The sequence below is a fragment of the Lissotriton helveticus genome, chromosome 1_2 (genome assembly GCF_964261635.1).
Source record: "Lissotriton helveticus chromosome 1_2, aLisHel1.1, whole genome shotgun sequence".
In the NCBI taxonomy this organism is placed as follows: Eukaryota; Metazoa; Chordata; class Amphibia; order Caudata; family Salamandridae; genus Lissotriton; species Lissotriton helveticus.
Genome location: NC_136058.1, coordinates 409,756,963 through 410,045,320, shown reverse-complemented (window position 1 = coordinate 410,045,320; position 288,358 = coordinate 409,756,963). Strand labels below are relative to the sequence as shown.

The 288,358-nt window shown below is 45.7% G+C and overlaps 2 long non-coding RNA genes across 2 annotated transcripts; one reads left to right on the top strand and one right to left on the bottom strand.

The window, feature by feature from the left end:
* Nucleotides 1-68,011: 68,011 nt before the first annotated feature.
* On the bottom strand, nucleotides 68,012-95,656 carry LOC144807982 (uncharacterized). The gene is made up of 5 exons (XR_013606549.1): nucleotides 95,615-95,656; nucleotides 84,172-84,222; nucleotides 82,906-83,024; nucleotides 69,518-69,668; nucleotides 68,012-69,422 (listed from the first exon to the last, which is right to left on the bottom strand). It is a non-coding gene; the product is annotated as an uncharacterized LOC144807982 (long non-coding RNA).
* A 760-nt stretch (nucleotides 95,657-96,416) lies between these two features.
* On the top strand, nucleotides 96,417-247,241 carry LOC144807981 (uncharacterized). Its single transcript, XR_013606548.1, has 4 exons — nucleotides 96,417-96,503; nucleotides 96,950-97,019; nucleotides 225,714-225,830; nucleotides 246,522-247,241. It is a non-coding gene; the product is annotated as an uncharacterized LOC144807981 (long non-coding RNA).
* Nucleotides 247,242-288,358: the final 41,117 nt, after the last annotated feature.

Here is a 288,358-nt window from a genome sequence, read left to right as displayed (position 1 = left end):
AACGGGTAAATTCCTTCACCCCTCTGCGCTGCTTGATTACAGTCCTTGGATTTCCCACTCCCTCTGCGCTGCTCAATGCTGCTCCTAGGATTCCCTGCTTCCTCTGCGCAGCTCGATGCATTTCTTGGATTCGCTTATGGTTAATGGAAAATGTAGTAAATGCTGTTTTTCATTAAGATGTTCTTTGAATGCTGCTGGATTAATAAAGTGATTAAAAATATGAATATTTGTTGCCTCTTTGTCCTTAATAGAATCGAAACTTTGCTTTTCTTTAGCTAGCAAATGTATAACTTACTGAGGTATCCTCAGTAGAAAGTACTTTCAGTTTTCCACTTCAATTCCATCAAGGTGAATTTCAGCTGTGCCACACTTTTGGAATAATTTCAGAAAGTTAGTACTCTAGTTGCTCATTAGAACACTGTGGTACAGCTGCTGATCACCAGGGAGTTAACTGGCAATCTGCTGCTGGCGTTGAAAGTGCATGTTTCAGTCTGCATGCCAAAACGTTTTAATGAAATAGAAGAAGATATTTGAGAACTCATTTAAAAGGTTTTCTAATTTTGCTTTCTACGGCACTAACCATAATGTCTATTACAAAATGGACTGCCTCTTTTTGTTCCTTTTTAAATGAAATATTTTTAGGTTTATCAGTTTGATTCAATCAAGATGGCTTCAGGTGTGCCATAGTTTTGTCATAAGGAACTGTTATCATCTTTTCATTTCAATTGGCTCCATGTCCAAGAGTCCTGTAACGGCTGCCACGGCATGTTGTCCATGTTGTGGCCAGCATGTAAAGGGGGGGTTCCTTTCGGGTGTGCCCACTCTGCCCCCTTACATATTTTTTAGGTTGAGCATCAGCGCATGCGCTGTCTGCAAGACCTGCTGTAATCATTACAAGGAGTGTGATCCCACCTGGCTGCTTGCCATTGGTTACTCCTCCATCATTCTTCTTTTTTGGCTTCTGATTGGGTAGCACTCCTGTAACATCACTTGCGGTTTTCTCTCAGGAGCACCGGCCAACTACAGTTTTGTTACGCTGTAGTTGTATATATGCTCCTTTGGGGACTACTGCTTTTATATCCACACCCGTATTACTTTTCTCCACACGGCGCACGCTACATGTTTCGCAGGGCGCCCGTTTCTACTTATTTAGTTTATTGTTACGGTCCAGAAGTTGCCTCCGTGCAAGGCATTCATTCCCGTTCCTAATCTCATCAAATGGTAACTTGATGTTTCAGCAATAAATTACAGTGTCATATAAGCCATACAAGGCCATTTTCCAGTAAACAGTTTGTTTGGGTGCTACCTGGCAACCTGAAATTTGATTTTAGCGATAATAAAGCATTTTTGAAAATGTGTATATTTGTTTTGTACTATTCTTAGTCACCGCCTCTTCAGAGGTCATAGAGGGTGTTGGTGCCAGTGTAGGATGGGAGAGGTGAGCAGGAGCCTGCTGCCTGTACTGAAGCATTCACGGCACAGGGCTGTACGACGCAGACCGAGACAAAGGGAGCGCAAAGCCAGCATTCTGTTCCCTCTCTGCCCCCTTCCTTGCATATGTGCAGAACACCAAAATCCAACGGCCCTTGCACTTCAGGTACAGAGACACACACACAATGTACAGTGCAAACACTAGTAATCTGTACACGTGCTTTCTTGCACACAGTTGCCTATTTAGTGCCATACACAACCACGCAGTCACTCATGCAGAGGCCTCTCCCATACAAATCATCATGTGTGTCCTTTTACACTCCATCACCATAGCAGCTAAAATTGTGGCCACAAAACAACACAAGAGAAACAGCGGAGGTGGTTTCACATGATAGAGCGGCATGCCTGGGTGCTGGGGGGAAGGGGATGGGGGAGGTGTTTGTTCACTTATTAGTTGTTTAGATAGATATGTGTGTAGATGAGAATAGACAACCGAGAAGCTGATCTCCGATATAAAGACATTGAATGTAAAGTTGTGGGAGTTGTTCGGAATTTGGGGCATGGTTGCCCTTGTGGTGACAGCTATAAGGGGCGAGAAGCGGAGAGCAGGACTGAATAGATGCAACTGAGCTTTGTGGTTCTGAAAATTCTGAACCTGTGTTTTAAATATCATGATTCTGTTATGAATTTGGTATCAGCGAACCGCAAATGACGAATGCGGTATGCATGAGTGTTTTCATCATGTTACACCAATGGATTCACTGTGTATTTGAAGGTTCTGTTTTAACCCTTGGCTTCCATCTTGTGAATAGCAGCCATTTTGTTCATTGCCCTTACAGTAGGCTCTCACCATGGTAGAACAAGTATTCAAGGACATAACCTTAGCATGGGTTTGTGCTGACCTCTGCGTGACCTGGGCAAGCTGACTCCACTGCCTCAAGCCAAACCTGTTCTGGCAGTTCCCATCCCAGTGGCCGAATGAGATTAGCATCCAGGTGCACATGTCGTAAACCTTTTCATCACATACAAACTATGTCTAATCTTACACACACCTGTCTCTGTTTCTTTCTTTATGACCTGTTTTACAAGGAGGAGGTGCCCGTTTTTATTAGGGGTCCGTCGATATCTGATGAAAGTTCTGGGCCTTGCCGGGTAATCTGTCATGAACTGGACAAACTGAAATGTGGACTGTCATCATGACTGTGCTTTTTCTTTGTAGTAAAAATATTTGTAGGATACACTGTAAAATAAGGAATGTTTGCCTAGGGCATAAAAAATGGTATAAAAGGACTGTGCGGAGTCCATAAAGGCAGACTACCTCATTCAGTCGCTTTAGGTGTGGCTGGGCGACGTAGCCTCACAATTAATTTATAATAAAGATGTCTTTTTCATATTTCAGATTCTCTGTTGATTTCTTTGCTGTATTTGAATGGACTACTTGTTGGTAAGACCCTTGGGTAGAAGTGATAAAGAATTTTGATTTCTTCAGTTGGCGTCCCAACCCGGGGCCTCATCAGGATGTGACTACCTGGAGGAGTACTCTTGTCAGAGGACAGAAGTCTACTGGGGAAGGCAAGACAGAAATCTACTAAAAGAGGTACTCTGTGCACAGAGGTTCTGGGGGATTCTCTGTCTTTGCGGCTCAGTATATTTTGATTTGTCTGACTTAAACTCTCCAAAAGATGTCACTCCTGACTGAGGAACCTTCTTGGCGTAATTTTTTTAAAAAGAGACTGTTAGTGCAGTTAGAACTTCGCAGTTAGAATTTGGACAACTATTTGTTTGGTATAAGCTTTGATAGATTTGTATAGGTTTGAAGTATAAGTGGGTCGCTCCCAGTCCTTTGTTTTTGCTTGGTTTGTATTTGAGGATTACAATTTTCAATAACCAAGGGTATTGTATATTTACAATTGTATCGATAGAGATAGCCCCTTGAAGTTTGAAGCTAGATTAGTGAGCTATAAGATGCCTGATCTTAGCAAATTTGGAGATTTGTGTTGGCCAACTTTGTATACGTTTGATTAGCCGGTTTTTCCCTAGAGGGAATATCTAAATAGGTTAGATTTAGAAACATATTTCTTCCTTGGTGACTTTGTATCCCCAGGGAATTAAAATATGACATAATACATAAAAAGGATCCTTTGCTCTGTGCAATTTTATGAATGGAGATGCAGAACGATTTTTGGTGTTCTGCCAGCTACAGCTAGTGAATTAAGTGTAGTTCTGCAGTTTTTTTGATCACTATTGAGAAGTGTTTCTTGTGAATTTGACTTACAGCTACTTGGTTTACTTACAGTCTGGACTGTTCTGTTTTCGTCCTGAGTGTTGATTTGTGGGTTTAAATGTATGTTTAAATGTGTGTTTAAATGTTTATGTGGTTTTTCTCATTAGTATAACTTCGGTATGTGGATAGCGTCCGCGCAATTTATGAAAGCGCTGTATTGTGTGTCCTGAATGTCTCAACATTTTTGTCTATGTCTGAAATGAGCTCAGTGTGTGTGTGGGTCACATCTAATAGATATAAATAAGGCCCCAAACAAAAACGAAATTACCTATTTTTGCAAAAATATATAAATTTACAGCATTTTTCTTAAATGCACTGTATTAGATGTTCACAGGTAAACCTTTTCAGCTGCAGTATATTTGATAGGAATTCAGCCAGCACTTTTTCAGCTAAACACGGGTGGAATTTTGAATAACCGTCCTTTTTAATTAAAGTGGCGCAGAAATGTGACGCAGAAATGTGACGCGTCTTAAGTTAGGCATATGCGCTCAGGTTTGTGAGTTAATGCATCTGAATGATAAGGAAGGGATGCAACAGACCCTTATATGTAGAACGATCGCAAAAAGGAATAATTGTTTTTTTTTTAAATAATAAAATTATTAATTATGAAAAATAATTATTAAAAATTAGTGCTACAAAAATCGTTTTTTAATATTTATAAAGCTTAACACCCATACTATGACCTCCTAGCATTAAAATTTGATTTAAGTTATGTTGCATCACTAAAACGACAAAAATTTGTGTGTATAATTTCGCCTTGCCATAGGCGCTAGCAAGCTCATTTTTATAAAGTATACGTTATTATTTTCAAATGCCTGATTCATGGGTTATGTAATAGACTTTCTAGTAATGCATATTATGCAAGAAAATTGTGGGATATTCATTTTTTAATGCCCAAAACATGAAAGTCGATTTTGAGTAAAAGCACTGTTTAAAATGCATTTTGCTTTCATTCAGAGTACCTTTTAAAGTGTCTCAAGCTTGAGCAAAAGCTTACATTTAGGTTTTAATATATATACTTGCAGGTTGTGCCTTCTTATGATTCAGTGGGTTAATGTGCCAGTGCACGGGCTTGTTTTAATATCAGGGTTGAAGGTTCTAGCTTCAGCTAGGCCTACGGACAGTTTGTTTATTTAAGTCTGATGAAGTGTGTACCATAGGATTGCAACAAGCATTTCCTCTAAAAAACTGGTCTGTGTGTCTTTAGGTTTTGAGAAACATTGACAGTTAATGTAGTTTAATGATCTAGGAATAGAGATAATTTTGGCACCTAAAAAAAGAGGAATTATTTTTCAAAGTAGAATGAATTATTGCAGATTGGATAGAGCCTACTGGCTTTGTCAGCTTCAATGTGGGAAAGGCCGGAGCCCGGGAGAATTTGCAGAGGCTGGTTCGAGCCGCGCAGCTGAAGATGTTATCTCTTAGTTTCCTGTAAACAATGGAGAAGGCCGTCATGTTGACATTTGTGACCCTTTAATTAGGACTTTGCCTCTGAGGAATGCAGAATGACCTCTCTGAGCGGGCCTCTAGAGGTGAGGTTTCTGGTTTCTTCGTGAGAACATCAATCAAAATAAAAGAACTTAATTTCAAAGGAAAAAAAATAGGGGTTTCTTTGAAGGTCCCAAAACATGTGTTAAATAATATGCTGAACTGGTACATTTGTGTCTCCATGCTAAGGAAAATAATGTTTGCTAGCTGCTTTTATTTTACAGAAAATGAAGTGTTGCATTACATTTTAGATAGAAAATAAAATGCAGCCCCTTTTCCGAAATTTTGAAAGCTGAAGGCTACAGGCCTACGTCAAAATGATTTGCTCCAATTGATATGGAGTGTTGGTGTAACCATTTCTTTTGGAACGGTAAAAATTAAATGGCTTGATATTGCGAGGTGAACTGACAAGATGATAACAGTTAAGTAATGGGAACTTATTTTTGTGTTTTCTTAACTGTGTATCATGTTTTGTCTTCTGATTAAAAGTTATAATTAATATTCGTTTATTAGCAAAAATGTCTTTCTTGTGTGTTGTGTATTTTTCTTGTTGCTTCTGCTTGCAGATTATTCATGGATTGTTCTAAGATAAACAAGACACGTGAGTTTGGTTAATTGAAAGGAAATGTGTTTTTTGCGTAATTTCTTTGGAGAAAAATGTTCATGTTTTCGTTTGTGTATTTGGCCCTATCATGAGAAATTTTAATTGGTCCTGTATGTTAGGAGAGAGACAGTAAAGTTATGCTTGACAGTAGACTGCAACTATGTTGTGTTCTACTGTCAAAAGGATGGTACAGGCCCAAATATTGGGTTTTCTGATGGCTTGACATGTGCAATTTTTGTATATTATTTACAAGTTCTCCTGTGTTGTGAAGGGATCCGTGTGACGACACGTATTGTTACACAATAATTGGATGAACTTGGTATAATGATAAATTTCACAGATATGGTTTTCATACTGTGAGGAAGACAGGCAGCATTTTTACCAGTGCATGCCTAAAATTTGGCTGTATTGATAATGAAGAGAACTAAAAAGATATACAGGTTCAAAGTGTATCACCTGATGCAAGTCACTTACTGCACTTCCCCTTAAAGGAATAGGCAGCCCTAAATTGTTATGTATCCTTGATTGGGCTTAAGGATGGAATTATAGATTTGTGACTCAAGGTGACCTAATTTCTATATTGCATTATTTAATCATGTTCTTTTTCCCAAATAGCATATGGCTTTGTCCCTTGAAAGGAAACCAGGTTTCATTTTTCTCTCCTGAAGAGAGAACAGGAACATTAGTTAGGATTACCGTATATGGTATAGTTGCCAGAGGTAGAGTTAGAATTTATGTAACTCTGTTTTTTGTGGGTTTTTTTTGTGTATCCCCCGTACTCTTGGTGCTGTGTCACATGCCTGAGGCACCCAAGCAAACTCTTGTTCTTCCTATAGATTTTTCTTTTTGCTTCTCCCCTGACCAATGTCGCACCATGCTTAGTCCCTTCTCCATATTCCTTTCACCAGTCAGCCCATTTATATGGGTGTATTGTTTTTGTGCACATTTCTAGACTGCAATGATGTATCAGGGACCCCCCATGCTATGTATAATTTCCTTTTGTATGACCAGACTGGTTTGCATGAATTTTTCCTTAGGCCTACTTCAATATTTTTTTCAGACTGACTGTCAGGGTAGTGATAGGCTGGTTAACTGACCCAATATTATAGTAAGACAAGTTTTCCCTCTCAATAGGAGATGCCTTAAGTTTATCCTTTTGAAAATGACGAATTTTCAATGTCTATTTTAAATTTTTCAGTTCTCTTTTGTTCCTGCTGCTTTCATTTTTGGTGGGATCAGATGTGTTTTAATCATGCAAATACCAGGACTTTCTAGTGTTTGTCCTTTGTCTGCACATTTGATCATTAGCCTTTGTATTGCATAGTGCACCTGATGCACATTTCATGTTCTTTCTCTATTTGAGATGTTCTAAGATAAGGAATTTAGGAACATCTAGGTTTAATAATTGAGGGAAATATGTATTTACCCCATTAGACAATGCCACTGTGTGAGGACATCCATTTAGATTCATATGGCGTATTGCCACTCCCTTGCAGATTGCAGGCCACCTGTTTGCAGTCCCCTTGTTAAAACACATGAACTATTTTTGTGCTTGATTTGAGGGAAACTAACAATTGTGTTACATTTCCTATATCACCAGGTTCTGCGGGATCTTCCAGAGTTAAAAGGAAGAATGATACCCTGCAGACCTGTGATCGAGAGAGATCAAGCCTAATCCCCATCAGTGAACATAACAGATGACTTACAGACTTCTAGGCTCTACAATTCCTGCAACGAGAAAGCAGCGTGACAGCGATCATCGGCGTGACAGCAATCATCAGCGTGACAGCGATCATCAGCGTGCCCCCAATGGAACCTCCCAAGCAAGCCATTTGTTTCATCAGAAGGCGTTGTAAAAAGAAAAAAGAGGAGCTGGTTTCAAAGATGCAAAGGATCCCTGTTGTTGATGGCAGGGCTGTCATCCAGTTTGTTCAGTTTGTTCAACTGTCATGTGCTTGAACCTCTGACAGCGCGCGGTCCCCTGATCCCCTTGGTCTGAGTTTTTGGCCCCCCACACACCTCTTTTCCTTTGCTCCAGCGGAAAGGCAGTGCACCTGAGGATAAAAAGGCACTACATTCCGGTGCCCAGGAGAGAGCAGCTTGAGCGTCCTCTGACACTAAATAATGAGTGTTGGAGTCTGAAAGTGCTGCTGATCTTGCTAGGTTGTTTCCCAGTAGTGCTTGGATCTGCACGAGATGCTTTGTGCCCTTGATCAATGAAGAGCACATCATTTATAGTGTCTGCCACGAAGAAGAGACACTGGTGCATTGTTTTGAGACATTGAGACTTTCGAGTGAGCTGTGGGTGTTTTGCCAGGAGGGCACTCCAACTAAACAGTATTGTTTTCTTGTGAAAAAGCCTGAATTGAAGAGGCCCAACGCGAAGAGGACACTGGAAGCGGATTTGATGGACAATAGAAGCCTGCCAGGAGAGGCTTTGACGGACTCTGGGTGTTTTCTGTGAGCTTGTATAGAATTGGAGTTTGGAAACTAATTTTTGCTGCTTTGCTGGCATTGTTTTAAAGTACTATTCTGTTTAGTAAAAGCAGAATAAAGTCCACTCTCTGTGGAAGAGTATCCCTTTACATCTGAGAGCATTGATCAGGAACACCATTGTTTCACTTGAACATATAATAAATTACTGAAATGCATAGGAAGCTATATAAAATGTTATTAGATAATTCTAGGATTTGCTTTCTGCTTAGGATTGTGGAAAATTATGATTTTGTTTGTAATAGTGGTCACTACCTTCTCCTGTTGCCTATATGTTCTCAACAACGTGTTTTCTAGTGGGTTTTTAAGAAATGACATTGTCTTTTATGGGTGGGATTGTTTTTGTTGCTACCCAATTGACATCTGTACCCACCTCCCAACCTATGTCTCTTCCTACTATTACTCCTTTGCATTCACACTGAGACCAAAAAGAGGCAATTTCTTCAAGTATTTTGCATTTGACTTTTGTTTTTCTTTTTCTCTTGCTTTTTCTGAAATTGTATTATGGTTTTCTGTTAAATTTTTGATTGGTTACCATTTGCCAGTTGCAGGGTCACGTAGGAGTACCAACGGTTCAGTTTGTGAACTGCTAATAATCACAGCTGAAGTACTCTATCAAGATTGCGTGAGCGACATTAGAAAATGGAGATTGTATTGAGGAATGACGATAAAACGCAAGAGATGAAAAACCGATATTATAGAATGTTGTTCTCTAAGTGTGGTATAGCTTTATCTATTTTAATACTGTTATGTATTCTATTAGCCACTATATTCTGGTTTGTTTCTCCTACACAATTGACGTCTGCACCAACTTCTCAACCTACTCTTTCTTTTCCTACTGTTTCCCCACACTCCTTTTCACCCTCTACCTGAACACGAGTCTGCCAGAAGGTTAGAATTTGTAAATAACTCATTCGTTCAACTCCTACACCAGCACCAGTCTGTAATGAACACAACGAATTGTTGGGTATGTGGACTTATGCCACACACGACAGATAAGGGTAAACAGTATTTTGTCCTGCCATTTAGCTACAATGGCTCTTTTTGGGCGTTTCAGAATATGTTTATATTCGCCATCGAACCGTATTCCCCACATTCCATGAAGAGTAACTAAAGCAACAAAGCATTGGTAGTAGGAATTGCAAATATGAGCAGAACAATTGACTCGTACAGAATGATTCCTAGAGATAAGTTGCAAGCTTACGTTAGATGGAATATAACAAAATATGGAGTTGCTTTGAGTGAGAACCAGCGAGTAAAAAGCCAATCAAGTTGCTGCATTTTTCATCCCAGACAACGCTCCGACAGTATACCAGGCCATCTCCAAACTGCATAAGATCTCTGAATCCATTTATGTGGATGAAGGAGACTGGTCCTTGAATGGGTGGTTCTGGGAACTGGTCTCTGCCTGGGGATGGAAGATTCTGATAGTCATTGGGATAATCTTAGCCATTCTTTTCCTGTTCTGTCTGTGTGTACAGTGTGCTCCTGCAATATGTGGCCTCTGGGCTACATCATGTGTAAGGAAGCCTGTATCAAGAGATGAACTAAGTAATAGAATGATGCTACAGCCACATCTCAATGACTTTATGAATATAGACCTGGACTCAGATTAGCATGAGTATAGGTTATTGCCTATGTAAGGGCAAAAGGATGGTCTGTGGTTCTGAAAATTCTGAACCTGTGTTTTAAATATCATGATTCTGTTATGAATTTGGTATCAGCGAACCGCAAATGACGAATGCGGTATGCATGAGTGTTTTCATCATGTTACACCAATGGATTCACTGTGTATTTGAAGGTTCTGTTTTAACCCTTGGCTTCCATCTTGTGAATAGCAGCCATTTTGTTCATTGCCCTTACAGTAGGCTCTCACCATGGTAGAACAAGTATTCAAGGACATAACCTTAGCATGGGTTTGTGCTGACTTCTGCGTGACCTGGGCAAGCTGACTCCACTGCCTCAAGCCAAACCTGTTCGGGCAGTTCCCATCCCAGTGGCCGAATGAGATTAGCATCCAGGTGCACATGTCGTAAACCTTTTCATCACATACAAACTATGTCTAATCTTACACACACCTGTCTCTGTTTCTTTCTTTATGACCTGTTTTACAAGGAGGAGGTGCCCGTTTTTATTAGGGGTCCGTCGATATCTGATGAAAGTTCTGGGCCTTGCCGGGTAATCTGTCATGAACTGGACAAACTGAAATGTGGACTGTCATCATGACTGTGCTTTTTCTTTGTAGTAAAAATATTTGTAGGATACACTGTAAAATAAGGAATGTTTGCCTAGGGCATAAAAAATGGTATAAAAGGACTGTGCGGAGTCCATAAAGGCAGACTACCTCATTCAGTCGCTTTAGGTGTGGCTGGGCGACGTAGCCTCACAATTAATTTATAATAAAGATGTCTTTTTAATATTTCAGATTCTCTGTTGATTTCTTTGCTGTATTTGAATGGACTACTTGTTGGTAAGACCCTTGGGTAGAAGTGATGAAGAATTTTGATTTCTTCAGCTTGTTGAGACCCGCTGCTTAAGTTAAGATGAGAAAATATGTTTACAAAAAAAAAAAAAGAGAAACAGCGGAGGTGGTTGCGACTGCAATCGCATCCTGAATAACAACTGGCTTCTTATCACCACCGTAGTGGCCGTGGTGCTTCGTATGTGCTCCTCCATCCCTCATCTCTCCACACAAATCCCATCAACACCCATGGTAACTAACCGTCCCTACTTTTCATGGACTCTCCATAAGAAAGACTTTATACGAAGCCACGTCCCTAATTTCCAGTATTTTGGGTGACAGCCAATGAAGCGGTGTGTTTCACCCTCTAATGGTCGCCCCAGACTTTTTGTGGAGAGCTACTATGATTGGCTTGAAAGCCATCAGCCAATCCTAGTGCTCGCTGCTCCACTGCAGGACTTATATGGGCCAATGAAAACAGCGTTGGTTACCCAGCCTTGGGTTGCTTTAGCTCCTGCAAATCACGCTTTCAGTGTTATTCTAAATTGTCTACAGTGTCCTGCACTTTTGAAACTGCAACTCCGTTTGCAACCGGTCACCAAGTCAGCCATGGGCTTGATTACCCCCTTCAATCAACTTCTCCAAGGTAAGTGGAATAATTATGCTTTTCATGGTCTGACGTTTTACATTTGCGTTTAGTTTCAGTAGAATGAAATTTATCTACGGTCACAGTGTTTCCACTCTTTCTCTCCGTCTCCACATGTGTACTCGTTCCTTCGCTCTTTCCATCTTTCTCTTTCCCTATATCTCTCTGCTGGTTCCCATTCCCAGTGCACTAGGTCTCACATTTACGAGAGTTTGTGTTATTGGCATTGTACATGATAATCCCTTTTATTTGAGTTTTGTTTCTTAAAACATAAATAAAAGGCATTGTCATTTACAATGCTTATAGCTTAAACTCTTGCAGATGCGAAGCCTATTGCATTGAAAAAGCTTCTTTAATTAATTTAATATGTCCCTGAGTCTGGTAAAGGCTGCCAAAACATATTGTTCAGGTTGAAACCAACCAATCAGGATTGACTACTGCCTCCTAATTTGGTCAATCAGAGCACATCTGGACACCAACTGCCTAAATACACAATTATTTTTGACACTTCATTTCTCAAAAGCTACTGGTTGGATTTACACCAAATAACAAAAAGCTAAATCTGCGGGCCAAGATCTAGCTTCATCCCCAAGTTAGTGTAATGCTGTTCAGCAGTTTTTGCTACAGCACTGTTTAAAGAAGTCTATGGAAAATACAAGGTGGGGACCCTTGTTTTTCTCGGCCCCCGCCTGATGAATCACCTCAAAACTTTCCAGGAAGGAGCTGAAATGAGAGGTATACTTGTTTTTTATAATGCCCCCGGGTGGGCCAGATCTTGGGGGATAATAAGCTTCAGAATTAAGAGAGAGGGGGCGTACTAGGCCCCACTTCCCCAGACCAGTTATGGCCCTGGAGACCACCACTTCCCAGCCATCCAAACTTAAGGGGAGGGGGCACGTGGCCCCTCTCCCTGGCTGATTTCAGCCCCGGGGACCACAACACCCCCGGGGCCCAGCTATCCAAACCAGAGGGGAGGGGGCAGATGCCCCCATCCTGGGCCAATTTCGGACCTGGGAACCCCATTAGCTGGGGCCCAGCCGTAATTGTAATGAGGGGAGCCATGCAGCCTACCTCCCTCCGATTTCGGACCTAAAGGGGGGCATCCACAGACACGAAGCAAAAATCATGAGGAAGGGGGACACGCAGCCCCCTCCCTAAGGTCAATTTCAGCCCCAGGGACCCCATCCTGGGGTTAGGCTGTAAAAGCAAAAGGGAATGGGGCAACATGCAACCCTCCCAGAACTATAAATAAGCCTGGGGACCCCGTACTCCATTGCCGGCTTGGCTATGCAGTGGGGGGCCCACACCCAGAGCATAGCAGTTTCCTTGCCCGCACTGGTCCGGACACGGAAACCTGTGTTTGCTCTCGCTTCGTGGGAGCAATTTTTATGCTCCTGCAAAGCGAGAACAAACACTACGTCTATGCTCAGGAGGCAGGAGCGTTAAAAAATACACCTGGCTGCTGGGAGCAGACTGTACAAGTGCTTCCCTGCCCGCTGTGAAGTGAGCAGAGAAACAGATGAAAAAATTGCTCTCACATGCAGGGAGCAGCATTTTTAGCTTCGCCCTGTGAGCGGGAGCAATGCTGGTTCATGCCGGAGGCGTGGTGCATCTGGGGCAGTGCCCTAAGGTAACTACAACTCGTACCCTGGCCATGCACTGCTAATTACCCCACATATTACATCACTTATGATAACTTCTATGTCATCATTGATGATATAATTCGCAGTAAAATTCTTTATAAGAAAACTGCATGGTGGGCGCGCAAGTTATAGTTACCCGAGGGAACGTGTTTTAGTTTCTTGAGATAACTCTAACCATTACTGCTGAATTTCTATGGTTTTGTGTATAAATTGTTAACCGAACTATACCGTCCCTGTAACCTTTGTTTTTTTAGCTAATTTCTCAGGTTTTTAAATTCTATTTCCTAACTAGAACGTCCCTGTAAACTTTGTTTTTTTTTAGTGGATAAATATATAAATATATGAAAAAACCATAGGTTTCAGGCCTTATATAGTTAGGAATTAGCATTTAAAAAACCTTTAAAATTCACTCAAAAAACTGTAAGTTTTAGTGGTGTTATAGTTAGCTGGACATTTCACTCATAAAAAACCATTGAAATGGCTCCTATATAGTTAGTTGTACTAACTATATTTCCCGCACCAGCAATCCACTGCTGATGATGTCACATATTACATCATTCATGACATCACTGATGACATCTCAAATGACATCACTGATGACATAATCCAGTGAATGTGGTTTGCTTCGTTATTTAAATATGCATTATATATATAGCAATTTGCATTGAAGAATGAGTGGATATATAAAAATAAATATTTGGATGGTGGATTTATTATCAGTGTAATTGACTGTTTACTTGACCAATTTATAGTGTCTCACTAAATATAGTGGATAGTGACTAAGCTGTTTGAATATCTGTATCACTTTGTCAGTTGTTGTGTAAACTGGTTCTCCAGTTGGATACTAGCTATGTGAAAGTTTATATTCGTTATTGACTAGTTAACTGATTATTTGTATGGGAGAGTGAATGTGTGTGTGGTTCGGTGGGGGTGTGTGTGACTGCCCAAAGATGTGTGAATAGTTGATTCACTAGATATATGAAGTTAAAACTACATGTTCTAACAGTTGTTTGGGTGAGTGAATATCTTTATGGGTGTGGTGATGAGCAAATATATTTCTCAATGGTACATGTCCAATAAACTAGAAAAATAAAAGGCAGTGTATGTGTCAGTTGTATATCAATAAGTATACATAAGACTCAATGATTGTGTGAGTGACTGTATGGATAACTTTATACTTGTAATAATGATTTTATAATTCACTAAGTATGACTTACTATCTAAATGAATAGATGAAGTTGTGTTTGTAAAAGTGTGTAGCTAAGTAAATATGTAAGTATGATCCATTGTTTGCATAAGTGAGTAGGATGACTTCATATGTGAATAGGATGTGTGCTGGTGTGTAATGTCGATTTAGGTGTATAAGTATTTTTAATAGTGTTCTATTGTTCATTGACAGCATGTATGAGTGAATCTACAGGTAAGTGATTAGATGTGTGTATACAGCTATGAATCACTGAGTGGGTTTTTACATACTTGTATTGCTGTAACAATGGATTCAAATATGATACTTTGTATTTTACAAAGAGTGATGAACGATTTTACTAGTGTATGTAAAGGTGTATGCGATTGTCACGTGGATGATGTCATCAGTGATGTCATCAGTGATGTCATTTGAGATGTCATCAGTGATGTCACTGACCATGTCATGAATGATGTAATATGTGACATCATCAGCAGTGGATTGCGGGTGCGCGAAATATAGTTAGTACAACTAACTATATAGGAGCAATTTCAATGGTTTTGTATGAGTGAAATGTCCAGCTAACTATAACACCCCCAAAAACTTATAGTTTTTTGAGTGAATTTTAAAGGTTTTTTAAATGCTAATTCTTAACTATATAAGGCCTGAAACCTATGGTTTTTTCAGTGAATTTCAAAGGTTTTTTAAATGCTAATTCCTAACTATATAAGGCCTGAAACCTATGGTTTTTTCAGTGAATTTGCAAGGTTTTTTAAATGCTAATTCCTAACTATATAAGGCCTGAAACCTATGTTTTTTTCAGTGAATTTCAAAGTTTTTTTTAATGCTAATTCCTAACTATATAAAACCTGAAAGCCCACCAGGAATCTCCAGTATGCGCCAGGGGACTGCATTGCAGAGAGGTGTAATGAAGCCACGCCCCTTTTTACACCTCTCTGCAACGCAGCCCCCGTACATGTTTGAAGAGGGGGAACTAATTCCCCTTGCATACTGGGGGCCCCTGGGGGCCAACTAGCCCACCTGGAACCCCCAGTATGCGCCAGGGGGCTGCATTGCAGAGGTGTATTGAGGCTATGCCCCTTGTTACACCTCTCTGCAACGCAGCCCCCTGCCGCGTTTGCAGAGGGGGAACTAATTTCCCTTGCATACTGGGGGTACCTGGGGGCCAACTAGCCCACCAGGAGCCTCCAGTATGCGCCAGGGGGCTGCATTTCAGAGAGTTGTAATGAGGCCACACCCTTTTTTACACCTCTGTGCAACGCAGCCCCCGTGCATGTTTGAAGAGGGGGACTAATTCCCCTTGCATTCTAGGGGTCCCTGGGGGCCAACTAGCCCACCTGGAACCTCCAGTATGCGCCAGGGGGCTGCATTGCACAGATGTGTAATGAGGCTATGCCCCTTTTTACACCTCTCTGGAACGCAGGTCACTGGTGCGTTTGCAGAGGGGGGACTAATTCCCCTTGCATACTGGGGGTCCCTGGGTCATATCTGCCCAAACGCCGATATTCCGAACGATTGAAAATGACTTTTCTTTAGAAACATTTGGATTTGGATTATCATGTCCTATTCTTTGGAAGTTTTAAAAGACTGACTTTGAGGATGCTATAAATTACTCAAGTCTGCCCGAATTGTGTGGGTAAAATTGATACCTAGTCACTTTGAATAAGAATGTACTTATGTCTCGTCTAACATTTGGAAGAAATATCTAGTTATATGACAACAGGATACCGACATAACTTGAAGGAAATAAGAATGCCCTGAAGAAGTTCTGTTGTACAGAACGAAACGTGTCAGCTGGCTGTGGTACATAAACTTAAGGAAAATAAAAGCATTTGAATATACACCAAGATTCAGCGCTTCAATAAGGACTCTAAGTGATATGATTTGATTGGACTTATTGTGCAAGTGGTGCTGTGCCAAACTTTGGAATATTCTCCACTATTCTCTACTACTTACTCTCTACTACTCCACTACTCTCTAATACTCATTCTCTACTACTCATTCTCTACTACTCTACTACTCTCTACTACTCTCTCTCTACTACTCACTCCCTACTACTCACTATCTACTACTCTCTCTCTACTACTCTACTCTCTAATACTCACTCTCTACTACTCATCTCTACTACTCTACTACTCTCTACCACTCTCTCTCTACTACTCACTCCCTACTACTCACTATCTACTACTCTCTACTACTCACTCTCTACTACTCTCTACTCTCTACTACTCACTCTCTACTACTCTCTCTCTACTACTCACTCTTTACTACCCACTCTTTACTACTCACTCTCTACTACTCTCTACTACTCACCCTCTACTTCTCACTCTCTACTACTCACTCTCTACTACTCTCTCTCTACTACTCTCTACTACTCACTCTCTACTACTCACTCTACTACTCACTCTCTACTACTCTCTACTACTCACTCTCTACTACTCTCTCTCTATTACTCTCTACTACTCACTATACTACTCACTCTCTACTACTCTCTACTATTCTCTCTCTCTGCTACTCACTCTCTACTACTCTCTACTACTCACTCTCTACTACTCACTCTCTACTACTCTCTACTACTCACTCTTTACTACTCTCTACTACTCACTCTCTACTGCTCTCCACTACTCACTCTACTACTTACTCTCTACTACTCTCTACCACTCACTCTCTACTATTCTCACTCTACTACTCTCTACTACTCACTCTCTACTCTCTATTACTCACTCTCTACTCTCTACCTCTCTACCTCTCTCTACTTCTCTCTCTACTAGTCTCTACCTCTCTATCTCTACCTCTCTACCTCTACCTCTCTACCTCTACCTCTCTACCTCTACACATCTACCTCTCTACCTCTCTCTACACGCACACATATACACATATATATATGCATATATATATATATGTATGTGTATATATTACCTACTGGCGGTCGCCAGTAGGTATATATAGTTAGGATTTTTTCTCTATGGGTTTTTTGAAAATTCTATGTCTAATAACTTTGGCGTTTGTGGACGGAATTGGCTGAAATTTTCAGGAAAATGGCACATTTTGTTTCTGAGCAGCCCTTGAAAATTTGGGGGGGGTTCGTCCAGTGGGGGCCGAGAAAAAAGGGGGGTCCCAAAACGCGTTTTTCCCATGTTAATTTCCATAGGGCGGTTGGCCTCACTTTTAGCCCGAACGGCTGAATGGATTTGCACGAAACTTGGCAAAATTGTAGGGACTGGTAGCCCGATGTGCCTTTTGTAGGTCTCAATATATGTGCTTCAGTGGATTTTGAGAAATTAATGTTCAAAAAAAGATATATATCTGTAGCAGCAGACTGGGCAGCGCTCCGCTACGCGTACTTTTCGCGCAACGGAGCTTTGTGAAGCGAAGCTGATTGGTTCTCCGGCGTCTGTCAACATTCCAAACAGTCCGTAGCGGCCGCCATCTTGTCTCTCGGTAGGATCGAGAGACAAGAGGAGGCCAAAGCGAAGGGGCAAATGACCATAAGGGGGCATAGTACATTGTCGCTCACCCCCTAGGTTTGATGTGGAGGTTTTAAAAGGGCCCCGCGGGGCAAAAAAAAATAAACATAATAATAATCGAACAGCTGAATGGATTTGCACGAAACTTGGCAAAATTGTAGGGACTGGTAGCCCGATGTGCCTTTGCTAGATCTCAATATATGTGCTTCAGTGGATTTTGAGAAATTAATGTTCAAAAAAAGGTATATATCTGTAACAGCGGACTGGGCAGCGCTCCGCTACGCGTACTTTTCGCGCAACGGAGCTTTGTGAAGCGAAGCTGATTGGTTCTCCGGCGTCTGTCAACATTCCAAACAGTCCGTAGCGGCCGCCATCTTGTCTCTCGGTAGGATCGAGAGACAAGAGGAGGCCAAAGCGAAGGGGCAAATGACCATAAGGGGGCATAGTACATTGTCGCTCACCCCCTAGGTTTGATGTGGAGGTTTTAAAAGGGCCCCGCGGGGCAAAAAAAAATAAAAATAATAATAATCGAACAGCTGAATGGATTTGCACGAAACTTGGCAAAATTGTAGGGACTGGTAGCCCGATGTGCCTTTGCTAGATCTCAATATATGTGCTCCAGTGGATTTTGAGAAATTAACGTTCAAAAAAAGGTATATATCTGTAACAGCGCACCGCTTCGCGTACTTTTCGCGTTACGGAGCTTTGCGAAGCGAAGCTGATTGGCTCTCCGGTGTCTGTAAACATTCCAAACAGTCCGTAGCGGCCGCCATCTTGTCTCTCGGTAGGATCGAACAGCTGAATGGATTTGCACGAAACTTGGCAAAATTGTAGGGACTGGTAGCCCGATGTGCCTTTGCTAGGTCTCAATATATGTGCTTCAGTGCATTTTGAGAAATTAACGTTCAGAAACAAGATATATATCTGTAACAGCGCTCCGCTTCGCGGAGATAAAATTATATGTGTATTACCTAGCTGTTGCTAACACCAGTTAGCGACGGCTAGTAGAAGATAGCGACCATCTTGGGCCCCACTTTGCATGTGAGTGATATTTATCACTAATGACATGCAAAGTGGGCATGCCAAGATGTTAGCGACTGGAAACAGTCGCTAACATCGCTATCTCCTATTATCAACTTTTGGAAATATTCGAGATAAGGGCGAATATCTCCAAAAGCTACCACCTGCCCTGAGCAGTTCTTAGCCATGTTATCCAATGGGAGGTGGATAACATGGCTAAGAGCATTAGCTCGGTAATGCATGAATATCGCTGAGTTTTCAGCGATATTAATGCATTGCGGTCGTTTTTTATCGTATTTCCGATAAACCTTGATAATAGCAAGGTTTATCTGCGATAATTTCTGACGGTAAAAAAATCGTTGCTAAGCATCGTTAGGGATAAATATCGCTTAACTTTGGTAATATGCCCCAACGTCTGTTAACGTTCGATTCGAAGGAAATCAGGAAGTGTTGAAAAACATTGTCTGCGCCATCTTGTCTTTTTTCAAATGCCACACTTTTGTCGTGCACGGCAGCCATTTTAGATGCCTTGACCAGACCCACTCTGTGCACGCTGTCGATCCTTAGCATGGCTCCCCACCCTCGCAAGCATCTCCCCCAGGCAGTGGTCACCCCCGCTCTCTGTCTTATGCATGGGTAATAAACCTCCCCCATCTGCGCTGCTGTTCCCTGAGAATCACACCCTGTGCCCGCCCGACACCTCCCTTTTGCCCTATTCACTACCGCACCCTCTGACACTCCTTTTCCTCTGTGTCCGATTGTCCAGGCCGGTCCTAGGCTATCAGCTAGCCCTGCAGATGTAGTTTATGGCCACAGCTGTAAAGAATCACCCCTCTTCAAAGGAGTTATAGTAGATCAAGGCCCACACTCGATGAGATCCGTCACAGCAGAAGCGTTGCTATTATCTGAAAACCATCCTGTATTGTGATTGGGGAGGGGACCGAGCCTGAAGCGGAAGATTCCAGGGATGACTGTTTGTACATCAAAGTTTTTACAATTATGTGTCACATAAAAAATATATAGCACTCCGACAAAGTAGTAAGATTATAAAACTTTAATAATTTATAAATATATACAAGAAAACAAAAATAGTAATAACATATAAACGTGCGAATAGTCCCAACGCAGCACAACGTCCAGATTTCCGGCGTGGGGCGTCGCGGGGGGTGGGTCATCAGTAGCAAACTGTTGTGCGAATAGTTCCAAGGCAGCAGAACGCGCCGAAATCTAGATGACACGAAAGTGATGTCTAGTAAGTTGCCACCCAGCAAATAACGGCATGGGGCGTCGCGGGGGGTGGGTCATCAGTAGCAAACTGTTGCGCGAATAGTTCCAAGGCAGCAGAACGATGGCACCAAGGTGATGTCCAGTAAGTTGCCGCACTGGTTTTGGTATCCTACAATGCTGCTCCGAATAACGGCATGGAGCGCCCCGGGGGAGGCGGCGTGAACGGGCCTCTCCAGGTGGAGTGTCATCTGTTGTAGTAGGGCGCCCCTTTACCGTTTCAGTTGCCATTCCGTCCGTTTTTGGTCCACTGTGTCAAAAGCCGCAATTCAGCTGAGTTGCGCCCACTCTTGCGGTGCAGCGATAGGCGGCTGTCACAGGACTCTCAAAATGGCGGCAGGCTGTTTCCTTTTTGGGCCTGGTCCACTGAAATGGCCCTGGGACACCTTGGAAATCGGACGCTTGTCTGCTAGGTCTTGGACCCCATTCTCGAAAGCGTCCCCTCCGCCTTGAGAATTCATCAAAAGTTTTGGGGGCTCCGACTCCTGCAGGCTTCTGGTGGGGAGCGGCTGCCATGATTGCTCGCGGAATGACCACGACGGAGCCACGAGATGGTGGTGCTTTCATGCTGACGCCAGCTTCAGTCTGAAACATCCAGAAACAAGGTGGGGCTTTCATCGTTTGGGAAAAAAAAAAAGTTTTCATCCTATGAAAAGTGTTGTTTTTAGGTCACATGATCATGCCTTCCATCATTAGGAAACCAAAAGTAAAATGAACCAATGAAAAGTTTTATAAACAAGTCACATGACCTGTTATGCGGCATAGGGTATAAAATGCGGAGAAAATACGTTGGCACGTGAGGCGGCGTCAGTAGCGGACCGATGTGCGAATAGGCCGAAGGCAACACAACGCGCCAAGATCCGGATGGCACCGAGGTGGTGTCCAGCAAGTTGCAGCACTGGTGTGGCCATCCTACAATGCTGAAAGTCGGCGTGGGGCGCCCCGTTGGCCTGTGAGTTTGCGTCAGTAGCGGACCGATGTGCGAATAGGCCGAAGGCAGCACAACGCGCCAAGATCCGGATGGCACCGAGGTGGTGTCTAGTAAGTTGCCGCACTGGTGTGGCCATCCTACAATGCTGAAAGTCGGCGTGGGGCGCCCCGTTGGCCTGTGAGATGGCGTCAGTAGCGGACCGATGTGTGAATGGGGCCGAAGGCAGCGCAACAATATTTTCTACTATATTTCCGGAGTAGAAGACACCACAAGGCGCTGAGATGCCAAGATCCGGATGGCACCGAGGTGGTGTCTAGCAAGTTGTGGCACTGGTGTGGCCATCGTACAATGGTAAAAGTCGGCGTGGGGCGCCCTGTTGGCCTGTGAGATGGTGTCAGTAGCGGACTGATGTGTGAATGGGGCCAAAGGCAGCGCAACAATATTTTCTACTATATTTTCGGAGTAGAAGACACCACAAGGCGCTGAGATGCCAAGATCCGGATAGCACCGAGGTGATGTGTAAGTTGCGGACCGATGTGCGAATGGGGCCAAAGGCAGCTCAACAAAATTTTCTGAAGAGAATACACCACAAGGCGCTGAGATGCCAAGATCCGGATGGCACCGAGGTGATGTCTAAGTTGCGGACCGATGTGCGAATGGGGCCAAAGGTAGCGTAACAAGATTTTCTGTATGGAAGATACCACTAGGCGTTGAGATGCCAAGATTCGGATGGCACCGAGGTGATGTCTAGCAAGTTGTGCCACTGGTGTGGCCATCGTACAATGGTAAAAGTCGGCGTGGGGCGCCCTATTGGCCTGTGAGATGGTGTCAGTAGCGGACTGATGTGCGAATGGGGCCAAAGGCAGCGCAACAATATTTTCTGACTGACACCACAAGGCGCTGAGATGCCAAGATCCGGATGGCATCGAGGTGATGTCTAAGTTGCGGACTGATGTGCGAATGGGGCCAAAGGCAGCGTAACAATATTTTCTGTATGGAAGATACCACTAGGCGTTGAGATGCCAAGATTCGGATGGCACCGAGGTGATGTCTAGCAAGTTGGTGTGGTCATCCTACAATGCTGAAACTCGGCGTGGGTCACCCCATTAGCCTGTGAGATGGCGTCAGTAGCGGACCGATGTGCGAATAGGCCGAAGGCAGCACAACGCGCCAAGATCCGGATGTCACCGTGGTGGTTTCATAGTTGAGAGGCACTTCATCTGCAGTGGGGCGCCGAGATCCGGATGGCACCGAGGTGATGTCTAGCAAGTTGCTGTACTTGTGTGGTCATCCTACAATGCTGAAACTCGGCGTGGGTCGCCCCATTAGCCTGTGAGATAGCTGTTCTTTGGATTTGGGCCTGGTCCACTAAAATGGCCCTGGGACACCTAAGAACTCGAACGCTCGATTTTTTTTTCCTTTCCTGTACATGCAAAAAAAGGTAAATGCCCGGTATGTTACACGCTTCATCTGCCACGATGAACTCTCCAGAGGAACCGAAAAAATATATAGTTGTGGTAACTATACCATGCATCGTCATATGGAGAGGTGGCACCAATTAATTATAGTGCTGCATAAAAGAGAGATTTGGAGGAGAACCCCTGACCTGCTAGTACATTCATTAAAGAAGTGGCACTGAGAGCTTCAGAGGCAAGGGAAACGGTCCCAAATATTTAGAAGAACTTTGGAAAGATTAAAATGACATGTTTAGATTGTGGTAAATTAATTTCATGTGGGCAGATGAGTGTTACTCTAATAAATACAGCATATGAACATCATCATAGTCGATGGTTGGTAGAGACATTTTGACTATATCCTGGACCTGCCCGTCCTCGCCCAAAATGGCGCCGGAATAAATGGGACTCGTAACTCCTTGTTGTGTACTGGTTGCACAACCTTGATATCACGAGATACGTATGCAGTTTTGAAGCACATGGCGGGCGGGGACGAGAATTGATTGAATATTTCGACATCCCTATTGATATTAAGTTCTGATGTGTTATTGATTACTGTACTGTTGAAAATTCGAATTAACGTCACCCATGGTACTTGCCCGCAAATGTATATCTAGATAATTTTATTGTAACTGGCCCTGTCGTATTTTAATTATAAAATGTACGTCCACCGATTCCGTAGCTGTTAGACACCTTAGTTTTTGCAACCTAATGGCCCGCCCGTTACGTTCCTCTACAGTGTAAATGTCTATTCATCATATACGATTACAGTTTGCTCCGTGGCAGGCCCACGTGGTTATAGGCTCGTATTTGTATAATGAAATTTTCACAATAAAGGTTTTTAAAAGAAAACATGGTAGTAGTGTATACATTGGTAAAGTTTTTAATAATAGTCACTGTTTTAGAATCAGTAAAAGGCAAGTGAAATAAAGCAGACCAATTACATGAAGGGTAAAAGGTATAATACGAAGGAACGCAGTAAAGATAAATGGTCAAGGGCTGTTGTGTTTTCTATTCCTGCAACATAAAGTGATCGATAAGAATCTCATATTCAGGCGTATCGGCGACTAAGACAGCAGGTCGACCCTCTTTTGCTCAACGGCTCCGTCATGGGACGAAGAAACGCTCTTTTTCTCGAAAAAAGAATATATTTTACTTGCAGGACAGTTGTAAAATTTCCGGGAAAGTACATTAGCCTGGAACATTATAACATATATTTAACAGAAAATAATGTTCGGAAGTAATTAAAAGCGTAATTTTTAGGTGATATGACCAAGGCTTTCATCATTAGAATAAGAAAAGTAAAATGAACCAATGAAAAGTTTTATTAACAAGTCACATGACTTGTTATGCTTACGTTACGCGCTGCGCGCCCCGGATGACTTCCGGATGCGCTAACGCGGCGCGTCATATGACGCATTACGCGACAACGCAGGTCCAGAATATAGTCAAAATGTCTCCACCAACCAGCGGTCGAAACACAACCCCTTTCAGCAGGCTAAATAGTTCTGTTAAATGACAACAGAAGGGACAGGCAACAAGAACCATCAGTCAAAGAGGGGAGGGCTAGTTCTTCTCTACCGGGTTACATTGGGGCGCTACCGGAACTGATCGAATTGGTAGTCTACAGTGTTTCTGGATGTTTCAGACCGAAGCTGGGGTTAGCATGAGAGCAGCACCATTTCGTAGCTCCGTTGTGGCCATTCCGCAACCAATCATGGCAGCCGCTCTTTATCGTTATTTTGGGCGGGGTGGGTGGCGGAGCCGAGCTGTTTTGCAGCCATCATTGTGTGGAGTTCAGTTCATCTCACTAGTTTTGTATTTGTCATGAGGGGTTGTTCCTAATGTTTCTATTTTAGCGAGGTCAAAAAGAGATCCCATTAGTGGCCTACTGATTTTGCTCGATTCCTTTTCTTTTTTTTTACACGATTTTTCGTTATCTGCAAAGACTAAACAGAGTATTGCGACTCTGTGTTTGTTTGTAAATAGAGAATGAACCAAAGAGAACTAATTCTAAAACAGTAAATACTTGGATAACAATCAATCAAATGGAGAGAGAAGCAGGCACGACGGATTACAACGGGGGCAAAGGCCTGCGTTAACTACCTTTCACTATCTGCAAAGAGAGAGTACTCCTAATAGAAATGAGGGGGGGGGCACCATTCAAAGCAGATCAGTGTGCATAAACACGAAAATGTTTTCACTTACCACGTACTTGACATTCGACAGCTTATGATATTTGCTATTAAAAAACCATTGAAATTCACTGAAAAAACCATAGGTTATAGACCATATATAGTTAGGAATTAGCATTTACAAAACCTTGAAAATTCACTGAAAAAACCATAGGTTATAGACCATATATAGTTAGGAATTAGCATTTAAAAAACCTTATTTTACTCACACAAAACCATTGAAATTCCATATATAGTTAGTTGCACTAACTATATATTGCGCACCCGCAATCCACTGCTGATCATGTCACATATTACATCATTCATGACATGGTCAGTGACATCACTGATGACATCACTGATGACATCTCAAATGACATCACTGATGACATCACTGATGACATCTCATTTGACATCAATGACCACATCACTGATGATATCATTCATGTGACAATACAATGCATCTCCTCACATTTTAATATAACCTCTGTTTCACCCAGTGTTAAATACAGAGTATAATTTTTGAAACCATTGACACACCAATACTAGTTACTACATACGTACTCACTGATTCCTACGTCTACACACACATTCACTCATTCACCCATACAATCATTCATACATACAATCACTCATCTTTACAACACTATCATATGCACTCATACACCTATACAGACACTCACACTCTGCCACTCATCCATGGAGTTACTCACACACCTAGTCAGTCCTGTAAAGAATCAATCACACTTCCATTTTCTTGTCTATACAGTTAAACATAGAGCACCTTACATTTTCAAACATATAGTAACACATACTTACTTTCTTATACAATCATTGATACAAGTACACATTGATCTGCACAGAGTCACACACCTCCCAGCCAGCCACACACACACTCAGTCTCCCATACAAATACTTGGACAATCAATCAATAACCCATATAGTTAATCATATAGCTACTGATCAACACATGCAGTAGTTTACAGAACAACAGACATAATGATGCACAAATTAAGACAGTTTAGTCACTAACCCATGCACTCAGTGAGACACATTTAATCACTCACTCATACATTCAGTCATGCACCTACTAAATCCTTCGTCCAGACAGTTATACATCTACTCATTCTTCAATATCTAAAACATATTTAAACTTTACAGAAACACACAGTCACTGGATGATGTCATCAGTGATGTCATCAGTGATGTCATTTGAGATGTCATCAGTGATGTCATCAGTGATGTCACTGACCATGTCATGAATGATGTAATATGTGACATGATCAGCAGTGGATTGCGGGTGCGCAATATATAGTTAGTGCAACTAACTATATATGGAATTTCAATGGTTTTGTGTGAGTAAAATAAGGTTTTTTAAATGCTAATTCCTAACTATATATGGTCTATAACCTATGGTTTTTTCAGTGAATATATATATATATATATACACATACATATATAAACATATATAATCTGCATATCTATATAAATACGAATATAAATGCATGCATACATATGCATGTTATTTACATGAAAGTTTTAAAAACACTAATAAAAGCAAAGCTAAAAAGCCACCTCATTACAAACAGAATGGCTTTAACTTAAACGAGGGCGAGATCTATTGCATTTTCAATGCTTGTTTACTTTGGTTCCATCAAGAAGGCATTCAGATGTGTCACACATTTGCCATAAATTCTGAATGTTAGCACTCTAGTTGATCATTAGATCACTGTAGTAAAGCTACCGCTCACCAGGGAAGTCTGCTGCTGGTATTCAAAGTGCATGTTTCAGTCTGTATGTCAGAATTGTTTTAATGAAATAGAAGAGGATTTGAGAAGTTACTCAAAATGTGCCCTAATTTCTCTTTCTGCAGCACTAATCATACTTTCTATGGCAAAATATACCCCCTCATTGTATTCCTTTTTAAATTAAATGTTTTAAGAGTTACCACTTTATTCCAATCAAGATGGCTTCAGGTGTGCCATAGCGTTGTAATAAGTAGGACTGTTAGCACTCTAATTGTTCTTTAGAATACGCTGGGACATTCTGTCATTGGGCTTTACTTGGGCTACATCTGGTGATATTTGGGCTACATTTGAGCTCTTTTGTCTCTGGTGGCCATCTTGGGAGACTGCATGTCAGAATTTTTTAATGAAATTGAAGAGGATTTGAGAAGTTACTCAAAATGTGCCCTAATTTCTCTTTCTGCAGCACTAATCATACTTTCTATGGCAAAATATACCCCCTCATTTTGTTCCTTTTTAAATTAAATGTTTTAAGAGTTACCACTTTATTCCAATCAAGATGGCTTCAGGTGTGCCATACCTTTGTAATAAGTTGGACTGTTAGCGCTCTAGTTGTTCTTTAGAACACTCTGGGAGGCTGCAGTAGAACACAAAGGAATCAACTGACAGTCTCTGCCCTCGTTGGATGTACATGTTTTACTGAGAATGTCAGACTTCATTCTCACATGACTGAGAAAGATAATGTGAATTTACAGAAAATATGCTTTCAGTTTAGCTTATAGATCCCCTTCTAAACCACTGTGGGAAAAGCATGAGATAATAGTTTTCTTTCAAACATGATTCATGATATCCCAGCAGAAGGCTTTTTCACATGGTAAAATCACCTTAGAACACACCACAATTCCTAAAATGAGTATGGTACCATCAACAAATGATTTATAATGTAACTAAAGTCCTAAAACCTTCTATTAACTGCAATGCTTTTTAATGAGGTGCTATCATGTATATTGGTCCCAAGATGGCTGCCAACACTTCTTGGATGAAGAATTTGAAATTTGAAAACAATTTTTTTTTTGGGCCTGGGGGGGTCCTTGTGGGACCCCCTGAGCAGGCCTATGTATAAATAATAATAAATAATACCCTATTTTTGACTAGACTTATAACATAACAGATAGCTCAATAAATAAGAGTCAAGATTCGAGGTAGTAGGAGTTTCTGCAGGTTTATTACAGCATAAGGACAGGATCAGGACAACCTGCATAGGATGACCCAGCAGGGGAAAAGAGGCCCAGCAGCTGCTGGGGCTAGGTCTGGGATGAGCGCGCCAACTTTTAATAACAAAACATTGACTTATATACATAGCGCAAACACATAGCATTACATTGCAGTAGGCGTAACAGTGGGTGGAGTAGAAGGCGTAACGTGTAGCAGTCGCGAGAGATAACAGAAATAAAAGGTGTAACTGGGAGTATACATAGACATGTGATGCAAACGTAACAGAATATGTCATGAATGGGCGGACACATAGGAGGGAGCTACCTAAGGAGCCGGGACCTCTAACCTAATGGTGCGCGAAAACTGGCAATGACGTGTTACTAGGAGAAGCTGGGGGCTACGAACTCTGTTCTAGGAGCAGAGACTAGAGTCTGGAGGGTCGGAGCGACATGTACCTAAACCCTATCTGGTATCTGATGTTTAGGGAACATGTTGATATAAACTAGAAGTCATGAGGGGAAAAGCTAACTTGATTCTAAGACTGGACCATGCATTATTCTACATGTAGTGCGTGATGAATATTAAATGACTATTAAATACAGTATTTCTCTAACGTGGAGACGAGAAGGCTAGACAATGACGGAAACTATTGATGCAGTTCAGTAGCTTAGGAATGCAGAGGAGGAGGACTGAACTGATAGCAGGAACTATAACATACTTTCGGCAGACTCAGAGGCAGAGCCGGGCTGCACCGGGCACTGCGAGGCAGGAAGTAAGTGAAGGGTCGAGGGTACAGGTGGGGGCTGTATCGCTCCTCAGCGAGGCTTTCAGGAGACAGGAGCTGAATCTGTGGTCCGGGCCCTTTTGAGGCCTGGAAACGGGGACTTTATAATGGAATAACGTGCACACTGAGAAACGTGGCAACATTACTTTACATAGGCCTGATATTCGTAGTATTCACGAGGACTGGAAGCTAACATACTAGAGGTGGACACAACTATAATTGCGTCTTTAATCAGAAATGGGGAATGACATATGCATATTGATCATGCACACATAACATAGGATGGATGAGGCGTAGGGACACAGAACATGGCAAAATTTACTTTTCCACATTCCCTCCTTGTCACTACGTTTCCATCAGGAAACATCAATATTCATGATACCGTCTATCATTTCATACAGTACCATTTGCTCGTCTCGAATTGTCTTGGAACGGGATTTAGAACGGGACTTGGGACTAGGAATACAAGAGGTAGCACACATGCTGCAAATCGCAGGGCCACATTGTATACAGAGGCAGCAGCTAAATATGATCGCTACTGTAATACCTAGAAAGGACAGGACTTTCCATCCCCATGCGGAAATTATATTCCAGAACCAACCTGACCATGTCCAGGTGCCTGGATCTTGGTGTAACAGATGGGCAATTTTATGGAGTCTGGTTATAGCTGAATAAACAGACGGCGCGTTATTTGGAATGAAAATACAACAACTGGATCCGAGAACTCTACAGGCCCCGCCCCTATCGGCCAGTATGACGTCAAGGACGAGACGATTCTGTAAAACGACAATTCTCATAAAGGATTGCTCTTCAGTTAAGTTACCTAGAGCGGAGGCAGTCTCATCTACTACTGCTTCAAGGGTTCTTGTTAACCTACGAATTAGCTTACTATTTACAACTGTACCTAAATAAGGGAAAACACCTTTATCTATATCAATGAATTGCTCTGCGGCGGTTTCAGTATAATCGACAATCGGGAGATTTCTCTTGTGTCTAGTGTGTACTAAGAAAGAATTCCTATGATAGTCAGGTGGGGCTAGAAAAACAGGTGGCAGTAGGAAAGCAATGTAACAGGTTCCCTCCCAATCGAGGGGCAGACGGACATATGCAGTTTGACCACAAACAAAATAAGAATGACGTGAAGCTTTGAAAATAGATTTCCTACCGTCACTATACTTGATAACAGTAGTACATTCACTATGACCTATATGTACAGAACCATAACTACGGACACATAATTCGCCTTTAACTGGTAGTACTGAAATAGCAGGTGAGTCTGGAGTAGTATCAGACTGAACATTCAGGACCATGAAATTCGACGAATAATTTCCTAAATTATATACTTCGTTTTCTAAATCTAAACCTGTTCTGTGGGGGAGACCTTGCTTGTCAGGAAAACATGTACTGTTAAGAAAAGACATATCTGTTGAGGATGACGTTAACGTGGACCATGCTCCACACGAACCATTGTGTGAGAATGGATAAGGAAACAGTGGCAGAACTCCCTTCGATGTCTGGAAAGGGGGGAGTCGACCACACACCCAACAATTAGTGGCATTGTTGGTCTGGTGTGAATAATGTAACATACGGATAAATGTGTTATTGCGCATAGCGAGGCGGTATGAATATTCGTGAGGAGGCAGATCACTAAACGTGTGCTCTACTGTAGCATTAGCAGACATATTTACATGAGAAACTGGAAAACACAGATAGAAAGCATAGCTGATGCAGGAAATCAAAATGCTGAGAAATAATATGAAACTCAGAAAAACGATACATTTGATTGAGCTTTGACTGACTCTCTCACTATGGGGGTCTATTTTATACATGTCAGAAACAGTCTAACCGTTTCACCTAGGGGAGGACTTATACAATCAAACTGGCTGACTTATTAGACCTGAGCTTTTGCTTATACTCCTGTTGCGGAGTTTTCTCTAACAGGGGAGGGGTTGTAATAATGTCTTGTGCGGGACAGTCCTTTAAAACAATGTTCTGGCAATCCTTCGAATCCTGGACGTCCTTGGAAATGTTTTTGAAGACTGGTTTCGATCCTTTGAAAAGTTTTACATGAGAAAGGTGGACCCACCCCTTCCTGCCTTCCAACTTGACGGCCGTTCGGGTGGTCAAGAGGACCTGACGTGGCTCCTTCCAACGTGGTTCCAGCGGACTTGACCTGTCGAAATTTCTGATCATCACAAGGGAGCCTGGAACGATTTCATGCGGTGCCACCTCGGTATTGTCTGGAAATGCGGCGGCAACCTGTGAACGACATGAGTTGAGGGCAGACATCAAGGAAGCTAGGTAATCTGTCAGCATATTACATGAAACATCGGTAATACTTCGGGGTCTAGGAGTACCCCACATGTTAGGGGGGCGGCCGAAAACGACCTCATACGGGGACAGACCTGATCTGGAATGTGCGACCATGCGCATATAAAACAGAGCGACTGGCAGAGCTACTAACCAGTCCACACCCTTGTCTTTACAGACTTTTGCAATACGGATTTTCAGAGTCTGATTATGTCTTTCGACTAGTCCAGCTGCTTCTGGATGGCGTACACAATGGAACTTCCACTGGTACCCTAACAAAAGGGAAACATGTTTCATGAGTTCAGATGAGAATGGCTGGCCGTTATCAGAATATACGACTCTAGGGAGTCCATATCTAGGGAAGAATTCACGAACCAACTGCTTGGCAGTGGTCGCGGCTGTGTAATCTGGAACTGGATATGCTTCTGTCCATCTGGACAAGGCGCATACAACTACAAGGACATACTTGAAACCTCGACATCGCTCCATTTGAATATAATCCATCTGGAGGACCTCAAAAGGGTGGTCAGGGGGCTGGAAACCACCTTGTTCCACCGGGACACTTTTACCTGGATTAAACTGACAACATATCATACAGGTACGGACTTTCTGCTTGGCTGCAGCTCGTAAATGCTTGTTGAACCAAATGTTCTGGATACTGTCTAACATAGCTTTTTCTCCTAAATGTGCTGGACTATGTGCGGTATTGATAATGACTTGAACCATAGAATCGGGGAGAAACCATGTGGCTCTACCCTTCGTTAACCATCCTTGATCTGTCTGGACCCCTCCTTGTTCGGACCATTTCTTGATTTCATCGGGAGTAGCATGTAACTGGATATCTATGACATCTTGTGTAGGGTCCTTAACTGTCATGCATGTAATCGGATCTGGAGTATGTGTCTGATTAACTGGAATGACTGGAGTCTGTGCTGTAAGCTTGGCTGTGCGATCTGCTAAATCATTACCTTGGGAAATAATGTCTGTAACTTTCGTATGTGCTTTGCACTTCATGATAGCAATAGATGTCGGTAAATGTATGGCATCTAACAGGGCTTGAATAAGGAGACCATGCTGAATCTTGGTTCCATGAGAAGTCATAAAACCTCTCTCCTGCCAGAGCACTCCGAAGTCGTGTACAACTCCGAATGCGTAACGTGAATCTGTGTAAACATTAACTTTCAGGTTCTTGGCATGTATACAGGCTTGTGTCAGAGCAACTAGCTCTGCTGCTTGAGCGGACAGAGTATCAATACGGTGTGTTTCAATAACTTCGGTGTCAGTAGTCACTGCATACGCGGCGACTAGTTCTCCTGTACTAGTTCTCATACATGAACCATCCACATAAAGTGTCAGGTCGGGATCTGGTAACGGAATATCTGTCAGGTCTTGTCTTGGCTTTGTCATGATGTTAACTACTTCCACACAATCATGTGTGTCTGGATTTGAACTAACTGATGGTAACAGTGTAGCAGGATTCAGGACGTTGCAGCGTCTAATTTCTATGTGTGGCTGGAACAGTGTCAATTCATAACCAGTTAAACGTGCAATTGTCAAGTGCTGAGTTTGTGTTCGGTTTAAAAGAACTTCTACTGAATGTGGGACCTGTACTGTCAGGGAATGTCCTAAAACTATGGAATCACTTTGTCTGATAGCTAGTGCTGTGGCTGCAACTGACTTGAGGCACGCAGGCAACGCCTGGGCGACTGGATCTAATGTGCTCGAGAAATAAGCACAGGGCTTGTATTGTCCTGCTTGATCTTGTGTGAGAACAGATAATGCTGTACCTTCGCGTTCAGTAACAAAAAGTGTAAAAGGCTTACTGTAGTTCGGTGTAGCTAGAACTGGAGCTTGACATAGGGCTTTCTTTAACTCATTGAAACTAAGTGTATGTTCAGATGTCCAAGGGAGGACAGTCGATACGGCTGCCTCCTGTGTCGTTAACTGTATCAGTGGCTTGGCTAGAAATGCATACTGGGGAATCCATTGTCTACAATAAGAAGTAAGGCCGATAAAGGCACGTACCTCCTTCTGGGTTCTGGGCTGGGGAAGACTCGCTATTAACTGGATACGGTCTGGTGTCAACTGCCTACCCCTCTTGGACAGCAAGTGTCCTAAGTATACCACTTGCTGGACACAGAATTGAAGCTTCGAAGGTGACACCTTGTGCCCCATCTCGGCAAGGAAATACAAGACTGTAAGTGATGCTCGCTCGCAGTCACGTTCAGAACGGGCTGTGATCAGTAGATCATCGACATACTGGAGCAGGGCAGTGTCAGTTGGCATGTGAATATTGTCTAGTTGTCTCTTGAGTGCTTGACTGTAAATACTAGGGCTTTCTGTGAAACCTTGAGGAGCGCGTGTAAACATATAGCTCCTTCCATTTAAACAAAATCCGAAAAGAAACTGGCTGTCTGGATGAATTGGAACACTAAAAAATGCATTCTTGAGGTCTATGACAGTGAAAAACATGGCTTCGGAATCAATGGCTGTTAACAGGGAAGAAATGTCTGGGACAACTGGGTACTGAGGAATAATACATTTATTAAGCTCTCGTAAATCAATCACTAATCGATATACTGGGGGTGCATTTGGATCAGTGCGTTTCATGACTGGAATGATCGGAGAATTACACACATTGGAGTCAGTTTCTACAACTACTCCCTGAGCCATGAGCTCGTCAATAATTTTGGATAAGGCTGCTACAGCCTCAGGTGGCAATCTGTACTGTCTGATTCGGGGTAACACTACACCTGGCTTGAGAGTCACACGATGGGGTGTGATTTGCATGTAACCTACATCAGTTGGACCTTGCGCCCATAAATGCTGCGGAACATTAGACAGTCTTGAATCAAAATCTCGTAATACATAGTGACCCTTAAAGTCACGTAGGAACAGACGTATTCCCTCTGGGGAACAGCAAATAACTGCACCTAATTCTTTCAATGTCTTAATGCCTAATAGATTTTCTGGACATGACTTAGTAAGTAACAGATCAGTAGTACGGGACAATGGACCTACTTCTAGAGTAACTGGCTTTGAAATCTCATTAACTATTGGTTTTCCTGAAAATCCAAGGGAAACATTTCTTGAGCCTGAGAGCGGAGCCCCTGGAACTTCGGCATGACTAATTGTGGTCCTACTTGCCCCTGTATCGATCAAAAACTTTCTGTCTTTCCCTAATACTTGACTATGAACATAGGGACCTTCTTGATCTACAGGTATCTCGATGAGAGGCAAGCCTACCTCCCTCTCTAGGCTGTTTCATGAATATGACTGGTACTCTGGATACTCGGACTGTGCATACTGGTACATCTGCGATGTAACGTGTTGTGTTGCAGCAATAGGCTGCGGTACTGTAACTGTCTGTGGTGCATTCTGTGACTGAGGAGTCTGTGAAACTTGTTCTTGTCTTGGCGGACGTGGTCTTTCTTTAGTCTTACCAGTAGCTATATTATGTTTCAGAACTGCACACTCGTTTATAAAATGACCTGGCTGTTTGCAGTAATTGCAGTTCCCTTTAACGGGAGCCGCCGGATGACTGGCTTGATTCGGACCCCTCTTCTGACTGTCTTGAGGAACAGATTGTGCAACTAGCACTTTCATTTTCGTGTCTTTCATACGTTTTCTTTCGTGTTCTTGCTCTTCTATGATTCTATTCTGGTGATACTGGAGCATCTGGAGCATCTGGGACGGAGTATTTGCTTGCCAGGTGCTTTCGACCTTCAAAACTCGATTTTTAATTTGTGGACTTGAATTCTCGACTAATTTAGTAACGAAAAGATGAGGGTATGACTCACTACTTGTCTTGAGACCACTGTTAATACTGAAACATTTTTCAAATCTAGAATAAAAATCACTAATATCCTCATCTTGTTTCTGTTTACAGGCTGAGATTGCATCCCAGTCTTCTTTTCTCGTTGTCAATAATCTGGGTAAAACTTGAATCAATAATTCTGGTAATTCTTTACATTTATCTCCGAGACCGGTACCTGGTACTCGTGCCTTGTCTTCAGCTTCTAGAGCTGTCCAATCGATCTTTTTCTCTCCCACCTCCCATTCTTTTTCCTTTAACTTTTCATACACCCCTGCGGGTAGCAGAACTTTTAACATTTTAATGATATCTGGGTAGGTGTATTCTCCCATACGGAGCATGTCTTTTAATTCTCTATGGAACCCCGCTGGATCTTTGTCATGACAGGGAATTAATTTCTTCATTTCAAGAAGTTCCATCTTCGAAATCGGAGTGTATACAAACACTCGTTGCATTACGCCACCCGCCCCTTGGACTGGGTGGACTTCTCGTAACGGATTCTGTCTGTCTATGTAGAATGGCTTACTTTCTGGGGGTGAGACATGAACAAAATGCGGGTTCAGGAACGTTCTATACTTGTGGCGCTGTTCTAGAATGACACTAATTAAATCGGTACCTAGACCTCTCCATCTGTACTGGAGTAACTCGTTCAGGATATCATGTAACGGGCCTGGATCAGAATGTTGACCCTCATACAGGGTAATGAGGTGCTGGATCATATACATACCCACCAGTCGTTGCTCGGCTGGGGGCAGTTTCAGAAACATTTGTGCCACTATTTCGTCTGGAAAAGTGGTAGAATCAGTAATCCATCGGACTGCTGATCGGGCTAGTTCTTGTTCATGCATGGTACTTAATTCGCTATAACCGACTCGTGATTTCAGAATGTGATCGGTAGCTTGAAATACTTGTTCTAGGGAACCTCGTTCTGGTGCTTGATGATGAAAAATAGACTTGGGTTCTAGACGTAAATGGCGATCTGGAAATCTGGATTTTCCTACATACGCTATCCTGGCGGGATTCTCGTTCTCTTCCTCTTCAGGATCAGAGATACTTTCTTTCTCGCTTACTTGTGCTGCTTTGCGCTGTTCGTGTAACCTTATTATTTCTTTACGAATTTTCTTGTACATACTTTCCATGGCACTAATGGTCTTGTGCTTACCCTCGGCTATATTATCACTCCACCTTGTTAGGATTCTCATTTCGGCGGGATCTTTAGACGGGTAATCTTGTTCTCTTATTAGACAATTGATCAGGAACTTTAATATCATGAGCTGAATCTCGGCTTTCCTTTGAGACATAATCTCGCCAATACTTTCTGGATCATCCCCTGTACGGATGAAACGATATATTCTGTCTAGATCTTCTTTCATATTCGGCAAGGTGACTAGATACTCGGTCACCCTTCTTACGCGTACGGAATATAAAACCATAGTATACTCGCCTGGGACTGCGTCATAGACACATTCGGCAAGGGCTTGTCTGATTTCTGTAACAGACTTATTACTTTTAGGAGTACGCTGTGATGCTTGAGCATGTAATTCGAGTGCTGATAAACGCTTGTGTGGCGGCGGGGTTTGAGGAGGACCTCCTCCTGCGGCCCCTAGACTAGAATCGTCGACCGACATTCTTCGTGCTTGCAGGGTAGGCAGTTGTAACGTGGGCTGGACTTGTATGGCGGGCTGACCCGGGGGTACCGTGACAGGTACTCCGGTGTCTGGAGAAACGGGAAGTGCCTGATTTACAGGGACAGGTGGAGCGCGGACTGGATTTGCATATTCTGGGACTGTGTCGTCCAAATAGGACGAAATAAAAATATCAGCTGCGGTCGGTTTGTGACGTAGCTTGGTCGGAACTAATGGTGGCGGGAAATTACTGGGTGCCTCTGGGGTCGCTTTTGGCAAGCCTTCGGTAAGGAGAGGATACATACCCTTAATGAGGGCATGCCTCTGTCTGTCTGACTGTTCGGCTTTGACTTGTTCACCTATCTCGATTAATTCTCTTTCTTGGGCTCGTTCTTGGGATTCTCTACTTAACTCTGACTTTCTGACTTCCTTTTCCGTTCTTCTATGCGCTTCCTTACGCCATAACTCGATGGCATCTTTCTGTGACTGTCTGGCTTTCTTTTTCCATAATGCTTCTTCTACTCGCATGATACATTCGGCATCCCATGTACCCGATACGGGCCATCTATACTTTTCTTCTAACTGTTTGGTATACTCTACCCATAAATCTAGATACAATATGGCGCTTATGCCATGTTTCTGATACATAAAGTGACCTGGACTGTCCCTAGGCGGAACAGGAACTGCTGCTTCCAGCAGACCCTTTCTAGTTTTTAACTGACGTAACTTGGAAAAGAGCGGCATTCTAAACTTGAATCGGAACACAATACAATACACGAAAAACAATAACAATTGGGAAAACAATTCAGGCATACCACGACATTGAAAATACATTAAACAACATTATAAATAACAGTTCGAACAGAATACTACCTGAAAAAACTGAAAACAGAAACAGAACAGAATTCTCGAGAACGGAACAGACTAGAGTTACTGGATGCACTGCTATAACAGTACGGAACATACCGGTCCCATAAAGGAACGCATCAAGACCCGTATCCACCTAGGTGAACACTTCGTTTGTGGGCTTGGGTACCACCAACCCACGGACCAGGAGTCAATTTAGACTGACCCTGTCTAGACACTACCCCAGCAATGGTACTCACCGGGCAGCACGGAACGGAAGGCCTCGGACGGGACTGGACTACGACGACGAACTTCGGACTTCGGACTTCAATTACGGGTGGGCCTCCGGATACCTCGGACCTTGGACTCTCGGCTTGGGCTCTGGTCGGGACTCGCCGCGTTCCTCCACCGTCTCGTTCGGATGCTGGACCGCCTCCTCCGTCTTCTCCGTGGGCCTGAGGGATACTTGAGCAGAAATATCTGCCACTGCGCAGAAGAGTTCCGTCACGACTGCAGAGGGTCAGGGGGTCGGCGTGGCTTCACCGACGCGTGGGGAAAGGGCAAGTCCCTATTCGGGCGCCATGTCATCAGTGATGTCATCAGTGATGTCACTGACCATGTCATGAATGATGTAATATGTGACATCATCAGCAGTGGATTGCGGGTGCGCGATATATAGTTAGTGCAACTAACTATATATGGAATTTCATTGGTTTTATGTCAATAAAATGTCCAGCTAACTATATATGGTCTCTAACCTATGGTTTTTGCAGTGAATTTTCAAGGTTTTGTAAATGCTAATTCCTAACTATATATGGTCTATAACCTATGGTTTTTTCAGTGAATTTTCAAGGTTTTGTAAATGCTAATTCCTAACTATATATGGTCTATAACCTATGTTTTTTTCAGTGAATTTCAATGGTTTTTTAATAGCAAATATCATAAGCTGTCGAATGTCAAGTACGTGGTAAGTAAAAACATTTTCGTGTTTATGCACACTGATCTGCTTTGAATGCTGCCCCCCACCCCTCATTTCTATTAGGAGTACTCTCTCTTTGCAGATAGTGAAGGGTAGTTAACGCAGCCCTTTGCCCCCTTTGTAATCCGTCGTGCCTGCTTCTCTCTCCATTTGATTGATTGTTCTCTTTGGTTCATTCTCTATTTACAAACAAGCACAGAGTCGCAATACTCTGTTTAGCCTTTGCAGATAGCGAAAAATCGTGTAAAAAAACAAAAGGAATCGAACAAAATCAGTAGGCCACTAATGGGATCTCTTTTTGACCTCGCTAAAATAGAAACATTAGGAACAACCTGTTGAAAATAGCAATGCGTATGTACATAATCGGCGTTCATTTGTGTTCACAGTACCCCTTGTTGATTGTTTCAATCGAGCATTGAATTGTTCGAAGTTGGTTCTCTTAAGGATCTTCTCTGCCTGCAAACGAGGAAGAATAGGAATATTCTCTCTCCCTTTGCAGATAGTGAACGGTAGGTAACGCAAGCCTTTAACACGTCGTACCTATTTCATTCCTCATTGATTGATTGATTGTCCGAACATTGACTGTTTGGGAATTAGTTCTTTTTGGAGGTATTCCCTGTTTGCAAATAAACGTAGGAAAATCTTTGCAAGTAGTGAAAGGGTACGTAATGCGGACCTTTCTCCCCCGTTGTAATCTGTCATGCCTATCTACTCCCCACTGATTGATGCACCTGTTTCACCCGGACCATTTACTAGAGATACGTCATCTGGCCCGACCAGAGAGCACCCCTAGTGAAAAGGACATATGCAATAATAACGAAGTGATCACTGTATCCTGTTAACAGAAACTTTAGCATGAAACAACCTGGAAAGAAAAGAATAGGAAAACGAAAATCAGTAGGCCACTGATGAACATGAACTTTTATTAAACAACGAACAAAGAAACGATAATGATAAAACCTATTAATGTCCTAGAAACAAGAAAACGTTAAAATATGCCAGTGGTGAGAGACCAGAAAAACAGTAAGAGAAACCAAATCACCCCTCGCTGTCCCACCGCCTGCCACGCCAAAAAAATCGATAGACTAGGGAAAATGCAAGTCAGTAGAACATCCGCCCCCACTCTGGAAACTTCCAAGGTGGGGCAGGGTTGCGGCTACGCCCAGCCGGGAGCAGCCCATATAAGGCAGGTCCTGCTGCCACGCCTCGGCCAGGAGATCCTAACGTAGGGTGTAGCCGGAGGAGAGGCCGAGGCCAGCGGGACCCGGCCAGGGGATTGCCTTTACAACGCTGAACAGTTGCAGGGGGGGAGAATGTCTCCTCGACCCTCCCCTCTCTCTCCCAGTCCGGCCGCGGTGGCCCTTGAGAGTTGCAGGTACTCCCGCCACATGCTCTTCCGGTCCGGCCACCAACGGTCGGGGGGCCGAGGACGACGGGATCCGGCTGCAGCCGATAAACCAAGAAACCCGTTCATGGGGCCAGAGCCAGGGGCGTCCGGCCGACATCTACCGGAAGCCCGGCCCGAAGACGGACGGGACACTTCTTCTTTCATGAATAATGGCTGCGACAACACTGGGGGGGGATGTCTTGCACATGCCTCCGACCCCCCCCCTCGTCCTCATCGCCTGGTCCGGCCATAACAAATCTCAAGCGAGACGCCGTGGGGTGCACTGGGAGGGAGAGACGGTGTGAACAGGCCTCTCCCGCCTCCCCAGGTGGAGGCTTCCCACCTGCACCCTCAGCGCTCCAGGCGCCCGGAAAAGGGTTCTTCCACTGTGGCCATGCTGCAACGTCTCGCCCGGCAGGGTGGAGCCCGTCCGCTCATTTGACCCCGCGATCGCCAGTAGCTACCGAACTCTCAAAATGGCGGTCGACCTGGCAAGAGCGGGCCCAGCATAAAGAAATGGCCCGGTCACTGGTTGACTCCACCACCGTAGTCCTCCACGACCTTGAAGATTCTAGAGGAGCCGCGGGAGTCTCCGACCCCCGATGGGCAATGACTGCCATGATCGCCCGTGGAGTGACGAAACTGTATCCGCGGGACGTCGGCGCTCCCATGCTGGCGCCAGCCTCACTTTGAATTACTAGAATCCTGCAGACCTCAGTTCCGGTGAAAGCACAGTGTGACCCGGTAGGAAAAATTGTTGCACCCCCTCCCCTTTTTCACTGATAGTTCAAACCACCGATCCTTTCCTTTGCCCTTTTAACGGAACTTTGGACTGCCTCCCCCTCTTTTACATTTTCTAGAGAAAACAAAACATTAACCACTACATTAGCATAGCAGTTGACACCAGAACTGTTTTCAAATTTAAAACCAACAACATCTTCAACAAAATCCTTTTTGTTTCTGCTGTGACCCTGCTACAGCACAGGCATTGTCCCCAGCAGTAATTCTGCGATGCCGGTAAGAATAGCTGTGGTGCCTACTGGACTCACTCACCCCCGCGGCGCCCCACGCCGTTATTTGCTGGGCGGCAACTTACTAGACATCACTTTCGTGCCATCTAGATTTCAGCGCGTTCTGCTGCCTTGGAACTATTCGCACAACAGACCGCTACTGACAAGAATATTTCATTATTGGTGCTGTCAATTTCAATAAATCTATTGGATAATTCAAAAGAAATTGCCACGGTCTCTTTGTTGTTTAAATGTTTTTACTGTTTTTGTTTTGTTGTATATATTTATATGTTATTAAAGTTTTATATTCCTACTACTTTGTTGGAGTGCTACATATTTTTAATGTGACACATAATTGTAAAAACTTTGATGTACCAAGAGTCATTCCTGGAATCTTCCGCTTCAGGCTCGGTCCCCTCCCCAATCACAATACAGGATGGTTTTCAGATAGTAGGAACACGTGTGGTGTGACGGATCTCATCGGGTGTGGGCCTTGATCTACTATAACTCCTTTGAAGAGGGGTGATTCTTTACAGCTGGGGCCATAAACTACATCTGCAGGGCTAGCTGATAGCCTGGACAATCGGACACAGAGGAAGAGGAGTGTCAGAGGGTGCGGTAGTGAATAGGGCGAAAGGGAGGTGTCGGGCGGGCACAGAGTGTGATTCTCAGGGAAGAGCAGCGCAGATGGGGGGAGGTTTATTGCCCATGCATAAGACAGAGAGCGGGAGTGACCAGTGCCTGGGGAAGATGCTTGCGAGGGTGAGGAGCCATGCTACGAATCGACACCGTGCAGAGAGTGGGTCTGGTCAAGACATCTAAAATGGCTGCCGTGCACCACAAAAGTGTGGCATTTCAAAAAAGGCAAGATGGCGCAAACAATGTTTTTCAACACTTCCTCATTTCCTTCGAATCGAACGTTAACAGACGTTGGGGCATATTACCAAAGTTAAGCGATATTTATCGCTAACGATGCTTACCAACGAATTTTTTACCGCTAAGCATCGTCATAAATTATCGAAGATAAACCTTGCTATTATCAAGGTTTATCGCAAATGCGATAATAAACGGCCGCAATGCATGAATATCGCTAAAAATTCAGCGATATTCATGCATTACCGAGCTAATGCTCTTAGCCATGTTATCCACCTCCCATTGGATAACATGGCTAAGAACTGCTCAGGGCAGGTGTTACTTTTTGGAGATATTCGCGCTTAGCACGAATATCTCCAAAAGGAGATAGATATCTTGCATGTTGTAATGCAAGTTATTGTGGTATATGGAACTCATACCATAATCTCTCAGGAAAGCAGAAACTGATCCTTTTGGGACCGCCTAAAAAGGCCTAGGGGGTGAGGAGTACTCTACTTTGCCCCCTTTTCACGTTCCGAACTATTTTATTTTACTCTCTTCTGTAATTACACAAAATAGCAGCGATAAGATGCATCGGAGACACACAGTGAGAGAAAGGAGGCCGGAGATGAAGAAGAGATGTCAAATACACATTGGAGATAATATAGTGGCAGAAGGGAAGTAAATATGACTAAACTTACCATGTAACATAAAAATGTTGCACTCTATACTATAAGTCTCATTTTATACTACAATCACTTCGCTACAACCTCATAAATTAAAAATAAAAATGAATAATGTCTCAAACAATTTTTGATTTCTAAATATAAATTTATTCTTCAGAATTTTCTAAATTTGAAAGAACTAGTAACATGTCCTCATCAGCAATGTCCTCATGAAAAGTCTGCAATGATGATTCTTGTAACTCTATGGTCTCCAAACATTCGATAAATTCGCCATCAAGAGATTGATCAAAAAAATCATTCAAGTCATCTCCTCCTTGTGACAATATTTCATTATTGGTGCTGTCAATTTCAATCAATGTAGTGGAATCATTCAAGTCATCTCCTCGTGACAATATTTCATTATTGGTGCTCTCAATTTCAATCAATGTAGTGAAATCATTCAAGTCATCTCCTCCTTGTGACAATATTTCATTATTGGTGCTGTCCATTTCAATCAATCTAATGGAATCATACAAGTCATCTCCTCCTTGTGACAATATTTCATTATTGGTGCTCTCAATTTCAATCAATGTAGTGGAATCATTCAAGTCATCTCCTTGTGCCAATATTTCATTATTGGTGCTGTCCATTTCAATCAATCTAATGGAATCATACAAGTCATCTCCTCCTTGTGACAATATTTCATTATTGGTGCTCTCAATTTCAATCAATGTAGTGGACAATTCAAAAGAAATTGCCACGGTCTCTTCATTGTGAGCCATTTTATTTTGAAATTGCTTGCTGTAAATTGCAGAAAAAAATAATCAATTTCATTTATCGTTTTTAGTAATACATAATATAAAACTAACTTTATCAAGCATTTAGTATAACAGAAGGACTGCAAATAAATAACAGAAAACATTTTTCAAATTATCTTCAAGTGTACAACATAGTTCCCCTTACAAATTAACAACTCACCTTTTTAAAAGTAGGAGAAGTGTTAGTACTGTGTAAATCAAACACCAGAAATTCACCACCAAAAATTCCTCACAAATGTACCTCAGACAGTAGTATCACAAAATGGCTGTGGTTTCCTCTTATTTGAAATATATACATAACCAATTAACTTTCATCACACACAAATACAAAACCAAACTAACATTTTAATTGGTTCTAAATTTCAACACTTTCAAATGTGTTTTCCCCATGCAATTTTCCATAGGACATTTACATACGTCTACAGCCTGAATGGCTGAACGGAATTACACCAAACTTGGCAAAATGGTACATCAAACCTAAGAGGTCAGGAAGGATCTACTATGCCCCCTTATGGTCATTTCTCCCTTCGCTTTGGCCTCCTCTTGTCTCTCAATCCTACCGAGAGACAAGATGGCGGCCGCTACGGACTGTTTGGAATGTTGACAGACGCCGGAGAACCAATCAGCTTCGCAAAGCTCCGTAACGCGAAAAGTACGCGAAGCGGAGCGCTGTTACAGATATATATCTTTTTTTGAACGTTAATTTCTCAAAATCCACTGGAGCACATATATTGAGACCTAGCAAAGGCACATCGGGCTACCAGCCCCTAATATTTTGCCAAGTTTCGTGCAAATCCATTCAGCCGTTCGATTATTATTATTATTTTTTTTTTGCCCCGCGGGGCCCTTTTAAAACCTCCACATCAAACGTAGGGGGTCAGCGAGGATCTACTATTCCCCCTTATGGTCATTTGCCCCTTCGCTTTGGCCTCCTCTTGTCTCTCGATCCTACCGAGAGACAAGATGGCGGCCGCTACGGACTGTTTGGAATGTTGACAGACGCCGGAGAACCAATCAGCTTCGCTTCACAAAACTCCGTTGCGCGAAAAGTACGCGTCCTGGAGCGCTGCCCGGTCCGCTGTTACAGATATATATCTTTTTTTAAACGTTAATTTCTCAAAATCCACTGTAGCACATATATTGAGACCTACAAAAGGCACATCGGGCTACCAGTCCCTACAATTTTGCCAAGTTTCGTGCAAATCCATTCAGCCGTTCGGGCTAAAAGTGAGGCCAACCGCCCTATGGAAAACTCAATGTTAAAAACACGTTTTGGGACCCCCCTTTTTTCTCAGCCCCCCCCTCGACGAACCCCCCCCAAATTTTCAAGGGCTGCTCAGAAACAAAATGTGCCATTTTCCTGAAAATTTCAGCCAATTCCGTCCACAAACGCCAAAGTTATTAGACATAGAATTTTCTAAAATCCCATAGAGAAAAAATCCTAACTATATATACCTACTGGCGACCGCCAGTAGGTAATATATATATATATATATATATGCAATACAACAAAGAAATCGCGGCACACTTCTTGATGATTCACGCTGTTATTTTATTCACAAACGTGAGGTAACAACTCCTACGCGTTTCGAACCGTAGTTCCTGATCACGGTAGTGTAAGTGATTAGTCCCTCTACTATTTCCACATTTATACCACTACATGCCCTGAATACTATCTGGGGCATGCTGGGACTTGTAGTTTTCAAGATTCAACAGTTTTTGTATTTTTATTTATGCATTACACAGATTTGGTTAACACATTAGCGAGGATTCTTTTCGGTTACAACACTAACAAAAGCGTCCCCTAGTTTAACAGAGGCTTTTGCGCTTTTATAACGCACCTAACTCTCAAGAGCGTGTAAAATCAGGACTCGTTATACATGAATCTTGATTTATGTGTGTAACTTAGGACATTGTGTCAATTCTCAATTTAGGGCTGAGTGCCCTACGTCCCTGCTAAGAGTTAAAACCTCTCTGCTGTGTATTTGTAAACATGTTAGCTGTCCTATGTCCATTGTGCTGACTCAGGTAAGTTTTTGGGAAACAATCTATCTCTTTTCCTATCATTAGGGATTCATATTCTCCAATGTAACATTTATAAATGTTTGCAAAATTGTCAAATTATAAGTGTACATGAAGTTCTTCATCGGCGTTTAGGCCAGCCGGCTGCTTGGTTCTGAATCTAATAATTAGCTTAGACTCCAAACGTCTTAATTTTTGAATGCGGTTCGGATCTTTGCGCAAGATATGCCAATATTTCATCAATACTTTTTGAATTCGGTAGCTTTCTTTGCTGAAGGTTATTACCATTCTTGGCTGTTCATCTTTTGTCTTAGATGTTTGTGACTATTTTTCTATAGTTACATCCGTTAAGAGAGTTTTCTTGATGAGTGTGTCTTCTCTTGTTTTCAGTCTTGCTTTTGTTTCGCATACTTTGAGGTCAGTTGTTTTATATCCTCTCTGTTTGAAGCGTTCTTGTCAATAGGCGATCATCCTCTGATCTCACATAAAAGGGCACCCAATCTGGGAGATCAATTAACCCAACGTCATTTTGAAATTAAGAAATCAGAATCTTGGCTGGACGTAAGGAAACGAGGATTCAGCAAATGCCAAGTCTGCAAGGCCTGCAAGATTGGACGCAATATCAAAAACTTGAAGGATCCTGAAGGAAAGAACTTCATAATCAGAACAAGCATAACCTGCGAATCGACGTTTGTAGTCTATATGCTGCAATGCTTTTGTGGAAAATCTTATATTGGAAGCACCACTTGTTCCCTCAAAACGAGAATACTTCAACACATTCGTGCAATTCAGAATGGTGACAATTCATATGCCATTGCCAAACATATGGCAAACCATGAAACAAAAACGTGGCTTGATATAAAGTACTTTGGACTTGCAAGTATTCAACAACATGACAGAGGGGGTAACCGCATTCAAAAATTAAGACGTTTGGAGTCTAAGCTAATTATTAGATTCAGAACCAAGCAGCCGGCTGGCCTAAACGCCGATGAAGAACTTCATGTACACTTATAATTTGACAATTTTGCAAACATTTATAAATGTTACATTGGAGAATATGAATCCCTAATGATAGGAAAAGAGATAGATTGTTTCCCAAAAACTTACCTGAGTCAGCACAATGGACATAGGACAGCTAACGTGTTTACAAATACACAGCAGAGAGGTTTTAACTCTTAGCGGGGACGTAGGGCACTCAGCCCTAAATTGAGAATTGACACAATGTCTTAAGTTACACACATAAATCAAGATTCATGTATAACGAGTCCTGATTTTACACGCACTTGAGAGTTAGGTGCGTTATAAAAGCGCAAAAGCCTCTGTTAAACTAGGGGACGCTTTTGTTAGTGTTGTAACCGAAAAGAATCCTCGCTAATGTGTTAACCAAATCTGTGTAATGCATAAATAAAAATGCAAAAACTGTTGAATCTTGAAAACTACAAGTCCCAGCATGCCCCAGATAGTATTCAGGGCATGTAGTGGTATAAATGTGGAAATAGTAGAGGGACTAATCACTTACACTACCGTGATCAGGAACTACGGTTCGAAACGCGTAGGAGTTGTTACCTCACGTTTGTGAATAAAATAACAGCGTGAATCATCAAGAAGTGTGCCGCGATTTCTTTGTTGTATTGCAACTACTTGAGACACTGTCCTGGTCTCATTGCGGGCACCAACTGGATTGAGCTCCCGCTGCGACAGGACAATTTGTTTGTTAATATATATATATATATATATATATATATATATATATATATATATACACATACCTATATACCTGAATACTCGTTCCACCACTCCCGCCATACCCTCGTGCCCGGGACTCCACATGAAAAGAAACGAGAGCCAACCCAAACATGCAGGTGAGAATTTTTATTTTAGCTTTTCAGCAGCCTGCCCGCATAACGTTTCAGCCTACAAAGAGGCCTTGGTCACATAACGGCCAATGAGAAGCAAACAACATTTAAAGTGCAAAGTGCAAGAGAGCCAACACGTGATTGGTTGTCACTAAAACCAGCAGCATGGGCACTGACAAAATACTTACAGGTTCACAGATGTATTAAAAAACCCAATATTTATAAGTAAAAATTGCACAATAAAACCAGTCATTATTAAAAAAGGCTTATAAGCATTTTTAAAAGACTAAACAATTGGAAATATTAATGAATAAATTCATTTTTTTAAAACATTTCCTATATGTGCAAATGTAATGCAGATGTGCAAAATAGAGCAAATACAAGAATAGAACCCAAGTGGGTTAATTTGTTCTACCAGTGCCCCAAATCCAAGGTATTTTGGGCGACTGCGCCTGTCTGGTACTTTAGTGCAAACAAAGTGATTTAGTGCAGAAATGTGCAAATTTAATAAAAACGTGAAAAAAGAAACTCTTTTGAAATAAGACATGTAAACAGGTATAATAAAAACAATGTGATCTGCGGGAGAAATGAGGGAGCACCATTGCCCATCCCAATGTCAGGTGGTTATCAAACAATGGGGAATTTCCAGTTACATTCAGCTCACAATGGTGCTTCTCTGCTAGGGATTTAAACTAGAGACAAGTATAAAAATCTTCACTAGAGTTCAGGCCTAGAGCTGTCTTGCAGTCTAATTCCACAATGTACCTAGTTTCTAGTGCGCGTAAGATGGCCTCACGGTTTCCTTCCCTTCTAAGGGGGGAAACAGCATCTATAACAAAGTACTTTAACAGCTGACTTTTATTTTCATGATGTTCTTTGAAATGACGTGCAACCGGATAAGCGGCATCACTAGTGTTGATTGCCCTGATGTGCTGGAGTACCCGTTTGTGGACCTGCAATTTGGTACTACCAACATATTGCAGGCCAGACTGACACTCCAGCACATAAACCGCAAATTCAGTTATGCACGTCAGCTGTCTGTGGATGAATCGTGGAGTGTCAGAAAAAAGATTGTTGTAATCAGTTCTGCTAACCCCATGTTTACAGGCTTTACAAATAGAGCATTTCCTGAAGCGCTTACTGGCCTGCAACCATGTTGTGTTGGCAACAACCTCAGACTAGACTTGACCAGAGCATCGCTCTTTGAGTGTGCTTTCCTGAACGAGATTTCCGGCTTGATTGTCATCAGGTCCCCAATGACAGAGTCATTGCACACTAAGCTCCAGTTTTTATTGATGATCTTATGGAGAGCTTGATGCTGTCTATTATATGTCAATGTGAGTCTAGCTGGCTGGATGGTTGTGTTTGGGTCTGCTGCCGGAGTTTCATATAGCAGGGCCTCTTTCGTAGGGATGAGGTTGGCCTTCCTGATAGTAGTGTCTACTACTGTAGCAGTATATGCTCTAGCTAAAAACCATGCTTTGCTGGCCTCCTGAGCTTGCTGGCATTCAAAATCAGTGCTGCAAATGCTTCTGACATGCAGCATCTCCCCATAAGGGATACTGCATATCAGATGAGCTGGGTGATGGCTCTTGGCATGCAGCACTGTGTTGCCTGCCGTAGGTTTCCTGTAAAGTACTGTCTCTAGTTTGTTATTTTTAGCAACAATTTCTACATCTAAAAACAGACATGTTCCTGGCTAATGTTGGATGTAAAAACAAGGTTCAGTGCATTGATGTTGATCAAGTCAATAAAATCCAAAGCCTTCTGTTTTGCACCTCGCCATATTAAAAATATGTCATCAATATATCGGTACCAATGCACCACATGTTCAACAAAAATATTGTGATAGGTGCCATGGAGGACCTGCTCCTCCCAGTAGCCCATATGCAAACAGGCATAACTGGGAGAAAAGCAGGCCCCCATAGCTACACCCCTGATCTGTTGAAAATACTGGTTGCTGAACATGAAAAAGTTATTGAGCAAACAGTAGGAGATCATGGCTAGCAACATCCTGTTATGCCTAGACATTTGGATAGGTCTACTTCCAAAATAATGTTGAATAGCCCTCAGACTGTCAAGGTGGTGGATGCTACTATATAAGGATGACACATCCATCGTTATTAGCCAACAATCTGAGTCCCATACTACACAATCTAGTTTCCTCAAAAAGTCACCAGAATCCAGTACATAGGATGGCAAAGCATTGACAAACTCCTGGAGGAAAGAATCAATATACATGGTGGTGTTTTCCAAGAGTCAACTGCGTGCAGAGATGATGGGTCTGCCTGGGGGTTTCTCAGAGTTCTCGTGGACTTTGGGAATAAGGTAGAACACGGGAATTACTGGATGTTCATTTTTGAGGAATTTAATTTTGGCTTAGTAAACCCGAGCTTCTCCAAGCCAACAGTTGAGCGTAGAAATCCGCTTGAGCTTCTCCAACAGTAATAACATCACACCGTGTATAACAGTGAGAGTCATTCAACTGAAGGTAAGCCTCCTCCATGTATAGAGAGCGTGGCCATAAAACATTACCCCTTTGTCTGATAGGCGGATTATGATGTTATTATCCGCCTGTAGTTTTTTTACCAATTTTGCATAGCAGTTGTTTTGTGCAGAATATTTGCGCTTTTCTCTCAGTGTTGTTGCATAAAGGTTTTTAATTCCTGTGATGGCCAGTTCATGAAAAATATCGAGGTTATTATGCAACATTAATGGAGTGAAGGTAGATTTGGGTTTAAATTTGGTGTTACCTGGAGTGCTTAAAACCAAATGTTCTTCTGACAAGCCAGAGCTGGGGATTTCATTGCGCAGTGCTTCCACATCCTGAATCAGTTCTAAATCATTAACATTAAAGCCAGGTAACAAGTCGGTGGTTGATGTCATATTTGCTTTGGGCTGGAATTTATTACATATGAAATATTTCTGTAGCTTCAATTTACGGGTATATTTAAAAAGAGTGCAGTGCAGTGCTGCCATTAAGAGTATATGGTGCTGGGAGTTTGTCATTACGAACTCCACAGCACCATAATGGCTACACTGAAGACTGGGAAGTTTGGTATCAAACTTCTCAGCACATTAAACCCACACAGTTGAGCACACCCTGCTCCTAAATTGAGGGCATTTCCATAGTCTAGCCTGGAAAGAATGGTGGCGATGATAACCGTTTTCCTGAGATGGTAAGGAATAAACGGCAGGATCTTTCTCAGCCCCTTAAGCATGAAAAAACAGGCAGAAACCACCTGATTCACCTGGGGCTTCCATGACAGATCTTTATCAAAGATAAACCCCAGGATTCTTGCTTTAGTCACTGGCACCGGACAGATTCCTGCCGATATGGGCCACCAATTTTGATTCTAGATAGACTCTTTCTGTCCAAACTCTAGGACTTCCGTCTTTTCAGTGTTTAATTTTAAGAAATTTGAGTTCATCCATTGCATGACTTGGGACATACAGCCAGCGAAGTCAGCAGTCATGGATTCCACAGAATGGGGCACGGAGACGATCAGCTGAGTGTCATCAGCGTATGACACCAGCTTAAAGCCCAGATTCTTTATTAGCTTGGCCAGGGGGGATACATAGATGTTAAACAGGGTGGGAGATAACGCTGAACCCTGGGGGACACCACCTGGGAGGAAAAATGTGTCTGACTGAAGTCCGTTCCAGAAGATGGTTTGTTCCCTATCAGACAAGAAGGAAGAGAGGAGATCTAACGCTAGGCCCTTGACACCGATATCCTGCAGCCGTTGGATGAGTACCTCGTGATTTACGGTGTCAAAGGCCGCCATGAGATCCAGCAGAACCAAAGTGACCCTGTCTCCCTCATCCATCCCCTTCCGTATTTCTTCAGCTGCCATCAGTAGAGCGGTTTCTGTGGAATAATTCGCACGGAAGCCATGCTGGGTGCTGTCGAGAATATGCCATGTCTCCAGATAGAAAGATAACTCTCTGTTCATGGCTGTCTCCACTAGCTTAGCAGGCAGCGGCAGGCAGGAGATTGGACGATAGCTTTTCTCATCAGAGGGGTCTAACATTGGCTTCTTAAGCAGTGGCCGTATACAAGCCTTTTTCCAGGCTAGTGGAAAGATTCCAGAGTTCAAAGCCTGATTCAATACCGGCAGTAGTAAACCGCTTATCTCTGCCGGTGCCAAGTGGAGTACAAAAGGTGGACAAGGGTCCAAAGTAGAGCCTGACTTAGTAGCCAGCAGTATATCAGTCAGCGCGTTCACATCCAGAGGGGAGAACATTGACAGGACACTTTGTACTTTACAGGTACCATTGTGCCTGCTCAGCTCATCCTGTGAATTTTCCGCTGCTCTAGCCGGATCATTATAGACGGATTGGACCTTGTTCTGGAAATAGGACGCCATCTTGTCCGTAAATAATTGATCTGGTGTAAAGCTCACACCGCGGGGGCAGCTCAGTAGAGAGTTGACGGTGGAGAATAGTTCTCTGCTAGAGTAGGCGGCATCTTGAATCTTCCTAGAATAATAAGAGGTTTTGGCCTGAATGATTAGCTTCTTGTAGTCCTCTAGTGCCGCACAGTACATTTTCTTCTGGGCAGGATCATAGTTTACTCTCCATACCCGCTCTTGCTGTCTGCATTTAATTTTAGTGGTTTTTAAATCGGGTGAATACCACGGGGCAGACACCCATTTTTGCCTCACTCTAAAAACCTTCTCCGGTGCTACCAGGTTGGCGGTATTTAGAAGGCTGGCTTGGAGAGCCATAGCCGCCTGGTTTGCATCTGGGCAGGTCACTACTCTATCCTCAAGAGCACCCAATAGGTCCAACCTGGTGACTAATTTCCAGGCCCGATATTTCCTAGGGGGGACCTAAGTTCCCTTCTATGAGGGGAAGTGATGAGCGAAATGGTAAAAAACACGACAAAGTGATCAGACCATGGCACTGGTGTTACCTTGTTTATTGCGGCATAGGGCATGTTGGTGCAAATGCCGTCCAGAGTGTGGCCAGCCTGGTGGGTGGGTTCGTTGACTATTAGTTTGAGATCATGACAAGAGAGAATGTCAAGGAGATTGACCGTCTCTGCATTGTTTGTGTCCTCCAAATGAAAGTTAAAATCTCCCAGAATGGTGTGATAGTCGTGATCAAGAGAATTTTCAAGGTAGGTGTGGATTGCCGCTAAAAAGGAGGCTCTCGGGCCAGGGGGCCTATAAATTAGTAGGCCAGAGAATGAGGAGGTATTAGCTAACTTAAGAGTAAAGCTCATTGCCTCTGCACCCTCAAGGATATGGGGAGAAGCCTGCAGCGTGTGGGCAGATCTATAGATTATGGCTAGGCCACCTCCTCTGCCATCGGCTCGGTTGATGTTTGCAACTGTGTAGCCTGAGGGCACGGCGATATTCCAATCTGGGGCGCTCCTGTCATTAGCCCAAGTCTCTGTGAGAAATAATACATCCGGGTCTTCTGTCTGTATTAGACACTCAAGTTGGTATTTGTGTTTGACCATCGATCTTATATTGAGTAGCAGGCAGCTGATTGCCCTGTTATTCTCCCTCACGGACTTAGTGTAGCCCTTTGGATTGTTCGGAAAGGGAGAATCCCCGCAGTTTCGCAGCATGGTGTTTGGCCTCTGCCAAGGTTCTCCATTCCGAGCAATATCGCTACCAGACCCTGTCAGCTTACCTGACAGTTACACATCCCTGTGTTAATTTTTATGAGGCAGTCTTTGGTTTAAGTTGTTGTAGAGGGGGGACCAGGGGATAAGGCGCAAGGCGCAATCCGGGCGCTGACGGGCACAGACGGGCTTGCCTTTGGCGCGCCACCGGCGCGCCCGCTGTGCCCGCCCACTGCGCGGTCGGTGCATCACTGCTTATGTACAGGCTGGGGGAGGAGCTGCAAGGCGAGCCCAGGAACTGGAACGCTACTCTTCAGGCGGGTCGGTGAAAGAAGCCGAGCCCCGCGTTAGCGATTCCAGTCCGGTTCGAGCCTGGTATATGAATGAGTGGGGAGCCTTAAAATGCAGCAGTCTGCTAAAACGGTAGGCGCAACGAAAGAAAAACAAATTATGCTTTAAAAACAGAGGGCAGTTAAGTCAGCAGCAGCCCCGGTTACCTTACGTAATTACTTACCTGTTTCTAAGAAATGTCCCAGTTCTGAATCTAGGTATCCAGCACTGAGTTAGAAAAGTAACGTAAAAAGTAACTTACCTGCAATTTACTGAAAAAGCCTATTCATTTCAATGTACTGTATTTGCTAGGTGTTAGATACTACTGCTCCCCTGTAAATCAAACAAAGTACAATTTCTACTGCATACTTGAACTGTGTTCATACAAGTAAATTATTACTGCAAAGTATTTTTATGCTTACCTGTGCCAGGCTTGCTTGGTTCTAGAAATAAAACAACAGTATATTTTTTTATACAAAAACAATTGGCCTCGAGTTCAGTTCTTGAGTGTGTGAATTCATTTTCTGACTGAGTGTGTACATCAAATGCTTAACACTGTCCTCTGATACTGCCTTACTGCTCGACCAAGCTACCACTTTAGAGAGTAAGGTTCTATCTAACTTTAACCTCTGCCTACCTCTGGAGACCCTTGGACTCTATACACACTACACCTCACTTTGGTGCAGTATACAGAGCCAGTTTCTTACACTACCTCACTATGGGCCAGATGTAGGTAATCTCGATTAACCTACTCTTAAATACCGAATCATACCGATTCGGTATTCAAGAATTGGTAAATGGGATGTAGGTAATTTGTATTTTAAAGTAAGTGTCGGTAATTACCGAATCGGTATTTACCGATTCGGTAATTGCCATTCATTCCTGAATGCCAATTACCGAATCGGTAAATACTCATTCGGTAAAAGGGGGAAACATTGAAGGGTGGCAGGGTGTCACTTTGACACCCTGTTGCACCCCTCAATTGTGTATGTGTGCACCTGTTGCAGACATATATGCCCTACGGGTATGTATGCCTGCAACATGGCACTGTTGGAAAAGCAAAAAATATGCTTTTTCAAAGGTTTTCATTATTTACCACCAACTTGTAGTTGGTGGTAAATAACGAATCTCAAATAGGGGAAAGCACTCATTTGAGTGCTCCCTACATTGCTAATTCGGTAATTTACCAATTCGGTATTTTAAGGAATCGGTAATTTACCGATTCCTTAAAATATCGAATCTGTAAATTACCGAATTAGCAATTTGGGCCACCTACAGCTCAGTAGCCTAATTCCGGTCGGTAACGACCGAAATTCGGTAATTTCGGCCGATACCAACCAAATTAGGCTACCTACTTTTGGCTCTATATGTCTCTCCCAATTTAAATGTGATGTTGTTGTCCAGTGGAAAGAGAAAGCTACTTCTGGATAAACGTTTACAACGCGGGAGTTACACACCCGATGAGGGCAATATAACTCTGCTGGGGTCTGTACATCAGGATAGCATCTTGAAGGGTCAGAGTTATCACAAAAAAACTTTTAACAGGGGATTTTAACACTCATATGTGTGGGGACATCAGGAAAGGAGGAGTGGAAGCTATGGGCTGTGCACGACAAGCAGGCTTACACATGGAAAATACTCCCCAGGGTATTGAGCTTAACTCCATCTTGCTTGAAATTGATTTAACATCTGTAATGAATAAGATGCCTCCGGGGAGAGGGTGTGAGACCTTTATTGATTTCACCTTTGTATCTATTCCCTTTTACTCTCTGGTTACCGATTTTTCTGTGCAGGCGAGTGAATGTAGTGACCACAACCCCATTTGTGTCTTAACAGGCTAGACCCGAACACACGGACACACCAAGGTGGGCGGGGGGGCTGGTGTCCCCCTTAAAGAGGTGGAAGCGGGAAGGAGCGTAAAGTGAGGGTGTATTGTCCCAGAGCTACTCCACGAGTCCCTTTTAACTCGGTGTCGCAGCGAGTTAGCCACCTGCCTCGACAATGAGGCAAGTGCTCTGGACATCATGGGTGCATTTGGATCCATGTCTACTGTCATAGGGAAGTTTCTACGGGGCCCGTTAGCAACCAGGTCCATGATGGATTGACTCGCGTGCTCCCACGCTTCCATGAACCTGAGACATGCCTTGGGTGTTAAACCCCGAGACCGGGTGGCGGTCAAAGGCCTACGAAGAGGATATAAGACTGCTCTAGCAACTCGCGAGTCTGTCCTGAAGGAGGAGGCCTGGATCGATTTAGTGGAGGCCGGTACACTGCGTAATAGCTCAAAGTTCTGGGGCATTATTAATAGCCCATTTCTATCTGGAAATAATGCTAACTTACTGGATGCCCAAATCACAGAGGACGATTGGGTACATCATTTCGAGGGTATCTACCAGTCGGATACCCCTCCAATTGAGGGGCAGGAAAGGGTGGAAGGCAAGTCGGAACTTATTTTCACCACGCAAGAGGTGAGTGCCGGTAGTCTGGGTCTATCTATAAACAAGGCCCCTGTGCCAGATGGGATCCCACCAGATCTCTACATCGCCCACTTAAAAACCTGGGTGCCTGTCCTCACAGCTGTCATCAATACTGCAGTCCAGATTGGCCGCACAGATTCTTGGGCTTTATCGATTATAGTACCAGCATTTAAAAAGGGATAACGGGACAGTACCTACTGTTATAGGCCCATTTCTCTGCTGGACTCTGTGGTGAAGGTTGTCGGCCACATGGTACTTGACACACTTGCATCATGGGTTGATGAAAATAACTTTTTATCCGATATCCAAAACAGCATTCGCCCAGGTCGTTCCACTGTGGAACAGTGTTTAAACCTGCACATGGTTCTGAACAAATACACTGTGGCTCGTTCCAGCCCCATATACCTAGCCTTCATGGACCTGTCCTCAGCATTCAACTGTGTCAATAGGTCCAAGCTGTGGCAGTTGATGTCCTCCATTGGCATTGACAGTAACATCATTTTATTCACTATGTACAAAGTAGGATGATTATGTCCTGGATAGCTGTGGCGCTTCACGTTATTCAGGTGGTAGTTCTGCAGTAATATATTTGTATTGGGTGCCTAGAGTAGGGTTAATCATCCAAATTACCCCAGATATGATCATGGATCATTAGCAATTTCTACAAATCTCTATCACACCAATATAAAATATTGATATACAGTTTGCATGTACAGTTATATCGTAATAATAACAAAATAGATGGTTCCAAAGGACTTTAATGTGTGGTATCTTGGAATACTTCACGCCAACACTTGTTTCGTCGTACTGGGAATACCCATGACTTCTTCAGGGCTTGCAAATATCGAAGATTGTCAATAAGCCTTCTGACTGGTTATAATTCCGTCCCAGCCTTATGGTGGCTGGGTATAAGATGTAGTGTATTCGTCAGTACTGAATATCAAACGGAAGCCTCCTTATCTGTGTATGTCGCTGCTTGTTGACAATAGGTTAAGAGCAGGAAGCATCAGTAAATGCCATCCCAGATCGACAATTATGTCCGAATGAACGATGCTTATGATTTTCGCACCGTAAGAGGTCCACTCGCCATATCCGCCTTTTATTTCATTTTATTCACCGTAATTAAACTGCGGTTGTCCGCTATTCAAAGGACCTGAAAGTGACCAGTCAGCTTGACATCAAGAGAGGGGTGCATCAGGGGTGCATTTTAGCACCCTTTCTTTTTAACCTATCTATTAATTGCTTAGAGAAAGCCCTTTTGGCCACAAATGCGGATTGTCCCCAGGTAGGCAAGCATAGCCTGCCAGTCCTATACGCGGACAACGCAATCCTCTTGGCAAGGACAGCTAGGGGCCTACAACTTCTTCTGAATTCTTTTGCCCTTTTTATGGAGGACTTGGATCTGTTGTTTCATCATGCCAAGTCGTTCATTATGCAGGTGGGACCTCGTAAAGCTAAGCAGTTCACTATTAAACTCTGACTTTCATCAATACCGAAGACCAATGTTTTCTCCTATTTGGGAGTTTGACGATTCCTTGAGTTGGTGCCCTTTGCTTACTTGGAAGAAAGGGGATCTAGTGAAAGCTTTTGCAGCTGTTTTTAACTTTACCAGCAGAGGGGAAGGGAAGCCAATGGAGCTCTTTTGAAGACATATGAAGACAAATATATCTCAAAGGTTAGTTATGGGAGTGAGATTTTGGGCCACATTGGGGTAGGAGCAGTGCAAAGTACTGGGAACTCTTTCCTCCAAATGGCGCTTTCTGTCCCACAAAGCACTTTGTTTTATGTGGTGCACAAAGAGTTGAGAATGCCTTTCCTCTAAAATGTACTGGCTTTCCGTCCCCTGGTTTTGTGGCTTAATATTTGGGCTAAGCAAGCAAATACACTTCGCAAAGAAATCCTACGGGAATGCCTTTCACTTGACTGTGTCTCACGCATCCGATAGCTCCAGTATATAAGAGTTGGCCTCTCCAGGGTAGGTAGGAACTATTCGCTAACCCTGAGCGCAGATGTAAGAGTGACTTTTCTCTGGTCAAAGAGTGTTTTTTAGGAATAAGCCACTGTGATAGAGAGGGAAATGAGCTGTGTAAGCCTAGTGTGCGTATGTACATCGTGTTAAAAACCGTACCAACCAGCGAACCTTATCTTCTAGGGCTTAAAAGCATCCATAATCATTTTCAATGACCCGGTTTTGGCTCAACCTCTTCCATTACCACATGGCACACCCTCGCGTCTTCCACAGAGGCCAGTGCCTCATGTCCTGTAGCTGCAACAGTGAGTCTTGTCAGGACATGATGCACTTTATAATGTTTTGTAGTTTTTATGCTGTCCCTAGAAAGTTATTTATTATTCCCATTCTCAAAAAAACAGGTTTTAGGAGGGTGAGACCAGCTCTTATCTTTTTACAACTGCTCTCTAATGACACTGTTTTGCATACGCTTAACTTTTTATGGTTCGCTGTTAGACTCAGGTCAAGCAGCGATTAACTTCTGTACTGTACTTCATGAATTTTTATCTTGTGTTTTGATTAACTTGTACATATTATATTTGTCAATCTGTAACTTGGAAAATGTTTTATCATTTTATGTATGACTTTTATGGTTTTCTTTCATAAAACCGAATAAAGTTTGTTGATAATAATCACTAGGGGATTCATTTACAGGGTAGCATAGTATCCCTCACAATAACTCCAGGAGTCACAGTCCACACAATGTACATGCTTTGTTCCCCCTACTCCAACCTTACATATACCCCCAATCACCTGCCCAAAACTCTGCCTGCTGATGCCAATGTGGTACTCCGTCAACCCGCAGACAATATTTTTGGCCCCTTTGAAAGTGCCCATACAATAAAAATGCTGCAGTTGTAAACACATATCAACTACCATTTGTTGTGTTTGAAACATTTTATTGAATAATAAAACCTAATAAACATAAGCTGATTATTAAAGCAAAACAGAACATCAGTTGCCATACACATAAGAGACGAAAGGTGTACATAAAAATCAACAAACTGTAACTTAGCAAAGTTAGGAACAGCACAATTCTTAATTTCGGGCGGTCTTTAAAGTTCAACAATAGAAACATTCATAAAGAACAGGAAAGGAAAGAAAGAAGGTGGGATACAGTGGTTTCATTAATGTAATGCTTGCTACATATAGAAAAACAAATACTAATTATTTTCCTTAAGCAATAAAGTCCTCACATTAAAATACTAAGAGAGATATATTGAACAATGAACATTTCATGTGTAATTAGAATTCAATTTGAATATTTTAACCTTCTCAGCATTACTTGATTACAACCTGAATGCTTTCTTGAAAGGACCCACCTCATGGGGTTCAAAATTACATCTTTTCTAACAATAGGATTAAAATGATAAACTTGAATTTCAATTCGATTTTTTGATTTAAGCCTTTTTAGAGATCAACAATTTTAAATATATACAAAATCCATACACTTTTGTAAAATTGTCACCTAAACTTGAATTCAATCCACCTTTTGATTAAACACTTCCCATTCCAGCAAGCATCACAGGACCACTTGTTGTTATCTTCCCAATTAGTGATCATGTTTCAGATGGCAACAACAATAAATATGTTTAGAACTTTACCTCCGAAAGCAAAAACATGCCATTTCTGAATCATGGTGCACAATAAAATGTAGGAACAGAAGGGCATCTTTAGGTATAGCATTCATTAAGGTTTGACCAGGCTTGAAACTAGAATTCCTAAACTTTTGGACATTTAAATGTCATATTTTAAAAGAATTCACACAGACACAGCATGAGCTCCGTGAAAAATTGAAGATGAGTGAATTGTACTTAGACAACATGTGCTGATTAGTAATCTATTGATGTAAATAAAATACAGTGGTCAGGCAAAGCTTGTGGAACTAATCTATTCAGATTTTAACTCCATAGTTTGTTCAATAAATTGACTTTGAAGGTCCATCTCTCAGATCAGTTCTATTCCAGTTTTAGTTGCAATAACACTAAAAGAGATCAATAATAATTAGGTTTTAAAAGCCATGGGTGGAATAGATCCTTGGTCTAAATCTAGATTATTGTCTGCAATAGAAACCTGTACAAACAGATCAAATATAAAAGCATTGAAAATGTTTATTATAGTGGTTTAGAGTAAACACAGATAACACACATTGTTCCTGGAACTCAGAAAATGTATCGAAAGATTATGATTACAACCTATTTTATGTCCAGAGACTGGTTTAGATGCTTTCCTGTTTAAGTGACAACATTTGCAAATATATTTAAGAAAACATTAAAGCTGGATGTCAGAAATTCTGTCTTTAAGCATTGTGTAAGAGTTATGTGTGATTGTTTTTATTTGATCTGAAGCAACACTAACACTAAATAGGTACGTGCACCGGTTATCATTCAACTAACATTATTAGCAAACTTAATTTGGAGGGAATTGAGAACAATTGACTCATGTACCAAGGGTTTTATTGTTAAAAAATCCACTGGTTCAGTATTTCACAGAGTTTGCAAATGCTAAACCGCTTTTTGAAATGTACTAAGCCATTTAACAATTCAGAATTTGGAAGGGGAATGTTAATAGTGTCCCTTCTGAATACGTAATACATCCTTAAGGTATGTATTAAGCTTTGAAACCATACGTGGGCTGAAAAACAGTAACAGGAGGTAGTAACCCAAGGGGACATTTGTGAATCTGAAAGTAAAATGGGGTGCATTAAAAATGCCTTTATTTAAAAGCAATCACAGACACAGTAGTGTGCTGACTCCACAAGCACCCAGTTTTACCAAATGGATTATTAATACATGAACCTCAGTATTTCCTATATATTGTTGAAATGTAGTCTCTAATGTTTTTGTCATGTGGTGTAAATATTTGTTTCTATTATTTTATTTTCCATTTCCATATTGTCATGAAATGTACCTATTCTTTTTGTCAAACATACTGAAATATCTTTGTCACAATTTTTGGGGCATTCTAAAAAGTGTTTTCACTCTCTAACTTAAAGCTTCCTAAGAAAAATACTGACGCGCAGTCCTGGTTTCTCCTAGATCATTTAGCTTTCTCACTAAACCAAGCACAATATTGCTTTGAGAGAGGTGGTTATTGTAGTTAAACGCACTGGAGTTAGTTTAGAAAAGACAAATATAGAATTTCCTTTATCTTTAGAAATAATACTTGCAAAAGTATATGTGCAATAATTTCAGATAATTTACTGATAAAGATATCAGATAAAGATCCCCTAATTTCTTATACCTTGTGGTATTAAAAATCTGCATGAATTAACAGACTTCTCTTCTAGATAAATCCAGGTATGAGAAGGTATTAAATGCAATTATCAACTTTCCGTTATTTTAACACATTTTCTCAGTGCACAGAGTATTTTTCCTACATTGATCACAACATTTCAAGCAATGGTCTGTGCTTAAACGTACAATGAAGGGGTAAAAATGTATTTCCACCACAATCAAGAAACCCTTGGGTCTATGAGGATTACTGTTGCAAATGAAAACCTAGCTAAGATGAAATATCCCTTTAAAGGGAAGATTTCCCTCACCCACCATAGTTGGCATGCTTCCTCATTCAGAACCTCCTCCCACCATTATACCTAGTTAAAGTACAGGGTACAGCCCCCTCACTGAGAGGGAGGAGTTCAGGTATGTTTTGTTATAGAGAATGGTATACGAAATACCACAAAAACGAGCTCAGGGTAGTGGGGGCAGCAGAGTGAAAGTTAATAAGAGGTCAACATGTTTCAGCCTATTAACCCTCCAAAGAGGTGTTTGCGGCTTTCTTCGGGACCTAATCCAAAGTGCTGCTGCTCATTGTACTCAATCAATAACAAGCATTGGCATAGCCAATAGGTCTCGCCTTTGGGACCTTATAAGTGTTTAGCCATGCAGATCCAGTAACAATGTGAAATAATTTCTCTTAAAAAGAAGACTATAAAATAACTAAGCTAGACGTGACTTTATAACTGGTTAATCAAATGTTTCTGGAGGTTTAGTATATATAAAGAACTCTTTTTTTCTATGGCGTGTCATATAAAATTGATACTCTAAATTTTGGTAAGAGTACACAATGTCAAAAAATTCAATACTGCTTTTATATCAATTTACTTTTGAAAGCTTGAAGTGAAAGAGAATTCTAAATGTCATTTACTTATGAGTAGGCGCTAATGACTATTTCCAGATGACAATGTAGTTAACATTTTTTTGTATAAGATGTGTTAAAAGTATGGGTAGGGAAAATGGCTATTTTGGCCAAAGGCTCCCCTTTCTATATGCATGCCAGTTTTAATTTGTAAACAGAATCACAATTCTTTATCTGGTAAACTGTAATGTTAGATGAATCTATTTTACTCTTCTGATAAGCAAGGGATGACGATGAACCGTTTTTTCCTCCCTGGTTTTAAATGGATTCAGGTTGGAACAGACGAGGTGTTGGTTGACTTTGCCTCAGAAAATGGTTGTTTCCCGCATGCTGCTTTCATGCAACTTAAATCCCTTCAGAGGAAGAGGCGGCTGCATGCCTGCATAAATGGCCAGATCAGTACTTGGCTGTTTCGGATCTACAGTGGGGCTAGAATAGAAGCTGTTAAGGGCTTCCCATTGGAGCAGCAAGTACAGTGGCACCAGCTCCCAGATGCCTTAAAGACCCACTGAACTCTGATATCTGCTGTTTGTCACAGTTCAAAGAGAGGCTTGAGGGGCCCACAGAACAATGATTATTGCTGTTTTCTACAGTCCAAACAGAGGGCAGGGGTCACATTTCCTTTCTTGCCTTGGGGCCCAAGGCACACTGGCTAGGCCACTGGTTAAGGATGCAGTGGGGAAGAAGTGGCGAGACAGGTGGATTATCTAAACAGCTCGACGATGACTTCATGCCTTTGTATTAAAGTATTCATTACAATTAAAGACTTAAGCAGGAATAAATATCATAATATAGGAAGGCCTATGTACAAATGCAGCTCGATTAGCGGCTGCCTTTAACTTCTGACTTATCACCTCTTCTAATTTACAGTTTTATATTAGATGCAGACTTAAATCGTGACCTATGGATATGTTTATCTATCTTTAGGTTCCAAATGACCCATCTTTTCCATATGCAAGTATCAGACAGGTCGGAAACGCCTAATGGCTTTAAACTTGATAAAGCCACATTAATCACTGGTCTTGAAATACAAATGGCAGCATTAGGCACGCAGAGGTGTATTCTACGTAATCTCATTATGTTCAGGGTACGGGAGAGAATTTAGGGCATAAAGCACTTTGACAAAAACATTTCTGCCACCATAGAAATTCAATCTTCCTTGTCCTACCCTAGTATACAAGTAGTACCACATTCTTTGTATACCTGAATTAAATAGGCACACAAAATAGTACCGTATTTAAAGGCCCAGTTCAGAATTACATGGAAGGTGCACTGTCCCAGACTACAAAACGGTGCAGTCTTCAGGGGTTGCTGTCATCCCACACAGGGGCGAGCACACCAGATTATGCTGGAAAAAACATGTGGTGCCCCAACGTAGGCGCAGTTGTAAACCACCAGTCTGCTTACATAGTAAAGCGTCTGGCAGCTATTAAGTGAGGTGGCACGTTTCCCCTGCAGGTGGTTGGGGTCTGTCACCATCCTGTCAGGTGGGGGGTATACAATCAATGCGCCTCTTGACTGCTTGTTTGCCTTTTTGCCCGTGTCAATAATACAGTGCAGTCCTTGGAGGAGGAGTCAATTTGTATTCATGAAAGACACTTGTGTTTCTCGGATGTGTAATCTCCAGATGATGCCTGAACTGTTCCCCAATGGGCTATTTGTACATCGTATTGAATTGTATGTTCTTATGAGGACTGTTAATAATAATAAAAAAGATTTAGTGAGTGTTTATTGCCCTCTATGTCACTTTACTTCTAAGCACCTAATACAGCTTGTACAGTGATTACTGTCATCTGCTCACTTACATTATGCTTATTATGCTTAATATAAATAGTGCACAATTTAGGCGTTTATGTCTGCCTACAACGTGGACATGATACAAATAACAGTACCTACAAGGTAGATGGTACAATTCAAAAAGAGTCTAAGATACTCCAGCACAGATGACTTTGGATCAACATTACGGGGCATCAGTCTTGATGGCAAGCCAACTTAAAACTTATCAGTATTGTATACATTATTATCAGAGACTATACTTGCCTCTTGGATACAACTTTACAACGGAATTTTATCAATTTGTGTACAGTTGTGTGTATACAATAAAACAACCTCCCCACCATAATTGATCTGTCTATTCATCTTTTTGGGATCTGGAGTAGCATGCTACTCGCCGAAAAGCACTTCAACACTTCATCAGGGGTAGCAAGCGCTATATAAATGCAAAACCTTCCCTCTTCTATCCCCCCACAATCTTTTTTAACCCAACAGACCAACATGACCAGCTCTCATATACATTTTATATTTCCCTGTACTAATTCACCACTAATCATTTTTGGATCCTAGAGTAGTGTGCTACTCGCCGAAAAAGCGCTTCAAAGTTCGTATGGGGTAGTAAATGTTATGTAAATCTAAATACATTAAAATTACTGTTTACATCGGGCTGTACTAACACGAGGATAGAAGTAGAGTAGGGATTAGAGTTTATCTGCCCAGAACAAAGCATACTACAGAAAGTGTGTGAACAGTCTATATGTTGTGCGCCTGGCAAAGAAAAACACAGCAGAGGTGGGAAGAAGGTAGGTAATCTGATGGTCAGACCTATGTGGAAAGAAGCAATCACTTTGGGCAGAGAAGAGGGCTTACACGGAGGACTACTTTGTTCGGATGGACAGCAAGAAAGGGCGGTCTGGAAGATAAGCCTGAAGCTCACTCATCCTGCAAGCAGAGGTGATGGCAAGCAAAAAAGCAGTCTTCTAAGGAGGCAAAGAGGACAATTATATAGGCGCTCAAAGGGGGCACACATAAGATAAGTGAGGTCAACTCCCACTAGGGCATTACGAAAGGAGAAGGAGGAAAGTGATGAGTAATGCACTTCAGAAATCTGTTAACAATAGGATCGAAGGCCATGCTCAAGAGCTCGGGGTACCAGACTTGGGACTGATCACGTTTGATCTTCTTCAGCAATCTTGGCAGAAGTGGTACAGGAGGCCGCAACTCCACTCGCAACGAAAAGGGTCGCCGAGCGAGAGCTGCTTTGGAAACTCTAACACGCAGAACTGCTGACATTGAGCGTTCTCTTCGGTGGCGAATAGATCTAACCAAGGCTCTCCCCACTACTGAAAGAGACCTAGCAGGACCTTCGAGTGAAGATGCCATTTGTGATCCATCATGCACTGGCGGCTGAGTTTGTCCATCCTTGCATTCAGTGAACCTGTTAAGTGTTGAACCACCCGAGATATGCCCTGATGTTCCAGCCATGTCCAAAGGCGAAGAGCCTCTTGACATACAGTCCACGACCCCACCCTGCCCTGTTTGTTGCAGTACCACATGGCAGTGGTGTTGTCCGTGAACACCTGCACCACTTTTCCTTTGACAGAAAGAAGAAATGTCTTCAGTGCAAGACGAATCGCCCGGAGCTCCAGAGGGTTGAGGTGGTGCCTGGACTCCGCCAGAGACCAGAGGTCTTTGATCTGCACCATTCCCATATGGATGCCCCAACCCAGGAGTAACGCATCCGTCACTACTGTGAACTCAGGTTGGGGAAGGTAGAGGGATCTGCTGTTGACCCAATCCTGGTTCGTGAACAACCACTGCAACTGACTTGCAGTCACCTCCGAAATCTGAACGTCATCGGAAAGATTCCCCTGGTGCTGCGCCCACTGAAACTTCAGATCCCACTGCAGAGCACGTATATGCATTCTGGCATGATGCACCAGCAGGATGCAGGAGGCCCAGCAGCCTCAGGGTCATTCTCACCGAACACCGGGATGGAGGCTGAAACATCGGTATCATATGTAAATGTAAATGTACAGGAATTTATATAGCGCAAATCACCGAGCGGTTTCTAAGCGCTTGCTTAGGGAACCCGTCCTGGTATTCCCCTGTGAGATAACCCTGGCAGGGTATCCGCAAGGTGAAAGCCAGGCATCCCGCCGCGAGGGGCCGTTGTGGAGATTAAGCAAGCTATTGCCCAGAGTCGCAGAGTGTGAACCTTTGAATCGAGTAGGCACCGGAGCGAGAATTGTCGAGTCCATGGACATTTTAGGACTCAAGACCCCGCCAAGCCGGGAATTGAACCCTGGTCCCCGGCTGACCTCTGCTTCCAGGTCTGCCTCCTCTAACCAGTGAGCCACACTTCTCCACCATAGCCCCAATATACTGGACTTGCTGCTAGGGAGGATAGACCCAAAACTGTGCTGTGTCCAGAACCGCTCCGATGAAAAGGAGCTTATCGGATGGAATCAGGTGTGACTTCAGCACGTTAACTGAGAACCCCAGCAAATGCAGGAAGTCCGTCGTAGTCTGGATGTGGAAGCCTTCAACAGCCAGTCGTCGAGAAAGGGGAAGACTGGAACCTCTGACCTGCGCAGATGAGCTGCGACCACCGCCATCACTTTCGTGAACACCCGGGGGAGGGGCTGGTAAGGTCAAAGGGGAGCGTGGTAAACTGAAAATGCGTGTGGCCCACCGTGAACCGTAGGTATTGCCGGTGGGCAGGCAAGACGGGGATGTGAAAGTAAGTGTCCTGCAAGTCCAACGCTACCATCAAATCTCCAGGGTCGAAGGCAGATAAGTCCTGAGCCAAGGTTAACAACTTGAACTTCTCCTTTCGGAGAAAGCGGTTGATGTCCCTGAGGACTAAGCTAGGATGCAGGCCTTTGTCCTTCTTGGGTACCAAGAAGTAGTGGGAGTAGCAACACCGACCTACTTCTGGCACAGGGACGCGTTTGACAAAGAGATCCATAACTTCCTGGAAGAGAAGGGCCAAATGATCCTCCGACATGGGATGAAATCACCACACACTGCATGACCCTTACGCACTCCGCTGCTTGCGGAACTCCGCGTAGACCGCCAGAGTTTTTTTGTCACTTTGCAGAGTTCCTCACTGAGGAACTCCGCATAAGCTTAATCTTATCATGAAAAAATAGATATAAGGCATATGTTAAGAAACAAGGGTGAGCAGAAACCTATGGGCAATTAGTTGATTTTTGCAAGCACTAACACTTCTCTGTGTCAAGTAAAGACCTTGAGAGTTTTGTAACTTTCAGATACTCAAATTGTGGATTCTGTTGCAATGAAAAAAATTTCCAGGCCTGAAATTTCTTTGGAGGTTGCATGCAGGCAGCCTAAGATATCCTGCAAGAGTTTTTTGATGAATTATATTGCAACTACAATATGTGCTCTCTCATGTAAAGTCAGGTTGTTAGAAGCTTTTCTGCAACTCAAGATACGCCTTACTTTTCACCTGGTGTGGATGCATTTCTCATGTTTAGTGATATCTCCTTTCTGAGTATAACGTTTCTGGCTTTCCCCTCCTGTATATGGCTTTAGTCCAGTGTGAATTCTCTCATGTGAAATGACATTGTATTCAAGACTAAACCTTATCTGACATTCAGAATACACATAAGTCTTTTTTCCCCCGTGTGATTTCGCTCATGTCAAGTGAGAAGTAATTTGTAGCCAAAACATTGCTTGCATTTCGAGCACTCATAAGGTTTTTCCCCAGAGTGAGATCGCTCATAAAGCATAACACTGTCTTTCAGATTCAACCTTTTATGGCATAAGGATTTTCTCTAGTGTGGAGCTTCGCATGGTGAAATAGCGTTTTTTCTGCAGCTTTTCTGGCATACAGAGCACTCTTAAGGTTTTTCATCAGTATGGAGTCGCTTATGGTTAGTGAGGCTGTGCCTATCAAATAGAAATTTCTGGCATTCACAGAAATTGGTAATGTTTTTCCCCCGTGTGCGTCTGCTCATGTAGAGTGAGATTGAGTTTAAAATGTATGCTTTTCTGGCATTCGGAGAACTGATTATTTTGATGGTGTGTTTTCTTATGGCGCTAGTAACCATCTCTACCTCTGAATCTTTCCTGACATTTAGAGCACTGATACATTTTTTTCTCTTGTGTGGATTTTCACATGACCAGTGAGATGAGATTTTTGGCTGAAACATTTTTGGCATTCAGAGCACTGATAAGGCTTTTCTCCAGTGTGGATTCTTATATGCATAGTGAGACTGCTTTTTACACTGAAACATTTCTGGCATTCAGAGCACTGAAAAGGTTTTTCCCCAGTGTGGATTCTTGTATGTTGAGTGAGTCTTATTTTGTCACTGAAACATTTCTGGCATTCAGAGCACTGATAAGGTTTTTCCCCAGTGTGGATTCTTATATGCTTAGTGAGACTGCATTTGTTTATGAAACATTTCTGACATTCAGAGCACAAATACGGTTTTTCCCCTGTGTGGATTCTTATATGCACCGTGAGAGAGCGTTTTTCACTGAAACATTTCTGGCATTCAGAGCACTGATAACGGTTTTCCCCAGTGTGGATTCGTATGTGCCGTGTGAGACTACTTTTTGTACTGAAACATTGCTGGCATTCAGAGCACTGATAAGGTTTTTCCACAGAGTGGGTAAATGCATGTTGATATAGAGTCGCTTTGAAACTAAACCTTTTCTGGCATTCAGTGCATTGATAAGGTTTTTCCCCAGTGTGGAATCTCAAATGTGCAGTTAGAATAGATTTACGGTTGAAATGTTTTGGGCATTCAGAGCACTGATAAGGTTTTCCCCCAGTGTGGAATCTCAAATGTGCAGTTAGAAGTGATTTAAGTTTGAAATGTTTTGGGCATTCAGAACACTGATAAGGGTTTTCCCCAGTGTGGATTCTTGTATGTTCAGTGAGTGTGCTTTTGTAACTGAAACATTTCTGGCATTCAGAGCACTTAAAAGGTTTATACCCAGTGTGGGTTCTTATATGCCGAGTGAGACTGCTTTGGACACTGAAACATTTCTGGCATTCAGAGCACTGAAAAGATTTTTCCCCAATGTGGGTTCTTATATGCAGAGTGAGACTCCTTTGGTCACTGAAAGATTTCTGGCATTCAGAGCACTGATAAGGTTTTTCCACAGAGTGGGTTAATGCATGTCGAAATAGGCTTGGTTTGTTACAAAAACTTTCCTGGCATTCAGAGCACTGATAAGGGTTTTCCTCAGAGTGGATTCACATATGTTCAGTGAGTTTAGATTTACGGCAGAAACTTTTTTGGCATTCATCGCACTGGTAAGGTTTTTCCGCAGAGTGGGTTAAAGCATGTTCATATAGAGTCGCTTTGACACTAAACCTTTTCTGGCATTCAGAGCACTGATAAGGTTTTTCCCCAGTGTGGATTCTCATATGCTCAGTGAGATAAGATTTACGCCTGAAACTTTTTTGGCATACTTTGCACGGAGAGTGGTTTTCCCCAGTGTGGATTCTCATATGCTCAGTGAGATAAGATTTACGCTTGAAACTTTTTTGGCATACTTTGCACTGAGAGTGGATTCCCCCAGTGTGCATCATGTCACATTCTGTGAGATAAGATTTATGGCTGTGTCTATTTTGGCACATGTAACTTTTCCCCCCAAATTAGGTTATTTTGCTTTGATTGAGGCGGTTTTGAACACTGAATTTGTTCTCACAGCCAGTGTTTTTATAAGGTGTATTCCTAGAGTTAATATCTCTACATTTAGTTTTCTCTTGCTTATATGCCACGGTAAGAGGGAACCCGATTTTAGAGTCAGGCTTGTTTAGATAATGTTCAGCATTTATCTCTAAAAGAAATTGTGTGTATTCTTCTTAACACTTCAATTGAGCAAACTATGTCTGGAAGCAGCCCTGTAACACCTGTCGAAATGTTTCTAGCAGATAATAGTCTTTAGGTTATGGCCTCTCCGGCAACAACTTATTTTGTGACTGAAGACTTTCTCAAATTTATTTGTATAGGTTCTTAATAATGCAGTGATAAGGTGTTAGTCTGATATTTAATAATTAAGCTGATAAGTACCTTTTTGCACTGACGTAATGGCAGTAACTGAGGGCGTTAGAACGTGCACAGTACTATTGTGGATCACGAGTCTCAGAACATCAGTTCCTTTTACCCTTTCTATGTTTGGTGTAAGGTTAAGGTTTGTAGTTCTGAAGACGAAGATTTATTTACATTAGCTATAGCGCAACTGTGCTCATTTAATCCATTTTTATCTTTAACAGTTTTACATATCACTCATTCACAGCAGATAATGTTGAGGCGATTTACATAGAATTACAGAACAGTACACAATAAAAAGGAAACAATCTTAGATGGTTATGAACACAATAAAGTGGTGAATTTTTAAGGTTTTCGCAAGAGTGAGCAGAGTGGGTCGTGGTTTTCTACCCAGAGGCAGATAGTCTCAAACTTGCGTAACTGGTTAAAAACGGTGTTGAACAAAGGTGATTTTCCAATATTTCGGTTGTTAACGTGTCAGCTTCGGAGTCTTCTTTCAGCGTCTTTTCTTTGATGGTCTTCAGAAGAAACCTTTTGTTATAACTTTCTTTTATGCAGTGTGTGCTTCCTCTCTGGAATTACATGATGTTTTAGATGAATGTTATTCTGTGCACAGATATGGCTTTGTTCTGGGTTAATGAAATACTAAATTAGAGATATCACTTACAGTATAGTACTTTACTCAGCTCCCACTTCCTGAAATTGTTTAAACGTAGTAGGCAGGATGACCTTCAGTTTTTCAAAATAATCCTTCTTATGGCACTGACTTCAGTTGCCTGGTGCTAAATCTTGCTTTCTTCGTCCGTAATTTCAATCACCTATAGTATTAAAATTAAATAGTTAATACATGAAAATTTCCAAAAATATAATTTACAAGCCATATCAATGCAGAGTTGCAGAATTTTGAAAATGTTGAGCTGTTTTTCAGACAGAGCAGAGTGTAGAATGGTAGCCTGAGAGTACTTGGATGTAGGAGTGAGGATTTATAGAATTTTCAACATTTTATTAAGCTCACAAAGGATACATGTACCCTATGGAGTTGCAACATAGAATCCCAAAGGCAAATATGAAAGTCATATGGACTGGCACCAAACAAATATTAAAAACATATACACTATTAATTAATTTGTAATGCATATTTCTGGGAAGGGAATGACTCCTCCACGGACAACAGGCATTTTCCCCTGCCCTGAGTTACCACCTACTTGTATCTGGTATCCTGACTTTTGAGTTTGGCCTCTGCCGCACGCAAATCTATTGTGTATTGCGAGGACTATGCCTAGACATATCCCTCAACTATAGTCCAGAGTATGAATCAAGGGCAATGAAATTGAGGCGTACTTTCATGTGTTCATTGTATTCCATCTGATTATCCTTTGTTAGGTTTTTCGGCACCTGGATGTACCGGGCGCAGAAAAACAGGACACCATTTTTTTCCAGACAGGAAAATTAGACTGAATTTTTCTGCCACCCCAGTACTGTGCAACTTGTAACAAGGGACTATGAGAGATCTTGTACCGGTCCTGTGACCTGGAGGGTCACACCAAGTGTGCCCTTATTTAAGCTAGAGGACTGTCATGGGTTTACCAGATAGAGCGGTGGTGGCAATGCACCCTGTTGTAAGGATCAATAGCCTGATGAGATCTTTGCATCATGGTCAGTGGAGTGGCTTCCTACTGACACACCCATGTAATGTTCCATTTCTATACCTGTGCCCAGATTTTGCGATAACATCAAGAGCGTGTTTAGGGTGTTGGTGTGCGTAGCATAAATGCTATGTGAGAGTGCGACAGAGTAAACCGCATCTCCTGCCTGCCAGTTGTGTATACAAGTGGGACCATCTATCCCTCTTTTATACCCTAGTTCAAAGTCCTCTGTTACCCAGGAATAAAGTGCTCTACAAAGTACTCAGGTGCCTGCTGTGACACCAGGGATGGTGTCAGCCTGACAGTTTATCTAAGTTGAAGGGACATCACCTGCAGGCTGAATTACTTAATGGAGAAGCTGTGTACCTGTCCTGAAGAGCCTAGAAGTCAGTCTGCCTAGAAGCCTGGCTGTCTGGTAAGAAAGGGAAGGGAGGACAAGGCTGTCCTGGAAGAGGCAAGGTTCAACACATCCTCGTTATCTGTAGGGCAGGCCGGAAAGCCATCCAGCAGGACCAGCTAGTCTGAGGGACTCCCCCCCCCAGCCCCGCCAAGACTCTCCCAACAGTTCAAGCCAAAAAATAAAACTCTACGACAAAGTGATTGTTGAGGCCCAGTTGGACGATTGTGTGCTGCCAACAGGCCCATTCAAGGTTGCATTTGCCAAATTCCTAACACAACAGGGTCTAAATCTACTGGCTTCCTGGAGAGCATGTGTTGGGCCTTTAGCTGCTGAATTTCTGACTACTCTGTGTCAGAGGCCCATGAGGGACTACAACTACGCCAGTGTCAAACACCCGGTCTGAGCTTACGCCTGTGGTCCAGCCGGCCACAGTGTGGGCTCAATTGCTGACAGTCAGGCCTCCAGAGGGCTTGCACTTACCGACAGGCCAGGTGTGACTGCTACCTTGGGACTGCTGATCTTCAGGCAAAGGCAAAGAAAAGACAGAGTGGGTGCCCTACTGTATGCAGCCTTACATCCAGGACAAAAGCTCTCCACAAAAGCCTGCTGGTGGGTCACTGCTCTCTCGAGTGTTCGGGTGTGCCATTCAAGTGCCGGGAAACAGGAAAGAGACCCAGACAAGACTGACTCATCCTGTGGAAGGATAAGGCACTTACGACAGAGCATATACGCATTGGGGTGACTGGAGTGACAGAACTGCACCTATACTATATTCATGATACTCCTAAATTCCCCTAGAGGGGAAGAGGGTATCAGAACCGGACACACCTGTCTACAGCACATGGTAGTCTGGCATGCCTGCACCATCCTTTCACCCAGACTGTCCATAAAGTTGATTTTAGAGATGCTACGCACATAGCAGGGGGAATCTCAGTCCATTCGCTGGTGGAGGTGCAACTCGATGGTCCGGTTATGGACTTCATCCTACCCTCAAGGGTTGATCCGTGATATTTAAAAGACAAGACGTTCAAAGCTCGTATGAGAGATAGAGCAGAATTCTATTTTAAGGAGAACGGGCGGCCTGTTGAATCAGCCTGCATGCTATAGGGTGAATTTAAGGCAGTGATTCGAGGCCAGACACAAGCCTTGATTGGGAGAATGTCGAAGGAACGTAAATTGAAGTGCGAGGCTCAGGACAAGGAATGTGCTTTCCTGGAGGTTCGCTTGGCAAGTGGGGAATCAGTTTCTCTCCCATTACACCATCAACTGAAGCAGCACACATTAAGAGCACTAATGGAAAATAGCTGGCACTCATGCGCTGACTACCCAGCATTGTCTCTATGATGTCGGTGATAAAGCCAATGAGTTGCTTGCATGGTTATAGAGACAAGACAAAGGACGGAACTGGATCCTTGAGGACACTGACAACAAGGGGACGGAAACCTGACCCTGTCAATGCTAACGAATGAGTACCGAGACGCACTAGACCAAGACCTGACAGTAGACTAAATCAATAAGACAATAGGAACCTTGAAAGCAGGGCAAGCGATGGGGCCTGATGAGCTCCCGTTAGAATTATATAAAAGCATGATGGATCAAATCAGGGAAAACCTCCAGAGTAGTTTTCAGACTGCCTGTAAATAAGGGTGTCTCCCAGAGCACCAAAGAACGTCTGAGGTGGCGGTCATCCCAACAAGCAGTAAAAATGCAATAGGTCTCGAATGTATTTGAGTTAGAGCTAATGGCATTGTAAATGGCAATGTTTTTTAGCCATGTGTTATGGAGTGTATGCATGTAACCTGGTGACCCGATTTGAGGAGCTGATTGCACAGACCCGATATCACTGTTTTTGCTTGTTTCTAGAGAATCAAACTGTAGAGCACACTGACCACATTGGGAAGGGTTCTAATCTAGGCAGGGGGGGGAAGGGTAAGGGAAAGTTGCGAATAGGGGAGGGGGGATGGGTGGGGTGTCATGGGAGTTTAATTGCGTTCAAGAAAGTTTTTGCGACAAGCGATGGGCAACGTCACAGTGTCCATACAAGTGGAGGTTGGGACCTCCCGATCCTCATGACTGACAAAAAACGAGTTCCATGGGTTGGACACTGTGAGACGTCGTACATCGTTATTATACAGTTTGGGGCCATGGCAGGAAGTTGAGTTAGGGTACTGTTGATTTGGTTTCCAAGGACATAAAGAAAGTGTTTTCTAAAATGATTGGATATGTTTCACGCAGGTATGGATTAATATCGTGCTACTGATATGTTGCTATGTAGCGCTGCCGGCCTCCGGGTTGTGGATTCACAGCTGTGTATTCTATGTGATGTGAAATAAAGGTTTTCGAAACTTAAAAAAAAAAAAATGGTGGCATGCTGCACTCACTCACACTCTGCCGCACTCACTCCCACTCTGCCGCACTCACTCACACACTGCCCTCAACACGCTGCCCTCAACACGCTGCCCTCAACACTCTGCCCTCAACACGCTGCCCTCAACACGCTGCTCTCAACACGCTGTCCTCAACACGCTGCCCTCAACACGCTCCCCTCTGCAAGCCCTCAACACTCTGCCCTCTGCACGCCCTCAACACTCTGCACTCACACACACTCTTCACGCCCTCAACATGCCGCCCTCAACACGCTGCCCTCAACACGCTGCCCTCAACAAGCTGCCCTCAACACGCTGCCCTCAACACGCTACCCTCAACACTCTGCACTCACACACACTCTGCACACCCTTAACACGCTGCCCTCAACACGCTGCCGTCAACACGCTGCCGTCAACATGCTGCCCTCAATACTCTGCCCTCTGCATGCCCTCAACACCCTGCCCTCTGCACGCCCTCAACACTCTGCCCTCTGCACGCCCTCAACACGCTGCCCTCTGCGCGCCCTCAACATGCTGCCCTCTGCATGCCCTCAACACGCTGCCCTCTGCACGGCCTCAACACTCTGCCCTCACACACACTCTGCACGCCCTCAACACGCTGCCCTCAACACGCTGCACTCACACACACTCTGCACACCCTCAACATGCAGCCCTCAACATGATGCCCTCAATACGCTGCCCTCAACACTCTGCCCTCAACACTCTGCCCTCAACACTCTGCCCTCTGCACGCCCTCAACACTCTGCCCTCTGCACGCCCTCAACACTCTGCCCTCTGCATGCCCTCAACACGCTGCCCTCTGCACGCCCTCAACATGCTGCCCTCTGCATGCCCTCAACACGCTGCCCTCTGCACGCCCTCAACACGCTGCCCTCTGCACGCCCTCAACACTCTGCCCTCAACACTCTGCCCTCAACACTCTGCCCTCAACACTCTGCCCTCACACACACTCTGAGCGCCCTCAACACGCTGCCCTCAACATGCTGCCCTCAACACGCTGCCCTCAACACTCTGCCCTCAAGACTCTGCCCTCAAGACTCTGCCCTCAAGACTCTGCCCTCAACACTCTCTGCCCTCAACACTCTCTGCCCTCAACACTTTCTGACCCTGCCCCAGCCCAGCGCCCCTCTGTGTCTGCAAGAACCATGCCCTAGAAGCTGACTGACCCTGCCCCAGCCCAGCGCCCCTCTGTGTCGCAAGAACCATGCCCTGGGAGCAGACTGACCCTGCCTAAGCCCAGCGTAGACACAGAGAAGAGGCTGACAGGGAGAGCTCCGTGCTCTAAATACATATTTGGAATTTTTGCAGTTTGCAAACTCCAGCTGGAAAGCAAGCGCCGGCTCCAAGTGCTCTTGTTATTCAGTTCATAGACAGCTAAGCGGCCCAATTTGCTGACATAAATCATGGGCATGAAATGTATCCAGTCTCTCAATTAAAAGTTTTAAATATAATTTAAATATAATATACGAGTCTATCTCTCAGCACCCCTGCCTACTTGATCTCATAACAGATATTAGTATGCCCGATACGAGAGCAACTCGCAACAAAAAACAGAAGCCGCAAAAAAAAAAGAAAGAAACATAATCGTAAACCGCCGGCGAGTGGTGCACGCGCGCGCGCCACTGCCACCATATGTCTTGAATTATCTCCGCCGTGAAGGCTGAGATAATTGAAGATATATGGCCTTCTGATGCGCGTAACAGACACCAATAGGCCATAGGCGGAGCTACTCGACCGCCTATGGCCTATTGCGTGTTGTGTTTCTAAAGCACACGCACACAAAGGCCAATAGCAATGCACGTAGCATAAAAAACCACAAAAAACCACGAGCAGCCTGGAATTCGTTAGGTACGTTTTCGGAAGCCCTGAGAAAAGGACTCTTAGGCCAGTGGGACGGTAGGACCGAGCCCTAAAAAGGACGAACCAGCAACTGAGTGTGGGTCTTATAGGCCTATCTCCCCGCTTAATATTGAGACTAAGGTCCTTGCGAACGCCCTGGCGATCTGCCTGCGGACAGTAATTGCAACAGTGGTTCATCCTGATCAATCGGCTTTATGCCACACCAGGGAACGCGCTTAAATCTCCGACACCTTAATGGAGTACCATATGCAATAGGGGATTCCTTTGCTGAAACAATGGCGCTGCTGTTAAGCTCTTGTATGTGGCCCCTCTAGCGCGCATGCGTGTCAATAATACAGTCTACCGAGTCTTTGCCGTCTGACAGGGATGTTCCTTGTCTCCTATGATCTTCACACATGTTTGGGTTCACCAGGACCTCTCATATGGGGTATTCCAGTTGATCAGGAGTGGGATGTGAGAATCTCCGTCTACTCAGGACGTTTTGTTATATGACACGTAGCCAGCCTTCTCGAGTGAACGAATCCTACACATTTTTCACATACTTGGAGATTATTCAGGATATAATATTAACTGGAAGAAGTCCTTAATATTCCTGCTGGTGGCAGGGACCCTGCGGCTGCACTCTAGGTGCACAGTTAGGGTGGCACTACATAGCTTTAAATATTTGGTTGTGTTCATTACAAGAGAGCACAGGCAGGCACATACTCCCGTAATTAGATCTTCGCTGGGATGCCCCACACTTGCGGGCGCTCCCGCTCTCCTTACTGGGCTGGGTGGCCCTATTTAAAGTGATGACCCTCCAGGGTCTCCTGTACATTGTGCAAAAAATGTCCTTTAAGATCCCACCAGACATTTTTTTTCAAAAGATAGTCTGAGAACTTCGGCTCCTGTTGTGTGATGGTGGCACGTCACGCTGAGTAAGTTGTAGAGGGGAGTTTATTAAGGTGGACTGGCGGTCCGGAGCATTCACAAGTATTACTGGGTCACGCAGCTGGTGGCAGTCAACAACTGGGTTTTTGCGGACTGTGAGGATCCTGCTTACCGGGTAGATAGATTGGCCATGGACAAGAGAGGTTACCCCACCCTGGTGCTGTATCGAAGAAAGTATGAGTGCACCCTGCCTACTCATACCCAAACATTGGTAAAGGTGTGGAGAGAGGCTACCAGGTATTTAGGCTGGGAAGATAAGCTGACTGAAATGACTCCACTGTATGATGGTGATCTCTTAAGTGCAGTGGGAGGATTGCAGGGCTTCACAAAATGGGGATTGATTAGCTTAGAGCGGCCGGGCGATGTGTGGGGGGACAGGCGCTTGTGTCCTTCACGATCCTACAACAAAAGTATAAATTAGGTGACTAAAAACAGTTCTGGCATTTGCAGGTGGTCACGCTCTGCAAAGTCACATCCGGGAAGGGGGGCAGTTGCCTGATGTATCCCTACTGGAGGACCAGCTACTAATTGATCTCCTGACTGAAAAAGCAATCTCAACCATCTATAGGAAGTTGATCTACAGTTCTCTGGATCCCTTGGGGACGCGGAGGGATGTGTGGGAGAGGGATCTAGGCACACTTGGCGATGGCGATTGGGTTGAGGCCATTCAGGGTGCCAGGGAGGTGGCAATTAGAACTTGTTTTGCTCTAATTTAACTACAGATCCTACATAGGACCTACTACTCCAGAGCTTTGTTGCGCCGAATAGGGTGGGCGGCCACCTCTCTGTGTAAGGGAATGTGAGGGGGGGGCTTTTTTTAATGTGGTGTGGAGTTGTCCGGTAATTCAATGCTACTGGGTAGAGATCATGAGAATAATGTCCCAGGTCATGGGACTAACGATCCCCGTGGGAGCAAATGGCGCCTCCTGAATATCACGAGTGAGGTGACATGGCATCGTTTTTGCAGAATATGACTGGCCCTGGCTTCGGCGGTTGGCAAGCGTAATATTGCAGCTGTTGGGGAGCCAGCTCTCCCCCCCCAGGGTGGAGGATTGGGAAGCAGATCTTGATTGGTGTCAAAGGGTGGACACAGGGTGCATCTCAGCAGGGGCTGCCCTTTTAAATGGGAAAGATATGGGAGAGATGGTAGAGCTACCGGGCCATGTGACGCGCCATGAAGTAGTGAAAGTTGAATATGTACCATCCTTGCGACCTAGTTTTATGTAGTGGGATTTGGCCAGGGAGTATCAGGACAAGCCAAGCTATGTTACTCACTTCTTATTTGCAGACTTTGCCTTTTTGGTCTAATCACTCTCGCTAATGTGCACCGTATTTTCGTTGTCAACACCATCGATTGAGCACTAGTTCACTAAAGAGAGTTTTTTAAAATACCTGTGTCTTGGCAAGATAAGCAGTGTGCTGGACACTTATTAAATCAAGCCTGTTGATCTATTGTTGAGCTCGGAGTTCAAGCTGGTCGACATTACTAAGCTGAGAATATTGTGACTGCTCGCCCTCGCTAACTTGAGAGTCAAGTACAAAAAAGGGTTTACTTGGTCAGTTTGCGCAGCCTTACTAGGACAGGTCACATGACATCAAAGGAAAGTGACCTCAAACCAGTAGCCGCTGCCTATCCCGTGGCCCCAGAACTGGACTGAACATAGAGGTGGTGATGAAGCAAGATTTCGCATATTACGCGACTTGCTGTAATTCAAGAACCTCGAATAACATATAATCATGTAATTCAACCTGTTCGTCTTACTAATTTCCCTTTAATTTACATTTTGGGTGTCCTAGTGACGCTTGCCTATGTATCTACTAATTCAATAACCGTTGTGACTAAAAATGGCCGCTGCTTGGCGGGTTTCTTTCTGCGCATGCGTTAGTCACACTCACGTGACGTGACGTACTTGCAGTTTTGGTGGGAATCTTTGCGCCTGCGCACTTGCTTTTAAAATGGCCGTCTGTGTACTCACATGGTGAAGCTTGCGCTGATGTTTTCGTGTTATTGTCTGTTGCACTAAACCGTAATGCCATAGTATATTTTTCAAGTAAGGGGTATAGAGTAGCTATTCATGGTATACAGAGAATTCATTTATTTCTATGTTTTAATTTGTTTTCGCTTTCCTTTCATGTACCGCGATATTGGGGGTCTGAGGGATATGCGAGCCATCTTGAAAGTCTCTACTGCGCATGTCACCCTGGCAGAGAAAAGGCAACCTTGAGCAGTGGAACTCAGCCAGCTGGCAGCCACAGTCAAGATGCTCCTGAGAACGTGACCTGCGACCCAGCAGGATGGAGCTGAACTGTACCGCAATTGTTACATTTGTAATTTTTCCATTGTATTCTCTAGAATATCTCATGAGAACCCCAAAATCACTAGGCGGTCCTAGAGTATGCAAATTTAGGCTTGTAGAATTCGAATATGATTGGTGTGTTGACCTATCCTACTTGGGGACCAATCGAAATTGGGGATTCTGACACTTGCAACATTTGGGGGGTGGTACACTGACCCAAAAACAGTATAACTAGCCTAGGTTTAGCTATAGAAATTGTCCGACTTGTCTGAATAGCTGACCTGTCACTGACCCAACGCACTCAATAGGTGACTGATACAGAGGGTTGCGGAGCACTCTGTCTGAAATATACCATAGACTCAAGAGGTTTTACTAAACCTTAAGTGCTGGCGGAGCACTTTGCTGGGGAATTCGCTAACCCAATCGGGGTTCTGACTGATAGCTGCAGAGAGGGTGGAGCGCAGGCGTTGCTTCCGAACTGCGGGTGCTGGTCGTTCCTTGGTGGTCCTGTCCTGATCCTAATCTGGTTTTCCTGTCCTGTCCTGGGGTGTCCATTCTGCACCTGCTGTCCCATTGATAACTGTCCTTCCTTGGGGTATTTCCTGTCCTTGACTGATCCGTGGCCAGGGTTGGTCTTCACACCATTCTAGGTAAATATATAGTGCTGAAACTCTATACTGCACCTTCTATTTTTCTGTCTTTGCTTCAATAAAGACATACTTTTGCATACGTTAATTTTCCATGCTTTTCGCAATCTACTATATGAAAAGACATACATTTATTTTTCATAGCATGTTCCTATGTTTCCCCACCTTTAGAGCATATTCTCTCCATACTGTTTATAAATTATAGATATGGTTTCTAATTTTCTCCTGTAAGCTGATTGAAGTAAATTTGTTAGAACTATAGCGTGTTCCTATTTTACCCTCCCTATAGATGTATAGGATTTCCAATTTCTCACCAAATCTTTTAAGTATTTCTCGGTAGTGAAATTCTAGTACGTGCATAAAATTGCCCATTTATAGTTATACTTTCTTAAAGTTCCATTTCCTGAAATTTGTCTAGTATTTCTCATGTCCTCATCTTTCTATAGATTCATAAATGGTTGCCCTGATTTACTTTCTCTATGGCTATGTGCTGTTCGTTATCTTGATTATTGATTGCCTATTGGTTGTAAACTGTATGCTTTCCGAATCTGAATTCTAGATAAACCTTTAAACCTTCCAGTAGTCTGTGGTCATTTAATACAGAAAAATATAAAAGTTGGTATTTGGTTGCCTGCTTTTATTTCCAGCTAGCTCCCTGATCCATTGTGGTCATAGGTACCCGTAACGGTGGATTGGTAAGTCGGGTACAGCAAGAATAAATAGGAAGGAATCAGGGTTACTGATAGTAGAGTGTAAGGTCACCCGATTAGTGTATATGATAAATTGAAACAATATATGGGCCTGGTACGTGTATGGTGAAATTATTTGGCCGGGTGACCCGGGCTCTCTATCAGCTGGACTGAAACTGCCTTGCTTTGTCAAGCTGAAGCGTTTGGTCCTTGTATGTTTTCTAGACCGCAATCCAGTATGACATAATTTAACATAACCAGTAACTTGTTCAGCTGAACTTGCAGAGATAAACCAATGCGACATATATAGCAGGTTTTTAAAAAAAGGCTGCGTTAAGGTAAGGAACACAGCAGCGTCTTGTCATTTACTTATTCACATACAAGAAATCACATATCGGCAGCATTCTAATTAAATCTCTCTTTTCTCCACTCCTCTATTTGTCAATTATCAAGACTTTGGGTTTGATTAAAAGTCCAAAGGGTCACCCTACTTGTTAGAGATCTCTGCTGTCCCTGTGGCGCTCTATGTCCCTTCAGCAGCCATGGTGGATCCTCTGAAGGCACCGCAGGGGTGGTGAGCGGCTGCCATGTTTCAGGCGCCCATTCACCAACTTGTGTGTTTTTCAAAAACAAGCTTCCAAAGCTGCAGTTTGATTTTGAAAACCAATAACTAATCACCCTCACACCCTTGGAACTTTCTCCCTGAATAACTTTATCCCAGGAAGTGGGGTTCATTTAAAAAAAGATTCTCATCACGACTGCCAGGTATTCCCTTGTGGTCCAGAATAAGAGAAAAATACATCAGACTGCGTGATCTAAAAAGGAAGGGCCGTCCGATGTATTTACACCGACGGCACCCAAGAAAGGCTGGACACATGACAATCCACCTGACGTGCACTAGATCAGGCAGACCATTAGTTTGTTGGACATCGCTAACCATAAGGATGTGGGGTGAGTGTTATTAGGGCCGAAGCCTTGCTGATTATATGTAGAATAACAGGTCTGGGAGGTCACTACTGACTAGAGCAGGTTAGCAGCTGCAAAGGCCATGGGCATTGATCCTATTGAGGATAATATGTGACGGGCCACTGGTGAATGGAGCTGGCTAGCAACAATGCTAGCCTCTGGTATTCATTACAGGCAGGGTAACAATGCATGTCAATATTGACTGGAACTGGTTGGCAGTAGAGTTGACCTCTAGTTTTGAATATTAGCAGGATTTAAGGTACAGGGGTCACCACTGACTGGAGTTACTTAGCAGGATAATAGGTCTCAGGGGGCCAATACTGACTGAAGCTGGTTAGTATGATCACTAGTCCCAATGTGCTACTAATGACTCACGTTGGCTAGAATGATAACGGGTCCAAGGGGCCAGTACTAACAGGAGCTGGCTAGTAGGCTTACATACAGGTCCAAGGGGCCACTACTGACTGGAGCCGGCTAAAAGAATAACAGGCCCATAGATGGTGGGGTGCGAGTGGCACCAGTGACCGGAGTTGGCTAGAAGCATTGACAATCTTTGGTATTGATTAAATGCAGGATTCCAGGTCACAGGAGGCACTGCTGAATACGGATGGCTAGCAGCAGTGGTGACCTCTAGGAAGAAGGAATTGAGAAAGCATAACTGGATATACTGGTTTCTTTAATACCGATAATTGGTTACACATGAATGCCACAACCTGCATTGATATATTACATTACCAAATTACAATATTCTTATATTAATTTGATGTGTCTGTTCGCCTTAATATGCCTGCAAAGTTACATGATTCTATTAGGGCCCAGAACCATTTTCTTTAGTGATGTCCATCTGCACACTTTCCTGCATCTTGTAGTAAATTGAACATTGACAAACAGAAGTGTTATTTCCAGAAACAGTGAATTCTGCAGCTTTTCTGTGTATCTTTGATCTGCACCTCACGGACTCCTCACATTCCTCTCGAGAGAAGATCCTGCCTCCTACTCATTAGTGTTGTTACAGTAACTGCTTCTATCACGTGTTCATGTTTCATTGACTTGTATTAGGAGAAAAGTGTATAAAAATACATTGTGTAGCATTAGCATTATATACTCCAACTTGCTTTAGGGTGGATGCACTCGTCCATTGCAAAGACAATTGTCACTTGTTAGTTTGCTTGGCCTTTTGCTATTTTTGAATTAAATGTATGATAGATGTGTTGGCCTCCCGGTGTGAGATGACAAGGAAAATGGCAGTCCAGTATACACTTTCTTCTTATAAATCAACTAACAGTATACTGTTCTGGAGATTCAGTCCCACAGACATTATCTCTACCTGAACGCAGACACCCTAGGAAGCATGTGCTTTTCAAACCAGTTGCCCTCTGATGCGGCGTCCTCGCTATTGGATAAGTCAATATGCCCTGAATTTTAGGAGGGTTACCGTATCTAGTGTACCCTGTTAGGCAGTGCTCACCTGTGGTAGTAAGATGGTAATAGGCACCTTATAACCTATGCACGGTGCAGGGCTTTGAGTTACAGAGATCCTCACGCTGTGGAGAAGATTAGGTCACATTTACCCATTTTCCCATATTTGGTCCTGATGAAATGCCAACAGATTGCTCCATGACTACACAAGGCATGAAAAACGTTGACCTGAAGTATAGACCCCAGCTTACCAGCAGGTCCACAGGTGATCGACACTTTCACACAGTGATAGGGGCCATTAGTTCCTCAATTTCTCTGCCACTGTTTTTAATCTCAACATGGACCAGGAAGATAACATTAACTATATTGTGGCAACTGGTTGATGGTTGATCTTATATTCAGACTTCACCAATCTCACATCTTATGACACAACATCCTCTGTCCTACTATGCTCACCCGGCGTACTTATTAAAAGATCTCCGACAAAGTGGCCTCTTGTGGTGCCCGCCAGGCATTGTAGCGCCGGCCTGGTGAGGAGTATAGCCCAATGATGAAGCATGTCACCTTCAGGTGAGTGAACGCAACTTGTCTTAAAAGCACATGCTTCCTAGGGTGTCTGCGTTCAGTTACAGATAATGTCTCTGGGACTGAACCTGCGGAACAGTATACTGTGATTTGACTGTTTTATTTTAACAAATGTACATAGCAGATATTGGCGCTTGCTTGTTTCACAAAAATGATCAGATATCTGCCTCGGAGCGCACTTCCTACAGACGAGTACAGGGTTATCATGTTGCTGCTACAAGCTCCTTACCTGTGTGAGTTATCGGGAACGATGCAGGAGGCAGACCCAAACCATCCACATGTGGAGATCAATGACAAATACTGAAGAATTAACAGAGCTTCCAAGCTGGTGACCATTACTTAATTGACCTTCAAAATAAAAGACACGTTTTTAGTATTCTGGTGACTCATGACCATAAAAAACAAATGTTATAAATTCAATATTGTGTCAAATACTTATAAAATTAAACTGGATATGCTGAATCGGATGTTGCGCCAGGTCATGTGTGCCACCCTCCACCACTATTGCTTATGGGACTTGTCGTTTTGTTTTTCTCATTAAAAGGATGGGCTCTAAAGTCCCAGTGTTCTAAGCGATGTTGGTCAAAATCAGAGGCCTGACGGAGGATGAAGCATGACACTGCTCTGCTTAGCAGTGAGATGACGGACAGTTCCCCAGCCCTTCCATTCTTTGACAGACAGAGGCTCGTCTGCCGTTCATATTTTTTTGCAACGACAAAGAAACTTTTATTGCAGCTTCTGTCAACTGAAGAGATAAAACGCCTAGGCATGTTTCATTAACTACATGAACAATCAAGAACATGAGTTTCTGGAAAACTATCAAGCAACCAATCGGAATCAGCCGCCCTTCACACCCAGGAAATCCTACTCTATGGCAGGGTGCTGCCTGCCACTATATATTGCAGGTTACTTCCAACATAATCTGATTTATACATACATAGTCCAGGGTACTGCCAGCTATCGGGTCTGCACACAGCAGTCTGGAGCCACTCAGGAAGGAGGTAAGCTCTTCATTTCATCTTAAGCCCTTAGGTTACATTCACAGCCTGATGGGTCCGGAGAACTTTATCCGCGCTTTAACTGCGCCGAGCAGATAGACGTAGCACATCATAGTCTGTGTTGTGTGCTGGGTGATGCCTGGCATCTTATTATCGTTGGCGGATGGATGAATCTCTGATAAGAGCTACTACAAGGAGAGCAGAGAAACAGGACCACAGATCGCCACAGAGCGACAACTGCCCAGAAGCTGAAGAAAGAACTCTGGAACAGCAAACCCTCTCCACCCTGGAGATTCTCCTGGGTAAGCAAATGATGGTAATGAAATGCAAACTGCAGCATTAAGGTCACACACTACAACATCCTTCCCTTTAAAACGAAGATAATAGCCTACAATAAAAAAACTAACCAAAAAGCAACACAATTAGAAAATGCATTTCCAAATGCTGTAAAAGAGAAAAAGTTAATACAAATTAATAATATTAAACTTTGTTGGTACCTTAGTAATGTGCTTACTTCTTGGCTTCGCTCCATCTGCAGCAATAACGGTCTGAAAGGAGAAATTACTGCTGTGAGTCTCAGAGTCTTCAGCATTACTGGTCTCAGTCACGAAGACTGCGGTGTCGGAAGATAACTTTCTCTTATTTGGCTTTATAGTTCCACCAGTCACGCCATCGCTTTTAGCAGACACGCTACTGTCAGCAGCATCATAACTTCAGGCAGATCAGCAAAGCGGATATCACAACTCACATTGGGTGAACAGACTCGTCTCTGCAACATACATCAACTCTGTTCTCAAATTTGCTTGGGGCTGTCAAAATGCTGCCATATATTCGCCACACTTTCCTGACTACCTTGTTTTAAAAAGTTATGACATTCAAGCGTAATTCTTGGTTCGTCTGCAAACTGAAGTTTTTTAGAGATTCTATTGCCACACAATACTCGTCCCATATTTCAATCTGTCCACATGGTGCTTCAACCCTGGTAGGTTATCAACTGCCTGTTTTGCAGATAATGTTAGATAGTTTCTGTAAGAAACTGAATTATTATTTGCGGTAGATGTGGAACAATCACAACCGTTGTCAGAGTGAACTTTCAAAGCCATTCAATTAACCTAGGATCAACCCCCTGGTACCTAATCACCGAACAGGCAGGCTTAACTTAAGGTAATATGAAAAATATGTATGCAGAAACCAAAAAAGTAAAAGTCAAAATGCAAAACAAAAAAAAACAAAAAAAGAAATAGAAAAATAAAGTGTATTGAACAACATGACACTAAAATGACAAAATCCAATAAGGGGAATGAGATATAAACTGTAACTCTGTAAGAATCACAAGGTGCCAATGGGTGAGAGGCCTGGGCATGGATTAGTCTCTCTGGAGCTGACTGCCAAGTCAGAGGAAACCGGAGGCCACGGCCTGCAAGCACATAATGCAGGAATTAGCCGCAGTGGTACTAGAAGACATCTAGTGCTCCCGGCTCCGATAGGGCTGCTGTCCTACAGGGGGATTCACAGCAGGTTTGGGCGCAAATTGCTTAGAGTATTGAGAACAAGCAGCAGATGCCCAGCAGGGCAATAGCAGACGGTCGAAGACAGCATGGCCCGGACGAGACTGAAAGGGAGTGACACCTAGGGCCCTCACCATCAAGCAACAGCGTAGTGGAGCTCAGCGGGAGGACAACCCGGTGACTGCCACCCACTGGGGCTGGGACCCCCACGACAAGGCATGCCGGTCTGGTGATGTGGTAAGAGATATAGCAGCCATGTCCTCAGCGAGAAGCAAGAAGGATCAGAATCTAAAAAAGATGCTGACCAAGCTCCCGATGACAGCAGCGGAGAAGGGATGCTCTCCCCAACGACACAAATCAACCAAGATGTGGACACCTCTGAAGCCCCAGTTACCCACGCCTTTTTAGAGTCTCTATTCGGTGCATTACAAGGCGACTTGCAGACGCTGAAAAGGGAAATAGCGGGGAGATGAAGGAGATAACCGATGGAGGCCACACGTTCCCAAACGGCATCAACGTCCCGCCTTTTGATAAGGCGGGACGTCGATACCGTTGGGGATCGTATGGCCTCCATCGAGGATCAGGAGCAAGCCCAGGAAAAGGAGGTGGAGCATCTACAGCAAGAGATAGTCTGGCTCAAGGCTCAACAGATCGATCTCCAGACACACAGAGAAGACCTGGAGAATCGGTCTCGGCAAAACAACATCCGTGTTAAGGGAGTTCCACCTAAAGAAGAAGGGCCAGACATCACACAATACCTGCAGGGTCTCTTCAGGAGCATACTGGGCGCCCCACCGGATATTTTGGCTTACATTTCAGACTTTCAACTAAATTAGTGTATGCTACGTGCTGCCAGGGACAAGCAACCACTAAGATATCAGGACCACTCCATAGCTTTGCACCATGACCTGGCTCTTATACCCCTTCAAAAGTGTAGAGAGTTCCGAGTGGCAACTCTGCGTCTTCGAAATCAAGGAATACCGTATTCTTTGGGTCACCCTTTCTGGCTGATTTTCATATGGCAGGGCAAACTCCTCCAGCTCAGATCCATGCAGGACACTTGCCAGGTGCTGGGCATCGAGAATCCAATCCAGGAGGAGACAGAGGGCCCACAGACCAAAACTCCTCGAGAAAGATGGCATAAGGTAGCACAGAGCGAGCAACGAGACCGAACCCCAAGACCATGGCACGAGAAATTCTGGCAGTGCTGGAGACATTGGCGAAAGAGACATTCCCCTATGATGACACCGTGAACGACTGAGGGACAGATAAGTGACATTTGCAAGGCTGGGTGGGCGGCGAACAAATCTGCTGGGAGCGTAGAGACACGGGGAGTGTAGAGACATGGGGAACAGGAAACACACGTTCCCAACTATTCCGACTTCCAAGGACGCGCACGCACGAAAGGCGGGCCCTGGACAATTTGAGGTTAATGGGTTTCTAAGTTGGAGTTAGGGAGGGGAGGGTGGAGAACTGGTATGCAGGTTAAAGACGTTGAAGAGAGGATCAAAGGGCAATGAAGGCCGGGCAGATGTTGGGGGCTCAGGGGGAAAAGGGATCACAGGGACCCAAATACAGGCCAAAGCTGGTGCACTCACTATGACACGCTTTTCCCAGCCCACACTGAAAATTCTCACTCTCAACGCGAGAGGTCTCAACAATCCCAATAAAAGGAGGTCCATCCTTTCCTACCGGGATAACATGGAGGCAGATGTGTGCCTCCTCCAGGAGACACAGCTCCTCTCCATAGATTGGCATAGAATGAGGTCACGACTCTTTCCCCAGCAGTTCTTTTCATCTACCCTGGATAAGAAGGCGGGTGGCTATTTTAGTAGCCAAGCGTTTTAAGGGGACAGTGGGGGAAAAGGTGGCCGAAATCAAAGAGGTTGATGGGAGCAGGGCCATCGATAGCGTAGGTGTTGGTATGAGTATTTTAGATGCCGAAATTGTGTCGCAAACTGGCAGATACTGCTCCTGCAATCACCCTTCACCCGATATACGATCAATCCAGGGGCTGCGTCAATTGCCTATGGATAGAATCGGGTCCTCCCCCCAACCCCCTATACCAATAACCATTTCAAATACCAACCCCACCAGGGATGGTGCTAATAGGTTAAACAGGCCCAGGGGCTCGAATCAGAACAGGTTGCCTAGTACCTCGTGCATTAATGTTCCTGCCGCCCCAAGTATGAATGGATAATCAGGATGTCCTGAGTCTGCCGCCCGCTGCTTGCCCTATGTATTGGTACTGGCAGGGGTACCCACTTTAAAGAGGGATCAGCATGAGTCATGGAGCCAGCTACGCATGAAATGTGCGGACTGGCTATCAAGGCATAGAAGCTTCCATGTATCCGAATAAAAGGATATTATTATGGCACGCAGAGTTGGGTGAGTCAGTGCATCTACAAAAAAATATCGAAGGGGACAGTATTCTAATTAACTTTCGCAGACCTTCTTTGGTGAGACACCTACTAAGGGGTTGCAAATTCATAACACCTAATAGCACTAACATATGCGCACTACCCCTTGGTTATTTCCTCAAACCAAGTCATGCTCCTTTCACCAACAATTTCTCTTGAATTACTACCTCTAATAGGTTCCAGACCTTGTCTGGATTAGAGACACAGGACTGAGGGACAGATAAGTGACATTTGCAAGGCTGGGTGGGCGGCGAACAAATCTGCTGGGAGCGTAGAGACACGGGGAGTGTAGAGACATGGGGAACAGGAAACACACGTTCCCAACTATTCCGACTTCCAAGGACGCGCACGCACGAAAGGCGGGCCCTGGACAATTTGAGGTTAATGGGTTTCTAAGTTGGAGTTAGGGAGGGGAGGGTGGAGAACTGGTATGCAGGTTAAAGACGTTGAAGAGAGGATCAAAGGGCAATGAAGGCCGGGCAGATGTTGGGGGCTCAGGGGGAAAAGGGATCACAGGGACCCAAATACAGGCCAAAGCTGGTGCACTCACTATGACACGCTTTTCCCAGCCCACACTGAAAATTCTCACTCTCAACGCGAGAGGTCTCAACAATCCCAATAAAAGGAGGTCCATCCTTTCCTACCGGGATAACATGGAGGCAGATGTGTGCCTCCTCCAGGAGACACAGCTCCTCTCCATAGATTGGCATAGAATGAGGTCACGACTCTTTCCCCAGCAGTTCTTTTCAACTACCCTGGATAAGAAGGCGGGTGGCTATTTTAGTAGCCAAGCGTTTTAAGGGGACAGTGGGGGAAAAGGTGGCCGAAATCAAAGAGGTTGATGGGAGCAGGGCCATCGATAGCGTAGGTGTTGGTATGAGTATTTTAGATGCCGAAATTGTGTCGCAAACTGGCAGATACTGCTCCTGCAATCACCCTTCACCCGATATACGATCAGTCCAGGGGCTGCGTCAATTGCCTATGGATAGAATCGGGTCCTCCCCCCAACCCCCTATACCAATAACCATTTCAAATACCAACCCCACCAGGGATGGTGCTAATAGGTTAAACAGGCCCAGGGGCTCGAATCAGAACAGGTTGCCTAGTACCTCGTGCATTAATGTTCCTGCCGCCCCAAGTATGAATGGATAATCAGGATGTCCTGAGTCTGCCGCCCGCTGCTTGCCCTATGTGTTGGTACTGGCAGGGGTACCCACTTTAAAGAGGGATCAGCATGAGTCATGGAGCCAACTACGCATGAAATGTGCGGACTGGCTATCAAGGCATAGAAGCTTCCATGTATCCGAATTAAAGGATATTATTATGGCACGCAGAGTTGGGTGAGTCAGTGCATCTACAAAAAAATATCGAAGGGGACAGTATTCTAATTAACTTTCGCAGACCTTCTTTGGTGAGACACCTACTAAGGGGTTGCAAATTCATAACACCTAATAGCACTAACATATGCGCACTACCCCTTGGTTATTTCCTCAAACCAAGTCATGCTCCTTTCACCAACAATTTCTCTTGAATTACTACCTCTAATAGGTTCCAGACCTTGTCTGGATTAGAGACACAGGACTGACTATGAACTTTTGGGGAAAATACTGATCCTGCTATTAGGTTACCTCATGCCCTGCCAGTAACTGAGTGTACTATTCCCACAACCCACTTATCCCCCCTATGCAAACGAAGGCCTCAGCAAGTTCAGACATCCGTATTTTAAGCTGGACTGTTGCAAGGTTGTACTCTAAACTTCACCAGCCAGATTGGGTACAACTTATTAAAGACCAAGATATCCTGTTGTGTTAGGAAACATGGGCCACACAAGAATCGCATATTGAGGGGTTTGAATGCCATAATATCCTAGCAACAACCCCCAAGCAGGGGGGGGGACTTTATCAATCTGGGTCAATATTAAGACAGGGAGATGCATAAAAACTGTACGTACAGATAACAATAATTTTCTAGGCATATTATTTAATAGGGTAATTTCCTTTTGGATAATTTATTTTTATAACAATTATTTTCATTCTGTTCCAAATATGCATTTTATAAATGTGATTAATTTTAATGCATCTATTGAAAAATCCAAAGACTCTTTTAAGTCAGTAGGAATCTGTCTGGGGGGGCGATTTTAATGCTAAGCTAACTTACTCATGGTCAAGCGAATATTCACATAGCAGCAGACAAACATGCATTAGGGGTAGAGAGCTAATGAACCATTTGAACACCCTCAACTTAATTAATGTTATGGAAATTGATGCAACTACAAAAGATAATGCTCCCCCTGAACCGACATTCAGAGGGAGGGGCTGCTCATCTACAATTGATAATGGTTTTTATCCCCCCCCTCTTTAGAAGCAAGCTTGCTTAAAGCCGGAATTATGGCCACAATCTTTGGGGACCATAACCCGATATAAATAATGTTACGGATGTCTCCAGTTCCAACGCCTCAGACAGAATGTGGTGCTGGAGATCTATCACCATCCACAGATAACCACAGGCTGGTATGGCAAGGCATTAATAATGCAGACCGATTCAGTTCTATGGTTAGGGGAAACATGAATCTTAGTAACATCTGTTTAGAGGCCCTGTTCCACACCCAGTGGCTATCAGCGCCTTTACCGAATTCAGTGCAGCCATTAAATCCTTGCTGTCTAACCCCATTTGTACAGTACTGCGCGAACCTAGATGGTTCAATCAGGAGTGCTCAATTGTCAACAGGAAGCTCCGCAAGGCCCTATCTCAAAGCCCTAGGTGTAATGATTTGGTCAAGTCCTTAAGGTTGACATATAGGCAAGGCTATTAATAATAGGAAGGAACAATTATTAGGTGAGCACTGGGATGCGCTCATTAATGCTGCCAGCTTAAATAATGGGAATATATTTTGGACTACCATTAAAGAGTTAAGATCAATGGGACAACCGTTAACTCCCATCAGCTGCAACATAATGAGCGCTACCTGGGAAAGTCACTTTTCCACTATTTACCAAGAGCCTGCTTTTGAATCCGACCCTTTTATGAAAAGGGTGCCACCTGGTGTCTCATTATCAATAAACGAGGTTGAGGAAGCTAAGTGCGGGCAATACAACTCCAGGCCCTGATGGGTTGCCAATCGATCTTATTAAATATAAACCAGATTTGTTGGCCCCACTGTTGTTAAATATTTTTAATATTCTAACCAATGCCCCACTGCCTAAGACATGGTGTACTAGCACGATCGTTCCTATTTTTTTTAACCACTTGGCTGCTAAGGGGTGTGCATGTAGGTCCATTGACTTTCCATTGAAATCAATGGGCCCTACATGACGAGTTACCCTTGTCATTAGCACTGAAGGGGTTAAAAAGGGCGATTGCACACAACCTTGTTGCTGTAGACCGAGCTCCCTCATAGATAACACCCTTAAAATTTTAGCAGAGTTTTATATACAAACATTTTAACCTGGACAGAGGACAATCAGATTTTAGAACAATGCCAACTAGGCTTCAGGGGTAAAGTTGGCACAAACGAGCAAAGTCCTAATCTTAATTTGATCATAGGGAAGTACACTATTGCACAGCACTCGCCACTTTACTTAGCTTTTATGGACCTGTCCTCAGCTTTTGATTTTGTCAATAGGTCCCGTCTATGGTCCATCCTTTTAGAATATGGACTGGATGAGGCCCTTGTTCATTTTTTGGCCTATCTCCATAGGGACCTGAAAGCGTGGGTCAGGATTGTTGGTGGGGGAGAGGTTTCCACTTACATCAGTGTAGACAGAGTGGTCACACAGGGGTGTGTTCTGGCCCCTTTTCTATTTATCATATATATAAACAATTTAGATAAATCACTGATCACACTAACTAATGATATTCCCAGAATTCAAGGCAAACCTCTCCCAGTGCTTTTATACACAGATGATGTGGTTTTAATTGGTCGCACACCAAATGCACTACGCACTTTAGTTCGAGGTTTCACAGATTTTATGTCCGGCTTAGATTTTTGCACAAATTTTAAGAAATCTTTTATAATGCCTTGTGGGCCAAGGAAATGTCCTTTAAATTTTATCTCTGTGGGTGACCAAAAATTAACTTGCACTGCTACTTTACCTTATCTGGGAATGGTCTTCGCTGCGAACAGCACCTGGTGTGAACACTTGGCATATTGTAAAAGTAAGTTCTTGAGGGATTTTAAATCAATCCTCAGTCTCCTCCGCCCTAAAAGATCGAGAACAATTTCAGCCTTTTTAAAGATTTTTAAGATCCAGAGTGTACCAATAGCTACCTATGAGGCAGAGGTATGGAGTGTTGCCAAATGGTCTTGCGTCTAATCAGAGGAAAATAGATTTTGTAGAAAACTCTTGGCGCTCCAATCTCCACCCCTCTGTACATATGTCAAGACGAACTGAAATTAGGATACATTGAAGACATCATAAGGGCCCGCCCCACACTATTTTGGCTATCCATAATGAAGAATCCCGAGGCTTCTCTCACAAGGGACATAATAGATGATAGTCTTCGCTGTGAGAAAGGGATGGATATTCCATGGCTTCCTGGGATAGTCAAGAGTCTGGAAAGCGTTAACATTGGTAGACTGTTTGCCAATTCGAACACAGATGGAACAATGGACAAAAAAGTTTTAAAGACAGCATTGTATGCACTTCATAGCGCGGAAAGACTAGAAAGGGAATTGAATAAACAAACTGTTGCAAAATGTATATCCATTGCGTACCCTGAGCATTGTCTTCCAAGTTATATTGCACCACCCATGTCCTAATGGGAGAGAGGCCTCCTATTCCGTTAAGAGCTGGGACAGTAAGATATTTGCTTTGTTTTCCCTATAGCTATAAAGCAAAACGTGACTCCCTGCCATGTCCATGTGATGGTCACAGCGGTCAAACACTTTTACACTTTTTATTCTTTAGTAGATACTATATGAAATATGCACTATGGTTGCTAATTCTGTATTTTAAAAAATTGTCACCTATTAATTTAACAGACGCTCTTGACTGCAAATTTAAATTGGACAATGTTGAATTGATCTTGAGCATTGGCACCTTTTTGAGAGTAGCTACAGGTGCACGGAAATCTATGTGCGATCTATGAAGTCATTTATATTGTACTATTCACAATATGCACTTTACCTAGGTTTACTGTATTTTGCTACATTATGGATTGGATATTGCCATCTATTTCATTCAAAACATCTTTATTCGATTTGTGGAATCATAAAAGAAAAACAATGCAATATTTATAGATACATCATTTCCGTCCAATGCCATAATCCTTGAGAAAGTAAATTGCATATTTTTGGGTATCATTAAATTTGTGCAAATACGCAATTCCAAGATAAGGTGCAGTTAGTAGAATCAGTGCAAATAACATGGCCATTAGGTTCTCGGTGCAATAGACAATTACAATAGTAAAGTACAGATCATATGTATCATAGTTGTATTCCCAAAGGTACTTGTGCCCCTTATATGTTTATCACAGTAACAATTAAAAAAAGAAATAATAAGAACTACTACAAACAAAATACATTATAAAATATTAAATACTATATACAATAAAACGTTTCGGCGATTCAGTCCTGCAATACTCAATTAATGTTCTTTTATCCTCTATTGCAGAATCCTAGATAAAATGTCAAACCCTTCTTCATTCTTATATAGTTGATAGCCAATAAAAATCTAGAAACTCCAAATAACGTAAGCTGGGCGTTATCTGTTTTTAAAATGCGTAACATATCATTATATTTTCCGACACCCATGTTCCTGCCCAACGGCACAATCCATTTTTGTCTAGCTCTCAGGTAAGTGGGGCAGAAGAACAAAACATGTGCTATATTTTCCTGCATACCCAGCTGGCACATTTTACACTCACTATCTTTCCCCCCATTTCGGCAATTTTCCCATTTGGTTGTAAAGGACTTAACACGGAGGGTCCCATACCTGAATTTCAAGTACAATATTTTCGCCAATTGGGGTTCGATTTGGTCTAAAAATGCCTCAAAGCGGGGTGTTGGTTTAACCATCAGAATATTGTTTGTGAGTGAGCCAACTCCACAATTTTGTAAAACTTTGTGCACAGTGAAGTTCCAATAGACCCTTCTGAGTTCCCTTTTTGATTCTGCGGTCAACCTTTCTGGGTGGTGCCAGAACTCACTAAGCCCCAAGGTCAAAAGCCATCTACGTATATTAGCCAGCCATGGGAAAGTAACATGGGTATCTAGTGCGATAAGTTCACTTAGTGCCTGCCTGTAGATATGGAGTTCATCAGTGGCCCATAACCTAAACCAATATGACAAAGTCATCCACACAGCCCTATGCTCGATGCGTTTTAACCCCAGATCGTACATGTAGGGGATCACCGGTGTATTTTGGGGGAGGGGGACCATCGCTCTTAAAACCCTGTTTTCTCCCAGGGTTAAGGTGGAGATTTGCTCTCCGCTCCACAGCTCCGAGCCACAGAGAGAAGCGGTTTGGGCCCTAGATTCATATACCTCCAATGCTGGGGTGATGGACTTGGTACTAGTTGCATGGAGCTTTTTCAAGATGGGCACTGAATTTTGCATTAAAATGGTCCCAGATTTTCTGACATGCGGGCACCATGAGAGCTTAGAATCTAGGGTCACCCCTAAGTAAACAAAAGTGTGAACCCTCTCTATCGCTACGCCATTCAGCATCATCTTTTTCTTAAAACTTTTGTGCGGCCTGATGGACATGTATTTTGTTTTTGATGGGTTTATTTCCAATCCTTTTTGTTTACAGTACACCACCAACTTCTTCAGAAGATTTTGCAGTCCCATTGGGGTCTGTGAGAGGAGGATGGTATAATCCGCAAATGTCAGAGCACATACATGAGAGCCACCTAACTTTGGGGAATCGTGGTTTGTGTCCAATAGGAAATCCACCATATCATTAACATAGAGGAGAAACAGGGTAGGCGCCAGGACACAGCCCTGGCGGACCCTCTCCTCACCGGTATCTCCTCTGTCAACTCCCCGCCCATACCCCAGCGCACTTTTGCAAAATTATCTTCATGTAATTTTATGAGTTGCACCAGTAAGTTTTTTGGAACCCCTTGATTTAGCAGATTTATCCACAGCAGATCTCTTGGAATTGAATCGAAAGCGGCCTTTAGGTCAATAAAGGCCATATACAAGTTGCCGGATCTTAGTTTAGTGTACTTCCAGGCAATGGTTAGCAGCCTAAACACCTGTTCTATGGTGCTGATTCTTTTTCTGAACCCTGCCTGTCATGGGGATAATATGTTGTTGTCAACTAGCCAGTTGTTTAGCCTGTCCAGTATCTGCTTTGAATAGACCTTTTGGGTAATGTCTATCAAGCTGATAGGTCTATAATTAGCGGGATCGTCCCTACTGCCCTTTTTGTATATAGGGACGATCTCCGTGCCCTTCCATGATATAGGGATAGGCTGCCCCCTGCTAATTGCATTGCACAGCAAGTTGATATACAGTGCCCATACCTCTGGGTCATGCCTAAAGAGGTCTCCCAGGATGGTATCTGGGCTGGTGCTTTGGGCGGCTTAATGGCGGCTATAGCCTACTTAGTATCTAAGATACTAAAATACAGTGGTTCAAACTCCTTGGACATTGTCAGCTCTTTATTTATGCATACGTTCTCGCTTGAAGAGGAACCCGAACATGCATATAAATGTGCAAAGTGTCTGAACCATGTTTTAGGATCTAGATGGTAGTCCTGGGCTGGCTTGCTCGACTTATTGCCGTTTGCAACAATTGATCTCCTGCCCTTGCTGCGGCTAGCAAGTCTTCCCAACCAGAGTCCTCCCAATGTCTACGTTCTTGTACAGCCTGTGCTTGCTGTGCTTGAGATTGTGTGCCTTTTGCCTGCGTTGTTTTGATTCTATGGCTGCTGTTTTTATTTGTTCCATTCTGTAACAGTTCTCTCATGTAACCTCACTGGTTCTATTGGTTCTATTGTACGGTGCTCTGACACCTTCGGGTAAGACCCCCGCTTTATAAGAATGCATTAAATAAATGACCTCACCTGGGGTTTCATGTGGGTGCTGTGCTCTCTGTTGTGGGTCGGGTTAAAAGAGGGCCTGTGGATGAACAACTGCGCATGTGCTGGGGACAGACACTGCTATCAACAGAGCGGGCTAAAGTGCATTGGATTGGGTGCGCATGCGCAGAGGACAGACACTGCCTCCCGCTGCGGAGCGAGGGTTAAAGAGGGCCTTGGATAAACAACTGCGCATGTGCTGGGGACAGACACTGCTACCCACAGCGCGGGCTAAAGAGGCATTGGATTAGGTGCGCATGCGCGGGGGACAGACACTGCCTCCCGCTGCGGAACGAAGGTTAGAGGGCCTTGGATGAACAACTGCGCATGCGCGGAGGCCAGACACCGATGTTACTATAATCCAACTCCAGAAGTCGGTGCAAGAAAGATTTCATTTAGTTCACAGCACGGAGCGCAGTAAAGGGCTCCAGCTCAGAGCCAGCACAGGTGGGACTCAAAGAAGTACAAGAATTCCAGTGTCCGCGCGGGGACACGATGAATGAGATATAACAGCTGCCTCCCGCCGCAGAGCACGAGGGGCCTCGCGCCACAGCACAGGGTGAGAGGTATTTAAATGCAGAGCTCCTCGGTCCGCTCCTCTGGGGGAAATATCTTTCCTCTGCGCATGCGCAGTGAGGCTGAATGTTCTCTGTGCAGGGCAGTTCACAGTCCGTACCCCGTGCAAAGTCCTAACTCGGCGATAGAGAGTAGTGTCTTCGCTCCGCACATGCGCAGCTGTGACGCGCGGTCCTGCGCGTGCGCAGCCGTGAGACGCATTGTTTTATTTAGTTGAGCTCGCGCGTCACTCGGAGGGGGAATAACACACCGGGCCCCACTCCTCACAGGCAGCCGTGCCCCCGGGGCTCCAGCAGAGGTGAGGGAGGCCTCTGACCCCAGGGTGACTCTCGAGCCCGGGGGCATCTTCAGGACACTGAGAGGCAGCATTCAGGGCAGGGGCTGCAGGGCTCTCCAGACTCTGAACTGCGTCATACACGTGTGACTTAAGAAAAGAAAGTGCATTCAAAATAATAGTTCCACCATCTTTATAAAACAATGTACATATGCAAGCATAGAACAACTGTATGTAGCGTTTTTCTACTTTGCTTTCCTGTGTCTGTGTGTCTGTTGGTCTCTGTGTGTGTCTGTGTGTCTGTGTGTCTGTCTCACATTCCCTGGAGGGAGAGTATGTAGCTCCTCGTGTAAAAGAGTCGGTCAAGAAGGAGCTCACTGCATTGAATAATTTCTTGGTGTGCACTTGTTATTAGTATTACAGGAAATCACAATGATTGATTGTCTCTGTTATATTCTTCTTTCCCACAGGGTCTTCCACTTCAGTCCCTTAGGTGAGCCTCGGCCGCCGTCGTCCCTCGGACAGAAGGAAAAGACCCAGGTAAGTGTTTTTGCTTTATGGTTTAGTCAAGGGAGGATGTGAGGTTGGAGCAACCAAAAGAAAAAGAGTAGCCGATGATTTCTGCTCTTGTCTTTCTTTTCCATCTCACTTATTTCCTTTTCCCTGGGTCCCTTTCACCTCTCAGCCTCCCCTCTCGTCCCTCTCTGACTCAGCCCCTTTCCAAAAGCCCCGTAGACGCCCACGCTCCTGTAAGAGCCACGTTATTCCTGGGCCATGGCGTGGTGACTCCACGTCCTTCAGTGAGGTCTGGTCTCCTTCTGTTTCGACTTTCCCTCCTCCGCCAGGTTCAGGTGTTCCGCTCGCCAACAAGCTGTGACCTCCGCAAGGCTCCAGTTCTCTCTCTCGGAAGGCTGTTCGGTGTTCTCCGTTTTTCCGGTCTTCCCTGCTGGTTTCTCCGCCTTAGGTTATGGCTCACTTGAGCTCGTGGAATGCCTTTCTGGCAGCTTGGGGAGGATTTACCAAGTCTTAGTTCCTTTTCTCTTTCTTCAGTAGGTCGGTTAGTGTGCTGCTATTTCAGAATAATTGGGTTTAAACCGGCGGTAGTAGCCTTGTAAGCCCAAAAAGGATCTAATGCCTTTTTTGGTGGTAGGGAAGGGGGTGTCTAAGACTGCTCTCAATTTCTCTTGTTGCAGAGCGATAGCCCCATCTCCCAATAAATAGCCCAAATATTTGACTTTGCTGAAGGTTATCCTGGTCTTTTTGGAGTTCACGTGGAGCCCTGCAGTCCTAAGTGCTTGGAATATCTTCCCATAATGGACGAGATGTAGTTCCCAGTTAGGGCTAAATTTGATATCGTCTATGAAGGCTAAGGAGTACTCTGGATGTTGGGAGCAAACTTTGTTCATAAGGCTTTGGAACATCGCTGGTGCTCTGTGTAACCCAAAAGGCAGTGCAGTAAACTCGTATAGCCCATTAGAGGTGCTAAAGGCGTTTTTTCTTGGTCTTCCTGTTGAAGTGGTACCTGCTAATAGTCTTTTGTAAGATCGAATGTGGTTATATATTGGGCTAAGCCTAATATCTCGATTCATCGACACTTGGTAATGGGTATGAGTGAAATTTCGAGATGGCATTGACTGCTCGGACGTTTATACAAAAACGGATGGAACCATCAGGTTTCAGAACTATGACAATGGGGGAGACCAGTTACTGCTGGAAGGTTTTATGACTCCTAGTTGTAACATGCGCTCTATTTCGGCAGGAACTGCGTCCCGCCTAATGCCTGGTATTCTGTAGGGGCGTTGTTTTATTACTTTATTTGGTGGGGTAACAATGGCGTGCTCGAGTATTGTTGATTTTCCCAGGAGGTCGGAAAAGATGGAGGAGAAGGACTCTAAGAGGGTCTGAAGAGACACTTTTTGTTCCTCTGTTAGATGTTCGTTTATGGGCAATTTATTCAATGTTGAAGGAATGGGTTTTGAGTCAGACAAAACGTAATGGGTGTCTTTGGGGAGGGGTCCCAACCATTTCTTTAGTAGATTTATGTGGTATATCTGGGTTTTGGTTGAGGAAAGGCTTAACCGGTAAGTAGTGAGGCCTATCCTTTCAGCACCTTCATATGGTCCCTTCCATTCTGCCTGTTTTTGGCGTATAGAGGAAGGTAGGAATAGGAGCACCCAGTCATGGACCTGTAACTGTTGTCACCTCTTTCCTTTATTGTAAGACATCTGCTAGCTTCTTTGAGCTTTTTCTATGTTTTTGTGAGCAAAATCTCGCAATTTCTGTATGCGGTTTCTTAGGCTTTGGGTGTATTCTAGATGGTGTTGTGTCTCTTCTTATTTCTCTTGTTACCACGCTTCTCTTGTCATTTCTAGCAAGGTTTGTGGCTGTCTCCCGTAAAGAAGTTCAAAGGGAGAACAAGCTTCTCTGAACCTGGCTTCAAATAACAAAGAGGGCGAGTGGCAACAACATGTCCCATTCTTTCCCTTCGGTGGTTAGCATTTTCTTCATGGTTAGCTTGAAGGTGGCGTTATATCGCTTGCACAGACCATCTGGCTGAGGGTAATAAGCCGATGTTTTTATTTGAGTAATTTTCAAGGTTTTACAGACTTGTTTCATTAAACGAGAAATAAAGGGGGTACCCTGGTCTGTCAAAATCTCTCTTGGAAATCCTACCCTCGAAAACATTTCTAGTAACTTTTCACTGATGTTTTTTTCACGTGCTTGGTGTTTGTAGGGGAAATGCTTCTGGGTATCAAGTTGCGTAATCGACAATAACCAGTATATAGATATATCATCTTTTTGATTTTGGAGAGGACCCACTAAATCCATACTTATCCTCTTATAAGTAAAGCACTGGGTGTACAAGCGAGTCCGAACATTAGGGTGAATACTATTTTATCATGTCCGTGCACCATCCATTCATTACACCCACCAACTATTAAAACGACGAATCCATGCCAGGACTGTCCAGCATGCATGGAAATTAAGAGTGCCCTGACAATGTTCGCGGTCTAAGAAAAACGCAAGTTAAATTGTCAAAGCAGACTTGATACTCTCGTCATAAGGAAAGTTAAGTTGCCAAAAAACATTAAATGAGGAAGGATTGCGTTTTAATGGGACATGGCTCCATTGCGTATTATGTTGCACTGGGTAAACCAGTCAGTAGTAGGAATCTCACTGGACACCGGCATGGTGAACAATGCCCTTCCAGGCTGCTCATTCCCCTGCGTGCTCGTCGTTCAGCACAGAGTCCACGTGGCCTTCACCTCTATCACACACACTCACAGCTCTTTCTGCTCCGGGCATTCTGAATGTAACCAAAAGTTGATTTCACTCACCGCCATGATGAGCTCGAAGGGATGGTTGTACACCCGCACCGGGGACTAGTACTTTAAAAGAACTAGTCCCCGTGGTGGGCCACCATGAACTCTAAGGCCGTGGCAGACATAGTTAGGTAAATAGCAGTCCCACGGGTCACCGCCCTCTTTCTTTTGTTAACAAATCAAAGCTGCCCTTCTGTTCTAGGCCTCTCCCCAGCCTTTACACCTGCAGCGGCGGGCAGTGCTGTGTGTTTAACCACACGGCAGGGCACACCTTGAGTGACCCACACCTTTCTGTTCCCTTCAAATATTTATTTTCACTTATCCATGCAGCTTTCCCACACGGTGTTTGTGCCTCGCCGTCTTTGGAATTCAGCGGCCGGTGGACCCGAGCTTTTAATTATTAATTAAGTGGGCGCTAGGTGCCTCTCTGGGAATATTCTGCTCGCCCTGCTCATTAGCTGAATCCTGATCCTAGCAGCAGGGGCGAGGGAAGCCCAGGGGGGTGGCAGGCAGGAAAGCACCGTCTACTGCCCTTCTACAGATATCAGTTGTCACATAATGCAGCTGTGACAGGTGAGGGCGGCATTCTATGCAGCTGGCCCAGTGCCTGGACTCTACCTGGGGGCCATGAAGGCGCGTAGGGGGCCTGGCCTGGACGATGCACGGGGAAGGTACAGACAAATGCAGTGTAAATGCCTACAACCTGTCCACATTTCTGCATATCTTAAGACGTGTAAATGTCACACCCTGTACAACATTGTTTTTCATGGATACAGCGTTATCGCTTCAGATTCTTTATGCCTGCCTCCATGCTTGAGCCCCAGAGTGAATTACCATCTTTAGTAGCTACCGCGTGGAGGGTTTCCTCAAGGCCATTGTTGTTTAGTCACATTAAAGGACTTAATTATGATGTAAGGCCTTCTAGATTTACTGCCAGACGCGGCCGGCATGACGGGCGGGTGGGAGGGGCGGTGGAAATGGGGTCGTGGCGGAGGGGGGAGGGGTTCATTTAATAAAAACTAAATATTACATAAAACTTATTGTCCCACTTCTGGATGGGTCCCGGCTCCCGCCGTCCTGCGTTTTCTTTGCCTGCAGCTCTCGTCATCAGCAAAGGCAGCGTCCCTTTCCTCCAGGCTCCACGAATCACAAGTGGTGAGGCGCATTGGAGCGTGCTCCACCCGGGCCATTTTCTCCATTGTAGGCAACTGCAGCAGCCTAATAGAGAAAAAAGAGAGACTGGGCGGTCCTGCTCCAAGGCAGGGGGGATTGACTTGCCCACTGTTGTACATACTGACTGTTTGGTCGGCCCTGGAGCCGACCAGTCAGTATGCACAACAGTGGGCAAGCCACATCCCCCTGCCCTGGAGCAGGACCGCCCACCCCCAACGAGGCACTTCTGCTTTCTCGCCGTGCGAGAAGTAAGAAACATAAAATGGTAGTTAATACCATTATGTTTCTGCCTTCTCGCACAGCGAGAAAGTAGGGGGGTGACACCCCCACGCCCCAGTGAGGGAGCTGCCACTGTCTACATGGCACACGTTCTTTATAGCAGTCACATTACCCATCTGGGGTTAAAAGTATATGGAGGTGGTCCAGAAAGTTGAAAATACATTTTTGCATACCCTCTTATCGGTCCCCCAATTAACTTCATTTTTTGTTATCGATCAAGACTTGGGGGTTAGGTATGTGTCAGATTTGATGAGGTTGGCCCCGGTGGTCTGTTGGCTCAAGACCTGGCTTAATCTAGACTTAACATTGTCCATCAGATTATTAGGGACTGCGTCACTCTGGAGAAAGCTAGTAGTATCCCATGGCTTTATTACATTATTCAGAAAATATGTAGGGGTTTACCCAAATGACCCTCCTCTACCTGGGCAAAGTACTACAAAAAGGTAAAGAAAAAACGTCTGGCAAGGAGGAAAAGATATGTGTATATCTACTTAAACATAGGGAACTTTATATTGCCCTATTAACAGTACAAAGTCCTGTTGTTAGTTCATATTTCTTATTTTAAAAAAAAAACCATACCAGACACATTTTGTACGAACTTTTACTTATCGTTTTTAGTTATTGTTGTAATAATTTTTTTGTCATCAATATTTCGATATTATCTTTTTCATTTTGATATCATCTTTTTGGACATACAAACATATATGCAAACTACAAATAAGTAGACATCCCAAAACACAATTCATAAAATTCCTTCTACCCCTTTGATAGAAAAAACAGTGTTCGTCTATTAAATAAAGGAAATACACTTTGAGGTTGTCTTATATGCACACGAGGTAATTACCCCTCTAGAGACCTTAATTCAGAAATGTGAATTCACTCGTCAGAAAGATATATCAATTATAATCAGACTCCTCTTGTCAAAGACTGCTGACACGGACACGTTTCGGCCTTTATATTATTCTTGGCCTCCTGATGACAAGGGTAAGGAAACTTGTAGAGCCAAGTCCAGGTGCCCTGAATTTAGAACCCAGTTCAGGACGAACAAGCAAATGTCCAGGAAATCTCACTTCATTACTTTCTTTTAATTCACATGCCACTAATAGAATGCCAATTAATTTCTTAGTAACCTCTCCGAGGCATATACAATGTTCCCCGCTCTCTGTGCTTTAACAAACACATATGGTCACCGTTCTCTGTCCATTCTGCTAGGGGTTAGGTATGTGTCAGATTTGATGAGGTTGGCCCCAGTGGTCTTTCGGTTCAAGACCTGGCTTAATCTAGACTTAACATTGAACCATCAGATTATTAGGGACTGCATCACTCTGGAGAAAGCTAGTAGTATCCCGTGGCTTTATTACATTAAGCACAGCCTATTAAAATTGGGGCGCCCAGATATTTTTTATTCACCGGATACGATAAAAAAAGCGGACCTGACTTGGATTAAAACCCAATTCTTGAATTTCCTGTCGGTGGAGTGTCGGTGGAGCGTGAGGAGCGGGAGTTACTGAAACCATCAGTAAAGGCTTATTTTTTGTCAAAAACCTCCCCTCGGACTGAACCTTACCTGAGAATTGTTACTAAACCCTTCCACCGTTTGCTTTTAACTAGGTTCTGTTTTAACCTAATTCACTTCTTTTTAGGTAATTCCCAAGGATGGAGTAGGCATGAAAATTTGAGTCTGTGTACCTGTGACAATTTCTCACCACAGGATACTATGTATTTTATAATGTTTTGCAACCATTATAAAGTGATTCGCAGGAAGTTCTTAGTTCCTATTTTAAGAGAAAAAATGATTTGTACAGGTTAAACCTGCTTTAATTTAACTCCAAATGTTGATTGATCCATGGGAGATTTTTAATATTGCAAGCTTCTTAGTAGCAGCCGTTCGTCTCAGACAAAAAAGGTACCCTATGATAAACGCTACATAAGCATCAACTATATACATACAATCATTGTTTTCCTTTTTTGCTGCCTTTCTTGAAAATACCCCTAATGTGGTAGTCCTTTTGTCTTTCTATGTGCTATTGGCTATTGGGGTTTTTCTATGCCTATGAAATTGATTTTGTAACATTGATACATTTTTTTTGCCCACATGTTGTGATTTGGATTTTAAATGTTTTTATTGTGTACTGGGTTATTAGAATTTTACTTGTATGGTATTAATTAACTGAATAAAGTGGTTTGACTGACTGACAGTCACATTACCCTTCTCTGCTACTTCATGATGAGGGAAAACTGCCACTAGACAAAACGCTGATCTCGCTCCAGCAGAAATATTATTCACAGGAGGCATCTTTACATTTTTAATGTTGCCTGAGTACTCTTGGACACACAAGGAATTTGGCAGCAGGTGGTTTTAAACCCATGTTATTTCTGAACACACAGCACCTGAGCCTCCACTCCCCCGATCAGTGCAAGGCGTTGCAGTGCACCAGACGTTGCACAAGTACCTAAAGGATCTCTATGACAAAACCAGTAACTCATTGCTATAATCTTCATAAAATACAGTCATGTTTGTGATAAAAGCCTGGTACGCATCCTTTGGAGCAGGATAATTAATGCTCAGTGCTACTAGCCATGCTGGTCAGTCAAAACTGCCACTAGACAACAAAACTCCAACCTCTCCGCAGGAACATTAGTATTTGACTCACATGTGTGTCTCAGAGTCTAGCCGCCATCACCTAAGTCACTGAAGGAGGGATTGGATGCAATTCCTGCAGTCCCGCAGGTGGACGACTACAACTCCCAACCCCCCTGCTGCTGGACTCACACATTTAAGCACAACGTGTTCCCGCGGCTGTTGTAGCCGCCATTGCCTGAGTCATTGGAGGATTGGAGAGGATGCAATTCCTGCTGTCCGCAGGTGGTGGACTACAATTCCCAGCCCCCCTGCTGCTGGACTCACACATTTAAGCACAACGTGTTCCCGTGGCTGTTGTAGCCGCCATCGCGTGAGTCACTGGAGGAGGGAGAGGATGCAATTCCCGCAATCCCGCATGGGAGGTCTATAACTCCCGACACCCGTGCTGCCGGGGTCGCGCATTTAAGCGTTAGGTGTTCCCACGGCGCGGAACGCGCCCGGGTGAAGCCCAGGTCAAGGGCAGGCCCGTCCACGCCCGTCGGAGCTAAGAATAGGCTGGGTGGAGGGACTGTAGACACGCTTGATGCCTTCTTAACTAGGGCAACGAGTGTACTCGTGCACAAAATCGAATTAACTGAGCTGTGTTTATCACTGGAGCCTCTTGTCTACCAGATGCAGTCCTCCTTAGGGGACACAAGTGTCGATAATATTACCACTCCGCCATTGCAAGTACTTCCATCTGAGAACCCGGTACCAAGCCTCTTGGAAATTCTTCCCATTATACTTGCCCTCAACGATACACCTATTAGGGAGCTCGACCTTTGTACCCACCCTGATCTTAATAATGAACCGCCAGTTAAGAGGTGAAGGGGTGGTGGTATTCAGAAGTCAAAGTCTGCCAGAATCGTTCGAGCAACAAAATCAAGGGGGGTGTTAGATTTGGGGGTCTCAAGTTGGCACAGGTAGGTACTTGTGACAAATAGGGACCTTCTCCTCTAGTCAGGTTAAGGGGGATTACACACCTAAAATAACCCCTGCTCTCCCTCTACGTTGCGTGGCGCGAGCAGCAAGGCTTTCCTTCAGAGGCGTTGTAAGTTAAGCAGTTGTGACCACATACAGTAACTCAGTGACCACACTACAAATTGACACCACACAGGTTTTATTTAAAAAATAAGTATACTTTATATAGAGTTACCACAAGACCATAAACGACAAAAATACGCACTATGATTACTTTAAGATAGTAGATTTAAGCTTAGTTCAGTTCAGTTCTTAGATGCGACACTTTGCGTCAATGTACCTTAAGTTGCGTTGCGCTTACACGACAAGCAATGTCGCAGCGATGTGAAATGCGGCGAAGTTCAGGGGCAAAGAAATAAAGAGGTGAAGATCTTCCAGAAGCGGCACGCTTCTCGAGGATGCAAGAAGCTCTTGGTTCGATGCGTGAACTGCAGCGGCGACACCCTTATGATGCAACAGCTCCAGCGACTGCGCTCTTCTCCCATGATGCGTGAAGATTCCGCTCGATGTGACAACTACAGTGGCGACATCCAAGATGCAACGGCAGCAGCTCCGACGGCGGCGCGCTTCTCGGGGATGCGAGGTGCTCTTGATCAATGCGGTGCAGTGCGACAGTTCCACCGGCGACACCCTCCTTTCTCCGGAGTTGCGGCAGCAGCAGCAGCGACGGTGATCCGCTTCGTTGCGGCACGCTTCTCTCCGATGCGGTGCAGTGCGACAGTTCCAGCGGCGAACACTCCTTTCTCCGGAGTTGCGACGGCAGGTGCAGCATCAGCGACACGCTTCTTCTCGTTGAGTCGCGCTTCCAGCCCCTTGATGATGATGATAGGAGGCTTGTATAGCGCAACTTAGCCCGTAGGCGTCAAGGCGCTGAGGATGGAAAAATCTGTGTGGAGGGGGAGGAGGCGTGCCGACTAGAAATGCTTTAGCACTTCTGGGAACGGAAAGGAGATTTTTATTCGCTGAGCGCAGGGCCCTGCCGGGGATATGACGGGACGCGAGAACTAATATCTTCTGCCCCAAGTCCATGCAGGGCACGGTGAGTAAGGCACAAGGCCTTAAATTCAATCCTTGCTTGCATGGGGAGCCAGTGCAAATTTTTTCCTGATGGAGGAGCCTGATGAACGCCTCGGAGCATCAACAACGAACCTTGCGGCCGCGTTTTGTATAATCTGGAGACGCTGGACAAGTTGCTTATTAATTCTTAGATAGAGTACATTACAATAATCTAGTCTTGAGGTTATGAGGGCCACCGTGACCTGTTTACGGGCTTCGATCGACAGATAGTGAGCGATTTTCTTTAGGATTCGCAGAACCCCACAGCAGGTTGAGGCAGTCCTGCTAACATGTTTATCAAAGGAAATCTAAGAGTCAAAGATTACACCCAGATTCCGGGCAGACTGAGATGGCGTGGGGCAGGCACCTAGGGCAGAAGGCCACCAGTCAGTAGACCAGATCTCCTGCTTGCCTCCGAAAATGAGCACCTCCGTTTTCTCCCCGTTTAACTTGAGGTAATTTCTCACCATCCAATTCGCAACTGCTTCCATGCAGGCTCTAAAATTAAGGGCAGTGATGTCAGTGGTTTGCGAAATGGAGACCATGATCTGGGTGTCGTCAGCGTAAGATACGACTTCCAGACCAAAGGATCTGACCAACCTGGCCAATGGTGTTACAAAAATATTAAAGAGCGTGGGACTCAGGGACGAGCCCTGAGGGACCCCACACTGCACAGGCTTGATGGGGGAAAAGATAGTTGCCCAGCTTGACCCTCTGTTTGCGTTGAGCCAGAAAAGATGTTAAAAGGCTAAGCACGGGTCCCTCCACTCCTATCTCCCCAAGATGCATGGCCAAGATGGAAGGGGACAGGGTGTCAAAGGCAGCTGTGAGGTCGAGCAGGACCAGCAGAGTAGTCTGGCCACTGTCGACCTTAGAACGTATGTTGTTGGTGACAACTGTGAGGGCGGACTCGGTGCTGTGTGCCTTCCGAAAACCGTGTTTAAGTGGGCTTCTAACATTTTCGCAGGAGCAGGGAGCAAGGCAATAGGGCAAAAATTCTTGAGGGTCCCTGGGTCTAGCGTGGGTTTCTTAAGAAGGGGTTTGACAATGGCTAATTTCCATAGCTCCGGGTAGACACCCTCGTGGATTGCCCGATTGATGACCTCCAGGAAGGGAGGGAGTAGGACGTCTCTGCACTCTGTAAAAACTTTAAGAGGGCAGGGGTCAAGAGGCGATCCCGACTTAAGGGCATCCAGGTGCAAATTAAGTTGTTCTAAGGTTAACAAGGGAAAGTTGGTAAAGTAGCATCCCTGAGGTCTAACGGAAATCATATCTACAGAGGGTGCCACCATGTCGGAGGGGGGCCCTAGATCATGGTTGAGGGCTTCTAGACCTGAATGAATATCCATAATTTTCGCATGGAAAAAAGTGGAAATTTGGTCGCAGAGATCTTGTGAGGCAACAATGGGGTCGGGAGATTGAAGGGCACACAGGGAATCCACGATTTTGAATAGTTCCCGAGGGGAGCTAAGTGAGGTGGTGATTTTGGTAATGTGGGATTTCTTTGCCGCCAACACCGCAGTTTTATACTCCTTGAGAAGTCTTTTGTGATTATCTTTTTCAAGGAGGTCGAGGTGGAGCCTCCAAAGCCTCTCCTGCTTCCTACAGCCCTGCCTGAGTAATCTAAGGGTGTCTGAATACCAGGGTGCTGTGGGGCGTTTCCTTGCGGAATAGTGCTGCTTAAGCGGGGCCAGAGTATCGATGGCCTTAGAGATGGCATTGTGAAGGTCCAGAGCCGCAGTGTCGGTGCCTTTGGGTGAAGAGGTCATGGAGCAGGACAGTAGTGGGGCTGGAGTTTCATTATTTATCCCCCGAAGGTTTCTCTTTAATTCCCATCTGCTAGGATCTCCCAATGATGGAATGAGGGGTAAAAAGAGGGTGCCACCATGTCGGAGGGGGGCCCTAGATCATGGTTGAGGGCTTCTAGACCTGAATGGATATCCATAATTTTCACATGGAAAAAAGTGGAAATTTGGTCGCAGAGATCTTGTGAGGCAACAATGGGGTCGGGAGATTGAAGGGCACACAGGGAATCCACGATTTTGAATAGTTCCCGAGGGGAGCTAAGTGAGGTGGTGATTTTGGTAATGTGGGATTTCTTTGCCGCCAACACCGCAGTTTTATACTCCTTGAGAAGTCTTTTGTGATTATCTTTTTCAAGGAGGTCGAGGTGGAGCCTCCAAAGCCTCTCCTGCTTCCTACAGCCCTGCCTGAGTAATCTAAGGGTGTCTGAATACCAGGGTGCTGTGGGGCGTTTCCTTGCGGAATAGTGCTGCTTAAGCGGGGCCAGAGTATCGATGGCCTTAGAGATGGCATTGTGAAGGTCCAGAGCCGCAGTGTCGGTGCCTTTGGGTGAAGAGGTCATGGAGCAGGACAGTAGTGGGGCTGGAGTTTCATTATTTATCCCCCGAAGGTTTCTCTTTAATTCCCATCTGCTAGGATCTCCCAATGATGGAATGAGGGGTAAAAAAAACAAAAGGGACGGCCATGTGGTCTGACCAGGACAGAGGGAGGGGGATCCCTATCCTTAATCTGGGGTCATTGGAGAAAACACCGTCCAACGTTTGTCCAGCAGAATGAGTAGGCCCCATAACTCTTTGTGTTAACCCACAAGAGGCCATGGAGTCCAACAGGTGGATAGAATCTGTGGAAGTGTCATTCTCCAAATGAAAATTGAAATCCCCCAGGATAGTTAGATTTGGCCTATCTATATAGGGTTCCAGCATTTTTAGAAGGTCAAGGCTAAAGCTGGCCCTGGGGCCCGGAGGCCTGTAAATCAAGATTCCCGCAAAGGAGACCGTGGGGGCGGGGTAGAGGGCAAAATACATAGCCTGAAAGGAGGCTGAAGGCAAATGTTCGATGCAGCATTTTATAGAAGTTCTATGTAGGATTCCCAATCCACCTCCCCTCCGACCCACCCTATCCATTCTGGCAGGGAATATCCTTCTGGGATAGCATTCAGGAGTTCCGGCCCAGAGGACTCAGAGGCCCAGGTCTCAGTGACAAATGTCCAGGCGGGGCTTCTATCAAAGATAAAGTCTCTGAAGGCAAAGTTATTTTTAACCAAGGACCGGGCATTGATAAGGAACCCAGCATCCTTAGTCTGCGGGGGAAGCTCGTGATTACCTAACCCCAATCGTTTGTGGCGGGGGATGAGGGGGGGAGCAGGTACCTCTCCCAAGGCACTGACACCTGGGAGAATCTAGAAGCATTTTGGGGGGAAGCATGTGGTGGCAGGTTTTTCCAGGAGGTTTAAGTGAAAGTAACATCCATAAGGTGTAAAGGGGGCTAACCTGCCCATAGGTGTCTATGGGTCCAGCCGTTCCGGCCCCCGGTGCATCCTTGGCGCTGACGGGCAGGACTCTGGCACGACTCCGGCACAGGTCCGGCACATCCGCTGCGCGGAGACATGTCCATCCCCTTTTATGCGTCAACTAGAACGCGTCAGAGCGCTTCCACCCTCCCAATATGGCCGCTATGTAGCTTCGCCTGCCCGGGACCGGACGACTCAGCGCCTGCACTTGGCTGAGAGTGGCCCAGGTAGCGAGGGAATGGGGGGGATGGTAACAAGGTTTAAAAAGCTTATTAAATCAAGCAAGAATTACGATTTAAAATACACAAAGAAGAGCGACACAACAACCTCCCGGCTTCCGCCTCAGGAGGGAAATTATCACACGCAGTTCCTCAGAAGGCCCAAAACAGCAGCAGGCACTTCCCAAAGAACTCTGGGGAGCCGGGGGATGAAGTCTGTTGTCCCTGAGACTTCAGCAGGAGGCAAGCTCTTTTCCAAGCCCTTGGAGATCCTTCACAAGTTGAAAGCAAAGTACAAAGTTCCTTTCTCTCCCTTTGGCAGTAAGGCAACCACTGCAGGCCATTCCCCCAAGCAGCACTTCAGCTTGGGAATAGTCTCTCCTCAGTTTCTTCATGTTCCTCTCCTCAGTAAAGGTTTCTTCTTGTAGTCCAAAGTGATCTAATTTCATGGGAGCAGGGTCCCAATATTTATACCCAGAAATCCTTTGTTCTCTGAGGGGAGAGGGGCCTTTGCCCAGTCCAAACCAGTTCTGAAGCACTCTGTTTACCAGACTTCTCGTTTCCTTTCACAGTGCAGGGCAAGCACATCAGACGCCTCACAGGAGGTGGAGCCAGCATTGTGGAAGGCAAGTACAGTCCTGGAGTACTCTGTTCTTCTTTAAGTGTGCAGGGCAGAGACATCAGCCGCTCCCCAGGGGGTGGAGCCAGCATTGTGGAAGGCAGGTACAGCCCTATTCAGAGTTCAGGTGCACTCCTCCCTCCCATCAAGATGCAGATCTCTCTATTCACCACTGGATTGCTCAGCCTGTCTCCTGGAATTCCCCAGCCCTGTCACTCACAGAAACCAGACGTAGGAATACACAAACTAGCAGAGGCAGGTTTGAATGGTTAGACAAGCAAATACCTAGTTTATAAAAGTGGTATTTGCAAACACAGAATATTAAAATAAACTTTACTAAACGATGTATTTTATTATTCTGAGTTCAGGCATACTAAACTCGAACTTCTACCATGTTCTCTGAGCCTGTTAGGATTATAAAATGTAACAATTCTAACAGCCCATTCTGGCCTATAGAGAACAGGTAGCCTTGCAATAGTGAAAAACGAAAATGGCTGTAATTAACTATTTGGACATGCCACACACACCAGGGCTTGTCCGACCTTATACTTACAATGCACCCTGACCTTGGGCCTTCCATAGGGGTGACTAATATGAAGCAAAGGGAAGGTTTAGGGACTGGCAAGTGGGTACACTTGCCCAGTCAGCATGGCAGTACCACACTGCACGCAGGCTCTGCAATGGCAGACCTTAGACACATTTTACTAGGCTGCTTCTGTGGGAGGCACAACCAGTGCTGCAGGCCCACCAGCAGCATTTGGATTGCATGCCCTGGCACACTCAGTGCACTAGACTAGGGCCTGACAAGTAAACCAAATAGCCAAACATGGAACCACTGATTAGTACATCAATTTACAATAGGGAGCACTTGCACGATGGCACTAGATAGCAGTGGCACAGTCCCCAATGCATCTAACACCAGCAAAAATACATGAGGCAACAGCAAAAATGGAAGGGAGACCCACGCCAATGACGCCAGGGCTCACAGGGGGCCACTAACATGGTAAACACGGGAATTAGTACACCTCAACCTTTGACCACTTTGTCCACAACTCCTTTGCCATGGTTAACTGATGACGCCTTGTGGAAAAGCTTAGAAAAAATTATGGCTACCTTACTGGGCCCTATTCTACAAAATCTACAGATTGAAGAGAGGTTATCTCGTATAGAGGGTCAGGGTGAAATAACTGAGTGGGCCTGTGCGACCAGCCGTGGAACTCAACCAACTCTTCCCACACACTAATTTGAACGTGGCCCCACCTTCCAATCTTTGTACTGTACCTGGACCTTCTACACGGTCAAGTATGTTGCTTCTGCATTTTAATGTACACTCTAAGACGATAGCGGAAGAAACAACCTCACCATTATCCGTGACAAGTATTTTGAATTGTTTGGTGGTTCCGTGACGGGGGGGAGGGCTGATCCTCAGTTGTTAGCAAGATCAGATAGCCCTAAGGTGGAACTAAATCATTATCGATTTTGGAAAAGGGGGGTGGTGATGGACAGAGTTTCTGAATGATGCAGAATACTCTTACCAAGTCAAGAGATCATGGTTTTAATCCATCACCTGTTTTTTAGCTCACTGCACCATCCCAGCTCAGAACCTGGCTATATGCAAATTAGTCTGTTCCTGTCCCAGTGCATGATGGGAACTGGGCAAACCAAACTACAAAGCCAATTCTTATACTGGGAAGGAAACAAGCTTCCGGGGACCGGTTTCTGGCATCACAGCCTTCGTCGGCCCGGCTTGCTTGAATCCTGATGGTGCAATGAGCAAGGGACTCACGTCTGAGTATACCCTCCCACACATAGTGTGGATAAAATCGATTTTGGAAAAGGGGGTGGTGATGGACAGAGTTTCTGAATGATGCAGAATACTCTTACCAAGTCAAGAGATCATGGTTTTAATCCATCACCTGTTTTTTAGCTCACTGCACCATCCCAGCTCAGAACCTGGCTATATGCAAATTAGTCTGTTCCTGTCCCAGTGCATGATGGGAACTGGGCAAACCAAACTACAAAGCCAATTCTTATACTGGGAAGAAAACAAGCTTCCGGGGAACGGTTTCTGGCATCACAGCCTTCGTTGGCCCGGCTTGCTTGAATCCTGATGGTGCAATGAGCAAGGGACTCACGTCTGAGTATACCCTCCCACACATAGTGTGGATAAAATCGATTTTGGAAAAGGGGGTGGTGATGGACAGAGTTTCTGAATGATGCAGAATACTCTTACCAAGTCAAGAGATCATGGTTTTAATCCATCACCTGTTTTTTAGCTCACTGCACCATCCCAGCTCAGGACCTGGCTATATGCAAATTAGTCTGTTCCTGTCCCAGTGCATGATGGGAACTGGGCAAACTATACTACAAAGCCAATTCTTATACTGGGAAGGGAACAAGCTTCCGGGGACCGGTTTCTGGCATCACAGCCTTCGTCGGCCCGGCTTGCTTGAATCCTGATGGTGCAATGAGCAAGGGACTCACGTCTGAGTATACCCTCCCACACATAGTGTGGATAAAATCGATTTTGGAAAAGGGGGTGGTGATGGGCAGAGTTTCTGAATGATGCAGAATACTCTTACCAAGTCAAGAGATCATGGTTTTAATCCATCACCTGTTTTTTAGCTCACTGCACCATCCCAGCTCAGAACCTGGCTATATGCAAATTAGTCTGTTCCTGTCCCAGTGCATGATGGGAACTGGGCAAACCAAACTACCAAGCCAAACTCCATCACCACCCCCTTTTCCAAACGGGACTAAATCATTACCCACAGCAGGTCCTCCAATTTCCACCAGCGGCCTCTCCACTGGTTTTGGTTTTGGCAAACATACCAATCTTGAGAGAGATCACTATGCAGTGTCTATAAGTCAGTTAGAAGGAAAAGAGAGTGGAATATGAGGGAGGAGGCCTGGTAAGGCCTCAATCAGGCGGCTAGGACATGCAATAGCAGAGATTTTTAGAAAGTAATAAACACTCCCTATTTCAAAAATACTAAGGATCCGACACTGGACTCATATGTAGGTGAAGAAGCATGGGTGGCACACTGTGAATTCATATTCACCTTAAACACTGCTCCTGTGATGCCCTCTAGTGACACAGATCCTAAATTGCAGGGTTCTTTTTCACTCTCAGAAGTCAGGAGAGGGTCGGTGGCCTGTGTTGCTGGGAAAGCCCCAGGACCTGATGGGGTGCCAATAGATCTTTTTCAGGAAAAGCAAGATTTGTGGGCTTCGCTGCTAACAAATGTTTTTAACAGCATAGTTATAGATGGGCCTCTACCTTCCTGGAAGCATAGTGTAATTATTCTGATATACAAAAAAGGGGACTGGGGAAGCCCAAAGAACTATAGGCCCATCTCCTTATTGGACACAACTATGGGTTGGCTCCTTTTATTCAGGCTGGAAAAGTGGACCCAAGAAACATCTTAGTGCAGGTGCAGTATTACTTCTAGAGGGTAAAAGCCACTACAGACCAATGTCTAAACCTGTCACTATGTATAGACAAATATACCAGAGCGAAAGACGGGAAAATCTACATGGCCTTTATAGACTTGTCAGCTGCATTTGACTGCGTGAGCCATCAGAAACTTTGGTATTTATTGGAGGAGATGGGGATTGATCCACTTATAATTAACTTTATCCGCCAACTATATGTAAATGCCACTGCATGTGTCCTGTATGGCAAAAATGGGGAATGAACAAGCCCCTTTAAGATCGCTAGGGGAGTTAAGCTGGGATGTGTCCTCGCGCGTTTCTTTTTTTCCAGCTATACGAACGGGGTTGAGGCAGCTCTCTCGGGCTCATCCCCGGACGTGCCCGTGTTTGACACCAACCCCCTACCAATGTTAGCTTACGCCGAGGATGTAGTGTTAATTGCAAGAATGGGGGAAGCTCTCCAATGGCTCATAACAACATATGCATCATTCATGGCTTCGCTGGAACTTAAAGTAAATGATACAAAATCTTCTGTCATTATAGCAGGATCTGGCAAAGCTGAAAAATCCCCACACTTCCATATGGATTGCCAGAAAAAGAAGTGGTAGAGTCCTTCCCATATCTGGGAGTCTTATTTGATAAAAATCAAACTTGGGAGAACCTGGTATCGGCAAGAGCACTAGGAATAGAAAGAAGTCTGAAAGCTATTAAGGCCTTCTCCAAAAGTTAGACGCTAGCTCCTTGGACCCTATTAAACACATTTCTCAGGCCAAGATGAAGGCAGTAGCCACATAAGGGGCAGGAGTCTGGGGTATGGCGCCTACCGACTGTCTCCAAAGACATGAAGATCATTTTTAAGTCCCTAGTGTACCTACCATCCACTTATTCAAATGATATCCTACATATAGAATTGGGGTTACCCTATATGTTACACACCATTAGACTAGCGCCAATTTAATACAAAACATATTTAAAGATTGTTTAAAATTGGACCATTACAATAAGATCAGATGGTGAGTTATGTGGAATCAGAATTAATGGCAATTTGGTTGGGAGAATTATTTAAGGATTAAACGGCATACAGGAAGATTTCAAAACAGAAATTAATTGAGATTTTTATGCGGAGGGCTCATTATCTTCGCAGGGAAAGGAATTACAGAAAAAAGACGGTCCTTGCATATCATCTGATTTCCCCCAGGACAGAGGGCGGATATTCCTATCTAGCACAAACCACTATGTGCGGGATAGGAACTATTGATATTTTGTCTGACTCTCCTCCCCTTGAGGTTAGGTTATACGGAAAGAAGATTCAAACACTCAGATTAATGCTGTGTCCCTGCGTCAACCATTCCCCCCAATCTGACCTGCACCTAGTCTTGTTTTGTGGGTTTTATAAGACAGGAAGAGAAGACTTTATCCTTTCGATTTTAAGGCGCCACAATTTTAAACAATGCCAGGTGGCACGTTACTTCTTTAAATCTCTGCCTGATCCCTTTGTCTGTTTTTCAGTAGCCACCTGTTTGTGGGCCTGTATGAAAAGGAGAAAGGCGCGAGGTTGGTTTTAACTAACAATTATATGCAGAAATGAGTAATTTGATGTAAACTAACTGGATTCGGTCTATGAGGCACATGATGCACTTTATGGGATAAAATGTCCTGTAAAATTATTTGATGTTCTTTTTAAATAATTCTACTTACTCTAGGATTTTAACTTGTTATGAACGGGGGCTGGTTGTTGATCACTGATCTAACCCCTTCGATGCTTGTGACGGAACCATTCCGAGATCAGTCACGGTTGGGCTGTGCTGATGACAGAATGGTTCCGTCACGACCACACCCATTTACATAGGGGCCCAGCACGGCAGGATAATCTCCCTAGCAGCCAAGGTGTTAAATTGTGCTTTTCTGATCTGTATTTAAGATTGATTTTATTGATTGATTTTTTACATGTGTGTCTCAGAGTCTCACTCCTCTGTGCTCCCTCTCCCTGCTGCTTGGAGCTGCTGCAGCAGTGTCCCTATCATGGCAGTGAGGAGCTCATGGTAATCCAAGGCCCCGGAGCAGTGTCTGTCTTCAGCGCATGCGCAGCTGTTAATACAAGGCCCTCTTTAACCCGCGCTCCGCGGCGGGAGGAAGTGTCTGTCCCCAGCGCTTGCGCAGCTGTTAACCCATCAAGACCTCTTTAACCCGCGCTCTTAGTTCAGTCCTGGTGTTTTCTGTTTTTCTGAATGGAAGACAGTGTAAACGGTCCCAGTTGCGTCCCCTCTTGGTTGGACTCTGTAGGCCACGCTTCCCTGCGGGGCCGCTCAATGACACACTCTTACAGTTTTATGTGCTTCGCTATTCTCAGCGCATGCGCGGCCATAACGAGCAGACATCCTGCGCATTGAAGGACTGGACTTTTTCTAAGGTCCAGCGGTGCCAGGGAACAACACCTGAAACCTTCGTGGGATACCTGTTCAGCGCACAAATGACAGAGACACGGGACACTTCCTTCGGCGTCAAAGATCAGCGTTTATTACTGCAGGGAGGCAAAAGTCACAAGAAGTACAACAGGGTGTAGGTTCTGAGAGTCTGCTTCAAATTGCAAATGTGGATCGCTCCTTTTATACACATTTTCGTCATTGCACAACACACGAACAAAAGGTTACAACTCAGTTCCCACAGTAAACTTCAAAAGGACTTCTTTCATGTTTTCAGAACCCCGGAACATAATTTCAGTAACATTGCCGGTTCCCAACTGTAAAAGCACATCTTCTCACCATCAGGCACATTCCACTCTAGTTGTAAACGAACGAAAGAAAGAGACAGGAACAGCTGCAAGGAAGACAGACAACAGTAAAGAAAAGAGTGTGAGGGTAATATCGGAAGCATGATCACAGGATCAAAGGATTCGATCCTAACACATGCGCGGCTGAAACAATAGACCGGCACGGCAAGATTACCCTCAAGCGGAGCCATCTGCCTTTGCAGTGTCATCCCCTCGTTATAAAAGACGCACAAAAGGAATATGCATCTTCCGCAAGGCTTGGGAACTAAGGGTCATAGCGCGGACAGTTGCCTGCTCGCTGACTACGTGAGGGCAAGAAACAAAATGGGTGCCGTATCTAAAATGGAACCCGAGGGTTCAGAAGAAGAAACGCGTAAATAAGGTGAACCCTTCCAAGTAGTGTAGCGAAAACGCGTACACTTACTAAACTCGTTATTTACGGTTCATAGATACCAAACTTGCCCATATTCGACCATGCCCAGAACATCATAACGATTCTCACGGAACCTCAGACGCTCCTTTTGCCCTCATGTAGGCAAGCACTAGTCGAAATCAGAATCGATTTCAATATTCATCAGATCATTCAGGTGCTGCTGGAACATCATCCTATCCATCAATGCCTCTTTGGTAACAGATGGCCTTCTTATACACGTAGTAGCACAAAGGCCACATAAGGCAGGACCACACTGCACGCAAAGACAACACGTGAACAGAAACGTCACAACAATCCCTATGATCATCAGAATCTTCCAACCCCATGTCGACATTAGGCCCCAAAACCATCCTAGAAGCGTCCAATCTCCCTCGTCCACGTGTATGGACTCTGAGATTTTATGCAACTTTGAGATGGCTTGGTAAACGGTTGGAGCGTTATCAGGTATGAAAATGCAGCAGCTCGAATGGATGACCTTACACACACCACCTCTATCTGCTAGTACAACGTCTAGAACCATACGGTTCTGTAGCGTCATAAGCCTATCCGCTTGAAGCTCTGCTGTCAGGTTACCAAGGGCGCTTGCAGTGATATTAGCAGTCGATTCAACCACACGAGTCAGCTGTCTCAAGTTCCTACTATTAACCATAGGACCCCAAAACGGTAGGAAACCCTTAAAGAAGTCTCCTGCCTCTTGACCAGCAGTATCCTCTCTACTAATAATGCCTCTCACAACTCTAGTCTTGTGATAATCTGAGGCAACAGTAAAAGTCGGTGGTAAAAGATTCGCAATATAACAGGTGCCTGAGAAATCACGAGGCAACCATGTATATGCACGATCATAACACACAAAATAAGTACCCTTGGCAGTCAAGAAGACAGGGGAAGAGAGCATCGGTAAGACATACGTCTCAGTACAAGCACTCTTCCCAAACTGAGCTCTCGGATTTTGACCAAGACCTTGCAGACAGAAGTGACCAAGGTGAGGTACGATCCAAATCGGAGACGGGCTCTTAAGCTGTTATACTATACTCTGATATACTATACTCAGTCTCACTCAGATCCTTATATGCTCGCACCTCCTCCTCTGGGATAAGCGATGCATCAAAAATGTCTCTATCCAGATCAGCAATAGCTATCGCCAAAGACTTGTGGTACGGGCCAGGACCAAGGTTTGCTGAGCGTGGCTCTCGATGGGGGTAGGAATCTAGTGCACTACGGAACATAGTTTGGAATGCTCGAGCTGACCCCTGGGGACTATAAGGAAGAACTAAATACGGAATACCCTTATCCATGGTATGTGGCATTAACCCACACACCCAACAATTAGTGGTATTCACCACCAACTGATGCTGATGCAAGAGTTGAACAAAGGAATTGTTCATAAATTCCGCACGTCTGACTTGTTCATGTTGAGGCAGAAGATGAAAGGAATGTGGAGAAATAGTGGAGGCAGGATTCAAATCATGTGAAGGAGGAGTAGGCGAAATGGAAGGCAATAATAATTGAATCCCAAAATACGTTCCACCCACCAGCAACATAGAAACAGTTAGGAACAACATAAAAATCTGCAACAAAAAACATTTTGTGCGAAACACCTTATGCAATTTAGATCTTTGCGCCGACATTTTCTCTCTTTTCGACAGCATAGTAAATTCCATCCTCTAAAAAAACGTCTGTGACGTTCTTGACGCACTTCGTTCTGAGTAGCGATTATCAATTCCCAGGAGTTCCCAGAAATCGACAAAAGAAATCGACCTAGTGTCAAAAACCTGCTAAACAGAAAGAAGTACCCGCACGGCCCTACGGTCAACCCAGATGGTAGGTTTTAAATGAATTGAACATTCAACTTAATATAAGTCTCTTAGCTGCACGAAAAGAAAAGGGTACACACAATATAAAATGTCCACAATATTCAAGGCAAATGTAAGGGGGTAATGTAAAATCAAAAATAATAAAAGTATTTTATTAGTCTTTATTGCGTGGTCGAAGAAAATATCGACATCTTCCGGGTCGAGTCTGCTCTTCAAACAACGGTTCAGATGGCAAGGCAGTGTTCGATTGTTCAGACAATAATTCAGGACTTGAACTCTCCAATGGTGATGACGTAGACAAAGTTTTGGTTGATTCAACAGGGATGTCTGATTGAACTAAGCCGTTCTCTACAAGCTGAGCATCACTGAATGGTATATAGGACAAAGGTGTTTCTATTTCAGTCGAGGCGACTCCTTTCTTTATCCACGTATCTGCTGGCAAAGGAAACGGAACTTTCTTGGTGTGGGTGGCATGCACCCAATGCTTTCTGCCTTCCAGTCGAACCGCCGTCCTTGTTGCCAGTAACACCTGATGGGGACCCACGAACCTTGGCTCAAGATTTCGTTTTCGTCCAAAATTTCGGGTAAGCACCCAGTCACCTGGTTGGAGCCGATGGACAGGTCCCTCAGTTTGTGCCGGTAAAGCTTCAAAGACCTGTTGATGAATCAAACTCAATTTAGCAGTCAGATCATAAAGATAGTCAATAAACATTGGATATTCAATTCTGTTAAACTCCTTAGGCCTCGGAACTCCCCAAATATTCGCAGGACGGCCGAACACAATCTCATATGGGCTAAGCCCTACTCGAGAGTGCACGGTTGCCCTGGTCGATAAGAGAGCTAAAGGCAAAGCATCCGGCCACGATAAACCAGTCGTTGCCTGGATTTTGGCAAGTTTCAGTTTCAGGGTGCCATTATATCCTTCCACCAAACCTGCCGACTGAGGATGATTAGCGCTATGAAATTTTTGGACTAAGCCTAAGCCACGACACACACTCTTCATCACACTTCCCACAAACTCACTTCCGTTATCTGACCATACAATCCGTGGCATTCCATACCTAGGGAAATATTCCTTGAGCAGGATTTTTGCTGTTGACAGGGCAGTATTATCCTTAAGAGGGTAGGCCTCAATCCATCTGGAGAACGCACAAACCACAAATAGAACATATTTCAGATTATTGCATCTCTCCAAATGGATGAAATCTAATTGGATAATTTCGAAGGGACATGTAGGAGGAGCAAAATGACCAGGTGGAGTGGGGGTGCCCTTACCAGGATTATACATCAAACATACCATGCAATTCTTTACCACTCTCTCTGCACACTTAGTAATCCCATCATTCTTCCATACAGGAGACAACAACTTACATATACCTTTCGCGCTAATGTGTGATGTGCCGTGAGCCATAGTAACAACAGCAAGCACATATGCGTCCGGCAACATCCATCTCTGTTTCTCTGACAAATCAACCCAACATCCATTCTCGTCTAACTTTCCCGTGCTTTCTTTCCACTGAGTCTTTTCCGTCTTGGTAGCCTCGTTCTGTATCTCCTTCACACTCTCAACTGTGTCCTCACACATACCAGTCTCCGTCGGCCATCTTACTGAACTTGTAACATACATTCGGTTTGTCAAATCTCTGGCTGTCTCCTTAGCAATCTCATCCGCAAACGCATTACCGCGGCCAACATCATCTGTCACTTTCCGATGCGCACTACATTTGATTATTGCCACCTGTTTAGGCAATGTAAGTGCTTCTAAAAGATCGTTCACAAGCTGTCCATGCTGGATCTTCGTGCCATGCGACGTAAAGAACCCTCTTTCTCTCCACAATCGACCAAAACTATGCGCTACACCAAATGCATACTGACTATCGGTAAACACATTCACTCGCTTTCCTCTGGACAACACACACACTCTTGTCAAGGCGATCAGTTCAGCCGCTTGGGCCGAATTCTGATTCAATCTCGCAGATTCCACAACCGTACTCAACGTCACTATAGCATACGCGGTTGTCACATCACCATTCGGCAATTTAAAACATGAACCATCAACATACAAAGTACCATCGGGATCTACCAATGGAGTATTTTTCAGGTCAATACGACCTTTCGTCTCTTCTTCAGTTCTTAAGTAGCAATCATGTGATGCTACATCACCTGATTCCATGCTGACCGGCAACAATGTTGCTGGGTTCAACACATTACAACGTTTTATTCGTATATGACTTGCCAACAGTGTCAACTCATAACCCGACAATCTTGCACTTGTCAGGTGTTGAGTTTTTGTTCGATTCAAGAGAGTGTCAACTGCATGCGGAACCATCACCGTGAGCATATTATCCATGACCAGACCTGCGGACTGTCGAATAGACACCGCAGCTGCCGCTGTTGCTCTTAAACAACTCGGCAATGCTCTAGCTACTGGGTCTAAGGTCGAAGAAAAGTATGCACATGGACGCTGTTTGTCACCAAATTGTTGCGTCAAGACACTCAACGCACAACCATCCCTCTCGTGAACGTATAGTGTAAACGGCTTACTGTAGTCAGGGGTACCTAACACAGGAGCCGAACACAACGCATCACGTAATTCAGAAAAACTTTTCTGACACTCTTCAGTCCATGGTAAAGGAGTCGGAACATCCTTACACGTGAGGGCTAACAATGGTTTCGCTAACAATGAAAAATTTGGAACCCCTTGTCTGCAGTATGACGTAATACCTAGAAAGGCACGTACATCTCTCTGAGTTTTTGGCACAGTCATTCGAGCAATTGCTGCAATTCGTTCTGGGGTCAACCTTCTCCCCTCTTTTGACAATAAGTGACCCAAATAAGTTACTTCTTGACAACAATATTGCAGCTTAGAAGGTGACACCTTGTGATGTAGGTCACATAGATGTTGCAACAATGATACTGTAGCAGATCTGCAAATAGCTTCGGTATCTGCAGCCACCAATAGGTCGTCAACATATTGGATCAAAGCCGCACCCGTCGGTAACACAAGTGCATCAAGTTGACTTTTAAGGGCTTGGCTGTAGATCGATGGACTCTCACAGTAGCCCTGTGGTGCGCGTTTAAACCTAAAACTTCGACCTCCTAATGAAAATCCGAATAGATCTCTGCTTTCCTCAGCGATCGGAATACTAAAGAACGCATTCTTCAGATCGATCACCGTAAACCAGGAGGCAGAAGCTGGAATCAGGGTTAACAAAGCTGTGATGTCAGGCACCACAGGAAACTGTGGGATCACTATTTTATTTACCTCTCCTAAATCAATTACAAAACGATACACAGGAGGTTTAGTTGGATCGGTTCGTTTCAAAATGGGTAACACAGGACTATTACACACATTTCCCCGAGTTTCTTCGATGACATCTTTTTCGATCAGGTCATAAATGATCGCTAATAGCGCTCGCTCACCATCAAGAGAGATACGATACTGAGGTATACGTGGTAATCGAACATTCGTTTTCAACTGGACCACATAGGGTAGAATGTTTAACAAGGCCACATCATTGGGACCTGTTGCCCATAAAGACGCAGGAAGAGAACTCAATTCCGGTGGGAACTTATCCATTGATAGGTACATAGGAGAGATAACCCTCTGACCTAACGTAAGCTCCACTCCTTCAGGAGAGCAATACAAAGTCGCATATAACCGTTTTAACAAATCCAGACCCAAAAGATTCTCACCACAACCAGTGGATAGAATCAATGGAGCCTCCAGCTCACGAGGACCAATCGCAAGGGACAAAGGGCTAGAGACAGGATTGCTAACAGGGGCGCCAGAGAATCCAATGGAAACATTCGTTAAGCCAGACAAAGGTGCGCCAGGGAGTTTGGAATGCATGATGGAACTTTTTCCTGCACCAGTGTCCAACAGAAAAGGCTCAACTACGCCAGATGTAGCAACCGCGACGTAAGGCCCTCTCTGATCAACCGGAACTGACACTACTCCCTCTCTTTGTCGATGGCTGTCCTAGTAACGGTCGTCTGCAACAATCTCATGCTCAACATAATAATCGTCCACATGGTACTGTGCAGATTTATCGGACCCCGCATTTCGCTGGTCGAAACAATTATTCGCGTCCGATGAAACAGTAGAGCGCTCATGATTTTGAACGAAACCTCGACCTCTACCTCGAGAGGCCTGTTGAGGACCACCACGACCTCCCCGAGCCGAAACATTATTATAACGATCACGTAAAGCGGGACAATCAAATTTTATATGGCCCTCTCTCCTACAATATGCACACTGATTATACCCAAGCGTAGATCTAAAGTCAGAGGAGTCAGAGCGCGACTGCATCCTAGTGGACTGGGCTCGTGGTCGATACTGCTGTTGTAAATCATTTTGATTTGAACGTGGAGGATACGCCTGCTGCAACAAAACCTTTGTTTTGAGCTCCTTCGTTTTCTTGTCTGAACGATCACTTTCTTCCTTTTCCCTATTCTCATAATATTGAGCCGTCGCTAATATCTGTGCAGTGGTTGAAACAGCCCATGCACTTTCCGAATTTTTCAATTTGTTGCATAGCTCTGGCAACAAATTTAACACAAACTTATCAACAAACAACCGTTGGCCTCCTTCGGTGCTCATGTCCTGACCACTATGATCGACAAATGCCTCCTCGAATCTAGTAAAGAAATCGGAGACACTCTCGTCTTTCTTTTGCTTGCAAGCCGATAATTTATCCCAATTCACCCTCTTCGCTGGCATGAGTGTTTTCATAAGTGTAATGATTTTCTGGGGTAGATCCAAAATTAACTGCTCAGGCTTAGCCCCACCAACTTGTAGTCCATCAGCCGCTATTAGTGCAGGCCAATCACCGCCTAACTCATTCACATGATTCGTTTGGCGAATTTTCGCCCAAATCGGTTGCGGTACGACATTACCAAACAGCATGTCGATGTCAGCGAGGTTCATAATAGTAGCATCTACCAATTGGGACAACTCCTTATAATAACCCGCCGGATTCTTACGCGGATCAGGCAAATATTGTTTCACCTGCAAGACTTCTGACCGCTTCCATGGGAGGTGTATCCAAACACGTTGGAAATGTGGCAAAACTGGGGGATTGGCAGCAGGAGCACCTGGCATCCATACTGGCGGAACCTCTCTCATAGGATATTGACCAGAGCTCGTTTTCGTATTATCGGTGTCATCATCAAATGACACACGAGAAGGCACTGTGCATCTAAAGGCTAACAATCGCTCTAATGCTCGTCGTATATTTCCACCCACAATCATACCGTTCGAAAACTGACTCTGGAGTTCCGTCATCTCAGGCGGTACATTATCCAAGTCATCATTATACCATTCTTCTCTCAAAAAGTTACACATTTCTTCAAACACGAATCTCTGAGTGGGCTCATTAAACTGAGAGAATGTATCAAAAACCATGCGCGGAGGGTAGTTAGCAGGGTGTCTTATCCATCTGTCCCCCCTTCTGCCCGGCCACTCCCCCCCTCGAACCCACAAGAGAGGTAAGGGGAGATAAGGCCTCGAGGCAGCAGTGGAGGTGGTGGAAGAGCATTAACGTATGAGACCTGCAAGGGTGCGGCGTCTGTGGGGGCGGGGCCTGTGGCAATGGGTCGGGGTCTGTGAGTTGGGGGCAGTGCCTGTGGGAGTGGTCAGTGGATGTGTGGGAGGGGTCAAAACAATACACCTACACAGCCTGGAGGCATTGACTGTTTTGTGTTCCTCACTGGAGACTAGTTTGTCCTTTCGCTTCAACTGTGGAATGTGTTTTTTGGAACCCTAATCGCTCCAACTTTAGTTTGTATTGTGTAATTTTTGGCGGATTTATACTCTGTAAATATGTTACCATAATATCTAATCCTATATACTTCGCTCTATTGTGAAGCGCTCTGACACAGCTGGGTAAAGTATGCGCTATAAAAAAATGCCTAAATAAATCCAATGCCCTGCGACCAGGCTGTTGGAGGCTCGTCGTGGCCTTGGGGCTCCCAGTCACACGTCCTCAGGTCTGTAGACTAAAGACTATTGCAGCTTGCAACTCAGAACTGGCAATTCCTCAAGCTCCGGCGGGCTGCTTTTGGAGACTTCAGGCATGATTCTGAATGCCGCCATAGTCGCCGAATCTCAAGTTGCACATTCTTATCTTTCTCCTGGGCCACTGCAACCACAAACTATCCCCGCTTGCTGCCCGCATCTATAAAATATGTTTTTGACACAAGTGTATCCACATTGGCATCTTTTAATTTGGCTGATCCGGGGTTTGCAGCAAATATGTTTTTTTAATCCTTTGCGTGCGTGCGTCGGCCAACGGCCGTCGCAAACACCATCAATCAATCAATCAATCACCAGAATTTGTATAGCGCGCTACTTACCCGCAGGGTCTCGAAGCGCTGAGGGGGGGGGGTTGCTACTGTTATTGTTATGAACTGGGACTTATATAGCGCCAAATCACCGTCAGGTCGGTAGGCGCTACTGCTCGAACAGCCAGGTCTTGAGTTATTTCCTGAAGGAGAGATGGTCCAGGGTCAGCCGTAGGTGAGTGGGGAGGGAGCTCCATGTCTTGGCTGACAGGTAGGAGAAGGATCTTCCTCCGACGGTGGATTTGCGGCTTTGTGGGACGGAGGCGAGGGCGAGGCTGGCGGATCGGAGCTGGCGGGTGGGTGTGTAGAATGTGAGGCGGCTGTTGAAGTACTTTGGGCCCGTGTCGTGGAGAGCCTTGTGTGCGTGGGTGAGGAGTCTGAACATGATCCTCTTGTTGACGGGGAGCCAGTGCAGGTCTTTCAGGTGGGCAGAGATGTGGCTGTGGCAAGGGATGTCCAGGATGAGTCGTGCTGAGGCGTTCTGAATGCGCTGTAGTCTTTTCTGGAGTTTGGCTGTGGTTCCAGCGTAGAGGGTGTAACCGTAGTCCAGACGGCTGGTGACGAGGGCCTGGTTGACCGTCTTCCTGGTTTCGGTGGGGATCCATCGGATGATCTTTCGGAGCATGCGCAGGGTGTTGAAGCAGGATGACGAGACGGCGTTGACTTGCTTGGTCATCGTGAGGGAGGAGTCCAGGATGAAGCCCAGGTTGCGTGCGTGGTCTGTTGGCTTGGGTGCCGTGCCCAGGGCAGGGGGCCACCAGGAGTCGTCCCAGGCGGAGGGAGATGTTCCGAGGATGAGGACTTCCGTCTTGTCTGAGTTCAGTTTCAGACGGCTGATCTTCATCCTTTCTGCGACGTCTTTCATTCCTTCCTTGAGGTTGTGTTGGCGTGCATTGGCTGCGAGAGGGCTCATGTAGACGTTGAAGAGGGTGGGGCTGAGTGAGGATCCTTGCGGAACGCCGCAGATGACTTCGGTGGCCGCAGATCGGAACTGGGGGAGGTGGACTCTCTGGGTTCTTCCGTCGAGGAACAAGATGATCCACTCCAGGGCCGCTCCTTGGATTCCGGTGTTGCTGAGGCGCCGTATCAGGGTGCGGTGGCATACGGTGTCGGAGGCTGCTGAGAGATCCAGGAGGATGAGGGTAGCAGTTTCCCCGTTGTCGAGCAGGAACCTGATGTCGTCGGTGGCTGCGATGAGGGCGGTCTCGGTGCTGTGGTTTGCTCGGAAACTGGACTGTGAGGGGTCGAGGGATCCGTTGGTCTCGAGGAAGGCGGAGAGTTGTCTGTTGACGGTCTTCTCGATGACTTTGGCTGGAAAGGGGAGGAGCGAGATGGGGCGGAAGTTCTTCAGGTCCGTGGGGTCCGCGGTGTGTTTCCAAGACCTGGAACTCACTCCCCACCCACCACCGCCTTACACAGAACCACATCTCCTTCAGAAAAGAACTCAAAACCTGGCTATTCGATAAATAATGAAACCCACCCCCAAGCGCCTTGAGACCCTCTGGGTGAGTAGTGCGCTATACAAATTCTCGAACTTGAACTTGAACTTCAGGAGGGCGCTCAGCTCGGCATGTTTCCAACTCTCCGGGAAGGTGGCAGATGCGAAGGAGCTGTTGATGATGTTCCGGAGTTGGGGTGCTGTGAGAAGTTGGCCTGATGTGCAGTGTTCACTATTCTAGTGATCACTATATATCAGTCCAAACAACCCTTATTGATGATTGGTTGTAAGTCAACCTTATAGACCAGCTATCCTAGTAGCATGGATACGAGCAGTCTAAGGCTAAGACTCTAGAGGGCGTGTTAAGCCAGCTGTTTTACCATCACATTACCCCTTGAACACCCAGTGAAAGGACACCACACAAGTGTTATGAAAATAAACAGTGTATTTATTAGAATCACAACAACCCTGTACTCTTTATGAGGACAGGGTGCTAGGCACACAACAAAACTCTTACGAAAATACTTAAGTTAGCACGTTATACACAAATGCCCGAGGGGCACGAAAAACCATATACTTAAAAAGTGGAATGCGAATTACTAGCAGGTAAGTAACAGTTCTAACAGGCTTTGGAATCGCTAGGACTGGACTAGGGAATCGTTAGATTACTACTAGGAGACCCAGGGGACTCGGGTGCAGAGTGTGCACTCTCACGCGGGATGCGGGACAAAGTCTATGGAGGCTAGTAAAGGCAAAGTTAGTGTTCACGGGCGAACCCGACCTGGTAGGAAGAAAACGACAGTGGATCCTGACCCTAGGATAGTGAGGCTATGCTGGGACACCGAAGTGCCGAAGTTACCTAGCCCAGGGGCTGCAGCTGCATAGGTCTGAAAGGACGTCGGGGATCTCGTTGCCGGACCAGGAGCCTGGAAGGAAGAAGTTGCTGGCAGGCGACCAGTGAAGAAAAGTTCGATGGATCCAAGCCTGGATCAAGGAAGAAGGAAACCTGAAAGCAGAGGGGACCAAGTTCTTGAATCACTAGCCAGTGATTAAGTGGGCACCAGGATGGCACCGGACGAAGTCACCGCAGTCAGGTGAGTGGGCACGGCTGGGCTCTGCAGTCTCTCGGACCAGGAGGCGTTGTCGGCGACCAGGATGGAGGTGCGAGCTGTCCCACGAAGGTTCTTGCTGTCGACGTCGCTGGACCCAGGATTGGGCAACAAGTCTTGGCAAATGCAAGGCCCACGCGGTGGACCTAAAATGGCGTCTTGAGTGGACCAGGAGGGTCCAGGTTACTTCTCCGATGGAGGGAAGCAAGGGCCAGTCTGGAGCAACCAGACCAGCAACAGAAATGTCGTCGGGCGTCGTCAGGAAGGCCACAAGCCAGCGGGCTAGTAGCCAAACAACGCGGTGAGCAGTAAAAAGCAGAAGGGCCCCACGCAGATCGTGGAGATGCTGGGGGGCTGCTCTTCGGTGCTGGAGCTGCTCAGGGTGGGGGCTTCTCGGACCCCAAAGCACTCACCAGGAATTCACTCGGCGGGCTTGCTGGAAAGAAGTCGTGCAGTCTTGCAGATGGCCGGTCCCTTGAGGTCTCGTCGCACCCACGGTTCTCAGCTGGGCTGTAGAGGTGGGTAGAGGTCAGAGGTGCCAGGGAAGCCGGTTCTCGTCGAGCTGGGCAGTCGGATTCCGGAGGAAGGACTTGCAGCAGACCGCAGTGTTCTTAGATGGTGCCTGCGGATGCAGGGTGACTACTCCTTAGTCACAAGGGAGAAATCTTAGGAAGAAGTCTTGAGTTCCTTTCGCAGAAAGTAGTTTCAGGATTCAAAGATGATCTAATTTGGAAGGGGGCCAGTCTCTACCTTTATCCTGTAAAAGGGGGCTGGCACGCGACTAGGTCCTGCCCTATGGGTGGGACCAGGAGGGGGGTGGTTACACCCACTTCCTTGGCGGGCTTTTCCCCAGGCCAGGGGCTGGAGTGCCCCTGGAACTGGTTTCAGCCGGCCTATGCACAGTGAGCACCGGGGTGCCACTTGCAGTCACCTTCCTCTAAAGCCCTGCCTACCTACAATACACAAAACCCTGTCTGGGACGGTGCTGGCACCGCCCCTGGCAGGAAACCCTTTGTCCTTATCTCCTGCTCTGGGAGGACTCCCAGCAGCAGGAGGGCAGACTTGTGTCTCGGTGGCAGCATCCATTTTGTGGATGCTAAGGCTCTGTCTGACTTTTAACCGGGTTATAGGTTACATGCATGTCGTGTCCCTCTAGAAGGGTGGAATGCTAACCCCGTCGCCAGAATTGGCGAGGGGTTAGTATTCCAATTCGTATGACACCTTACTCGACATGTTTTGATAAAGCGATACCAGAGTTGGCACATAACCGCGAGGATTATAATGCACTTAAGAGTATATGGTATGCGATATCATGGAAACGGCTAAGGGATGGATCCCGAAAGCCGCAGACAGGCTCAGCTCATGCCAGAGCACCATCTCACACGATTCCAAGCACTCTGCCTTCAGGATTGTTAAGGCCTGCCATAGGAGTGACTGATAGGAGATCTGTGTGTCCATTTTAGGGTTAGATATAGGTATACTATATCTAAAGCAAAGGGTGAGTACACCACCTTGCCCCAACTGTCGTGCAGCCAGTTGTGTCAGTTTTAGTTAGTCAATCCAGGGGTGGCACAATACATGCTTCAGCCCCTGGGAGACTTCTGGGTGCACCTCAGCCCTGGGTACAGGGACTTGGAGAGGGCCCAGTGCCAATTCAGTACCTAAGTACAATTTGGATAGAGAGAACAGCTAGGCTGTGGGTCTGATTAGCAGGCCCACAGCCAGGGAAAGTCGTAAACCAGTGCAGCAAAAAGCAAAAATCTGGGTGATCATAGGATTGCAGACCCTACTCTCCTACATGACCCCCCCCCAAACTTTGGGACAATAAACTAACCTTGACCAGGTGAGTCTTCTTGCTCTAAGTGGAAATACCTGGAGAGCCCATCAGCATTGCTGTGATCAGTCCCAGGTCTATGCTCCACTGTAAAATCCATCCCCTGTAGGGAAATGGACCACCTAAGCAGTTTGGGGTTTTCACCCTTCATCTGATTTAGCCACAAGAGGGGCTTATGGTCTGTCTGAATGGTGAAGTGAGTGCCAAACAAGTAGGCCCTCAGCTTCTTCAGGGCCCAGACCACAGCAAAGGCCTCCCTCTCAATAGCTGACCAATTTTTCTCTCTGGGTGTCAACCTTCTACTAATGAAAGCAATAGGCTGATCATTACCATCAAAATTCAGTTGAGACAGAACAGCTCCCACACCCAACTCAGAAGCATCTGTTTGGACAATGAATGGCTTGGAGTAATCTGGACTCTTGAGGATAGGTGCTGTGCACATGGCCTGCTTTAGGTCATTGAATGCTTTCTGACAGCTTGCTGTCCACTGAACTTTCTTTGGCATCTTCTTGCTTGTCAGGTCATTAAGGGGGGTCACTATGGACCCATAATTTCTGACAAACTTCCTATAGTACCCAGTCAGGCCCAAGAAAGCTCGAACCTGAGTCTGGGTGATTGGAGGAGTCCAGTCCTTGATGGCCTGTATCTTACTCTCCAGTGGCTGAACCTGGCCTCCACCTACAAGGTGGCCCAGGTATACAACCTGTGACTGCCCTATCTGGCACTTTGTGGCCTTGATAGTGAGGCCTGCCTTTTGCAGGGCCTCTAACACTTTCCTCAGGTGGACCAGGTGATCCTCCCAGGTGGAGCTAAAGACAGCAATATCGTCAAGATAAGCTGCACAGAAGTCATCCAGCCCAGTGAGGACTTGATTCACCAACCTTTGGAAGGTGGCAGGTGCATTTTTCAGTCCAAAGGGCATTACCACAAATTGATAATGCCCTCCAGGGGTAGAAAATGCTGTCTTGGGTTTGGCTTCCTCAGCTAACCTGATTTGCCAATACCCAGCTGTCAAATCAAATGTGCTTAAGAAGTTGGCAGAAGCCAATCTATCTATAAGCTCATCTGCTCTTGGTATTGGGTGGGCATCAGTCTTAGTGACTGCATTGAGGCCTCTGTAGTCTACGCAAAACCTCATCTCTCTCTTACCACCCTGGGTGTGAGGCTTTGGCACTAGAACTACTGGGCTAGCCCAAGGGCTATCTGAGGGCTCAATGACTCCCAGTTCCAACATTTTCTGCACTTCAGTTTTGATGCAGTCTCTAACATGATCAGGCTGTCTGTAGATTTTACTCTTGACAGGCAGGCTGTCTCCAGTGTCCACATCATGGGTACACCAATCAGTTTGGCTGGGTGTCAGAGAGAACATATGTCGAAAGGATTGCAGAACTTGCCTGCAATCCTGTTGCTGATGTTCAGTGAGGCTGCCACAAAAGACAACACCATCAACTGACCCATCATCAGGATTCTGAGTGAGCAGGTCTGGGAGAGGGTCACTCTCTTCCTCCTGCCCTTCATCTGTGGCCATGAGCAAGCTCATGTCCTTCCTGTCAACATATGCCTTGAGCCTGTTAACATGGAGCACTCTGAGAGGGCTCCTGGGAGTTCCAAGGTCCACCAAGTAGGTAACCTCTCCCTTTTGCTCAATGATGGTGTGGGGCCCAGACCATTTGTCTTTCAGAGCTGCTGGGGCCACTGGCTCCAGCACCCACACCTTCTGTCCTGGCTGGTACACAGTCAGTACAGCCTTTTGGTCATGCCAAGCTTTTTGAAGTTCCTGGCTGGCCTCAAGGTTTTTGGATGCCTTTTCCATATACTCAGCCATCCTGGAGCGGAGGCCAAGTACATAGTCCACTATGTTGGTTGCAGGCTTTTTGAGAGGTCTCTCCCATCCTTCCTTCACCAAACACAGGGGTCCTCTTACAGGATGCCCATACAGAAGCTCAAAAGGGCTGTAGCCAACCCCCTTCTGTGGGACCTCTCTGTAAGCAAACAAGAGGCAGGGGATCAGGACATCCCATCTTCTCCTAAGAGTTTCAGGTAGTCCATGAATCATCCCTTTCAGGGTCCTGTTGAATCTCTCAACAAGCCCATTGCATTGTGGATGATAGGGTGTGGTGAACTTGTAGTTCACACCACACTCTTTCCACATGGCAGTCAGATATCCTGACATGAAGTTTGTACCTCTGTCAGAAACGACCTCCTTAGGGAAACCCACTCTGGAGAACACTCCAACTAGGGCTCTTGCCACTACAGGGGCTGTAGTGGTCCTAAGGGGAATAGCCTCAGGATACCTGGTGGCATGGTCCACCACCACCAGTATAAACTTGTGTCCTGATGCTGTCTGGGGTTCCATTGGACCAACAATGTCAATCCCCACTCTTTCAAAGGGAACCCCCACCACAGGTAGTGGTATGAGTGGGGCCTTTGTTGTGCCACCTGACTTACCACTGGCTTGGCAAGTGACACATGAGCGACAAAACTCCTTGGTATTCTCATTCATATGGGGCCAGTGAAAGTGTGAGACAAGCCTGTCCCAAGTCTTTGTCTGACCTAAATGACCTGCAAGGGGAATCTCATGGGCCAAGGTGAGAAGGAAACCTCTCAGAGACAAGGGGATGACCAGCCTCCTGGTTGCACCAGGCTTGGGGTCTCTTGACTCAGAGTACAGGAGTCCATCTTCCCAGTATACCCTGTGGGCACCTGTGGCATTCCCTGCAGCCTCAGCAGCAGCCTGCTGTCTGAGGGGTTCAAGGGAAGGGCAGCTCAACTGTTCCTTCCCCAGGTCTGCTCTGGAGGGTCCCCCTGAGCCCAGAAACTCAACTTGATCAAGTTCAAGCTCTTTAGGCTCAGTTTCCCTCAGCTCTTCTAGATCAGCCTCCTCAGAGACTTGATCCTCAACCTGGGGCAAGGGGGAAGGCAAAGCCTTACCCTTACTGCTCTTCTTCTTGGGAGGTGTCTGGTCCATAGTTTCAGGATCCAGCACCTGTTCAGTGGGGCATCTTCTGGCCTGTGACCTAGTCACAGCAAGCACATGTGCTGGCAAGCCTAACATCTCCATGTGAGTCCTCTGCTCCACTTCTGACCATTGTGATGACTCCAAATCATTGCCCAACAAACAATCAACTGGGAGGTCTGAACTGACTACAACTTTCTTTTGTCCCTTCACTCCACCCCAGGAGAAAGCTACAATTGCCACACTATGACTAGTAGTGACATTGCTGGCATTGGTCACCAGGAAATCAGTACCTGGCATGATCTGTCCAGGGTCCACAAAGTTAGGTGTCACCATGGTGACACTGGCACAAGTGTCCCTATAGGCCTGAGCCATTTTGCCATTAATCAAAGGTGTCTGCCTGTATTTGCCCAAGGTATTGGGACTTATTTCAGGGGACATATCCATATCCCCTGTACAGACAAGGACAGCCTGAGTGAGTGTGCCAACTAAGTTGTCAGACCCCTCAGTACCCAAGGTTAACCCAACTAATGCCTTGGGAGTGACACTACCACTACTGACTGTACTAGGGGGTGCAGTTGCTTTAGGAGCTGTAGTGGCAGGAGTTTGTCCTCCTCGTTTGGTGCACTCACTAAACCAGTGAGATTTACTTTTGCAGTACTGGCACCACCTTTTTGACTGGCCTTCTTGAGTCTTCTTCTTCTGGGAAGCCTGACCCCCACCCTCTTTGGTTTGTTGGGGACCTGGTGAAGACTTCTGGTCATTTTGCTCATTCTTAACATTACCCTTCTGGTCTGCTTTCTTCTGACCACCCTGGTTCTGGTTCTGGTTCTGCTTGATCCTTGTCCTGACCCATTTGTCTGCCTTCTTTCCCAATTCTTGGGGAGAGGTCAGATCTGAATCAACAAGGTGCTGGTGCAGCAACTGGTTCTGACAATTGTTCAAAATTTGTTCTCTCATCATTAGATTATACAATCCTGTGTAATCTGTAACCTTGCTACCCAGCAACCAGCCCTCCAAAGCCTTAGTGGCACAATCCACAAAATCAGACCAGTCCTGAGACTGAGTTTTCTGGGTGTCTCTGAACAGCAACCTGTACTGCTCAGTGGTTAAACCAAACCCATCAACCAGTGTATTCTTCAGGACCTGGTAATTGTTAGCATCCTCCACTCTTGTAGTGAGGAGCTTATCTCTACCTTTACCATCAAAGGAGAGCCACAGTATAGCTGCCCACTGACTCTGGGGAATGCCCTGCACAGTGCAGGCCCTCTCCAGAGCAGCCATCCATTTCTGGATGTCATCCCCTTGCTTAAAGGGGGGCACTATTTTAGTCAGGTGTTTAGTATCTAAACCCTTCTCTTTATCTCTTGGGAGATTGCTGCCACCAGTGGGAGCTAGCCCACTCATCTGCTGCTCTCTTGCCAGGGCAAGCTTCTCTTTGGCCAGGGCAATTTCTTCCCTTTCAATCCTCAGTTCAGCTTGTCTCATCCTAGCTTCATGCTCCTTTCTCTGAGGGGAAGTAAATCTCCTCTGTGGAGGATTCCTTCTCCCCTGAGAAGAGGCATTAGAGTGCAGAGATCTATTGGAGTCCCTAGAAAGAGATCTATCTCTCCTAACTCCAAGGTTAGGCCCACTTCGGGTTAGTACTGGGGGGCCCCCAGATCCTAGCCCAAGTAAGTCTAAGTTGGTCCTAGTTAGCCTTCTGACTACCTCAAGACCCTTGTCTACCTCATCCCCAGAGAGTACCTCCTGATCCTCCTCCTCAACTGCTGAATCAGTGTTGTGGAGATCTGGATCCCCAGAGGTTCCCTCTAAGGCTGGCATGTTCTCATGTAACTGAGAAAGCTTTCTGGCATCATATGTCTCTAAGAGACCTATCAGAAAGGAAGTGGTGGGGTTAGACCCCTGCTTCAGTTTTCTGGAGACACAGATCTGTCTCATCTCATGAAAACTGAGAGCTGCATATCTTGAAGTGACCTGTGGAGGGTCAACACTGACCAGGGGAGTCTCAGTAGAGTCCCCCTGAGTCGACATGCTTTTCTAGTGAGGTGTAAGTGGTGCACTTACCTACACTATATGTTTGCCTACTGATCCCTTGCTAGAGTTGTAGTTTAGGGTGTGCTAGGCCCTAGGAGCTACAACAGCTGGTTCAGTAGAACTCAGAGTATTCTAAGCTAAGTTATATGTACCTTTAGTACTTATGTGATCTTTCACAAGATATTCTTAGGGCATGTGTGGTAAAACAACAGCAAGCTCAAATCCCAACCGCTGCTCACCAATGTGAGAAGTTGGCCTGATGTGCAGTGTTCACTATTCTAGTGATCACTATATATCAGTCCAAACAACCCTTATTGATGATTGGTTGTAAGTCAACCTTATAGACCAGCTATCCTAGTAGCATGGATACGAGCAGTCTAAGGCTAAGACTCTAGAGGGCGTGTTAAGCCAGCTGTTTTACCATCACATTACCCCTTGAACACCCAGTGAAAGGACACCACACAAGTGTTATGAAAATAAACAGTGTATTTATTAGAATCACAACAACCCTGTACTCTTTATGAGGACAGGGTGCTAGGCACACAACAAAACTCTTACGAAAATACTTAAGTTAGCACGTTATACACAAATGCCCGAGGGGCACGAAAAACCATATACTTAAAAAGTGGAATGCGAATTACTAGCAGGTAAGTAACAGTTCTAATAGGCTTTGGAATCGCTAGGACTGGACTAGGGAATCGTTAGATTACTACTAGGAGACCCAGGGGACTCGGGTGCAGAGTGTGCACTCTCACGCGGGATGCGGGACAAAGTCTATGGAGGCTAGTAAAGGCAAAGTTAGTGTTCACGGGCGAACCCGACCTGGTAGGAAGAAAACGACAGTGGATCCTGACCCTAGGATAGTGAGGCTATGCTGGGACACCGAAGTGCCGAAGTTACCTAGCCCAGGGGCTGCAGCTGCATAGGTCTGAAAAGACGTCGGGGATCTCGTTGCCGGACCAGGAGCCTGGAAGGAAGAAGTTGCTGGCAGGCGACCAGTGAAGAAAAGTTCGATGGATCCAAGCCTGGATCAAGGAAGAAGGAAACCTGAAAGCAGAGGGGACCAAGTTCTTGAATCACTAGCCAGTGATTAAGTGGGCACCAGGATGGCACCGGACGAAGTCACCGCAGTCAGGTGAGTGGGCACGGCTGGGCTCTGCAGTCTCTCGGACCAGGAGGCGTTGTCGGCGACCAGGATGGAGGTGCGAGCTGTCCCACGAAGGTTCTTGCTGTCGACGTCGCTGGACCCAGGATTGGGCAACAAGTCTTGGCAAATGCAAGGCCCACGCGGTGGACCTAAAATGGCGTCTTGAGTGGACCAGGAGGGTCCAGGTTACTTCTCCGATGGAGGGAAGCAAGGGCCAGTCTGGAGCAACCAGACCAGCAACAGAAATGTCGTCGGGCGTCGTCAGGAAGGCCACAAGCCAGCGGGCTAGTAGCCAAACAACGCGGTGAGCAGTAAAAAGCAGAAGGGCCCCACGCAGATCGTGGAGATGCTGGGGGGCTGCTCTTCGGTGCTGGAGCTGCTCAGGGTGGGGGCTTCTCGGACCCCAAAGCACTCACCAGGAATTCACTCGGCGGGCTTGCTGGAAAGAAGTCGTGCAGTCTTGCAGATGGCCGGTCCCTTGAGGTCTCGTCGCACCCACGGTTCTCAGCTGGGCTGTAGAGGTGGGTAGAGGTCAGAGGTGCCAGGGAAGCCGGTTCTCGTCGAGCTGGGCAGTCGGATTCCGGAGGAAGGACTTGCAGCAGACCGCAGTGTTCTTAGATGGTGCCTGCGGATGCAGGGTGACTACTCCTTAGTCACAAGGGAGAAATCTTAGGAAGAAGTCTTGAGTTCCTTTCGCAGAAAGTAGTTTCAGGATTCAAAGATGATCTAATTTGGAAGGGGGCCAGTCTCTACCTTTATCCTGTAAAAGGGGGCTGGCACGCGACTAGGTCCTGCCCTATGGGTGGGACCAGGAGGGGGGTGGTTACACCCACTTCCTTGGCGGGCTTTTCCCCAGGCCAGGGGCTGGAGTGCCCCTGGAACTGGTTTCAGCCGGCCTATGCACAGTGAGCACCGGGGTGCCACTTGCAGTCACCTTCCTCTAAAGCCCTGCCTACCTACAATACACAAAACCCTGTCTGGGACGGTGCTGGCACCGCCCCTGGCAGGAAACCCTTTGTCCTTATCTCCTGCTCTGGGAGGACTCCCAGCAGCAGGAGGGCAGACTTGTGTCTCGGTGGCAGCATCCATTTTGTGGATGCTAAGGCTCTGTCTGACTTTTAACCGGGTTATAGGTTACATGCATGTCGTGTCCCTCTAGAAGGGTGGAATGCTAACCCCGTCGCCAGAATTGGCGAGGGGTTAGTATTCCAATTCGTATGACACCTTACTCGACATGTTTTGATAAAGCGATACCAGAGTTGGCACATAACCGCGAGGATTATAATGCACTTAAGAGTATATGGTATGCGATATCATGGAAACGGCTAAGGGATGGATCCCGAAAGCCGCAGACAGGCTCAGCTCATGCCAGAGCACCATCTCACACGATTCCAAGCACTCTGCCTTCAGGATTGTTAAGGCCTACCATAGGAGTGACTGATAGGAGATCTGTGTGTCCATTTTAGGGTTAGATATAGGTATACTATATCTAAAGCAAAGGGTGAGTACACCACCTTGCCCCAGCTGTCGTGCAGCCAGTTGTGTCAGTTTTAGTTAGTCAATCCAGGGGTGGCACAATACATGCTTCAGCCCCTGGGAGACTTCTGGGTGCACCTCAGCCCTGGGTACAGGGACTTGGAGAGGGCCCAGTGCCAATTCAGTACCTAAGTACAATTTGGATAGAGAGAACAGCTAGGCTGTGGGTCTGATTAGCAGGCCCACAGCCAGGGAAAGTCGTAAACCAGTGCAGCAAAAAGCAAAAATCTGGGTGATCATAGGATTGCAGACCCTACTCTCCTACAGGTGCGATGATGGAGTCGGCTTTGTTGAAGATGTGATGTGGGCAGGGGTCGGTAGGGGAGCCGGAGTGGATGGTGTTCATCAGGCGGGTGGTGTCTTCGGTGCTGACAGGGGTCCAGGTGCAAAGGGTGGTGGTGGGGGGTGCTGGTTCGGTGGTTGGGTGCGTGGTCAGCGCGCCGAAGCTGTTGTGTATGTCGGCGATCTTGCGGTGGAAGAACGAGGCGAGTGAGTCGCAGAGGTCTTGCAAGGGTGTGATGTCGTTGTTGTAGGCGCTGGGGTTGGAGAGCTCTTTAACGATGCTGAAGAGTTCCTTTCTGTTGTGGGTGTTGTTGTCCAGTCGTTCTTTGAATGTTGTCTTCTTGGTGGTGCGGATCAGCTGGTGGTGTTTGCGGGTGGCGTTAATGAGGGCGGTCATGTGTTCTGCTGTCTGGTCGTGGCGTCAGGCTTTCTCGAGGGTGCGGCAGGTTTTCTTGGAGTTTTTGAGGTCGTTGGTAAACCACAAGGCTTTCCTGCTGCCGGGTCTGCTGGGAGGATTCTTCAGTGGTGCGAGTTCGTCGGCGCAGTTGGTGAGCCACTGAGTGAGGTTGCGGGCTGCTTCGTTGAGGTCCGTCGTGTTGGTGGGAGGGTTCTGGCTGGGGGCGGTGATGAGCTGGTCGGCGGTGATCTTGCTCCAGCTTCTGCGGGGAACCTGTTGCGGGTGGTGGTGGGTCGTGGTTCTCCTGAAGTTGAAGTGGACGCAGCTGTGGTCTGTCCAGTGTAGTCCGGTTAAGTGGCTGAAGGAGATGTGCTTGCTGGAGGAGAAGATGGGCTCGAGCGTGTGGCCGGCGTAGTGGGTGGGGGTTGCTTGAGTCCGAGGTTGGCGAGGTTGTCCAGCAGGGCGGCAGTGTTGCAGTCCTTGTTATTCTCCAGGTGGAAGTTGAGGTCCACTAGGAGGATGTAGTCTGTGGAGGTGAGGGCGTGCGGACTGACGAAGTCTGCAATGGCTTCGCTGAATTGTGTGCGTGGTCCCGGGGGTCTGTAGATGAGAGTGCCTCTGAGGGTGGTCTTGGGGTCAGTGTAAATCTGGAAGTGAAGGTGCTCGTCGGAGTTGGTCGTGATGCGGATGGTGTTTCTGTGGACGATGGCGATGCCTCCTCCGGTTTGGATGATGCAGTCCCTCCGGGTGATCTTGTAGCCCTCCGGAATGGCTGTGGCGATGTCGGGGGCTGAGGAGGCGTTCATCCATGTTTCTGTGAGGAAGGCGACGTCTGGTGATGTTGTGTCGAGGAGGTTCCAGAGTTCGACGGCGTGTCTGTGGACGGAGCGGGTGTTGAGCAGGATGCACTTGAGGTGGTTGTTGCTGGAGCTCGGCTTGGCGGGTGCAGTGCAGTTTCGGAGGCAGGTAAATTTGCAGGCTTGGCAGGTGAAGGGTCTGTGGGTGCGTTTCGGGGTGGCTCGGTAGCAGGCGGGGTTCCGGCTGGTGTTGAGTGCGTGGAGGGTGGCGGCGTCGTAAGTTCGTCGGGTGCGTTGACATCGTTGAGGGCCAGGGGTCCTGGAGCTGGGCGCGGTCCATGCGTGGACGGGCGCAGACGGGCTCGCCTTTGGCGCGCCTTCGGCGCACAATTGGCGCGCCCGCTGCGTACGTCTGGTGGGCGGTCGCTTTGTGGTCTCCATAAGTAAGGAGCTGGGAGGGAGGAGCAGCTGGGTGGCGGGAGCGGGGCAGCGAATGGGCTGGAGGAGGCGGGGCCGCAGGGAGGCAGCGGTGGGAAAATCAGGCGGTGGGCGGCTCAACGGCGGCTGGGTCGTCCAAGGCGGCAGCGGCACGGGATCAGCTGGGCGAGGAGGCAGGCTGGGAGACAGCACCGCGTGGGGGCGACCTAGCCTAGAGGCAGGGTTCAACGGTCGCTCCCTATGCATGCACGCAGCCCCCCTGTGGAGTGGTGTGGCTCACTCGTTAGAGGCGGCAGACCCGGGAGCAGATGTCGGCCCGGGACCAGGGTTCAATTCCTGACGCGGGAGGGTCGTGGACCTGGGTCAGCGGACTCGACAATTCTCGCCTTGGTGCCTACTCTAACCTGGGGTCCCACTCGGCAACTCTGGGCATTAGCTTGCCTAATCTCCACAACGGCCCCATCAACGCCGGGGATGCCTGGCTCCACCTTGGGGATTCCCAGTAGGGACCATCCCACAGGGAAAGCCAGGACGGGTTCCCCAGCGGTATACAGCGCCGGGACGCCCCTTTGCTGGGGCAGCTGTGCGCTTTACAAGAATACGACATTTAACAGTTAACATTTAAGTAAGGAGCCGGGAGGGAGGAGCAGCTGGGTGGCGGGAGCGGGGCGTCGAATGGGCTGGAGGGGGGCGGGGCCGCAGGGAGGCAGCGGCGGGAAAATCAGGCGGTGGGCAGCTCAGCGGCAGCTGGGTCGTCCAAGCCGGCAGCGGCGGTGGGATCAGCTGGGCGAGGAGGCAGGCTGGGAGACAGCAGCGCATGGGGGCAACCTAGCCTAGAGGCAGGGTCAACAGGCGCTCCCTATGCCTGCACGCAGGCCCCTTAAGTAAGAAGCCGGGAGGGAGGAGCACTGAGTACCTCAGTAGTGCTGCGCACGTCCGTTGGCCGACACGGCTCCGCCCGTGCATTCGAACGCCCACACCGCAGAGGAATTGCCGCCGCAGTAAACGGGTTAAAGCCATGCTCTTGTATTTACAATCAACAGAAGCTTGTGCAGTGAGGGCTGGTGCTGTTCCTGACCTCCCATTCATTTTGTGGAAGTGCCTGGACCAGTCTTCAGTGCATTCCTTGCTCCCAAATGGTGCTTCTCAGGCCCTAGACTCTTGCTTTGGTTCAGTGGGCTCCTAAATCAAGCTTTTGAACTCTTCATGAGTGCAAATAAGCCCATTCGCACCCGAATACCACTGCTCGCACGGAACTTCAGCACGAGCCCCTGCCGCCTATCTCCTTGCACGGAAAGCATCAATCGATCTGGAAGACCAACAACGTAAACCTCCAGCCCGACCTTCTGCGACACCTGGCCTGCTCTTTGTGCCATGTCCACCACCGCCATCAACTCTCTCCTTACTCCCTGCGACCCTCTCCAATGCGAACGGGGCTCTTGGCTCAAAACTTGAGAAGGTAAACCTTCATCTGAACTAATCTGGGGCTCTATCTAATTCACGCTCCATCGTGATCAGCGTTAACTTTTGACTTTAACCTGGTCCAGCATGACCAGATTGCCTCGGTTGGCGCTTTGTTTTTAGGTGCTATATAGAAGTTTATATTTTAAAATTCATATCTCCGGTTATACTGATATGATTTTTGTCTTTTGGGTTTCGATTTGTTGATGAAACTGAGCTCTATTTTTCTAACCAGGTGTTTATTTTGTGTGCTGTTTACGCTGTTTTACTGTTTGAAGTGTTGCACAAATATTTACACATTGCCTCTAAATTAAGCCTGAATGCTCCGTACCAAGCTACCAGGGGGTTGACCACAGTTTAATTTGCGGTTTGCGTGTGCCTTATCCTGACTAGGATTGTCAAATTCTGAAAAGGAGCATACAGTTATAACTAAATTCTTTCATCAATTATACTCAAGCATGTAATTAAACCTAATTTCCTTATCGAGCTAGACAAAATATTATAAGATCCACCAAATCATAAAATACAGCGCAGTCTTGAGATTTCTTTTTTCAATGTATTCTTTATTTGTACTCAAATGCATCAGCCCAGCCAACGCGTTTCGTCCAACATGGACTTCATCAGGGTTGGAATAGTCTTTTATAGAAGCTCAAAAAGGTGCTATTTCTGTAATCAGATGTAGAATAGATATATAGGCAATCACCGTATCAATCATGATTGATTTAATTCCTTCGATCCATATTGAAAAGTTTTATTGAAAACCACCAAGTCGCTTATTCTTATTAAGAGATGCAATATCCATAAGCTGGTAATCACCATCGCATCCAGTCAGATAAAATCATGATAGGATTATTGCCTTTGATAAGTCCTAGCATGTAGTCTCGTTGGGTATGCAAAGCCATCTATCCGATCTGATAGACAGACGGTCTTTTATGCAACGGTGATTGGCTATATATCTATCCTACATCTGATTACAGAAATTGCACCTTGGTGAGCTTCCTTGCACCTGCTTCACTAATGATTGCTGCTCCTGTGTGGGCGTATGGTAGGCTTCAGTGAGCTCTTACCCCTTATTTTTTTTAAACTTTATTTTGCATTTAGGTATGAGTAAAGAAGTACACTAGGACAAGTAAAAATCCTTTGGCAAGTACAGGTAGACATAATACACACTGTCAAGGGCTCAATCAATGCCGCAGAGTGATCACATGTTACATAAAGCAAGTCCCTCGGCTGCTAACATATTTTCTGTTACAATCGTTCTTGACTCTGATTCACATAAACGGTGTTTACAATCATGGCATGGGAATACATCCTCTGTACCGACATCAAAAAAGGAGTTTAGCATCCGGTGTAGTTGATTATTGACATGTATCTCGGGACAGTCTAACCCAACCCTGTTGGGACTATGCCCTGTTCTTTCTGGGTAGGGGAGGTCTTGTCGCTGCGCCTCTAGGTATGTTGTGAAAGTTCCCCAGATATCTCTGGGCGTGGAGGTGGGTGGGGACCGTTATTGCGCATAGGTCGCTGTGTGTGGAACAGGACGCCATGCTCTTCAGCCATCCCTTCACCGAGGGTGCTGTTCTGCCACCACAATGAATGGATACCTCCCTTTCGGCCAGTAGAAAGCTGATGGCAACAAACCTGCGAATTGCCGGTGGGAAATGCTTTAAAAATCCCAACAGGGCAATCTCGGGCAAGGGGGTCATCGGTACCTTAACCAGGCCACTCACTATCTTATGTATTCCTACCCAGTATGAGTGTTTGCGTGGACAGGTCCAGGCGAGGTGGGCGAAGTCTGCATTTGGAGCGTTGCATCTTGCACAATGGTGCGGTCTGGCAGGGTCTATCTTGTAGAGTCTGGAGGGGGTAATGTATATCCTACGAAGAAACGTAAAGTGTATTAGTTTGTGTCGGCCATTTAGGAAGACATTTTCGTAACTGTGCAGCAGGCAGCCCACTGTTCGTCTGTGATCGGATTACCCAAGTCGGTCTCACAGGCAGTGCATACTCTGTCTACGATTGCACCGCATGCCTTATAGAGCTGGGATATTAGATGTACCCCTCTTTCGCTGCTTATCACTGTCGTGAGTGGGTGTAAGGAAGGAGGTTCCATAGGGTAGTCCGGTAAAATAGCTCGCAGGGCAGAACAGATTCGTAGAAGGGCGTATCTGTCCATGAATGTGGCACCAGGGAACAAGGAGTCGTAACGGGGATCAAAAATATGTCCATCTGGAAATAGATCGCCTATCTTAGCAATGTCAAATTTAGCGCATGTCTTCTGTATGAGCTTTTTGCTAGTTATAGGTATTCATTTAGGGGTCGGGAGTGGCAGATCAGAAGAATAAAGCAATGGTGTGTGTGTTATGCAACGCAATTTCTCCCATGCCCAACTAGTGGTCGATGCGCGTTAGATATCTTTGGGGAAACCCTTCGGTAATATCACCGCTAAAATGCCCGGGAGGACTAAGTCAGACTCTGGTCGGAGGTATGGAATTCTGGCATCAGGGTGGTACCATGTCTGTGCAAAACTGCACTGTGAAGCTAAATAGTACAGTTGTAAATCAGGGACCCCAAACCCACCTCTATCGCAGGGGAGTGTCAAAACCCGCCAGTTTACCCTGGCGTTTACGCCACCCCATACTAATCTTATTAAGTGTGATCGAAGGGTCGAAAAGAATTTATTCGTGAGAGGGATCGGGATGTTTTGAAATAGCTATAAAAATTTAGGAAGCACGACCATCTTAATGAGGGAAACTCATCCAGCCATGGATAGTGGGAGCTTTAGCCATTTCTCTGTTTGAGTCTCTAATTTGGAAATAGCTGTCCGTAATTGCGGCAGATGATCTGCTCTGTTTCTAAGTGTATATGTATGGCCAGGTAGTTAACCGAGTCAGTATTCCATTCCAGGGGGTATTCCAAGTCCCACTTGTCTGTGCTGGCAGTGAGTGGAAAAATTACAGATTTGTTCCAATTGATTCCCAGTCCGGAATGTCTGCCAAAGCGCAGAATTTGCCAAATAAGGGGATCCAAATTAGTCTGGGGGTTGCGTACATATAAAATTGTGTCATCTGCATACAATGATACTAACAATGGGCCGGTGGTGAAGTGTAAACACCTATGAAGGTGTTTCTCTTGGAAGTGCCGTATTAGTGGGTCCGTGGCTAAAATGAACAACTGAGGCGACAACGGGTAGCCCTGTCTCGTGCCACGTGAAAGTGAGAAGGGAGCCGTCAATGTACCATTTAGTTGGAGTCGGGCAAGCAGTTGACTGTATAGCAGACAGCAATGAAACCAAACGGCATCCCCATGCGCACCATGTTGGATATAATAAAAGGCCATTCAAGTGAGTCAAATGCCTTTTCTGTATCAAATAGGATTGCCGCAGCAGGGATTTCCGGGTTAATTCTATGCAGAGTGTTAAATAATGTGCGTAGATTGAAGGCTGTCGAGCGATGGGGTATGAAACCAGACTGGGCCGGGGAAATTATAGATTCTGTTGAGAGAGACAGGCGACATGCCAGAGCCTTTGCCATTATTTTGTAGTTTAGGTTTAAGAGTGATAACGGTCGATAGAAACCACATAGCAGGGGGTCCTTGCCAGGTTTGGGGAGAAGAATGATGACTGCCGCACACAGGGTGGGAGGTATTATCTGCCTCTCCAGGGCTTCTGCATATACTTTAAGGAGATGGGGAATCATCAAATCTTCATAGGCCTTATAAAAATCCGCTGTGAAACCGTCGAGGCCCGGGACCGAGGAACTCTTCAGGGCAGAGATGCCTCATCAATGCTCTCCTCAGAGATAGGCTCACTGAGAAAGTCCTGCATAAACTTCTCGAGATAAACTAAAGCGACCTCAGACAAATTGCTCTTCTGCTGCACCCTGTCTTGACCCAATCTAGTGGTGTATAATGTTTCAAAATAGGACATAAATTCCCCCTGGATATCCAGTGGGTCAGTGATCTGTTGCCCCAACGAAGCTCTCATTGGGGATGTATGCCTTACAATAGAGAGGTCAAATCATCTGTGCTAGGACTCGTCCCGGCCGCTCACCTTCGCTGTATTTCCTGGCATTGTAGTATTTCCCCATAAAAGGACCTCCCTCTCAGCGGTATCTTTGAATTCTGTGAGCAGGGACAAACGTTGCTTGTCTATTTCGGGACCTGTCGCCTGGCGTTGTTCAGAGTCTAACGGCCCTAGGTCCTTTTCCAGGCGGGCTAACGTACTGCACAAATCCCTCACTACACCGGCATTTTTGGATATACACACGCCCCTCATGTATGCTATAAAACTCTCCCATAACATTGCCACAGTGTCTACTGAACCAGTGTTAATGACGAAGTAGTCCTCTATCGCTTCTCGTAATTCCTGTCTAAAAACGTCATCATCTAATGCGTGGCTGGGGAATCACCACTGTCGTTCAAAACCCTCGGGTCGCGGGACCTTCCATGTTAATAATACAGGGGAGTGATCCGAATATGTGCGAGGAAGCGTCCGGATCACATGACACCAGCTGATAAGTTCTGGGGAAGCCAGCCAATAGTCGAGCCTCGTCCATGTGTTATGACTGCCAGTGTAGTGTGTATAGTCAGTGCTATGCGGGTTTTGCGTACGACCTATGTCAATTAAGGAGAAGCCCTCTTTCGCTTCTCGTATGGGCGTCCAGCATCAGTCGTCCTGGCAGCAGCGCCACACTCCAGTGTATTTCCACCTGGCCTCCTGTACCATGATTGTAAAGTCTGGGTATAGGGACAGCTTGGAGCCCTGCCATACCATTTCGCCCCGTTCTCGTGCCAGGCGCTGGGCCGTGTCTCGATCCCTAAAGTTCATGACACGGGCAATGATGGGTCTGGGCGGGAATCTAGATTGAGCCTCGGACCTAGTGATCTATGAGCGCGTCCTATCACAAAGCCCATAGTGAAGACTTCTCTACAAAACAAGTCTTTCAGGATTGTTTCTACCAAGGTGTCCATGCGACCAGCGGCTGTCGATTCCGGAACACCCAAAATGTGCACGTTATTTTGGCGACTGCGCGCCTCTAAGTCCTCTTTCTTGATCGCGACGTCTTTGAGGTTACGTTCCATTTGGCCGAGCCTTTTCAAGGGTTGATCCGTTCCATCTCCTAGATCTGATGTATGCGATTCCACCACGTCGAGTTTTCTGTCGTGAACTTGGATCTTCTATCCCATATTCGCCATGTGCTTATCTAGGGCATCAAAGTGCACATCTAGGGCTCTGAACCCCGCTCTCATCTCTTGTAGCAGGGAACCTAATTGGTTGGTATCACCCTCTGGTGTTGTGTCTTTCTGGCCACCTTTCGCCATGTTGTCAGGGGCTTCTTGGGCTACTTCGGTGACCTTTTCGAAGGGAGAAGGCGCTGTTTGGGGTCTTTGCGGCCCATACCTCAGTTTCACCCGCCAAGTATTAATTAAGCCCAATGCGAGAGTCTTCTGGTTATGGCCGCAGAGCAGGTGCAAGTAGCTGGCGAAGAGAGATTAGGCAAGCAGAACTGATCAGCAAGGAATGGGCATCCAACCCATGTTTGTATTTTCCTGACAACAGGGGAGGTTTTGGGTATTACACTATTGTCTCCCACAATGGAGCTTGTGGTGCAGCAGTGGTCAGGGCACAGCACTTCCACAGAGCAAGTTGTTTGAAGACAAGGCAATGTGCAGTCGGCAGTTAATGTTTCAAGTTTGCTGCAGCATGAATTGGTGGCTGGGGCGGAGACACTGCTGAGGTTTGGATTCCGTTTTTCACTCCGGGAGCAGCGCAGCCACGCCAGGAAGGGTTACAACAATGGAGTCCTACGGGGAAAAGGGGGAGAACAGCGCAGGCCGTGGCCGTGCAAGTGCATATGCTGGGAGGAGATCCCCAAGGGCGCTTTGGAAATGCTGTACCAGGTGTCAACGGGGGAACGATCACAGGCACCGTCCCTGTGTGCCCCTGCGATCAACGCAGACATAAGAGTGCCGCGCTCGGGCCACCAGAGGTCAAACGGAGCTCCCGCCAGTACCGAGCGCCGCTTTGCCCAGAATGTAGCCGCTCAATGCTCCGGCTCGTGGCCCGGTGACTCACAGCACCCTAGCTGCTGGCTCAGTCCCTCCGCCGCCGCACCCGGAGTCTCCTAATATCGTCGATGCCGCCATCTTGAAAGTCATCCTTCCGCCTGGAGTCACCGATTTCTGCCGTTCCGGTGGTTTTCTCGCAGCACGCAGGGAGACTTTTAATCAGGATCCCTTCCGCTGCATTTAGGCGTCTTTTCCCTGTTCGGTAGCCACGCTGGATAGCGAGAAATCACGTTGTTGCAACGACTGCTGGCAGAGCTTCAAAGCAGAGCAACCATCTTGGTCTCCGGCTTGGCCTGCTGCACTAACAATAGATGTGCCTATGTTCTCTGTCCTAGGAGCATTTTGCACTTTGATCCCTAACCTTCGGTGCACTGGGAGTTGGTTGCACTGGGCTGTTTACTTTTATGTGTTCTGATGTGACTCCATCTGCCCTCATATGAACCATATATCAGATAAGACCCTTTCAACACTGCGACCCAGAAGGGCCTCTCTGAAACCTGATATGCAGAGAATAGATATAAAAAAACAAAGCAAGAGAGAAAATGGGGATATAAAAAAGAGTGAATGTTGTAGAAAAACAGAACGAGAAACAGCAAAGGAGAAACAAAGGTTATGAAGTGCGTGTGTGATTAGGGTGACCAGGTGCCCCGGATTTACCAGGACAACCCCAGTTTTTCAAATTTCAAGAAATGTGTCTTGTGTCCCTGTTTTCATAGGGGGCTAACTGAAAGAGGCACATTTGTATGTATTCCATTGGAGGACTGGCTAGTTTCTGTTATCAGAAAGCAATTTAATTAGCAGGTATGAAACAGTGTTTAAAATGGCCTTTTATTTATTTACTTGGCATTTCGATGTTGATAAGCACTGTCTTCCCATAGCCCTCAGTTAACGTAAAATAGTCGTTCTTCTTTTAGATTTTTTAAAATATACAGTTTTTTGTTGTTTTCAAAATCTGGTAGTCTTATGTGTGACAAAAATAGCAAAAGAGATAGAAAGATAGAATAAGAGAATGTGAAAACGAAGTGAGAAATAGCATGAGAGAATGAAATAAGGTAAGAACCAGAGCAAAAGAGAAACAAATTAACATGAAAGTGACTGCAAAATGAAGGGAATTATAGAATAGAGTGAAAAAGTCAAAGGTTAGCATTTAGAATTTGTGAGATGATGGATATCAGCCAGAGATTGTAAGATATGATGTCCCCCTTATGCTGAGTGCTTAAAGGTGCACACTCTGCAAGTAGGGTGGAGAGTGAGAAAGATGAGGATGGAGAGCAAGAGGAAACCCAATGGTAGCAGAACAGAGTGAAAAAGAGGAAAGAAAGAGGGAGATGCAGACAATGGATCAGAAGAAGAGCAAATAAGGCAAACATAAAGAGTGCGATAAAAGTGTGTATTTGGGGGTCTTTGGCAGACCACCAAAAGTGTCACCCTATAGTCACCCGATAGTCCACTGGGGTCCGGAATACAAACTGAGACCAACGCTGGAGCCAGAGAGAAAGGATATTTATTACAATCTCATGAGATGGAGAGGTACCTCAACAACAGACACCCATAGCTGTCTGGGGAGGCAGTCTGTTAGAATGGTCTTACTTCACGTTATATACTCTTTATCCTGCCCCAGGCATGTAAGGATGTTGTATTACTAATTTTTTATTACATTCCTAAACAAATAGAAAATCTGGAGAATCAGCATGTGAGTACCCTTTGGGGGTTTTAGCAGGATATGGGTAAAACATTGTAATTACATAGTACACAGAGGTCAATCTGATTTAGATGGTACTGCAGGGCATAGCATGATTACATGTCAAACAAAGGTTAATCTGATAAGCACAGGTAACGGTGAGGACCCCGCAGGGTGTAGGCGAAAGGCATGTTTATTACAATTGAGTCCATAAATATTTTTTAGTTTGGACTACTGCAGGGTAAAAGGTGAGAAGTATTATTACACAGCAAACAGAGATAAGTCTGATTAGGCCTGTTGAAGGACGCCTGCAGGGCGTAGTGTGCAGGGTGAGGACGATCAACATCTGAGAAACTCCATGTCCGACTGGTTGAGCATGGGCTGGTCAGTTAGTGGCAGGCCAAAGTATGAACAGAGTGTCCGTGTAGGAATGCAAAAGGTCATGAAGGGTAAAGCACAACATGGTGGAAGTAAGCGCAAAATGGTGCAGTGAATGGCAAGACCCCCTTTTTGACAAAGGAGACAAAGATGAGAATAAGAAAAGAACAGAGGGAGAAAAAGAGCAGCAGAGCTAGAAGAGAACAAGACCAAGAGAGCGAAAATATAAGACAGTGAGACATAAAAAGTAAAAGCAAGATTAAAATGAGTGAGTAAAAAAACAAGACTGAAATGGAAAAAAAGGCTGTTGAAAAAGAGGAAGAGAGTTAAAATAAAATAGTGAGATTGTAGTGGAGAAAGAATGTGAGAAGCTATAAAGAGAAAGTAAGAGATAAAGTAAGACCATGAAGGTCCACTTGAGTGAGGGAGTAAGAGGCTGAAAAGGATAGAAGAGGGACCACGTGTGTGAGAGACATGTAAGGAGAGAAAGTAAATTGGACTGAGAAGGCAGTAGAGAAGGAATTTGTGATGTTAACCCCTTGTGCGCTGACCGAATATTCACTCTGTGCGGGCGAAATAGAGAGTGGGCGGTGTTCGGACAGCGCCCGGCAATCGTTAGCACACGTCCACCGAGACACGTGATGGCCGGGGACGTCTGCAGCACGCAAGGGGTTAAAGGGTTTTTTCTCATTAACTGACCATACTTTTCATAAATACTATAACCAGGAGCAGGTAGCAGTGTCTTTTGCATGGAGATTTATTTATTTTATTTAGAGAGTTTTATATAGGGCGAACGTGACCCTTGGGTATCAGAGCGCCTCACATTTACATGAGGTAGGTTCGATATACATCTTATATGGCATGACAATTCAATGATATGATGTTGGTTAGGTATAAAGCTATGTAGTAAACGTTTCACAAGGTATGAGGTAGGTTCGGAAATTACATATATCTGTATAATTCCTGTAAATGTCTATCCTAACGGTTTCAATGGAAGTTGTTGGACTTGTCTACTGTAGTGTACCAGGTGTATTGTGACTCCAGTACCAATAGTTCCGAATTGTCTTTTTCCGTGCATTCTACATCCATAAATCTGGATTAGTATAGTATCGACACAGGTTATCCTCAGTATAGCAGGTGACTTTCTCTTCACTTCCATTTGTTGTTCTGTTTTGGAAACATCTATCTCCCGGTTGTGGAGATGACCTGTCTTGCCTATTTGAGGAACTTACTCATTAGGAAGATCTTAGCTTCCCTCTTGAATGTTGCCGTGTTTGGAATTTTCCTAATATTTGAAGGGAGTGAGTTCCACATTCTGGAGGCGGCTCCGGAGAAAGCTCTGTTATACGTTTTCTTCTTCCGGAAGATGGGTGGTCTCAATAGCAGCTCCTTGGCACTCCTGGCTGGTCTGCAACCTCCAGATAGCTCAATGTTCTGGGCCAGGTATCTTGGTGTTTTGTAGTGGAGCTGTTTGTGGGTGATGCATGCCATCTTAAGTTGGATTCTGGCTTCGTATGGTTAGCCAGCTCAACGATTTTATGTGTGGAGAGATATGATCGAATTTCCTCGCTCCGGTCATGAGTCTTGTACCTGCATTGAGGCATGCTTTTAGTGGTGCTGTGGAGATTTTTGGTAGACCTGCTAAGGTTGTGCATTCATATTCAATCCTTGAGATAACTAATGATTGTACTGCCAATTCGAGATCCGCCATAGAAATGAATGGTTTCACTCTCCTAATGTAGTTCAGGTGAAAACATGTACTTTTTGCCATTGATTTGATGTGGGCTTTCATGTCTAGGTTCCTATCTAGCATGATTCCTAGTGATTTCGCTGAATCCACTAGAGTAGGGGTGCAGTTTAGTGCTGTGATCAGTTTGGTCCATTCCTTCACTTCTGTGTGGTTCTTTGGTGGTGAAATTAATAGGAATTCAGTTTTTTTGTGCATTTAGTTTCAGATGATTGGTAGTTAACCAGCAAAGTGACACTTTTAGGGCCTTATTCATTACCTTGATTTCTTCCAGGGATGTGATCTTGATGTAAAACTGCATGTCGTTTGTGTACATGTGATAGAATATGTTTGGTCGTGGAGAATTTCTGTAAGGGGTTCGACATACAGGTTGAAAAGTGATGGAGATAGTGTAGATTCTTGTGGGACTCCAATTAAATTAGGACATGATGGGGATAGCGTCTGGTTGACCAGAAATCTTAGCGTTCTATTCTGAAGGAAGGATTCAAACCATTTCAGCACATTTTCTGACAGTCCCATCCTGTCATGAAGCCTGGCTAGTAATTTTCCATGGTTTACCGTGTCGAATGCAGACAACAGGTCGAGAAGGACTATGAGACATGTCCGATTGCAATCTAGGGCCTGTAACGCATCATCGACAATATGTAGGATCGCTGTTTCCATGCTGTGGCTGTTCTGAATCTCGACCGGCAGTCTTCCAGTAGCATGAAATTAGCAATGTGTTGGCTCTGTTGATTTTGCACACATTTCTCAATTAATCTGGCAAGTAATGAAATATTGGTAACTGGGCGAAATTTATTAGGATCTGCTGGGTCCGCTGTAGTTTTTTTGATGATGGGGATGACTTGACCTGTTTTTAGGCATTCCGGAGGGATCCCTTGAGATAGTGAGGTATTTATTATTTTTGTCCATATTGGGATGACGATATGGCTGATTTTTTGTAGACATTAAGAGGGGAGTGGGGTCATTATAGTGGTTATTAGGTTTGATATCCGTGAGCGTTTTGGCAATGGTAATCTGGTCGTATAGCTTGAAGTTATCCCACTGTGCTTTGTTCTTTGCTCTATCATGGTCGATTGTCGAGGTGGTATTGTTCAGTGTTAGTGTTTGGTTGGGCATGTTGTCATCTGCAGTCCTGAGATCTCTTTCAAGCGTGTTGGCCTTATCAGTGAAGAAAGTTGAGAATTCTTCACAACTCAGATGAGTGTTAGTAGTTTCTTGGGCTGATTTGGCCAACCTGTTGAATTGCTGCTTTAATAACTCGAATAGTTTCCGTGGTCTTTTTTTTGCGTTATCCAGTTCTGATCTAATAAATCCTTTTTTGGAATTGAGGATGTTTTTGTTGTATTAGTTTCTGATTTTTCTGAGCGATTTAAGCTTGGGGGATGATGTGTGCTGTCTCCAATTTCTTTCAGCTTGTCTTAGTTTCCGTTTATCTTCGTTTTTGATGTCCCATTAAACCATGGATTTTTATCCTTTTCTGTGACTCTTTTCAGTTTTAGTGGCATGGTAGAGTTGACTATATTTGTTACTGGCGTAGTGTAGTGATCCGTTAGATCATTCATATTCTGCAAATTGTTAGGCGGATTCAGTTCCTTCTCAAAACTTTCTACTAGTAGTTCAATATTCGAGTCTTTAGTGTCCCGGGTCCACTTTTTAAAAAAAAAAATGTTTTACATTTTTTATTGAACAAGAGCAGAGTAATTAAATAGCCATCATTAAAATACAAAATCGACATTGAGGTCATACATTACATCAACACATTGTTAGATTTGATTGCGGGAAGGACCAGTCCTGGCCATTGCCATATCAGCTGTAGGGGAGCTACAGAGCTCGCCTCTATAAACATTCCAACGACCCCATTTCTTATCCCATTTCTTTGGGCAACCCCTGACCTTATATACAGTTTTCTCCGACAACATACATGTATCCATCGCAGCAACCCATCTCACCAAAAGCGGTCGTTGTGGTGAGCCCCAGTGCATTGCTATCTCACATTTTAATAAGAGAAAACCTAAAGCCACCCATTGTTGCTCTGGGCGAGTGAAATCCGTGGGGTCCCACACATTCAGGAGTCCAGTTTTCGGAGATAGAGGGACAGACTTCCCCAGGGCATCGGTCATCTTCTGGGTCGCACGCACCCATAGGTCTTGTATCACTGGGCAGTCCCAAATACCATGGTAGAAAGTACCTATAAGCCCACAGTTACTTTTTTTTTTTTTTCTTAACACTCATATTGCGAAAGAAAGGTGGATAGGAAGGTATTCGGGGGATTTGACGGTCTTTCCATATTATATGCCTTCACTGCCCCAAATTTCTGTTGGAATCCCAAGGGGAGTTTCCCAGCTGTTGCTTAGAACCAGTCAATGTTCTCCTCTTTACCTTTATCCAACACAATAATTCCAAACGTTCTGGGATGAGCTAGCCCTAGAGCTACTCGGCAGAATTCCGATCTTGCCAGGAAATTATTGTCTCCGCTTTAATCATTGGTAAACAAAAAGAGAGAAAAAAAAAACAAAAAAAAGGAAGATAAAGCACAAACCAGATTATCACTTAGGAGTAAAGAAATTTTCCCAAATCTCCCAATACAGCATTCTTTTTATACTATTCCCTTTCCTATTTAGCCTACAAACTTTAATAACAGAGTTTAACCAATCTTCATGTGACGGAGGTACCGGTTTCATTCAATTTATACAGATTTCTCTTCGTGCCAATATTATCAGAACAAACATTAAATTTTCCTGAAGTTTACTTAACCTGATGATATCTGTTCTTATCCCAAAAATAATTAAAAGCGTACTTACAGTTATTGGAGTTCCCATTAGCGCCATTAGTGTCTTACCAATCTCTAGCCAATAATGCGCAAGTGCCTGGCAATGGTGAAACATATGAATGTCATCTGCCTTTTCTTCGCCACATTTACTACAAATTTTTATTGATGCGCCTTTAAAACTTGATAGCCTTTTTGGGGTCCAGTACGCTCTATGTATTGAGAACAGATGATTATCCAGTATTAGGGTATCTTTCATAGATTCACATGCCTGAATCATTCCCCGTCGTCGAGGCGGGAGTCCCACGGTAAATAAAATATATAATAGCAGTGCCTAAAATTTCTTGTAGTAGGCTGGAAAAGCCTAAAGGCCTAACTAGGCCTCAAAACTTAGCAGCCTATCTACATCATTATGTAAAAAGACCTGAAATATTAGCCTCAGCCAATCAGCTGTCCTCACCCTCTAGAACCTTCCCAGCTCAGGCAGTTCTCCTCAGATTTTCACCGCACTTCGTGTGTAAGGGAGTCTCCCTGAGTGCCTACTCAGTTTTTTGGATTTTCAAGCTTAAAATGTCTGAAAGGAAAGCTCTTTTCAAACCTTGTGGAACCTGCTTCAAGAAGAGAGTCCATGTGGATGACAAGCACTCGGATTGTATTTATTGCCTACACCCTTCTCATGTGGTGAAGGAATGTAGAATTTGCCGTACCTTCCCTCAGAAAACCATCAGGGATAGGGAGGCAAGGGTTCTTTTGTGGCTAAAGTCTTCATCCACTGATGAGGAGGACAAAGCCTCAACTTCTAGCAAGAGAGCTAGATCCACGGACAATGCTTCTCCTGAGAGAAAGAAAATGTTGAAATCCTCTCAGAAAGCTTCAGAACCCTCTAAGAGTGCATCGGCTTCTTCACATGTGAGTACTACCCAGACCAAGACTTTATCTCTGGTGTCTGTACCTACTACTACTTGGACTTCTGCCTCCTCTTCTACTTCTGTGGTTACCACTTCAGCTATCACGTCACCTTTGATGTCTGTTCCACCTTTGATATCAAAAACCAAGTCACAGTCTTTGAAATCCTTCTCTACGAAGGCTCCATCGACTAAATCGTCTGCTCCGTCGACGACCGCACGGCCGTCGTCGACGAAGGCATTGTCTCCAAAAGATTCGTCGTCAAAGACATCATCGACGACCTCGTCGGCGAAGATTTCGTCGACGAAGACACCAACATCGAACACGTCGACGAAGGCGTCGTCGACGAGAGCACCATCGACGACCCCGACGACGAAGGGATCGTCGACGAAGACACCATCGACGGTCCCGTCGACGAGGGACTCGTCGACGAAGACACCATCGACGGTCCCGTCGACGAGGGACTCGTCGACGAAGACTCCATCGACGGTCCCGTCGACGAGGGACTCGTCGACGAAGACACCATCGACGGTCCCGTCGACGAGGGACCCGTCGACGAAGATACCATCGACGGTCCCGTCGACGAGGGACTCGTCGACGAAGACGCCGGCGACGGTCTCGACGACGAGGGACCCGCCGAGGACGGCCTCGTCGATGATGGCGTTATCGACGATCTCAACATCGAAGGACTCGTCAATGACAATACCTTTGACGACCTCGTCGACGGCAAAATCTTTAGCATTGGCAGCGCCGTCGACGGAGAATCCGTTTACTGGGACTTCTTCTCATCGGCTGCACGGTTCCCCGCCAGCAAAGATACAATTCACTCATTTTCAAATGAAAACTTACAAAAGGCAGGATTATTCACATATTTCTCCGCTCTTGCCATCGCACATTTTGGAGACATACATGCAAGGAGAGTCAGATGAAGGAGAAGAGGATGATGACCCCTTTGGGATTGCCTGTCACCCTTCTCAATTGCATATTAAACTTCAAGAGGATGGTGAAGAGGAGGTTCAGGAGCAATATACGCATGACGTCTACTCCACTCCATATCAGTCACCTCATTCTAGACTTCCTCGGTCTGAGGACACAACACATTTGCCAACTTCCTTAATACAGGACTTGCAAGCTATGTTGGCAGATTATCGCCAGAGATTTCCACCCAATGAGGGTGCGCCCGCTGGGTCATCTGCTCCGGCTCCTGTGCCACGACCTCCGTCGCCAAGAGCTCCTTTGTCTCCACAACCACGTACTTCGCCAATTCCTCAGGTTGTGGACAGTTCGTCCTCTGATGGTGACGAAAGTAGAGAGGAGGGAGAATTACCGGATAACACTCCAGTGGACCCTTGGGAGGATTATGTCATCCCTACACCTTCTCCGCCTCCTCCACGTCCTTCAGACTCTCCGCCTGAAGATATTGGGGGTTTTCACAATATTATGCAAAGAGCTGCTAATAGATTTCAATTGGTTGTCACAGTTGAGCAGTCGGACTGCTTTTTACATGACTTTAAGGAAGGGTATCGGAGAGTGATCAGAGCCATACCTATTATTGACTATATATGGAAGGAAGGCCTCAATATAATGAAAACACCAGCTTCCATTCCAGCAGTTTTACAGAGGATAGATAAAAAGTATCGAGCACCATCCGATACTCCTGCTTGTTTAATCGGCCATCCTCGACCGGATTCGGTCATTTCTCAGGCTGCGCAGCAAAAGTCCAAGAATCCTTCTGCACCCATCTCAACGCCACCTGACAAGGAGGGAAGGAGGCTTGACGCCATTGGGAAGAAATTTTCAGCAAACGCAGCAGCATCCATTAAAGCGGCTAACTCCTTAGCTATCCTGGCTCGATATGACAGGCAAATGTGGTCTGAGCTCTCGGAATATCTTGAGCTGATCCCGGAGGATCAACAGATGGATGTACGCAGAATTGTGCAGGAAGGTGAAAGGGCGGCCTCAGAAATTATTGATTGCACCCTAGACATTTCTAATACCAACTTTAGACAATTGGCTGGAGCAATTGTCCTTAGACGTCAAGGTTGGCTCAAGGCTACCACTTTTAGACCTGAGGTCCAAACCAAAATCTTGGACATGTCTTTCGATGGTGAGTCCTTGTTTGGAAAGCACATTGATGACGCTTTATTGGCTATTAAAACCGATACCGATACAGCGAAATCTCTGGGAACCCTGCAATACAAGAGGGGGTCCTTTAGAGGTGCAAGAGGTCGTGGTTACTCCTCCAGAGGGAATTATTCAAACCAACAAAATCGACAGTATCAATCTTCCTACAACAAACCCTACTACCAATCTTCTAACCGGCAGCCTGCTTCTGGTTCTTTCTCTCGGCAAGGAGGGAAACGGCGCTCAGGCAGTCAAGGGAGAGATTCTAACAAGCGCCAATGAGCTTTGCCGGATGTCGGCCACTCCTCTTTCCCTTCCCGTGGGCGCCAAGATTTCCGCCTTTTACCATCAATGGCGGAAGATAACTTCAGATCAGTGGGTCCTGGATTTGGTCAGCAAGGGACACACTTTGGAGTTTTTACAAAAGCCTCCCACAACGCCGCCCAGGGGTCCCCCTCCCCCTCGCCTGCGCTTACTCTTCAAAGAAGCCTTAAAGATGCTACGCAAGAACGCAATAGAACTAGTCCATCCTTCTCAGAAAGGGCTGGGCTTTTATTCACGTTTCTTCCTTGTGGAGAAAAATTCAGAAGAGTGGCGTCCAATATTGGATCTGCGCAAACTCAACAAATATCTAAAGAAACAGAGTTTCCGCATGGTAACGTTGAAGGACATTCTGAATTGTCTCAACGAAGGAGACTTTCTGGCTTCTCTGGATATGCAAGACGCATATTTTCACATCCCTATTCACCCCAACCACCGCAAATTCCTAAGGTTTCAAGTGGCCGGCGTCCATTTCCAATTCAAAGTCCTCCCATTCGGCCTCAAATCGGCCCCCAGAATCAGTTCGGATATATGCTTCCCTTCTGGGGATGTGTTCATCTGCGATCAATCTCATTCCTATGGCAAGACTCAGAATGAGACCGTTGCAGGAAGAGTTACTTCGTCAGTGGAAGCAGGTCGAAGGATCATTCGACGACCGCATCAAAGTCACTGTCAAAATGAAACAGGCTCTTCTCTGGTGGTCGAAGACGCACAACTTGTCGCCGGGCCTCAACTTCCTCCAAGAGATTCCGGACTACACTCTGACTACGGATGCGTCCATGGAAGGTTGGGGAGGTCACCTTCAGGACCTTCAAATCCAGGGAAGATGGTCTCATCAGTACCAACAGATGCACATCAACATATTGGAACTCAGGGCCATTTTTCTTTCCCTGCAAGCTTTTCTACCGAGGATCGTGAATTCGTCCGTCCTGGTGCGCACGGACAATACCACCAGCATGTTCTACATAAACAAACAGGGAGGAACGAAATCTCTTACCCTGTCACTGCAAGCTCAGGAAATGTGGGAATGGGCCTTACAGCACAACATATCCCTCAAAGCAGAGCATGTTCAAGGGGTTCGAAACTCTCTAGCAGACAGTCTCAGCAGAACTTTTGTGGACTGTCACGAATGGGAACTCGAACAACATCAAGTAGACACAGTTTTTCGCCTTTGGGGGAGACCAACGCTGGATTTGTTTGCCACGCAGCAAAACAGCAAGTGCCTGTTTTATGCCAGCAGGTTCCCAGGACGGGGGTCAAGAGGAAACGCCCTCCTCATGAGATGGACCGGAATGTTTGCGTACGCTTATCCTCCGATTCCGCTCATTCCGAAAGTCCTGCAAAAGATGAAGAGGGAACACTGCACTCTCATTCTCATTGCTCCACGTTGGCCAAGACAATATTGGTTTCAAGAGCTTCTCCTGCTGTCTCAACAGCCTCCGTTTCGGCTCAAACCGACAATGTCGATGCTGACAAGAGAGGGCGGTCAGATCCAACATCCAGATCCTCAATCGCTGCACTTGCACGCTTGGCTCCTGATTTCCTAGAGTTCAAAGACCTAAACATTCCCTCGGAATGCAGGAAAATATTGTCGCAAGCACGTGCGCAAAGTACCATCAAAACATACCGTTTCAAGTGGAAGAGGTTTTGTTCATGGTGTGGAGATAATGACGTTCATCCGCTGCAGGCTCCTCCTGAAGCCATCCTTCCATACCTGCTTTCTCTGGCTAAATCAGGTCTAGCCTTTTCTTCTATTAAAGTACATCTGGCAGCAATCTCCAGATTCAGGAAGAACTCCAACAAACCATCCTTATGTTCTTCCTCCTTGATCAAACAATTCCTTAAAGGACTCTTCAGAGTTTTTCCTCCGGTTCGTCCTCCTCCTCCGGAATGGGATCTTAATGTAGTCCTTTCCCAACTTCTTAAAAGGCCCTTTGAACCAATCCATAAAGCGGAACTGAAGTTTCTGACTTGGAAAGTTGCAATCCTGTTGGCTCTTACTTCTGCTCGCAGAGTTAGTGAAATACAGGCGTTCACTATTACTCCCCCTTTTCTGCAGTTCTCTAAGGACTTTGTTACACTTAGGACCAACCCTAAATTCATTCCTAAAGTGCCAACTCAATTCCACATTAATCAACCGGTCAAACTCAGAACCTTTTTCCCGGATCCGAAAACTCCTGCAGAGAGGGTTTTACATTCTCTAGATGTCAAAAGATGTCTGAAATTCTATCTGCAAAAGACAAAAGACATACGTAAATCTACACAACTGTTTGTTGCCTATGGAAGACCCACCTTCGGTCAAGCTGTCACAAAAGCAACTATTGCCAGGTGGTTGTCCTCCACAATTACCTTCTGTCACGACAAGGCCAATAGACCTTTATCAAGGAAGGTCAAAGCTCATTCCACAAGAACAGTGTCGACATCTACGGCCCTTTTCGCTGGAGTGACTCTAGAGAACATTTGCCGAGCTGCTACTTGGAAAAATGTGCACACTTTTACCGAACATTACTGTCTGCAGTCGGCAGTTCAAGATGACACAGCTGTTGGTGATGCAGTGCTGCAGCATCTTCTTCACTAAGGTTGGAAAGATTATATATTTTAAACTTTACATATTTATAATGCTGTCCTATCTGTTATATTTGAAGGTTTTGATGCATATGTTATGTTAACATGTTTTGTACTCTATTACCTTCCTGGTTGTGTGGGGATTGATTTATATTTTCTTTGTCTCCCACCTTCCTCTATCGACAGACCTGATGTTACTGCTTGCTATTCTGATTCAGGCATGTGAATCTATGAAAGATACCCTAATACTGGATAAGAAAACGAGTTACTTACCTGTAACTACGGTTATCCAGTATTGGTATCTTTCATAGATTCACATGCACCCACCCTCCTCCCCGGTAGGGCAGTTCTGGCTATGGATACTACTTCTCACTTGTGCTGGGAAAATCTGAGGAGAACTGCCTGAGCTGGGAAGGTTCTAGAGGGTGAGGACAGCTGATTGGCTGAGGCTAATATTTCAGGTCTTTTTACATAATGATGTAGATAGGCTGCTAAGTTTTGAGGCCTAGTTAGGCCTTTAGGCTTTTCCAGCCTACTACAAGAAATTTTAGGCACTGCTATTATATATTTTATTTACCGTGGGACTCCCGCCTCGACGACGGGGAATGATTCAGGCATGTGAATCTATGAAAGATACCAATACTGGATAACCGTAGTTACAGGTAAGTAACTCGTTTTCTTTCTTTTTAGGGCTACAGATTTTACACACGGCCAACATATTTCCGATGATTTTTTCCAAATCGTATTTAAATCAATATCTTCGTTAGTGAACTCTTTTCTCCAAATTTTTTCAGATATTAATTGATCTTCTTCTTAAGCTTCAATTAACGCCCAATACCATTTTGATATCTCTTTTTTTATTGTGGATTCCTTTACCATTTCTTCTTCAAAATTGCCCATATCTGTTATTCCTTTTGGTATGGTGTTAGCCCAGCTCTTCAATTGATAATATTTGAACTTCGATACTTTCCCTTCCGTTATTGTATGTAGATGTTCCCATGATATTAAATCATTTTCACATAAAAGTTGTCCCCACTTTTCAAAGCCTAATTGTCTAAGTACACTAGATAATGCATCCTTTAGGCATTCCGGGGTTCCAGGTGAATCCCAAATTGGGGCCATATTACTATAATATGGGATCTTCAAGATGTGCCTAATCTGGGCCCAAAGTTTGACCGCATTATTTAGTAGCTTCAATTTTACTTTCTTGAAAAATTTGGGATGGCCAAACTTGAAAAGGAAATAGTCTTCTCCACTTGTAAGATGCTGCAGAAAGTTTGGGTATTCACCATGCTTCCTTAGCAACGTTCTAAAGTTTTTGAACTGAAAAGCTCTACAATACTCAAAAATATCAGGACTTGCAATGTCCCCTTGTTCTTTCCTTCTCCTAAGTTTATTCCATGCAATTCTTGTGCTTTTCTCCGACCAAATAAAGCTGGATATCTCTCCTTGTATTTTCTTAAGTGCTGCTTTATTAAACTCCAACGGAATCATATTAAAAAGATATGTGTATTTGGGGATGATTGTCATTTTGTCTGCGTTTGATTTGCCCAAAAAGTTTAATGGTAGACCAGACCATATTTTAAAGAGTCTTCTCATTTCTTTTACTACTATATTTAAATTTAGTTGTGGAATTTTCTCCAAGTCTTTAGTTAGGGTGATCCCTAAATATTTTATTTTTTCCTTTGAGAAAGCTGGTTTTGTGGTACTATTCCAGCTCATAGCCTCTGTCTTGCTGATATTTATCAAGTATCCTGAAACCTTGCCAAAGTTGTTCATTGTTTCATTAATTGCTAATTCTGAGTTGTTATAGTTATCCGTGAACACCATAAGGTCATCTGCATATAATGCCACTTTCTTTGTCCATTTTTGATATTTAAAAGGTGTTATTTGAATATGATTTCTGATCGAGCAAGCCAAAGGTTCAATATATAAATTAAAGAGCAATGGAGACAAGGGGCAACCTTGCCTCGTGCCCCTTTGAATAATGATATTACTTGTCAAATTCCCATTCACTATTATTTTTGCTCTAGGATTTGTATAAATTTCCTTCACCATATGACCAAAGTTACTCCCCAAATTATTTTTCTCTATGATGTTATTTAAGAAAGTCCAATTCACGCGGTCAAAGGCTTTCGCCGCGTCATAAGTGATAACCGTGAGGGGTAGCTGTTCTGATATAGCTACATCAATTGTCGCCAGTAATTCCTGCGTTATTTCTTGAATTTGTCTGCCCTTTATGAACCCCTTCTGGTCCTGATCGATCAATTTCGGCATTAACTTTGATAATCTTTTTGCTATTATATTCATAAACAGTTTATAGTCGCAATTAAGTAATGATATTGGTCTGTAGGACTCACAAGACTTTGGATTTTTCCCTGGTTTTAATATAAGGCTTATTGTGGCGTCGTTCCATAAATCGGGGATCTTTTCATGTTCCACATAGATCTTGTTCATAACCTTTGTCAAATGATTAATTAATGACTCTTTTAAGGCTATGTAAAATTCATTGGGTAGGGCATCAGGTCCTGCCGCTTTCCCCCTCTTTAAACTACCTATGGCAGCTCTAATTTTTTATTGAACAAGAGCAGAGTAATTAAATAGCCATCATTAAAATACAAAATCGACATTGAGGTCATAAATTATATCAACACATTGTTAGATTTGATTGCGGGAAGGACCAGTCCTGGCCATTGCCATATCAGCTGTAGGGGAGCTACAGAGCTCGCCTCTATAAACATTCCAACGACCCCATTTCTTATCCCATTTCTTTGGGCAACCCCTGACCTTATATACAGTTTTCTCCGACAACATACATGTATCCATCGCAGCAACCCATCTCACCAAAAGCGGTTGTTGTGGTGAGCCCCAGTGCATTGCTATCTCACATTTTAATAAGAGAAAACCTAAAGCCACCCATTGTTGCTCTGGGCGAGTGAAATCCATGGAATCCCACACATTCAGGAGTCCAGTTTTCGGAGATAGAGGGACAGACTTCCCCAGGGCATCGGTCATCTTCTGGGTCGCACGCACCCATAGGTCTTGTATCACTGGGCAGTTCCAAATACCATTGTAGAAAGTTCCTATAAGCCCACAGTTACGGAGACAGAGCTCAGACATGCGCCTACCAATTTTTACTAAGAGGGGAGCAGACATGTATGTTCTATGCAGTATTTTCAATTGTATTAATCTGAACCTGTGATTGATCGCCGATTCACGTAGGGACATCAGTGCCATCTGCCATTCGTCATCATCCAAGGGCCCAATGTTACCTTGCCACCTGTCCCTCAGAACCTGAAAGGAGTTAGGCATATTGTTGGTTAGCTTACGGTAAGTGAGGGATAGCGCTTTGGTCCGGAGGGGTTCTTCAAGGGGTGAGGATTGTGGGAGAGAGGAGAGATCAGGGACACTAGTGAGTATGGCATGCCTGATTTGGAGATAGCGGAAGGCCTCAGATTGGGCTAGAGCATACTTCTTCTGAAGCTCAGTGAACGTCAAGAGTTTACCCTTATGAATCATGTCACCAAGTGTAGAAATGCCGATCATATCCCACTTATCGAAACCCTGATATTGACAGAGGGAGCCTAATGTGTGGGAGGCCCAGAGTGGCTAAGGTAACGGTGACAGACCAACCCAGGCGTTTATGTGCACGGCGCCAAATTGTTAGTGTTTGCGACATCGGGCCTATATAGAGAGTGCGGGAGGGTTTACCACATAAGGCACCGAGGTAACCCTCTCGACCCGTCTCATACCGTTCGAGGTGGAATGCAGGGTTGGTTGGCGGGCCATGGAGCCATGAGTTGGTGGCAATTAGTTGGGATGCTCAGTAGTAGAGTCTCATATTCGGCAAGGCAATGCCACCGGCGTACCACCCCCGCGTGAGTGAGGGAAGAGCTATGCGGGGAGCGCCTCCGTCCCAAAGGAGAAGGCGAAGATCTCCTAGTGCATTAAAATAAGAATCAGCAATGGGAAATGGGCAATTCTGTAGGACGTATAGGAAGTGGGGAAGTGCAAGCATCTTAAAAAGGGCTGCCCTGCCTGGGAGGGACAGAGATAGTGACCTCCAATGGGATATGTCAATGCGGAGTCTTTGTAGTGGGCCCTTCAGGTTACGATCATAAAAGACTTTGGGGTCAGGGGTGACAAATATACCAAGGTACATGAAGCCATCTTGGGCCACAGCAATCGAAAATCCCCTTGGGAGGGGGGGGGGGCATGTAGTCCGTACAAGACTGATTTGGACCAATTTATGGAAAAACCCGAGTACTTGCCAAAATAGGTGATGGTGTGCACAAGACTATTGATAGAGGTTTCGGGGGAGGAGACGTAGACGAGAATGTCATCCGCATATAAGGAGATTTTATCAAGTGTGTCATCATTCCACCGGAGACCTCTGATAGAGGCATCAGCTCTAATCCAATGGGCCAATGGTTCAAGGGTAAGTGCAAACAACAGTGGGGAGAGGGGACAACCCTGCCGCGTTCCCCTGTGTAGGGGAAATTGTCTGGATGTGTGACCATTTACGTAAACTTGTCCCCAGAGATCAGTGTAGAGCAGTCGGACCCACTGGATAAAGTTCGGGCCGAAACCATAGCGGATTAGGACCTCAAAGAGATATGGCCTTTCTATGGAGTTGAAGGCGAGTGTGGCGTCGAGGGAAAGTATAGCCGCGTCTTCCTGGATAAATGGGATTCTACTCATGACGTTGTGGACTCTACGGAGAATGAGCGCCATGTTGCGGCCTGGGAGGAATCCCGACTGGTCATCATGGATTAGGGAGGGGAGGACTGTAATCAGTCTGGTGGCAAGAAGCTTCGCTAATATCTTCACCTCGGAATTAATGAGGGAGATCGGCCTATATGATCCGCAATCCGTAGCCAGTTTGTTAGGTTTATGGATTACCACAATTGACGCCAACCTTTGATCGAGCGGCAAGCTACCGGCGTCTCGGCTCTCTTCAAACATTGCCTTCAGGTAAGGGATTGCCTCCCGCTCCATTCCCTTCAGGAATTCGATAGGGATACCGTTGGGGCCTATAGCCTTACCCGACTTTATGGCAAATAGCGCATTCCCAATCTCCTCCACTGTGAGGCCCGCTTCTAATTCCTGCACGTCAACCTCAGAGAGTGTGGGCAAGTGCATTTCATTTAGAAGTAGTTTGGACTCTTCGGCGGTGTAGTGTGCTCTGGCCGTGTATAACTTCTCTAGATGGTCAGCAAAGGCCTCCGCTATGTCTTTGGGGTCTGTGACAGGAGAGTTATCAGGGCCGGTCAATATCGGGATCCATCTGGACCCTTGTTCGTGTTTTTCCAACCACGCCAACATTTTGCCAGCTCTATCACCCAACTCATACGCTCAGTGGTGAGTTTTTAGGAGTTTGGCTTGAGATTTTTCCAGTGCCAGTGCTTTATATTCAAGTTGCTTTACTCGGGGCGGGTTGCTGTCTCTTCTGAGGGGTCAGTATTATGAATCGATTCTAGATGGACTAGGTCTGTTTCGGCTTGGATTTGGTGATCATTTTACTTACGTAAATAGCCAGTCTTGAGAGCTAACACCTTTCCTTTAATCACATCTTTATAGGCTTCCCATATAGTTACAGCCGAGTGTACAGATCCGACGTTCTCAGCAAAATAGTATTCTGTATGTTCGAGTAGGCAGTCTTTTATGTCAGGGATTTTTAAAAGCCACAGAGTTATGATTATGGGACCTCGGGATATCTGGCGGTGATATGTAAAGTCTACAATAAGCGGGGAGTGATCTGAGATCCCTCTGGGAAGTCCTTTAGGTTGGCGAAAAAATTCTATGTCAGTCACAGGGGAGAATAAATAATCTATGCGTGAACTACTATTGTGTGCATAAGAATAGTGTGTGAAGTAGGAAGTGGTCGGGTGAAAGGTACGCCATATATCTTCGAGCCCCATTGCTTGCGTAAAGTCAAGGAGATCAGAGCCTAATCTATGTGACGAGCGTTGGGGGTGTCGATCTATTGCGTCATTCATGGTCATATTGAAGTCACCTCCAAGAAGCAGAGGTCCCCGTGGAAGATTTAGTATGAGTCGTTCCAAAGTCTGCAGTGCGTCCCCTCCCATGGTTGGTGGAATATAAACCGAGATAATGTTTAACTGTTTTCCCTCCCAAATGGCCTCCGCCACGGCAATACGGCCAAGTGGATCAGCCCACGTCTTTGTGCATGTGAGTACAACACTTTTCCGGACTAGGATACCGGTTCCTCTGGAACCGGAAGTAAATCCTGCGTGTACGAGTAGTTTGTAACCCCCTCGGTGCAGTGCTTGACATGTGTTGCCCATCAAGTGCGTTTCTTGGAGGAGAACTAGGTCAGGAGCATGGCGCTTAAGGTATTGCATCATTATTCCTCTTTTCACTTTACTACCTAGGCCATTGACATTCCATGTCATAATGGAGAGTGTCTTAGTCAGGGGGGTGTCATGGCGGCTCAAATAGAGGAACATATTTACAGAATACAGGCTGATGGGCCTCCTGATGGCCTCCAGAGCCAGTGTCGAAAGTGAACCGGCCGGGGACGGTAACCAAGGGAACCCAGTCATGCCTCAGTGTCGAATATAGAGTGCCTCGTGGGGGCTCTGAATGACGTTAAGTATACCTCATGATCAAATAGACTCTACAGTATGCAAACAAAAACAAACCTGAAACCAAGAACAAAGTCAGAACAAAATCCCCAACTATCCACCCTCCTCCCCTCCCAACCCCCCTCCCTGTTCCTCTGCCTGCGGACATCAAACTATCCCCTCCCTAACTCGGCAGTGTGCCTGTCGCCCTACCAAACATTAGTGGGGTGTGTGGAGAGCCTTGTAAGCCCTCGCCCAAGGTCTATGAGAGTACATGCATTATATTATATAAATCTGAACGTTTTAAGGCAGTCTTGTACATATTACATTAAACTAGAATAGAACCTGATGGCGGTTTTCCCGGCGCCCGAACCAGAGGATGGGAGACAGCAAGAGCAGTTTTTCAACATCATCAGGGTGAGTCCGAGGCATCCGAAGAGCGTCACTGGTCATCCTGAGTTCCATCGTTAAACAAGTCTTGACTTCCGGGCATCTGGTCCTGGCCGGAGAGGTCAGTTGAGGCTCGACGACGATTTGAGGACGTACTCCTTTGACGCCAGCCTTCGATCCAGTCCCAGACCTCCTCAACAGATATGAAGAACCATGTCTTTCCCTCTGATTCAACTCGCAGTTTAGTGGGAAAGAGCATGGCGTATTTAATATTCTTGGCTCTCAAAGCCTTCTTGACATCAAGGAAACTTCTCCTCCGCGCTTGTACTTTCATCGTGAAGTCAGGGAATATTGTAATCTGGGCATTTTCTAGCTTCAGGGGTGGACCCGCTTGTGCCGCCTGGAGGATGATATCCCTGAAGTTGAAGACTCGGGCAATTATAGGGCGAGGAGGAGCCCCCGGTTTCGGCCTACCCCCAGGGACTCTGTGCGCCCGCTCAATTGAAAAATAGTTAGATAGGTTTTTGGGTTGGAGATGCTTTAGGATAAAATCATCGACAAAGAGATCAGTGGCTGGCTCCTCCATCCGTTCCGGAACCCCTAGGATACGGAGGTTATTACGGCGTGCGTGACCTTCATAAGCATCTAGGAGCTCACCCATCACCTTTTGTTGTGTTTGGAGTTGAGCCTCCTGCTGTTGGAGGGAAGAGGTGTCATCAATGAGCGCTGTGGTCTTGATTTCTATATCTTTTACTTTAAAGTCCATTTTGCGCAGGTCTGCACGCAACAAGGTGACCTCGATGTTCACCGAATCTATACGGGTCTCTTTACATTCTTTGTAAATACCTCATGCAAAAACGTTATCCTGTAAATATGTAATACTGACTTACACATTACCACAGTGTACATTATACTGATAATTTCTGATTTGAATATGCAACCTCTTTGATGACACTGTTATTCCAAATGGCAGCTTCAATGAATCAAGTGCTTGCATGTCTAAAATGCATGGTCTAAAACCGAATATACACTTTTGCCTATTTATCTAATTGATTTAGTGAAGAGGAAAGGCAAGTAGATTTCTGTAAAATTTTGTCCCTTAGACAAGTAGATTTTTTAAACAATTCCACACACCCGGGCACTCTACTGCCACTATCCACTCTACGACACTGCGATCCTTTGTTCCACCGACACCGAACATGGTTCAAAGCAAATGAAAATACAGTGCTATGATGCGGCAGCATTGACCACGTCATAGCGCTTACTTCGTTTTTTTTTAGCCATGTTGCACAGCATCCCTTTCTATTGTGCAACTTCTTTAAAAACATTTAACAAATCTAAATAGGTCAGAGGAAGCTCTTTGGTTTTGTTATGGTTTTTAAAGATGTTGCACAGCAGAGCAGGATGCTGTGCCATATGCCTTACAGCAGTGCTTGGTGGTATGGGGGAGGGGGTGGGAAGCAACCCTCTCCTTTGGGGAGAGGAGGTGGCATTGGAAATTCTCTTTACCTACACTCCTTTTTTGCCCACCCTGTAAAAAGTCTCACTCATGCACTTGTTCAGACATAACATATTCAGAGAGCCTATTATCGGAGTCCTGACATAAGAGTACTGTCACAGCTTGTCACCTTACTGCATAAATCCAAACGGGACACGTGAATTCATAAATGAGACGAGTAGATTTCTAAAGCATCACATTTCAAGGACAAATAGATATTTTATAACATTCCACACCCTTGACTGAATTGAGGGAACCTTGCTCCTGCAATGGAAAGGATATGGATGTGTCTCACCACCAACAGGGTAAGTTAATCCTCAGGTGGGAAGCCCTAAACAAGAGGACAGACAAGCTTTGGGGTCTCTAATAGACAAATCACGATCTACAGGAAATCCACCAGCTTGTGCAGTCATGCACAGAGACTCCTGAAAGGGCACACACCATCCTTCCTACAGTCTTAAGAAGACAAGTGGAGCATGCAGACACTCATGCATGCACACAAACTTGGACATGTGTACTTAAGAAACGTGTATAGATGGACGGGGCAGCAGACTTTGTTCATGTACTGTGGTAAAAAGCAGTGCAGTGTGCTTTCATTTTTTAGGTCTCGTGGCGTTGAACAGCGCGTAAGCGCTGTCTCGCCAGAGATCTATTGCTGCTGGGTCTGCTTCCCAGGAGACAGCACCTGGCCGCGGGCATCTCCAAAAAGGCGATCGGCGCAGGCCACGCGCACGCGAATGCACTCTCCGTGGCCATCTCCTGTCTCCTGGGAAGCGCAAACATACACAGACACACCTCCCCTGCACGCATGCGCACACACACACACGAGAACACATACACGCACGCACACAGAGACACTCCCCCCCACCCCCCGCCATCGCACACAGAGACACACACAGGACACTCCCCCCCCACCCACCCCCGTCGCACACAGAGACACACACAGGAGCGCACATACACGCACACATACAAAGACACCCCCGCCGTCACACACATACACACATACACGCGCGCACACACACACACACACACGAGTGCCCCCCCCCCACTAAGGCCCACTTACCGCCAATCCGGTGTCCTGTCGCCTCCATGGGGCTCTCCCTCGGGCATGGGAGCCCTGCTCCTCGGACCAGGAACTCCGTAGGTGCGGGCTTCGCGCACAAGACTGAAGTCCCGCCCCCATGCTAGGTTTTGTTTTCGAGTGCGCGCGCACATATTGCAGTCATTGGCCATTTTAAGAAGGGCTCGCTCTCCTGTTCAGCAGCTCTGTCGCTCTGCTTTCTTATCACGGGGTCTCCTTTCAGTCTTGCAAGTAAGTGCCTGAAAACACAGGCATGCTCGTAATGTAATTCATTTGTGTTTCGGGCATTTCTCGTTTTAACGGCATGCCTAATTGATTCCCATTTTCATCTTACAGCAAAGAACTCAATTATGAGGGTTTTGGCCATTATCCAGCACTTGATGCCCTGCCTTGTATGCCTCTAGAGGGCTTAAGATGCAGTTTCTGTGGTATGGCGCTGTGTACCTTCATTCTGCCTGGTAATGGTATTTTCTGTCTGGACTCGTGCTACTCTGTGACCACATTTAATGGCGCAGTATTTAATAATAAAGAGCAGTCGATCGAACTCAGACATTGTATCCGCTTCTGCTAGCGGTCTAGTTGTAAAGGCGAGATCGTGGCCTCTTGCATTTAGGGCAGCTCAGCTCCTTGTCTGCATTTTCATTTATTTTCTGTTCGTGGGCGGCCAGCTGGATTTTGCTTGCAGGATTTGAAAAAAGTGAAAGCACCGTACACTCTTTCCTTTATTCATTGTGGGACCCTCTTGTCTAGTCTGACATATTAGGTTCAGCACCAGTCTCACAATGTGTTTGTAAAGGGGCTTGTACCATAGAGATTTTGTTTCCACTTTTCTGGTTCAAGACAATCAATCAATCAAGACATTTATAGAGCGCACTACTCACCCGTAGGGTCTCAAGGCGCTAGGAGGGGGGGGGGTGCCGTTACTGCTCGAACAGCCAGGTCTTGAGCTTCTTCCTGAAGGAGAGGTGGTCTTGGGTCAGGCGCAGGTCGGTCGGGAGGGAGTTCCAGGTCTTGGCGGCCAGGTAGGAGAAGGATCTTCCTCCTGTTGTCGCTCTTCGGATGCGGGGGACGGCGGCGAGGGCGTGGCTGGTTGATCTGAGGTGGCGCTTGGGAGCGTAGAAGTTGATACGGTTGTTGAGGTAGCTCGGGCCTTGGTCGTGTAGGGCTTTGTGTGCGTGGGTGAGGAGACGGAAGGTGATTCTTTTGTTGACGGGGAGCCAGTGCAGGTTTCTCAGATGTCCGGAGATGTGGCTGTTTCGTGGGATGTCGAGGATGAGTCTGGCTGAGGCGTTCTGGATCCGCTGGAGTCTCTTCTGGAGCTTGGCGGTGGTTCCGGCGTAGAGGGCGTTGCCGTAGTCCAGTCGGCTAGTGACGAGGGCCTGGGTGACAGTCTTCCTGGTCTCGGTGGGGATCCACCAGAAGATCTTCCGTAGCATGCGTAGGATGTTGAAGCATGATGAGGAGACGGCGTTGACTTGTCTGGTCATGGAGAGGGAGGAGTCCAGGATGAAGCCCAGGTTGCGTGCGTGGTCCGTCGGTTTGGGTGCGGTGCCCAGGGCGGGGGGCCACCAGGAGTCGTCCCAGGCGGAGGGCGAGGAGCCCAGGATGAGGACCTCCGTCTTGTCTGAGTTCAGTTTCAGGCGGCTGGTCGTCATCCACTCGGCTACATCTCTCATCCCTTCGTGCAGGTTGGCTCTGGCGGCGGCGGGGTCGTTGGTCAGGGAGAGGATCAGCTGGGTGTCGTCGGCGTAGGAGATTATGTTGAGGTTGTGTTGGCGTGCGATGGCCGCGAGGGGGCTCATGTAGACGTTGAAGAGGGTGGGACTCAGCGAGGATCCTTGAGGGACGCCGCAGATGACTTCGGTGGCCTCTGACTTGTACGGTGGTAGGCGGACTCTCTGTGTTCTTCCGTCGAGGAAGGAGGTGATCCATTCCAGTGCCTTCTCCTGGATTCCGATGTTGCCGAGGCGCTGCACTAGGGTGCGGTGGCAGACAGTGTCGAAAGCCGCGGAGAGGTCTAGGAGGATGAGGGCCGCTGTTTCTCCGTTGTCCATCAGGGTTCGGATGTCATCGGTGGCAGCGATGAGGGCGGTCTCAGTGCTGTGGTTGGCTCGGAAGCCAGACTGTGAGGGGTCGAGGGATCCATTCGTCTCGAGGAAGGTGGCCAGCTGTTTGTTGACGGTCTTTTCGATGACTTTGGCCGGGAACGTGAGGAGCGAGATGGGACGGTAATTCTTGAGTTCGGTGGGGTCCGCTGTAGGTTTCTTGAGAAGAGCGCTGAGTTCTGCGTGCTTCCAGCTCTCCGGGAAGGTGGCGGTGTCGAAGGAGGTGTTGATAATGTCCCGCAGGTGGGGTGCGATGACAGCGTCGGCCTTGTTGAAGATGTGGTGAGGGCAGGGGTCAGTCGGAGATCCGGAGTGGACGGAGTTCATTGTGCGGATGGTGTCTTCGGTGCTGATCGGAGTCCAGGCGCGGAGGGTGGTGGTGGGTGGCGTTGCTGCGGTTGTGGCGTGCGTTGGTTGGATGCTGAAGCTGTTGTGTATGTCCGCGATCTTGTTGTGGAAGTAGGACGCGAGGGAGTTGCAGAGGTCTTGCGACGGGGTGATGTCGTTGTTTCCGGCGTTGGGGTTGGAGAGCTCTTTCACGATGTTGAAGAGTTCCTTGCAGTTGTGTGTGTTGTTGTCCAGCCGGTCCTTGTATGTATTTTTCTTGGTGGCGCGGATCAGTTGGTGGTGTTTCCGGGTGGCGAGCTTGAGGGTGGTCATGTTGTCCGTTGTTGGTTCCCTTCTCCATACTTTCTCGAGGGCTCGGCAGTTCTTCTTGGAGCTCTTGAGTTCGTCGGTGAACCATGGGGTTTTTCTGCTGCCGGGTCTGCTGGGCGGGGTCCTCAGAGGGGCGAAATCGTCCGCGCAGTTGCTGATCCACTTCGTGAGGTTGTCGGCGGCCTGGCTGGGGTTCGCTGAGCCGGCAGGAGGGTGCTGGCTCAGGGAGGCGGTGAGCTGGTCGGCTGTGATCTTGTTCCAGCTTCTTCGGGCAACCTGTTGCTGGTGGTGGTGGATTGTCGTTCTTTTGAAGGTGAAGTGGACGCAGCTGTGGTCCGTCCAGTGGAGTCCTTTTGCGTGGCTGAAGGCGATGTCTTTGCTGGATGAGAAGACGGCGTCGAGTGTGTGTCCGGCGAGGTGGGTGGGGGTGGACACCAGCTGCTTGAGTCCGAGGTTGGCGAGGTTGTCGAGCAGGGTGATGGTGGTGCGGTCGCTGTTGTTCTCCAGGTGGAAGTTGAGGTCCCCCAGGAGGATGTAGTCGGCGGAGGGGAGGGCATGCGGGCTGATGAAGTCGGCGATGTCCTCGCTGAATCGTGTGCGTGGTCCCGGGGGTCGGTAGATCAGGGTGCCTCTGAGGGTGGTCTTCGGGTCGGTGTGGATCTGGAAGTGCAGGTGTTCGGCGGTGGTTAGGGTGTCGTCGGGGTTGGTCGTGATGCGGATGGTGTCTCTGTGGATGATGGCGATGCCTCCTCCCATCTGGTTGGCGGTGCGGTCCCTCCGGGTGATCTTGTAGCCCTCTGGGATGGCGAATGCGATGTCGGGCGCTGAAGAGGCGTTCATCCAGGTCTCCGTGAGGAAGGCGATGTCAGGGGCTGTGGTGTCGAGGAGGTTCCAGAGTTCGATGGCGTGTCTGTGGACGGAGCGGGTGTTGAGCAGGATGCACTTGAGGTGGTTGCTGCTGGTGTTCGGCTTGGCTGGTGCAGGGTAGGTCCGGATGCAGGTGAACTTGCAGGCGTGGCAGCTGAAGGGTCCGTAGGTGTGCTTCGGGGTGGCTTGGTGACATCCCGGGATGGCGCCGGTGTTGAGTGCGATGAGTTCGGCTGCGTTGTAGGTCCGTCGGGTCGTCTTGCATCGGCGGGGGCCAGGGGTCCTGGCACTGGGCGCGGTCCAGGCACGGACGGGCGCAGACGGGCTTACCTTTGGCGCGCCTTCGGCGCAAAATCGGCGCACCCGCTGCGCGTGACCGCTGCGCGTTCGAACGGTCGCCATATATGGCGAAGTGCGCGGGGGGGCGGAGCAGCTGGGAGGCGGGAGCGGGGAGGGTACAGAAGGAAGAAAGGGGCGGGGTTTAGCGGCGGTGGCGGGAAGCGGGGAGCGGGGAGGGATGACGAAGGGGGCTAGAATACAGGAAATACAGAAGAAATAAGCAAACTACAGAACCAGGCAATACAGAGACTTGAACACACTTCTAAACCCACCAATACAACAGGGGCAGGTCGGGCGGGGAGGGGGGGACGAGGGGGTTAACGCTGCTGGGAAAACAGAAGGCAAAACACGGCAAGTACAGGGAGACAGGCAACAAGTACAATATACAGAAATACAGTGAGGAAAACAGCAATAAAGACGGGGGCTGGTCGCGGACCACGCCGCTAGAAGGCAGGGGGCGTGGTCACGCGGCGGAGCTCGGCAGCGAGGCAGAAGGCAGGGAAACACGCATGCAGCAGCTGATGGCCGTGCGGCGCGGGGGTGTCCTAGAGCTAGACACTGAGACTAATGGACCCCTGTTTCCACATTGTCTTCTTAGGACCGTATTTGGTAACATTTAAGTGGTGATTGTAATTGTTAATTTTGTGTGTTCTACTATGGCCTTTTTTGGCATGACATTTAAAAGGGCAGCACCCTGTAGCATCCTTACGCAGTTGTGCCCATAGCCGCCTCCTTAAGCCACTTTCTCCTGTGTATCTACATTCCGATACCGTAAATCGAAGTGCCTGGGGATTGGAGACAAATACATGTTTGTATTTAGTATTTGTACTTTATTTGTATCTTTTCTGACCTAGCAGTTAAAGCATATCCTGTTTCATTGATTGGTACGTAAACTGTGCTTGGTAGTCTCCATTGGCTCTCCAAATGTTCTTCCCGGAGATTATGGGGTCCCTGCTGATCCCTGTTGCAATACAAGGCAATAAAGCATCGTGTAGATCTGCTGACAGGGTAGATTTGGACTCCTGTGTATCTGAGCGGTGTAGCTCCAGGTTTAGTATGGGTCATGTCTTTGTAATAAATTGAAGCATAGTCTTTTAGATCCTTTAAATGTACATAGGTTGTCACTATGGATTGCATGCTTTTCAACCTAAAATGTTCCTTAAGGCTCTATAGGTCGAGCCTGAGCAGCGCATGCATTGCTCTGCGAGGCATGCTGGATTGAGTTGGGGGTTTGAAGCTCCTCCCACTTTCCACCCATATTTTTAATTGGCTTGTCCTCCTTTTTAAATGCTGGCTTCTGAATCATTATTCGCCTTGTTAGTCCATCCTTAGTACCGCCTTGTCTTCATTTGAAATCTCCCATCAGGACTAGAACTTTTACTTCTGTTGGTGCACAGTGATGTTTTATTTTGTCTGTAAGCACTATTTAATTTAGTGGGTTTAGCCCTACTGCAGGCATGACGTGTTCTTTCTTCACCGCAGTCCTCTGCTTCCCGCCTTCGCCACTTCTCTGCAAACGCCGGTCGAACTCCTTCTCTCGCATTCGATTCCTCTCTGGTGACGATGCACACTGTTGGTTGTACTTCCTCTGCTTTATCCAATGAAGCTGCACTGATGTCAGGTGGGGGCGGGTCCTCTCCATACTTGAACACCCAGTTAAAGGCACCTTCCATATTTTCATCCTCCCGTGCTTGCCATATAGGTGTGTTGTCACCGCTCCACTTTTTCTGTGGGGAATGGACCGAAGGTAACAATGGGGGTATAGCAGTCCACCATTCCCTATTAGGGGAGTCTTGGATGGCCAGCGGGTCTTCCCGGTCACAGCAAGACAGAATCATCAAATCCGTGGCATATAGATCAGGAAGGGTAGCATGCTGCTGCGGGTGAAATGGAAAATGGGAGGGCGGTGCAGGGGGGGCATATTCTGACCTCACTGGGCATCCGGTGATTGAGTGCTAGCACGAGGCACTGCGCAGACCGGCCTGTTTGTGAACAGAATGTTCACAAAGTTAATGCTTGCATTGAAAGTAGCAAGACTACTTTTCCTCTGTTGTCAAAATATAGTTCTAGGTCCAGCCTTTGGTTACCATAGTTGAAATGTTGCCCAGGACTGCATCATCAGAGCTGTGTGAATAATAACAGCTGTGAGCCCATGCGTGAGGTGCATCATCAGAGCTGTGTGAATAATAACTGCGTCAGCCCCGTTCGTGAGGTGCATCATCAGAGCTGTGTGAATAATAACTGCTGTGAGCATACTCTTGCACACACCCTCACTGCTCACCAATTGAAAGTTTGCTAAAAATGTTATGCAACGCATTGTCATACACAATGCCAATGCTGCGAGACCTATTGCTTTGTAAATGCTTGTTCTTTAAGCTGTAAATACCCTTCGTAGTTTACTCAAAAGCAGTACAGTTTGCACTTTTCTCACTGTAGTTAGAAGCAGTGCAGTTCCCACAGATCTCTGCAGTAAAAAGCAGTGCAGTGTAAACAGATGTCTTGCAGTGCAGCACCCAGCAGTGCGGTGTGCACAGATTTCCTGCAGTGCAGCACCCAACAGTGCAGTGTGCACAGATTTCTTGCAGTGCAGTGTGCACAGATTTAATGCAGTGCAGCACCCAGCAGTGTGGTGTGCACAGATTTCCTGCAGTGCAGCACCCAACAGTGCAGTGTGCACAGATTTCTTGCAGTGCAGTGCAGTGTGCACAGATTTAATGCAGTGTAGCACCCAACAGTGCAGTGTGCACAGATTTCTTGCAGTGCAGTGTGCACAGATTTAATGCAGTGCAGCACCCAGCAGTGCAGTGTGCACAGATTTCCTGCAGTGCAGCACCCAGCAATGCAGTGTGCACAGATTTCCTGCAGTGCAGCACCCAGCAATGCAGTGTGCACAGTTTTCAGTAAAAACCATTGCAATTTACACAGATTTCTCAAGATTCATCATCCTCGTCTGCATTAAAAAACACTGCTCTGATTACCGGTGCCTGAAGAATCCCTTTTAAATCTCTCTGTATTTGGACACTGGGCCGTTTATAACATATCTAAATCAATCAATCAATCAGGGGTTTTTGAGAGTGCACTACTCACCCATGAGGGTCTCAAGGCGCAGGGGAGGGTTGCGAGCAAGTCAGTTGGTCATTGGCACCAAGGGCAGTGCCCTAACAGTGGAGCTGCGCAGGGGAGAGCAGTGACTCCGCTACTAACTGTACTCCCTCATAGTCTATACATACTTTACAATTAGACATAAATCTTTATTCATTATTAGTACTTTGAACTCACAGGATAAAAACTGTGGTAGCAATGTTATCTCGTGGAATATTGCGGGGCTGGCTGCAAAAATGGCAGACATAAATTGGGTCAACTACATTAAGCAATTTAAGGTTATCTGCCTACAAGAGACATGGTTGGTCGATTGTAATCATTTTTTAGAAGGGTACAAGGCCTACTATGTTCCGGCCACACCATCATTAAGAGGCAGACCTAAGGGTGGACTGGTGATTTTTGTTTCTATTCTTGTTACTTGTAAAATCAGCAGAATTGATGCAAATGATCCTGGTATGATGGGTCTGGTACTACATGGGGAACATTGCCGAGTATGTTTAGTGAACTTTTATAATGCTGTCAATGTCACCCCAGTATTTAACTCCGTATCTGTCCTGCATGCTTTTCTCACTTCCTCTCTAAAGGATTTTAATCATAACCTTATGATCATGGGGGATTTCAATGTCCACTTGTGTGGAGACCCTCTACACAAATGCATTAATGATCTAATATGTGAGCGTATGGAGGGACTCCATTTGGATCACACAATGGCAGGGGAACTATGCAATGCTCTCCTAGATAACCTGGACCTCTCCCTGGCCGTGACACTCAGGGATCCATTTAAATGTTTTGATACTCCCACCTTCAAGGGGCATGGGAGGGGCACCTTTATTGATCATATGTTACTGTCAACGATACTGCTGCCTTTTCTGGATTCGTTTGATATTGTCCCAGGTGAATTCAGTGACCATAACCCTCTAACAATTCATCTGAAGGGACCTTGGCTTACCAATGAAAGACAGATATGTAACTTGGGGAGGCTGGATACCACAGACAGGAGGCGACGTCTCAAATGGTCAATGGTGACTCCAGATTTATTGTATAAAAACATTGTAGATACATGTACTGAGGATATCGTGATCTGCACTCAGGTGGGGGCAGACCCACGACGGGTTCTCACTGCTTATCAAAATCTGTCAGAGAAGGTGTCAGAACTGATGTTGGTTCCATCAAAGAGGAGTGTGGAAAAACGGGGGCCAAGATGGTTCAATCGTGATTGTTCTAAAGCTGCTCGAAACCTCAGGCTAGCACTGGCAGCTTCTCCGAGAGTGCAGGATAATGTCAAATTGTGTCGTAGAGAATATAAGTCCATTCTTAAGTCTCATAAGGAGTCATTAAGAGTAGAAGCGTGGAACGAGTTACTTGACCCCTCTACCTTAAAATCAAGTACCAGATTTTGGACAATAATAAAAAAAACATTCCTGTCAGAAGATCCGGGTAATGGCCTGGACTGTTGCATTACCAAGGAAGAGTGGGAACTGCACTTTAAACAATTGTACTCTTCTGGGTTACCCGTAACAACTGAGAAATTGATTGATGCTAGGGGAGGTGCTATTAGGTTTACTAATGGAGAAGTTAGGGAGGCCATTGAAGGGCTCACCGCTAGAAAAGCCCCAGGGCCTGATGGGATCCTTCCAGACCTGTATAAGTCTGATCCACACTTCTGGGCGCCCATCCTGGCTGCAGTATTTAATGCAGCTGACAAAGTGGGTTGTCCTATCTCCTGGGGACTATCAACGATCGTTCCCGTATTTAAAAAAGGAGACAAGGGCAGTCCACACTGCTATCGGCCAATTTCCTTAATTGACTCCATGGTCAAAATTATGGGGAGAATTCTACTACAGAGAATTTCATGCTGGGCGACTGAAAATAACATCATGTTGATCTCTCAGTATGGTTTCTGTGGGGGGCGCTCCACCATAACACAGTGCCTTAACCTCTTCCTTGTATTGAGCAAATATACCATTATACAGAAGGGAACTGTCCATCTTGCCTTCATGGACCTTTCCTCAGCCTTCGACTGTGTTAACAGGGGGTGGCTCTGGAGGTCCATGAGGGAGAAAGGTGTGGACACAGGGATAGTTGATTTCCTGGTGGACATGCACAGTAATACCAGTGCTAATGTCAGATACTCTGTAAATGGGGACACCACTGGTAACTTTGACATTAAGAAAGGAGTGCGTCAGGGTTGTATCCTTGCCCCCTTCCTTTTTAATCTGTATATTAACGATTTAGATGATCACCTACAGAAAGTACAGGCAGACTGTCCCAGAGTTGGCAGGCGGGGTATTCCAGTTCTTTTATACGCAGACGATGCGGTTTTAATTTCAAGAATGGAGAAAGGACTCCAGGTGCTTTTAAATGCTTTTAACACTTTTATGTCTGACCGCAATCTATTGGTCAACAACTCCAAATCATACATCATGCATGTTGGCCATAAACCTAAAAAGAATTTTATTTTTAAATTGGATGATGTCCCAATACCAGTCACAGAAACATTCTCATATCTTGGTGTCCTGTTTGATACCAAGCTTAGCTGGGGTCCCCACCTGGCTAAAAAGAAAGGTGAACTGGCAAGGGCTAATGCTTCTGTTTTTAACTTTGCGACAAAATTGGTTAAGAAGCCAATTAATGCAATGATTAAGCTTTACAATGCCAAATCTGTTGCCACAGCTGCATATGGTAGTGAACTTTTGGGATATGTGGCTGGAGAACAGCTGCAGGTTGCTGAAAACAATTTCCTAAAACGTTTACTTTGTGTCCCCACCAGTACACCCAACATGGCAGTACATGAAGAACTGGGAATCCAGTATCTAAGTGATATTTTTTCCTTAAGGCCTCTAACTTGCTGGGTGAAACTGTGGATAAACCAGGACATACCTCTAACCCACTTGATTGTACGAGATCTCATATCTCAGGACAAACACATGCGTGTCCCTTGGTTAAAATATCTGAAAACTTGCTTTTCCAGGCTAGGTCGCCTGAACTTGTTTGAAAATCCCAGCGGAATTGTAAAGGGGGATATAACAGCAATCAAACAGGCCTTTTATAAGGACAAGTTGGCTCAAAGGGAAAGCGAAGAACTTATGAAACCAAGAATTAGGAAATATGTGATGTTAAAAACGTGAAAACATGGAGCCATATTTAATGAGTAGTTTTAACTCTCATGAGAAATACTTGTTGACTAGGTTTAGATTTGACATCTTCCATCATCTTTTAATTCGACCGAAGTCAGACATTTTTAATAAGGTTACAGCACCCTGTGGCTGCGACGGGAAGTCACCTCAGGATATGCTGCATTTTATGTTTTTATGTAAGTTTTATGAATATCCCCGCAGACGTTATCTTGTTGAACTTTTAAAGAAACTTAATTTTAACCAAATCAAACCTGCCTTTTTCTATTTACAGCTTTTGTATAGTGATAGTGTCTTACAGGTTATAGAATTTCTAAAATTAACCATCAAATTAAGGAATTGCTTAGACCAATGATGATGTACCTACCACCTGCACTTAATTACGTATCTGGAACAACTAATTGTCAATGGGCCATGTGTAATATGATTCTTGTATGTGACTATGAATTATTGCATTTTTTTTTTAACTGTATTGTATATATGTGTACTTTTATGGTGTGAAATATAACCGAATAAAGTCTCTATTGAATTGAATTGAATTGAATTGAATATTCATTATTAGTATATGGAATCACACAACAGTAAAAGTTATTTTCCTCATTATCTTTTTATTTTCTTATTTTATCACTTCATTATTCTATTTCTTTTCATTTCTTCACATTACTTTATGTTTTTGTCTTTTTTTCCATTTTCTCAAAGCAAAAAAGTTTTTTTAGCTAGTACAAAAAATAAATATCATTAAACAAATCTATACAAAAACCACAATCAATACTATTGTTATCCCTGGACTGTGTGCAATAAATACATATACCCCCAACTCAATCATACACATTCACACTCTCACAAACTTCATACACCATACATATGTACATGGTAGATGCCAACAGATGATTAGCGGAACCTATGCATAACCCAGTCTATAAAAGATTAGAGCACAAGGAAATATTAACATTTTTTTGTGACATTTGTAATAAAGCTTGAAAGATTTAGAGAACATATTTGAACCAGTTGTTGTTGAATGGTTGCACAGATTGATGCTGTTGTTGGCGCTGAGTGATGTTGTAGTGGCGACGAGTGATGCTGTGGCGTTCAGTGATGCTGTGGTAGAGCATAGTGATGTTGTGGTGCCCCTGAGTGATGCTGTGGTGGTGCCGAGTGAGGGCGATAGATAGATAGAGTGAGGGCGATAGATAGATAGATAGATAGAGGAAGGGTGATAGATAGATAGAGTGAGGGCGATAGTGAGGGCGATAGATAGGTAGAGTGAGGGCGATATATAGATGAGAAATAGCAATGAAGAGAGTGGTGAGAACGAGAAAGTAGACAAGGGTTAAAGGGGGAATAGAGAAAGCAGAAGAGAAGAAAGATGAGAGAAAGAGAGACACGCATGTAGCGCAGGAGCAAGACTATGTGAAAGAGAGAAAGAGTGACCGAAAGAGAGGGAGTGCGAGAGAACGAGCGGGAAACAGGGTGAATAAGAGAGATGAACAGCTAGAGAGGGAGAGAGAGAGGGGCGGAGACTGTGTGAGAGAGGCAGGTAGATGTCACCGGCAGCAGAGCTGTCGCTGTCCCCTTGGGTCTGTAAGTCTGTAAGTACCCACACAGGTCAGTGTGAGGGGCGCAGCCTTTCAAGCTCTATGTTACACAGGCTAACTAAAAAAAAAACTCAACTGTTTAAGCAAAACAAATCGGACATTAAAATGAAGCGTAGAAAAGAGAAACGAATGCTAATCCGAAATGCAGTTTTAGCAGGACCCCCTTGAAGCACTGATTGTGGTGCTGGTATTTCAACCTCCTATGTACAAATTGTCACGGTCACGATCTGCACTTTGATTTACACAAAAAAACAACAGCCAAAGAGAACGCTGCGCACCTCTGACCGCAGTTTCCCATTCATACTCCTCGGAATGAGCGCCTGTGGACGTGACTTGCCCATTGCTGGTTAGCAACATATTTTTCAGACTTGTAGACAATCCATATGAGAAACTTTGGCAAATGTGCACAAATTGTTCAACATGGAAAAATCCCATCCACTACACCCAATGACACAGGGGAGGTGTTCACTCCCAACAATGCATATCACTTTCGTGAACGAGTAGTGTGCTTTGCATGATGTGAAACTGTGCACCCAATAGATTAGACTACTAGCAAGATTTCAGGTTTGTGGGTGTTTTTGCACGTCCTTTGGGTACTCCTAGCCATAACTTTAAACACAGTCCATAGTACGAGTGGACTCTGCAGTCCAATTTAATCTACAAAAGTAACTGTCTGCAAATCTTGAATCCGTGGATCGAGTAATTTGTGTACATAGGAAAGCGGTGATGCAGAAGGGCGAAAAAGTAAAGAGGATTTAAAGACATGGCAGGCTATTAAGATGACCCGTTTAGTCCAGTCAGTATCTCGGCACTCCAGTGCAAGAGGCCGCCTACCACTGGGGTGTGCAGCAGCTAGGCGCTAGACATGAAGACTGTCGAGGCACCTAATATCACAGCCAATGAACAACTGAGGAGAAACGTCTTATCCGCTTTTGAACCACGATGCAGTCTTTAGCGCCCGGCATAGCCTGTAAACAAAGAACAAGTTAGCAGTTTGAGTGAATGTGGCGTAACATACAGAACACTGCTGCTCCTACGGCTCGGGCTGCACTGGTTGTTATGCCTGGGCATTGGGCAGTGATAACTGGGCGGGGTTTGGCATTGGCGCATATATATATATATTCACTGAAAAAACCATAGGTTATAGACCATATATAGTTAGGAATTAGCATTTAAAAAACCTTATTTTACTCACACAAAACCATTGAAATTCCATATATAGTTAGTTGCACTAACTATATATCGCGCACCTGCAATCCACTGCTGATCATGTCACATATTACATCATTCATGACATGGTCAGTGACATCACTGATGACATCACTGATGACATCTCAAATGACATCACTGATGACATCACTGATGACAACATCCAGTGACTGTATGTTTCTGTAAAGTTAAAATATGTCTTACATATTGAAGAATGAGTGGATGTATAAGTGTCTGGATGAAGGATTTAGTAGGTGCGTGACTGACTGTATGAGTGAGTGATTAAATGTGTCTCACTGAATGCATGGGTTAGTGACTAAACTGCCTTAATTTGTGCATCATTACGTCTGTTGTTCTGTAAACTGCTGCATGTGTTGATCATTAGCTATACGAGAGGTTATATGTGTTATTAATTGGTTGCCCAAGTATTTCTATGGGAGATTGAGTTTGTGTGGGGGTGGCTGGAAGGTGTGTGACTCTATGCATAGATGTGTGAGCAGTTGATTCACTAGGTGTATGAGTTCAAGAGTGCATGTGGAAACAGCTACATGGGCAGTTGACTGTGTGCATGAGTGTATTGATGAGTGAATGGATATCTCAATGCTACATGTCATAGTAAGTACATATGTAAAACACAGTACATGTGAGAGTTGGCATATATAAATAACTGTGCATGAGAGCCACCGAATGAGTGAGTGGTTGTATCGATCATTGTGAACTTGTATCAGGGATTGTATAAGAGAGTAAATATGTGTTAGTATATGTTTCAATAAGTAAGGTGTGTTTAACTGTATAGTTGAAGAAATGGAGATGAGATTGTTTCTTTGCATGACTGACTGGGTGTGTGAGTAACTCCATGGATGAGTGGCAGTGTGTGAGTGTCTGTATACACTGAGTGTATCTAAGGTTATATTAGAGTCTGAAGAGGTTTATCGTATTAGCACAAGAATGATGTCAAATGAGATGTCATCAGTGATGTCATCAGTGATGTCATTTGAGATGTCATCAGTGATGTCATCAGTGATGTCACTGACCATGTCATGAATGATGTAATATGTGACATGATCAGCAGTGGATTGCAGGTGCGCGATATATAGTTAGTGCAACTAACTATATATGGAATTTCAATGGTTTTGTGTGAGTAAAATAAGGTTTTTTAAATGCTAATTCCTAACTATATATGGTCTATAACCTATGGTTTTTTCAGTGAATTTTCAAGGTTTTGTAAATGCTAATTCCTAACTATATATGGTCTATAACCTATGGTTTTTTCAGTGAATTTCAATGGTTTTTTAATAGCAAATATCATAAGCTGTCGAATGTCAAGTACGTGGTAAGTGAAAACATTTTCGTGTTTATGCACACTGATCTGCTTTGAATGGTGCCCCCCCCCCTCATTTCTATTAGGAGTACTCTCTCTTTGCAGATAGTGAAAGGTAGTTAACGCAGGTCTTTGCCCCCATTGTAATCCGTCGTGCCTGCTTCTCTCTCCATTTGATTGATTGTTATCCAAGTATTTACTGTTTTAGAATTAGTTCTCTTTGGTTCATTCTCTATTTACAAACAAACACAGAGTCGCAATACTCTGTTTAGTCTTTGCAGATAACGAAAAATCGTGTAAAAAAAAAAGAAAAGGAATCGAGCAAAATCAGTAGGCCACTAATGGGATCTCTTTTTGACCTCGCTAAAATAGAAACATTAGGAACAACCCCTCATGACAAATACAAAACTAGTGAGATGAACTGAACTCCACACAATGATGGCTGCAAAACAGCTCGGCTCCGCCACCCACCCCGCCCAAAATAACGATAAAGAACGGCTGCCATGATTGGTTGCGGAATGACCACGACGGAGCTACGAAATGGTGCTGCTCTCATGCTAACCCCAGCTTCAGTCTGAAACATCCAGAAACACTGTAGACTACCAATTCGATCAGTTCCGGTAGCGCCCCAATGTAACCCGGTAGAGAAGAACTAGCTCTCCCCTCTTTGACTGATGGTTCTTGTTGCCTGTCCCTTCTGTTGTCATTTAACAGAACTATTTAGCCTGCTGAAAGGGGTTGTGTTCCGACCGCTGGTTGGTGGAGACATTTTGACTATATTCTGTACCTGCGTTGTCGCCTAATGCGTCATATGACGCGCCGCGTTAGCGCATCCGGAAGTCATCCGGGGCGCGCAGCGCGTAACGTAAGCATAACAAGTCATGTGACTTGTTAATAAAACTATTCATTGGTTCATTTTACTTTTCTTATTGTAATGATGAAAGGCTTGGTCATATGACCTAAAAATTACGCTTTTCATTACTTCCGAACATTATTTTTTCTTAAATATATGTTATAATGATCCAGGCTAATGTACTTTCCCGGAAATTTTACAACTGTCCTGCAAGTAAAATATATTCTTTTTTCGAGAAAAAGAGCGTTTCTTCGTCCCATGACGGAGCCGTTGAGCAAAAGAGGGTCGACCTGCTGTCTTAGTCGCCGATACGCCTGAATATGAGATTCTTATCGATCACTTTATGTTGCAGGAATAGAAAACACAACAGCCCTTGACCATTTATCTTTACTGCGTTCCTTCGTATTATACCTTTTACCCTTCATGTAATTGGTCTGCTTTATTTCACTTGCCTTTTAATGATTCTAAAACAGTCACTATTATTAAAAACTTTACCAATGTATATACTACTACCATGTTTTCTTTTAAAAACCTTTATTGTGAAAATTTCATTATACAAATACGAGCCTATAACCACGTGGGCCTGCCACAGAGCAAACTGTAATCGTATATGATGAATAGACATTTACACTGTAGAGGAACGTAACGGGCGGGCCATTAGGTTGCAAGAACTAAGGTGTCTAACAGTTACGGAATCGGTGGACGTACATTTTATAATTAAAATACGACAGGGCCAGTTACAATAAAATTATCTAGATATACATTTGCGGGCAAGTACCATGGGTGACGTTAATTCGAACTTTCAACAGTACAGTAATCAATAACACATCAGAACTTAATATCAATAGGGATGTCGAAATATTCAATCAATTCTCGTCCCCGCCCGCCATGTGCTTCAAAACTGCATACGTATCTCGTGATTTCAAGGTTCTGCAACCAGTACACAACAAGGAGTTACGAGTCCCATTTATTCCGGCGCCATTTTGGGCGAGGACGGGCAGGTCCAGGATATAGTCAAAATGTCTCTACCAACCATCGACTATGATGATGTTCATATGCTGTATTTATTAGAGTAACACTCATCTGTCCACATGAAATTAATTTGCCACAATCTAAACATGTCATTTTAATCTTTCCAAAGTTCTTCTAAATATTTGGGACCGTTTCCCTTGCCTCTGAAGCTCTCAGTGCCACTTCTTTGATGAATGTACTAGCAGGTCAGGGGTTCTCCTCCAAATCTCTCTTTTATGCAGCACTATAATTAATTGGTGCCACCTCTCCATATGACGATGCATGGTATAGTTACCACAACTATATTTTTTTTCGGTTCCTCTGGAGAGTTCATCGTGGCAGATGAAGCGTGTAACGTACCGGGCATTTACCTTTTTTTGCATGTACAGGAAAGGAAAAAAAAATCGAGCGTCCGAGTTCTAAGGTGTCCCAGGGCCATTTTGGTGGACCAGGCCCAAATCCAAAGAACAGCCATCTCACAGGCTAATGGGGCGACCCACGCCGAGTTTCAGCATTGTAGGATGACCACACAAGTACAGCAACTTGCTAGACATCACCTCGGTGCCATCCGGATCTCGGCGCCCCACTGCAGATGAAGTGCCTCTCAACTATGAAACCACCACGGTGACATCCGGATCTTGGCGCGTTGTGCTGCCTTCGGCCTATTCGCACATCGGTCCGCTACTGACGCCATCTCACAGGCTAATGGGGCGACCCACGCCGAGTTTCAGCATTGTAGGATGACCACACCAGTACAGCAACTTGCTAGACATCACCTCGGTGCCATCCGGATCTCGGCGCCCCACTGCAGATGAAGTGCCTCTCAACTATGAAACCACCACGGTGACATCCGGATCTTGGCGCGTTGTGCTGCCTTCGGCCTATTCGCACATCGGTCCGCTACTGACGCCATCTCACAGGCTAATGGGGTGACCCACGCCGAGTTTCAGCATTGTAGGATGACCACACCAGTACAGCAACTTGCTAGACATCACCTCGGTGCCATCCGGATCTCGGCGCCCCACTGCAGATGAAGTGCCTCTCAACTATGAAACCACCACGGTGACATCCGGATCTTGGCGCGTTGTGCTGCCTTCGGCCTATTCGCACATCGGTCCGCTACTGACGCCATCTCACAGGCTAATGGGGCGAACCACGCCGAGTTTCAGCATTGTAGGATGACCACACCAACTTGCTAGACATCACCTCAGTGCCATCCGAATCTTGGCATCTCAACGCCTAGTGGTATCTTCCATACAAAAAATATTGTTACGCTGCCTTTGGCCCCATTCGCACATCAGTCCGCAACTTAGACATCACCTCGGTGCCATCCGGATCTTGGCATCTCAGCGCCTTGTGGTGTCAGTCAGAAAATATTGTTGCGCTGCCTTTGGCCCCATTCGCACATCGGTCCGCTACTGACGCCATCTCACAGGCCAACGGGGCGCCCCACGCCGACTTTCAACATTGTAGGATGGCCACAGAAGTGCGACAACTTACTAGACACCACCTCGGTGCCATCCGGATCTTGGCGCGTTGTGCTGCCTTCGGCCTATTCGCACATCGGTCCGCTACTGACGCAAACTCACAGGCCAACGGGGCGCCCCACGCCGACTTTCAGCATTGTAGGATGGCCACACCAGTGCTGCAACTTGCTGGACACCACCTCGGTGCCATCCGGATCTTGGCGCGTTGTATTGCCTTCGGCCTATTCGCACATCGGTCCGCTACTGACGCCGCCTCACGTGCCAACGTATTTTCTCCGCATTTTATACCCTATGCCGCATAACAGGTCATGTGACTTGTTTATAAAACTTTTCATTGGTTCATTTTACTTTTGGTTTCCGAATGATGGAAGGCTTGATCATATGACCTAAAAACAACACTTTTCATTGGATGAAAACTTTTTTTTCCCCCAAACGATGAAAGCCCCACCTTGTTTCTGGATGTTTCAGACTAAACTGGCGTCAGCATGAGAGCACCACCATCTCGTAGCTCCGTCGTGGTCATTCCGCGAGCAATCATGGCAGCCGCTCCCCACCAGAAGCCTGCAGGAGTCGGGGCCCCCAAAACTTTTGATGAATTCTCAAGGCGGAGGGGACGCTTTCGAGAATGGGGTCCAAGACCTAGCAGACAAGCGTCCGATTTCCAAGGTGTCCCAGGGCCATTTCAGTGCACCAGGCCCAAAAAGGAAAGAGCCTGCCGCCATTTTGAGAGTCCTGTGGCAGCCGCCTATCGCTGCACCGCAAGAGTGGGCGCAACTCAGCTGAATGGCGGATTTTGACACAGTGGACCAAAAGCGGACGGAATGGCAACTGAAACGGTAAAGGGGCGCCCCACTAAAACAGATGAGACTCCACCTGGAGAGGCCCGTTCACGCCGCCTCCCCCGGGGCGCTCCACGCCGTTATTCGGAGCAGCATTGTAGGATACCAAAACCAGTGCGGCAACTTACTGGACATCACCTTGGTGCCATCGTTCTGCTGCCTTGGAACTATTCGCACAACAGTTTGCTACTGATGACCCACCCCCGCGACGCCCCACGCCGTTATTTGCTGGGTGGCAACTTACTAGACATCACTTTCGTGTCATCTAGATTTCGGCGCGTTCTGCTGCCTTGGAACTATTCGCACAACAGTTTGCTACTGATGACCCACCCCCCGCGACGCCCCACGCCGGAAATCTGGACGTTGTGCTGCGTTGGGACTATTCGCACAGCCGACCGCTACTTCGTTGTTTTTCCCTAAAAATGTTTATATGTTATTACTATTTTTGTTTTCTTGTATATATTTATAAATTATTAAAGTTTTATAATCTTACTACTTTGTCGGAGTGCTATATATTTTTAATGTGACACATAATTGTAAAAACTTTGATGTACAAAGAGTCATCCCTGGAATCTTCCGCTTCACGCTCGGTCCCCTCCCCAATCACAATACAGGATGGTTTTCAGATAATAGCAACGCTTCTGCTGTGACGGATCTCATCGAGTGTGGGCCTTGATCTACTATAACTCCTTTGAAGAGGGGTGATTCTTTACAGCTGTGGCCATAAACTACATCTGCAGGGCTAGCTGATAGCCTAGGACCGGCCTGGACAATCGGACACAGAGGAAAAGGAGTGTCAGAGGGTGCGGTAGTGAATAGGGCGAAAGGGAGGTGTCGGGCGGGCACAGGGTGTGATTCTCAGGGAAGAGCAGCGCAGATGGGGGGAGGTTTATTACCCATGCATAAGACAGAGAGCGGGGGTGACCACTGCCTGGGTGAGATGCTTGCGAGGGTGGGGAGCCATGCTAAGGATCGACAGCGTGCACAGAGTGGGTCTGGTCAAGGCATCTAAAATGGCTGCCGTGCACGACAAAAGTGTGGCATTTGAAAAAAGACAAGATGGCGCACACAATGTTTTTCAACAATTCCTGATTTCCTTCGAATCGAACGTTAACAGACGTTGGGGCATATTACCAAAGTTAAGCGATATTTATCCCTAACGATGCATTGCAAAGATTTTTTTACCGTCAGAAATTATCGCAGATAAACCTTGCTATTATCAAGGTTTATCGCAAATACGATAAAAAACGAGCGCAATGCATTAATATCGCTGAAAACTCCGCGATATTCATGCATTACCGAGCTAATGCTCTTAGCCATGTTATCCACCTCCCATTGGATAACATGGCTAAGAACTGCTCAGGGCAGCTGTTACTTTTTGGAGATATTCGCGCTTATCTCGAATATTTCCAAAAGTTGATAATAGGAGATAGCGATGTTAGCGACTGTTTCCAGTCGCTAACATCTTGGCATGCCCACTTTGCATGTCATTAGTGATAAATATCACTCACATGCAAAGTGGGACCCAAGATGGTCGCTATCTCCTACTAGCCGTCGCTAACTGGTGTTAGCAACAGCTAGGTAATACAGATATAATTTTATCTCCGCGAAGCGGAGCGCTGTTACAGATATATATCTTGTTTTTGAACGTTAATTTCTCAAAATGCACTGAAGCACATATATTGAGACATAGCAAAGGCACATCGGGCTACCAGTCCCTAATATTTTACCAAGTTTCGTGCAAATCCATTCAGCCGTTCGATTATTATTATTATTTTTTTTTTTTGCCCCGCGGGGCCCTTTTAAAACCTCCACATCAAACCTAGGGGGTCAGCGAGGATCTACTATGCCCCCTTATGGTCATTTGCCCCTTCGCTTTGGCCTCCTCTTGTCTCTCGATCCTACCGAGAGACAAGATGGCGGCCGCTACGTACTGTTTGGAATGTTTACAGACACCGGAGAGCCAATCAGCTTCGCTTCGCAAAGCTCCGTAACGCGAAAAGTACGCGAAGCGGTGCGCTGTTACAGATATATATCTTTTTTTGAACGTTAATTTCTCAAAATCCACTGAAGCACATATATTGAGACCTAGCAAAGGCACATCGGGCTACCAGTCCCTACAATTTTGCCAAGTTTCGTGCAAATCCATTCAGCCGTTCGATTATTATTATTATTATTTTTTTTTGCCCCGCGGGGCCCTTTTAAAACCTCCACATCAAACCTAGGGGGTCAGCGAGGATCTACTATGCCCCCTTATAGTTATTTCCCCCTTTGTTTTGACCTCCTCTTGTCTCTCGATCCTACCGAGAGACAAGATGGCGGCCGCTACGGACTGTTTGGAATGTTGACAGACGCCGGAGAACCAATCAGCTTCGCTTCACAAAGCTCCGTTGCGCGAAAAGTCCGCGAACCAGAGCGCTGCCCGGTCCGCTGTTACAGATATATATCTTTTTTTAAACGTTAATTTCTCAAAATCCACTGGAGCACATATATTGAGACCTACAAAAGGCACATCGGGCTACCAGTCCCTACAATTTTGCCAAGTTTCGTGCAAATCCATTCAGCCGTTCGGGCTAAAAGTGAGGCCAACCGCCCTATGGAAAACTCAATGTTAAAAACACGTTTTGGGACCCCCCTTTTTTCTCGGCCCCCACTGGACGAACCCCCCCCAAATTTTCAAGGGCTGCTCAGAAACAAAATGTGCCATTTTCCTGAAAATTTCAGCCAATTCCGTCCACAAACGCCAAAGTTATTAGACATAGAATTTTCAAAAAACCCATAGAGAAAAAATCCTAACTATATATACCTACTGGCGACCGCCAGTAGGTAATATATATATTTTTTTTTTACGTAAAAGACGTGTGTTTGAAAAAAAAATAATACCGTCAGCGGATCGCGGCAATGAAAGTAACCAGTGGGTTTCTCAAATAAAAAAAACCCACATATGCCGAATCCATTTGAAAAACAATGCTGTAAGCGGAACGCAGCAATCAAAGTAACTAGTGTGATTCTTAAAGTAAACATAACAAGCCTGTCCCCTCTTGCAGATAATTCTAATATTTTCTGAGTACTGCTTTTGTCACATCCAATCACAGGTGCAGATTGCATTGATATCCTGTGTCATGCTAACCTGTGCCACATCCAATCACAGGTGCAGATTGCATTGATATCCTGTGTCATGCTAACCTGTGTCACATCCAATCACAGGTGCAGATTGTTCTCTCTTCTGAAATGTTCTGCTGATGATCCTGTCATTTCATCACTTTCGTGCCTTGATGTCGCGTTGTTTTAATCTCCTCTGAACAACAAGACAAAGAGCAAACAGTTACCTCTGCTGGGATCCATAGATTCCCTCTTTATGTTGTTTGCACCTGGGCAGCCTCCATCTGCCCGCTTTTTATTCTTAACCTGGTGTTTCCCATGCTACATAAACAAACCTGCCCCGCTATCTTAAATCTAATAAAGAAGCCTTCCAAACATTGAAGCCGAACCGAGGAGCTTTGCACCTAAATCAACCTCAGCGCGTGCTGTGGCGCGAGGCGCCTCGTGAGCCGGTGCAGGAGGCAGTGTCTGTCCTCAGCGCATGTGCAGTTGTTCATCCAAAGCCCTTCCTAGCTCGTGCGCCGGTGCAGGAGGCAGTGTCTGTCCTCAGCGCATGCGCAGTTGTTCATCCAAAGCCCTTCCTAGCTTGTGCGCAGGTGCAGGAGGCTCTATCTGTCCTCAGCGCATGCGCTGTTGGTCATCCAAAGCCCTTCCTAGCTCGTGCGCCGCTGCAAGAGGCAGTGTCTGTCCTCAGCGCATGCGCAGTTGTTCACCCACAGACACGAGGAATCCTTCGGAATCAATCTCGGGCATAGGTTGATGTTGCTCGGCCTCACTGCGCCTGCGCAGAGGAAAGACACGCCCCGGGAGCCGAGCAGCTTCTCCAGACCACCGACGCGGCTCTTCTCCTGGGCGCGGTTTGTTGTCTCCAGAGCCCCCTCCGCCGGGCTCCACTGCCCCCCCTCAGGGCCGCTCCCCCCTCGCCGCCTCTCACGACGCGAACGCACGAGGGGAGTTAAGGTAAGACACAGCCTCGAGGCCGCGAATAGCATTCAAGAATGGGAACTGCAAGGGGGCGGGGCCTGCGGGGGCGGTGTCTGGTTCAGTGGGGGTGGGGTTAGTGAATGTGTGGGCGGAGGTTAGTGAATTTGGTGGGGGTGGGGGTCTGTGAATGGGGGGGGGTCAAATAAATAACCCCACCCAGCCTGGGGGCATTGAGTGATTCTTTCCAGAGTGTGCATAAATGGTGCTCCTGCTGGGGGCGGGGCCTGTGGGTGGGGGTGGGGGCGGGGCCTGTGCGCATGAATGTTCCTCCTCCGCTGGGGGCGGGTCCGGCTGCGTTCTCGCTGGCGACATTCTTACCACCTACCACCGGTTAGGTTGGGAACTGCAAGGGGCGGGGTCTGTGGGTGTGGGTTCTGTGGGGTGGGGTCTGTGGGGGTGAGGGCGGCCGTATGGTTCTGCGTGCACGCCGCCTGTGCGGCCAGAGTTTGTAACTCGCCTCCTCCGCACCGCCAACTCTTTCCGCATCTTCCGAAAGGACCTTAAAACTCTTCCAAAGTCACGGCGACCAATAACTCTGACTGTTTTGCGTTCCTCACTGGAGAACTAGTGTGTCCTTATGCTTCAACTGTGGAATGTGTACTTCTGGAATCCTAATCGCTCCAACTTTAGTTTGCAGTGTGTAATGTTTAGCGGATTTATACTCAGTAAACATGTTACCATAATATCTAATCCTATATACTTCGCTCTGTTGTAAAGCGCTCTGACACCGCTGGGTAAAGTATGCGCTATAAAAAAATGCCTAAATAAATCCAATGCGCTGCAATCAGGCTGTTGGAGACTCGTCGTAGCCTTGGGGCTCCCAGTCACACGTCCTCAGGTCTGTAGACTAAAGACGGTTGCAGCCTGCAACTCAGAACTGTTCAATTCCTCAAGCTCCGGCGGGCTGCTTTTGGAGGCTTCAGGCATGATTCTGACTACCGCCCTAGTTTTACCCACTTGCTGCCCGCATCTATAAATGATTTTTTTAGACACAAGTGTGTCCACATGAGCATCTTTTAATTTGGCTGATCTGGGACGTGACCTGGGGCTTGCTGCAAATATTTTTAGTTCTTGCCTACGCAGCTCGCAAGCGCTACTAAGGAGGGACCTCATGGAATCGGCTCAGGACTTTTGTTTAAACTCATGCATGTTTTGCACTGTTCTCTATTGGCATTTGTGCACATTTGGCTCTTCCCTTGCGGGAGCACCATCTGTTTTCAATTATCTTGCTTGTGCTGCAAGGTAGGTAGCACTGCCCATGGCCTGTAAACTAAAGGCCACTAGTGGGCTGCAGCACTGCTTGTGCCACCCACTTAAGTAGCCCTTTAAACATATCTCATGTCTGGCACTGTACGAGACATCACTGGCAGGGTCGGAGGGAGTAGTGCAACTAACAAGGACCCCCTGTAATTCAATAACTCATCAACACAAACATGATAACAGGAACTCATTGTGGAAGTAATATAACTACATTAAAACATATAAGAAATGTATTTTATTCATAAAAAAAAAATCACATGGAAAAGATAAAGCAAAGTTGTGGTGCATCATGATTTAGGTACAATTCAATTGTTATGTGATATGACAGAGCCAAAATGTGGTCTAAAATCAAAAAAGCACATTAATACATATACATAAACATCATTTGTAACAGTCTTACAAAGACAAATAGTATGAGGTGGCTAGAAGATGAATGTTCTCAACGCGCGTTTCAGCACTGTGAGTGCCTACATCAGGAGGGCCACAACTCTTTCTGTATTTGTTAGTGTATCAACTTCAAATAGTGGACTGCAGATATAACAGTAACACTGGACCTGATTTTACTAGCTCAAAAGTATCACTTATAAGGACAATGAGCGTAGAAGGTGTTGCACGGGTTAGATGACTATACGCGCGCTGATCATACAGTTACACAGTTTTAACGAGGTAAAGTCGCACAGGGACGGTCGCTCCACTCTGGTCTTAAGCTTCTAGTTAACGTATCCTTGGAGATGAGACTTTGAGCGGTACTGCAAATATTGCACAAATCTGGGAATTTGTTAAAAAACGCTTGAGGCCAACTCTGCAAGATGGTGGGCCTCGTGCACTTCCAGAGGAGATTAGGAGATGCAGAGAACCGCCATGTTTGAACATAGGACGGAGGGCCTGAATAGGCTCTGTAGGGTCTCAGCACAAAGAACTGCACACCCCCTATAGTTAGTCCGGAACAAGGGTAGGGAAGGTAGGGCATCTGTACACTTCAATGGTATGCCTCTAGAAATTTCTGCCCACTTCAAAGGCACATGAAAGAACGACATTGGACACCAGCACCTCAGTACACTTCTGGACCTGGGGACACTGCCAGGAAGAAGGACTACTGTGCCCCTACAAGGAGCGCCACTTTGCTGAACTGGTGCTCTATAAGGAACTGCTCCCTACTGTACTGGGATGCTGCACACTTGTCTGGGGAAGAATATCTAGGCCTTCAACTATATCTTGAACCCGGGACCCCAGAGTGAGTCAGAGGGCTAGCCTTTTGGCCTCCTGATATGAGCCCGAGGGCCAAAACAAGCTCCCAAGCAGCTCCTGGACCAGTCTTCAGTGCATTCCTTGCTCCCAAATGGTGCTTCTCAGGCCCTAGACCCATGATGTGGTTCAGTGGGCTCCTAAATCAAGCTTTTGAACTCTTCAAAACTGCAAATAAGCCTGTTCCCACTGCTCGCACGGAACTTCAGCGTGAGCCCCTGCCGCTTATCTCCTTGCATGGAAAGCATCAATCGATGTGGAAGACCACCAACACAAAGCTCCAGCCCGACCGTCTGCGACACCCGGCATGCTCTTCGTGCCATGTCCACCACCGCCATCGACACTCTCCTTACTCCCAGCGACCCTCTCCAATGCGAACGGGGCTCTTGGCTCAAAACTTGAGAAGGTAAACCTTCAGCGGGACTAATCTGGGGCTCTATCTAATTCACCTTCCATCGTGATCAGCGTGAACTTTTGACTTTGACCTGGTCCATCATTACCAGATTGCCTTTGTTGGCGCTTTATATTTTTAGGTACTATATAGAAGTTTATTCTTTAAAAATTCATATCTCTGGTTCTACTTATTGGATTTTTGTCTTTTGGGTTTCGATTTGTTAATTAAACTAAGCTCTATTTTTCTATCCTGGTGTTGATTTTGTGTGCTGTTTACGCTGTTTTACTGTTTGAAGTGTTGCACAAATATTCACACAGTGCCTCTAAATTAAGCCCGACTGCTCTGTGCCAAGCTACCAGGGGGTTGACCACAGTTTAATTTGGGGTATGCTTGTGCCTTATCCTGACTAGGATTGTCTAATTCTGAAAAGGAGCATCCAGTTATAACTAGATTTTTTCATCAATTATACTCAAGCATGTAATTAAACCTCATTTCCTTTGCAAACTATACAAAATTATTATAAGATCCACCAAATCAGAAAATACAGCGCAGGGTCTTGAGATTTCTTTTTTTCAATGTATTCTTTATTTGTACTCAAATGCATCAGCCCAGCCAACGCGTTTCGTCCAACATGGACTTCATCAGGGTTGGAATAGTCTTTTATAGCAGCTCACCAAGGTGCTATTTCTGTAATCAGATGTGGTATAGATATATATGATATGTTATGCCGAGAATAGATCTAAGAAAACAAAGGAAGAGATAAAATGAAATATGAAAAATAGTGAATGTTGTAGAAAAACAGAATGAGAAACAGCAAAGGAGAAACAAAGGTTATGAAGTGCGTGTGTGATTAGGGTGACAAGGTGACCCGGATTTACCAGGACAACCCCAGTTTTTCAAATTTCGAGAAATTTGGCTGTTGTCCCTGTTTTCATAGCAGGCTAACTGAAATAGGCACATTTTTATGTATTCCAAGGGAGGCCTGGCTAGTTTCTATTATCACAAAGCAATTTAATTAGCATGTTTGAAACTGTGTTTAAAATTGCATTTTATTTATTTCCTTGGTGTTTCGATGTTGATAAGCACTGTCATCCCATACCCTTCAGTTGGTGTAAAATAGTCGTCCTTTTAGTTTTTGCGATTACAGCTTTTTTGTTCTTTTCAAAATCTGGTAGTCTTATGTGTGACCAAATAGCAAAAGAGATAGAAAGATAGAATAAGAGAATGTGAAAACTAAGTGAGAAATAGCATGACAGAATAAAATAGGGTTCAGAGGCAGCACTTTCCATTTATGGAGGTCCTCCTTGGCCTTCTTAACCAACGGGGCCACGTTGAGGGACCAGCCCAGCTCAGGAAAAAGGGTAATCCAAATCCCCAAGTATTTAAAGGATTGCCTCCGGAGTGGTATGGTGGACTGCCAATCAAAGCACTCCCTAGAAAGATGCAGGGGAACCAGCACTGATTTCCCGGAGTTTAGCCTCAGCCCTGAGGCCTGCTCGAAAGAGTGCAAGATCTGGAGGCAGTATGGCCCGGAGGAGGCTGGGTCAGCCTGTGGAAAAGTAAATTTTGCCATGTTATATGTGCCTACGTGTTCCCCATGTTATGTTATATGTGCATGATTAATATGCATATGTATTCCCCATGATCGATTAAAGACGCAATTACAGTTGTGTCCATCTCTAGTATGCCAGTTCCTAGTTTTCGTGAATACAACGAATATCAGGCCTATGTACAGTTACGTTGCCACGTTTCACAGTGTGCACGTTATTTCATTGTAAAGTCCCCGTTTCTAGGCCTCAGAAGGGCCCGGACTCAGATTCAGCTCCTGTCTTCTGAACCCTCTCCGAGGAGCGATACAGCCCCCACCTGTATCCCTGACCCTTCACTTACTTCCTGCCTCACAGTGCCCGGCTCGGCCTGGCTCTGCCTGCCAGTCTGCCAAGAGTATGTTATGATTCTTGTTATCAGTCCAGCCCTCCTTCTCTGCATTTCTAAGCTACTGAATCGCATCAATAGTTTCAGTCATCGTCTAGCCTTTACGTCTCCATGTAAGAGAAATACTGTATTAAATGGTCATTTAATATTCCTCAACACGCACTACATGTAGAATAATGCATGCACCAGTCTTAGAGTCTGTTAGCCTTTACCCTGATAACTTTTGGATTCTATCAACATGTTCTCTAAACATCAGATACTAGATAGTGTTTAGGTACATGTCGCTCTGACTCTCCAGACTTTCGTCTCTGCTTCTAGCGCAGAAGTCATAGCCCCCAGCTTCTCCCTAGTAACACGTCATTGCCAGCTTGCGCGCACCACTAGGTTAGAGGTCCCGGCTCCTTAGGTAGCCCCCTCCATGTTTCCGCCCCATTTATGACATATTCTGTTACGTTTACATCACATGTCTATGTATACGCCCTGTTCACGCCTCTTGTTACACCTACTTTCTGCCTTATCTTTCGCGACTGCTACAGGCCCTGCCCACTGCTACGCCTATTGTATTGAACATCATGTATTTTGTTTAAGTATATATATGCTTGTGCACTGTTATTAAAAGCTAGCTGTTGTCCCGATCCTGCCCCCGGCTAGCTAGCCATCCCAGATCTTGCCCGTGCAGGTTGTCCTGTTCCTGTCCTTTATGCTGTATTAAACCTGCAAACTCCAGCTACCTCGAATCTTGACTCTTATTTATTGAGCTATCTGTTATTGTATATCTAGTCAAAAATAGAGGTATTATTTATTTATTTACCACATAATGGCGCCCGAATAGGGACTTGCCCTTTCCCCACGCGCCGGTGAAGCCACGCAAGCCCCCTGATCCTCTGCAGCCGTGACGGAACCATACCGTGCACGTGCAGATATTTCTGCTTCAAGTATCCCTCAGGCCCACGGAGGAGACGGAGGTTGCGGTCCAGCATCCAGACGAGGCGGTGGAGGAACGCGGCGAGTCCCGACCAGAGCCCAAGCCGAGAGTCCAAGGTCCGAGGTACCCGGAGGCCCACCCGTAACAGAAGTCCGAAGTTCGTCCGTCCGGCGTCGTAGCAGTCCAGTCCAGTCCGAGGCCTTCCGTTCTTGCTGCCCGGTGAGTACCGTTGCTGGGGTAGTATCTAGACAGGGTCAATTGCATTGTCTCTGGTCCGTGGGTTTGGGTACACAGATCCAACACGAAGTGTCCACTTAGGTGGATGCGGGTCCTGACGTGTCTCTTTATGAGACCGGTAAGTTTCGTACTGTTTTAGCAGTGCATCTAGTTTCTGTTCTAGTCTGTTCTGTTCTCGAGAAATTCGTGTATTCTGTTTTTGGTATTCCAGGTAGTATTTTGTCCGAACTGTTATCTTAAATGTCATTCATGTATTTCAATGTCGTGGTATGAATGTGTTGTTCTTCAGTAATTATCGTGTTCATTGTGTATTGTATTGTGTCTAGACTCCAGCCCAGTCATGCCCTTGTTTTCAAAATTACGTCAGTTAAGAACTAGAAAAGGTCTGTTAGAAGAAGCAGTTCCTGTCCCGCCTAGGGACAGTCCAGGTCATTTCATGTATCACAAGCATGGCATAAGTGCCATATTATATCTAGATTTATGGGTGGAGTACACCAAACAGTTAGAGGAAAAGTATAGATAGCCCGTATCGGGTACATGGGATGCCGAGTGCATCATGCGAGTAGAAGAAGTATTATGGAAAAAGAAAGCCAGACAGTCACAGAAAGATGCCATCGAGTTATGGCGCAAAGAATCTCATAAAAGAACCGAAAAAGAAATCAGAAAGTCAGAATTAAGTAGAGAATCCTCAGAAAGAGCCCAAGAAAGGGAATTAATCGAAATAGGTGAACGAGTTAAAACCGAACAGTCAGACAGACAGAGAAATGCCCTCATTAAGGGTATGTATCCTCTTCTTGCCGAGGGCTTGCCAAAAGCAACCCCGGAAGCATCCAGTAATTTTCCGCCACCCTTAGTTCCGACCAAGCTACGCCACAAACCGACCGCAGCTGATATTTTTCTCTCGTCCTATTTGGACGACACAGTCCCAGAATATGCAAATCCTGTTCCGCCAGCTCCTGTAAATAATGTAATTCATGGTCCTCCAGCCACCGGGGCACCTGTTACAGCACCTGTTACGGTACCCCCGGTCCAGCCCGTAGTACAAATTCCCGCCACATCAGTCACTTTGCCAGCACGAAGAGTATCAGTCGACGATTCCAGTTCAGGGGCCGCGGGAGGAGGTCCTCCTGGTACCCCGCCGCCAAATAGACGTCTAGGGGCAGTCGAGTTACATGAACGTGCATTACAGCGTACGCCCAAATATCAGTCCATTGCAGAAATCAGGCGAGCTCTTACTGAATGCTGTTATGATCCAGTCCCAGGCGAGGATAGTATGGTTGTATATTCCGTACGTATAAGGCAGGTGTCCGAGTATTTGGTCACCCTACCGAATATGAAGGAAGATCTAGACAGAATGTATCGTTTCATTCGTACAGGACAAGATCCAGAAAGTATCGCTGAAGTCATGTCTCTCAGGAAAGCTGAGATCCAGTTCATGCTATTGAAGTTTCTGATCAATAGTTTAATTAGGGAACAAGATTATCCGTCTAAAGATTTGACCGAAATGAAAATTCTAACAAGGTGGAGTGATAATATAGCCGAGGGTAAGCACAAGACACTCAATAGTATAGAGAGTATGTACAAGAAGATACGTAAAGAAATAATAAGGTTACACGAACAACGCAAAGAAGCTCTAGGAAGCGAGAAAGAAAATGACTCTTCTACTGAAGAGGTAGACGACGAGAATCCCGCCAGAATAGCGTATGTAGGTAAATCTAGATTTCCAGATCGACATTTACGCCTAGAACACAAGAAAGTCTTTCATCTTCCAGCACTAGAACAAGGCTCTCTAGAACAAGTATTTCAAGCTACCGATCAAATTCTGAAATCACGAATCGGTTATAGTGAATTAAGTACTATGCATGAACAAGAACTAGTCCGATCAGCAGTCCGATGGATTACTGATTCTACCACTTTTCCAGACGAAATAGTGGCACAAATGTTTCTGAAACTGCCCCCAGCCGAGCAACGACTGGTGGGTATGTATATGATCCAGCACCTCATTACACTGTATGAGGGTCAACATTCTGATCCAGGTCCGTTACATGATGTTCTGAACGAGTTACTCCAGTATAGATGGAAAGGTTTAGGTACCGATTTAATTAGTGTCATTCTAGAACAGCGCCACAAATATAGAACGTTTCTGAACCCGCATTTTGTTCATGTCTCACCTCCAGAAAGTAAACCGTTTTATATAGATAGACAGCATCCGTTACGAGAAGTACACCCAGTTAGGACAGAGGGTGGTGAAATGCAACGAGTATTTGTTTACACCCCAGTTACCAAGATGGAACTCTTAGAAATGAAGAAGTTAATTCCCTGTCACGACAAAGATCCAGCAGGGTTCCACCGAGAATTAAAAGACATGCTCCGTATGGGAGAATACACGTATCCAGATATTATTAAAATGCTAAAAGTCCTGTTGCCCGCAGGGGTATACGAAAAACTCAAGGAAAAGGATTGGGAGGTGGGAGAGAAAAAGATCGATTGGACAGCTCTAGAAGCTGAAGATAAGATACGAGTACCAGGTACCGGTCTTGGAGACAAATGTAAAGAATTACCTGAACTATTAATACAAGTGTTGCCTAGATTATTAGCAACTAAAAAGGAAGACTGGGATGCAATCTCAGCCTGTAAACAGAAACAAGACGAAGACACTAGTGATTTTTATTCTAGATTTGAGAAATGTTTTATAATAAACAGTGGTTTGAAGACGAGTAGCGAGTCATACCCTCATCTTTTTGTTACTAAATTAGTCGAGAATTCAAGTCCACAAGTTAAGAATCGAGTTTTGAAAGTCGAAAGTACATGGCAAGCTAGTACTCCGTCCCAGATGTTACAGATGCTCCAGTATCACCAGAATAGAATCAGAGAAGAGCAAGAACACGAGAGAAGACGTATGAAAGACACGAAAATGAAAGTACTAGTTGCACAATCTGTTCCACAAGACAGTCAGAAGAGGGGTCCGAATCAAGCCAGTCATCCTGCAGCTCCCGTTAAAGGGACATGCAATTATTGTAAACAGCCAGGTCATTTTATAAACGAGTGTGCAGTTCTGAAACACAATATAGCCACTGGTAAAACTAAAGAAAGACCACGTCCGCCTAGACAAGAACAAGTTTCACAGACTTCTCAGCCACCACAGAATGCACAACAGACAGTTCCAGCACCGCAGCCTATTGCTGCAACACAGCATGTTACACAGCAAATGTACCAGTATGCCCAGACAGAGTATCCAGAGTATCAAGCGTATTCATGAAACAGCCTAGAGAGGGAGGTAGGCTTTCCTCTCATCGAGATTCCTGTAGATCAAGAAGGTCCCTATGTTCATAGTCAAGTATTAGGGAAAGACAGAAAGTTTCTGATTGATACAGGGGCAAGTAGGACGACTATCAGTCATGACGAGGTTCCAGGGGCTCCGCTCTCAGGCTCTAGAAATGTTTCCCTTGGATTTTCAGGAAAGCCTATTGTAAACGAGATATCAAAGCCAGTTACTCTAGAAGTTGGTCCATTGTCCCGAACTACTGATCTATTGCTTACGAAGTCATGTCCAGAAAATTTGTTAGGTATTAAGACACTGAAAGAATTAGGTGCAGTTATATGCTGCTCCCCAGAAGGAATACGTTTGTTTTTACGTGACTTTAAGGGTCACTATGTATTACGAGATTTTGATCCGAGATTGTCTAATGTTCCGCAGCATCTATGGGCGCAAGGTCCAACTGATATTGGTTTCATGCAAATCACACCCTATCGTGTGACTCTCAAGCAAGGTGTAGTCTTGCCACGAATCAGACAGTACAGATTGCCACCTGAGGCTGTAGCAGCCTTATCCAAAATTATTGACGAGCTCATGGCTCAAGGAGTAATTGTAGAAACTGACTCCAATGTATGTAATTCTCCTATCATTCCAGTCATGAAACGTACTGATCCAAATGCACCCCCAGTATATCGATTAGTGATTGATCTTCGAGAACTCAATAAATGTATTATTCCCCTGTACCCAGTAGTCCCAGATATCTCATCTCTATTGACAGCTATTGATTCTGAAGCTATATTTTTTACAGTAATAGACCTCAAGAATGCATTTTTCAGTGTTCCAATTCATCCAGATAGCCAGTACCTTTTCGGTTTTTGTTTAAATGGAAGGAGCTATAAATTCACACGAGCTCCTCAAGGTTTCACAGAAAGTCCTAGCATTTACAGTCAAGCACTTAAAAGACAACTAGACAATATTCACATGCCAGCTGACACTGCCCTGCTCCAGTATGTCGATGATCTACTGATCACAGCCCGTTCTGAACGTGCTTGCGAGCGAGCATCACTTACAGTCCTGTATTTCTTAGCCGAGATGGGGCACAAGGTGTCCCCTTCAAAGCTTCAATTCTGTGTCCAGCAAGTGATCTACTTAGGCCACTTACTGTCCAAGTGGGGTAGGCAGTTGACACCCGATCGCATCCAGTTAATAGCGAGTCTTCCTCAGCCCAGGACACAGAAGGAGGTACGTGCTTTTATCGGCCTTACTTCTTACTGCAGACAATGGATTCCTCAGTATGCATTTCTAGCCAAGCCACTGATACAGTTAACGACACAGGAGGCAGCCATATCGACTGTTCTCCCTTGGACATCTGAACATACACTTAGTTTCAATGAGTTAAAGAAAGCTTTATGTCAAGCACCTGTTCTAGCTACACCGAACTACTGTAAGCCTTTTACACTTTTTGTCACAGAACGTGATGGTACAGCATTATCTGTTCTTACACAAGATCAAGCAGGACAGTACAAGCCCTGTGCTTATTTTTCGAGTACACTAGATCCTGTAGCCCAGGCTCTGCCTGCGTGCCTCAAGTCAGTTGCAGCCACAGCACTAGCTATCAGACAAAGTGATTCCATAGTATTAGGACACTCCCTGACAGTACAAGTTCCACACTCCGTGGAAGTTCTTCTAAACCGAACACAGACACAGCACTTGACAATTGCACGTTTGACAGGTTATGAACTGACACTGTTCCAGCCACACATAGAAATCAGACGCTGCAACGTTCTAAATCCTGCTACACTGTTACCGTCAGTCACTTCAAATCCGGCCACACATGACTGTGTGGAAGTAGTTAACACTATGACTAAGCCAAGACAAGACCTGACAGATATTCCATTACCAGATCCCGACCTGACACTTTATGTGGATGGTTCATGTATGAGAACAAGTACAGGAGAACTAGTAGCTGCGTATGCAGTGACTACTGATACTGAAGTTATTGAAACACACCGTATTGACACCCTGTCTGCTCAAGCAGCAGAGCTAGTTGCCCTGACACAAGCCTGCATACACGCCAAGAACCTGAAAGTTAACATTTACACAGATTCATGTTACGCATTCGGAGTTGTACACGACTTCGGAGTGCTCTGGCAAGAGAGAGGTTTTATGACTTCTCATGGAACCAAGATTCAGCATGGTTTCCTTATTCAAGCTCTGTTAGATGCAATACATTTACCGACATCCATCGCTATCATGAAATGCAAAGCACATACGAAAGTTACTGACATTATTTCTCAAGGTAATGATCTAGCAGATCGAACAGCCAAGCTCACAGCTCAGACTCCAGACATACCAGTTAACAAGACACCGACATCCACTCTAGAACAGACTACTTGTATGACAGTTAAGGACCCTACTCAAGATGTCATAGATATCCAGTTACATGCTACTCCCGAAGAAATCAAGAAATGGTCCGAACAAGGAGGGGTCCAGACAGATCAGGGATGGGTGACGAAGGGAAAAGCCACATGGTTTCTCCCCGACTCTATGGTTCAAGTCATTATCAATACCGCACATAGTCCAGCACACTTAGGAGAAAAAGCCATGTTAGACAGTATCCAGAACCTTTGGTTCAACAAGCATTTACGAGCTGCAGCCAAGCAGAAAGTCCGTACTTGTATGATATGTTGCCAGTTCAATCCAGGTAAAAGTGTCCCGGTGGAACAAGGTGGATTCCAGCCCCCTGACCACCCTTTTGAAGTCCTCCAGATGGATTATATCCAGATGGAGCGATGTCGAGGTTTCAAGTATGTCCTTGTAGTTGCATGCGCTTTGTCCAGGTGGACAGAAGCATATCCAGTCCCAGATTACACAGCCGCGACCACTGCCAAGCAGTTGGTTCGTGAATATTTCCCCCGCTATGGACTCCCTAGGGTCGTGTATTCTGATAACGGCCAGCCATTCTCATCTGAACTAATGAAGCACGTTTCCCTTTTGTTAGGGTACCAGTGGAAGTTCCATTGTGTACGCCATCCAGAAGCAGCCGGTCTCGTAGAGAGACATAATCAAACCTTGAAAATACGCATTGCCAAAATCTGTCAAGACAAAGGTGTAGACTGGTTAGTTGCCCTGCCAGTTGCTTTGTTTTATATGTGCATGGTCGCACATTCCAGATCAGGTCTGTCTCCTTATGAGGTCGTATTCGGCCGCCCCCGAACGTGTGGGGTACACCTAGACCCCGAAGTATTACCGATGTTTCCAGTAATATGCTGACAGATTACCTAGCTTCCTTGATGTCTGCCCTACACTCTTGTCGTTCACAGGTTGCCGCTGCATTTCCCGACAATACTGAAGTCAAGCCACACGAGATCCTTCCCGGCACCCTGGTTTTAATCCGGAATTTTGATCGTTCAAGTCCGCTGGAACCTCGCTGGAAGGAGCCGAAGTTAGTCCTTTTGACCAACCGCACGGCCGTGAAGTTGGAAGGAAGAAAAGGCTGGGTGCATCTGTCTCATGTCAAGAAATTTCATGGACTAAGACCTAAAACTTTAAATAACACTTCTACAGACACTATTATCAAGGACTGTCCCGCTAATGACTTTGATTCAGATCCTCCCCTGTTAGAGAAAACTCCGCAGCAGGAGTATAAACAGAAGCTTCGGTCTAGTAAAATAAGTCAGCCAGTTTAATTGTCTAAGTCCCCCTCGGGTGAAACGGTTAGACAGGTATCTGACATGTATGAGATAGACCCCCATAGTGAGAGAGTTAGTCAAAACTCAATCCGATGTATCGTTTTTCTAAGTTTTATATTGTTTCTAAGTTTGATGGTTACCTGCACAAGTTATGCATTTTATTTATGTTTTCCAATTTCTCATGTAAATAAGTTTTCTAATGCTACAGTAGAGCACACGTTTAGTGATCTGCCTCCTCATGAACTATCTTATCGTCTTGCTATGCGCAACAATTCATTTATCCGTATGTTACATTATTCACACCAGACCAGCAATGCCACTAATTGTTGGGTGTGTGGTCGACTCCCCCCTTTCCAGACACCGAAGGGAGTTCTGCCACTCTTTCCTTATCCGTTTTCACATAATGGTTCATGTGGAGCCTGGTCCATGTTAACGTCATCCACAACAGATATGTCCTTTCTGAACAGTACATGTTTCCCAGACAAGCAAGGTCTTCCCCACAGAACAGGGTTAGATCTAGAAAATGAAGTTTATGATTTGGGTAATTATTCTTCGAATTTTATGGTCCTGAATGTTCAGTCTGATCCTACTCCAGACTTACCTGCTATTTCAGTACTACCAGTCAAAGGCGAATTATGTGTCAGAAATAATGGTTCCGTACATGTAGGACATAGTGATTGTACTACTATTGTCAAGTATAGTGACAGTGGGAAATCTATTTTCAAAGCTTCACGTCATTCTTATTTTGTTTGTGGTCAGACCGCATATGTTCGTCTGCCCCTCGATTGGGAGGGAACCTGTTACATTGCCTTCCTACTGCCACCAGTTTTCCTAGCCCCATCCGATTATCATAGAAACACACATCTAGTACACATTAGACATAGAAGGGAGATCGAGTCCCCGATTGTCGATCAAACTGAAACTGCTCTAGAACAGTATACAGATTTCAATAAAGGATTCTTTTTCTTTATAGGACCTATCCAGAATAGTAAGCTAATCCGTAGGTTAACCAGAACCCTTGAAACAGTAGTGAATGAGACTGCCTCTGCTCTAGGTAACTTAACCGAAGAGCAATCTGCTATGAGATTTGTCGTGCTCCAGAATCGTCTCGTTCTTGACGTCATACTGGCCGATAGAGGAGGAGCATGTAGAGTCATCGGATCTAGTTGCTGCATTTTCATTCCTAATAACGCGCCGTCTGTTTATTCAGCTATAACCAGACTTCATAAAATTGCCCATCAGTTACACCAGAATCCAGGCACCTGGACATGGTCCGGTTGGTTTTGGAGTATAATTTCTGCCTGGGGATGGAAAATATTGTCATTTCTAGGTATTGCAGTAGCGATCATATTCAGTTGCTGCCTCTGTATACAATGTGGCCCTGCGATTTGCGGCATTTGTGCTACCTCTTGTATTCCTAGTCCCAAGTCCCGTCCTAGATCCCGTTCCAAGACAATTCGAGACGAGCAAATGATACTGTATGAAATGATAGATGGTATCATGAATATTGATGTTTCCTGATGGAAACGTAGGGCACAAGGAGGGAATGTGGAAAAGTAAATTTTGCCATGTTATATGTGCCTACGTGTTCCCCATGTTATGTTATATGTGCATGATTAATATGCATATGTATTCCCCATGATCGATTAAAGACGCAATTACAGTTGTGTCCATCTCTAGTATGCCAGTTCCTAGTTTTCGTGAATACAACGAATATCAGGCCTATGTACAGTTACGTTGCCACGTTTCACAGTGTGCACGGTATTTCATTGTAAAGTCCCCATTTCTAGGCCTCAGAAGGGCCCGGACTCAGATTCAGCTCCTGTCTTCTGAACCCTCTCCGAGGAGCGATACAGCCCCCACCTGTATCCCTGACCCTTCACTTACTTCCTGCCTCACAGTGCCCGGCTCGGCCTGGCTCTGCCTGCCAGTCTGCCAAGAGTATGTTATGATTCTAGTTATCAGTCCAGCCCTCCTTCTCTGCATTCCTAAGCTACTGAATCGCATCAATAGTTTCAGTCATCGTCTAGCCTTTACGTCTCCATGTAAGAGAAATACTGTATTAAATGGTCATTTAATATTCCTCAACACGCACTACATGTAGAATAATGCATGCACCAGTCTTAGAGTCTGTTAGCCTTTACCCTGATAACTTTTGGATTCTATCAACATGTTCTCTAAACATCAGATACTAGATAGTGTTTAGGTACATGTCGCTCTGACTCTCCAGACTTTCGTCTCTGCTTCTAGCGCAGAAGTCATAGCCCCCAGCTTCTCCCTAGTAACACGTCATTGCCAGCTTGCGCGTACCACTAGGTTAGAGGTCCCGGCTCCTTAGGTAGCCCCCTCCATGTTTCCGCCCCATTTATGACATATTCTGTTACGTTTACATCACATGTCTATGTATACGCCCTGTTCACGCCTCTTGTTACACCTACTTTCTGCCTTATCTTTCGCGACTGCTACAGGCCCTGCCCACTGCTACGCCTATTGTATTGAACATCATGTATTTTGTTTAAGTATATATATGCTTGTGCACTGTTATTAAAAGCTAGCTGTTGTCCCGATCCTGCCCCCGGCTAGCTAGCCATCCCAGATCTTGCCCGTGCAAGTTGTCCTGTTCCTGTCCTTTATGCTGTATTAAACCTGCAAACTCCAGCTACCTCGAATCTTGACTCTTATTTATTGAGCTATCTGTTATTGTATATCTAGTCAAAAATAGAGGTATTATTTATTTATTTACCACAAGCCAGGAAGACAAGGACGCTGTCCGCGTATAAAGCGATCTTGTCCATTTCAGTATTGGGCCATTCACATCCTCGGAGACTATCTTCAGCCTGCACCACGGAAGCCTAGGGCTCCATCGCCAGGACGAATATCAAAGGAGAAAGGGGACACCCCTGCCTAGTATCCCTGGCAATGGGGAAGGCCTCTGACAGTACCCCGTTGACCAGCACTCGTGCTCTCGGGTGAGCGTACAGGACACAAACCATAGAACTGAAGTGGGGCCCGAACCCCATCTCAGCCAGCATGCCCTGTAGGTATATCCAGTCCACCGAAACAAATGCTTTTTCGAAATCTACCACATTGGTCCGGGTGTACCAGTAAGGTTAAGTAGGGTTTCAATCGTTGAGCCACAATGGAGGCAGACAGCTTAATTTCGGTGTTGAGGAGGTAGATGGGACGATACTCTACGCATATGCTGGAGGGAGGCTGGGATTTCAGGAGAACCTAGATGGTGACGATGTCTGTTTCCGGCAGAAAGGAACATCTCTTCACAGAAATAAGCTGGCCAGGTGGGGCGCTAGTGTGTCTCGGTATGCCGCGTAGTACTCCCGAGGAAGGCCATCTGGGCCTGGGGTCCGCTCCGGGGAGACCAGGCAGATCACCTCTTCAATTTCTGTCAGAGAGATGGGGCGCTCTAGGTCTTTCTGAGCGGCCATTTCCAGCCTAGGAAGATGCACCCTACCCCGATCAAGGAGAGCTGAGATAGACAGCTCGGGGGTGTGTGCTGTGTACTAGTAGGCAGCGAAGGTATTTGCCATTGCCACGGGAGCATGTTGCACTGCTCCAGCCTCATCAACCACCTCTGGGATAATACGACTCGCCCTGGGATATGTGGCCAGCCTGTGCAAGATCGTGCCATTCTTGTCCCCCCCAACCATAAACTCTTGCCACCGAGGACCTCAAGAGGAGCTTGGCTGCGTCCAGGGATAGATGTCTTATGTCATCCCGAATGTGGCAAGTTGTCGGGCCTGGGCGGCATCCTCTGATGTGGATAATGGCTGCTCCAGGCGGAGCGCCTGCGCTTCCTTGGAAGAGATCTCGCGCAACTCTGATTGCCTCTGGATCTTAAGCTGTCCTTTAGCGACATCTCGTGTGGTCGCCTTCCCCTCCTCGCATAGGGTGCCCGGGAGGCTACAGAGCCCTCATTAGTAGCAAAGTATTGTTTAAGTTCTTTCCCCACAACCTTTTTAAATTCTTTATCTTGGAGAAACCAAGCATTCATCCTCCATGTTTGGTGGGCCGAAGGAGGGGGAGCCCCTGTGCTAAGGAGTTTTGGAGAGTGGTCGGAAATGCCTCTGGGCAAAATACGTACGTCTAGAATCATAGTAGTCAGGCACGGGGATAAAGATCGCATCTATGCGTGCTTGGGTGTGGTGAGCCGCGGTGGTATGTGTGAATTGGGTGCTGCGGTGGTGCCATGTGCGCCTTGCATCGCAGAGCCTCAGGGATTTAGACCAGTTCTTCAGCAGTTTTGCACTCGCTGTTCGGGCAGCAGATGGAGGACCTGTTGTGTCGAGGGCCGGGGCCAAAACTGCATTAAAGTCACCCGCAATAACCATGTTGCCACCAGGCGTATTATTCAACCGGGTAGCAGTGTGTGCAAGTGTGGATGCGAGCATTGAGGGGGGGCATATACAGACATGAGAGTGAGGGGGGAACTAGCCAGCGATCTGCAAACTGTCACAGATGAACCTTGAGGATCACGGATCACTTGGGGGAGGATGAAGGGCAGGGTGCGCCTCAGGATGATGCCCCCCCCTTGTGAGCCCCTGGAGAAACCGGAGTGCCATACTCTATCATAACCATAGAGAGCTAAGAAGGGGCAGCAGTTACCTAAGAGGTGCGTTTCCTGGAGCATGAGGATATCTATGTGGAGACGCTGCGCGTACCTTAGGACCACCGTACGTTTGTGCCGGTACAACAGGCCATTGACATTCCACGACAGCACGTGGAGAGATGCCCTAGGCGAAGTGTTACTGGTCATGGTAGATGTTACCTGGTCCAGGCCAAGTCCCTCCCCCGCTCCCGCCCGGTCCAGGGCGCGCTCCTCAGCCCACAGAGGGCGCTCCTCCGTTGCCCAGGTCCAAGCCTCCGTCGGGCTGTTGAAAAACAATGTCTTGTTTGCGAACACCACTCACAGACGAGCCGGGAAGAGAGCCGATACTGAATGTTAAGTGCCCTCAATTTTTGCTTAACCTCTCCAAAAGAGCGACGCTGGCCCTGGACCTAACAGGTGTAATTTGGGAAGATCATGATAGCGCAATTTTCATGAAGGAGTTGTTGTTGCTTGCGGGCTTCAGACAAGATGGTGTCTCGATCCTTAAAATTAAGAACCCGCATTATGATCGGGTGGGGCGGTGCACCCGGCATTGGTTTGGGGGCCAGGGACCGGTGAGCCCGCTCAATTGCTGACCAAGGGGATAGATAACCCCCGGGGACCCATGACCTCAGCCACTTCTCTAGGAAGTCCACCTCACGACCCTGCTCCACTCCCTCCGGGAAGCCCACCAGGCGGAGGTTGTTGCGTCGGGACCTGTTTCCAGCGTCCTCCACCCGACGGTGCAACTCCTGAGTGTGGGCCAGCGAGCACTGAAACACCTTGCGGAGCCGCGGTGTCGCAAACACCTTGGCTCCACCTCAGGAGAGCCAACCAGCCCAGGACGACAGCGCCAGTCCTCCACCTTCTCATCCCGCTGTATAGGGCAGCAGACTCGGTGCCTGTTGGTCACGCAGGGGAAGCGGCGGTTCGATCAGGATGGGGGGAGCCCGCCACACAAGGAGCTCCCACCACAGGAAAGCGGGGCCGGTCACGGACAGTGGATTGGCAAAGGTTTGGTACTCTGCGCGGCTGCTGCCGCCATCTTAAGGATTTGCACTCGGCGGGTCCGAGATGCCAGATGGGCCCCCCGCTCCAAAATCAGCACCCAACGACCCTGAGGGAGTGGAGTGAGCTTACTGCCCTCTGGATTTATGATGTCACCAATTCCTTTGAATGGTTTCACCAGTTTTTATTGTCCAGAAAAGATATGGGGGCATTCATCTTTTAAAGTTCACAGACCACAGCCCTTTGGTTTGGACCCTTAATGGTGTCAGTAAGGCCCCTGTAAGATTGCTAAGGCTGTTTTTAAAATTACAACTTTGGCATCAAATTAGTACACAGAGACAGAAACTACAGGGCTGGTTGCTTATCTAGAAAGCCATTTTTGGGTAGTTTAGGTGATGGGGATTTGGATGTTCATGAATGTTTGTGGTAGCGGTGTTAGACGCTGCCCATGATGCTGCTTGTGCTGACCCAGGAGTGGTGCAAGTTAACAAGGACATCACAGATGGTCTCCCCTGGGACTGGTGCTTAAGTGCTGAGGTATTTGGTTGTGCTCAAGTGGCGGCAGAGCTAACTATGGCTATGGGTATGGTTATGGGACCCGATTATTTTGTTCTATTTGGTAAACCGAGACCGTACTTGTTAAATATTCACCCAATTTGAGTGGTGATATCCGAATTGCTGGTCTGCCTGAAGTTGTGATGATGCTAACAGTAGCGTGTCTATTAAAAGCGATGGCGTGACTGGTGGAACTATACAGCCAAATAAGAGAAAGTTATCTTCCGACAAAAGTCTTCTTGACTGTGACCAGTAACACTGAAGACTCTTGAGACTCACTGCAGTAATTTCTCCTCTCAGAGCGTTATTGCTGCAGATGGAGTGAAGCCCACAAGTAAGCTCATTACTAAGGTACCAACACAGTTTAATATTTTTCATTTGTTTTAACTGTTTCTCTTTTGCAGCATTTGGAAATGCATTTTCTAGTTTTGTTGCTTTTTGTTTAGTTTTTTAGGTCTCGTCTGACCCAGCGTATGTGCTGGTCTGGCGAGACTTTTAGTGAGGGCTCAAAAAATGCTACCATGACCAGCCTAGAGCTACAGTGCATGTGCGCGGGCGCGTCCTTAGGAACAGAGGCGCCATATGGCAAACCTCGTTATGCTCATTAAGCGCCTGCGATAACTCTCACTTTCGCCCGCAATCACTTTCACGGCACCCCTTTGATGTTCTCGTTCAAAGAACATCAAACATCAAAGAACATGTTTTTGTGTTAATCCTTTGCTGCACCCGTTTGATTTACAACGTGCTTTCTCTTTTCACAAACTCGATTTTGTGTTCCTTTATTTTGAGATGCTTTTAAGTATTACTGTCACAAACACAACCACACACACACAACTACACACACAACTACACATACAACACACACACAACCACACACACAGACACACACAACCACACACACACAACCACACACACACACAACCAACCACACAACCAACCACACACATAACCACACACACACAACCACACACACAACCACACACAACCACACACACCACACCCAACCACACACACAACCACAACCGTACACACACACAACCAACCCCAACCACACACACTCACACACACAACCACAAGCACACACACAATCACACACACAACCACACACACACAACCACACACACAAACACTCAACCACATATACAACCACACACACACAATCACACACAACCACACACACAACCACACACACAACCACATACACACAACCACACACACACAACCACAACCACACAACCACACACAACCACAACCACACACACACAAAGTACACATCATTAAATACGCTAAAATCCATCATAAAACGCATGCACTTATAAAACCCTCCATTGCCCCAATTAGGGTAAAATTATTTGACTAAAACTCATTGAAAAGGGGGGCGTTGCCTAACTGGCGAGCATGGCAGTCTCAGCTTGCTAAAGCTCCGACCAGCCAACTAATATCCTGAAGCAATATCCTGCCCTCGGACGTCCCCTACGCTGTGCCCTGTACCGGAGACCCTCCCAGCGACTGGTGTGTCCTCTGACGCTGGCCGGGGGCCTGGGGGAGGGGCGGCTGCGGCGAACGGGATCCCACGGCCTGAAGCGGCCTAGTAGTGACAGGAGGAGAGAGAGCCGGGGCCTGGATTTGCTGGCTGGGAGCGGAAGCACAGAGGCCGGCGCGGCAGTGGTGGAGCTGCCGGGGTGATGCCGGCCACCTCGCATAGACGTCCCGTGGCTGCCCCGGCTCCCCCAAGAGTCCCGCAGCTAGGGAACTCCTGCTGTGAGCGGCGGTCCCTGGACCAGAGAGGGGTCCTTCCAGGGTACTACCCAGTGGAGCGACAGTGATGGGCGGGGGCTCCAGAGCGGGACCGGCCATATTGGGAACATTAGTTGAGCTGTGGTATGGGGGTGAGTTGGCTGTGGGGTGCAGCGGTGGTCGGGGGCTGCTAGCGGGGGCTGTCTCGCGCCCCCCCCCCGCTTCCCCCCTCTACATCCTCGGAGGGCCTGCCCGAGGGCCATCGGGGGGTTCGGCGGCCGAGCCGGGCCGCGGTGACGGCAGTGGCGCAGTGAAGGTGGGGCAGGGCCCTCCGTAACCTGGACGCCCAGTCTCTCGCCCTGGGCTGCAGGTGGAAGATTAAGTACCCAAGCGAGCGGTGCCACAAGTGCACTGGGGCCCCATCGCGGAGCAGCACGGCGTAGCCCCCAGGAAGTGGAAAGGTGGTCAGGCACCGGCCTTCCCCATATTGACAGTGGTATACTTGAGCCTCGCTGGCCTTGGGGCCATCGGCTGAGCCCGGGGTCTGCGGCGCACGTCGGTGGTCGGGCCGGGCCACGGAGTGGAAGATCAGGGCCTTTGGAGGTGAAGACAGTGGAGTATGGGAGGGCTTGACGCAATAATCTCCGCTTCATGGGATTTCCGGAGGGTTGCGAGGGAGATAGTGTGGAGAGCTTTCTGACACGGTGGCTGGAGAGCTGGCTCCCCCCAGATACCCTCTCCCGATGCTTTGTGGTGGAGGGCGCTCACAGGGCCCTCATGCAGAAGCCCCCTCAAGGTGCCGTCCCCGGACGATCATCGCCAAATTCTTGAACTATATGTACCGCGATACTATCCTGAAGAGGAGTCTCTTACATGCGACAACGCCAAGATCCTCATCTTTCCAGACTACACGCGCCTGGTGCAGCAGCAGAGGCAATCCTTCTTAGCGGCCAAGGCTCGCCTTTGACAATTGAAGATCCAGTATGCGCTGCTGTATCCAGCCCACCTGAGAGTGATATATAGGTCCTGCACTTTGTTCTTTGACTCGCCGGAGGAGGTCTTTACGTGGACGGATGAAACTGTACGGGTGCGGGTTCACACAGCGCCTGGCCGAGACTCGGATTCATTGTCAAATGAAGCGGCACGGAAGGGACAACGGGGTCAGTGGCGGGGCAGCAGGAGATCGAGGTCCAGGCGGAGATCGCTGTCTGATTCAGCCCCCCGAGACAGGCTTCAGCGGACTGATTAATCGGCTCTGTGGGGACTGATATCCTGGTGGTTATATATCTTGACGTCCGAATGGGCACATGTGTAGGGCTTGGTTCCCGGTCACGTAGTGGTGGGCGGGAAGGGGTGAGGCCCAGAGGGGTATGGGTGGTCAGTTGGGGATCCATTGGAAGGGTTGGTACCAGTCCCCTGTTGGGGATTAGGCTCCTATCTGACAGCGACAGATGCTTCCATGTTTGGGAGGTAGGGGAGGGGTAGGGAGGGTTTCTTCAGTTTTTTTGATTGCGCATTCACACCCATTATCTGGAACCTTGGCTTTAGCTTGGAGAACACGTATGTTTTCTGTAAGAATATCTGTTTATTTTACATGCCTGATACGGAGGTTGAATGGCGGATGACCCCTGGGTCCATACATGTGGTCAGTTGGAACGTCAGGGGGGCCTTAGACAAGGTGAAGCGGGGAGCTCTTTCAGTATGCTTAGAGGGCTGGGGCCGAAGTGCTCCTGCTGCAGGAAACACACCTCATGGGTACCAAAGCCTTATACCTCCAACGTTATGGATATGTTCAGAAGTTTCACTCGGGGTTCACGAGAGGCTCCCGTGGAGTGGCTGTGTTGATCCATCGCAGGGTCCAGTATGAGCACGAGAGAATTTGGTCTGACACGCAGGGACGGTATGTTTTCGTACAGGTCACGATTGGGGGAGAGGTTGTGATCCTAGGTAGTGTATATGCACCGCCACCATTACAGTGGTCCCTAGTGGAACGGCTACTAACACTGTGGGGGGGATATGCCAGATGTGCTTTCTTTGGTAGGGGGCGATTGGAATGATGTCATGGACCGGCATTGGGATAAATGGAGGAGTGAAGGGAAGGCGGGAGTGGGAGGAACCCCCACCAAGTTGCATTCCCTGGCTGCCAGGTTATACTGGACAGACGTCTGGAGACACATTCAGGGTCCTTGCAGGGAATACACATACTTTTCCTCGACACATGATTCGTTCTTGAGACTCAATTACATATTTCTCCCTAGGATGATGGTACACAGAGCACTGTCAGCAAACATTATGCCTAAAGCCCTGTCTGATCATTCACCCGTTGCACTCAAGGTTCGGATTGGCCCTGGAAGGCACCCTCTTAGATGGCGCATGTCGGGGTGGCAGCTGCAAAAAGAGGAATATAGGGAACACCTGGCCAAGGAGATAGATAATTACCTGGTTGCGAATGTAGGGTCAGTTGAGTCACCGGCTGTGCTCTGGGAGGCAATGAAACCCACGTTGTGGGGGTTGGATATTTCCTGGTGTGTGGACGCGCGGAGGGAAAGGCAGAGGGACCTGGTGCGTAGGGAGGCGGATATTAAGGGAACTGGAGCGAAGGGGCAGGGAGGTGGATGGGGGACCGGCCAGGAGACAGTTGGTGTTAGCTCAACAGCAGTACGCGGCACTCTTGCTAGATGAGGCTCGTCAGGCGTGGCTGGCAAAGCGCAGTAGGGTCTGTCGATGGGGGGATAAAATCGAGCAAAATGCTTCACCGTCTGTGCCAAGGTTCATTTCATGCCCAGCCCTTACCACGGGTCGTGGACCTGGCGAGGGAGCCGATATTAGAACCCTCTGCTATTGCCGCAAGCTTTGCGGCGTACTTTGAGGACCTAAACTCTCCCAAAGAGTGCCTTGGGGAAGCGTTTATTGTGAAATTTATTGACGATCTTCCGCCTAAGACGGTTTCGGATGAGGTGCGAGAGCACTTGGATCGGCCTTTGTCGGATGATGAACTCGGTGTGGCCCTGGGAGTATTAAATCCGGGAAAGGCCCCGGGTCCGAATGGGTTTCCCTCCGAATATTTTAAAAGTTTTTTTTCGCAGTTGGCCCTACACTTTCGGCCGGTGGTGGAGGAGGCGCGGGAGGATGGATTGCTTCCCCTGGACTGGAGGCATGCGGAGATAGTGGTATTCCACAAACCAGGTAGACCTACGGAGCAGCATGCATCATATCGCCCCATCTCCCTCCTCAATATCGAGGCAAAGGTGTTGGCCAAGGCTTTGGCTAACCGACTTAAGCCGCACATCACGACTATAGTCCATCCGGACCAGACAGGGTTCATGCCTCAGAGAGCGACCCGCCACAATATTATGCGTGCGCACGTAGCTATGTCTGCCCATGGGCGGCTCGGGGAGTTGGCGGCGCTACTGCTGGCAGACATTACAGGGCCTTCGATTCTCTGAGTTTGGTGTACCTGTTCGCATTGCTGCGGAGGCTCAATCTGGGACCGTGGTTTTTGGCTTATCTGCAGCTGTTATATACTACCTTAACGGCTTCGGTGCGGGTGGGGGGGCGATTCTCGTTCTTTCCTATCCGGAGGCATACCCGCCAGGGCTGCCCCCCTTCCCCCTTCCTTTTTGCGCACGCTATGGAGCCATTGGCGGCCTGGGTGTGAATAGATGCTCAGCTTAAAAGGTTTCGATGGGCACCAGGACTTACAGATAAGATAGCATTATACACGGACGACGTGCTGTTCTTTCTTACAGACTTGGATAGATTGGGGCCGCGATTATTGCGCATTCCCCAGATTTTCGGTGAGACCTCGGGGCTATATATGAATCCACATAAATCCACACTCTGAGTCCTGGGGGGTGGTTCTGGGGTGGGGAAATGGGCATCGGCCCTAGAATTGGCGACAGGGGGGATGAAGTACTTGGGGTCTTTTTTTGTCCGATGTCCCGGCGGTAGCCAGGGAGCGTAATTTGGCCCCGGTCTGGGATCGTACTAAAGAGGATCTCAAGGTTTGGTCTCGCATGCCCCTGGGCGGATTTTTATGTGGTGGAGGCGCGGTTAGGGTGGCCCTGTGCACATGCTTCCTATCTATGCACACAAGGGGACTAGCTACATCGGATGTCCTCTCCTACTACCAAGCTGCACACTTGCTGGTTCCTAACGAATGGTGGTACGGAGATAGGAAAGACCCGGCTTATGCGGTTGAGCGGCAGCTCATGGTCAGTCACTCTTTACATACGTTATTGTACTCCGCACCACGTCTTAAGACTCTGCCCCCGGCTACACAGGTTGTGTTTCATATTTGGAGGCAGGCCCAGCGCAGGATGGGGTGGTGGAATGTTCTGACTAGAGAGACTGCTCTTTGGGGTAATGGACGCTTACCCCAGCTTGCTGCCCTGCAAGGCTTTAGGGGATGGTATTCCTTTGGCATCTCAGTTCTGGGGGATGTGATGTCCGATGTAACGCTTAAATCATTTCAAGATCTGCGAGATGAGTACGCCATGCCACGTTCCCAGTTTTTTAGATACCTCCAGTTTCAGCAGGCGCTGGCGCCTTGTTTGGAGGGCCTGTAATCTCTCCCCGACTTCAGCCCCATCGAGGCTAAGGTCTTTATGGGGGAGCTGCCAGACCACAAGATTTCCCGCAAATATCAGACACTGATCATTCACTGTTCCGCAACTTTACAGCGGCTAAAGACGGCTTGGGAGGAGGATGTAGGGAACCTAGAGGAGGAGGATTAGGCTGAGGCACTAGCGAGTCCGTGGGGGGTGGCAATAGACACGCGATTGCGCCTGATTCAATTTAAATACTTACATCGGGTGTACTTCACCAGGGTGCGATTGTGGGGAGCAGGAATGATTGTATCCCGAGTGTCTTCGATGTGGCTCAGAAGAGGGCACCTTTTTGCACACAGTCTGGAGCTGTCTTTCGTTACACAGGTTCTGGGTCGGGGTGTTTTTCTGCTATCAGAAGTGCTGGGTTGGGAGCTTCTGCGCACGCCGTGTTTGGCGCTGTTACATGTCCTGGTGGGGGTAGGGAATAATAGATATAAGCGACACCTATTGTTGCTTGGTCTAACCTTGGCAAAGAGGGATATAGCGAGGGCGTGGAAGGCACCCCAGGCCCCGTCGCTGACCGCATGGAGAAATGGGTTAGTTTTCTGCATGGGCCTTGAACAGCCGATCTTTACTGCCAGGGGGTGTCCCCGTAAACATTATAAGATTTGGAAACGATGGGCAGATTACCGGGGACTAGACTTGGATCTGCCGTTGCAGCGAGATGGCCCTCCGACAGGTTAATGAGTGTGAAGAAGATGGGACCTGGCAGGGGGGAGGAGGGGGGGTTTGTATGTACTTCCAGTGTACTGCTATGTATTTCCGAGGGGGTGTGGGTGCGCCCGGGGTGAGGTGGGACGGGGTGTTTTTGTTAGTTTCTTCAATATAAAAAGTCACTGTCATCTGCTACTGTGCATTGGATGTGTGCAGCTGTCTCCTGGGCTTCGGAGCTCTTCAATATGTGTGTAATATCATATTTCTTAAATATCGGTTTTAAAAACATAATGTGTACATCAAGAAACTTCAGCTAATCTAATAAAATATGTAACAAGTCGCATGAGGTACCCACAGTGCAAATGCATCTTCCCGTCTTATCAATCATTGAGCTTTTTACCACATTATTTCCATAACAGGGGTTCACCCCGATTCTTAACCTGAAAACCTCTCTTTGTAATTGACAATCGGGTAACCTATCAATGTAGGGAAAACATTGTTCATTTTTCCATGTGTCAATCATAAAGAGCACTGAGATCTTATTAGCAAGGTAATTTTGGTCCTGTGCCATAGATATTTCCTTCCCCAACATTTTAAGTACTTTTTTTATCAATACTTATCATATAGGTCAGTGTTTCCCAAACTGTGGTCTGCGGACCCCCAGGGGTCCTTGACACATTCCCAGGGGGTCCGCAGGCAGCAGTTTTAAAAGCACTTCAAAGTACCTTGTATAATTAGCAGTTTTCGAGCAACAATAAAAGTGTCAAGATAACACCAGTGATTAATGTACCTGCTGGAGAGAGGAGAGTTTTGTCCAGTGGCAGCTTCAACTTATCTAATGTAGCACAGCGGGTTAATATGCCTACTGCAAAGAACATGTACCATGCATTTAATTTCTTTTAAATTTCATGTGCATAGGTCAGTCGGTTACTTACTGCTTTTGTCAGTAACTTATTTTTCTTCCCAGATTGTCGTATCCTGGTGCATAATAAGGTCTTCATTTACTATTCTTTAAAAGCTAATTAACTTCAATATGTAATGATACAGTGTTGTAGACTGCACCATTGTTTCCCAAAAACTTTTGGGGGAGAGCATTCCAAAGCCCCCTCTGTAGTGGCCAGGCTCACTCATTGCACTTGGTATGCACCGTATGGGGACTGGTCTGAAAACATTTTCCAGGGCTGCTTTGGGTTTCCAGGCTGGCCCTGGCAGGAGCAGGAGCCTTGTACTGCAAAAAAAAAACAGCCATGTAAAAGTTTGTCACTGGGATGCACACCAATCTTCCCATTAAATTATTTAGTTTTTTGCAAATTCTTTCAATATAAAATTTTAAGAAGGATATTTACAACAGAAGTGGAGGAGCGCGTCGTTAGCTTCCTTGGCTTAATGACACGGTCCACCACTTCGGAAACGTAGGGCTGCACCATATTTACAAGAATATGGTGCAGCCCTGCGTTTCCCCCTGTGCTGGCGCTACACTTAGCAGGGTAGCGCCAATGCAGGCACCCTAGCACCATAGTGCAAGTGTGACTGCATGCAGGGGAAGATTGTTTATGTACAGGAAGATCCTCCTTCCTGAACGTAAAAAACCCAAGGCGTTTTGCTTTTTCCATGTGTACTGCATAAGGCAGCCACATGGAAAAAGCAAAATCGAGGAGAAATAAAGCATTTCTCCTTGTTTCGTCAAGTTAAGTCCAGGTGTTTTCCTGGATTTAATTTTGGCGCAGCCTCCTATTTACCCTGCCCTTGTAAATAGGAGGCAGCGTTAAAAAATCAATGGGTGTTGCAGTGGAACGCCCATCGCAACACCCACTGCCCACCTCTTTCACGTTAAGTATTGCATGAAAAGGGGTCTTATTTGCAAAGGGCGCGCGACCTCGGACCTGGGGATCTGGGTTCGAGTCTCGGTAACGACGCCAAAACCTCCTGTGATTCTGGGCAAATCACTTAATCTCCCCATGCCTAAAATGAATGTGTGTCCTCATGTAACGTAACTGGTGCTATGTAAAGCGCTCTGATACCCGATTCGGTTAGGGTCTAGTTCGCACTATATAAAACTCTGCAAAAAAAAAAAGCCACAGTAAGTGGCTCAACGCTCCCTTGTACATAAGGCGAAGCCCATATCGCCAGGGGAACATCGCAAAAAGTGACGTTCCCATGGGAATAGGGGCTTGTAAATATGCTTAGTTAGTAAATCGAGTATTTCTTTTGTGTACACCTGTGTTTATTTTGTTCGAATGACTGTTTTAATGTTTGAAATTTAAATCCTACAAATTGCTTGGGGGTCCCCGGCTTCCGGTGGTGAAAAGTGAAAAGTTTGGGAACCACTGGTATAGGTGATGGGGAACAGTTTAAACTTCATCATACCACATAGCATCTTCAGGATCGCCCTAGTCTCTCTTGCCCATTTTAATTCGCTATTCTGTATTTCGTTTTTGCACCACTGTGATATTTTGGTGTTCTCGCCTACTCCTAGGCGTTGCCAGAAGCGGAGTAGGGATATACCGGCTAGAATGCCCCATGAAGTCAGACCTAATGCAAGTCTTACAGCCTGGACCATTGTTGACAAAGGGAGTGTGAATAGGTTTTTTACATTTTTGTCTTCCTCGACATCCCAGTCCTCTTTGCAGCTCAAATATAACAGTTCTGCGCCATACAGAAATTGCGGGGGGTACCATGGCCAAGTAAGCTTTTAGCACTGGTCTATCTGACAATGAGCCATAGGCTTTATTAAACAGTTTCAGGCCGCTAATCGATGCTGAAGTTCTTAATTTTGACGCCTCTAGGTGAGTATACCATTTCATACTTTTTTCAAGCCATAATCCCAAATATCTGTATTCAGTGACCGTTTCTGCTTTCTCTGACCCCATCCACCATGTGAACCCAGGTTTCCTCCGACCAAAGCTCAAGGCTTTAGTCTTGTCCATATTAATCACAAGTTTATTCTTGGTGCAGTAATCCTTAAATATATTTTGTTTCCTTTGCAAGCCAACATCAGTCTGATCCATAATATCCAGATAGTTGGCATAAAGCAAACATGCAATATGCTTACCATCTTGTTTCGCAGGGTCAACGGCAAATCTGCTAGGAACAAGGAAAACAGCAGGGGGGCCAATACACATCCCTGCCGCAACCCATTTCCAATCTCAATCCTCCCAGATAAACTTCCATCTATATCTAAAATTATCTGGGCCCAGTTCTTAGTATGGAGTATTTGAATCAGACTTAACAAATCTTTTGGGACACAGTAGCTAGTTAAGGCCTCCCACAACAGCTCCCGGTCCACCACATCGAAAGCTGCACGGAAGTCCACAAAACAGCATATTAAACTTCCCTGCGTTTCAATCGACTTCTGCGCTATGGCCCAGAGAGCAAAGCAATGGTCAATTGTGGAGTGGCCTGCTTTAAACCCCCCCGGTGTTCTGGGCGTATAATCTGATTATCTGGGCCTGCAGCGCAGGTAAGCCTCAAACTTGCTATAATTTTCTTTATATAGCTTGAGGTAAAGTCTTCTTTTATGTCACCCCTCACCTGTGGCCAAACTGGCATCCTTGAGTCTTCTTGTATAGGCCATTTCCCATATATTTCTCCCAGGTAGCCCACCCATTCATCTTCAGGGACCATACAGTCTAGAGAACCTGCTTTTCTACCCACACTTTCTTGGACTAATTTCCAAAATCCTTTGACATCTCTAGTTTCAATTACCTCCAACATATTTGCCCAGCACTTATCTTTACAGGTTCTTTTTTTGTTCCGAATTAATGTTTTGTATTTTAACCTTAGTAACTGGAGGGACAGAGATAATTCCACATTAAACCTGACCCTTAATCTTCTCGCCTTCTGCCTGATCTGTGCCTTGGCTACCCGGCATTCATCGTCAAACCAGGTGTTCAAATTGTTATACACACTGTCTCCCAGGCCCTGCCTTTCTTAATTTAATTTTTTTCTTTAAGGTGTCCACCAGCTTGCCTTTGGTGGATTCAAACCAGGTAATTCCATTTCTTAATTGAATTTCTTCGACAGGAATAGCCTGCTGGATTTGCTTTAATTTCTCGATATATTCCTCTGTTATACTAGTTGTCAACCGTTTTGGATAATCCACATGTACCTGCAAAACCCTTTCTCTATTTTTGCTTCTTGATAGATGTAATTCTGCCCTCAATGGATAATGGTCGCTACCTTTCATTTTCACCACCTCAAAATTTTTAATTAGCCCAAAGCACCAGGCCTGACAAAACACATAATCTATTGGGCAGAGTTGCATGCCCCTCAAAAAAGTGTGTCCTGCTACCCGATCTGGCTGCATTCTCCCATTCACGCAGACCATGCCCAGTGAACCCATCGGCTGAGTTGGCGAGATCTCTCCCCTTGGGTAAATGGCTACTTCGATATTATAAGATTCTAAAAATTCCTTGTGCCAATTATCCACCCTTTAGGGGTCTAATCTATGATTAAAATCACTGAACACCAATAATATATCCTTCTGATACTTTACGCTAACAGACTCTATATCTTCTTTCAGTTTTCCCAAATTCACCTTCTATTCATTGTCCTTTCCCTTCTGTATATATACATTTATTATACACATTCCATCAAAGCCGGGATCCGACATCTGCAGTAGGACCCTACAGCCTAATGCCCAAATTCTGAACCTTCCTAGCTATCTGTGTGGAAATCAGCGTTAGTTGGCCCCCAATGGCCTCCCCAGAGTATTTTTCTTTGCTGCTTTATAGTGTTGGGCGAAACCTTCTGCAACTAGGGTTGCTAGAGTAGCGTCACACAGCCAAGTCTCCTGCAGGCAGACAATATCATTACTCTTAATGAATTTATCAAAATTATTCTGAGTCGATATTTTCTTGTAGCCATTTATATTCCATGATAGAACTAATAGGCTGTGTGACGACCCATGCCCCTAGTCGATTTCACTCAGGAACCCCTCCTCTTCTTACTCCCTAAATTCTGGGGATGCTAGGACATTAAACCTATTTCCAGCAAATATATCTGTAGTATCTTGCAAATTTGTTTTCAGTTATAGGTATTGCAAGATCCTCCTTCTTATTCCAACTTGAGTTGATTAACCTTATCTGCCGTACCCTAGTCCAGCATGATTCGTAAGGAAGTGCTGCCCCTGGAATTCCTCCCTTCTTACCAATCTAATCCCCTCCTTTTGCAGCTAATTTTTGGCATTTTCTGCAGCGGCTTTCACCAAGGCAGAGTAGAAGAGGAGCTTGGTCACATCACCCCCTTTGCTATTTGTAAAAAACCCTACTTCTCTAATGTCCTCTCTGCCAATGCTGCCGAGGCTTGCACATTTTGACATGGAGAATATAAGTTGTGATCGATTTAGTGGGTTTAATTTCCTGGCTTTTTTCCCGCCTTTGTCTGGGCCGGAAGGTTCTAGGAAACGCCATAAGTCGGGGGTACAATCTTGCCTTATGCCGTGGATGTCTCCCATTAATCTAGCTTCCCTTCTCTTTGTTGGAATGTCTCCCTAATCTTTTTCTTTGGTGGTCTTACTACGTCTAGGATTTCCAGGTCCCAATTGTGTAGTTATCCTCAATTCTGTACCTTTCTCCTCTTTCTCCTTTTTCCGTTTCGTTGTTGGTGCCAGACTACTTTTAGTGATCTTTGATCTTTCTAGCCTATTCCAAGGTTCTTCTCGTTCGGCTATCAGCTTTGCTATACTCCTTTGATCTTTGCGTTAATTCCCTCTCTTGACATTCTTGGTTCTTCCTTTCTCCTTTCACTCTTCTCACCTTCCTTACATGATGTCTTAGTTGTTGTCTTATTCTAAGGGCGACCTCCTCTTCCCTCTTGAGCTCGGGAATCCACTCATGTAATATCTCCTTTCACCCCATTTCCTCACAATCATTGGCTCCTCCTTCTTTAGCTTGGGAGCCCTTAACAAAGCTACCTCTTCATCCTTACCGCCTACCCCCTCCTGTTCCCCACCAATCGGTCTAACTAATGCCGGCATTAACCCTCTGATTTGTGACAACTCGCCCAACATTGCTTTCGACGGCTCCCCCTGGAACATTCTTGGCGAAGAGGACAGCCGTGGATTCAAAGAAACCCCAGAGATGTTAAATATGGCCTGGTTTGGAGAGGCTAGACCAACCTCGCCCATGGACTCAGAGGTTGGGTAGGCCTCGGCACTTGAGTCCTTTTCCGTCACATCCTTCCCCTTGAAATGTCTTCCCAAAAAGTCTTTGATTGAGTTAGACACTGATGAACCACCTTTTGCTATTTTTGGTTTTGCTGATTGCAGTGTTAGTGTCATGGATTGTACATTTCTTGCTACTTGTTTTGTACTTCCAGTTGGCTCACTCATCGCCCCTTTTGATTTACCTACTCCGCTCCCTTCACCTGCCACTGGAATGTTCATCTCATTCTTTTTCCCGTTTTATAGTCTTACGGGTTATTGCTTTGGCCAGTGCCATCGTTTAGATTTCCTTCTTCATTACTCGCACTCTGGTCTCAGGTCACCAATCCTATAGCCTGTTTTAAATGCTACTTCCCTATTCCAATCCTCCGCTGGGATTAGATCACGAGGCCCCTTTTGCCAATACCAATTCAATAACCTGTACCCATGTGACTAGCGCCGTCGCTTTTGGGTTCCTTTTAATGTCCTTGATTATTAAGAAAAACAATTACAGCCCTTCCATATTTTAACCTATGTAGGGCAACTGCTCCTCAATTACCTCTGTTTCACGGTTTGCCGCTGTGCACTCCGCTCTTCCAGCCCCCTGCGACCGTTGGCTAATTGTCTGCTCAGGTGCTGTCACCAACTCGGTGCCTACAGCACTTCTTAGGGCCTGTGTTTTATTTTAAGTCTAATTTTAAGGTTAATGTGCCAGGGTTTCGCGCCTCAAGCTTCTCAGCTAAACTCTGGACCTGCCCCCTGGCCTCCGGCTGCAATTCTCGGCCTCCAGCAGGGCGCCACGGGCCCCTGGATCCTCTTTTCACTCAACGCTCCGCTCGGCGTTCGCTCGGCGTTCAGAAAGAGCGGAGCAGATGCAGGCACAGGATCCCCGGAACAAACGGGCACGCGCACGCAAACACAAACGAATGCGCGTGAGATCCAATACGTCAGCTCCAGGCGTCCGGCGTCCAATGCTTCCTGGAGCTTCCTGGGGCGAGAGCAAGTACGTTTGTGCACGTGGTAACTGGAACAGAGTGTATGGGGAAGGAATATGATCAGCTCTCTATGCCTCAGTACCTTGTCCCAAATATTTAGTGTTAGGGCCAACGGAGTACTGCTGTGTGCAGACTCTATAGCTGGCAGCACCCTGGAGTATGTATGTATAAATCAGATTATGTTGGAAGTAACCTGCAATATAGTGGCAGGCAGCACCCTGCCAACAAGTAGGATTTCTCATAGTATTCTATTTCCTGGCACATTAATGGTGCTAGTCTTTTAACTGGCAGAAGAACAACACTGACCACACATTTTCCTGGGTTTGTCTTTAAAATGACGTACACATTAGGAATGACATTTCGTTCTGCTGGAATAATAACACAAGTTATCTTTCGCTCTGCTATGATGTTGCATAGATTGTTGGCTGCAATGCATTCCATGTTTCATTCAAACATGCGTTCTACAGGGCACATATATGATTTGCTGCTGTAAAGAAATAATGCTCCTGTGTACTGTGGCAGACTCTGAAATATTGAAAAACTTCATGATTTCTCTTTCAGCACTTCATAGTAAAACCTTTCAGTTTTTGACCCATACATTTAGCAGAAACATAACTTAGTACCCATAAAATAGTTGTGATGGGGAACATCCATGTGGGATTAGGATTGGCTCGACCAGAGTGCTTGCTGACTTGGAGGAGTATGGAGTTGGCCACCTTGCCTGGTCCGGTGTGGAACCAAGCCAGCAATGCTTTGCTGCAGCCTCATTTGCCCTGATAGCTGGTCAACAGTTTGAGGAGGAGGAGGTGAAGAGCTCGCTAAGTGTGCCATGAGCCTGGCATTTCAGTACATCCCTGAGAAGTGAGCTTTGAGTCGATGTAGTGTTCCTCTTATACCACGTGCAATTCATCCTTTCCAAAACCACAAGAATTCCTGGGTGTGAAGGGCGGCTGATTCTGATTGGGTGCTTGATAGTTTTCCAGAAACTCATGTTCTTGATTGTTCATGTTTGTCAGTAGTTAAATAAACACGTCCAGGGGTTTTATCTCTTCAGTTGACACAAGCTGCAATAAAAGTTTCTTTCTCGTTACAAAAAAATATGAACGGCTGACGAGCCTCTGTCTGTCAAAGAATAGAAGGGCTGGACAACTGTCATTCATCTCCCTGCTAAGCAGAGCAGTGTCATGCTTCACCCTCACTCAGGCCTCTGATTTTAACTAACATCGCTTAGATCACTGGGACTTTAGAACCCATCCTTTTAATGAGAAAAATAAAACTACAAGTCCCATAAGCAATACTGGTGAAAGGTGTCACGCATGACCTGGGACAACATCCATTTCAGCGCATCCAGTTCCATTTTTTAAGTATTTGACACAATATTGAATTTATAACCTTTGTTTTTTATGGCAATGAGTCACCAGAATACTAAAAACGTGTCTTTTATTTTCAGGGTCAATTAAGTAATGGTCACCAGCTTGGAAGCTCTGTTCATTCTTCAGTATTTGTCATTGATCTCCATGTGTGGCTGGTTTGGGTCTGCTCCTGCATCGTTCCAAAACTCGCACAGGTAAGGAGCTTGTAGCAGCAACATGATAACCCCATACTCGTCTGTAAGAAGTGCGCTCCGAGGCAGGTATCGGATCATTTTTGTGAAACAAGCAAGCGCTAATATCTGCTATGTACATTTGTTAAAATAAAACACAATCATATCACAGTATACTATTCCGGAGGTTCGTCCCAGAGACATTATCTGTAACTGAACGCAGACACCCTAGGAAGCATGTGCTTTTAAGACCAGTTGCGTTCACTCACCTGAAGGTGACATGCTTCATCATTGGGCTATACTCCTCACCAGGCTGATGCTACAATGCCTGGTGGGCACCACCAGAAGAAGTATAACCAGAGGGAAAAGGAGGTACTAAAGACCAGGTCGTCCTCCTAAGGAGACATATGAAAAAATGAGCCCTGATTCTGGGTTCGGAGACCTGTCTCGTGTGGTGGCTAACTACAAAATAAAGTCTAAGTGAAGCCAAAAAAGAAAGAAAAATGTCTTTCTTTTTAGTCCCCTCACTCACCGGGGTTTCCTCACGGTGACATGCTTCATCATTGGGGCCCTCCCAGTTCTCTACGAAAAGGGGCGTGCTGCGACTTGCGAATTACGTAGGAGCACTGTAGTTGTGAAGGACTATGTGTGGTGCAGAAAAAAGTGGAGTGGGTGAATGTGAGTTAAAAATACCGTGCTAGTGGGCCTCAATGTTTTATTTTGCTCCTAGACTGGTATGCTAAAAATGGGGTTATACTGTACACCGACCAATAATGTAGGTAGGTTCAGTATATGGTCAACATGTTTCACGCTACCCCTAGCGTTTTGTCAGGACCATACAGGGGCCAGCCCTGTATTTTGCCACTCCTAGAAACCTAAATTAGGGTTAAGGAATTATTAGGGAAAAAAGTATTTACAGTGAATGACGCTGTTCTACTCAGATACATGCGTAGTTCAGAATACGTACGCGAAACCTTTAGGGCGAAAGTATTGCTCACTGAAGAACCTGTAAGAAAAATTAATAAACAAAGATTAAAAACACCTCTCCCCTTTCTCAGCAGAGATCGGGGTCATTTATGTCCTTCATGATGCACGTTTTGAATACACGTACGTATATATGCACACTCTATATGGTGTTGTTTACACCATATTGGTGCGTGCACGCTTTCAGGTCCGGTGTCTGCTAGATAAATAACACGCGAGGTGATTATAACGTGAAGTGTCTTATGCAAACATCCAGAAGTGACTTAACAAGACAGTGAACACACATTTAACACATAACCAGAGAAATTGCCAAATATTTACATTTGTTGGTGCCTAATAGCACATCATGGTCTCTGAGGGGGGTGGGGTCGCCTCGGTGTGAGCAATGCTGTAAAATTACGGGATTGTAAAAACGCGGTTACATTCTAAAATACCCGAAAGGTTTTTAGGTCGTAGTTATATCAGAGACTCGATTTTCTTTTCTCTGTCATAGGAAATGAGATGGTTCACTTACTTCCTATTCAGCAACGCCGCGCAGTATTACCTAGCTGCTTCCGCTCGGACCGCATCTTAGAATGCGTTCCGCGGGCTCTGTTTTTGTTAATGTTAACTCCCATTTCCGGGTTGAAACTAGACCGTTCTCCCAGAGCGGCCATTTTAGGGGGATGCAAAAGAACCTGGCGAGTTAGTCTTTTTTCACTCTCAATAGGTTCAGCTTTTGCAATAAACAAAAAACAAAAAACAATGATGTCGATGAAATTGGCAGGAGAGGCATGTTGTGAACCTCGTTTTTGTCCAAAATGTCTAAACGACCTCCTCATACACAGCTGGAAAAATGTTAAGAAAAAAATTAACAATTAAAAAATGACTGAAAAGTTATTGAAAAAGGCGACAAATAGAACCGCTCACAGAGTCACTTAATTGATGGCATAGAATCCAAAAATTATGCTGAACATTTTAAAGAACGCCGGGGATTATCTCAGTTACGATTCAAAAAACAGAGGCTGATTCTGGTTGTTCCAAAAGGACTTTACAGGTCCTCTCTGTCCTGTTTAAGGCATACTTCTGTTCTAGTATATACAGTATGCGGTGTTGGTTGTATCACCGATTAAAAGCACCCCAGGGAATATCATCGTTCAGCCCATTTACATCTGTTTGCAATTTGAAAACCCAGCGTTGTTCATGTTCATGAAGGGTTTTTTCAAGGTTATCTTTGCTCTTCACACATTCCAAAACCACCCATCTCAGATCGTTTGGTGTGTGTTTTTTCTATAAAATGGTTAGTCATGCGTGTGGTGGATTTCTTACAGCGAATATTGCTCCTGTGCTCCACAATTCGAGTGCTGACTTTCCTTGAGGTCATTCCTACATAATGTAAGTTGCAGGTACATGTGATCAAATACACCACCCCACTTGTATTGCAAATTGAAAAATTTTGAGTTGCCATGTGGTGTTATTGTTAAATGTGACAGACTTAGTCACTGAAGTCAGGTGGCAAACACTACAATTGTTACATGGGTAGTGACCGTTTGGTAGTGGACGAAGTCTGTTGATGTTCTCCGCTGGTTTTGGTCGAGTATGGACCAGGTAGTTCTTTAAGTTCATTCCTCTCCGATGGCTGAACATCGGTTTTGGGATGTTGAGATCACCACTGTTCAGTATGGTCCAGTGTTTTTTGACAATCTTAGTGACCTGGTTGGATACTTTATCAAAAGTTGTAATGCAGATGGATCTTTCATTTGTTGAGGATTTCTGTATTTTTGGTTCCAAAAGGGCATCCCTGTTATTATTACTTGCCCTTTTACTGGCCTCTTTTATTATCTTCTTTGGGTAATTCCGTTGTTTCAATTTTTTGCTCAATTCCTCAGCTTGCACATGGTAATCCAATTTACTGGAACAATTCCGTCTCAACTGTAGGAATTGTCCAAACGGGAGGTTTTGCTTCAAGTGTCTTGGGTGGAAGCTGTTATAAGTTAAGAGGCAGTTTCTCGAGGTTGGTTTGTGGTGAGTAGTTGTCGATATATTTTACACCTGTTTATTACTTTCCTCCACTTGCAGCATTTCTAAGGACTGAATTTTCCCATTCTCTATCATTTTTATACTATCAGCTTGATTGTTTAGGCATTTATTTTTCATAACAGCTTGTACCTCCGATAGATCCTTATTAAATAGAGGGTAAAAGGGTTTTGTTGGAGACATTTGTTTACCCTCACCTTCACAAAATGATATTTGGTCATGGTTGTCTCCAGTGTTCAATCTCACTATATCTGATGCATTTGTATTTTTTATACTTTTAGAAGCTTTATTTCTTGCTTTCCGTTATTTTTTCCTCTTTCTTTTTGATAGATGAACTTCCGGAGCTACATCTGTCATTGTGGATTATGTCAAGCATAGGTTTATCACTTCTTGATCGTTTGTTTTATCATCTATTTTTTCTTTAACAACAACAGTATTGTCTTTCCATTTTATTGAATCTTTAGAGGGGCAGTCGTTCTTGATGGTTTGAATTCCCACATTAGGAAAATTCCCTTTTACATCGTCAATTATTGTTTTTAAAATATCCGGAATGGTAGCTAGTTTGTTAATTAGTGGGGCACAAATACACTCTGCAAACGTAGATATTGGCTGAGATTGTGCCCTTACTATTAGATTATTTTGCGTTGTTATCTCCTGCTCAATTCCGGTAACAGAGGATGCCATAGCGCTCGAGATCTATTTGGACCTCCTTTTGGTTAGACTGATATGTTAAAGCTTCCAGAGTTAATTGCGAGGTTTTGAAGAATAAACCCCAAATTGCTTCTGCGTATCCACTTCCTGGTACCTGAGTACCTGGGCTATGGGGTTGCCCATTTATGAATGATAGGTCCTTATACTCCTCTTTTTGTGGTCCTTGAAAATCATATCCCTCGTCACAAGAATTAATGAATTGTGGACTACTATTCAAAACGTCTTTTTGATACGGAGTAAGATCCAATTTCAGTGGGGTATTGGCTTCCCTTATGATTTTCACCCCACCATTTAGTTCATTTGGAGCTTCTTGCTCTGAAAGTTTAATTTGGCCCAAATTAGAATGTTCCCCTATACCGTTAGCTTTTCTTTTTTTTTACTTGCACTTCTATTGGCATTGGCTGCCTAGTTGGTAGTAATTGCTGAGTATCTCCCATTGTTAGATTTGTGCATTTTGCGTCCTCTTATTGTGAACGACCAGTAAGTGGAATAGTTAACATCTCTAGGTCCGTTAGTTGACCCCAATGGTTGACTTGGTCCTTAGTTGAATTTGACATTGGTTCGACTTCAGCTTCAGACTCAGGGTGGCCTGGTTCACCTACTTCTTGCTTAGGTGATATAATGTTCGAGGCATGTGGGCTGCTGAATTCATATCTATAGCATAGATCGCCGCCTAGTGTTGGGTCCGGATGATTACACATTGTTGTCCTGGAAGAGTCTTCGAAGTATCACGAGATAGGTGGCTCCTCCCCTGGACTACAGTGCGCATGGGCATCGACTCCATCCTTAGATAGTTTTTTTCCACCATTGGGTTCGGATGTGATTTTGTTAACTCCTGTTCGGAATCGATATTAAACTTTTTTTGAGGCCAAAAGGCCTTCTTCGAACCGTTGGTATTGTTTGCGTTCGGTGCCCGACTCTATTCCAACTCGTCGAGTCGGATATCCGGGGGGTCGTGTGATTCTTCGGGGATCGAGGCCCAGTCGACGCAGCAAGACTTCAACGGCATGGAACGAAGTTCGTTCAAGCACTGTCCCGTGTGTGGTTCCAAGTACCCACACATTGACGTCCATCCAGTGTGCAACAAGTGCCTGTCGCCGGACCACGACAAAGCTAACTGTATGGCCTGTTCCAGGTTTCGATCGAAGAAGACGATCAAGCTTCGGCGCGTAGCGCTCCTCGAGGCCCGGCGATCGGCCCCGGCACCGGTGGACATCTTCGACGACCCAGAAGCAGACGACCAAGAGGTTCAACTGCAGATTTCACCCCCATCGGGGATCGTGGAGTCCGACTACGAAGCGGACGTCGAAGCCCAAGACCTAGAGGAAGTCGTCGACGAGGTAGGGGACGACGACGAGGCCTATGGGGCCATGGAAGATAGCTCGGAGGAAGAGCTATGCCCCGTTCGTACACTTACAAAGGCTCAGGTCGAGGGATCGCCACATGGCCTTACCCAAGACCTTACACCAAGATCCACGGCCCCGCCTTCCGGCCCGGCTACGGACACTTCAGCGGAGCCGCCATTGACGAAATCAAAACCGAAACTGAAACCACCGGTGTCGACGAAAACAAAGATGGCCGAGGCGCCATCGAAACCGAAGACGTCTGCTCCACCATCGACGCCATCGGCTTCGGAGGCCTCGAAGCCAAAGAAAGCTGTCAACCCGGCAAAGGTGCTGAAAGTGGTCAAGGAGCCAAGCTCAAAAAAGGCCGTCGAGTCGGTGTCAAGCAAGGCAGTAAAGCCGAAATCCAAAAAGGCTGTCGAGCCTACATCAGACAAGCCTGTCGAGCCGAAAGCCAAAAGGCCGGTCGAGACAAAGTCGGCCAAGGGCGCAGAGCCGGAGTCTGGGGTCCCGACGCCGAAAGTCAAGGCTGCCGATCCGAAGCCGTCGGCGTCGACGTCTGCGGCCGTGGACAAAGATCGAAGCGCAACGGTCAAGGATGCTCCTGCGCCTCGAACAGACAAACAGAGGTCATCGACGCTCGGGTCTTCCCCTTGGGGCGGATCGAGGTCATCGGTCGGGTCGACGAAACCATCCGCTTCCTTTACGAAGCAGGTCTCGGACTCCCTCAAACGACTTAAGGACAAGGCTTCAGCATCGGAACCGAAGACACCTTCCGCACCGAAGCAAGCTGTCCCACCGCAAAAAACTTCGACGCCGATCCTCTACACGTTACCGCCTAAGGTGGCGCCGAAGGCCTTTGCACCACGGTCGGTGCTCAAGGACTCTCTGGTGTCGAAGCCAACTCACCCGGCTGGGAGTTTGAAGCATCGACCACCTTTATTAGAAGAGCAGTCGGAGCATTTCATCGACGCCGACACCGGAAAGCTTACGCTTTACAAGAGGAAGATTTCATCACAGCCTTTGGAGTCCTTCACAATTCCTCTAAAGCGCAAGAAGCCTGCACCAGCAACACCAGTCTTGGTTGAGCCAATACTTCCACAGACTCTGACAAGTGCAACACCTTCACCCACTTATTCGGATGGAGAGGATGAAGGGGAGCAGGATGAGGAGTACAATTTTCCTGCCAACACAGAGCCTGATAAGCAACAGGACTCGTGGGTGGAGGCAGGTGATCAAGGGGATCAGCACACCGTCCATGACCCTCAGGTGTATAACGTCAAGACATCTCCCACTGAAGATTCTGCGGCATTTAATGCCTTGATTGAGAGGGCAGCTAAAAACCATGATGTGGAAATGCATGCTGACCCTGTGGAGGTTGACTTCCTTTTTGACACTTTCTCCACTGCAGACAAAACTGTCAAGACTCTTCCAATGCTAAAAGGGGTCCTTAAGCATGCTGTGGACATTTTTAAAGAACCCACAAGGTCAAGGGTTGTCAACCCTAGAATTGAAAAGAAATACAGACCGGCACCTGGCGATCCAACCTACATAAAGGGCCAGTTGCCTTTGGACTCTTTGGTGGTCTCTAATGCCCGCAAACGGGCGAACTCGCAAACCACGGGTAAAGCTCCTCCCCCAGACAAAGAGTCACAAGTGCTGGAGGCATCAGGGAAGAGAGTAGCTGCTCAGGCGGCCAACATCTGGCGCATCTCAAACACGCAGGCACTATTGGCCAGATACGACAGGGCACACTATGACACCCTAGAGCAGCTGTTGCAACACCTACCAGATCAGTTTAAAGAGGGAGCTGAAATGCTTGTCCAGGAGGGAAAGCTCATCTCCAACGCTGCCATAAAGTGTGCACTAGACGTTGCGGACACAGCAGCAAGAGCAATCAACACTAGCTTGATGTTGAGGCGTCAGGCATGGCTCCGCATCTCCGGGTTCAAGCCGGAGATACAGACTACCATCCTCAACCAGCCGGTTAACCCAGACAGGTTATTTGGTCCAGAGGTAGATACCACCCTGGAAAAGATTAAGAAAGATACTGAGACTGCCAAGTCCATGGGTGCTCTCCAGTCACAACAGTTTCGAGGGAACACTTTTCGTCGCTCAGGCAATCGAGGTGTTAACAGAGGACACATGTCACAGCAAACGCCATTCAATAAAGGTGGGGCGCAATCCTCGTACACCAAGCAGAGTAGAGGAGGATACCGGGGAAACAGCACCAAGGGCAGAGGCAGAGGCAACAACAGTTCCCGTTCCTCTGCCACCAACAAACAGTGACTCCCTGTCACTGCCCCCCGACCATCCAACACCTGTCGGGAGGAGACTCCAACAGTTCCTGCCAGTCTGGAAATCCATCACCACAGACAGGTGGGTCAGGAAACTTATCCAGTTCGGCTATTGTTTGGAGCTAACATCCACTCCACCCAACATACCCCCAAAACACCGTCCTATGTCAGCAGAGCATTTGCACTTATTGCAGCAGGAGGTTCTTGTGATGCTGCAAAAAGGCGCAATAGAGCTCGTGCCAGTGGAGGAAGAAGGCACAGGGGTGTATTCCCTGTACTTCTTAATCCCAAAGAAGGACGGATCACTCAGACCTATTCTGGACCTACGCCCCCTGAACCAGTACATTCTCTCAGAACACTTCCACATGCTAACACTGCAGCAGGTTCTTCCATTGCTAAACCAGGGAGACTTCCTCGCAACCTTGGACCTCAAGGATGCTTACTTTCACATCCCACTCCATCCATCCCACAGGAAATACCTCAGGTTCACCATCCAAAACAGGCATTACCAATTCAAGGTCCTTCCTTTCGGAGTGACCACAGCCCCCAGAGTGTTCACGAAATGTCTGGCAACAGTGGCGGCGCAGCTCAGGAGACAAAACATACATGTCTACCCTTATCTGGACGACTGGCTGGTTCAAGCAAAGTCAGCCCAGCAGTGCGCAGCCGACATGTCCCACACCATTCACCTTCTTCACAGTCTGGGGTTTTCACTGAACTATCCGAAGTCGCACCTTCAGCCAGCCCATGTGCGGCAGTATTTGGGCGCGACGATAGATACTCTGGCGGCCACGGCTCAGCCAAACCCAGTGAGGATCGGCAACATCCAGTCGCTAATCCAAGGGTTCAGACCGCAACACTCACTTCCAGCGAGAGTGTTCATGCAGTTGATAGGCATGATGGCCTCCTGCATCTTCTTAGTCCCGCACGCAAGGTTGCATATGCGTCCGCTCCAAGAATGCTTGGCACATCAGTGGACTCGGGCTCAAGGACAGTTGAAAGACCTAGTGTTGGTCTCTGCATTGGTGGAATCCACACAACTTTTGCAAGGGCCGACCGTTCCAAGAGCCTGTGCCACAGATTATCCTAACGACGGACGCATCTCTCCAGGGGTGGGGAGCTCATGTGCTCCACTACACGGTGCAGGGACTATGGACGACGCAGCAAAATAAGATGCACATCAACTACTTAGAACTGATGGCAATCTTCATGGCACTCAAGTCCTCAAAGTACATCTGTGCAACAAAGTCGTGTTGATCCGGACGGACAACATGACAGCCATGTACTACATCCAAAATCAGGGAGGTACACACTCTCCGCAGTTGTCTCATCTGGCTCAGAGCATGTGGAAGTGGGCCATTCAAAGGAACATCTTCCTCATGGCGGAACACCTCCCGGGCAAGGACAATCAGATGGCGGATCTGCTCAGCAGGTACAGCCACCAGATGCACGAGTGGGAGTTACATCCATCAGTTCTCCACCCGTACTTCCAGCAGTGGGGTCATCCAGAGATAGACCTGTTTGCCACAAGGGAAAACGCAAAATGCCAAAGCTTTGCCGCCAGGTTCCCTCACCCACAGTTGCAGGGCAATGCGATATGGATGAACTGGTCAGGCAGATTTGCGTACGCTTTTCCCCCAGCACCTCTCATTCCGCTGGTGGCAAGAAAGCTAAAGCAACACTCGATGACGCTCATCCTGGTTGCTCCAACGTGGGCACGCCAACCATGGTACACCACGTTTCTAGAACTCTCCGTGGTACCGCATCAAAGGCTGCGCCTCACACCCAGGCTCTTGACGCAGAACCATGGCGACATTCAGCATCCAGATCCGCAACAGCTCAATCTGGCGATCTGGCTCCTGAGGTCTTAGAGTTTGGCTACCTTAATTTGCCCCCTGAATGCATGGACATCATCCGGTAGGCTAGAAAGCCCACTACGAGAGCTTGCTATGCAGCAAAATGGAAGCGGTTTGTCATTTACTGTACAGAACACAATATCAACCCGCTGGGTGCATCCATTCCTAATATCATCTGCTATTTGTTACATCTTTACAAATGCAATCTGGCATATGCTTCCATTCGGATACACTTATCCGCCATAGCGGCTTATCTGCAGAAAAGGCAGCATCTCTCTGTTTTCAGGGTGCCTGCCATTAAAGCATTCCTAGAAGGGCTGAAGCGGGTCATCCCTCCCAGGACCCCACCAGCTCCTGTGTGGAACCTCAATGTGGTCCTCACCAGATTGATGGGTCCCCCGTTTGAGCCTCTACATTCATGTGAGATTCAGTTCTTGACATGGAAAGTGGCTTTTCTCATTGCCATCACGTCTCTGCGGCGTGTTAGTGAGCTACAAGCGCTCAAGGTACAAGAGCCATTTATACAGATTCATTCTAACAGGGTGGTGCTGCGCACTAACCCTAAGTTTCTTCCGAAGGTGGTGTCGCAGTTTCATGTTAATCAAACCATCGAACTGCCTGCATTCTTTCCAAACCCTGAAACAGTAGCAGAAAGAATGCTCCACACGCTTGATGTCAAAAGAGCGTTAATGTACTACATTGACAGAACCAAAGATTTTAGAAAGACACAACAGCTCTTTGTTGCCTTCTCAGCCCAGCACAAAGGCAACCCCATTTCCAAAGCAGGGATAGCCAGGTGGATCGTTAAGTGTATTCAGATTTGCTATCACAAAGCTAAGCCCACTTTAACAGTCCCCCCTAGGGCCCACTCCACACGCAAGTTGGGGGCCTCCATGGCGTTCCTAGGTAATATTCCTTTGGCAGACATTTGGAGAGCAGCCACATGGTCTACACCACATACGTTTACTAAACATTACTGTGTAGATGTGCATTCCAAGCAGCAGGCAGCTGTAGGACAGGCTGTTCTTAAGACACTTTTTCAGACTTCTGCAGCTGGCACGGGCGGCCGCCGTTAATGGAGGGACTGCTATGTATTCTATGCTATAGATATGAATTCAGCAGCCCACATGCCTCGAACTGAATATGCTACTTACCAGTATGCATCTGTTCTTGGCATGTAGGGCTGCTGACATTCATATCACCCGCCCTCCTCCCCGGCGCCCGTAGTGGTTGCAGACTTTTTCTAACATTTACTCTTAGGCATGGCCATCGCTTACACTATTACACTCCATCTTTGCCACAATGGCTAAAAACAATCTAAGGATGGAGTCGATGCCCATGCGCACTGTAGTCCAGGGGAGGAGCCACCTATCTTGTGATACTTCGAAGACTCTTCCAGGACAACAATGTGCAATCATCCTGACCCAACACTAGGCGGCGATCTATGCTATAGATATGAATGTCCGCAGCCCTACATGCCAAGAACAGATGTATACTGGTAAGTAGCATATTCAATTTGTTCTACTCAGTGGTTTAATTGGAGTTTAAAGATCACAGGGGTTAGTTAGCAATTGTTAGCATAGCACCAGTTGGATCTTTCATAAAATCAAACTTTGACAGCGACTTTCCCAGTTTCCCAAATGTATGGACCTTTGATGATTTAAAGGACTATATGTCACCTGCCTGTTTTATTTTAAACGTATCTAATATTAGTGTTTGTTGTATTTTTCTTTTCCTTTTGATAGGAGGGAAAGGTGGCCGCTCTTTTCCTGACCTCATAATACACCCTCTAAGGTGAAGAATTCTTGCTTCTTTCAGAGAATCAAACGGGCCAGTGACAAGACCAAAGGGTGCTTTGATAGGACAAAAACACCACCAAACACCTCCAAGGGAAAACACCCCCTCAGTACAGAATCCGCCGGTACTGCTGGTTACTTATTTAATCAATTGATTAATATCCAGGCTCCGGGTAGGGATGTAGTCTAGGCATGCAGAGTAATTCAGGGGTCGAGGGGTTCTTCAACAGGGTCAAAGTCTATTGTCACTTTCCCCTTTGCATAATTTCTCAGATTTTGTTTTACAGACTTATTACAGACTCCAATGGCTCAGCGACTTACGGACCGATCAACCTTAGCTACCCACCACACGCCACACACCTCTTGCCACTTGTCACTCAACACTCACTGTTCACTGCTTGTTCGTTGCTATTCATCGCTGTCAAGAGTACAAGGGAGAATGCTGGCAATCGTTCAAGAGCAAGAGCGGGATCCAGAGCCAGTCCCTCTACAGACGGCAGATGTAGGCACTTCTCTCCACTCCTCGGCTCAGCTCTGCTCTGCTCAATGCTTGGTGTATACGTAAAATCGGGCGGCAGTTCCCTGAGTTCTGAGGAATGATTGAAGCATGCGATGTCGGACCATAGATGCGTCCATTCCTCACCGGAAATAAAACGGTGAATTAAGTCTTCCCACATAGACATGTACCGGGGGCGTGGGGAAAGCACTGTTTTAAGGAGGAAGCTATAGATAAATGAGATCACCCCTTTCATGTTAGCAGTCTTGGTGAGAAAGGCCTCAAATTTTGTGAGAGATCGAGTAGCAGCCTCACGAATCTGAGATGTGAGGGCCCAGGGTATCAATTGGATATACTGATATCTTTCCGTGTTCTTCAATTCAAAGTCCCTTTGACATTGATCAAAAGTAAGGGGATCAAAATTGTGGAAGAAATGAATTAGAGCTAAGCAGCCTCCCCTTCTCCAGGCATCAAAGGGTCCCTCATGTTGGGCCGGGGCGAAAGCTGGATTGAAATGGATTGGAGTGAATGGGGATGGAAAAGGAGACCACCTGTCGTCGCCTGAAATTGAGTCCCATACTTTAAAAGTGGTGCGTGTGGGGCAGCTAAGGTCACCCTGGCAGCCGCCTAGAAGAGAAGGGAGGCTCCAGCTATTTCCCTATGGCACTCTCGTCTTTGGAGACTGCTTAGCCTGGCTGATATTTTCAGGGATAATTGTAAGAATTTCGAATTTAAATGGGGCCCCCTTGTCTCCTTCCTCTCCAGGGGCCTTCCGTCTGTGGTGTGTCCCTCCACCATCAGTGCCCTCCATCTCTTCCAGTTTTGATCACAATTCCTGTGTCGACCAACCTCTCGTTAGTATTAATACGCCGCCACCACGGGTGGGGTGGGGGGAATGTTTTTTTCTTTTTTCTTTGTTCCTTGTTAGATTCATAATTACTTATCTCATGTTAGGATGAGTTTATCCACGCTTTTTGGCTATTTCACATACAACACCTCGGTGGAGCAACCTGGAGAAATTACCGTTACAGAAGGCCGTTAAGTTTTCTTTAGACCTATCTGCTGGCTTAGCAAAGTTGCATGATCTTCTTTTTTTTCTTTTTTAGCTCCCTGTCTCAGCTCCGGGGCACTTAGAAGCTGTATCTTGCATTTGGCTTATCTAATAAGAGGAGGAGCTGGTTTATATTGATCAATGCACTTTGTCCACCTGTTATAATTCTTTTGAGGCTTTCTGATCCCCTGCGTGGGACCAAGTGATGATGTCATTTTTGCCTGTGGAAAAAAAAATGATTAAACACATTTTTTTTGTTTTTTTATTTGTTTATTCAAAGTTGCACAGTCAGTACATTACAGTGGCATAAGCAATGAGAACTATAGAAGATCATGCAAAATCAGGATTTTACACTGCAATGAAGGGTTCATAGGATATGACCATTTTCTAGTTTTAACCCCCCGGTTATCCCCCCCTTTCAACCATTAAACAAAACCAATACAAACAAAACTCAGTGCTGTAAGTAAAATGGAAGCAGATCAGCGCGCGTAATCATTACATATCCAGTCTTTGCAGTCAACATTGCCATTATATCCGGACATGTGGCACAGTTCAATACAGCGATCGAGAGGACACACAATTACTCGTCCAGGCAAATATAGAGACACTCACACGCAGAAGTGCACATAGTGTTCGGAAACATAATCACCACTGAGAGATTTCAGTTACAAATTCCTATACGACAAACATCAGACAGGGCCTCCCCACGTAGCCAAAGTCCCAGATATTACATCTACTCATCTAGGAACATCGTCCCTCACCTCAGAGGGAGATTGCTCAGAGCTGGGGGTGTTTACTCTAGCACTTGTCCAGTGTAGGAACGGTTCCCAAATGTCCCTGGGTCGGGAAGCGGAGGGCATGAGCTCCCAATAATTATCTAGTTGCGTGTGGCCATAAGTTACGTCTGCTAATCATGCATCGAATGTAGGCAATGCCCTACGACCCCAGTGTACCGCCACCTGTCTTCTAGCGTAAAGAAGGAGTAAGGCATGAAGTTTACGATTATTAGGTGCAGTATCAATTACATATCCCAACAGGCCAAGAGCCGGGGAAGGGTCATCTGCTCTAAGAAGGATCTGATTAATAGCAGAAAAATGGCGGACCAATAATCAGCAAGCACAGGGCAGCTCCAGGCGACATGTAAGAAAGAAGCCTGTTCGGTGCCGCATTTCCAAAAGCTAGTGTCATCTTTCAGTCCCATACGATGCATAGACACTGGTGTGCGGTAAAATCTGTGTAAAAACTTGAAATGAATTTGCCGGAGCCTATAGTTAGGTGATAGTTCAGTGAGTTGTTTACAGCAAAAGGACCACTGATCATCTGTTAAAGGCTCCTCCAGTTCCGCATTCCATGCCTGCATGGATGTTGGTACCATAATAGGGGACTGCTCCTGCATACTGTTGTACAATCTAGAGACCAGTTTTTTGGGGCATGCCCTAGCGAGCACGCTTTGGAGCGCTTGCAATTGTGGAGGTTCTTCAGGAAACTGCCCCAGAGCGCCCTACAGGACAGTTTCAGCTTATGGTAGGTATCATTGAAAGTCAGGGGCTCGTCGTCGCCACCCGGTTGGGGGTCCTGAAACGTGCCATTCGGGTATAAATCAGCAAAGGTACGCAATGGTGCGCCACGTATGGAGACATCCTCTCCACTGACAGCCAAGCAGGGCAACATAGGGTGGCATCTCAACGGGATAGCCGGTGCATACAGGAGCGGAAGCCGAGCTCTCTTCTGGAGTTCTCGCCACACCCACCTAAGCATATTGGCTGTATCTATGTCCAGGGAGGGTCGTGGTGTTTTGCTATATAAGGCTACATTCAATGGTAGCGGGGCCACAGAGTCTGATTCCACTGTAACATCAGGCTGGTACGGCGTAGGATATACCCAAAAATTAACAAATTGGGCCTGCGTACACAATGCGTAAAGCTGCATGTCAGGAGCGCCCAATCCCCCCTGTCAGAGTGGTAGTGTCAGGAGTGCCCACGATACTCTGGCCTGACCTCCAGCCCACACCAGTGATAATAAGGAAGATCGCAGACAGGTGTGAAAGTGTTTTGGTAATGGGATTGGGGTATTCACAAAGAGGTAGAGGAACTTCGGCAATACCACCATTTTTGCCAATGCGATCCTCCCGACCAAGGACAGAGGGAGTGTGTTCCAAATAGCCACTTTGGTTTCCAGCCAGTGCACCGCTTTACCAAAGTTAAGGGCCCATATGTCCTGTATGTTACGGCTAATCCAAATGCCTAAATATTTAACAGAATCCGCTTCCCAGTGTAGGGGGTAGTCGGACTTCACTTCAGGGATAGTGTCTGTAAGCGGGAATGCAACAGATTTAGACCAATTGATTGATACACCTGCCAGACCTTCAAATTTTACAAATTCGCGAAGTAGAGGATTAAGGTTTACAGTGGGGTTTGAGACGTACAGAGTGACATCATCTGCGTACAGAGATATCAATAGACTACGGGAACTAAAACTTATGCCTCTCGCCGTGTGGTGTTGTCTGATTCTTGCAGCAAGAGGCTCCATGGCAATGGCGAAAAGCAACGGAGACAGGGGGCAGCCCTGTCTCGTACCACGTGAGATGTCAAAGGGCTCGGAGATGTAAACCGTTCACTTGTACCCTAGCTGTAGGGGAAGTGTACAACAGTTGTATTAAATTAATGAATAGTGGGCTGAATCCCATCCTGCTGAGGATTCTGAATAAATAAGGCCATTCTAGCGAGTCGAAGGCTTTTGTAGCGTCTAAAAACACGACTGTTGCTCGTACAGTTGGATGAAGGTAGTGAAACACCGAAAATATAGTTCTTAAGTTATGGAAGGTTGCGTGCCCCGGTATGAAGCCTGATTGGTCTGGCAGGGCCACCATCTGTAGCAACGGCTGCAGTCTGTCAGCAATTATTTTCGCGTAGATTTTCACATCCACGTTGATGAGGGAAAGAGGCCTATAAGAATCTAACGACTGGCTGTCTTTATCTGGTTTTAAAAGCGTTATTATTAGGACTTCGCGCATGGACTTAGGCAAAATTCCAGTTTCAAGGGCCTCAGCGAACACTGCGTGCAGCCGCGGCGCCAGTTCCTCTGCATAAGTCTTATAAAAAGGTGTTGTGATACCATCAGGGCTGGGGGCCTTATTTAACGGCATACTCTTAATCACCTTGGCTATATCTTGCGCTGTGATTGGGACGTCCATGTATTGACGGTGTGCGTTGTTAAACCATACCAAGGCTATCGTGTCTAAATATGTATCGAGGGATTCTGGAGTCTCATTCTGTCTGGTTTTATATAGGTTAGAGTAGAACTCAGCGAAAGTGTGAAGAACTGCTTCCTGACCTACCACCATCTCCCCATCTGGGTCCCTAATGGAGTGTATGTATGTGGATTGTGGTCTGGTGGAGATGAGGCAAGCCAGGTTCCTGCTAGGTCTATCACCTTCCCCGTACCTACGGGCTTCTGCTTGTTTGCCCAGGAACTTTACCTCCCGTTGTGCCTCCTCGTTAAAGTCTAGGAGTTTAGCCTTCATTTGAACCGCTAACTCAGGCGTGGGATTATCGCAGAAACGGGATTCCATCGCCCTCAGTTCCCCTTCAATCTTGCTTAGTGTATTTCTAATGGCTCACAGCACCCCTGCCCTATGTGCAATACACTGCCCCCTGATTACCACTTTGAATGCATCCCACAGCACAGACTCCGTTGATACTGAGCCCGCGTTCGTTTCAAAGTATTGGACTATGTCTGCTCTTATTTCTTCAGTAAATGCTGTGTCTAACAATGCGTGTGGTGGTAAGCGCCAGGTGAAGGCCCGAGTGGGAGCATCTGGTATTCTGATTTCCAGTAGGCATGGAGCATGATCAGATAGCGATCTAGCCTGATTACACACCCACACTGTCCATGCAGCCACATCGGGCGACACCAGCCAGTAATCTAGCCTTGACCAGGCAGCATGGTGACTCGAAATACAGGTGCCCTCCCGCACATTCGGGTGTCTAGACCTCTATATGTCAAGCAATGAACCTTCTTGGAGAATGTCTAACAATGCCTGCCTGGCATGTGGGTGCAGCGGTCTAGATGCTCCCTTGCGATCCAGATCATCGTTCAGTACAACATTAAAGTCTCCACCCCAAACGACTGTTGAGCAATCCATCAATGCAATTTGCGCCCATACAGATCTGAAGAATTCTGGGTCATCAACATTCGGACCATACATCGCTACCAACACCAATGGCTTTCCCAGTAGGGTGCCGTAGATCACAACAAATCTGCCCTCAGGGTCACAGTGCACGGTATGTTCCTTCCAGTCTAGTCCTCTACGTATAAGGATAGCCACCCCACGGGCATAATTAGAGTAGATGGCAGAATAAATCGAACCCCATCTGGAGTGTTTTAGTCTGGGGGATGGAGTGGAGTTAATGTGTGTTTCTTGCAAAAAGCAAATGTCTATTTTGTGTCTTATAAGATATCCATGCATCAATCTCCCTTTTTTGCCATCACTAAGTCCGCGGATGTTCCAAGTTAACACCCCTGTTAATTCCATTGCAATGTTGATGCTGCATTACCACTATACAGTAATTGTCTAGTCGCATGTCCAAGACTAATGATCACACCGCACAATCGAGAATAATACTCAGCACTTGCCAAACAACCCAACAGCCCCGTCCCCCCTCCACCCACAGCAACCCCCCAATCAGGTTGTGTCATAGCCCCCCCTAAATTACGCATAGCGCAAACACAATGAAAAGTTACAAACATTGGGAATCACCCCTGGAGGGCGTGGTATCCTGAGCATACACCCCTGTTTGCACAGGGTGGCTGTGCATTTCAGCCTAGGTTGCTAGCCACCAATCTTGATAACAACAAATTTATGTGGCAGCCAACGCGCAGGGTGCTCCGTGGAGATCAGCACAAGAGCCCAGCAATCTCAAGGGCACAAAAGAGCAACAACTGCAAACCAACAATGTTCCATAGTATGATACTCGTACAGCGAACCAACATAATCCTGTAACGGAAGTAAGAGCTCTCTATTTAAGTACAGAGGGTTTGAAAACGAGACTAGTAGAATCAATCATTGTCACTTAGGCGACCAACTTCATCCCCCAGCTGTGCATGTTTCCTCTTTGGCCTGGTACTGCAAACATGTTTTGCGAATTTCAAAGCAGACTTAGCGTCCGTAAAGTAATGAGTAGTACCATCATGCACCACTCGCAGTTTAGCTGGGTACAAAAGGGAGTACTTTATGTCGGCCTGCATTAAGAGCTTCTTAGATGGGAGGAATTCCTTTCTGGACGCCTGCACCAGTGGGGTGAAATCTGGGTAAAACGAGATGGCATTGCCCCTATGCGTTATTTCACCCTTCTTCCTTGCAAGACGCAGTATCGGATCCCTGTCCTGATAATTAAGTAGCTTGGCAAGGATCAGTCTTGGCGGTGCGCCCACAGGTGGTTTCTGACCCAGCGTCCTATAGGCACGCTCCACTGTGAAGACCTGAGACAAGTGTGGATCGAATAGTTCGTGCAATAGGACCGTGACAAAGGACTCCATCCTGTCAATGGCGGTGGACTCCGGAATACCAGTTATGCGCACGTTGCATCTACGGGAACGCGCCTCTAAGTCATCAGCCTTGGCGCGCAAAAGTTCAACCTCTTTCTCCAGATTAGTGATATGCTGTTTGAACTCCTGCTGGAGTTCGCAGCATTCTGTGTGTCTGTTTTCGAGACAGTCCAGGCGTGTTTCGTGTGTTCCGACCTGTGTTTTAACCGATTCAAGCTGAGACGTCATGTTGTCGAGTTTAGTGTCAATACTTCTAAGACTGGATCGCACCTCCAGCATTAGTGCCTTAATATCAATGTCTTGTTCAGTATCAGGCGCATTAAGCTCTGTATTGTCGCGAACCTTGTCATTTTGTCTAGCTTGACGTTTCTGCTCAAATGTGATCTTAGGTTGTTTCGGGTCGCCCTTGCCCATCGTTATTAATATAATAGGGACCCGGCCAGGAAGTAGTAAGTATGTAGGGGGTGATGCAGGCAAACGTGTGGCCGAGACTGTGGGCGCTATCAAACCCAGTCCTCCAATGTGCAGGACCAATGTTCACTTCCCCAGAGCCTTTGTAATGGGCCAGGTATGGGAAATTCTGCCAGCAGCTCACTATAAATCGCCGACCCCCCAGGAGGTCAATACTCGCCAGGCGAGATCAGCTGGCCAAGCGTCAGGTGCAATGCATCGCGCAGGCCCGGCACCAACGATGAGCAAATGATCCATATCCAAAAGGGTGTTCACTGCAACCCCCAGATGCGGCGAAAGCAATACTTTCGGCAGTTGAAGGCGGCGCAGACCACCTACCGTCTCTCCTGCCTGCGTCAACTGATCGAAGGATTATTCCGGGGTTCTCACCAGCACAATTATCGCACAGCACTCCCTCCGCCACTCGGGTCAGGTTCCCAAGCACTCACATCGGAAAGCGCGCGAAATGGCAATGTGTCTCTGTTTAGCCCAATGATACGGCCACGTTGGTATAAGGTCAGCTCAATCTCTGTAGAGGCAGTGCTACAAATCCTCCCCGCATGACCACTTTCTGGTCATCCTGAGCGCGGATGTCCGGAACCCGCCGGTCAAAGTAATCAGATCTTCCCTCCGCTTTCAAGATGACGGTTCTTCAGGCCTCGCGAAGGTCAGGCAAACAGCACACACCACGGCCACAGCTTCACACCCCCCACGGAAATATGGTCGTCCGTTTATGCACGCGCCCAGCACACATCAGGCGGAGTGGCTCGCTCACCTACACGATGTCAGGGTCCCGAGTGTTTATCTCCGGTCTGCACAAATGGGCCTACCAGGCACCGGGCCGTAGTGTGACGCGTCCCCCAAGCAGGGCTCCGTCTCAGGCGGGCTCCGCACCTGCAGATCTTTCAAGGCCAATAACTTAATGTTGGTTCGCACCCGGAACGGCAAATCTTCACCTCAGCCGCCCCTCGCTCTCAGCAACCTCCGTGTCAGGATAGATGCGTGAACTTCGCATCCCAGGCAGGATTATGAACAGGATTAATAGCGCAGCCGGCGGAGCTCGCTTAGAAAGCGACCATGTCGCTGCTCGGCCAGCCACGCCCCCCCGATTAAACACATTTTTGACAAAAATCAGGCAGCAGGCCAAGGCTCCTCTGTGCCCCTCTGTGATCCTCGGTGCCCTGCAGCAGCCACCACACGAGCAGCACCAGCAGCGCCTTAGCACCGCGTGCCGGCAGCGGCTGTTCCTGCCCCCACATCAGATCCATAGAACTTAAAGCGCCTTCGGGAGTGGAAACCTGTCACAAAACAAACCCGGGCAGGCGTCTCAAGCTCCGCCCCGCTTGCTCATCAACTCCTCCTCGGCTCGGCCCCTCGGCTCTAACAGATATGCTCTGCACTCAACGCCGAATCACAGGCCGACAACGACTGTGAACACCAACAGAGGGAAGAATTGTGTGTTTCCCCCAGTTATTAAAAAAAAACAGCATAAGTCTTAGCTGCTTCTGCTGCACCCAGAGTCTTATGCGACTTTTGAGTCTAATTTTTCTGTCTGGAAAAAGATTGTGGCCTGGTTTTCTGCACCCAGTAAATCCAGGTGCAGAAAAACCTAACAACTGATAATCAGGTGGAATAAAATTAACACATGAAAGTATGCCTTAATTTCATTGCCCTTGATTCATACTCTGGACCATAGTTGAGGGATAGGTCTAGGCATAGTCCTTGCAGCACACAATAGATTTGCGTGCGGCAGAGGCCAGAACTCAAAAGTCAGGAAACCAGATACAAGTAGGTGGTAACTCAGGGCAGGGGGAAAACGCCTGTTGTCCATGGAGGAGTCATTCCCTTCCCAGAAATCTGCATTACGAATTAATTAATAGTATATATTTTTTAAATATCTGTTTGGTGTCGGTCCATATGACTTTAATATCTGCCTTTGGGATTCTATGTTGCAACTCCATAGGGTACATGTATCCTTTGTGAGCTTAATAAAATGTTGAAAATTCTACAAATCCTCCCTCCTACATCCAAGTACTCTCATGCTACCATTCTACACTCTGCTCTGTCTGAAAAACAGCTCAACATTTTCAAAATTCTGCATTGATTTGGCTCTTAAGTTATATTTTTGGAAATGTACATGTATTAACTATTTAATTTTAATACTATAGGTGATTGAAATTACGGACGAAGAAAGCAAGATTTAGCACTAAGCAACTGAATGTCAGTTCCATAAGAAGGATTATTTTGAAAAACTGAAGGACATCCAGCATTATACGTTTAAACAATTTCCAAAAATCTAAGTGTGGCGAGGAAAGTACTATACCTGTAAGTGAAGTCTCTAATTTTGCATTTCATTAATCCAGAGCAAAGCCATATCTGTGCACACAGCCTCAGAAATAATGTAGGAAGACCACTTCAGCATCCTCATCTAAAATATTATCAGAAAGACAAATTACCTAAGCATGACAGAAGAACGTTCATCTAAAGCATCATGTAATTCTAGAGAGGAAGCACACACTGTATAAAAGAAAGTTACAACTAAAGCTTTCTTCTGGATACCATCAAAGAAAATACGCTGAAAGAAGACTCCGAAGCTGACACGTTAACAACCAAAAGATTGGAAAATCACCTTTGTTCAACAACCGTTTTTAACCAGTTACTCAAGTTTGCGACTATCTGCCTCGGGATATAACACCTCGACCCACTCTGCTCACTCTTGCGAAAACCTTAAATATTCACCACTTTATTGTGTTCATGACCATCTCAGATTGTTTCATTTTTATTGTGTACTGTTCTGTAATTCTATGTAAATCGCCTCAACATTATCTGTTGTGCAGGAGTGATTTGTAAAACTGTTAAATATAAAAATGGATTAAAGGATCACCATTGCGCTACAGCTATTGTAAATAAATCCTCGTCTTCAGAACTACAAACCTTAACCTTACACCAAACATAGAAAGGGTAGAAGGAACTGATGTTCTGCGACTAATGATCCACAATAGTACTCTGCACGTTCAAACGCCCTCAGTTACTGCCATTACATCAGTGCAAAAAGGTACTTCTCAGTTTAATCATTAAATATCAGACTAACACCTTATTACTGCATTGCTAAGAACCTATACAAATAGATTTGAGAAAAACTTCAGTCACAAATGAAGTTGCTGCCGGAGAGGCTATTACCTAAAGACTATTATCTGCTAGAACAATTTCAACAGGTGTTACAGGGCTGCTTCCTGACATTTTTTGCTCAATTCAATTTAGAGATGAGTGCTGAACATTATCTAAACAAGCCCGACTCTAAAATCGAGGCAAAATAACCGAAGTTGGGGAAAAAAGTTACCTGTGCCAAAAAAGATACAGCCATAAATCTTATCTCACAGAATTTAACAGAATGCAAACTGGGGGAAACCACTCTCACTCTGTGGAAAAACCTTACCAGTGTGCTGAATGCCAAAAAAGTTTCAACCAAAAATCTTATTTCACTGAACATATGAGAATCCACTCTGGGGAAAACCCTTATCAGTGCTCTGAATGCCAGGAAAGGTTTTGTAACAAACAGAGTCTTTCTCGTCATCTAATAACCCACTCTGGCAAAAAACCTTACCAGTGCTCTGAATGCCAGAAATGTTTCATGTACAAAAACAGTCTCACTCAGCATAGAAGAACCCACACTGGGGAAAACCCTTATCAGTGCTCTGAATGCCCAAAACAGTTCAACCGTAAATCACTTCTAACTGCACATTTGAGATTCCACACTGGGGAAAAACCTTATCAGTGCTCTGAATGTCAGGAAAGGTTTGTAACAAACAAAGTCTTTCTCGACATGCAATAACCCATTCTGTGGAACAACCTTATCAGTGCTCTGAATGCCAGAAATGTTTCAGTATAAAAAGTAGTCTCAATCGGCACATAAGAATCCACACTGGGGAAAACCGTTATCAGTGCACTGAATGCCACAAATCTTTCAGTCAAAAAAGCTGTCTCACTCGGCATACAAGAACCCACACTGGGGAAAAACCTTATCAGTGCTCTGAATGCCAGACATGTTTCAGTGAAAAAAGACATCTCACGCTGCATATGAAAACCCACACTAGGGAAAAACCTTATCAGTGCTCTGAATGCCTAAAATATTTCAAACTTAAATCACTTCTAACTGCACATTTGAGAATCCACACTGGGGAAAAACCTTATCAGTGCTCTGAATGCACAAAAGATTTCAAACTTAAATCACTTCTAACTGCACATGTGAGATTCCACACTGGGGAAAAACCTTATCAGTGCTCTGAATGCCCAAAAGATTTCAAACTTAAATCACTTCTAACTGCACATGTGAGATTCCACACTGGGGAAAAACCTTATCAGTGCTCTGAATGCCAGAGATGTTTCAGTGACAAAAGCAGTCTCACTCAGCATATAAGAACCCACACTGGGGAAAAACCTTATCAGTGCTCTGAATGCCACAAATGTTTCAGTCAAAAAAACAGTCTCAATCAGCATATAAGAACCCACACTGGGGAAAAACCTTATCAGTGCTCTGAATGCCACAAATGTTTCCGTCAAACAAACAGTCTCAATAGGCATATAAGTGTCCACACTGGGGAAAAACCTTATCAGTGCTCCGAATGCCAAAAATCTTTCAGCCAAAAATCTCATCTCACTGAACATGTGAGAATCCACACTAGTGAATAGACTTATCAGTGCTCTAAATGTCAGACAAGATTCAGAGGTAGAGATGGTTACAAGCGCCATAAGAAAACACCATCAAAATAATTCAGTTCTCCGAATGCCAGAAAAGCATCAATTTTAAACTCAATCTCACTCTATATGAACAGCCTCACTAACTATAAGCGACTCCATACTGATGAAAAACCTTATGAGTGCTCTGAATGCCAGAAAAGCTGCCGAGAAAAACGCTATCTCACCATGAGAAACTCCACACTAGAGAAAATCCTTATGCCATAAAAAGTTGAATCTGAAAGACAGTGTTCTGCTTCATGAGAGATCCCAATCTGGGGAAAAACCTTATGAGTAATCGAAATGCAAGCAATGTTTTTGTTACAAATTATTTCTCACTTGACATGAGCGAACTCACACGGGGGAAAAAAGCCTTATGTGTGTTCTGAATGTCAGATAAGGTTTAATCTTGAATACAATGTCATTTCACGAGAGAATTCGCACTGGACTAAAGCCATATACTGGAGGGGAAAGCCAGAAACGTTATACTCAGAAAGGAGATCTCACTAAACATGAGAAATGCATCCACACCAGATTTAAAGTAAGGCGTATCTTGAGTTGCAGAAAAGCTTCTAACAACCTGACTTTACATGAGAGAGCACATATTGTAGTTTCAATAGAATTCATCAAGAAACTCTTGCAGGATAACTTAGGTTTGCCGCATGCAACCTCGAAAGAAATTTCAGTCCTGGAAATATTTTTAATTGCAACAGAATCCACAATTTGAGTATCTGAAAGTTACAAAACTCTCCAGGTCTTTACTTTACACAGAGAAGTGTTAGTGCTTGCAAAAATCAACTAATTGCCCAACAAATCACAATAATAATGTCTTAAATTTTACTCCACCCAAAAGGTTTCTACTCACCCTTGTTTCTTAACATATGACTGATATCTATTTTTTCATGATAAGATTAAGCCTATGCGGAGATCCCTCTCCCTTCTCCAACCTGAGTTCACAGTAGTGACGGATGCGTCACTCCTGGGTTGGGGCAGCCATATGGGAATGGCAGAGATCAAAGGCCTCTGGTCTCTGGCGGAGTCCAGGCACCACATCAACCCTCTGGAGCTCCGGGCGATTCGTCTTGCATTGAAGGCATTCCTTTTTTCTTTCAAAGGAAGAGTGGTGCAGGTGTTCACGGACAACACCACCGCCATGTGGTACTGCAACAAACAGGGCAGGGTGGGGTCGTGGACCGTATGTCAAGAGGCTCTTCGCCTTTGGACATGGCTGGAACATCAGGGCATATCTCTGGTAGTTCAACACTTAACAGGTTCACCGAACGCAAGGACGGACAAACTCAGCCGCCAGTGCATGATGGATCACAAATGGCATCATCACTCGAAGGTCGTGCTAGGTCTCTTTCAGTAGTGGGGAGGTGCCTTTGAATATGTGAAAGGGACACTGCCTGTTCTTCTCTATATTTTCATATATATATCTTTTTTATTATCCTCTCATAAGCTCAGAAGAAGATTACCTCCACCAGATTCCTGTAACAGACTGTCCATTGGACATGGTCCAAACATCCTACACTTATCCATACAAGATTGGGCACTCTGATTCAGGTGCACTGACCTCTCTATATCCTTAGACATATGGGACTGACCGCTTGCAACAGGATACATGCGTAGTACAAGGGACATGGTTTACACACCCATCACTCATTTCTACTATGGGCAATCTGGTTTTCGGGTGTGCTGATTTTCCTAATGGTTCTTTCGCCCTTGGGTATACAGCGCTGACCCTTTAAAAACACATGCCAGTACATCGTGGTATTTGCATTTAACTTCGATGGAGGCCCGTCTTTCGTGATTCTATTCCACGTGAAAAAGTGGCTGTGTGTGACAGAGGCAAGAAAGCCTTCAGCATTTAGTGCGCGTTCATTCACATTCATGCTGCCGGCATGGGACTACATTTCCCAAGTACTCGTGGTCACATGACTGCATCAGAGTAATGCGATTATACAACCTGAGTCAGTAGCCACACACCAAATTCGGCTTTAGCTAGCTCCGGATCCTCTATTCGAGCAACAGCGATTACTCTGGACACCGTCCTCCATCTGCTGTGGTATAACGGATTGCTGGCTCACCGTATACAGTTATGGGTCTCTGACCCTACGTTTGTTATATCTGTAATTTTTTCTTCACCGAGTTCCCTGTATACAGAAATGGGTCCCTGAACCTACCTTTTTGTTTAACTTGAATCTTTTGTGCATTGAACGCGTCTTTTCATTTTTTTATTGTTATGAAAACGTAAAGAATGCTGTATTCATGTTAAAGATATATTAAAGATATGGAAGTGTCAAAGCACACTCTCTCATGTCGTAGGAAAGTTCTCAGTGCACTTGAGGCAAGGCTTGTGTCTTGAAAACAAAGCACACTGCCCCAATGCAGAGGTCAACTATTTTAAGCCCATTTACTCCACTGCATTTGTTTGTGTTAGGCCAACTAGCTCTAAGTGTCTTTTTTTCCCCCACAAAACCACATGTTTCCTTTGGAAGTTACTGCACTAGGTTCTGCCTTTGTTCACCCTGTGCTGCCGCAACACAAGCCTGTTATGAGGCAAGAGCCATCAAAAACATTGATACACAAACTTCAAGGCAGACACACGACTGCCTCCACGGTCTTGGCGTGTCTCCCCCTAGTGTTAACCACCATTACGCTGCCCGCTTGTCTCGATAAACCTTAGTGACATCTGAATACATGCTCGGAGAATGTATTAGGGACTTCACAGCCATACGAAAATACCTCAGTCACTATTGCAGACACCCCCTATGAGTATATGGACAGTTTTTAATCTACATGGGCACACTTTTTCTTTACACTTGTTCTGAAATGCCTAGAACTGTTACAGCCTTCCAGAAGACTTATTTTCTTACCATGCTCACCTTCCTATAATTCTTTATTAGGGCGGAGAGTCACCCAGAGCCGCATGCCACGGTGAGTTGAGGCACATTTTCCGACGTCGGCGGATTAACCTTTTTAACAGTATATTATTATTGTAGTGAATCTTGTTGTCTATAAATTATTTTATTTTTCACCTATACTAAGAATAACAGACATTGACTATACAGTATATGGTTGTGTCCCGTTTGGTCGGGTTTGTATGTCCTGGACTGAATAGCTTTGAAATGTAATGCTAGCACAGTTGTTCAAATGTTTGACCATGATTTTTTCAAACCATTCTTATATTTCCTATATATGTATTCTTTTTGGTCCCACCAGTGAATTAACCACTCTATGAAGATTAATATGATCACTGGATGGTTTTGTATATTAAAACCCTTCTTTATACTTATATTGGTTCATACACCATTTTTAGGTCTCGCCTGAGCCAGGCCGCATGCGTTGCTCTGCGAGGCTTTTAGTAAGAGCTTTAAACTCTGAACACACTCTTGCGCGTGTGCTTATTTATCCTTGCTGTCTCTCTTTATCACCTTCCCCTTTTCTGCCTTTCCCTCTCTTGCTTTGGGACCTTTACAATGTTTAACAAAAAGCTGTAAAACCTGCTGACCGATCTTTGTACTTTTAATAAAGCGTTTTTTTTAATCACCCTGTGCCTGGAAGCTGAGGCAGATTGGAGTACGAATAACCCCTGAAAAATGGACCTTGTCTGCCAGTTTCTAAGCATTAACCAAGGAGAAATGTATTCTGTGATAGCTTGGAGAGATGAACTGACCAGTCAGAGATCCCATGGCAGCTCTGTGGAGACACAAATTCACGAGCTCCTTCTTGCAAGGAATTATGGGAACCAAATCATGCATGCCATGCCATCTGACCTTTTGCAGGCAACATAATTCATTTTAAATCCCTCCTTGCACAAAAAAATTCAGAATGCCTAAGAATCCATTCTTTTGAGGTCCAGAGCGTGGGGTCTGTCTTCTATATCTATGCGTTTTAATACCAAATATTGAAAGAGCCTAGATTTTTGCACCATATAGGTCAAGGTAGTTTACGAGAACGATGCGTGCCCCTTGCATCTGTTCCCTGCGGCGTGTGCCTCATTCCAAGAATCCGACCCAGAGCTGGAGGCTCCCGCCACATTCCTGTGCCTTGGTAGCCTGGTTCATCAAATTGTTACCTTCTGAAATATTTAACCCCGGTTTGTCCAAAATGCCTTCAGTATTGATACAGTGCCAATTTATTCCTTTACATTTACTTTCCAGTTTGCCCAGTAACATTTTCTTTTTGGGAGGAGGTATGTTTTTGATAATTCAAATGTAACTCCTGTAAAGGCGCACATTTCCACAGAAGATATTGCATTCACAGTGTATCCTTCCTGGTATATGGGAGATGGGTGTGGGCCGGAACGTTTTTCAAACGCATCCAATTTTCTTTTGTATATTTAGAAAGCTTTTTTCCTATCCTTGTGCTTGCAAACATGAATTGTATTAAAAATAGAAGCCTTGACTGAGCCAATAGACTCTTCGATAAATATTATATGCTGTGTTTTTCTATGCCAGGCAAACAACATATAGACTGTTCACACACTTTCTGTAGAATGCTTCGTTCTGGGCAGATAAACTCTAAGCCCCACCCTACTTGTATCCTCGTTTTAGTGCAGCCCGATGTAAACAGTAATTGTAATGTATTTAGATTTATATAACACTTACTAACCCTGAGGAATTTTGAAGCGTTTTTCGGCGAGTAGCACGCTACTCCAGGATCCAAAAATGATTAGTGGTTAATTAGTATAGGGAAATATAAAATGTATTTGAGAGCTGGACATGTTGGTCTGTTAGTTGGGTTAAAAAAGATAGCGGGGGATAGAAGAGGGAAGGTTTTGCATTTATATAGCGCTTGCTACCTGATGAAGTGTTGAAGTGCTTTTCGGCGAGTAGAATGCTACTCCAGATCCCAAAAAGATGAATAGACAGATCATTTATGGTGGGTAGGTTGTTTTACTGTATACACACAACTGTACAAAAATTAATACAATTCCGTTGTAAAGTTGTATCCAAGAGGCAAGTATAGTCTCTGATAATAATGTATACAATACTGATACGTTTTAAGTTGGCTTGCCATCAAGACTGATGTCCCTTAATGTTGATGCAAAGTCATTTGTGCTGGAGTATCTTAGACTCTTGTTGAATTGTACCATCCACCTTGTAGGTACTGCAATTTGTATCAGGTCCACGTTGTAGGCAGACACAAACGCCTAAATTGTGCAATATTTATATTAAGCATAATGTAGGTGAACAGATGACAGTAACCACTGTACAAGCTGTATTAGGTGCTTAGAAGTAGAGTGACATAGAGGGCACTAAACACTCCACTAAATCTTTTTTTTTATAATTAACAGTGCTCATAAGACCATACAATTCAATACCATGTACAAATAGCCCATTGGGGAACAGTTCAGGCATCATCAGGGGATTACACATCCGAGAAACACAAGTGTCTTTCATGAATACAAATTGACTACACCTCCAAGGACTGCACTGTATTATTGACACGGGTGAAAGGGCAAACAAGCAGTCAGGAGGCGCACTGATTGTATACCCCCCACCTGACAGGATGGTGACAGACCCCAACCACCTGCATGGGAAACGTGCCACCTCATTTAATAGCTGCCAGACGCTTTACTATGTAAGCAGACTGGTGGTTTACAACTGCGCCTACGTTGGGGCACCACATGTTTTTCCCAGCATAATCTGGTGTACTCCCCCTGTGTGGGATGATAGCACCCACTGAAAACCCGACCGTTATGTAGTCTGGGACAGTGCACCTTCCATGTTATTCTGAACTGGGCCTTAAATTTCGGTACTATTTTGTGTGCCTATTTAATTCGGGGATACAAAGAATGTGGTAACAGCATATAGGCAGGCACTAACAAAGCTGTTACTCACAAACTCCAGATGGTGCACACGCAGCGGCTAGGCTGGTGTTGAAATGGCAGAGACAATCATCAGCGTCAGTTGCATTAAAAACCTTGCACTGGCGACCGATCATCAAACGAGTCCTTTTTAAAATCCTGATTATCACTTTGAGAGCCATCCACTCCCAAGGGCCAAAATAGCTACAGGGAAAGTTCGCTAGGTACCAGCCGATGCGTACCTTGCGGTCCTCAAATGCCAACCTGTTGTCGGTCCCGGCCTTTAGACTTAGCACGAGAGGGGGCAAATCACTGCCAGTCCTGGGATCCAAAGCCTGGAACACTCTTCCCCCTCACCTTCGGGCTTTAGAGAGGGAAACCGACTTCCGGAAGGCACTGAAAACCTGGATTTTCAACTTACAGGACTCCCGGGCTAGAACACTAGTATGACAGTGGGAAAAACTAGTATAAGCAGCCTGGCAATGTGATAGATCTTCTGGTCATCAGTGGCGCCTAGATGCTCCTTGGAGCGACAGCTGCGCGATATAAATGCATAATTACATTACATTACATTACATTACATATTAGGGTAACACAAGGAAGATTGAATTTCTATGGTGGCAGAAATGTTTTTGTCAACATGCTGTATGTCCTAAACACTCTCCCGTACCCTGAACATAATGAAATTACGTAGAATACACCTATGCGTGCCTAATGCTGCCATTTGCCTTTCAAGACCAGTGATTAATCTGGCTTTATCAAGTTCAAAGCCATTAGGCGTTCCAGACCGGTCTGATACTTGCATATGGAAAAGATGGGTTATTTAGAACCTAAAGATAGATAAACATATTCATAGGTCACGATTTATGTCTGCATCTAATATAAAACTGTAAATTAGGAGAGGTGATAAGTGAGAAGTTAAAGGCAGCCGCTAATCGAGCTGCATTTGTACATAGGCCTTCCTATATTATGAGATCTATTCCTGCTTCAGTCTTTAATTGTAATGAATACTTTAATACCCAGGCATGAAGTCATCGTCGAGCTGTTTAGATAATCCACCTGTCTCGCCACCTCTTCCCCACTGCATCCTTAACCAGTGGCCTAGCCAGTGTGCCCTGGGCCCCAAGGCAAGACAGGGAAATGTGACCTCTGCCCTTTATTTGGACTGTGGAAAACAGCAATAATCATTGTTCTCTGGGCCCCTCAGAACTCTGTTTGAACTGTGACAAACAGCAGTTGTCAGGGTTCAGTGGGCCTTTAAGGCATCTGGGACCTGGTGCCACTGCACCTGCTGCACCAATGGGAAGCTGATCCCTTGCCCTTAACATCTTCTATTCTAGCCCCACTGGAGAACCGAAACAGCCAAGTAGTGATCTGGCCATATATGCAGGCATGCAGCCGCCTCTTCGACTGAAGGGATTTAAGTCGCATGAAAGCAGCATGTGGGAAACAACCATTTTCTGAGGTAAAGTCTGTTCCAACCTGAATCCATTTAAAACCATGGACGAAAACACGGTTCATCGTCATCCCTTGCTTATCAAAAGGGTAAAACAGATTAATCTAACATTACAGTGAACCACATAATAAATTGTGATTCTGTTTACAAATTAAAACTCGCATGCATATAGAAAGGGCAGCCTTTAGCCAAAATAGCCATTTTCCCTACCCATACTGTTAACACATCTTATACAAAAAATGCTAATTACATTGTCATCCGGAAATAGTCATTAGCGCCTACTCATAACCAAATGCCACTTAGAATTGTCTTTCACTTCAAGCTTTCTAAGGTAAATTGATATAAAAGCAGTATTGAATTTTTTGACGTTGTGTACTCTAACCAAAATTTAGAGCATCAATTTTATGACACACCATAGAAAAAAGGAGTTGTTTATATATACTAAACCTCCAGAAACGTTTGATTAAACAGTTATAAAGTCACGTCTAGCTTAGTTAGTTTATAGTCTTCTTTTTTTTTATAGTTATTATTTTATATTGTTACTGAATATGCATGGCTAAACACGTATAAGGTCCCAAAGGCGAGACCTATTGGCTATGACAATGCTTGTTATTGATTGAGTACATTGAGCGGCAGAACTTTTGATTAAGTCCTGAAGAATGCCACAAACACCTATTTGGAGGGTTAATAGGCTGAAACATGTTGACCTCTTATTGACTCTTAACAGTGCATATATATTTCTCCCACAGTGTCCTATTTTTAATCCTGGCCCAGGGGCATACAAATAATGAAAACCGCATACCCTTTAGCAAGTTTTAACTTTCACTCTGCTGCACCCACTACCCTGACCTCATTATTGTGGTATTTAGTATACCTTTCTCAATAACAAAATATGCCTGAACTCCTCCCTCTCAGTGAGGGGGTTGTTTAATGGTGCAAGGAGATTCCCAATAAGGAAGCATGCCAACTATGGTGGGTGAGGGAAATCATCCTTTTGAAGGGATATTTCATCTTAGCTATGTCTTCATTTGCAACAGTAATCCTCAGAGACCCAAGGGTTTCTTGATTGTGGTAGAAATGCATTTTTACCCCTTCATTGTACGTTCAAGCACAGACCATTGCATGAAATGTGATCTATGTTGTGAAAATACTCTGTGCACTGACATAATGTGTTAAAATAACAGAAAGTTGATAATCGCAAATATAACTTGAATGTTAATTCTAGCATATTTTTGATACCACAAGGTATAAGAAATTTGGGGATCTTTATCTGATATCTTTATCAGTAAGTTATCTGAAATGATTGAAAATAAACTTTTCCAAGTATTATTTCGAAAGATTAAGTCATTGGTCTTTTCTAAACTAACCCCAGTGCGTATGACTACAATAACCACCTCTCTCAAATCAATATTGTGCTTGTTTTAGTGAGAAAGCTAAATGATGTAGGAGAAACCAGGAACTGGCGTCAGTATTTTTCTTAGGATGCTTCAAGTTCGAGAGTGAAAACACTTTTTAGAATGCCCCAAAAATTGTGATAAAGATATTTCAATATGTTTGACAAAAAGAATAGGTTCATTTAATGACAATATTGAAATTCTGAACTAACAGGAACAATTATTTACACGACATTACAAAAATATTAGAGACTAAATTTCAGCAATATAGGAAATACTGAGGTTCATGTACTAATAATCCATTTGGTAAAAAGTGGTTGCTTGTAGAGTCAGCACACTACTTTGTCTGTGATAGCTTTTAAATAAAGGCATTTTTTAATATACCTCATTTTACTTTCAGATTCACAAATGTCCCCTTGGGTTACTACCTCCTGTTACTGTTTTTCAGCCCACATATGCTTTCAAAGCTCAATACATACCTTAACAACGTATTAAATATTCAGAAGGGAAACTATTAACATTACCCTTCCAAATTATGAATTGTTAAATGAGCTTAGTACATTTCAAAAAGGGGTTTAGCATTTGCAAACTCTGTGAATTACTGAACCAGTGGATTGTTTTAACAATAAAACATGAGGCCATTTTTCTCAATTCCCTCCAAATTAGGTTTCTAATAATGTTAGTTGAATGATAACCGGTGCATGTACCTATTTAGTGTTAGTGTTGCTTCAGATCAAATAAAAACCATTACACATAACTCTTACACAATACTTTTACAGAATTTTTGACATCCATCATTAATGTTTTGTTAAATATATTTGCAAATGTTGTCACTTGAACAGGAAAGCAGCTAAAGCAGTCTCTGGACATAAAATAGGATGTAATCATAATCTTTACATACATTTTCTGACTTTCAGGAACAATGTGTGTCTTCTGGGTTTACTCTAAACCACTAAAATAAACATATTCAATGCTTTTAGATTTGATCTGTTTATACTGGTTTCTATTGCAGACAATAATATAGATTTAGACCAAGGATCAATTCCACCCATGGCTTTTAAAACCTATTTATCAATGCTCTCTATTAGTGTTATCGCAACTAAAACTGTAATAGAACTGATCTGAGACTTGGACCTTCAAGTATTATGCTCAGTCAATTTATTGAACAAACTATGGAGTTAAAATCTGAATAGATTAGATCCAAAAGCATTGCCCGACCACTGTATTTTAAATCAATAGATTACTTATCAGCACAGTTTCTCTAAGTACAATTCAGTCATCTTCTATTTTTCGCGGAGCTCATGCTGGTCTGTTAGAACTCTTTTAAAATATGACATTTAAATGTCCAAAAAATCAGGAATTCTATTTTCAAGCCTGGTCAAACTTTAATGAATGCTATACCAAAAGATGCCCTTCTGTTCCTACATTTTATTGTGCACCATGATTCAGAAATGGCATGTTTTTGCTTTCGGAGGTAAAATTCTAAACATATTTATTGTTGTTGCCAGCCGAAACATTATCACTAATTTGGACGATAACAACAAGTGGTCTTGTGATGCTTGCTGGAATGGAAAGTGTTTAATCAAAAAATGGATGTAATTCAAGTTTAGGAGACAATTTTACAAAAGTGTATGGATTTTGTATATATTTCAAATTGTTGATCTCCAAAATGGCCTAAATCAATAAATTGAATTGAAATTCAAGTTTATCATTTGAATCCTATTGTTGGAAAAGATGTGATTTTGAACCCCATGAGGTGGTTCCTTTCCAGAAAGCCTTCAGGTTGTAATCATGAGTCAAATAATGCTGAGGAGGTTAAAATATTCAAATTGAATTCTAATTACACATGAAATGTTAATTGTCCAATATATTTCTCTTAGTATTTTAATGTGAGGACTTTATTGCTTAAGGAAAATAATTAGTATTTGTTTTTCTATATGTAGGAAGCATTACATTAATTAAATCACTGTATCCCACCTTCTTTGTTTCCTTTCCTGTTCTTTATAAACGTTTCCATTGTTGAACTTTAAAGATTGCCCGAAATTAGGAATTGTGCTCTACATAAATTTGGTGTGTTACAGTATGTTGATTTTTATGTACTACTTTTGTCTCTTATGTGTATGGTAACTGATGTTTTGTTTTGCTTTAATAATCAGCTTACGTTTATTAGGTTTTATTATTCAATAAAATGTTTCAAACACAACAAATGGTAGTTGATATGTATTTACAACTGCAGCATTTTTATTGTATGGGCAGTTTCAAAGGGGCCAAAAATATGGTCTGTGGGATGACGGAGGACCATATTGGCATCAGCAGGGAGAGGTTTGGGCAGGTGATAAGGGGTACATGTAAGTTTGGAAGTAGCGTGAACAAAGCATTTACATTGTGTGGACTGTGACTCCTGGAGTTATTGTGAGGGTACCATGCTACCCTGTAAATGAATCCCCTAGTGATTATTATCAACAAACTTTATTCAGTTTTTATAAAAGAAAAACATCTTCCAAGTTACAGATTGACAAATATAATATGTCCAAGTTAATCAGAACACAAGATAAAAATTCATGAAATACAGCAGTAGCATTTTGCGTCTGTGAGATCTCAATGAATGCCGTCATCAGAATCGGTAGCCGCTGGGGACAACACAGTGCATGGGCCGTTACTGGTTCAAGCAAAGTATCAACATTCGTTGGCATGACTGATGGGAGTGTGAGACATGTGTCTAAGACGCATTCTTCTCCGCATAGCAGGGAGCATAGAACAGGGAAGATGCAATCTTGCCAAATTGGTCTGAATGACAGAAACCATGTGGTATTTAATTCTCTTACACGAGGAAGTCCCAAAATTTGGACGAGGCGCTCACGACATTTCTTCGCCAGTAGAGTCGTCTCCATGGAAAACTAGGTGTCGTTTGTGAAATGACTTGCTATATCGCAGCAATAGGAGCACAAATAGTATTCCTGCAGCAAGTCCCAAAATGAGAGGTAATCCGCCAAACACAGAGTGCACAAAGTTTGGAAATATTACTAGGACTGCTTCAAAAGGTGCTAACAGTCCAGAATGCTAACAGTCCAGAAAATACGGTCTTAAATACATGTACAATACCACTTGTATCAGATATGTTTAAGATACGACTTAACATTTCTGAGAAATATATAGGGCAATTTGTAGTTAAGAGGGCATGTAACTCTGCAGAAGTCCTTGCGACTTTCAGATCATAGGTTTCTTTGGCCGAGGTCAGTGGCACCGTTTTTTGCAAAAGAATGGCTTTCATTCTGCTTAAAGTATCAATACGTATAGAAGAGATGTTCAGTGAAAGCCAAAATGGCGACTCCCGGCTGTCTTGGTTTTAGGACACAATACTTGCATACAGCAAGTGACCCTGGCTGACACAGTTACTAGATATGGTATTCCTGGCAACATGCCATAGCAGCTGCGATCATTCAACATAAGGTAACTCTCATTCGAGAGTTGTCCAAAAATTTGATCAATCACCGCGGCTGGTGAACCTTGCAGGTGGCAGGATAAGTTTTTAGAGGAACTATCGCAGGCCCCTTGTAGGACCCTGACATAGGAGAGAACCGCTTAGTGCGTTTTCACAATTTTCCCCGCTAAGAAACACTTCACGACCCCCACTCCAACATCAGTATGTGTAAGCCAATTTCCAGGATGTCTTGATGTATTCTTTACCCAACCTTTTATATGTGCTTGCTGGTATATGTTGTAGGCAATATTGAAAATGGAAAATTGTAACAGGCAGAGTGATTGTTCAATGTATAATCCATTCCGTAACTGGCTTTTCAGCGACAGGAAATGGCAATCTTCCCAGTTTTTCAATGCTCAGCACCGTATTGTCTTCTCCCCTTTGTGCCAATTTGATCTGTTTATCAGTGAGATTGAGTCCTGAAAACAGTGACGTAGTATTGATTAAACGTCAAGGCACACAGCCTGAATGAAGGTTTTGCAACGTCCAGCCTAATAGCATGATAGAACGTAATTGTGACTGACCATGTTGCAACATGACCAAGTCCTGTTCAATGATGACTATGGCAGAAGACACTATGCTGTCTAAAGAATATATCCTGGACCACAGAGTCGTTAACCCATTGTCAACCACAGAGAGAGATTTCTCTAAATTAATACGATCAATTTCTCGTATTCGTTCTGCAGTATTTGCTTGCGTAATTTTCCATGCTTCATTATAAGCAGCAAAGATACTGGCATATAAAACGTTTATGACGCGGTGTTCTTGGTCCTAGCAACAATTCCTTAAGATCAGCGCCATCTTTAAGTAAGGATAAGTGTTGCTTTACATCCTTAAGTGTAGATCTATGTAGCCAATCAAGGCAAAGTTTCCCTCTTTGAACATATCTTGGTTCTGGCCTAATGAATGTGAACCCCTTTGTTTTATTCAGGAATCTACCTTGACAGTTGTTTGTGTCTGTGGGCCACATCAACCATTTACTCCAATCTGGATCTGTTCTGTTGTGAGGCAAAATAGTATGTACGTCGACTCCCCCCTCTGAAGTATTATCACTAACAGGTGTAGGTGTAGGTATGGACAGATTGTTCAAGTCTTTTATCTTGGCTAACCCAAGACAAGACGTCTGTTGGACAGTGTCATTCAAAAACATAATTTGCTCAGGGATGATGCAGGCTCTAAATAAAGCTTCTATCCCCTGCACTTGCCAATCTTTTGTGCCCCAGACAGTTTTTGTCTCAATGTTGTCTTTCCAAGATTCGAAACCTAGTGAAGACAGTTGAGCATAAAAGGATTTAGAATAAATTTGCTTGGTATTTGTTAACATAATTTTCATTCCAGTTTTTGTTTACATTTTTAAAGTAATATGATTGCAGATTGGATACATTGAACCCTGAAAAGTACAGAAATTATCTAAAAAATGTTTTTGAGCTACCCTTTGATGGCGTAGGACAATGTTCCCATTGGTTATACATTAATACATTTCTAGGATTTGCAGATTTGTGCAAGAAATGATGACCTTAGTGATTATAACAATACATTTGTTCATAATCTGATGAACCTTCTAAGTATTGATGATTTGTAAAGTCTGACATCATATTATTAACAGTCTCGAAGTCCCAATCATCAGAAAAGGTACTAGATGAAACAAAGTCATTCAAAGGAAATCTTGAACTGGTGTGGAATCTTCACGGGCAAAAAATTTCATAATTAGTTCTGTCCCCAGCCATACTCCCTGGTATAGGAACTGCTGTGATGTTCACTGATGACAAGTCTCTTTGTTCACGATGGGATGATTTGTGTGGCTTGAGAAGTAAGTTGATGTTCTTACTTGCTGTTTCCATTTTGACATATATTCCATTTATCAGCATTCCCAAAGTTATTACCAGAGTCAACCAAAGTAGAAGAAAAAGCTTACCCAACACAACCCAAAGTTCAATCTATAGTGAAACCATATAAGTCTTTTCCAGGTGATGAAAAAGGTCTGTTGCTTGTTCTTTCAAAGCTCTTTTTACTGGCTCAATTTCAGGTTCGCTTGGATCCTCGGAAAACGTATCAAAGTTAATAAAATAGCCAGAGGCTGTTCTGAAAATTGTTGGGATTGCATAAGGATTCATTGAAATCGCTGGAACCTCAGGATTACTTGTAACATTTGTGTAGTCAGATGCTACTTCATTGTAGACAGGCGTTTCTTGACGAACTGTTATTTGGGTTTCAAGAGGTACAAGTTTCATAGCTTTGTTGCTTAGTCCTTCATTTCGCACTGCAGATTCTTCAAAGGTGATGAGTCTCTCAGTTTGAACCTCTTGGATAGTAGCCAGAGCTGGGTATCTGCTACATTGGCGGAGTCCACTTAGCCTCCTGCTTATGATCGGCCACATGATGTGGTTTGACCAGGTTGATAGACACAAACCTGTTCTCCTTTTTTCCAGCAAGGGGCAGCAGTAATACTGTTCTTGATCCGTGGATTGCTAGGACAGGTACTGGTTGTCAGTAAGAAGGCCCAAATTCCTTCGTGTCCGCGATCTTTTCTCTGACCAGATCACCAAGCTTTGGGATCCAGACACGCCTTGCTGGGACGGTCGGTTTCAGTGGTGGTTGGCTTCAGGAACACGTTACTTTGTTTTGTTCTTATTTCATTTAAGTCCTGTAAGACAGTCAAACGATCTTTGATATCAAAGATTTTTTTGGTCTACCATTGAAGTCTAACAATCGAGGTCCGCTACAAACATTCTGGTCCCAAAAAGGACTTCATATGGAGTGATACCCCCTAGAGAACTTCTTGGCATATTGTTAAGACTACATTGGACACTTATTGGATGTTTGACCCACCTGTCACCCGAACCTAATACCCTAGCTGTTAGAGATTGCTTTATGTCCCGGTTTTTTTCTCTCCACTACTGAATTTCCCTCGGGATGGAATGAACTAGAGTACCGCAATGCAACGCCCAGATTGGCCATGGCCTCCTTGTAAGCTCGAGAGCTAAACGCAGGACCCTGGTCAGAATGTAGCGTGCCGACTGCGTATGTGCCGATAAAGACTCGCAAATCTTTTATAACAGTTCAAGCATCAGCCGAGCGCTGAGGCCACATCCAAATGAATCTTGAACACGAATCCACTGCGATCATGATATATTTATAGTTGCCATCCCTCTGTAAGAGACCGCAGTGGTCCAGGTAAACACAAGCTAATGGTTTATCTGAAATTAACAGGGGCGTCTGCGCAGGACGTTTCACAGTAGATACTTTCATCTTTTGGCATATTTCACATTCCAAAACATAGTTTCTGGTTTGTTTCCTCATGCGCGGCCACCAGTATCTCTGCTTTAATAATGACACTGTGGCGGAAACACCTGCATGTGCAGAGGCGAGCCCTTCATGTGCTTCTGGAGATTAGTCCTAATCTATGTTTCATGTTTGAAATTACTCTATCCCCCACTCCAGGGATTCGAGCAAACTGAACATTGTTCGCATCAGTTATGTATGAGTATTTGAGTGGAAACCCTTTTGGTAATGTTTTACCACGGTCTTTGCTTGAAGCATTGACAGCCAACATTATTTTGGCGTTTATTTTTGTTTTTAAACGAGTAATTGCAGCTAGGGAAGCCATTTGCACAGCTGCCTTCGCAGCCTCATCAGCCAATGAATTCCCTGCAACATGAACTCCATCACGTTGATGACTCAGCCTATGTATCATGTGAGTGTTTTGTAGTTCTTGTCGTAACTGAACTACTTGTTCCCAAAGCAACTTATGCTTAATTGTGCCACCCTTTGAATCTTTGTAACCATTTTGAATCCAGTTTTCGAAGTATTCATTGTAAGATTGAACACAATAATACGAATCGCACACTATGAGTGTGGGGAATTTGCGGTCCGTATTCTCAACTGCCATCTTGAATGCTTGTAGTTCAGCTCGCTGAGCTGTACAATCTCCTAGAGATTGAGTTTTAGTGACAATTGGTCGAAATTTGCCATTGTGCCAACAACCTTTAACGATTGCGCACGCAGCACTACAGGCTTGTTTACCCTCCATAGCGGGTTGAGCTGATCCGTCACTTTAAATGAAACATTCATACTGTTCTAGAGGCAGAATTTCAGTAGGCAGAGGACATTCTTGTTCGTATTGTAAAAATGCTTGTGTTTTCAAATAAGGCTCAAAAATATAGTCAACGTCTGTCGCAGCAAGAGAATTAACCCATTGTATCCATCTCGGATGTAAAGCTTTAGCATTAGGAATGCTCGCTTTTGTCACTGCCTCTAAGGCAGGTACAGGTGTAACGACCATAATGCGCTTACCCTGTGCGAGAGCTCTCTCTTTCGCTGCAGCAGTTTGAACAGCTGTCAGAATTTTTTCTGTAGAAGTGAATTTCATTTCTGCTTGTGTGTACAAATGTGATTTGTAAGATATTGGTACTTTTTCACCTTCGTTAAAAGTTAAGTGCATGAATACGCATTGTCCTGGAATGATTCGGATCACTTAGAACTAAGGAAGACCCAATCTGATGTTTTAAGAAAACACTACTAACAAGGGTCAAAACTTCAACTATATACATATGTTGTGCCCCGTATTTATTCTAAACACAACACAAAGTATTCACTCTAAAACTAGCCGTTGTTATTCATAGACTTACGGAACAAAATAGGCACTATATCGAATGAATTGTTTTAATATATTTTTTTGTTGTGTTCAAAGTCAATTGATCATACTGCATGATTACTTCCCTTCAATGTCACTTTCAAAGACAGCCTTGATAAATTATTTTCCTGTAAACCTCTGCATATGATTAACAATATATGTAGGAAACCAGACTCCTGTGTGTTTGAAATCCTTTAGTGATAGGTCAAAGTTGTGAAGCAGAATAGAAATAGTTGGATGCAACATTTCCTTCCTTCTGACAACCGTTGTAGCTACATATTATGAGCTTAAAGCAAGCAAGGACATTAGAAACTGCTGCCAGAGAGTTTGGTAGTTGTGGAAGAAGGTGGGCGTGAGGAGGAAGATGGCGCGTTGAACCGCACCAATGGGGGTGTGTTCTCTGCCGTGCACCTGACCGCCGCTGTTCTTACCAGCCATCGGCTCAGCCTAGTCATCCAGCTGGGAGACGTGAGCGTGTGAATTCGTGTGGGTGCCCGGCCCCTTCTCTGTATCTACTCCATTATGGATGGCTGCATGATCCCGCGAGGGTGTGCATCTTGAAGCAGCATGTTCCTGAGGAGGTGAATACCCTCAATTTTGAAGTGGCGATAGACCAGCCACTCCTTGAAAGACCTGAGGTTGATCGCCAGGCGGAACCCCCCGTCCCTCTTCTCTACCAGAAACAAGTTGCTGAGGAAGCCACTAGGATGAAGCTGGGAGAAGCATATCACACTCTTGGCCAGAAGGTCCGTAGAATTCTGTGTTGTACCCTTGGACGGTCTCCAGTACCCACTAGTCCGCCGTTATCTCTGCCAATTTGTGCACGAAAAGGCATAACCCCCCCCCCCAAACAGAGAGGTGATAGAACAGGGCTTACTGTTGTATCCATTGTTGTTGGATCCCCCTCAAGGTTGATTATGTTTCCCTTGACTGCCACCACGGAAGGGAAAGATGGTTCTGTGACGGCCATCAAGCCATCTCTTCGCATGGGTACTGTTAGGGCCTTGGTATGATTGGCTTCTGAGATACGGCTTGGAGTAAGAACTTATCCATCTCTGCAGGAAGGTGTCATTGTGGGGGCCAAACCTCCTCCTAGGCACACGAGGGTGCATAGTCGTGTTCTCTCTGAGATTGCATCTTCTTTAAGGGTGAGAGCACCAATACGTCCTAAGGTATATAAATGGGCATCCCCCTCGCTGGTGCTCTGAAGTGTTGTTCCAGGCAGTAACCAATTTCAGGGGTGTACGCTGCTTGCCTGCACCACATAAAAGTTTTAACTAGGCTTAGCCCTGTTTGTCTTACCGCCTCCGTGGTGTCAGGTGAGGGTTGAAGAGAGGAGGCACACAGCGAGAGTACGCTTCACCTCTCTTCAGCAGTACGTGCTGCTGGAGCGCTGACAGAGCTGCTCTGCGGTGTCATGAATGGGTTAGGAAGTGCGAAAGAGTGCCATGTAGCGCACCAGCGCTGTACTAGGTAGACACCCTTGGGCGGTTTGCCTACAGCACAAGGAGCCTGAAGCAAGGAGGCTGTAACTAAAACAAAACAAAGCTAAGTGAAAGCTCATGTAGAAAGGCAACAATTTTTTTAAATAAGCAGTCAAATCAATAACGCTGCACCAGAAATGCCCACTATCCATCTAACTATAGAAGGCGACTTAACTGACGTCATGCAGTGAAGAAAGAGGAAGGCCTGCGATGTGTTGTGTTATTTAGACTATCGTACTGTTAAGGGATTTGACTATTGGTGACCATGGTTACTTCCTGTGGTTCATGGGAGTTGTAGTATTGTTGCAGTGTTGTTTTTACTTTTAACTTGCTATTAATAAAGAGTGAAGAAAGATATGCATAACCTAACCTCCTGTCCTGCCGTAGAATTCCCATGTCTGGAAGAAAACGGTGTTAACGGCACAGGTTGTATCTAAAGAGTTAGACTCTTTAGAGGCTGCGCCCTCTCTGCAAGGCTGTCCACACAGTCTCTACATCTTGACAAAACACAATACTTCTACAAGTTCTACTATAGGAACAATGTATTTTCTATGTGCGTGCGCAACTATGACGAGTTGTAATATGCATGCGCAGTTGTAGGTGGCATTACTACACATACGTCTTGTTCCATGCAAGAGCACTTGTTATTCATCATATCGTGCAATGCGCACTTGTTCATGATCAAATTCCTCTTAACCGATGTACGTGCTTCAGTGCCGCGTGTCCAGGGGAATAACAGTGTCTGTGGTCCCTGCTGTGCCCTCTGTGGCGGACTCACACAGGCTGGCTCAGGAAAGTCTACACTCCGTGTCTCGATCCTCACAGGTTGTGTTCTCTCTCTTTATTCATTTATGCTTCGCTATGTAACGCAAACTTTACCCAGAGGTGTCAGAGCACTTTACAATAGAGCAAAGTAAGTTGCATGAGGCATGAGAGTAGCATGATAGTAGGTAAAACTAACTATATGTACAAGTTACTCTCACTGCCAAACCGCTCCTCCCTTTCCACCAGCTGGCTACCATCTGCGCCAGGCTGCCCCTCCCTTAGGCTGTCTACTCACTCTGCCAGACCGCCCTTCCTTCTCCACCAGCTGTCTACCCTCTGTGCCAGGCCACTCCTCTCCATTGGCTGCCTACCCTCGGTGCCAAGTCGCGCCTCTCCCAGGCTGTCTACCATCTGTCAAAAAGGAGGAAATTTCCCTTGATAATGATTAAAACCTATACCTGTGATTGTATCAGAAATTACACCAATTATGTAAAGTGGTTACCACTGCATACAATGCTCTAACACAACTTTTTTTCTGACTTGAAAAACTTGTATCTTTATTTGTAAGCCTTGGGCTTTTTTGATAAAAAAATCTTTTTAAAAGATTATACATGTACATCAATTTTTCGAAAAGTTCATTTACAATTTCTCATATCATGAACAAACAATAAAATATATATATATCAATTTCCACAATTCAAAATAAAAACAGCACAATATCACAAAAATTCTACATACAATATACACAAATTATAACCTGCATAATCTGAACAACACAAATACATGAAAGACTAAAAACTTGTGTAATTCAATCGCGCATTGATTATAACAAACCCAGGCCAATATTTTCAACTTAATATTTGCACCCTTTCTTTGGCTTTCGTGTTAAATTGTGCTTCCCCTTAGCGTTGACGCTAGAATTTAACAACCTAAAGCAATTAAAAGAGGTGAGCAGGCATTTGTAATGTCCAGGAGTTACTCGATAAGAAATAAGCTCTCTTTGAAAAAGAGGGGGAAGTCGGGGGATATGCTGAATTACATAACGGCCCAATGCAATCAGGAGGGAGCCAATTGTATAGTTGCCTACAGGCAACACAATTATAAAATGAATGTAAACTCCCTCAATTATGATACTGTGAGGTAACTAAAGACTCCTGAGGGAGCACACAATGAGGGAATCCCGCCCATTACCTAGGAGGTAGGAGAGAATCATAAGAGAAATGGGAGATCACAATAGAAACAGGACATGCTTTAACCACAAAATGTGCTAAGGGGTGCGTGAAGTCGACCTCTAAACGATTGAGGGGTGGATCATAGACTATGTGCACGTACCTAATAGTAAGGAAAAGTAGCCAAATGGATTAGCCATAAAATGTAATTTGTATATAATGTGAAATTATAAATATGTATGATGAGTATTGATGGATTGTACTTGCATTTATTTGTTTTTAGGTAGAGAAAATAACCATTGAACAAGATTGGGGACAACTAAACTATCTGTATGTCTTGATAAAGGTGTTATCAAATTAATACAAACCGCCGAAATGCGTTGACGCTAAGGGGAAGCACAAATGAACATGAAGAAAGGGTGCAAATATTAAGTTGAAAATATTGGCCTGGGTTTGTTATAATCAATGTGCGATTGAATTAGACAAGTTTTTAGTCTTTCATATATTTTTGTTGTCCAGATTATGCAGGTCAGAATTTGTGTATATTGTATGTAGAATTTTTGTGATATTGTGCTGTTTTTAATTTGAATTGTGGAAATGGATATATATATTTTTTATTGTTTGTTCATGATTTTTTTTTGTTTGAATATGTTTTATTGCATTTTGTCAATATACAGTATTACACACATGCAGTTATATCGGATAAACGGTGCTGTTACATATGACAGTAAGTCCCAGGCTTCGCTGATCACCACCCCCCCTTGGAGGTATGGCGGCAAAGGGGTCAATTGAACAAGTGTACAAGGAAACAGCATGACGGGTTCATACAACTCCAGCATATGCATGATACTTGAACGTTCAGTAATGACAGTGCCTAGCGTTGATGTAAATAACCTCTGTATAGTGGCTGCATAGCCCAGTCTCATTCCATACAGCACTCAAGGTATACCATGCGCGGAGGAACAGGACAGGTGTTCACATTGCCAGGATACTGCACATTCAAAAAAATTGCATTAGAAAATTATAAACCATAAAGAACAATTCTAGACATATAGGAAATCATAAACCAGGCGGTACCTAACTGTGAGCATGTGTGTACGTGTGGAGCTTGTGATACCGAATGGGGCGCAACTAGGGGTGACATGTGAGCAGGAACATGGTGGTCTTGGTAGTCGTCTCATGTACAGTAGGGCATATGGGAAACGCCGTGGTGAGGGGGGGCGAGCAGGGAGGAAGACAATAAGGGAGGGGGGGCCAGGGACGGGTGCAAGAGTAATTCTAGCGGTGGTACTGGAATGCATGGGAAATATGCTCACGTGATCCCATTCTGCAAACACACCTGGTGATAGGACGTCAGGATACCATCCCATTCTAGCGCAATAGGATACATCCGGAGTCCTGTCGTTTCCTCTCGGTGCAATGCCACACTCTCAGCCCTCGCCCAATTATCCAACGAGCACCGGCACTGTACCGCTTGGGGGGGCACATGATGCTTCCAACGCCTAGTAATAAGGCGTTTCGCCGTGATCAGCCCCAGGTCCCAGAATCTCGCTTGCACCTTTGTCTGTTTCGTTCTTCTAAATAACCCCAACAGGCAAGCTTCCCAAGTATGTGGTAAGGTGCCCCCTGCCGCCTTCGCCAAGGCAGTAGACACTGCAGTCCAGTACGGCTGTAGCAAAGCGCAGGACCAGAGGACATGCAAAAACTGAGCGTCTACAAGGCCACATTTAGGGCAGGCCATTGCGGTGAGTCCAAAGTACCGATTAATTTTGTCCGGGGACAGATATGCTCGGTGGATCACGTAATACTGTATGATCTTGAAGCGTGCATTGCGCGGTACATGTAGCGACCCTGACAGCACTCTCGCCCACTCCCCGTCGGTCCAGTCCCGTCCTCTATCAGTCGCCCACTTGTCCCGCAGACGTTGAGGAGAGAATTGTGTGTGTGTGTGTAACGCTTGAGCAATCCAATGTATGAGATGAGAGCCGTAGCCCATCACGTGTAAGTATTGTATAAGCAGGTGGGTCGGTGGTTCCTCTGCTAGTGGTCCCCAAGCCCTCGTCAATGTGTGCATTAGCTTCGCGTGAGTCAGGAATTGCCCTGCCGGTAACCCCGTGTTTTCTGCAAGTGTCTCGAAAGAAAGCAGTGCACCCTCCTCAAAGAGGTCGCCCAAGCTCTCTAAGTCAGCCGCTCCCCAGCTATCCAGCAGAAGCGCCATGAGCATCCCGGATCCCCAGGGCATACCCAGTAAAGGCAAGTTGGGTGCGTACGGCTTTACCGCCGCAGTAAGTTTCAGACCCCTGACGAAGCACTTCCGCACCACCTCAAGGGGGAGTTGGTTCTGAACAAGGGACCGAGCCAAGGGATGGAACAGTGCATGGATCTGGGAGACCGACATAATAGTCTCCATGGTGGCCGTGTCACTCAGATTACGTCCACTTAACCAGTAAGCCACCCACTGCAGTTGTGCAGCTAGATAATACAGCTCGTGGTTCGGGACCGACAGTCCACCACTTCCGGTCGCAGCGTAAAGGGTTCTCAACGCCACTCTAGGACGGCCTTTGTTCCAAATCAATCGCCTGTGCAAAGTGTCTAGTTCGCGAAATGTACGAACCGGGACATAGATCGGTAGGTTTGCATAGTAATACAGTAGCCTAGGCAAAACGATCGCCTTCGCCAGAGCTATACGGCTGGGCACATTCAGCGGAAGAGTGTTCCAGGAGGAAACCTGCGCTGTGAGCGAGGAAATCGCCCTCGTAAGGTTACCATCCAGCAGGTCCGCAGGTTCGCGGTATACCCGAATCCCCAGATATCGGAATACTGTGGGGTACCATAGCAGCCGCTCTCCCATTACCGTGACATCACACTCCGGGGCGTCCGCAGCAAAAGAGTACACCCCCGACTTCGCCCAATTGACACGCAACCCCGACATGTCGCTAAAAGTTCTCAATATGTCCGTTAGGGCGCGCGGGAAACAGGACAGATCCCTGACATAGAGTAACAGATCATCAGCATATAGTGATACTGAGTGCATCCCATCCAACAACTGGATCCCCCAAGTCTCGCCAGAGACTCTTAGCAGTGTCGCCAGTGGTTCCATTACGAGCGCAAATATCAGTGGGGAGAGAGGACACCCTTGTCTCGTGCCCCTGCGGACACGAATCGGGTCCGAGAAGAGCCTGTTTGTTCGAACCCGTACCACAGGGGCAGAGTAGAGGAGTTCCACCATTTGGAGGTAAGCCGCACCCAATCCGAACTTCTCCAGCACTAGCGCTAGGTCGGGCCACTCCACCGAGTCGAATGCCTTTTCAAGATCGAGGAATACACACCCCGATCGTGGCCACCGGGACACAGCCTGACTCTGCACTCGGAATAGTCGTCTAATATTGTAAGACGTATTGCGGGTAGGAACAAATCCGTTCTGGTCTGCATGTACTAGCTTAGGGACCAAAGGTGCCAATCTCTGGGCCAGCGCAGACGCTAGGATCTTATAATCCGTGTTAAGGAGGGCTAGTGGCCGGTAAGATCCCATGTTCAAAGTGTCTTTATCTGGTTTCAATAGGAGATCACATTGGCCTTGTTCAGGGACGAAGGAAGTATTGCTTCTCGAATCGCCGCCGCATACACCCACAGCAATTCAGGAATGAGAATGGTAGAGTACGCCTTATAAAACTCCTCCGGCAGACCATCAGGCCCGGGGGACTTGCCATTCGAAAGAGAGTATATTACAGACCGGAGTTCTTCCGCAGTAAACGGCGCTCCCAGTTCCTCGCACTGCTCATTAGTGACTGTCGGCAATGGGAGGTCTGATAGGTACTCTGTGATCTCTGCTGCAGACACCCTCAAACGAGAGCAATACAAGGCCCTGTAGTGGTCCGAAAACGCCTCATGGATAGCTCTCTGGGTGGAGACTACATTTCCCTGTGTCGTGCGGATCGACATCACTGGCAGCGTTTGGGTGTCTCTTCTGATTAGCCAAGTTAGAAGTTTACCAACTTTATCTCCAGCGTGATGCATGCGCGCCGAGTGGGCTGCATAGTTCAAGTTCTTCAGCCTGTCGAGAAGCAACGCGTGTCTACCGCTCGCTTCTAGTATGGTCGAGTCATCTCCCTCCACCGCCTCCCGTTCGCCCCACAGTAGTTCCGTCTCTAATTGTGTCAGGTCCCTATCTACCTGTCGTCGTAGTCCTGCCTGCGCTCCTAGACAGTGGCCCCTCACCACCACCTTGAATGCATCCCATTCGACCTGCGGGGTGGACGCAGTGTCAGTGTTATCGTCAAAATACTGTAAGATACGGCTCGAGAGCAGCTCTCGGAAGGGAGCATCCAACAGTACATCAGGCTGGAGTCGCCACGTGGGTATCGGCGGGTGCAGGCGCTCCCAGGCGAAGTCAAGTGTGTGTGGATTGTGGTCCGAATGTGTGCGACCCAGGTACTGAGTGTCCGTGACTAACGGTAATAGATCGCTGGTCAACATGAACCTGTCGAGTCTGACGTGTAGTGCGTGGGCGCCGGAATAGTACGAGTAAGTCCGTGTTGTGGGATTGCGGCAGCGCCAAGCATCAGCAAGATCCCACTGCGCTGCCCAGTCTGCAAATGCGCGCGATGTGCCATGTATCATCGCATTCGCCAAAGGAGGGACGGACCTATCCAATACCACATCCAGGACACAGTTATAGTCGCCTCCTAGTAGGAGCGGCACTCCCAAGTGTGTGAGAAAGCGCCCCTGGTCGATGTTGGGAGTGTATATAGAAGCCAGGACTGTGTGTTGGTCGTCTAGGTTTCCCTGCAGCAGTACATATCTACCTTCCTCATCTACCTGGCAATGCGTCATAGCAAAGGGGACCCCAGGGCGAATCCACATGAGTGCCCCACGCGCGTAAGCTGAGTAACCTGTAGCATATATTTGCCCTCTCCAGCGGCGGCGCAGGGTATGTGTCTCTGATCCTGTCAGGTGCGTCTCTTGTAATAGCGCTATCTGTACCTGATGCCGCTTGAGATACGAGTACACCTGATAACGACGTGAGGGGGTGTGCATACCTCGTACATTCCAGGTGCAAAATTTAACCACAGCCATTAGAGCATTTCCTCTCCCCCACCCCGGATTCCCACCCACCCACCACACTGCAAACTGCTTCCCACCAGTTCAAATTATCACATAATATCAGATACATTGCCTGCCAATCCGCTCCAAGTCTCCCACACACATTAAGGGGGAGGGGGAAGGTGTACCAATCCTGTAACCATTAAACAGTGAACAATAATGCCAAAAGGGCAACTGCAAAACATGCCGTCGTCCAAATGCTCTAGTGAGCACTAACTGTTCGTACGTTCTAAAAGAATGTAGGAGGGGGGTTCACTAAGCACGTGAATTAAATGTACCCATAAAACATGCAGTACTGACATGGGCTCTCTCCCCATGCCACAGGCGTCTCGTTTCGTAGCTCCCAATGACAGTGAAGGTTCCCAGATCCAAGTGCTGTCAAGGCAGCAACAAGCCCCCAGTTTCTTCAGATAGTTCGCCTGTAAGGACTTACCATCAGGGGGCAGCACGCCCATCCCCCCCCTTCAAGACCCACCATCGGCAGGGCTGTCTCAATTCACTGAGTCATCAGTCCGCTCAGCGCTCGAGTCCTGTGCCTCCGAGTTCTGGTCGTACCTCAGTGCCCCCCGAGGCGGCACAGCAGGCTCCCCGTGTTTCCGTGATGTGGAGGCACAGAGGTCGCAGGTAAGTGTAGTTCCCTTTCCTCCAGCAGCCAGGGAGCGCACTGCAACGTCAGTTGAGTAAATCAGCTGTCTGTGGTGTGACATCCGGGAGTTCAACAGACACCTGTGAATCCGGTAAGCCAGTCCGTGCAGAGGACTTTCATTTGTGTGTTTTAAAAGCCTGTGATCTTGTGATTGTCCGTGCAGAGGACTGTCACTTGTGTGTTTTAAAACTCATTTTTAATGCAATTCATTATTGAAACTTACTGTGAGGAACGCTCTGTGGAAGGCGCGATTACTGCTGTCATCTCACAATAGCGCTGCCCTATTCAGCCGCGGTCACGTGATCTGACCCACCTCACCCGCCATCTTGAGGAGGTAAGGGGGTGCGCTCTAGTCCATCCACCCTCCCGCCCTTCCCCCCCTTCTAGGTATAAAATGGGAGGAATATCCCGTCCGCGCAGCGGGGGGCGCAGCGGGCGCGCCGGTGGCGCGCCGGAGGCGCGCCAGAGGCAAGCCCGTCTGCGCCCGTCCACGCCGGGACCGGGCCTAGGGCCATAACCCCTGCCCAACAAGGGTTAGACATCAATAAGAAGTATACTAGTCAAGGCTTACTGGCACTTCGGCCAACCACCAGTACCAGCTGTCTCAAAATAATACCCTCTCAGATTCACAGGCCCCTAGCCATCTCCTGCCCTCATTGTAGCTGCACTATCCCGTTACTACTATCTGACGCTAATACTACACCAACGAAGCACGATGAAGGAGCTGTTATATCTATTGCTCTCATCAATGCGCGTTCACTCGGAAAGCACAGGCAGGAGATCTCAGATATGATAACTGATTTCAAACTAGATGTTCTGTTTGTCACCAAGACTTGGACCGATGATACATCTCAGCCAGACCTAGCCATCGCAGTACCGGACGGATATAAAGCATACTGCCAGAACAGGCCCAGACAAAGAGGGGGTGGGCTGGCCATAATAGTTAGAGACTCATATCCTGTAAAAACAACCCCCATTTCTTTCACCTCCTGTGAGGCCATGCAATTTGCCATTAACCCTTCACCTCTGTTTAATTTTAAGGGAATATTGATATACCGCCCTCCGGGATCCAAAGCAGCATTTTTAACCAGCATTAATACCATGATGGAATCAGTAGCCACCGAAAGTGCCTTTACGGTTCTAGGTGACTTAAATTTTCATTTGGATCAAAGTCACCTAACTGATTCGGCCACCCTCATTTCCGATCTGGAAACTCTAGGGCTCAAACAACGGGTTACGTCCCCTACCCACCAAGTCGGTCATATCCTAGACCCCATATTTTCCAACTTGGAAGGCTTACAAATATCCAACATCTTACCCATGCCTTGGACTGACCATCATGCAATTTTTGCAACCATAGCCACTAACATTCGTTGTAATAACAAACCCCTTCCCATCCCCAAACAGCCCTTCAAAGATTGGAAAAATATCAATCAGGATGACCTAAAGCTAATACTGGATCACACCCGTCCAACGCTGTCGACAGAGCCTAACTTAGCGCTTCAGCAATTTCACACCTGGTTGGGTCAGGCCACAAATCAGTCAGCCCCTACCAAAGAACTATCCAAAAACAGATCTAAACCTACCGCTCCCTGGTATAATGAACAATTAAGGGCACAAAAGCAAATTAACCGTAACAAGGAAAGACAATGGAGAAAAGAATATGATACAACCAGCAAAGCAGCCTACAAGGAAGCCTTGGCACTCTATAAAGCCATGATTGTCAAAGCCAAAAAAGATTATTACACTGACCAGATTCAGAAAGCCAAAAATTCTAGCAGATTATTGTTTCAAATCACCAAAGCATTGTCAGGCAATTCCCCTGACCTCACCCCTCCTCCATCGCAACTGCTATGTGATTCGCTAGCTTCCTTTTTTTTTACCAAAGTGGATGATATTTACCAGGCTTTATCCACCAATTCAAATGTGAGCAGAGTCAAGCCCCCCATTTTAGCTCCAGTTAACATGTTCCCCAGCTTCCAACCAGTCACCACCGATCAAATAAAAACTACATTGTCTACCATTAAATTAGGATCACCCCTCGACCCTTGTCCACTCTCAGTACTCCGGCCGGTAATGGACTCTATCATACCATTACTGACTCAGGTGTGCAACTCCATTCTCCTATCAGGTAACTACCCAGACCCCCTTAAAAACACCCTATTAAAACCCCTGTTAAAAAAACCATCCCTGGATAAAAGCGAGCTAAAAAACTACCGTCCCATCGCAAGTCTACCTTTCATGGCGAAGGTGATTGAAAAGACTATGAATATTCAGATTTCCGAATTTATTGAAAAACACCATCTCCTGGACAACACGCAATTTGGATTTAGGAAATACCATGGGACAGAGACAGCCTTGATTAAGGCTGCTGATGACATCAGGGTAATCAGGGATCAAGGGGGCACAGCCATTCTAGTTATGCTGGATCTATCAGCAGCTTTCGACACGGTCGACCATACTATTTTGGTCGACCGTGTCGAGGGACTTGGCATCTGCCACACTGCCAAAGACTTAATTGCGTCCTTTCTTGCCAAAAGAACGCAGGCTGTCATCTTAGGACCCTTCCAATCGGCCCAACTTTCATCTCCATGTGGAGTACCTCAAGGCTCATCCCTGAGTCCGACACTCTTTAATATCTATGTGTCGGACCTTGCTAAAACCATCAAAGCACACGGGATAAGCCTAACCTCCTACGCCGACGATACCCAACTTGTGTTGGCGATTAAGGGGGATGGAGATCTTGTGGCTGAAAAATTCAAGAAGGGACTGTTAGGTATAGGAGAATGGATGGCTACCAACTGCCTCAAATTAAACTGAGAAAAAACTGAGGTACTTATTTTCGGACCCCTTTCGCCAGCCTGGCCATCAAGTTGGTGGCCAGAAGCTTTCGGCACTCCTCCCATTCCAACTGCTAAAGTCAGGAACCTCGGTATCATCTTCGACGAGGGTCTTAATTTCATGGATCATGCCAACAGAACAGTGTCCATAGCACACCTGAAGCTAAAGATGATAAGGAAAATACGTCCTTTTCTTCCTGACTCAGCCATCAAAACACTGGTTACCTCTCTTGTCCTCTCTTCTCTGGACTATTGCAATGGTCTCTTCCTTAATTCTCAATCCAGAGTAATTACTAAACTGCAGACTATTCAGAATGCAGCTGCCCGTCTGCTCTCGGGCAAGACAAAATATGAATCCATATCCAACAATATAAAGGACTTCCACTGGCTCACTGTGCGAAATAGAATCCACTTTAAGTCTCTCTGTATTGTGTTCAAAGCACTCAACAACCAAGGTCCCCACTTTTTGAAGGAACAGCTACAACAATACAAACCTAACAGAGCTTTACGATCAGCCACCCTCAATCAACTGGTCATTCCGCGCACTAAAACCGTCACCTGGGGCGACCGGCGCTTTTTGGTGGCCGCCCCAAGGCTCTGGAACACGCTTCCCCCGAACATCAGGGATAGCCCCTCTCTTTTCCAATTCCGCAAACTTTTAAAAACCTGGCTGTTTGCCCAATGAGCATCTCTTCCTTATGTTGACCGTCACAGATAAATGGTTTTTTCAGCGCCAAGACGCCCAAGGGTAAATGATGCGCTTTACAAATTTCTAAAATAAAAAAATATATATAGTAGTCGTCACTCCCCGTGGCGCCCGGACTGGCACCGGTGGCCGGGGCGTCTTGCTGCGACCCGCTGATTTCCGCCACTCTGCGGATCGCCTCTTGTTGCTCCTCAAGACGGTGTTCCGGAGTAGGACCAATGGTCGCCTCTGGGCGCACCGAGCTCGCCGTCGAGTGTCTCCTCTGCCGGCGTCGACGAGCGCCTCCTCCGCGTCGGGATCTCGGGGGTGGGCCACCCGGGTCCAGGACAATTCCCGAGTCAAGCCAGGTCTCAGCAGCTTCCGGAGTATTGAAGAAATACATTTTGTCTTGGGCTACAACACGCAGACGTGCAGGGAAGAGCAAGGAGTATTTGAGTGCCATGCGGCGGAGTCGCTGTTTGACCTCCATGAAGGAGTGTCGCTGCCGTTGCACTTGTATCGTGTAGTCCGGTAAGAACATAATCGTGGCATTGTCCACCCTGACTTCCTCCAATTTCCTGACCTCCCGCAGTATAGTATCTCGATCTCGATAGTTCAGCACTCGGATGAGCATGGGTCGAGGGTTAGAGCCTTCAGGGGGGGTTAGACGGTACACGATGAGCGCGCTCCACTACAAAGTGCTGCGAGAGGGTACCTTCTGGGAGAATGTCTCTGAGCCACCGCACCATGTGTTCTGGGGCCTCCCGGGGTTCCCATCTCTCCGGCAATCCCACGATGCAGATGTTGTTCCGTCTCGCCCGCCCTTCCGCATTCTCCCCGCGATCCTCCAGGAACTCCACTCTGTTGAGAAGGTTCTGCACATGCTTGTCCATCTGGGATACCTTGGGAGTCAGGTCTGTTACTGCGGCCTCCAGCGTCGTCGTCCTCTCCGACAGCTTTTTATGATCAGCTCGAAGGTGCGTCATGTCTATAGCCACACTATCGACCTTAATTTCTAAGGAGGCCCGGGTCTGTTGCATCGACTCCTCAAGTCTTTCCATGGCCGCCAACATCGTGTCCAGCTTGGATGTACTGTGGTCCATCTCTACCTGTTTCGCCATTTTCCCCTTCGCCTGGGCGCTTCCCGTGACAGCCCTCGTTTTAGGTCCCCCCCGACATGAGCTAGTGCGTCTTGGCTGGTCAATGATGCTGTGCAAGAAGACCTATTATGGCACAAGTGACCGGAGAACTCCCAGAAGGGGGGGGCAGTATAAGTTCAAGCAGTCCAGGCTGGCGCGCTCTTCAGGTCCTCACAGCGCCCACGTGCGTCGCACAGGTTGCACTGTCCGGGCCGGGCGGGTCGGGGCTATGGTAGTCCGCTCCTTGCCAGGCAAATCGGGATCTGAAGCTGCCTTCGTCTTCCCACCTCGGTGCAGCGAGGGTAATGGAGCGCTGCACTCCCAGAGTCAGCGCTCGGCGCCAGTTCAGCACAAGGTCGGCGACGTACGATCAGGGGGCACTCCCACCATGGTGCAAGTTAGTCAATTTCAACGGGATAGCGCCATTGTCCAACCCCCCCTCCTCAGCGTGTGCAGCAAGGCTCGAGTCGGGGTATCACACAGGTGGACGGCGTCCCCCCACTTATTTTACCGGGTGCTCGATATCTGGAGCAAAAGGAGCCACACATCCACTCTTTGGCCTCTCTGGGGCGAGATCGAAGCCCATTCAGAACGTTTCACACATGCTGGCTTCTCTGATGAAATGGCACCTAAGGGTGAGCGCGGGGAGGCAATATGTCTGATTGTGCAAGCCACCGTCCGTGATGGCACTTCCTGACTTGACGTCAGCGTACACCCACTTCTGTTTTTTTAGGACTTGTGTCCCGGTGCGCAGCCCGCAGGATTTGACAGGGCTGCGCGGTCGTTGAAAAACGGTGGTAGGGGGGGGAAAGAGCGGCAAGGCAGCGCGACACACAGCTCTCCCCGCTGCCTGTCCCAACGTGTGGGCCGCGTCTCTCCACCTCCTCGCAGTTCCCCTACGCTGTGGCGGTGGCCCCGGGATCTCCGTGCAAGAAGGAGTGGAAGGAGGGGGGGGCCTCCTCTGCGCTCCTCACCTCACTTGATCCGTTGAAGGCAGTCGCGTCTCTGGGCACAGGTAGGTCCGTCCTCCCAGCTGCAGGGGTCTCGGGCAGCAACCCCACAGTCGGATCCCCAATGAAGTCGGTACCCCTCCAGCGTGGCTTCAGGGAAGTTGCGGGACGACTCGTCCGGTCACCGCGGCAAGGGAGCAGCACCTCCAGGCTGGTCCGGTCACTTGATCCTCGCCTGGACTTGGGCCAGCAGGGGCCGGTCACACTCCGCCGCTCCGGTCTCCCCGTCGGGCCCCACGAGAGAGGGTCCGGCAGCACTCGGTCTCGGGCCAAGGGGCGGAAGACAGCAGTCCACTCCGGCGGGCCCACCAGGCCGGCCGAATCCCCGGCTTCGCGTAGATCCCCACGCCGCCTCGCAGGCGTGCACAGAGCGGGCCGGCAGCACCCGCGCCCAGTTGAGCGGTTACAAGTGCACCAGCCGCCTCAAACTCTGTCGGCCAGCAGAAGGGTGTCCGGCAGTCACTCGGCAGCAATTACAGCCAGTCACGGGCTAAAATGACGGAGAATTGGCCTGTGGCAGGGGAGTCTCACACAGAGCTCTACCCAGGCACTCCTGCCGCCATTGCGTGCTTAGCCACGCCCCCTTTATTGTTTGTTCATGATATGAGAAATTGTAAATGAACTTTTCGAAAAATTGATGTACATGCATAATGTTTTAAAAAGATTTTTTATCAATAAAGCCCAAGGCTTACAAATAAAGATACAAGTTTTTCAAGTCAGAAAGAAGTCGTGTTAGAGCATTGTATGCAGTGGTAACCACTTTACATAATTGGTGTCATTTCTGATACAATCACAGGTATAGGTTTTAATCATTATCAAGGGAAATGTCCTCCTTTTTGGTAGTGGTACCTCTTTTCCCTTGGTTCATTTAAGGGGTCCCTCTGACATGTTATAGATTGTCTACCATCTGTGCCAGGCCGCCCCTCCCTCTCCTGCAGCTGTCTACCCTCTCTGCCAGACTGACCCTCCCTCAGGCTGTCTACCCTCTGTGCCAGGCCGTGCAGCCCTCCCTCAGACTGTGTACCTCTATGCCAGGCCATATGGCCCTACCCTCATACTGCCTACCCTCTGTGCCAGTCCACGCCTCCCTCCCTCAGGATGTCTACCCTCTGCGGCAGGTCGCCCCTCCCTCCCTCAGGCTGTCAACCCTCAGTGCCAGGCCACCCTTCCATCAGGCTGCCTACCCTTTGCCAGGCAGTGCAACCCTCCACTCAGGCTGTCTACCAGGCTGTCTACCAGGCCGCCCTTCCCTCCCTTTCCACCGGCTGCCTTACCTCTGTTCCTGGCCACCCATCCCTCAGGATACCCTCTGGGCCAGGCTGCCCCTCACTCTCCACTAGCTGTCTATTCTCTGTGCCAGGCTAACCCTCCCTCTACACTGGCTCTCTACCCTCTGTGCAGGTTGTCCTTCCCTCTCCACAGGTTGTCTGCCCTCTGTGCCAGGCAGCCCCTCCTCTCAGGCTGTCTACCCTCAGTGCCAGGCCACCCCCCTACTTTCAGGCTGTCTACCCTCTGTGCCAGGTCATTCCTCCCCTCAGGCTGAATACTCCCTGTGCAGGCAGTGCAGCCCTCCCTCAGGCTGTCTACGCTCTGTGCCAGGCTCATCACTCCCTGCCACTAACAAACCGGATGCACAAGGAGAGTTTAGGTAAGAAATGGCCTTGAGGGCAGGATGGGCTCTGTCAGTGCTGTATTATACAGGACAGTTAACCCCCCCCCCCAGGGACCCCTGTCGAGTGTGACTGGTTGTAGGAGGCTGGCTTAGCATATGGTGCACACTTACCTTAGTGGAGCACCTTGCACTAATCCACGCAACCCTTCTGGTGATTTTAGTGATCTAAGACAACCATGGAAAGCTCTCTTAAGTGGTTGCTGTGGAGAGCAGCCTTCAGGCGTATTCTGAAAGAGTGTTAAGCAGCTTATTTTACCAGATCTAATAATGTAGTGTAGGTTAAATGAAAAATAACCCCAAAGTATATATATATATGGAGAAGTGTGGCTCAATGGTTAGAGCGGCAGACCCTGATGTAGAGGTCTGGCCCGGGACCAGGGTTCAATTCCCGCCTCGGCGGGTCTTGGGCTCCAAATTCCACGGACCTGATAATTCTCGCCTCGGTGCCTATTCCAATCATGGAGTCCCACTCTGCAACTCTGGGCAATAGCTTGCTTAATCTCCACAACGGCCCCCACAACGTCAACGATGCCTGGCCTCCACCTTGGGGGTGCCCAGGAGTGGACACCTCACAGGGAAAGCCAGGATGGGTTCCACAGGGGTATTCGTACAAGCGCCTTGAGACCCTTGCGGGTGAGTAGTGCGCTATACAAGTATCAATTTACATTTTACATTTACATTTATATATATATAAAGTTATTTACCACTCAACACTCACTAACACATTGGTTTATCTCATACCCACAAATACACATCAATACTTCAATTGCAAATAAGGTAAGTAGCACAAAATACAGTAGTCTCCAGGGGAACACCGAACCATATCCTAAAAAAGTAGAATGCGAACTGTGACCAAAGTCAGGACTTGGACAAGGAGACTCAATGGAGGACTTCAGAAAAGATGCCACTGGCGAAGGCTTGGCAATAGTCCAGTGGAATCCACGGGTGGAATCTTGAAGAGGAGAACTCTTTCAAATTCCACGTGTGAAGCGAGCCAAGATGGGCGGACGTTCGTTCGCCTTTCTGGCCCCCTCTTTATGGAACTCCATGCCCCAATCCCTGCGCTCGGAAGTCTGTTATATGGCATTCCGCAAAGGTATTAAGACCTGGCTTTTTAACATGTAACTGCCTTGCCCATGTTTTTCTTCCCATCTTCCGTTTGCTACAGCGCCGGGAAACCTTCGGGTAGCTGCGCGCTCAACAAATGCAATTATAATAATAATAATAATAACTTGCAAGCAGAGGGGACAGGAGCCACGGAAGAGCAGTACCCACCAATGTCAGAAGGTTTAGGAGTAGTGACAGTGACCTTGTCACTGCACTTGTGAGGACCAAGAGATACTGAGGAAGATCAGGAGCAATGCACAAGCTATCCCACGTCGGAAGTCAAGAACCAGGGGGTCAGTGTCCAACAGTAGCACTAACAAACCTTGGCAGGTGCAACATGCATAGAAAATGAAGAAGGAGTAACATTTGGGCCAGCAAGGTCCAAGGAACACAACATAAGCAGGAGTGTCATAGCTGGTCCAGAGCAGGCAGGGGAGCCCACTGAGGGAGGAGAAGACTCTCGAGAGGAGCTACAGGCCGAAGGCACAGGAGTCACAAGATGACCTCGAGCAGCTTACCAAAGATGAAGGTCCGCAGTGCAGAGTATGCGGTGAGGACGCTGTTCTTGGCAGGACGAGATGCTGTAGGCTGGAGCTTCTTGTAGCCCGAAGATCCCTGGAGTGCTGAGCCAACAAGCCTTTGCTGAGCCTGTCTGTCGCCTAGGAGATTTCTGAATATAGAAGCAGCTTCCAACTCCCTGGCGAGCCAACCTTGTCTGAGGTCGTGGGACCTTATATAGTCTGCTATTGGTTGGTACATGTTTACACTGATTGGTGTTTGTATCTGGTGTTTCTATTGGATTAGGGTTAGTGTCCTCATTGGTTGGATATTTGAGGGTTCTGATTGGTTTATTGGGCTGTGACTCAATCAATGTAGGGTTGGGACTCGGGCTTGGGTTAGGATTTCTATTTGAAGTAGGGACTAGGGCTTCCTTTGTGACTGGTTGTTGGGACTAGGGTGGGACTAGGGCTAGGGTTAGGGCTTTAATTGGAAGTAGCGATTAGGGCTTCTGGTGTGATGGGTTGCAGGACTAGGTGTGGGACTAAGAGTAGAGTTAGACTTTCTATTGGAAGTAGAGACTAGGGCTTCGTGTGCCATTGGTTGCTTGGACTAGGGTTCAGATTGGCTGTAAGGTCCTGGTCTCCTATTGGTTCAGGATATTAGAGCTGGTGTCTTGATTGGATAGAGTTAGGGCTAGTGTTCCCACTGGCTGCAGGGGTCACCTGATTAATAGTGGCCCTAAATGCCAGGCTAAGGGCGTCTCAGGCTGGGCGTCGAGTTTAAGGGCAGAGCGGAAATGGCAGTTGCCTGTTTAAGCCTGTCCGAGACTGGTCGGGACCAGGGCCAGAAATGCTGCCCAATTTCCCATTCTGGAATAACCACCCTACACCATACACATACACAAACAGAGTAACAATCTCACACCAAATGTACACCACACACAACCCTATGCACATACAAATGTTCCAGCATACACTACAAAACAAAACAAAAAACATCTATACATCCTCCTATCCCAACTACCACACACTTCCACCGTCATCTACAAACAGTATACAACTCTATCCTTTACCACTAAGCAATTCATTAATCACTAACACAACACCATTCAACACTATACATAACTACATCTCATTCAGACACGCACTCCTTGCTCTAATCACCCTTAACAGACCACTGTATCTCACTAAGAAACATATAATCAGCCTTCCATCATTTGTCCAACCAACACCCTCCTCTACCTTCTACCATAATAACACTAACGCACAACACATACACTGCATGGCACCACACTTTTTAACTCTTGCAACAAGCACTCTTACCTCTACTTAATACCCTCCTACTCAAACCTACACTCTACTCATAAACACATCACCACCGCTTCTACCTTATAACATCCTCTCGCAAACTATACTATACAAACAAATTCATCACATGAAACAAATACACCTGAGCCCCTTTTCAATACTCCTCAAAAACAAAACATATCACACACACCAGCACATCAAGATCTTCAAAGCGCAACACCTTTTAATACCTACCATCACAAAATACAAACATACACTGACTTTTCAAACAACATAAAGGAACAAACTCCAATGCCAAGCTTTCTCACTTCCACCACACCTAACACAGATACAGCAACCCAGTAACTCTCCTCCAAACGCCTCTCATCCATTGGACAATTTAGAACTTAATGACATGACCCACATGTTGCACCACCACCCCTGACTCATACACCTTCCGCCCTAAACACACGCAAACAATATAAGCAAAGTGCCACACCTCACAACTTCGCTTCCCCATGTCTACTGCACAACAATGTTACTCCACGAAAACAACACAGCTCACCAACTCACTCTCAAACACCATCTTCACCACATATACACGTAGACCCATCAAAATGCCTTCTTATCATGCTGGATGAGGAACATGATACAGAACAGCTACACGACTGCTATCCTAATACAGCTAATACCAGCACTAAAAACACACCTGCTAGAAACCCACACAATACTGAACACTCTTCTACAAAACAAACTCTCACTGTCACCAAAGCCCATTCTCTAAACTGTCCACTAATAAATGCTTGGTCCCTCTCTAAAAACAAACATCACATCTACAACCTTCTCACCGATGCAACATCAGACATATTATCCATAACCGAATTATGGTTGGGAGGTGATATGGCTCCAGTCCTGCATGAAGCCGTTTCTCTATGCTATCAAACGGTCACCCAAGATTGTATAGGCAAAAAAGGAGGTGGTCTAGCTGTTGTGTTCAGACAAACATTACATATCACTAAAGTTGAAGACATCACCATATAGAATTGTGAGGCACTTCTCACCAGATGCAATCCTACACCGTCTTCCTTCTGTAACTTCCTGCTCTTTTACAGACCTCCACCTAGCAAGGCGACATTCCCAGACACACTTCTAGACACAGTTTCAAACCTGATAACAATACACTCCAACCTATGCGTTCTGTGTGACCTCAACATTTGGTTTGACAAACCCAATATGACCCATCCGAAAACAATAATCACTTGCCAAGATGCACTGAACCTGCATCAGATTCTCCACAAACCCACACTCATCGCTGGACATATCCTAGATCAGTACTGTGTAATTTTTGATAATACTGGACTAGTTACCTTTCAAACTATAACTCCAGTCACATGGTCAGACCACCACTTGCTTGCTTTCCAACATAAAACAACACTAAGCGACTCAAATTAACAGATTACACAAATCAGCTATCAAAAAAGCTAAGAAAAGGTACTATTCAGACAGAATTAAAACTGGTAAATGTGCAAAAAAGGATTCTCTAAAATACGTAATGAATTTCGCAAATCAAATTGCCTAGAAGGAATTCATCCTGTTACTCAAGATTTCACAGACAAACTGGCAAATTATTACACAGACAAAGCCGACACCCTGGACTCATACTTCAAACAGAAACAAAGCACCAGCACTAACCCTTGTACAAAACAACAACCCAAGAATATTATAACCCAGCCTCTCCGTTCCTTCCAACACATCTCACGCAATGAATTTATGAACCTGTTCAAAGCAAGCAGGCCTGCCGGCGGCCCTTCTGTCGCGTGTCCACCACAAACTTTCAAGGCAATTCTTTTAACAACCTCTGCTGCCACTCCAGTAAGAAGAATCATCAACGATTCCTTAACTACCGGACTATTTCCAGAAGAACTCAAAAAGTCACACATACGCCCTTTACTGAAAAAAACAATCTTGTATCCGCTAAACTCTGACAACTACAGACCCATTACAAATGGACCTTTCCTGGGCAAACTGATAGAGCAGCATTCGCCATGATTTCACAATTCATTGAAGAGAATGACATACTTTCAGATTTCTAAACAGGATTCCGTTTGGGAAGAGGCACAGAATCTGCCCTTCTTGCCATCGGGGATGACCTAAAGAATACATTAGACTGCAACGGGGTTGCTGCGCTACTTCTCTTGGACCTCTCGGCTGCCTTTGACCCGGTTGACCATGACACTCTGAAACGAAGACTCTATGAAGCCGGCATAGAGGTGACTGCTCTAGACTGGATTGTGTCCTACCTTCGAAAAAGAACTAATGTCATCCATACCCCACTTTCCTCGTCCAAACCATACGCCACAAAAGCAGGGGTCCTTCAAGGCTCTTATCATCTCACCAATGCTTTTCAACATCTACATGAAGTCATTACCGGTACTGATCATTCAATTTCATCTCACATGCTATAACTATGCTGACGACACACAAATACTCCAACTGGAACGCCCCAAAGACATTGCAAAACCCCCAATTTTCAGTTGTTTCAGGGCTGTGGATCAGTGGATGACTTGGAGCCATCTCAAATTGAATGCTTCCAAAATGGAAATACGCAAATGTGGCGATTGGAAATATTATGACCCGCTTGCCGCCTGGCCTGATGAACTGGGATCACCGCCTAAAGTATCGAAGGAAGTTAGAAACCCTGGAATGACCATGGACTCTAAGCTATCAAAGAATGCCCAAGTGGGCAAACTAGCAAGATCAAGCTTTGTCACTATAACAACACAGCAATGAATTTTCCCTCATTTGGGATTTCCACACAAGGTCCAAGCTACGATCTCCCTTGTTCTGTCCAAACTCAATTACTCCAATAGCCTCTACCACGGATCACATTTAAAGACCATGAAAAGACTACAACGGATTCAGAACTCGGCTGCCAGACTACTCTTGCATATCAAACCGGGAGACCACATCTCACCTGCCTTCAAAGCCCTGAAATGGGTACCGATTGCCAGAAGATCCACGTTCAAGCTACTTTGTATCACCCACAAAGCACTACATGGAATGGGACCGCTCTTCATCAGAAATAAAA